The following is a 288,358-nucleotide window of genomic DNA, read 5'->3' as shown; positions in this document are numbered from 1 at the left end:
GGGGTCTGGCGGATGCTACCAGGTTTGGATTTACTTTTCCAGGCTTAGAGTTCCGTGTGGGAATCTGCGGTTTGGTAGCCTGAGATTTAGCGGTTATGGAAACTTGATCCACAGCCACAGTCCTCGGCTTAGGAACAGGCCTTACAGCAACAGGTACTGGTGGGGGGTGCTGCTCAGCTTGCAAAACAGGGGCTGGCGAAAGTGGGTCAGATAAGGACACGCCCTGGTTTTCGAGACTTCTCAGGCCAAGAGTGGCCAGAGCAATAATGCTCTTCTCTATCTCGAGTAGATTGTTTTCTATCCTAGACAATCTTAAATCGAGTGGTGAGAGAAGTTTTTTTAATGTTTCCCAGACTTGATCTATAAATTCCTTATCATTCCTTCCCTGGTCTTGTACCTGCGCCCCCTCGTCTACTGTGGTGGTGTTGGCTGGACCCTCTCCCATACTTTGGCATACTGACTTTGTGCTCGAGGAACCCTCAGGTAAAGCATTACATGCCTGAGTGTTGGTCATTGTGAGCTGGTGGGAGACTGCGACCTTTGCCTTTTTACGAGAGTAGGCTGAGCGTGATTGGCGTTTTCTTTTGGGTTGTGCACCACTAACACGGGAAGTAGTTGGGAATACTTGGGAAAGGGGATTAAGGGTGGGGGTCTGGGCGTGAGAAGGTGCAGCGAAACTTAGCTCCTCTGTAATGCGTGATTGTTCTAAGGGCGGAGTGAGGGTGGAAGTAATCGGGGGCTGGTGTAAATCAACCTGGGTGGTAATACTATTTGGGCGGGCAGGGCGTGCTGGAGTGACAGCAGAGGCTATATGTCCTAGGGATGATTTTTTCGAGAGGGCAATTACCTCGGACAGCCTACGTGCAGCTACCAATTCTAGGGATACCCGGGTTTGAAGTTTAGATATTTCTTCATCGATGGCTATATTTGTGCGGGTGATGAAGTCGTCCATAGGGCCACAGATTTGTGAACCACCTTTGGAGGCTTTGCTACGTGTCATCCTAGTACTCATGGTGCTTACGATGAGATCAGGGTCGTCACTCGACTTACTAACTAGGGAGCTTCAGTTTAAGCTAACCTGTCCCAGCACGATGATACAATAACAAGCAGGTTAGGAGCAATAAGGGGGGTGGGCCAGGGCCGTCCTCTGCCGTCCTCGAACGGCCTCAAACGGCCCGCTCTTAGCCCGGTCTTCGCCCCGGCCGTTGCCCCGCGCGCGTCCCGCGTGCGCGTTGTCCACACAAGCTATGAAGGAAAAACAAGAGGAAGGGGCGGGAAGAGGACCAGCTGCGGCCGATCGACGCCGCTAGGAATGCTGGTCCTCGCAGTCCCGCCTCTACCCCTGTTGACCAGATGACAGCTTGCAAGGGGCGCGTTGGTGCTCAAAGCACGTGAAGGGAGGCAGAAAGGATGTTCCCCAGAGAGAGTCTAAGCCTACGAGCGGCACCCGCGAAGCGGGGGCCGCGAGGCGTGGCGAAGTGGCCAGACAGCAACAACAACACAGGAACAGCGCTTCTTTGCAGGAAGGGTCCCAAGGCTCACTCACTCCACACAGATTTTAAAGAGGAGGAGGAGGGGGCGGGAAGAGGACCAGCTGCGGCCGATCCACGCCGCTAGGAATGCTGGTCCTCGCAGTCCCGCCTCTACCCCTGTTGACCAGATGACAGCTTGCAAGGGGCGCGTTGGTGCTCAAAGCACGTGAAGGGAGGCAGAAAGGATGTTCCCCAGAGAGAGTCTAAGCCTACGAGAGGCACCCGCGAAGCGTGGCGAAGTGGCCAGACAGCAACAACAACACAGGAACAGCGCTTCTTTGCAGGAGACAGAGGCATTAAGGTTATACTTGTTTGTTAACGCTGCATGACCCCTAAGACCACTATCGACCACCTGACTTTGTGCTGAATTACTCCACTATTTATGCCACCGTTCTCTTGTTACTGATGCCGGGCTAGAGAACCTATATTTGTTCCTGAACACGATATTAGGACCCTAACCCTCACTCCTTTTCCCCCCCTTCTTGACCCCTGTAAACCACTCAATTCTCTTGGGCTCCCAGGAACCTTAGTCCTGCTTTCTTTTCTCCCTCTCACAAATTAAGCCCAATAGTGAGCACAACGGTGTGGTGCAAGAAGACAAGAAACTAAGTCAGAAAACAGACTACTTACGGTTCCCTTGTTTGGCTCATTCCCCTCCTATGAGCCTCCGGGACGATCACCGTGGAGACCAGGAGAAGGAAAACAAGACAACCAGCTCATCTGCAGAATCATCTGACGAGGAGGAACCCAAGGAACTAACTAGCTATCCAACCTCAACCTCATCTGTTTTCAATGAATCACTTGCTTCAAAACCACTTCTAAAGCCTCCTCGCCTGTATATCAAACCTGCCCTCCCACAAGTGGTGTCAGAAGTGGGATTGAAAGGCGAAATTGAGGCTGCTCTAGCGAAGATGGCCGAAAATCAAGAACACCTAGGGAAAGTTATGGAACACTTTCTATCGGTTGTAGAAGAAGACCGTGACAAAATCCAGAAAGTATTGGCAGGTCAAGGACAAACCCAAGGAGCAGCATTAGATAAGCTTACTGATGTCCTCGGACAACAAAGAAGACCTACCACCTTGCCATCCGTAGTCTTGCAGCGTTATGTGGCTGGAGAAGACTCCGATTTCTTTTTTAGCAATTTCGAGAGAATGGCCACCACGGCATCTTGGCCGGCAGACAAATGGGGCCAATATCTGGGTCCCCTATTATCTGGAGACCTGCAAGCAGCTTATCAAGCAGCCACTCTCCAAGAAACAGTACCTTATGCCGATATCAAGAAGTGTATTCTAGAAAGGCTAGGAATAGACGATGAAACATATCGGATAAAGTTACGACAAATGAAGGAAGGACCACAAGAGACCCCTTGTGCTCTATATTTTAGGGTGAAGGACATGGCAGACAGATGGCTAAAACCCGCAACTACCGATAAGGATGGGATCATGGCCAAGATATATTTAGAACAGTACTTAACCTCACTTCATCCTCCGATTCAACGGTGGGTCCAACAACAGGCTAACCTTACTTTAGAAACAGCCGTAGAGATAGCCAGTGCATACAGCCGAGACCAGGACTTCCAAAAAGAACGAGAAGACACGACTGGGAAGACAGGGGGAAGCGTTAAGTGTATTCTAAAAAGGCTAGGAATAGGCGATGAAACATATCGGATAAAGTTACGACAAATGAAGGAAGGAGCACGAGAGACCCCTCGTGCTCTATATTTTAGGGTGAAGGACATGGCAGATAGATGGCTAAAACCCGCAACTACCGATAAGGAAGGGATCATAGCCAAGATATATTTAGAACAGTACTTAACCTCATTTCATCCTCCGATTCAACGGTGGGTCCAAAAACAGGCTAACCTTACTTTAGAAACAGCCGTAGAGATAGCCAGTGCATACAGCCGAGACCAGGACTTCCAAAAAGGATGAGAAGACACGACTGGGAAGACAGGGGAAAGCGTTAACCACCGACCACCTCGACCCATAGTAGCTGAGAAACCTGAACGTTTTTCACTTGTTCCCAGTGGCCCTCTACCCGCTGTCCCATTTATCAGACCACCCTCAGTAGGGCCCCAATGTTATCAGTGTGGGGGAATGGGACATATTGCCAAGTTCTGTCCACAAAAAGAGGAACCTATGGAGATAGGGATGGCTCGTAACTATTACTGCTCCCCTACAGAAAGGAAGTCTCCACCATATAGGTGTACTGTGTCTGTAAACGGACAGCCCGTTACTGCTTTAGCTGACACTGGTTGTCTGCATAGCGTCGTCAGGCCCCAAGAGCTTGGAAACACCCTCGGTCCCATAGACGGGATAGTAGCCATCAAGTGTGTACATGGGGATATAAAACCATATCCCACTACCCGGGTACAAATCCAACATCCCAAGGATAGAGGGACCTCCCTAACTGTAGGATTAATACCACAGCTACCTGAACAGGCCATTCTAGGAAATGATTATCCTAAACTGCCACAGTTGTTAGAGGGATCCTCGTTACCTCAAGAGGAGTGGCTAGCAACCGCCCCTTTTCCCCGAGATATTGATAGAGAATGGCCTCCTTCCAAACCACGGAAGAGTCACAGACAGAGAAGGGCAGAGAAAGGTAGAGACACCATGGTGCTGCCAGTTATACCAATCGAAAACCCATGGGAAACAGACAGAAACTTCCACGCTGCACAACGAGAGGACCCTGTTCTTCAGGACGCATGGAATAAGGCCTTCAGCGAGGAAGATCCACAACATGTATGTCCTTATTTCTTTACTAAAAATGGTCTGTTATATAGGAAAGGAGATCCTAATCAGAAAGGGCAATTATTAGTCCCCGAACCATTCAGAGAGAAAGTATTATATCTTGCACATAGCCATCTCCTAGGAGGTCACTTCAGGGTTGAGAAAACGGAGAAAGATATTTTGGAAAAGTTTTATTGGCCAGGGATATATCAGCAGGTCAAAAGGTATTGTAGGGAATGTCCTATTTGTCAAAGGAATAGCCGTTACCAACCACCCAGAGTACCCCTACGTCCCCTCCCTATCATTGATGAACCTTTTTACCGTGTAGGCATGGATATCATTGGACCTCTACTACCCTCCAGAAGTGGATGTAGATATGTCCTAGTCTTAGTGGATTACGCCACACGATTCCCTGAGGCTATACCCCTTCGCCGACCAGACACTGCCAATATCTCTAAAGAAATGATTGGGGTGTTTTCAAGAGTAGGATTTCCTAAAGAGATCTTAACCGATCAAGGGACGCCCTTTGTGTCTAAAATGATGAGAGATATTTGCACACAGTTAGGAATTAAACAACTCAGGACCGCTGCCTACCATCCTCAAACGGACGGATTGGTGGAAAGATACAATGCCACCATTAAAGCTACCTTAAAAAAACTGCTGGCCCTCTGTGGCGGGGGTGTGAGAGCAGGCTCGATGGGTGCAGTGGGTGATTCAAGAACAGGCTGCACACTAGTTCTGCGTAAAGAGGGTTTTATTCTAATAAAGGATTTTCTGGTTCGGTATGTCAATCGTTCTCTTGCAAACTCCACCCGGTCCGTGATGGCGGTCTTCCTGCCTTGGAATGACGCTGCAGTTCTCTCCACGTCTAGGGATGTTTTGCCTGGTCAGCTCCACAACGAGAAAACCAACAGAGAGGGATACCGTCAGATAAAGTACTGATACCGGTTTCACCAAAGGGGCCCAAGTGATTGTGAGGGTACACCTGTGCTGTACAACAAGTATCGGTGCTCGGTGTTCTAAGGGGGGGGGGGGGGGTAGAAGTGAGGATAAGCAGGGAGGATAGAAGGATAGGGGGGGGTTTGCGGAACACGGGAAGGGAAAACGAGAGGGACACTATACACTATCATACACGGGCTCCTTTACTCCCGACCCAAGCTGCCCAACGCAGCCATACCTGAGAAAGCCACACTCCTCCCTCGGGAGTGTGGCACGGCGGTTCACCGGGTCGTTGGCCTCCTGGCTCTCCACCTCCGTCTTCCACGCTGTTTCCTCCGTCCTCTCTTCGCACGCCGTTCTCTCCTCGCCGATCCTCCTCGTCCTGACTTCCTCTCTCCCGGGTGTCGACACACCCCCAGTAGAGTGCTTCCGGGCCTTTGTCCAGTCCTGGGGCTCCTACGTCATGCGGGGGCGCGGTCACGTCGCTGCCGAGATCCCAGTTAAAGGCGCCCTCCCTCATTTCGTCATCGTGGTCCGAGAGCAGGGGACGAGTGTCCCAATCAGTCTGAAGGGAAGGAGGGGAAGTACAATCAGGTTTCCACCAGTCAGTGGGGTTTGCCGCTCCCGCCCCGTTACATCCCTCCCCCCTTGGTTTCTCCCGATCGGGGAGAACAGGAGTCCTGGACAGATAGTCCGCATTGCCATTCTCCGACCCTTTTCTATGCATGACTGTAAATGCATAGGGTTGTAGAAATAAGAACCAACGTAACACCCGTGAATTCTGAGACTTGTTTCTCTGCATCCATTGTAGTGGAGCATGGTCTGTATACAACGTGAAAGGTCTGCCCTCCAGATATTATCTCAGCTTGTCTACTGACCATTGGATCACTAGGCACTCTTTTTCCACTGTCGGGTATTTGTACTCTCTAGGATGTAGCTTTCTACTGATGAACAGTATTGGGTGTTCTAGCCCGTCCTCCCCTTCTTGTGATAACACCGCCCCAATTCCGGTGTCAGAGGCGTCAGTGGCTAGTGAGAAGGGTTTCCCAAAGTCGGGTGGTAATAATACAGGACTAGAGGGGATGGCTTTTTTTAGGGTCTCAAAGGATTTGGTCGCTCCATCTGGGGGTGGTTTGCTAAGAGTGTTTTTGATATTCTTCTTTAGGAGGTCTGTCAAAGGCGTCGCTATCTCTGCCAAGTTCTCAATGAACCTCCGGTAATAGCCGATGAGGCCCAAAAACGCCCTTAGTTCTCTTTTTGGGGAGGGGAAGGGGATATTGGTTATTGCCCGGATCTTCTCCTCCTGAGGAGCTATTACACCCTCGCCTAACATAAAGCCCAGATATTTAACTTTTGGGAAGGCGGCTCTTGATTTCTTTGCGTTTACATGTAGTCCTGCTTGTTGTAGTGCTTTAAGGATCTGGGTTATGTGGTGTAAGTGTTCCGTCCATGTCGTACTAAAAATGACAATGTCGTCTAAGTAGACTGAACTGTATTGAATATGAGGGGCTAATACCTCCGTCATCAACCTCTGGAAGGTTGCTGGTGCCCCATGAAGGCCGAATGGGAGCACATTAAATTCGAATAGACCATTGTCAGTGGCAAAAGCAGTTTTGTGTTTATCCTTTTCCCTTAACGGCACCTGCCAATAACCTTTGGTCGGGTCCAATGTAGTGATGTATCGGGCCCCTCCTATCCTTTCAATGAGTTCGTCTACTCTCGGAATGGGAAATGCGTCAAAGGATGATATTGCGTTGAGAGCCCTGAAGTCCATACAGAACCTGGTGGACCCATCAGGTTTGGGTACCATCACGATAGGTGAGGACCAGTTACTCCTGGATGGTCTGATGACACCAAGTTCGAGCATGTCCCTTACCTCCTTATTTACGTCTGCCCTTCTTGCTTGCGGGTATTCTGTACGCCCTCTGTTTTACCACCTTACCCTCCTCGGTGTCAATGCAGTGTTCGGCCATATGTGTATGACCGGGTTTATCGGAAAACAGACTGGAAAAAGGATGTACCGCCTGAAGCAACTCTCTGTTTTCCCCCTCTGACAACTCTGGGTTGATGGGAAGGTGCTCTAGAGTGGAACGCTCACCTTTAGTCGGTAGGACCAGGTGAGTGGTTTTTGGGAGAGGACCTATCCATTTCTTCAGCACATTAATGTGAAATGTTTGTTGACGTGAGGGTGATATCTGTATTTTATAGGTCGTTCTGCCTATTGTTTCTATGATTTTGTATGGCCCCATCCATTCACTCCCGAATTTTTGGGTGGATGAAGGAAGGAGTACTAAGGCCCAATCGCCTTTCTCTATCGTCCTCCACTTATTTCCTTTGTCATAATACAGTTTCTGTTTCTGTTGGGCCTTCTCCAGGTTGGAGTAGGCCAGATCTCTAAGTTTACACAACCTGGATTGTAACTGGTGGGTGTATTCCAATATTGATCTTTGATCATTGGCTTCTTCCCGTTCCCAAGCTTCCTTGGTGATTTCGAGTAGGGTCCTTGGTTGCCGGCCATAGAGGAGTTCAAAAGGGGAGTACCCTAAACTACTCTGTACCTGTGAGCGGAGGACGTAGAGGGCCAGAGGTAGCAGTTTGTCCCACTCCTTGTTTTCAGCTGTCAACATTTTTTTTAGCGTTGTTTTTAAGGTCCTATTGTATCGCTCCACTAAACCATCGGTTTGTGGATGGTAGGCCGAAGTTCGTATGTGTCGAAGGTCTAGGGTCTTACACACCTCCTTCATTAACTTCGAGACAAAGGGTGTTCCCTGATCCGTTAGGATCTCTCTGGGAAATCCTACCCTTGAGAAAAGCTCAATCAATTTTTCGGCCACATTTTTTGTGGTAGGGGCACTGAGGGCAAAGGCCTCGGGAAACCGGGTGTTGTAATCTACTACCACGAGAGCGTAAGTATGCCCTCTTGCGGTACGCGGAAGGGGTCTGATTAGGTCCATTCCCACCCTCTCAAAAGGGTTCCCTATTATGGGCATAGGCTGAAGAGGAACCGCTGGGGGTCTATACATGTTTCTTTTTTGGCATACTTCACATTGTTTGCAGTAGGTTTCCGCCTCCTTGTAAATACCAGGCCAAAAGAACAGTCGTATTATAGTTTGGGTTGTTTTTTCTGGTCCGGAATGGCCTGCAGTCAGATGGGTATGTGCATAGAATAGGATTTGATCCCTGAAGTCCTTTGGCACTACCAACTGGGGGGGGGTCCCCGATTTCCCTTCCCTATACAATAAGTCATCGTTTATCCTAAACCGGGGATATGGAGCATTGGGTTGGTCCTGTGTCACGTGTGCTGCCTCCCATGCGTTCAGAAGAGTAGGGTCATTGGCCTGAGCGAACTTAAAGCTTCGATCCAATACCCATGGTTCAGTTGTCAAATAGCTATCCTGGGGTCGCTTTTCACGCTGTTCGGTTATCTCTCTCCTAAATAGCAATAAAAAATCAGGGTTGTCTACCCCTAAGATAAGGTCTTCTGGAAGCGACTCCACCACCCCCACGCTTACCGCACAGGGGAGTCGGCCTTCAGGGTGCAATGTGATAAGGGCCACCGGATACGGTTTCACGTCCCCGTGTACGCATCTGATGTGTACCAAGGCATCAGGACCTATCTGTGATATGTGTACGAACTTCTTCTGGATCACAGACTGCCTACAACCTGAATCCAACAAAGCGTTTACCCTTTTGTTGTTAACCATAACCCTTACATAGAACGATGGTCCCATCTCTGCGGTGTATAGTACTGCCTTGGGGATATAGCCGACCTCCATAGGTTCTTCGCTGCTCCTTTTCCGTGGGCATAGTCGCGCTATGTGTCCCCACTCCCCGCATTCAAAGCACTGGGGGCCCTTCATAGGTGGTAAAATATCCATTTTAGGGGGTCGTGGCTTCATGGGTTCTGCTACTGGTTTGCCCCTTTTCTCTTGTTTGGCCATGGGGGCTGTTTTCACTCCTTTGTCCGTTTCCCGTGATAAGGTCTGTGGTTGGGCTCTCGCATAATTGGATGCCATCTCAATGGCCTGAGCGGCGGTGAGACCAGAGTGCTGTCTCAGCCAGCGTTGGGTGCCATATGGCAGAGCCTCCATGAACTGCTCCAAATATACACTGGTCATGATCTCTTCCTTACTGCGACTCTCTGGTCTTAGCCATTTATCAGCAGCCATTTTCAAACGTAAGAACAGCGTCTTCGGATTTTGATATTTGATATTTGAGGGGGTATTTCTAAAGCGCGGCGTTCGCTCCGGAAGGAGCATCTTGGCGCTGAAATTCCTGGTAGACCAGTCAAGGTAGCAGTACGAGTTTAGATGGCTGCTTTGGTGTAGTTATCGGGAAGGTTAAAGATCCAGGTCTTTAGGAGTTTTCTGAAAGGTTTTTCATGAGTTTGTTGTCTCAGATTTTTGGGCAAGTTGTTCCAGGCTTTGGTGGCCAGGAAGCTTAGGGTTTTACCACCCTTGGTCTTCAAGTTGTACCTAGAGGGGAGGATGAGGTTGTCCTGGGATGAACGGAGGGATCGACTAGGGTTGTAGTGGGGGAAGCGTCTGGTGAGATATTTTGGACCAGATTTGTTAAAAGCTCGAAAGGCAACAGTCAATATTTTAAAAAATATTCTTTTATGGAGGGGGAGCCAATGCAGGGATCTTAGAGCTGCGGAGATAGATGATTTTCGGGGCAGCTTTAGGACCAGTCGGGCGGCCGTGTGCAGAACACTTTGAAGCTTGGTCAGAGTAGTCTTTTTTGCTCCCACAAGGAGACCGTTACAGTAATCTAAGCGCGAGATTATGAGGGCTACTGTTACTGTTTGTCTGGCATCAAGTGGAAGAAAGTCGAAGAATTTTTTTAGCGATTTTATTATTCCAAAGCATCGACCAGCTACAGCCCTGGCATGTTGGTCGAATGATAGGTCTGAGTCGAATAGGACGCCGAGATTCCTAGCTGTTGTTACCGTCTGGGGAGGTGCAACTGAATCATCCGGCCACCAGAGGGCTGGGCAGAAGGAGGTGTTCTTTCCGATAGGGAGGATCTCCGTTTTGCTGGAGTTACATTTGAGATGGTTAGTGTCCATCCATTGGAAGACTGCTGTCAAACAGTTTTTGAGGTTGAGCTCAGCATTGGTTGAATTATCCTCTAGGGGTACAATGAGTTGCGTATCATCGGCATACGATGTTACCGGTATGCCGAATGATTCAATCAGGGATAGGAGTGGGATGAGGTAGATATTAAAAAGAAGGGGACTTAAAATGGACCCCTGAGGAACCCCGGAGGAAACCTTCTTTTCTTTGGAGTGGAAGGGGCCAAGAGCGACAGTTTGGGACCTGTCGGTAAGAAATGATTTTATCCAGGAGAGGGCGATTTCTGAAATTCCTATGTCCGTCAGTCTGCTGATAAGGATGGAGTGGGAGATGGTGTTGAACGCCGCAGTGAGGTCGAGAAGAATGAGGATTGCGTTCTTTCTCTGATCTTGTATCGTCTTGATTGTGTCTGACAGTTCAATCAGAGCTGTTTCAGTTGAGTGATTGGGACAAAAACCAGATTGTTGCGGATGGAGTATATTATGAGTTTCCAGATAACGTTTGAGTTCTCTGTATACCATCTGTTCGGTTATTTTTCCCAGAGCCGGGAGGAGTGAGATCGGGCGAAGGTTGGTCAGGTCCGACGGGGATTTGTTGACCTTTTTCATGAGAGGTTTGACTATACCCTTTTTCCACAGGCGGGGGACAGATCCGGTGCGAAGCGACGAGTTGACTATATCGTTGATGATAGGGTTCACCGTATCGATGAGTTGGTGGAGGATTTTGGGAGGACAGGGGTCAGACGGAGAACCAGACTTGCACTCCAGGATGACTTCTCTGGTTTGAGCCAGGGTGACAGGGGAGAAATTCTTGAGGCTACCAGCTAGGGATTCCAGTTGAGTGGGGCTAAGAGCACCTGGAGTTGTTTGTGAAGGGGGGAAATTTCTTTGGATGGAGACGATTTTGTCCTCAAAGTAGTCTGATATTTTGTCGCAAAGGTCTTGGGATGGGGGGATTTCGGGTTGAAGTGCTTTGGGCTGGGTGAACGATTTTACTATTGAGAACAATGTTTTTTGTTTTTGACTGGACTCCTTCATGGCGTTGACGTAGAAGATTTTTTTAGCAGATTTAATGTTGGAGAGGTAATTTTTCCTTTGTTGGATGTAAGAGAGACGGTTGTCATTGTCATATGTTCTGCGCCATTTTCGCTCTGCTTTTCTACACAGTAGATGAGAAGTAGCTAGATCAGAGGGGAACCAAGAGGAGTTGGTTTTAGTTTGTTTATGAGTTGTGCAGGGACGTTTGGAGGGGTTCCGAGTTTTAATTTCTTGTGAGATCCAGTTATGAAAAAGGTTAGCGTCCAGTTTGACGTTACCAGATAGAGTGGGGGACTGCGATTGGGGGATGGGGTTAAGAGTGAGATTTTCTTGAACCTTTTTCCAGTTGACGGGGTTGTCACGGTGGGGGTTCGTTTTACTGAAGGTTAGTGGACGTACGTTTTTGATATGGAACGGGATCAAGCAATGATCTGTCCATATTTGGGGCACAGGAGGTAGGGTGATTAGGGGGGGGGGGAATTAGTGCAGACACCGTCATGGGTATGTCCTAGCGAATGAGTAGGCAGTAGGATACTTTTCTGGAGGTTAAATATTTCGAGGGTCTGAAGAAAGTTGTTGGTTTGAGAGTCAGAATTGGATTCAAGGTGAAGGTTGAAGTCCCCAAGAAGGGTGAAATGTGGGTATCTGAGTAAAAAGTGTCCCCGAGAGTCGCACAATGAGTCTAGGAACTCGGAAGCATTACCAGGTGGGCGGTAGATCAGACTCCCTGAGAAGGAGGAGGATTCACTGATTTTAATAGAGAAGCCTAGGCCTTCTATGTCTTTTAAGGGGTCTAAATTGAACGTGTGACAAGTGAAGGTATTTTTCAGTATAATGGCAACTCCTCCGCCTCTCCCTTTCAGTCTGTCTTGTCTGAAGAAGGAGAAACCTTGGGGGGGGGGGGGGGCAATGGCTATGTCAGGGTTGCTGTCTTCCGTTAGCCAGGTTTCAGTTATCATGAGACAGTCAAGGTCAGAGTCAAGGATGAGATCGTGTATGTCTTGGCTATGCTTACACATAGAATGGGCATTGATCAGGCCACCTTTAAAGGGCGGCGGGGAATCATTGGGGAGGGATAGGGGAGTGAGTACAAGGGCTGGGTTTTTGATGGAGGATGCTTGCAGCTGAACGAGCCGGAGAGGTTTGATAAGTCGAGTTTGCAGGAGCAATAGTTAGTACCTCGTAATAGGTGAAGGTCGCTAGGAAGGTACCTAATGCACGGGGAAGTTTGGGCAGAGTTTCCTGCGCCTGTCGCGGTCTTGGCGCGGACGGGCTTGCCTTAGGCGCTCCCGCTGCGCTTCCTGTGCATGCACATTTCTAGCGTGGGGGGGCGTGGCCTATAGTGGGCGTGGTCGGCGAGCACGCCTGGTCTGATGGCGGCCGCTCAACTAAAGAGAATAGCGCGACAGCGTTTAGATCGGCTGTGTGCTAGATGAGGATTTGCTGTTTGGCAGATAATAGTTTTTAAAATAACACAGTGATTACAGGTACAGTGACACCACACAAGAGTTAAAATTCACGAGATAGCAAGGTAATTCGTACCTCCAGCTCCCGGCTTCCGCCTCAGGACTGGGTCAGGGATTTCTGCAGAACGCTAGTGATCAGCGTTTAAGTAGGCGGGTGGGGGGCGTGGCCTATAGTGGGCGTGGTCAGCGAGCACGCCTGGTCTGATGGCGGCCGCTCAACTAAAGAGAATAGCGCGACAGCGTTTAGATCGGCTGTGTGCTAGATGAGGATTTGCTGTTTGGCAGATAATAGTTTTTAAAATAACACAGTGATTACAGGTACAGTGACACCACACAAGAGTTAAAATTCACGAGATAGCAAGGTAATTCGTACCTCCAGCTCCTGGCTTCCGCCTCAGGACTGGGTCAGGGATTTCTGCAGAACACTAGTGATCAGCGTTTAAGTAGGCGGTGGGGGGGCGTGGCCTATAGTGGGCGTGGTCGGCGAGCACGCCTGGTCTGATGGCGGCCGCTCAACTAAAGAGAATAGCGCGACAGCGTTTAGATCGGCTGTGTGCTAGATGAGGATTTGCTGTTCGGCAGATAATAGTTTTTAAAATAACACATTTTCCCCGGCCGTTCCTCTTTCTCTTCTGAACCGCAGCCGGTAGGCCTCTGCATCTAGTCCCAAATGATCTAATATCACTGCCTTTATGTCAGGATAAGAAGTGGTTTCTGCATGGTTTGCGACTTGATAAGCCGCTTGGGCTTCTCCTGATAGCAGGGGGGCCAGGAAGAAAGGCCACTTCTCCTCTGGCCACCCACAAGCACGGGCAGCCCTCTCAAAGTTAGTGAGGAAAGCGTCAGGGTCTTCTCCTGACACATATTTTTGTAGGGAGACCCCAGCGGGATGGTGCGAGTAATTCCTCCTTTCCAGAGGCACCGGCATGCTGGGGCTTTGTACCACTTTTTGTAGTCCATCTATTTGAGCCGAGATAGTGTTCTTGAACAAAGTTCTGTCGGCGTCGGCGGTCGATATTTGTTGGCTGACAGCCCACTCCAGCTTCTGTTGCCCCTCTATCAGGTGTTGGATTACCTGATCCATCTTAGGTTCCAGGATGGTGGGGGCGGATCCCACTTCTGACACCAGTTGTGGCGGGGGGGTGGGAGCGGGCTCGATGGGTGCAGTGGGTGATTCAAGAACAGGCTGCACACTAGTTCTGCGTAAAGAGGGTTTTATTCTAATAAAGGATTTTCTGGTTCGGTATGTCAATCGTTCTCTTGCAAACTCCACCCGGTCCGTGATGGCGGTCTTCCTGCCTTGGAATGACTCTGCAGTTCTCTCCACGTCTAGGGATGTTTTGCCTGGTCAGCTCCGCAACGAGAAAACCAACAGAGAGGGATACCGTCAGATAAAGTACTGATACCGGTTTCACCAAAGGGGCCCAAGTGATTGTGAGGGTACACCTGTGCTGTACAACAAGTATCGGTGCTCGGTGTTCTAAGGGGGGGGGTAGAAGTGAGGATAAGCAGGGAGGATAGAAGGATAGGGGGGGTTTGCGGAACACGGGAAGGGAAAACGAGAGGGACACCATACACTATCATACTCGGGCTCCTTTATTCCCGACCCAAGCTGCCCAACGCCACCGTACCTGAGAAAGCCACACTCCTCCCTCGGGAGTGTGGCACGGCGGTTCACCGGGTCGTTGGCCTCCTGGCTCTCCACCTCCGTCTTCCACGCTGTTTCCTCCGTCCTCTCTTCGCACGCCGTTCTCTCCTCGCCGATCCTCCTCGTCCTGACTTCCTCTCTCCCGGGTGTCGACACAGCCCCAGTAGAGTGCTTCCGGGCCTTTGTCCAGTCTGGGGCTCCTACGTCATGCGGGGGCGCGGTCACGTCGCTGCCGAGATCACAGTTAAAGGCGCCCTCCCTCATTTCGTCATCGTGGTCCGAGAGCAAGGGGCGAGTGTCCCAATCAGTCTGAAGGGAAGGAGGGGAAGTACAATCAGGTTTCCACCAGTCAGTGGGGTTTGCCGCTCCCACCCCGTTACACCCTCGAAGCTAGAAAATGGGAAGACATACTTCCCTTAGCCTTGTTTGCCATTGGGTGTAAGGAGCAGAAAAGTACAGGATATTCTCCTTTTGAATTATTGTATGGACATAAACCCCGCACTTTATTAGATATGGCCCAAGAACAATGGGAGAAAGAACCAGACAATACACGTACCCTTCCAGAATATGTCTCGAACCTAAAAACTCATTTGAGACAAATCAGAGATATAGTTAGAAACAACCTAGAGAACGCTCAAACTGCACAAAAGACTCAATATGACAAAGAAACCAAGCAGAGGACTTTGCAGGTGGGGGACCATGTATTACTTATGATGGTCTCCTCAGATCAGAAACTTTTGGGACAATGGCAGGGTCTGTATAAAGTGATACAACAAGTGACCCCTGTTGCTTATCGAATTGAGAGGGATCCCCACAAGCGCTTATCTCAGATTTATCACGTTAATTTATTTAAAAAATGGGAAGGACCGGTACCTATGTCGGTAAATAGCGTAGAACCCCAAACTCCTCTGTTCCATCAGTGTATTGCTCATGAGCTTCCTTCAGATTTGAAAAAACAGCTTGATCAAGACCTTAGAGCCCCTTACCCCTGTGTTTTCCACAGACCCCGGAAAAACGACTCTGATAGAATACACCATCAAAACACCTCCAGGGAAAAGAGTCCGGCTGAGGCCTTATCGTATACCAGAGTCTCGATGCCAAATCATAATAGAAGAAGTAAAAAAAATGATGGAGATGGGTATTATAGAACCATCTCAGAGCGAATGGAATTCTCCCATTGTACTCGTACCGAAACCGGATGGTTCGGTCAGGTTCTGTATAGATTTTAGGGAGGTAAACAAAATATCGGAGTTTGACACCTATCCCCTTCCACGGGTAGATGAAATGGTAGAGAGAATAGGAAGAGCGAAGTATATCAGTACCCTGGATTTATGTAAAGGGTACTGGCAAACACCCTTAAAAAAAGAAGATGGAGAGAAAACTGCCTTCTCAACGCCCGATGGATTATAAAATTTCAAAATGCTTCAGTTCGGTTTACATGGTGCACCCGCCACGTTTCAAAGACCTATGAATACATTATTGAGACCCCATGAAAGGTATGCTGTTACCTATATTGATGATATCGTGATTTACAGCGATACCTGTGACCAACATCTGTCCCACTTATTCCAAGTCATTCAAACCCTAGTTTCTCATGGATTGAGAATAAATCCAGCTAAAAGTCACCTAGCTTCTCAGACGGTCCGATACTTAGGTTATCTATTGGGTGAGGGAGTCATAAGACCACAACAGTCTAAATTATCAGCCATTTCTCAAATTCCTTTCCCCGAACAAAAACAGATTTAAGGGCTTTCCTTGGACTGTTGGGATACTATAGACGATTCATACCTGGGTTTTCCCAAATGGCTACACCTCTGACTGATCTACTTCAAAAAAACAGCAAAACCGAGGAGATCCTGAAGGCTCCTCCTCATTCGGTAGCTCAGGCCTTTGAGTCCCTCAAGAACGCTCTAACATCAAAGTCTGTCCTAATTAGCCCTGACTATTCCCGTCCCTTTATCTTACAAACGGACACATCCGATCAGGGACTAGGAGCGGTTTTATCACAAGACACTGCACAAGGAGACAAACCCATTCTGTACATTAGCCGTAAACTCTTTCCTAGGGAAAAGAATTACGCCACCATCGAAAAGGAAGCCCTTGCGATTAAATGGACCATTGAATCCCTACGATACTATTTGGAAGGGAGGGAGTTCACCCTTTTTCCAGACTACGCACCATTAGAATGGTTAGCTAGAAACAAGGGACATAATGAGAGAGTGCTCAGATGGTTCCTTTCCCTACAACATTTCAGGTTTAATACTAGACACAGAAAAGGAAAAGAACAGGGGAATGTAGATTACCTTTCCAGATATCCTCAAAGTCCAATCCTTAGAAGAAGGACAGCATGGGAAAGGGGATGTGAGGAGGACCCGGGGCTCACCTATAACACACTGGATGGAGCACCTTTAACTCGGAACCAGCACGGAAACAGCATACGGGACTTCCACCATGCTCTACTGTTTTTCCACAGGAACGCGACCGGCGGCGTGACCCTGCAGTAGACTCGACTTCGACAGGAAGCGGCGGCCTCGAACCAATGAAAAGGCTCACAGGTCAAGGGGAAGTGGTCGTCAGTGGCGCGGAAGGAGAAAGGAGACGCCGAGAAGACGCGGGACCCGATACTTCACCGGGAGAGCGGAGAGAAGACGCAGGACCCGATATTTCAACGCCTGAAGACCCGGGAGAGCGGAGAGAAGACGTGGGACCTGATAAGCGGGACGCCGGGATACCAGGGAGCCAGGACGGAGACAAGAGCTGGTGTGAAGACTGGTGGTGCCCGGAGGAGGCTGTGGAGTGGCCGAAACTCGGAGGAGAGTTGCGGCGGGGCCTATGAGTAATCTTGTTCTATGTGTTTGTGATAGTGGGAGGGAAGCGGGAGGTGGTGTCGGGTGGGTTTTGTAGCAGGAGACAGAGGCATTAAGGTTATACTTGTTTGTTAACGCTGCATGACCCCTAAGACCACTATCGACCACCTGACTTTGTGCTGAATTACTCCACGATTTATGCCACCGTTCTCTTGTTACTGATGCCGGGCTAGAGAACCTATATTTGTTCCTGAACACGATATTAGGACCCTAACCCTCACTCCTTTTCCCCCCTTCTTGACCCCTGTAAACCACTCAATTCTCTTGGGCTCCCAGGAACCTTAGTCCTGCTTTCTTTTCTCCCTCTCACAAATTAAGCCCAATAGTGAGCACAACGGTGTGGTGCAGGAAGACAAGAAACTAAGTCAGAAAACAGACTACTTACGGTTCCCTTCTTTGTCTCATTCCCCTCCTATGAGCCTCTGGGACGATCACCGTGGAGACCAGGAGAAGGAAAACAAGACAACCAGCTCATCTGCAGAATCATCTGACGAGGAGGAACCCAAGGAACTAACTAGCTATCCAACCTCAACCTCATCTGTTTTCAATAAATCACTTGCTTCAAAACCACTTCAAAAGCCTCCTCGCCTGTATATCAAACCTGCCCTCCCACACTGTCTCTATGAGACATGTAGTAAGTACTTAAGAAGAGTGGAACTCGCACAGCTTGTTGTTCAAAAGGTTGAAAGGTTGTAAGTTATAAAGTTCTGTAGTGTGCTCGAAAAGGAAATCGCTGTATTGCCAAACAGTGAAAAATCCGCAGGAACTAATACATTGCTCCCCCTCTTGGGAGAGCGCCTCTGAGCACAACTGGAGGGGACCGGCAGGTCTTATTCTATAAATCTGAGGGTTAACCAAAAGTTCATTCCAAATGTACGAAAATGTTCTTCCAACAATCACAGTTTATTAAACTCATTGTAAATTCATGATTTAAGTTGAATCACTGGATAGATGGTGTTCACAAAATGTTTTAGATCACTAATGCGTTGTAACACATAATCACACATCCCGATGCATTTCGGGCCACGCCCTTCCTCAGGGGATTACTCTACAAGCAAAAAACAGAAATAAAACATATCAACTCTGTATCCTAGTTCCAACACACAAAACTAAAATCTAACACATTTCCTCATTGCATGGTATACAATGACAAAAAGTGAAAAAGAAAGACTATCAATGGAAACCAAGAGGTAAGCGGGGTAAAAATACCAGTAAAATTACGAAAGGGTCTATAATTATCATGAGAGCCTACTAAGTCCCAAACCACCAAGTGATCACCCAGTGGGAGTGGCAAACTGTGTTCAAGGAAAATATATAAAACATATATAAACATTTGTGATATACGTGGTAAGATCAGATAACGTGTGATGTACAAACCGAAGGCTCGACAAGCGGTTGAATCATTGAAACAGTGAGGTCCCGAGAAGGGTACTTACTATAACGTGACTACGCTCGAACTCCGCGGAGTTCCGCACCGTGAACGATCAACCAAGCTAACTGCTGATCGACTAGGTTAAAAGTGCAAAAAGAGTAGACAGAGAGGACAGACTAAAGAGAGAAAAGGCCTTTCTGGTGGTCGGCATGATGTAACAGGCAAAAGAGTGGGAAGCGAAGTGCATAGAGGAGAACACATCGACTGAAAGTAAAAATAGAAAGTACATGAATCAACAAAGATGAACCAGGTCAAAGTTAGGGTAAAGATTACAAATAACATAGAAATTCCATGCGGTCATTTAACCCATGGGACACCATTGTGGACATAAATCGGATCCAAAAGTTCTCTCTCTTAAGTAAGGTGTTCTTGTTATTCGCGGTGACCTTGACTTGCTCCAACACTTGGAATTTCAACTGGGCCACGCTATGTCTGTTCTCATGAAAATGTATCGCCACAGAAGATTTAAGGTTCTGGGTATCAGGCTCGGTTCCAACTTCCTCGGGGCTGTGATGAGAGTCCAAATCCCGGCCCTACCGAACGACCTCAGAGTCCATGAGTCAAAACACTGAACAACTAAGGGAGTGCAGCAGGTCGCGGGAAAGGAAGGGGACAGCGGGGAGGGAGATCTGTAACAACAAAGAACAAGATATTAGAGCACCCTATTTTCCCTACACTATAACAATGTACTCTCTAATCTCTTGACCCAACACCTCCCCACTTTTCACCAGTCAATACCTGTAAAGAAAAATACACAATGATCAAATCCAGTGGAGACAGGGGATGGTTGAGGTTTGAAGAACTGAGCCCAACTGTGAAAACAAAACGAACACGATTCAAATCCCTCTGCACTAAGCTCTGGATTGTCGGTTATTGTTCACAACAGAAATCATTACACATACCCCAAATACTTCGGTAATTTCTATAAATGGGCGACTTCACAGTTCCCTTCTTACTTTTCCAATACCCCTCCTGTCTCCTGTTAGAACGAAATAAGCAAACAATAATGAACACTGCGCTCTTCAGAATCACTTCCGTAAGACACAGTAAGGTAACCACTTCCCATTTGGTTCTCAGAGTTAAGGCTCACTCTGTAATGGGACTTCAGTAGCCTGCGCCCTATTGAGTTCTGCAAGATGATGCTCAGAGAGGGCAAGAGAAGGCGAGGCTCAGAAAAGGCTTCAGGTGAGTCCTATCGCCACAGTGCAAGCTTACACGTATTTACACTATATACAAATTCTGGATACCATGGAAGGCTCAGTTTGGTTCTGTGCAATTAGCAAGTCTATTTCCTTGTGCACCAACGTGTAGCTACTAAAGTTTGTAACTGTCCACGAAGACAAGGAGCCTCTGAGTAACACTGCACCGAGTGCCACTCTAACCCACCGACCAGCTTGCGGGTGCATTGTTGGGATCGAAACTACCAACGCCACACACCCCAACGAAACTGATTACTCACTGTTCAGGAGAACAAGGAATCACCAGACACCTCCTACCGCCTCCAAACAAGGACTCTGGAAACGCCACCGCAAAACGGAATTATCGGCGTCTCACCGCCGTTTGGAAATGAACTTTATTTCCTGACATGCGTGCGCAGCTCACGTTTGGTACGCGACGTCAGCGCGGCATGCCGGGAATTGTAGTATTCTGGTCCTTTTGGCGGCCCATGAGCGCCTGGCGGCCCGGAACCTGACACTGGGTTTGAATGTTACTCTTGTGTTCCAAGATCCTGGTACGGATCTTTCTTTCAGTGTGCCCTATGTAACATTTCCCACAGGGGCATTTCAGTAAATATATGACGTTGCTGCTGTTGCAGGTGGCATTGACTCGGAGTTTGATAGGATGTCCCTTCATCTGGTGGTTGGTCATGTTACCAGGGATACAGTTATTACAATTACTACAATTGTAACACTGTTTAAGACCTTTGTAGGTGATCTGTAAGTCTGGTTTGCAGGGCTGGGTGAGTATTTCTTTCACATTTCTGCCTCTGGTAAAGGCAAACATCGGAGGTTGGTTGAACAGACCTTGAAAGTCAGGTTCCATTGTGAGTATAGGCCAATGTTTATGAATGATGCGTTGGAAGTGGTTTGAGATCACTGAATACTTCGAGACCACCACCATGCGGTCTGTGTGTGTTTTAGGTTTTGGGTGCAGGAGTTCTCTCCTCATCATTTTCTCGCTTCTATTGACTGCCAGGTCAAGGATCGGGGGGGATATCCCAGTGCCCTTAATCTCTCCAATGTGATCTTCATCTCTTTATTTCTCTCCTGTTCTTTAGAGACAATGCGTTTAACTCGAAGTAGTTGAGCGTAAGGTAAATTGTTCTTTAAGCCCAAGCGATGAAAGCTATTATAGTGTAAGGTGGAGTTCCTATCGGTGGGTTTGCGGAAGATGGTAGTGGACCAATCTCCCAGTTCTCTGTGTATCTCCACATCCAAATAATGAACACAATTCTCATTGTATTTCCACATGAATTGTATTCTTTCATTGATGTTGTTCCAAGTTCCAAGAAAGGCAACAAGGGTATCAGCAGATCCGCCCCATAGCAAAAAGATATCATCAATGTATCTGAGATACAATTTTCCATGTTCCAGCCAACTGCTTTGACTCAGTATATGTGTCTCCTTGAATTGTTTCATGAAGATATTCGCGTAGCAAGGAGCTGCGCAATTTCCCATGGCCGTGCCATTGAGTTGCAGTATCCACTTGTGCTGTACAGTGAAATAACTATGGTAGAGGGTAAATATGGTCAGTTGCATCAAAAATACTTTAAGATCTGGGTCCAGATCAGATGAAGCTAAAACCTGTTCAATGGCTTCCATGCCTCCATCGTGAGGGATGGAGGTGTAGAGTGAACAGACGTCCACTGTACACATGATGAGTTCAGTGTTTTTTAACTCTTCCATGGTGGGTTCCAGCTTCAACAGGAAATCTGTGGTGTCTCGTACATGAGACCCAGTTTTAAGGACGAAAGGTTGAAAGTATTTGTCTAAGAATTTACCTGTGTTCTCGTGGATACTACCTTTGGTGGACACAATAGGTCGAAACGGTGGCTTGGTGGGATGTTTATGCATCTTGGGTAGCATATAAAGCACAGGTGGTTTCGGGTTAGTAGGTACCAGATATCTTCTGGTTTTGTCATTGATTGTACCATTGTCAAACGCATGGTTGATGATTTGAGTCAAATTCTTGGAGAACTCCAAAGTGGGGTCCCCCGGAAGGGTGTCATAGGTATTGGTATCCATGATGTGAGCTTGGATTTGTTGTTCATAAAAGATGGTATCCATGATCACCAGGGCGCCGCCCTTATCTGCATTTTGGCAGGTGATGGTAGGATTGTCAGCTAACTTTTGTAAGATGTTTCTCTCTTTCTTCGATAAATTCCCATGTTTCATGGGGTGTTGAAATGGTAAATTTAGAATCTCCTGTTTGATCAAGTTCTCAAAAGAGTCTATGATTTTGTGACTTTGTGGTGCCAAGAAAGTGCTGTGTGGGCGAAGTCCTCTAAGCATATCTTCTTCTTGTATTGGCATCGGACAGATGTTCTGAAAGTAATGTCGCAGTCGGATATTCCGTACCAGTTTGAAAGCACTAACTTCTAACTCCAAAGTGTTAGTTCTCGTGGTAGGCACAAATTATTGTCCCTTTTGTAGAGTGTTGATCTCTTCCATGGATAGTGGGGTGGAGGAAATATTAATGACTAAATTATCATCCAAATTCATCGTCTTCTGTTGGTTCTCTTGTTCTTGGTTGCTGGCGGAGTTTTTTCTGTTACCTCTGCAGGTTTTTCCCCCCCCGGGATCTATGGGTTGATCTTGGCCCGGTTCTAAAAAATGAACCGTAGAATCAGTGGATGTGGTCGTTGTCTGAAGTTCGGTATTAGGTATAGTGCGGATAGGTCTCTGTCTGTTGTCTTCTTCTGAAGAAGATGTTTCATTTCCAGAAAAAGCGTTGTATGGTTTATTCGGGCGTCGGCGGGCATACACCTCTGCCCAGGTGTACACCTCGCCGAGCTTATAGTCTATGGTGTCACGTTTGAATTTCCGAAACTTTCTTTCCTGTGTTTCCCGTGTGTGTTTATCCAGTTGGGTGTTGACATCCTCCAACATTTTGGTGAGCTCTTCAGCGGACATGGCATCGTCCAGCTCTTTTCTTATGCTCGTTATCTCATGGGACAGTTCTTCTAGTGTTTTTGATAGCTCTTCTACGATCAGGAGGATCAGGTCGAGGGAGCACTTGTTGAGGATGGAATACCATTGCTCAACAAATTTCACATTGTTTTTGCAGAGTAGAGGTTTTAGAGGGACCCTCAGGCCCCGCGGGATCCGTTGGGCACGATGGTACCGTACAAGGGTGCTGGCGTGCAATTTCTGATTAGATTCTTTTTTGAGCAAGTAGAGTAATTGTCAGATGTTGCTCTCCACACTACGAGTGTTTCCAGTGGAGGTGATGTCATGTTGGATCAGGCCATATATTTTATCTGCATCCTCAGTGGTGAAAGCGAACTTACTCGCCTTTTGATCGGTCATACCAGAGACCGAGTCGAAATTCATTATCACGGCGTGCTAAGATCCTGGGTCCGAAAATAGTAAGAACTAAAGAAGAGTGGAACTCGCACAGCTTGTTGTTCAAAAGGTTGTAAGTTATACGTTCTGTAGTGTGCTCGAAAAGGAAATCGCTGTCTGGCCAAACAGTGAAAAATCCGCAGGAACTAATACATTGCTCCCCCTCTTCGGAGAGAGCGCCTCTGAGCACAACTGGAAGGGACCGGCAGGTCTTATTCTATAAATCTGAGGGTTAACCAAAAGTTAATTCCAAATGTACGAAAATGTTCTTCCAAAAATCACAGTTTATTAAACTCATTGTAAATTCATGATTTAAGTTGAATCACTGGATAGATGGTGTTCATAAAATGTTTTAGATCACTAATGCGTTGTAACACATAATCACACATCCCGATGCATTTCGGGCCACGCCCTTCCTCAGGGGATTACTCTACAAGCAAAAAACAGAAATAAAACATATCAACTCTGTATCCTAGTTCCAACACACAAAACTAAAATCTAACACATTTCCTCATTGCATGGTATAAAATGACAAAAAGTGAAAAAGGAAGACTATCAATGGAAACCAAGAGGTAAGCGGGGTAACAATACCAGTAAAATTACGAAAGGGTCTATAATTATCATGAGAGCCTACTAAGTCCCAAACCACCAAGTGATCACCCAGTGGGAGTGGCAAACTGTGTTCAAGGAAAATATATAAAACATATATAAACATTCGTGATATACGTGGTAAGATCAGATAACGTGTGATGTACGAACCGAAGGCTCGACAAGCGGTTGAATCATTGAAACAGTGAGGTCCCGAGAAGGGTACTTACTATAACGTAACTACGCTCGAACTCTGCGGAGTTCCGCACCGTGAACGATCAACCAAGCAAGAGAGGACGGACTAAAGAGAGAAAAGGCCTTTCTGGTGGTCGCCATGATGTAACAGGCAAAAGAGTGGGAAAAGAGTGGGAAGCGAAGTGCATAGAGGAGAACACATCGACTGAAAGTAAAAATAGAAAGTACATGAATCAACAAAGATGAACCAGGTCAAAGTTAGGGTAAAGATTACAAATAACATAGAAATTCCATGCGGTCATTTAACCCATGGGGCACCATTGTGGACATAAATCGGATCCAAAAGTTCTCTCTCTTAAGTAAGGGGTTCTTGTTATTCGCGGTGACCTTGACTTTCTCCCTCCAAAACCTCTACTCTGCAAAAACAATGTGAAATTTGTTGGTGTTTGATGGTATTTCATCCTCAACAAGTGCTCCCTCGACCTGATCCTCCTGATCGTGGAAGAGCTATCAAAAACACTGAAGAACTATCCCATGAGATAACGAGCATAAGAAAAGAGCTGGACGATGCCATGTCCGCTGAAGAGCTCACCAAAATGTTGGAGGATGTCAACACCCAACTGGATAAACACACACGGGAAACACACAAAAGAAAGTTTTGGAAATTCAAACGAGACACCATAGACTATAAGCTCGGCGAGGTGTACACCTGGGCAGAGGTGTATGCCCGCCGACCCCCGAATAAACCATACAACCCTTTTTCTGGAAATGAAACATCTTCTTCAGAAGAAGACAACAGACAGAGACCTATCCGCACTATACCTAATACCGAACCTCAGACACCGAGCGCATCCACTGATTCTACGGTTCATTTTTTAGAACCGGGCCAAGATCAACCCATAGATCCCGGGGGGAAAAACCCGTGAGGTAACAGAAAAAACTCCGCCAGCAACCAAGAACAAGAGAACCAACAGAAGACGATGATTTTGGATGATAATTTAGTCATTAATATTTCCTCCACCCCACTATCCATGGAAGAGATCAACACTCTACAAAAGGGACAATCATTTGTGCCTTCCACGAGAACTAACACTTTGGAGTTAGAAGTTAGTGCTTTCAAACTGGTACGGAATATCCGACTGCGACATTACTTTCAGAACATCTGTCCGATGCCAATACAAGAAGAAGATATGCTTAGATGACTTCGCCCACACAGCACTTTCTTGGCACCACAAAGTCACAAAATCATAGACTCTTTTGAGAACTTGATCAAACAGGAGATTCTAAATTTACCATTTCAACAACCCATGAAACATGGGAATTTATCGAAGAAAGAGAGAAACATCTTACAAAAGTTAGCTGACAATCCTACCATCACCTGCCAAAATGCAGATAAGGGCGGCGCCCTGGTGATCATGGATACCATCTTTTATGAACAACAAATCCAAGCTCACATCATGGATACCAATACCTATGACACCCTTCCGGGGGACCCCACTTTGGAGTTCTCCAAGAATTTGACTCAAATCATCAACCATGCGTTTGACAATGGTACAATCAACGACAAAACCAGAAGATATCTGGTACCTACTAACCCGAAACCACCTGTGCTTTATATGCTACCCAAGATGCATAAACATCCCACCAAGCCACCGTTTAGACCTATTGTGTCCACCAAAGGTAGTATCCACGAGAACACAGGTAAATTCTTAGACAAATACTTTCAACCTTTCGTCCTTAAAACTGGGTCTCACGTACGAGACACCACAGATTTCCTGTTGAAGCTGGAACCCACCATGGAAGAGTTAAAAAACACTGAACTCATCATGTGTACAGTGGACGTCTGTTCACTCTACACCTCCATCCCTCACGATGGAGGCATGGAAGCCATTGAACAGGTTTTATCTTCATCTGATCTGGACCCATATCTTAAAGTATTTTTGTATGCAACTGACCATATTTACCCTCTACCATAGTTATTTCACGGTACAGGACAAGTGGATACTACAACTCAATGGCACGGCCATGGGAAATTGCGCAGCTCCTTGCTACGTGAATATCTTCATGAAACAATTCGAGGAGACACATATACTGAGTCAAAGCAGTTGGCTGGAACATGGAAAATTGTATCTCAGATACATTGATGATAGCTTTTTGCTATGGGGCAGATCTGCTGATACCCTTGTTGCCTTTCTTGGAACTTGGAACAACATCAATGAAAGAATACAATTCACGTGGGAATACAATGAGAATTGTGTTCATTATTTGGATGTGGAGATACACAAAGAACTGGGAGACTGGTCCACTACCATCTTCCGCAAACCCACCGATAGGAACTCCACCTTACACTATAATAGCTTTTATCGCTTGGGCTTAAAGAACAATTTACCTTACGCTCAACTACTTCGAGTTAAACGCATTGTCTCTAAAGAACAGGAGAGAAATAAAGAGATGAAGATCACATTGGAGAGATTAAGGGCACGGGGATATCCCCCCCGATCCTTGACCTGGCAGTCAATAGAAGCGAGAAAATGATGAGGAGAGAACTCCTGCACCCAAAACCTAAAACACACACAGACAGCATGGTGGTGGTCTCGAAGTATTCAGTGATCTCAAACCACTTCCAACGCATCATTCGTAAACATTGGCCTATACTCACAATGGAACCTGACTTTCAAGGTCTGTTCAACCAACCTCCGATGTTTGCCTTTACCATAGGCAGAAATGTGAAAGAAATACTCACCCAGCCCTGCAAAGCAGACTTGCAGATCACCTACAAAGGTCTTAAACCGTGTTACAATTGTAGTAATTGTAATAACTGTATCCCTGGTAACATGACCAACTACCGATGAAGGGACATCCTATCAAACTCCGAGTCAATGCCACCTGCAACAGCAGCAACGTCATATATTTACTGAAATGCCCCTGTGGGAAATGTTACATAGGGCACACTGAAAGAAAGATCCGTACCAGGATCTTGGAACACAAGAGTAGCATTCAAACCCAGAACCTTAAATCTTCTGTGGCGATACATTTTCATGAGAACAGACATATCGTGGCCCAGTTGAAATTCCAAGTGTTGGAGCAAGTCAAGGTCACCGCGAATAACAAGAACACCTTACTTAAGAGAGAGAACTTTTGGATCCGATTTATGTCCACAATGGTGCCCCATGGGTTAAATGACCGCATGGAATTTCTATGTTATTTGTAATCTTTACCCTAACTTTGACCTGGTTCATCTTTGTTGATTCATGTACTTTCTATTTTTACTTTCAGTCGATGTGTTCTCCTCTATGCACTTTGCTTCCCACTCTTTTCCCACTCTTTTGCCTGTTACATCATGGCGTCCACCAGAAAGGCCTTTTCTCTCTTTAGTCCGTCCTCTCTGTCTACTCTTTTTGCACTTTTAACCTAGTCGATCAGCAGTTAGCTTGGTTGATCGTTCACGGTGCGGAACTACGCGGTGTTCGAGCGTAGTCACGTTATAGTAAGTACCCTTCTCGGGACCTCACTGTTTCAATGATTCAACCGCTTGTCGAGCCTTCGGTTCGTACATCACACGTTATCTGATCTTACCACGTATATCACAAATGTTTATATATGTTTTATATATTTTCCTTGAACACAGTTTGCCACTCCCACTGGGTGATCACTTGGTGGTTTGGGACTTAGTAGGCTCTCATGATAATTATAGACCCTTTCGTAACTTTACTGGTATTGTTACCCCGCTTACCTCTTGGTTTCCATTGGTAGTCTTTCTTTTTCACTTTTTGTCATTTTATACCATGCAATGAGGAAATGTGTTAGATTTTAGTTTTGTGTGTTGGAACTAGGATACAGAGTTGATATGTTTTATTTCTGTTTTTTGCTTGTAGAGTAATCCCCTGAGGAAGGGCGTGGCCCGAAATGCATCGGGATGTGTGATTATGTGTTACAACGCATTAGTGATCTAAAACATTTTGTGAACACCATCTATCCAGTGATTCAACTTAAATCATGAATTTACAATGAGTTTAATAAACTGTGATTGTTGGAAGAACATTTTCGTACATTTGGAATGAACTTTTGGTTAACCCTCAGATTTATAGAATAAGACCTGCCGGTCCCCTACAGTTGTGCTCAGAGGCGCTCTCTCCCAAGAGGGGGAGCAATGTATTAGTTCCTGCGGATTTTTCACTGTTTGGCCAGACAGCGATTTCCTTTTCGAGCACACTACAGAACTTTATAACTTACAACCTTTTGAACAACAAGCTGTGCGAGTTCCACTCTTCTTTAGTTCTTACTATTTTCTGACCCAGGATCTCAGCATGCCGTGATAATGAATTTCGACTCGGTCTCTGGTATGACCGATCAAAAGGCGAGTACGCTCGCTTTCACCACTGAGGATGCAGATAAAATATATGGCCTGATCCAACATGACATCACCTCCACTGGAAACACTCGTAGTGTGGAGAGCAACATCAGACAATTACTCTACTTGCTCAAAAAAGAATCTAATCAGAAATTGCACGCCAGCACCCTTGTACGGTACCATCGTGCCCAACGGATCCCGCGGGGCCTGAGGGTCCCTCTAAAACCTCTACTCTGCAAAAACAATTTGAAATTTGTTGAGCGATGGTATTCCATCCTCAACAAGTTCTCCCTCGACCTGATCCTCCTGATCGTGGAAGAGCTATCAAAAACACTGGAAGAACTGTCCCATGAGATAACGAGCGTAAGAAAAGAGCTGGACGATGCCATGTCCGCTGAAAAGCTCACCAAAATGTTGGAGGATGTCAACACCCAACTGGATAAACACACACGGGAAACACAGGAAAGAAAGTTTCGGAAATTCAAAAGAGACACCATAGACTATAAGCTCGGCGAGGTGTACACCTGGGCAGAGGTGTATGCCCGCCGACGCCCGAATAAACCATACAACCCTTTTTCTGGAAATGAAACATCTTCTTCAGAAGAAGACAACAGACAGATACCTATCCGCACTATACCTAATACCGAACCTCAGACACCGAGCACATCCACTGATTCTACGGTTCATTTTTTAGAACCAGGCCAAGATCAACCCATAGATCCCGGGGGGGAAAAACCCGCCGAGGTAACAGAAAAAACTCCGCCAGCAACCAAGAACAAGAGAACCAACAGAAGACGATGAATTTGGATGATAATTTAGTCATTAATATTTCCTCCACCCCACTATCCATGGAAGAGATCAACACTCTACAAAAGGGACAATCATTTGTGCCTACCACGAGAATTAACAATTTGGAGTTAGAAGTTAGTGCTTTCAAACTGGTACGGAATATCCGACTGCGACATTACTTTCAGAACATCTGTCCGATGCCAATACAAGAAGAAGATATGCTTAGAGAACTTCGCCCACACAGCACTTTCTTGGCACCACAAAGTCACAAAATCATAGACTCTTTTGAGAACTTGATCAAACAGGAGATTCTAAATTTACCATTTCAACAACCCATGAAACATGGGAATTTATCGAAGAAAGAGAGAAACATCTTACAAAAGTTAGCTGACAATCCTACCATCACCTGCCAAAATGCAGATAAGGGCGGCGCCCTGGTGATCATGGATACCATCTTTTATGAACAACAAATCCAATCTCACATCATGGATACCAATACCTATGACACCCTTCCGGGGGACCCCACTTTGGAGTTCTCCAAGAATTTGACTCAAATCATCAACCATGCGTTTGACAATGGTACAATCAACGACAAAACCAGAAGATATCTGGTACCTACTGTAGCGGAGTAGGGTCTGCAATCCTATGATCACCCCAGATTTTTGCTTTTTGCTTCACTGGTTTACGACTTCTCTGGCTGTGGGCCTGCTAATCAGACCCACAGCCTTGCTGTTCTCTCACTAAATTGACACGTGTACCTTAGGTGCATTTACCAATTGGTACTGGGCCACCTTATCATACCCTGTAACTCAGGGCATAGGTGTACCCAGGGCCTACCAGGGGCTGCAGCATGTATTATGCCACCCCTGGCTGGCCATCTAAATCTGACACAACTGGCTGCACGACAGCTGGGGCAGGGTGGTGTAATCACCCTTTGCTTTAGATATAGTATACCTATATCTAACCCTAAAATGGACACCCGTATTCCTATCAGTCACTCCTAAAGCAGGCCTTGACAATCCTGAAGGCAGAGTGCTTGGAATTGTGTGAGATTGTGCTCTGGCATGAGCTGAGCCCGTTTGCAGCTTGCGGAACCAAGTCCTAATAGCTGTTCCATGATAACGCATACCATATACTCTTAAGTACATATAATCCTCGCGGTTAAATGCTAACTCTGGTATCGCTTTATCAAAACATGTCGAGTAAGGTGTCATACGAATTGGAATACTAACCCCTCGCCACTTCTGGCAACGGGGTTAGCATTCCACCCTTCTAGAGGGACACGACATGTATGTAACTGTGAACCTCGGTTAAAGTTAACTCAAGCCTCAGCATCACAAAATGGATGCTGCCACCACAGACACAAGTCTGACCCCCTGCAGCTGGGAGTCCTTCCAGCGAGGGGAGCTTGGACAAAGGGTTTCCTGTCAGGAGCGGTGCTAGCACCATCCCAGACAGGGTTTTGTGTATCCTGGGTAGGCAGGGCTTTAGAGGAAGGTGACTGCAAGTGGCACCCCGGTGCTCACTATGCATCTGCCGGCTAGAACCAGTTCCAGGGGCACACCAGCCCCTGAGCTGGGGAAAGTCTGGCATGGGAGAGGGGTGTAACCACCCCCCTTCCTGGTCCTACCCATGGGCAGGACCTAGTCGCGTGCCAGCCCCTTTTCCTAGTATAAAGATAGGAGCGGCCCCCTTCCAAATTAGATCATCTTTGAATCCTGAAACTACTTTCTACGAAAGGAACTCTCGACTTCTTCTCAAGATTTCTCCCTTGTGGCTAAGGAGTAGTCACCCTGCACCCGCAGGCACCATCTAAGAACACTGCGGTTTGCTGCACGTCCTTCCTCCGGAATCCGACCGACCAGCACGGCGAGACCCGGCTTCCCTGGCACCTTTGACCTCTACCTACCTCTACAGCTAAGCTGAGAACCGTAGGTGCGACGAGACCTCGAGGGACCGGCCATCATCAGAACTGCACGACTTCTATCCAGCACGACCGCCGAGGGATCCTCGAGTGAGTGCTTTGGGGTCCGAGAAGCCCCAACCCTGAGCAGCTCCAGCACCGAAGTTCAGCCCTCCAGCATCCACCAGATCTGCGTGGGGCCCTTCTGCTTTTTGCTGCTCACCCCGTTGTCTGGCTACTAGCCAGCTGGCTTGTGGCCTTCCCGACGACGACCGACGACATCAACACTGCTGGTCTGGTTGCTCCAGACTGGCCCTTGCTCCCTTCCAAAAGAGGAGCACCCCGGACCTTCCTGGTCCACTCCAGACGCCATTTTGAGTCCACCGCGTGGGCTTGAATTTGCCAAGACTTGTTGCCCCAATCCTGGGTCCAGCGACGTCGACAGCAGCAACCATCGTGGGACAGCTCGCACCTCCATCCTGGTTGCCGACAACGCCTCCTGGTCCGTGAGACTGCAGAGCCCAGCGTCGCCCACTCACCTGGTCGAGGTGACTCCATCCGGTGCCATCCTGGTGCCCATCTAATCACTGGCTAGTGATTCAGAACTTGGTCCCCTCTGCTTACAGGTGTCTTCCATCTTCGATCCAGGCTTGGATCCATCCGAATCTTTTCACTGGTCGCCTGCCAGCAACTTCTTCTTTCAGGCTCCATAGACTGCAATGAGGATTCCCGATGTCTTTCCAGACCTATGAAGCCGCAGCCCCTGGGCTAGGTAACTTCGGCATTTCGGTGCCCCAGCATAGCCTCACTATCCAAGGGTCCAGATCCTTTTTCGTTTTCAGCCTACCTAGTCGGATTCGTCCGATAACACTAACTTTGTAATTCTTAGCATTTACTAGTATCCATAGACTTTGTCCCGCATCCCGCGTGAGAGTGCACACTCTGCACCCGAGTCCCCTAGGCCTCCTGCTAGTAATCTGAAGGTTCAGTAGTCCAGTCCTAGCGATTCCAAACCCTGTGAGATTAGTACTTACCTGCTAGTAATTTCGCATTCCACTTTTAGAGTATATGGTTTTTCGTGCCCCTCGGGCATTTGTGTAAATTGTGCAACTTAAAGTATTTTCGTAAGAGTTTTGTTGTGTGCTTAGTACCCTGTCCTCATAAAGAGTACAGGGCTGTTGTGATCTAAATAAATACACTGTTTATTTTCATAACACTTGTGTGGTGTCCTTTCACTTGGTGTTCAAGGGGTATATGTGATGGTATAACAGCTGGCTTAACACGCCCTCTAGAGTTTAGCCCGAAGACTGCTCGTATCCATGCTACTAGGATAGCTGGTCTATAAGGTTGACTTACAACCAATCATCAATGAGGGTTGTTTGGACTGATACAAAGTGCTCACTAGAATAGTGAACATTATATATCAGGCCAACTTCTCACATTGGTGAGCAGCGGTTGGGATTTGAGCTTGCTGTTGTTTTACCACACGTATCCTAAGAATATCATTGTGAAAGATCACATAAGTATTTAAGGTACATATAACTTAGCTTAGAATACTCTGAGTTCTACTGAACCAGCTGTTGTAGTTCAACAAGGCTTAGCACACCTTGACTACAACTCTTAGCAAGGGATCAGTAGGCAAACAAATAGTGTAGGTAGGTGCATCACTTACACCACACTAGAAGCATGTCTAACCACGGAGAGTCTTCAGAGACCCCTCTTGTGGTTGTGGACCCTCCACAGGTCCCTTCCAGATATGCTGCTCTTAGCTTACAGGAGATGAGACAAATCTGTACATCCAGGAAGCTAAAACAGGGTTCTAACCCTACCATTCCTTTTCTGATTGGTCTCTTAGAGACTTATGATGCCAGGAGGTCTGCCAACACAGATCCTTCTCATCCAGATGGGAATCTGCCCCCCTTAGAGGGACCCTTAAGTAACCCTGACCACCACCTCCAGGCAGCAGATGATGCTGAGGAGGAGGAGGAAGAGGAGTTATCAGAGGAGGAGGCAGACAAAGGTCAGGTAGAAGTCAGTAGACTCACTAGGACCAACTTAAGTAGGCATGAGAATGGATTTGGGGGACCCCCAGGGCCACTCTCAGGCAGACTTAACATTGGGAATGGACGAGTTAGGTCTCTATCCAGAGGCTCTAACAGATCCATTCGAACCAATGGCTCTCAGACCTCTTCTCATAGAGGGATGTCATCCCCTAAGAGAAGGGAGCATGAAGGTAAGATGAGGGAAGCCAATCTGAGGATTGAAAGGGAAGAACTTGCCCTGGCCAAAGAGAGGCTTGCCTTTGCTAGAGAGCAAAAGTTAAGTGGGTTAGATCTCACTGGTGGCAGCATTCTCCCAAGAGAAAAAGACAGGAGTTTAGACACTAGACACCTGAGTAAGATAGGGCCCCCCTTTAAACAAGGGGATGATATCCACAAAAGGATAACTGCTTTGGAGAGGGCCTGCACTGTCCAGTGCGTCCCCCAGAGTCAGTGGGCAGCTGTCTTGTGGCTCTCCTTTGAAGGTAAAGGTAGAGATAAGATCCTCACTACTAGAGCTGAGGATGCTAACAATTACCAAGTCCTGAAAAGTACACTGATAGATGGGTTTGGCCTAACCACTGAGCAGTACAGGTTGCTGTTCAGGGATACCCAGAAAACTCAGTCTCGGGATTGGTCTGACTTTGTAGATTGTGCCACTAAGGCTTTGGAGGGCTGGTTGCTGGGCAGTAAGGTTACTGATTATACAGGATTGTACAATCTGATCATGAGGGAACAGATTTTAAACAATTGTCAGAACCAGTTGTTGCATCAGCACCTTGTTGACTCAGATCTGACCTCTCCCCAAGTATTGGGAAAGAAGGCAGACAGGTGGGTCAGAACAAGGGTTAAGCAGAACCAGGGCCAGAACCAGGGTGGTCAGAAGAAAGCAGACCAGAAGGGTAAAGATACCAAAGGTGAACAAAATGACCAGAAGTCTTCAACAGGTCCCCAACAAACCAAAGAGGGTGGGGGTCAGGCTTCCCAGAAGAAGAAGAATCAAGAAGGCCAGTCTAAAAGGTGGTGCCAATACTGTAAAAGTAAAACTCACTGGTTTAGTGAGTGCACCAAGAAAGGAGGGCAAACTCCTGCCACTGCAGCCCCTAAGGCAACTGCACCCCCCTAGTACAGCCAGCAGTGGTAGTGCACCTCCCAAGGGATTAGTTCGGTTAACCTTGGGTTCTGAGGGGTATGACAACTTAGTTGGCACACTCACTCAGGCTGTCCTTGTCTGTACAGGGGATGTGGATATATCCCCTGATGCCAGTCACAATACTTTGGGCAAATACAGACAGACACCTTTTATCAATGGCAAGATGGCTCAGGCCTACAGGGACACTTGTGCCAGTGTCACAATGGTGACACCTAACTTTGTGGACCCTGGACAGATCATGCTAGGTCCAGAGTACCTAGTGACCAATGCCAGCAATGTCACTACCCACCATAGTATGGCAATTGTTGATTTCTCCTGGGGAGGGGTAAGTGGCCAAAAGAAGGTTGTTGTTAGTTCAGACCTCCCAGTTGAATGTTTGTTGGGCAATGATTTGGAGTCATCCCTATGGTCAGAAGTGGAGCAGAGGACTCACATGGAAATGTTAGGCTTGCCAGCACATGTGCTTGCTGTGACTAGGTCACAGGCCAGAAGATGCCCCACTGAACAGGTGCTGGATCCTGGAACAATGGACCAGACACCTTCCAAGAAGAAGAGCAGGAGGGTTAAGGCATTGCCTTCCCCCTTGCCCCAGGTTGAGGATCAAGTCTCAGAGGAGGCTGACCTCAAAGAGCTGAGGGAAACTGAGCCTAAAGAACTTGAACCTGATCAGGTTGAGTTTCTGGGTTCAGGGGGACCCCCCAGAGAAGACATGGGGAAGGAACAGTTAGCCTGCCCTTCTCTTGAACCCCTCAGACAGCAGGCTGCTGCTGAGGCTGCAGGGAACGCCACAGGTGCCCACAAGGTATACTGGGAAGATGGACTCCTATACTCTGAGTCAAGAGACCCCAAGCCTGGTGCAACCAGGAGGCTGGTCATCCCCTTGTCTCTGAGAGGTTTCCTTCTCACCTTGGCCCATGAGATTCCCCTTGCAGGTCACTTAGGCCAGAACAAGACTTGGGACAGAATTGTCTCACGCGTTCACTGGCCTCACATGAATGAGGATACCAAGGAGTTTTGTCGCTCCTGTGTCACTTGCCAAGCCAGTGGTAAGTCAGGTGGCACAACAAAGGCCCCCCTTATACTAATGCCTGTGGTGGGGGTGCCCTTTGAAAGAGTGGGGATTGATATTGTTGGTCCAATGGAACCCCAGACAGCATCAGGGCACAAGTTTATACTGGTGGTAGTGGACCATGCCACCAGGTATCCTGAAGCTATTCCCCTTAGGACCACTACAGCACCTGTTGTGGCAAGAGCCCGAGTTGGGGTGTTCTCCAGAGTGGGCTTCCCTAAGGAGGTTGTCTCTGACAGAGGTGCAAACTTCATGTCAAGCTACTTAACTGCTATTAGAAGGAATGTGGTGTCAACTACAAGTTCACTACACCCTATCATCCACAATGCAATGGGCTTGTTGAAAGGTTCAACAGGACCCTAAAAGGGATGATTCATGGACTACCTGAAAAGCTCAGGCGTAGATGGGATGTCCTGATACCCTGCCTTTTGTTTGCTTACAGAGAGGTCCCACAGAAGGGGGTTGGCTTCAGCCCTTTTGAACTTCTGTATGGGCATCCTGTGAGAGGACCCCTATGTTTGGTGAAGGAAGGATGGGAGAGACCTCTCAAAAAGCCTGCAACCAACATAGTGGATTATGTACTTGGTCTCCGCTCCAGGATGGCTGAGTATATGGAAAAGGCTTCTAAAAACCTTGAGGCAAGCCAAGAACTCCAAAAAGCTTGGCATGACCAAAAGGCTGTCCTGACTGTGTACAAGCCTGGACAGAAGGTGTGGGTGTTGGAGCCAGTGGCCCCAGCAGCACTCAAAGACAAATGGTCTAGGCCCCACATAATCCTTGAGCAAAAGGGAGAGGTCACCTACCTAGTGGACCTTGGAACTCCCAGGAGCCCCCACAGGGTGCTCCATGTGAACAGGCTCAAAGCATATGTTGACAGGAAGGACATGAGCTTGCTCATGGCCACAGATGAGGGACAGGAGGAAGAGAGTGACCCTCTCACAGACCTGCTCACTCAGAATCCTGATGATGGATCAGTAGATGGTGTTGTCTTTTGTGGCAGCCTCTCTGACCATCAACAGAAGGATTGCAAACAGGTTCTTCAATCCTTCAGACATATGTTCTCTCTGACACCCAGTCAAACCAATTGGTGTACCCGTGAGGTTGACACTGGTGACAGCCTGCCAGTCAAGAGTAAAATCTACAGGCAGCCTGATCATGTTAGAGACTGCATCAAAACAGAAGTGCAGAAAATGTTGGAGTTGGGAGTCATTGAACCCTCAGATAGCCCTTGGGCTAGTCCAGTAGTTCTAGTGCCAAAGCCTCACACCCAGGGTGGTAAGAAAGAGATGAGGTTTTGTGTAGACTACAGAGGTCTCAATGCAGTCACTAAGACTGATGCCCACCCAATACCAAGGGCAGATGAGCTTATAGATAGATTGGCTTCTGCCAACTACTTAAGTACATTTGACCTGACAGCTGGGTATTGGCAAATCAGGTTAGCTGAGGATGCCAAGCCCAAGACAGCATTTTCAACCCCTGGTGGACATTATCATTTTGTGGTAATGCCCTTTGGTCTGAAAAATGCACCTGCCACCTTCCAAAGGCTGGTGAATCAAGTTCTCACTGGGCTGGATGACTTCTGTGCAGCATATCTTGATGATATAGCTGTCTTTAGCTCCACCTGGGAGGATCACCTGGTCCACCTGAGGAAAGTGTTAGAGGCACTGCAAGCAGCAGGTCTCACTATCAAGGCCACAAAGTGCCAGATAGGGCAGACACAGGTTGTATACTTGGGCCACCTTGTAGGTGGAGGCCAAGTTCAGCCACTGGAGAGCAAGATACAATCCATCAGGGATTGGGCTCCTCCAACCACCCAGACTCAGGTTCGAGCTTTCTTGGGCCTGACTGGTTATTACAGGAAATTTGTCAGAAATTATGGATCAATTGTGACTCCACTTAATGAACTGACAAGTAAAAAGATGCCAAAGAAAGTTCAGTGGACAGCAAGCTGTCAAAAAGCATTCGATGACCTAAAGCAGGCCATGTGCACAGCACCTATCCTAAAGAGTCCAGACTACTCCAAACCATTCATTGTCCAAACAGATGCTTCTGAGTTGGGTGTGGGAGCTGTTCTATCTCAACTGAATTTTGATGGTCATGACCAGCCTATTGCTTTTATAAGCAGAAGGCTGACCCCCAGAGAGAAAAATTGGTCAGCTATTGAGAGGGAGGCCTTTGCTGTGGTTTGGGCCCTGAAGAAACTGAGGCCATACTTGTTTGGCACTCATTTCAAGATTCAGACCGACCATAAGCCCCTCTTGTGGCTGAATCAGATGAAGGGTGAAAACCCCAAACTGCTTAGGTGGTCCATTTCCCTACAGGGGATGGATTTTACAGTGGAGCATAGACCTGGCACTGATCATGGCAATGCAGATGGGCTCTCCAGGTATTTCCACTTAGAGCAAGAAGACTCACCTGGTCAAGGTTAGTTTATTGTCCCAAAGTTTAGGGGGGGGGGTCATGTAGGAGAGTAGGGTCTGCAATCCTATGATCACCCCAGATTTTTGCTTTTTGCTTCACTGGTTTACGACTTATCTGGCTGTGGGCCTGCTAATCAGACCCACAGCCTTGCTGTTCTCTCACTAAATTGACACGTGTACCTTAGGTGCATTTACCAATTGGTACTGGGCCACCTTATCAGACCCTGTAACTCAGGGCATAGGTGTACCCAGGGCCTACCAGGGGCTGCAGCATGTATTATGCCACCCCTGGCTGGCCATCTAAACCTGACACAACTGGCTGCACGACAGCTGGGGCAGGGTGGTATAATCACCCTTTGCTTTAGATATAGTATAACTATATCTAACCCTAAAATGGACACCCGTATTCCTATCAGTCACTCCTATGGTAGGCCTTGACAATCCTGAAGGCAGAGTGCTTGGAATCGTGTTAGATGGTGCTCTGGCATGAGCTGAGCCCGTTTGCAGCTTGCGGAACCAAGTCCTAATAGCTGTTCCATGATAACGCATACCATATACTCTTAAGTGCATATAATCCTCGCGGTTAAATGCTAACTCTGGTATCGCTTTATCAAAACATGTTGAGTAAGGTGTCATACGAATTGGAATACTAACCCCTCGCCAATTCTGGCGACGGGGTTAGCATTCCACCCTTCTAGAGGGACATGACATGTATGTAACTGTGAACCCCGGTTAAAGTTAACTCAAGCCTCAGCATCACAAAATGGATGCTGCCACCACAGACACAAGTCTGACCCCCTGCAGCTGGGAGTCCTTCCAGCGAGGGGAGCTTGGACAAAGGGTTTCCTGTCAGGGGCGGTGCTAGCACCATCCCAGACAGGGTTTTGTGTATCCTGGGTAGGCAGGGCTTTAGAGGAAGGTGACTGCAAGTGGCACCCCGGTGCTCACTATGCATCTGCCGGCTAGAACCAGTTCCAGGGGCACACCAGCCCCTGTGCTGGGGAAAGCCCGGCATGGAAGAGGGGTGTAACCACCCCCCTTCCTGGTCCCACCCATGGGCAGGACCTCGTCGCGTGCCAGCCCTTTTTTCCTAGTATAAAGATAGGAGCGGGCCCCCTTCCAAATTAGATCATCTTTGAATCCTGAAACTACTTTCTACGAAAGGAACTCTCGACTTCTTCTCAAGATTTCTCCCTTGTGGCTAAGGAGTAGTCACCCTGCACCCGCAGGCACCATCTAAGAACACTGCGGTTTGCTGCACGTCCTTCCTCCAGAATCCGACCGACCAGCACGACGAGATCCGGCTTCCCTGGCACCTCTGACCTCTACCTACCTCTACAGCTAAGCTGAGAACCGTTGGTGCGATGAGACCTCGAGGGACCGGCCATCATCAGAACTGCACGACTTCTATCCAGCACGACCGCCGAGGGATCCTCGAGTGAGTGCTTTGGGGTCCGAGAAGCCCCAACCCTGAGCAGCTCCAGCACCGAAGTTCAGCCCTCCAGCATCCACCAGATCTGCGTGGGGCCCTTCTGCTTTTTGCTGCTCACCACGTTGTCTGGCTACTAGCCCGCTGGCTTGTGGCCTTCCCGACGACGACCGACGACATCAACACTGCTGGTCTGGTTGCTCCAGACTGGCCCTTGCTCCCTTCCAAAAGAGGAGCACCCCGGACCCTCCTGGTCCACTCCAGACGCCATTTTGAGTCCACCGCGTGGGCTTGAATTTGCCAAGACTTGTTGCCCCAATCCTGGGTCCAGCGACGTCGACAGCAGCAACCATCGTGGGACAGCTCGCACCTCCATCCTGTTCGCCGACAACGCCTCCTGGTCCGTGAGACTGCAGAGCCCAGCGTCGCCCACTCACTTGGTCGAGGTGACTCCATCCGGTGCCATCCTGGTGCCCATCTAATCACTGGCTAGTGATTCAGAACTTGGTCCCCTCTGCTTACAGGTGTCTTCCATCTTCAATCCAGGCTTGGATCCATCCAAATCTCTTCACTGGTCGCCTGCCAGCAACTTCTTCTTTCAGGCTCCATAGACTGCAACGAGGATTCCCGATGTCTTTCCAGACCTATGCAGCCGCAGCCCCTGGGCTAGGTAACTTCGGCATTTCGGTGCCCCAGCATAGCCTCACTATCCAAGGGTCCAGATCCTTTTTCTTTTTCAGCCTACCTAGTCGGATTCGTCCGATAACACTAACTTTGTAATTCTTAGCATTTACTAGTATCCATAGACTTTGTCCCGCATCCCGCGTGAGAGTGCACACTCTGCACCTGAGTACCCTAGGCCTCCTGCTAGTAATCTGAAGGTTCAGAAGTCCAGTCCTAGCGATTCCAAACCCTATGAGATTAGTACTTACCTGCTAGTAATTTCGCATTCCACTTTTAGAGTATATGGTTTTTCGTGCCCCTCGGGCATTTGTGTAAATTGTGCAACTTAAAGTATTTTTGTAAGAGTTTTGTTGTGTGCTTAGTACCCTGTCCTCATAAAGAGTACAGGGCTGTTGTGATCTAAATAAATACACTGTTTATTTTCATAACACTTGTGTGGTGTCCTTTCACTTGGTGTTCAAGGGGTATATGTGATGGTATAACAGCTGGCTTAACACGCCCTCTAGAGTTTAGCCCGAAGACTGCTCGTATCCATGCTACTAGGATAGCTGGTCTATAAGGTTGACTTACAACCAATCATCATCAATGAGGGTTGTTTGGACTGATACAAAGTGCTCACTAGAATAGTGAACATTATATATCAGGCCAACTTCTCACACCTACTAACCCGAAACCACCTGTGCTTTATATGCTACCCAAGATGCATAAACATCCCACCAAACCACCGTTTCGACCTATTGTGTCCACCAAAGGTAGTATCCACGAGAACACAGGTAAATTCTTAGACAAATACTTTCAACCTTTCGTCCTTAAAACTGGGTCTCACGTACGAGACACCACAGATTTCCTGTTGAAGCTGGAACCCACCATGGAAGAGTTAAAAAACACTGAACTCATCATGTGTACAGTGGACGTCTGTTCCCTCTACACCTCCATCCCTCACGATGGAGGCATGGAAGCCATTGAACAGGTTTTATCTTCATCTGATCTGGACCCAGATCTTAAAGTATTTTTGATGCAACTGACCATATTTACCCTCTACCATAGTTATTTCACGGTAAAGGACAAGTGGATACTGCAACTCAATGGCACGGCCATGGGAAATTGCGCAGCTCCTTGCTACGCGAATATCTTCATGAAACAATTCGAGGAGACACATATACTGAGTCAAAGCAGTTGGCTGGAACATGGAAAATTGTATCTCAGATACATTGATGATATCTTTTTGCTATGGGGCGGATCTGCTGATACCCTTGTTGCCTTTCTTGGAACTTGGAACAACATCAATGAAAGAATACAATTCACGTGGGAATACAATGAGAATTGTGTTCATTATTTGGATGTGGAGATACACAGAGAACTGGGAGACTGGTCCACTACCATCTTCCGCAAACCCACCGATAGGAACTCCATCTTACACTATAATAGCTTTCATCGCTTGGGCTTAAAGAACAATTTACCTTACGCTCAACTACTTCGAGTTAAACGCATTGTCTCTAAAGAACAGGAGAGAAATAAAGAGATGAAGATCACATTGGAGAGATTAAGGGCACGGGGATATCCCCCCCGATCCTTGACCTGGCAGTCAATAGAAGCGAGAAAATGATAAGGAGAGAACTCCTGCACCCAAAACCTAAAACACACACAGACCGCATGGTGGTGGTCTCGAAGTATTCAGTGATCTCAAACCACTTCCAACGCATCATTCGTAAACATTGGCCTATACTCACAAAGGAACCTGACTTTCAAGGTCTGTTCAACCAACCTCCGATGTTTGCCTTTACCAGAGGCAGAAATGTGAAAGAAATACTCACCCAGCCCTGCAAAGCAGACTTACAGATCACCTACAAAGGTCTTAAACCGTGTTACAATTGTAGTAATTGTAATAACTGTATCCCTGGTAACATGACCAACTACCGATGAAGGGACATCCTATCAAACTCCGAGTCAATGCCACCTGCAACAGCAGCAACGTCATATATTTACTGAAATGCCCCTGTGGGAAATGTTACATAAGGCACACTGAAAGAAAGATCCGTACCAGGATCTTGGAACACAAAAGTAACATTCGAACCCAGAACCTTAAATCTTCTGTGGCGATACATTTTCATGAGAACAGACATAGCGTGGCCCAGTTGAAATTCCAAGTGTTGGAGCAAGTCAAGGTCACCGCGAATAACAAGAACACCTTACTTAAGAGAGAGAACTTTTGGATCCGATTCATGTCCACAATGGTGCCCCATGGGTTAAATGACCGCATGGAATTTCTATGTTATTTGTAATCTTTACCCTAACTTTGACCTGGTTCATCTTTGTTGATTCATGTACTTTCTATTTTTACTTTCAGTCGATGTGTTCTCCTCTATGCACTTCGCTTCCCACTCTTTTCCCACTCTTTTGCCTGTTACATCATGGCGACCACCAGAAAGGCCTTTTCTCTCTGTAGTCCGTCCTCTCTGTCTACTCTTTTTGCACTTTTAACCTAGTCGATCAGCAGTTAGCTTGGTTGATCGTTCACGGTGCGGAACTCCGCGGAGTTCGAGCATAGTCACGTTATAGTAAGTACCCTTCTCGGGACCTCACTGTTTCAATGATTCAACCGCTTGTCAAGCCTTCGGTTCGTACATCACACGTTATCTGATCTTACCACGTATATCACGAATGTTTATATATGTTTTATATATTTTCCTTGAACACAGTTTGCCACTCCCACTGGGTGATCACTTGGTGGTTTGGGACTTAGTTGGCTCTCATGATAATTATAGACCCTTTCTTAATTTTACTGGTATTGTTACCCCGCTTACCTCTTGGTTTCCATTGATAGTCTTTCTTTTTCACTTTTTGTCATTTTATACCATGCAATGAGGCAATGTGTTAGATTTTAGTTTTGTGTGTTGGAACTAGGATACAGAGTTGATATGTTTTATTTCTGTTTTTTGCTTGTAGAGTAATCCCCTGAGGAAGGGCGTGGCCCGAAATGCATCGGGATGTGTGATTATGTGTTACAACTCATTAGTGATCTAAAACATTTTGTGAACACCATCTATCCAGTGATTCAAATTAAATCATGAATTTACAATGAGTTTAATAAACTGTGATTGTTGGAAGAACATTTTCGTACATTTGGAATGAACTTTTGGTTAACCCTCAGATTTATAGAATAAGACCTGCCGGTCCCCTCCAGTTGTGCTCAGAGGCGCTCTCTCCCAAGAGGGGGAGCAATGTATTAGTACATGTAGTAAGTAGCCTTTAAAAGTGCCACCAGAGGCTTTTGCTGGCCTCCAACTTGCGTTCACGAGCACATACACGTGCACAGCTGCCATCTGTGTTTTTATTGCTGTAATCAGGCTTCTCTGCTCGCACTCCCCCCTCTGCTCACACTCCTCCCTGCCTTCTTCCCCTCCTTCTTCGTCAGTTTCATTTGTGTCTTCTATCCTGTGAATGCTCCTCTGCTCACACTCCCCCCTCCTGTCTCCCCCTTCGTCAGTTTCATTTGTGTCTTCTATTGCTGTGAATGCTCCTGCTTCCACCAGGCACACACACCACCAGCCATCAGTGCATGCTTCCACCAAGCACGCACACCTGCAGCCGTCAGTGCACGCTTCCACCAGGCACACACACCATCAGCCGTCAGTGCACGCTTCCACCAGGCACACACACCACCAGCCGTCAGTACACACTTCCACGAGGCACACACACCATCAGTCGTCAGTGCACACTTTCACCAGGCACACACACCACCAGCCATCAGTGCACGCTTCAACCAAGCACACACACCACCAGCCGTCAGTGCACGCTTCCACCAGGCACACTTCCACCAGGCATACACACCACCAGCCATCAGTGCATGCTTCCACAAGGCACACACACCACCAGCCGTCGCTGCACGTTTCCAACAGGCACACACACCACCAGTAGTCAGTGCATGCTTTCACCAGGCACACACACCATCAGCCGTCAGTGCACGCTGACACCAGGCACACACGCCACCAGCTGTAAGTGCATACTTCCACCAGGCATACACACCACCAGCCGTCAGTGCACGCTTCCATCAGGCACACACACAGCCATCAGTGCACGCTTCCACGAGGCATACACACCACTAGCTGTCAGTGCACGCTTCCACCAGGCACGCACACAGCTGTCAGTGCACGCTTCCACCAGGCACACACACAGCTGTCAGGGCACGCTTCCACCAGGCACACAAACGGCCAGCCGTCAGTGCACCGTTTTCCACCAGGCACACACAATACCAGCCGTCAGTGCACGCGTTTCCCCGAGGCACACACAACACCAGCCGTCCGTGCACGCTTTTCTACCAGGCACACACAACACCAGCTGTCAGTGCACGTTTCCCCACCAGGCACACACACCACCAGCTGTCAGTGCACGCTTCCACCATGCACACACACCACCAGCCGTTAGTGCACGCTTCCACCAGGCATACACACCAGACGTCAGTGCACACTTTCACCAGGCACACACACCACCAGCCGTCAGTGCACGCTTCCACCAGGCACACACACCAGACGTCAGTGCACACTTTCACCAGGCACACACACCACCAGCCGTCAGTGCACGCTTCCACCAGGCACACACAGCCCCAGCCGTCATTGCAAGCTTCCACCAGACGTCAGTGCACACTTTCACCAGGCACACACACCACCAGCCGTCAGTGCACGCTTCCACCAGGCACACACAGCCCCAGCCGTCATTGCAAGCTTCCACCAGGCACACACCACCAGACGTCAGTGCACACTTTCACCAGGCACACACACCACCAGCCGTCAGTGCACGCTTCCACCAGGCACACACACCATCAGCCGTCAGTGCACGCTTCCACCGGGCACAAACACCACCAGCCGTCAGTGCACACTTTCACCAGGCACACACACCACCAGCTGTCAGTGCACGCTTCCACCAGGCACACACACCAGCAGCTGTCAGTGCACGCTTTTCCACCAGGCACACACACCACCAGCTGTCAGTGCACGCTTCCACCAGGCACACTTCCACAGGCATACACACCACCAGCCATCAGTGCATGCTTCCACAAGGGACACACACCACCAGCTGTCAGTGCACGCTTCCACCAGGCACACACACCACCAGCCGTCAGTACACACTTCCACCAGGCACACACACCACCAGCCGTCAGTGCACGCTTCCACCGGGCACACACACCACCAGCCGTCAGTGCACACTTTCACCAGGCACACACCACCAGATGTCAGTGCACGCTTCCACCAGGCACACACCACCAGATGTCAGTGCACACTTTTCCACCAGGCACACACCACCAGCCGTCAGTGCACACTTTCACCAGGCACACACACCACCAGCTTCAGTGCACACTTCCACCGGGAACACACACCACCAGCCTTCTTTCTTTGACATGATTTGCTGGGATCCCTAGAGCTTTACACATTCGCACCAAATGTACGGACCTTGTTGTATTCCAACCTGTAAGAGGAGCTTTACTCAGAGGGTGTTGGTCTCACGTTCAACTGATCTTTAGAAGGCAACACTTTGTCAGTCAGATCTCTGATTTATTTATTTATTTTGTTTATAAAGTTTTATAAAGGGCGAACAAGACCCCGAAGGATATCAGAGCGCTTTACAAAGGAAGTAGGGCAGGACATAAATTAAATAACGACATCCAGTAAGAATACACTAGAAGAGTAATAGCATAATTAGATACCAACATATTTACTAAGGCGCATAGATTAACTCAGCACTCTTCTCAGTTACTGTTAAACAATAATTGATCATTAAAAACTCTCAAATATATGGCACAAGTGTTTCAAATAGTTGTTACTAACAAATGCAGGAATATCCAACACTATTTTTGACAGTTTTTTAATTGATCAATCATTTTTTAGGTAAAAACGTGCTTGTAGCCAACGAATTTCATTCAACTAGAACTTCTTCAGGGCTACCGATAAACATATTAAAAAATATAATCATATTTTAAACTCAAACTTAAAATATATATATATATATATAATCATATTACATATCTAATCACCGTTTAAAAACTTCCTGTATAACATTTAAAAACAATGTATGCATTTAGATCTAATGTATCCAATACTTTTACAACTCTACGTTGCCCAAGAAATATCCGAACATCCTCATGTGTCCAAGATGAATGACTTATTTACTGAGCTGGATTATTCTCTGTTCTGTTATTTCACACATTGCATTTCATCCTGAGATTCGTGCCTTTTAAATGACTGACTGTCATATCCAGAGCGGAGCACCAGACTCCTAAGGGGGTGAGCGCCTCTGAATATAGCGCGTTATATTACGTAAGTAGCGCTTTAGATCTGAGAGCAGCAGAGAGCGCTACAGCAGAGGTGAAGCGGGGGCAGCCCCCTTCCCTAGTGATGAAAGGGAAGGAGGATGTGGGAGGGATGGATCACGAGGCAGGGAGATACCAAGGGCCAGGCAGGGGGGTGAGAATCCCTCGTGCACAGTAGGGGGGGGCTCAGGGACCGGTGGCGCCCCCGGGCGGGTCCGTCAGGTCTGGAGGGGGGGTCTGTGAGTGAGGGTCTGTCCTGGCTCACCCCTCCTCGTCTGTTAGTGCGCTGGCCCAGCCCCCCCCCCCCCTTAGGTGGAATGGTCTGCTCCGGAGCCGCAGCAGTTTACCAGGGCCCAGGACGCTGCGCACGGAGACTGCTGAGGCTGGAGGAGCTGGGGAGCTGACAGTGGCTGACACCCCGACAGAGGAACACAGCCGTGGACTGGGAGACCCTCAGCGAGGTGGGCGAGCACCCCTGAGGAGCACTGACCCCCCCCCCCTCCCGAGGAGGACAGACCCCCCGAGGAGCACAGACACCCCCGAGGAGGACAGACCCCCCCGAGGATCACAGACACCCCCGAGGAGGACAGACCCCCCCCTCCCGAGGAGGACAGACCCCCCGAGAAGCACAGACACCCCCGAGGTGGACAGACCCCCCCCTCCAAGAGGATAACCCCCGCTCCCCCCCTCGAGGAGGACAGACCCCCCCCCCTCCCGAGGAGGACAGACCCCCCGAGGAGCACAGACACCCCCGAGGAGGACAGACCCCCCCCTCCCGAGGAGGACAGACCCCCCGAGGAGCACAGACACCCCCGAGGTGGACAGACCCCCCCCCCAAGAGGACAACCCCCGCTCCCCCCCACGAGGAGGACAGACCCCTCCCTCTCCGAGGACAGCCCCCCCCAGGAGGCGTACAGACCCCCCCCCCTCCCCCCGAGGACAGACACCCCCCGAGGAGGACAGACCCCCCCTCCCCCAGGAGGAGCACAGACACCCCCCGAGGAGGACCGACCAACCCCCCGGCCCTGCGGATCAAACGGGTACCCCCTGGAAGAGTGGGACCCCACCCCCCGGAGGAGTACAGACTTCTGAGGACCACCACCGAGGATCGGGGTGCCCCACCCCTGGGCTCACAGACCACCCCCAGGTAAGTGGGGCTCCAGGGGCTACGAATAGAGCGGGGGTGGGGGTCCCCAATGTCGTCCTGGTTCCCCTCCCTACTCCACCCCTAGACATCGAGTCCCCCTTAGCATCACGTGCTCACCTTGAGCACCCACAGAATCAACTAGGTCCCCTGATTTGGTTCCCAAGATGCATGTGGTGGAAAAAGAGAGGTAGCCCCATAATGTACCTGAGTGGACCATTTATCCGATACCCCCACCCCCACCAATCACTGATGCCAAAAGGACTCTTGGCTGTGAAAACATTAACCATGAAACTGCACTCTTCACCCAAAAATTCTGCAAGCGCAGGCGCCGTGGGGAAATGCAACAATTCCCAGAGTGGAAACAACAGTGGGGTGAAAACCAGGACTGGGTGAAGGAGACTGCCATGCCATACGCCTGCCTGGGGTACCTCCAGCCTGCCCCCTCTGGGTTCCATGCATCCCCACACCAGGCATTGCCCCCTGTAAGGCTCTCAAATGAAGGTGGCACACATCACTAGAGACTTCCATGGCATGCAGCTGGCGGGAGTACCTCCTGCCTGACCCCATTCCATGCTTTCCGATTATGCACTAATCATTGCCTCCTGTAAGGCCCTCCTGGCCCCCTCTGTCAGCAGAAGGTACTGGGTGAAGGTGGCACACATCACAGGAGACTGCCATGCGAAGCCTTTAAATTAATTTTTTCGACTGGCCAGGGAATTTTTTTACTTTTTGTACATACACTCACGTATATAGGTCCCTACACTCCCTATCACTTACCACTGTCCTCACCAATCACATAGCCTATCGTCAAGAACTAAGTGCTCCCGCGCACCTCGTTGGTTGTAGCACGCCCGCCCCGTAGAGGGACGGGAAGACCCCAATGATGGGAGAATGACACTATGGGATTCATAGTGTGTGAGGGGTATTTTTAAAAACACACAGTGCCTTTTTTTGCCAACCGCAGAGAGGCATTCCTTCACTTTTAGACATTAGGTCCTCACTTTTTAAAAAAAATATTCACTCTTACACATTGATAGAATCCTTTTGTTTGCATACCATATCTAGGAGGGTGATTCTATCATTACCTCTGCACTTCCTCAAGTGTTTTTGTAGACTTGGTAGATCCCCCACTAAGGAGAGCACACCGAATTTGATACAGCACTGGCCAACCAGTCAAAGTAGACTGTGACGGTGGTCACATAAAAACTTTACTGTATATCGTGTGTGCTTAAAGTGTGCCCTGTATTATTAAAAACCTCATTTCTTAAAGCAGGGGCGATGGCTGGTCGCGAGGCTCCCATTTTATGTTTATTTGCTGTTTCTTTTCTATTGATTTGTCAGATAATAACATTTCTAACAATTGCTGAAAAATGCTTGTGTCTGTAGCCTTGATATGGTCTTCTGAAGCTTATTCCAGGGTTAGATAACAGAAGGTTACTTGAAGTTTACACAGTTGTTCGAATATAATGTGCTAAATGCTTTTCTTATTCAGGGATTTTAGTTTCATGTTTGTTTTTGTCCCACATAAAGTATTTTATTGAATTTTTATGATTATAGGAATTTGTATGGGTATACTTTTTATGTACACGTGCATTTAATGTTTTTGTATGTATTATGAAGGGCTATTTTGTGATGATTTGTATTAGTCAGACAAATGTACGTACTTACCTAAAACATAGACACATTTAATTTCCTTCCTATGTACCAAGTGATCCCATGTCGGAGTGTGACGCATTGAAACAACCCTAGCTTATTGATGTTACAGGGTTTCAGTGTCCAGTGCTGCTGGTGAATAAGCTAGGGTTGACAAAGTGTTACACATCACAAGTAGCCGTTATCAGCAATAAACATTAAATGTAGGAGGCGGACTAGGCTGTCCCCCCCTCACCCCGCCACCAAGAAAGTGGCCTGTGCTATGGCCTGTGGGTGGATAAAAACTCGAGACATCCACTGGACACCCTGTGTCTGAAGGCAGGCCACCTATGCTATCCTATTCAGTAGCCAGGGCCAGGCTCGACCGCCGGCACCAGGCCTGCCCCCTGGCACGGCACCAGGCCTGCCCCCTGGCACGGCACCTTGCCTGACCCCCTGGCACGGCACCTTGCCTGACCCCCTGGCACGGCACCGGGCCGGACCCCCGGCACGGCACCGGGCCGGACCCCCGGCACGGCACCGGGCCGGACCCCCGGCAAGGCACTGGGCCGGACCCCCGGCAAGGCACCGGGCCGCCGGACCCCCGGCAAGGCACCCGGCCGCCGGACCCCCGGCAACACCCCCAGCCAGACCCCAGCACGTCATCAGGCCAGACCGCCCCTGCACAAGGCCAGACTCCAGCACGTCACCAGGCCAGACTCCAGCACGTCACCAGGTGCGACCCCCGGCACGGCACCAGGCCAGCCCCCGGCAGGGCACCAGGCCAGACACCTGCACCGCACCAGACCAGTCTCCTGCACCGCACCAATCCAGAATCCTCCTGTACCAGGCCAGACCCCTGCTTGCATGCAGTCGCACAACTAGACCTTGCGTACTTGGTGCTCAAGAAGCAGCCAGGCACATGAGGGACACGCTTACTGTGTAGTAAAGGCATCTTATAATCACTAAGTAAACACTTCCCCTGTGTGGATTGCTGAGTATAAAGTACTCCTGCCAGCTGTCGGAAGGTGTTGGATTTCTGAAGGAAAAAAATAGCTTTTGTGAGCGTACAAAGGCACGTGTTGGTTCCGCCTCCACGAGCTGTTGCCTCGTGCACGGGATCCCTTCCACGCACCAGCACAAGCCCCGCACTGGGTCAGTCGAGGGAGTGTGTGCCACCCCTCCTTTCCCATCCCTCCTGTCCCATCATGCACCTGGGCATCTGAGTGTGCTGTAATCCCTCCAAAGCAAGGTTGTGTAAAAAGTAATATATGTCAATAGCTTCCACACGAACCACTTATCACCAGTCATAATCATGGTATCGGTGTCATATCGGATGTATGCGTGGGCTGAACAATTGGGCCTTTTTAAAGTTTCTTGATATTCACGAACTATTCATTATTTTAATTATCAGTTATGTTATGCGCTCCAGGGTAGCCCAGCCGATTGAGTTTGTTGTTTTTTTCATAGTTTTGCACAGAATTGGGGCCTTGTGCTTTTAGTTCCTGATTGGTTGAAAGCAATAGCTAAAAATATTTGACTTTTTTTTCATTTACATTGTCACGTAGCGCTGTAGCTGATGGCTTGGATTCAGCTGGGCGCCCGGTGGAGTCGGGATAGCATCGCCTTACTCCTTTATTCCCCGAGGGCTGGGTCTGCCCCACAGAGCCGTCCATACAGGGGGAAGGAGGCGGGGCTTCTATGAGCCCTGAGCTCTGACGTGTGCTGTCCGTCTGTACTGCAGGAGCTGACCAGCAGCTTCTGGCGGGCCCTGCACGGTGCACACTGCAGGCCCACATGCACAGGGAAGATTACATAAGAGGTTTCCATAGCAACGCAAGGTACTGCCCACCGTCTCCAGCCTGTCCATGGGGTCCTGGTGCACAGACTGTACAGCCTGAAGTCGCCTGCGTGATGACGTGGACCTGTGTGATAACTGCCCGCTGGTACACATCTGTATGATGGTGTACTGGGGGGGTGCGGTGCGGTGCGGGGGTGGGGGGAGGGGGAGAGAGTGGGGGAAGCTACAGCCTCCTTAAACCCTGTATTCCCTTAGTGTACCTGGAGACAGCCTGCTCGGGCTCGGCATTCCCTTTGTGTACCTGGGAGACAGCCTGCTTGAGCCCTGTATTCCCTTAGTGTACCTGGGAGACAGCCTGCTCGGGCCCTGTATTCCCTTAGTGTACCCGAGGCCAGCCTTCCTGGGCCCTGTATTCCCTTAGTTTACCTGGAGACAGCCCACTTGGCCCCTGTATTCTCTTAGTGTACCTGGCGACGGCCTCCTTGGGCCCTGTATTCCTTTAGTGTACCTGGTGACAGCCTCCTTGGGCCCTGTATTCCCTTGGTGTATATGGGAGACAGCCTGCTTGAGCCCTGTATTCCCTTAGTGTACCTGGGAACAGCCTCCTTGGGCTCTGTATTCCCTTTGTGTACCTGGGGGACTGTCTGCTTGGGCCCTGTATTCTCTTAGTGTACCTGGCGACAGCCTGCTTGAGCCCCGTATTCCCTTAGTGTACCTGGGAACAGCCTCCTTGGGCCCTGTATTCCCTTAGTGTACCTGGGGTACAGCCTCCTTGAGCCCTGTATTCCCTAAGTGTACCTAGGGTACAGCCTCCTTGACCCCTGTATTCCCTTAGTGTACCTGGGGTACAGCTCCTTGGGCCCTGTATTCCCTTAGTGTACCTGGAGACAGCCTCCTTGGGCCCTGTATTCTGAAAGAGTACCTGGGAGACAGCCTGCTTGTGCCCTGTATTCCCTTATTGTACCTGGGAGACAGCCTGCTTGAGCCCTGTATTCCCTTAGTGTACCTGGGAGACAGCCTGCTTGAGCCCTGTATTCCCTTAGTGTACCTGGGAGACAGCCTGCTTGAGCCCTGTATTCCCTTAGTGTACCTGGGAGACAGCCTGCTTGAGCCCTGTATTCCCTTAGTGTACCTGGGGTACAGCCTCCTTGGGCCCTGTATTCCCTTAGTGTACCTGGAGACAGCCTCCTTGGGCCCTGTATTCTGAAAGAGTACCTGGGAGACAGCCTGCTTGTGCCCTGTATTCCCTTATTGTACCTGGGAGACAGCCTGCTCGAGCCCTGTATTCCCTTAGTGTACCTGGGAGACAGCCTGCTTGAGCCCTGTATTCCCTTAGTGTACCTGGGAGACAGCCTGCTTGAGCCCTGTATTCCCTTAGTGTACCTGGGAGACAGCCTGCTTGAGCCCTGTATTCCCTTAGTGTACCTGGGAGACAGCCTCCTTGGGCCCTCTATTCCCTTAGTGTACCTGGAGACAGCCTCCTTGGGCCCTGTATTCTGAAAGAGTACCTGGGAGACAGCCTGCTTGTGCCCTGTATTCCCTTATTGTACCTGGGAGACAGCCTGCTCGGGCTCTGTATTCCCTTAGTGTACCTGGGAGACAGCCTGCTTGAGCCCTGTATTCCCTTAGTGTACCGGAGAGACAGCGTGCTTGGGCCCTGTATTCCCTTAGTGTACCTGGGGTACAGCCTACCTGGACCCTGTATTCCCTTAGTGTACCTGGGGACAGCGTCCTTAACACCTTCAATGCTATGGGAATTCCCCTGCTGCGCTCGGTTTGGCCCATTTCCATTAGTTCATGCCGAGCTCAGCTCGTCATGAGTGTAGCAGCAGGCTACTGCATGACGAGCTGGGCTCGTCATGAGCGTGGAAGGAGTTAAGCCCTGTATTCCCTTAGTGTACCTGGGAGACAGTCTGATTGAGCCCTGCATTCCCTTAGTGTTCCTGTGGTACAGACTCCTTGGGCCCTTTAGTCCCTTAGTGTACCTGGGATACAGCCTCCTTGGGTCCCTGTATTCCTTTAGTGTACCTGGGGACAGCGTCCTTAAGCCCTGTATTCCCTTAGTGTAGCTGGGGTACAGCCTGCTTCGGCCCTGTATTCTGAAAGAGTACCTGGGAGACAGCTTCCTTGGGCCCAGCATTCCCTTAATGTACCTGGGGACAGCCTCCTTGGGCCCTGTATTCTGAAAGAGTACCTGGAAGACAGTCTGCTTGGGCCTTGTATTACCCTTAGGATACCTGGGGTACAGGCTCCTTGGGCCCTGAATTCCCTTAGTGTACCCGAGGACAGCCTCCTTGGGCCCTGTATTCCCTTATTGTACCTGAGGTATAGCATCCTTGGGCCCTGTATTCCCTTAGTGTACCTGGGGTACAGCATCCTTGGGCCCTCTATTCCCTTAGTGTACCTGGGGTACAGCCTCCTTGGGCCCTGTATTCCCTTTGTGTAACTGGGAGACAGCCTCCTTGGGCCCTGTATTCCCTTAGTGTACTTGGGGACGGCCTCTGTGGGCCCTGTATTCCCTTAGTGTACATGGGAGGCAGCCTGCTTGGGCCCTGTATTCCCTTAGTGTACATAGGAGGCAGCCTGCTTGGGCCCTGTATTCCCTTAGTGTACCTGGGGTACAGCCTCCTTGGGCCCTGTATTCCTTTAGTGTACCTGGGGTACAGCCTCCTTGGGCCCTGTATTCCTTTAGTGTACCTGGGAGACAGCCCGTTTGGGCCCTGCATTCCCTTAGTGTACCTGGGAGACAGCCTGCTTGGGCCCTGTTTTCCCTTAGTGTACACGGGAGACAGCCTGCTTGGGCCCTGTATTCCCTTAGTGTACATGGGAGACAGCCTGCTTGAGCCCTGTATTCTCTTAGTGTACCTGGGCACAGCCTCCTTGGGCCCTGTATTCCCTTAGTGTACCTGGGAGACAGCCCGTTTGGGCCCTGTATTCCCTTAGTGTACCTGGGAGACAGCCCGTTTGGGCCCTGCATTCCCTTAGTGTACCTGGGAGACAGCCCGTTTGGGCCCTGCATTCCCTTAGTGTACCTGGAGACAGCCTCTTTGGGCCCAGTATTACCTAAGTGTACCTGGGGGTACAGCCTCCTTGGGCCCTGTATTCCCTTAGTGTACCTGGAGACAGCCTGCTTGGGCCCTGTATTCCCTTAGTGTACCTGGAGACAGCCTCCTTAGGCCCTGAATTCCCTAGGTGTACCTGGGGTACAGCCTCCTTGGGCCCTGTATTCCCTTAGTGTGCCTGGGAGACAGCCTGCTCGGGCCCTGTATTCCCTTAGTGTACCTGGGAGACAGCCTGCTTGAGCCCTGCATTCCCTTAGTGTACCTGGGAGACAGCCTGCTTGAGCCCTGTATTCCCTTAGTGTAGCTGGGAGACAGCCTGCTTGAACCCTGTATTCCCTTAGTGTACATGGGAGACAGCCTGCTCGGGCCCTGTATTCCCTTAGTGTAGCTGGGAGACAGCCTGCTCGGGCTCTGTATTCCCTTAGTGTACCTGGGAGACAGCCTCCTTAAGCCCTGTATTCCCTTAGTGTACGTGGGAGACAGCCTGCTTGGGCCCTGTATTCCCTTAGTGTACATGGGAGACAGCCTGCTCGGGCCCTGTATTCCCTTAGTGTAGCTGGGAGACAGCCTGCTCGGGCTCTGTATTCCCTTAGTGTACCTGGGAGACAGCCTCCTTAAGCCCTGTATTCCCTTAGTGTACGTGGGAGACAGCCTGCTTGGGCCCTGTATTCCCTTAGTGTAACTGGGAGACAGCCTGCTTGGGCCCTGTATTCCCTTAGTGTACCTGGGGACAGCCTCCTTGGGCCCTGTATTCCCTTAGTGTACCTGGGAGACAGCCTGCTTTGGCCCTGTATTCCCTTAGTGTACCTGGGAGACAGCCTGCTTGGGCCCTGTATTCCCTTAGTGTACCTGGGAGACAGCCTGCTCGGGCCCTGTATTCCCTTGGTGTACCTGGGGTACAGCCTGCTCGGGCCCTGTATTCCCTTAGTGTACCTGGGGTACAGCCTCCTTGGGCCCTGTATTCCCTTAGTGTACCTGAGAGACAGCGTGCTTGGGCCCTGTGTTCCCTTAGTGTACCTGGGGTACAGCCTACCTGGACCCTGTATTCCCTTAGTGTACCTGGAGGCAGCCTCCTTGGGCCCTGTATTATGAAAGAGTACCTGGGAGACAGCCTGCTTATGACCTGTATTCTGTAAGAGTACCTGGGAGACAGCGTGCTTGAGCCCTGTATTCCCTTAGTGTACCTGGGGACAGCCTGCTTGTGCCCTGTATTCCCTTATTGTACCTGGGGACAGCCTGCTCGGGCCCTGTATTCCCTTAGTGTTCCTGTGGTACAGACTCCTTGGGCCCTGTAGTCCCTTAGTGTACCTGGGATACAGCCTCCTTGGGTCCCTGTATTCCTTTAGTGTACCTGGGGTACAGCATCCTTGGGCCCTGTATTCCCTTAGTGTACCTGGGGTACAGCCTGCTTCGACCCTGTATTCTGAAAGAGTACCTGGGAGACAGCTTCCTTGGGCCCAGCATTCCCTTAATGTACCTGGGAAAAGCCTCCTTGGGCCCTGTAATCTGAAAGAGTACCTGGAAGACAGTCTGCTTGGGCCTTGTATTACCCTTAGGATACCTGGGGTACAGCCTCCTTGGGCCCTGAATTACCTTAGTGTACCCGAGGACAGCCTCCTAGGGCCCTGTATTCCATTAGTGTTACTGGGACAGCCCGTTTGGACCCTGTATTCCCTTATTGTACCTGAGATATAGCATCCTTGGGCCCTGTATTCCCTTATTGTACCTGAGATATAGCATCCTTGGGCCCTGTATTCCCTTAGTGTACCTGGGGTACAGCCTCCTTGGGCCCTGAATTCCCTTAGTGTACCTGGGAGGCAGCCTGCGTGTGCCCTGTTTCCTGAAAGAGTACCTGGGAGACAGCCTCCTTGGGCCCTGTATTCCCTTAGTGTACATGGGAGGCAGCCTGCTTGGGCCCTGTATTCCTTTAGTGTACCTGGAGGCAGCCTTCTCCGGCCCTGTATTCCCTTAGTGTACCTGGAGACAGCCTCCTTGGGCCCTGAATTCCCTTAGTGTACTTGGGGACGGCCTCCGTGGGCCCTGTATTCCCTTAGTGTACATGGGAGGCAGCCTGCTTGGGCCCTGTATTCCCTTGGTGTACCTAGAGACAGTCTGCTTGTGCCCTGTATTACCTTAGTGTACCTGGAGACAGCCTCCTTGGGCCCTGAATTCCCTTAGTGTACCTGGGAGACAGCCTGCTCGGGCCCTGTATTCCCTTTGTGTACCCGGGGGACTGTCTGCTTGGGCCCTGTATTCTCTTAGTGTACCTGGCGACAGCCTCATTGGGCCCTGTATTCCTTTAGTGTACCTGGGAGACAGCCTGCTTGGTACCTGTTTTCCCTTAGTGTACATGGGAGACAGCCTGCTTGAGCCCTGTATTCTCTTAGTGTACATGGGAGACAGCCTGCTTGAGCCCTGTATTCTCTTAGTGTACCTGGGCACAGCCTCCTTGGGCCCTGTATTCCCTTAGTGCACCTGGGGACAGCCCGTTTGGGCCTTGTATTCCCTTATTGTACCTGGTGTTCAGCATCCTTGGGCTTAGTATTCTCTTCGTGTATCTGGAAGGCAGCCTCCTTGGGCCCTGTATTCTCTTCGTGTACCTGGGAGGCAGCCTCCTTGGGCCCTCTATTCCCTTAGTGTACCTGGGCTACAGCATCCTTGGGCCCTCTATTCCCTTAGTGTACCTGGGCTACAGCATCCTTGGGCCCTGTATTCCCTTAGTGTACCTGGGCTACAGCATCCTTGGGCCCTGTATTCCCTTAGTGTACCTGGGGTACAGCCTCCTTGGGCCCTGTATTTCCTTTGTGTAACTGGGAGACAGCCTCCTTGGGCCCTGCATTCACTTAGTGTACCTGGGAGACAGCCTGCTTGTGCCCAGTATCCTGAAAGAGTACCTGGGAGACAGCCTTCTCCGGCCCTGTATTCCCTTGGTGTACCTGGAGACAGCCTCCTTGGGCCCTGTATTCCCTTAGTGTACCTGGAGACAGCCTCCATGGGCCCTGTATTCCCTTAGTGTACATGGGAGGCAGCCTGCTTGGGCCCTGTATTCCCTTAGTGTACCTAAAGACAGCCTGCTTGGGCCCTGTATTCCCTTAGTGTACCTGGAGACAGCCTGCTTGAGCCCTGTATTTCCTTAGTGTACCCGGGTACAGCCTGCTTGGGCCCTGTATTCCCTTAGTGTACCCGAGGCCAGCCTTCCTGGGCCCTGTATTCCCTTAGTGTACCTGGGAGACAGTCTGCTTGGGCCCTGTTTTCCCTTAGTGTACCTGGTGGCAGCCTCCTTGGGCCCTGTATTATGAAAGAGTACCTGGGAGACAGCCTGCTTGGGCCCTGTATTCCCTTAGTGTACATGGGAGACAGCCTGCTTGAGCCCTGTATTCTCTTAGTGTACCTGGGCACAGCCTCCTTGGGCCCTGTATTCCCTTAGTGCACCTGGGGACAGCCCGCTTGGGCCCTGTATTCCCTTAGTGTACCTTGGGTACAGCCTCCTTGGGCCCTGTATTCTCTTAGTGTCCCTGGGAGACAGCCTCCTTGGGCCCTGTATTCCCTTAGTGTACATGGGGGGCACCCTGCTTGGGCCCTTTATTCCCTTAGTGTACCTGGAGACAGCCTGCTTGTGCCCTGTATTCCCTTAGTGTACCCGGGAGACAGCCTCCTTGGGCCCTGTATTCCCTTTGTGTACCTGGGGGACTGTCTGCTTGGGCCCTGTATTCTCTTAGTGTACCTGGCGACAGCCTCCTTGGGCCCTGTATTCCTTTAGTGTACCTGGTGACAGCCTCCTTGGGCCCTGTATTCCCTTGGTGTACCTGGGAGACAGCCTGCTTGGGCCCTGTATTCCCATAGTGTACTAGGAGTACAGCCTCCTTGGGTAGTTTTTTAGGTCTTGCCTGAGCCAGTGCATGCGCTGCTCTGAGAGACATTTAGTCACTGGGCCTTTAAAAGTGCTACCACACACTTTTGCTGGCCTAGCGCTTGCGGTTATGCGCGTGTGCACGCGCGCAGCCGCCAGACACGGCATAGCCCCAGCTTCCCCATCGCCATGACATCACCAGTCTCCTCTCCGCAGTGCGAGCAGTAGTCATGCCTGGAGCGTCTGCACGCAGTGTTGACTCGAGGTGTAGCCCGCCCCTTCCTGTCTACATGTTCTGCGCTGTGGAGCGGAGACACTCCCATGTTTGACAGCCTCTCCCCTAGAGCAGACAGGTGGTCCTGTGTCTGCGGCTCCCACAGAGCTGCAGCAGCCCCGAAGGAACCCCTTCACATAAACAGCGCATGCATTAACCAGCCGGATGATCCTTGCTCTGCCCAGTGCGCTGCTTTGCCAGGTTGAGACGACTTTTTCCATTCACTTTTTGTTTTTGCTGATCACTCCGTCCGTTGTGATCATAGCTGTTCTGCCAGGTTCCTTCAGGTGTGTATACGTTTTATAACTCGCTCCGGCAGAGGTGAGCCAATGCTAAACAGCGCTTCCCTATTGTTTGAGCATATTAATGCAAGTGTTCATTGAGAGTCTGCGGAACATCCAAGCCTGCAGACAGCTCAGCTTGAAAGGGACCTTGTGGCTGGCTGTGGGCAGGGTCTGCACCTGCAAAGGCTTTATAAATGTGACGTAATGTGGAAAATAGCGTGCCCTGGACTGGTATTCTCTCAACCTTAGTGACAAGCATTTTTTAAAAATAAGTTTGCGATGCACCCTTCAATTGAGTATTGGGCGGGCTAACCATATTCAAACAAACTAACCAGCAACTGATGTCCCAGATATCTGGGGAGGTCATTAAGAGGAGCCGTAGCGATTTGGCGAAAACAGTGCTTGTTGTGGAAAAATCCTCCAGAATCGACTGATTGAGAAACCTTGCACGCTTACAAAAAAAGAAAACCTTTTGGAATTAGACTGAACTTTGTAATTTGGACTTTTTACGTTCCGAGTAGCGAGGTTATGCAGGCATTAGTGCGTTTTGGCATTAACAAATCATTGTACGCATGTGTTTTTTTTGGAAGGTTTACGAATACTTGCGTTAGTAGATTACTTGACATATGAATAACAATCTCCATTGGTGCAATGAAAGCCAATGAGGGGCTCCATGGAGTTTAGAGACACTTGGGTTATATTTTCCCCTGGAAACAGAGAGCTTGCGCAGACTCCATTTACAAAGGACAGGCTGGACTGAGTAACAAGCATTGGCATAGCCAATAGGTCTCGCTTTTGGACCTTATACGTTTTTAGCCTTGCAACAGTTGATGTTGTTGCACCAAGGATATTGTGCTGCCTAACTTATAAGGTCCCAAAAGCGAGACCTATAGCCTATGCCAATTCTTGTTCCCTTTTTGTACCTGAGGTACAGCCTGTTTGGGCCTTTTATTCCCTTAGTGCTGGGGACCAGCCCTCTTGTGCTTAAGATTGGTGGCCATTTTACATTATGATCCCTTTTTAAACTTCGGTGCATTATTCTTTTGCAGCCTTCATGAAAGGGTTCTGAACAAATTGGAATTCGGTGATTCGCACACCTGATTGTTTCTTCGTGCAGGATGATCCGTGATTCAGACACCACACACACAATCAGTTAATTATCATTACTGAAGAACTATAATAGTGAATATTATTTTGCAAGTTTACTCCTTGTGGGAGAGCGACACGTACACTTAACAAACATTATTGAACTTGGAGTGAAGAACAACTGTTCAGCTATATTTACTTGGATTCTTTAGATTATTCAGTATCTTTGGATTCATAATGGCCAGCATTCAACAACTGGAGTGTTTTTTTGTTAAGTCGAACCTGGGGGTCCTCCATTTTAATGGGAGTTAGGGCTGGATTGGTTTGAAGCCTATGTAGAGGTTTTGAAGGAAGAAGAATGTTCATCGGAAAGGCAGTTATCTGTATTAAAACACTGATTTGGAGCCACAGAATTGGGCTAATTGAAGAATTTAGCACCATTAAAAAATTCTGGCACAAAAACATGTATCAAATGTGCTGTTTAACAATTGTATGAAACGTATGGAAGAAGAGCTAATGTTTAACCTCATGCGCGTGGGCTGTTTCCCCGCTGTGCGCTGAGTTTTTTAAAAAAACGCGTTACATGACGAGCTCAGCTCGTCATGAGCGTACGACAGGCGTAACTCCTGACGAGCTGAGCTCATAATGATCCTCGAAGGTGTTAAGAAAGATTCAGATTTTAATTAGATCTCAAAAAGAAGATGAAACAATTGATTAATTTCTGTCGGATTTGAGGGTTGACAGTTGCGTATAATTTCGAGCACGTCATATGATTAAGTTCTGAGACATCAGGTTTTAATGAAAACTACATTTAAAAAATACAGGAGAAGTTACGGACCAGAGGAGAAATAAGGTTCAATAAGTATAGGAGTCTCTGAGAAATGTATATAAGCTTTAAGGAAAGAGAATGAAAGTTCTGGTACATTTAACCCAGTAATAGTAAATACCAAGGATGGGAAGGACCCCGTGCAAAAATACTGAAGGAAAAAAATAGTAGAAGCTGTAAGGAGTTGTTCTGCTATAGATCCTGATCTAATGAACATTTAGCTAATACAAAACCGTATCCGGCTTTGGGCAAGGGATGTAGCATGTGAAACAAGAGTGGGCGTTTCAGCAGAGTTTGCGAGAGCACAGGTAGGAAAGTTAACTGCATAGCACAGGATGTTGTGGAGGAAGATTTGAGTATGTATGGAGTGGTGCTGAGTGTGCAGAATGAAATCCTAGATAGCGGGAAGGTACCAGTTAGATTAGAGTTCCAATTTAACTTTTGATGGTGTTCAGTTGAAGGCTTCGGATCCTTTATGAGTGTTACACCATAATGAGCAAGGATGCGTTTGACAAGTTGTTACCTGGAAGGGAAATCGGATGGAAGTCCAGGCAGTTATGTGGGACAAAGAATGCCCATGGTGGGTTTTGTGTGGCTAGATTTATAGTTTGATTCTTGAAGATGTCATGGCAAAGTATACCTTGCATATAAAGGTGAGATGGTTTTGGGTTGGCTCATGGCAGTGAAATGGAAATTGAATTAGATCCGTGGTTAAATCCACCAGTTTATGCTGTACACGAAACAAATGAAACTAACTTTGAGTATGAAATATGTAAAAGTGAATTTTCCAGTGTATTCAGTGAAACTTTGGGTCAGCTAAAAGATTTCAGGCACAAAATTGGTCTGCGCAACAATGTTATTCAGAAGAGACAAAAATCACAGAATATTCCTGTGAATTATAGGCATAAATTAAAAGAAATGCTTGTCAATTTATTTGATAAAGACATAATAGAATCAATTGAAAATTTGATTGGATTTCTCCAGTGGTGGTTTTGCTAAAGTCAAATGGTGATTTAAGATTGTGTGTGTGGGCTTGAGATTGTTTCAGGGATTCTGCTCAGGAACAGAACTATGCTTGGAACCATAGAACATTCACATTTAGGGACCATACTACCTCAGTACCTATGAGCCTGCGTCCGACAAGCTATCCTCATTTGCCCTCCTCCTTACCTTACCAGAGAAACAAGTAAGTTGGCACCCCATAACAGAACACTCTGGACCCTACCCAGGATCGCGGTAACAGGACGCACCCTTTCCCACGCTCACTCGTACTCGTCCACAATAAAATAAACAAAAGACACGAAGGAAGTTTAGAATGTTTATTCAAACTATTCTGTCCTAAAATGCAGTATTTGTGCCACAATTAGAAAACATATGCATACTATAAATACTGTTAGCATGGGCAATATGTTATGTTATGTTATGTTAAAATGGGACTTTTATAGCGCAACGGCTACTCCAAAGGAGTATCCCGGCGCTTTGAGCTCCAGACCATGGAAAAGAGCAAGAAACATAACAATAACAGAAAGGGGCCCAAAGGAGGGGAAAAATTATCCAGCAAACAACCAGGTTTTCAAGTCTTTCCTGAAAACAAGCAGATTTGAGGTGTTTCGCAGGGACAACGGTAACGAGTTCCATGGCTGAGGAGCGAGGAAGCTAAAAGACCGGCCGCCTAGCCGGTCTTTTAAGCCATATAATATAAAAAGGCCTGTCATATTAGACTGAATATCTTAACCCCCTCCCTTCTACTGAAGCTAAAGGATTATATCTGAAAGATCTCTGGGATTCGTGGCAGACCCTGCACCTTAGCATACACAGATGGATTTTCTACATCTCAGCTGACCTAACAATCTCGTCTCAGCGCCCTTGCTCATTGTGTGTTTTTTCAAGCTCTTGTGCTTAGCTATATAACAAAATGTGTGTGCTCAGCAACAGCAGCTGCGTTCTCGGTTTATGTCTGACCAGAGTGAATAACCAGGTGCATTGTTGTTTGACCTCGTCTAGTGTGTTTAGCCTAAATTCCAGGAAAAGAACAGAACTCAAAAACATATGCAGGTTCCGTGTGAATGTACAATATGACACCAAGCAAATATGTCTACATAGAAACGCGTGCCAAAAAAAATGCGGCCTACAGTGTGCACACTTAGACTAACATAGGGAAAACTGCTAGGGGCCATGCGGGAAATGCATGACAAGATGTTTGAATGATGCTATTTGGGTGGACACATTCCTCTACCAAATTTACAAGAGTTAATGTCCTCTGTTGGAGATGCTACCATTTTCTACAATAGATCTCACTAGCTCATACCATCAAATTGAACTGAAGGGCAACTTGTGGCATTTTACAGTATTTATAACTCCTGAAGGAGTATTAAAATATACAAGAATGCCTTTTAGCCTTGCTAGTGCTTCTGCAGTATTTCAAAGAGAAATGTAGAGAATTTGGCAAAATTAACAAGGTGCAGGACAAGGGGGGACGTGGCTAGCAGCCGATCATAGCGGCAGCTTAACACAGGAGCTCTGAGAGCGAGGCGACTTCCCCCGGCAATCCGGCATGTTAATCTGTCGCAAGAAACACTCCGAAGGGGCAAACCAGGTCTAGGACCGAGCAGTACCCAGCAGGGAAACTTTAAAGGCCGGTGGACACCGGGAACGGAAGAAACAATACACTGCGTGGTGCGGCCTGTGGAGGACGGCAAACCGCGGCCGATCCCTCAGCAGCGATCCGGGCGGAAGTGAAGAGGTAGCCGGGCCCTGGCGCCGGAAACGGACCCTGAAGTGGAGAACAAGAGGAACGCTGTTCGCGAAAAAAAGCCCAAGTAATATCGGTTGCAGACCTCTGACCATCGAAAAGACTCCACCCTAAACCCAAAAGTAAGTCACGCCTTGCTGAAGCCCACAAGAAAAGCAGGTAATGCAGTGGGGTGTGAAGAGGCCATCAATGGAACTGTAGTAGGCCTTATCGCGAATACGCAGCGACTTGGGGATTCCCCCCTCCCCCCTGACACACGTTAGGGGCTGTGAAAAGAATTTCAGCGGAAGACACTCTTTTGCAAACTGGTATTCGGCCCATAGTGCCTACCTGTCCCCTATCTCGCCCTGGCTGGTAACTAAACTCAAACGACCCAGAGATTGCGATCGAAGAAGAGGCAAGGCAGCTCGCAGGGAACTCCGAGAGACACGGTGGACACAAGGTGTAAGGGCGGGGGAGATCCGGACGAGCACAATATGGCGGGAAGAGGCCCTAAACATGGCTTAACACAGGCTAAACTCGACAAATTCGCCTATGGAATAACCCTCACCAGGCGGAACCTCGGAACTCTACGGGGGGGAAAACACAAGAAGGAGACGGGACCAAGAAAGCGACGCTGGAGGATGTAATGCGGGCCCTAGCACATGTACAGACGATGGTGGGCTCCACGGCCACAGAAGTCACCCTGATTAGAGCCGACCTCCAAAAAATGAGCGAGAGAGTGAAACAGGTGGAAGTGGTGACAAAATCTTTGGTGGAAGACGTTTCGGAGCTACAAGGGGCGATGGAGAAAATGGCGTCCGAAAACAGGGCCCTCGGAGACAAGATGGACGACCAGGAAGGGCGCTCTAGGAGGAACAACGTCCGAATATTGGGGGTTCCGGAATCAGAAGGAAAAGCGGCGATGGATCTCTACGTGGAAGACTTGATTAAGACACACCTGAATCCGAAGGGCCTCTCGCACTTTTTCTCTGTGGAGAGGGTCCACGGGGTGCCCGGTGGGAAGCCAAAACCCGGGGCTCCCCCGAGACCGATCCTGGCAAGACTTTTTTTTTTTATTTTTATTTTTTATTTTTGGAAAACCTTTATTGTACATTAGCAGATAACAAATACGGGCCTACAACCATCCGGCCGGCCTCGACATCATTGTAAAGCGTAATGGCAAACAATGCGGCAACTCGGTAACGTCATAAAGTGGAATGCAAGCATGTTAAGTTACACTGGAAATACATACATTACCGAGAAGAAGGAGAATGAAGGTTTAATTTTACAGTTTTCATTAAGCGTAATAAGTATCAAACGTTAGAAAGGATCAGAGTTCAATCGATCCGTCTGAATACTGACATGGGTGACGTCCTGCAAGGAAGAGCAAGCAATAACATAGAACCATAATGGCAGCACCAGGACCTAGCATAAGGAGCAATAACCACAGAGCATGTGACGTGCTAGAAGCCACCCATCCCAACTAGACACAGTCCATTGACCCAGAGAAAAAGGTGAAGAAAAGGAATCGGAGAAGAAGAGAAAAAATGTAAGGCCCATAGAAACTGAAACTGACCAAAAAAAAGATATCCCCCCACCCAACACGCATGCAGAGGCTACGGCCTACCCCCCCCCCTAGCAGTGTGTCTGTCGCCCACAAAAAGAATACCCGAAATAAAGAAGAAAAGAAAAGGAGGAAAAAAGATGTACCTGTGACGCGGGAGGAGGGCCAAACTATTGTGTCCAAAGACATGCAAACTGTATAACCGCGGCCACTCCACCACCGACCCCAAGTGAAAACAAACCCAACGTCTGGCTCTCCCGTCTACCAATCACAGTCCCGGCAAATCAGTCCACTAGTATAGAACAGAAAGGAAAGAAACGTCCTCAGCCCTGACCCCTTCGATCCATCGCGCCAGTAAGATATAGGGTCCAAGCAGCAGTCAGGCGCAGAGAAGGCAATCCCAGGAACCACCACGGAATAAGGCGCTTACCGACAATGTCCAACCAGACCAGTATCAGGCGCTCCACAAACTTGCAGAGAGAAGCAGTGCAATGCGACGATTCACCCATGGCGACCCATCGAGGCGTCAGCAGCATGTCCAGTCCACAATAGTTAGTGCCACCAGCAGCTCCCAAAGCAAGTCCAGAACATGGCGCCCATCGGCAACTTCCCAGCCGATAAGATATTGCAGAAGCCCCGTGGTGTTCCTCAGTCAGTACAGCCGGGGCCATAGAGGTCTCCAATTCCAATATCAACGGCGCCCTCATGGAGCTCCGACCAGGCAGTTCACCGCCGGCGGGTTCAGGGGTGGCGAAGCGCCACGCAGAAGGAAGCTGGCTCGGTCAGTCGGGAGCAGCTCAGGCACAATGGCATCTAGTCGGTTCCCCAGGTTAACGGCCTGAGCGCACATATCATCCCGCAAATCAGCCAGGGCTCCGAGAATGTCTCCAATGCACAGGGGCGGCTCAGGAGAAGAGAGCGTCGCTTCCCATTGCAGATGGGTCACACCGCTGCATGGCGATACTCGAGCCCCTCTGCCCAGATCCCTGTCCAGTGGCCCATCAATGCTCCGGCGCCCCGACATGCGCGACCAGATCGCAGAAACAGGGGAAGCACTGTCCATGTTGGCCGTACACTCTGTTGCAGGAAAGGGATGGCAGTCTCTAGGACACTCGGCAGAAGGACGGGTCCGCAATAACAAGCACGGAACGCTCGGCTCAAAATGGCCCCCAAGTGATCGGAGATTGAGATCCGATGAATGTATCCAGGGAAGAGATACAAAAGTATCGCCGGTGTCCGCGGTCTCAAAGTAGCGCGGAGTTGAAAGGAGAGCCAATGCCACAATGTCATTGGGAGCTCGGCTCCACAGCCGTCCGCCGCCAGCCAGCTCCGACCTGCCGCCCTCTGCCGCTGTTAACCCCGCCGGGGCCGGCCTCCCAGAAGAACAAAGACCTGGCTGCAGTTCCGATCGCCGGGAAGAAGACTGGGACGCCTCTCCACCATTACCGCGTGGAACACGACGGGGAGCACACCATCGGATGCAGCATCGCCTGCCGAGCCCGAAACCACTATAGAGGATCAGGAAAAGTTGCAGGATAGTTAGTGGTTCGGAGGAAACGCAGACGGACCAGCGGAGCCGAGGGTTTAGGCGGCCATCACGGTCGCAGGCTAGGCTCCTCCCCCTCCTGGCAAGACTTTTTAATTTTCGAGACCGAGATACCATTTTGCAGGCAGCGAGAATATCCCCAGCTATTCAGATACAGAACTCAACGGTAGCCTTCTTCCTGGACTACACAGCCGAGGTGGCCCGCCGGAGGAGGACCTTCCTGGACGTTAAAAGGGCGCTTCGAGCTAAGGAGGTGCCCTATTACATGTTGTTCCCGGCGCGTCTCAGAGTAGTGGCCGAGGACAAAGTATGGTTTTTTGAGACGCCGGAGGCGGCACAGGACTGGTTGGAGGGCTGGAGACCGGCGGGGCATCAACACCGGACAAGTAACAATGCTCAACGACACAGAGACAGTGGGCAAGAGGGATAACAAACATCCGGAAGAAGGGGATCGAATGGGTCACCAACGCCTGAACTCCAGGGAGCGGAAGGAGGCATAACTCCGTGATTTCTCGGTGTCGGCCACAACAAAGAAACATTAAGAAACTTTGAAAAAGGGACGTGCTTGGACACTGGCCTGGGGAGCTCGGAGGAGGGCAGGGTTGTCGCCTGCTCCAGAGGACACTCCACCCCAGCGCGCAAGTAATCTGTTGAAGGGATGTGTGAAGCACTCTGCTATGTTGGGAAGGCGGGTGGTTGATAGCCTGTTAAGCAGGGAGGGGGACGCAGGGGGGGGGTTGTTTGAGAGTTACTGAAGTTCCACGATTGAGGTCAATTTTGCAAAAGGACACAAAAATGGTTTACTCCACATCAGTGACGGGTACACCCCGAGATCCGAACTGCACTGTTAGAGGTGTAGGGGAAAATGCACGACGCTCAAGGACAGGCACCTGAGGAGGGGCTGAGAAGATCACAAGTGGCACCTCTCCGACTTATGTCCTGGAATGTGCGAGGGTTGGGAGATAAGATAAAGTTGGTGTTGAATGCAGTGAGAAGGCAGGGACCGGCCTTGGTACTCCTCCAAGAAACGTATCTCACGGGGCGGGGGGGGGGGCAACTAAAGCCCTCAATAGGAAAGGCTATAAAATGGCGGTACACTCAGTTTACCACAGGTTCTAGGGGCATGGGCATACTGGTGAAAAAGTCAGCGCCATTCATCACATTGAGCACCAAGATAGACACACAGGGATGTTTTGCAGCACTCCAAGGACAGTGGGAGGGGAGTCTGATGAACATGGTATCAGTATATGTCCCCCCAGCACTACAACGGTCATGCTACCAGCACTGGGTGAATTCCTGCTAAACTTGCCCGTGGGAGACATACTGATTGGAGGGGATTTTAACGCAGCAGTAGATTCACAAGTGGATAGATTCCCGGCGATGCCCCAAGTGGGGGGCACTTCACGTATTCAGAGATTTTTAACCGCAATGGGACTCATAGATATTTGGCGCTATACCCACCCCGCAGCGCGACAATATACTTACCACTCCACAGTTCATAAAAGTTTGTCGCGTATCGATTATTTTTTTGCGTTGGGTGATGGTGTACAACATGTCGACACTGTCGAGATACATCCGAGGGGCATATCAGATCACTCCCCGGTCACACTTACATTATCTACACAAGAGAAGTCACGTAGGAGGGTCTACCCAATACACGCTTCATATCTCCGAATCCCCAAAGTGCGTAAGGCACTCAAGACAACAACATCACAATACTTCACGGAAAACACTGCGTCAGTACGGTCACCCGCTATTCTGTGGGAAGCGTACAAGACAGTACTAAGGGGGCAGGCTATAGCATCTATAGCAGGACATAAGAGAAAGCGACAGCAGGAATTGTCTGAGTTGGAGATCGCACTGCACGCTGCAACCACAGTGCATGAGGCAGACTCCACGACAGACACGTCCCATGCACTACTCCTCAAACAACAGCAGTTTAGGGAACATGTAAAGCAACAGACAGTGTCCCAAATAACAGAGACAATAAACAGGAATTACGACATTGGGGACAAGGCAGGTAAAATGCTGGTGTGGCTTAACCAAAGGGGAGGAAGTACCAGAGGTATACAGCGCATTAGAGATAAACACGACAGGGGACACACGGGTCCCGAAGAAATTGTAGGGGCATTAGCGGAATATTTTGAGGAAGTATACACACCAGAAATTGAAGTATCAGCAGACAGGGCACGCATTATGTTAGAAAACACCCCCCATAAGACACTGGTGCCGGAAGCAGTGACGGAACTGGAGGCAGACATTACAGAGGAAGAGATTTAAAGAGCAATACATGCTATAAAGCCAGGAAAGGCATCGGGTCCCTACGGTATCCCTATAGAATGGTACCAGGCAACATCTGAAAGGCTCAGTGGGCATTTGTTGAATATGCATACAGACATTTTGGAAAGGACTGAACTTCCAAGTGACCAACAGACGGCGACGATCGTCGCGATTCCCAAACCCGGTAGGGACCCAGAAGTGTGCACATCATATCGCCCAATTTCCCTACTCAAAGCCGAAGTAAAAATCCTGGCAAAAATCCTAGCCACCAGACTGATGACCCATCTCCTGCAAATCATACACCCAGATCAGTCCGGCTTTATGCCGCATAGGAATACAGCCCTCAATTTGCGTAGGGTGCATAGTGTGCTTGCTAGAGCAGATACCCTATCGGACAAGGCGGTCATACTGGCACTCGATGCAAAGATGGCGTTCGATATGGTGGAGTGGCAATATCTATTTGAAGTCCTGGTTCATATGGGGATTGGCCCCAAATTTGTGGCCTGGGTCAGACTACTATATGCTAAACCAGTGGCGCAAGTATTAGCAAATGGTCATATTTCGGAACCATTCCAGTTGGGAAGGGGAACCAGTCAGGGTTGTCCCCTGTTACCTTTGCTTTTTGCGCTTGCACTAGAGCCACTAGCAAACCGAATACGCTCCACTTCGCTACTAAAAGTGATTGTTTGGTTGGAAGGGTGGGAAGACCATCTGTTGCTTTATGCGGATGACCTGTTGGTGTACCTGACGGAACCGGAACGAAGTATACCGGCACTGCTGACAGTATGCGACGAGTGGGGGAAGATATCTGGATACACCCTGAACTGGAATAAGTCGGAAATGTATGTACTGCATGGGCCGACCCCCGTACTTTGCGAAAACTGCCCTCTGAGGGTGGCAGGAACATCCTTTAAATACCTAGGTGTTCATGTAACAAAGGATCCAGCCGAATTCTTTAAAAAAGAAGTTGGCACCCCCGTTGGATCGATTTAAACATGATGTCAAATTCTGGGCGACGTTGCCACTAACATTGCTGGGTAGAGCAGCGTTGTATAAGATGATGTCTCTGCCCCGGTTTCTGTATATACTGGAAAATACACCATACCCGGTAGACAAAAGATATTTTGGGAAAATATCGGCCCTGATGGCAGGCCTCATGTGGAACAATCGACCGGCACGGATAGCCCAGGCCGAATTGCATAGGGGGTGGTACGACGGCGGTATTGCATTGCCGAACCTACACCTCTACTACATGGCTGCGCAACTAAAACCCATAAACCAGTGGCTGCATGCACCTCAAGACGACCCAGCATACAAGGCTGACGGGGAGCAATTAGGTACTCATAATATACTGGTACCCCTATATGACCAAAGAAAAGTATGCATGCTCGTGGGGCCCACCAGGCTTACCACAGCGCTATGGCATACAGCACAGACAAAATTGGGCTGGAAGGGGATAATTACCAAATTTACCCCATTGTGGGACACGCTGGCCCTGGGAAATCTGAGAAGCAGCAAGGGGTTTACATCATGAGATAATATTGGACTATCCACAGTAGGAGATCTGTGGGACAAAGACACAATGATCCCCTTTGACCAGTTGATTCAAAAAAGGGGGTGGTGATGAACAGAGTGTCTGAATTAAGCAGACCACTCTTACCCAGTCCAAAGATCAGGGCTTGATCCATCACCGTTTTTTAGCTCACTGCACCATCCAAGCTCAGAACTTGGCTATATGCAAATTAGCCTGACCCTGGCCCAGTGCATCATGGGAACAGGGCAGACCAAACTACCAAGCCAATTCTTATACTGGGAAGGAAACAAGCTACCGGGGACCGGTTTCTGGCATTTCAGCCGTCTTCGGCCCGGCTTGCTTGAATCCTGATGGTGCAATGAGCAAGGGACTCACATCTGAGTATACCCTTCCACGCTTATGGTGGACAAAAATGATTCAGAAAAGGGGGTGGTGATGAACAGAGTGTCTGAATTAAGCAGACCACCCTTACCCAGTCCAAAGATCAGGGCTTGATCCATCACCGTTTTTTAGCTCACTGCACCATCCAAGCTCAGAACTTGGCTATATGCAAATTAGCCTGACCATGGCCCAGTGCATCATGGGAACAGGGCAGACCAAACTACCAAGCCAATTCTTATACTGGGAAGGAAACAAGCTACCGGGGACCGGTTTCTGGCATTTCAGCCGTCTTCGGCCCGGCTTGCTTGAATCCTGATGCATGGTGCAATGAGCCAGGGTCCCCGGTAGCTTGTCTCTTTTCTGGTAAAGAATTGGCTTGGTAGTTTAGTCTGCCCTGTTCCCATGATGCACTGGGCCAGGGACAGACTGATTTGCATATAGCCAGGTTCTGAGCTGGGATGGGGCAGTGAGATAAATAACGGTGATGGATCAAGCCCTGATCTTTGGACTGGGTAAGAGTGGTCTGCTTAATTCAGACACTCTGTTCATCACCACCTCCTTTTCTGAATCTTTGACCAGTTGAGGCAGCAATACGAGCTGGGACCCACTGAATTATATCACTACATACAGGTGCGACATGCTTTCTTAGCAGCCATCCCACACGGTTCGAAAGTTCCAGAATCGTCACCGCTCGAAGATGGTCTCCTTACAGACTACATGCAAGAAAAAGCAACATCCCTCACTTATCGTAAATTATTAAATAACTTAGAGGACCCGACAATGAAACTGAGAGCTAAATGGGTTGAGGAACTAAGTGAGATGGACGAATTTGAATGGAATGCAGCATTTGCTTCTCCTAAGGAGGTGGGCATATCAGCAGAGTTCCGCCTCATACAGCTCAAAATCTTACATAGAGTATATTATACAAGGAGGATGCTCCACACAATACAGAGGGCACAACATCCATACTGTCTTCGAGGGTGTGGGGATGAGGGAACTTTTTTGCACACTATTTGGGATTGTCCTTGTATTCAGGAATTCTGGAGACAAATCATGCGCACCATCTCGCAGGTTTTGGAAGTCTCCCTAGTTCCGGAACGACGGAAATGTCTGCTCAATATATGGGGGCCCAATGACCTTTCCAGACACGGACAACTATGGTCTACGATAGGTATGGTTTTAGCCAAACGAGACATTGCACAAAGGTGGGGAGCGGTGGATACTCCAACGCTAACACAATGGTGCGAAAATATGGACAGGATTATGATCGTAGAGAGGACGATATACATAAATAGAACATGCCCGCGCAAATGGAAAAAGATATGGACTCCATGGAACGCATTCAGGGGGGATATATGTGAACCTCTAGAGGAAGATGACACCTTGACATCCGATGAAGAGGGGGAGGAAGACTAAGACACAGGATACCGGGAGCTTGAGGTAGGGACCCACAGGAACAACGGGACAACTGTACAATATAGGGATGGGAGGAGAGGTACATATGGTAACAACTGTACATCATGCACAAGGACCCCAACATGGCGAAATATAGTGATACCAAACTAATATGATCTTTGGGCCACTTACACAAAACAAACGCTTGGTGATCTAATCAGATTAGGGGTAATAAGTTCACTCCTGTGGAACTGATGACCGAATGTGGTAACTCTATGTTTATATAGTTTACTGTTATAAAATATAAAAACGAGACCTACATGAATCCATACTATACGCACGGAATGAAACGCATTTATAAATGTTTTACGCCACCGCACCCCTGGGTTGGCGGCTAACAGGCTCTGTATTTTCGAACCCAATACTTATGCGAATTAGTTGACGGCCGGCCCCCAGAGGTTGTAGGCCAGAAGCTGTGTACTGTTTAATAATGATAAATAAAGGTCTTCAAAAAAAAAAAATTAACAAGGTGCAAGAATTTGCCATGATATTTTGATATTTGGAAAAAATAAACGCGAGTATAACAAGAATTTGAAATCCGTTTTATCGGTGCTTATGGACAAAAGGCGACCGGTGAAAAGTGCAAGTTGGAGGAAACCCAAGATGAGTACTTAGGCCATGTAATAGCGAGTGAAGGCATTTGTCCAAAAGTCAGTAATGTTGAAGCAATAACAAATGTTCCTGAGCCAATGTGTAAAGAATAATTGATGTCCTTCTTGGGGTTGACAGAATTCTACTCGCGATTTGTTGAGAAGTATGTTACCAAGATCGAGCAATTAAGGAAATTGCTCAAAAAGAATGTAAACTTTTGTTGGACTTGAGAACAAACTAAATGTTTTGTGTCCATTAAAGATGAAATTTTGCATGCTCCTTGCTTGAGATCATTAATGATGGGGTTGATTGTATAATTTTAGTGGATTCCAGTGGATATGGAGCTCGCGCTGTTTTGTCGCAAAGGAAGAAAGGTAGTAAACGGTTGTTGCATATGCTTCACATACATTAAGACCAGCAGAAAGCAGCTACCCAGTCATGGAAATGTAACTATTGGCGGCTGCATGGGCCGTGGAATGATCTAGGTTACACACATGGGGTAGGAAGTTCAAGATTTGCACTGACTACAAGCCACTAGGCAACATTTTAAGACCTGGTGGTGGAAGAAGCTTAAAATCAAAGTTGGCCCGATTCAATTTTAAATTGGAAATGTATTATTATGAAATTGAGTATGTTCCAGGAAGGAAAAATACTGTAGCTGAGGGAATATCGTGCCTGCCGTTGGATGTCATAAGTTCTGAATTATAATGTGGTGGTTATGAACGTGAAGAAGCTTTCACATATGATGATTTCCTCCTATGCAAGATTCTGTAGTAGGGGATCTCTGTGTATAGTCATAATCTAGTGAATAGTCCCGCCCATGTGCGTGGACCCCGGCAATCAAAAATAATCTCTTAAGTTGTCAAAATAATGCAGAAACTGCAAAGACACTTAAGAGAGAATTTAAAGACAAATAATGCAGCCTATATCCACAGGCTACACTGTCCAGTACTTCAACTAGAAATTCCACCAAAAATCACCACACACAGCCCAGCCTGCTAGTTTCTACCATAGAGAAACCTGCCTCCCCCAGTCAAAGACTCAGGAATGATAGAGAGGAAGGTAGGGACAGACAAGCCCCATAGGCTGCCATTATGTGGCTTAAATAGGATACTGTGCCTTTAAGAGAACTTTCCAGACTTCTCCCAGTATCCCAGAATGCATAGCAGGTCCAACTTACTTTCAGTTCTTTTTTCCGGCTCCTGCTTACAGGACCCTGGCATTGAGCTCTCCCTTTTTCAAGGGTTTATTGAATTCGTTTTTGCACTTTTTGACTTTTAAAAGTGTTGCAGTTACTACTTGGTGTTCTCTTCTCACTTTGTGCTGTTTTTTAGGCGTTTTGGGGCTCCGAAATGCCTGGCCTTTTTGTTAAGTGCCCAGCATGTGAGAGGAAGAAGGCCAAAAGCGACCCCCATGATGTCTGCATCGTGTGCCTTCCAGAAGATCATGGCCCTGAGGAGTGTGTTATCTGCCAGCAACTTTCTGCTAGGACCCTCAGGGACAGATTGAAGATCAGGCTGGCTGGCCTGGAGGATAGGCGTCAACGTGCTGCAGGTGGGTCTGGGCAGCCTGGGAGGGATCCCTCTGCCTCTGCTGAGGCCCCTGGGGGGCTCCCCGGGGGCAGGAAGTCCATCCAACGATCCCATTCTCCGTCGACGTCGAGGGCTTCGACGGCGTCGAGAGGGATGACGACGGCGTGCTCCCCGTCTCCCCGGGGCTCCGGGTCGAGACGGCGTGACGGCTCGACGGCGAAGGAGAAGCCGACGTCGAAGCCGCCGTCGACGTCATCGTCTTCGTCGACGTCGAGGTCTTCATACCGACGCCGAAGGCGCAGGGACGTGTATCGGCGCTCGCCGTCGAAGCGGCACCGACGCTCGCCGTCGAGGCGACACCGTCGGTCGTTGTCGAGGCGACACCGTCGATCGTCGTCGAGGCGACACCGCCGATCGACGTCGAGGGGCTCCTCGACGTCGGGGACATCAAGACGACGACGGCGGTCGACGTCAAGGGCGGACCGCCCGACGTCGAGAGGGCGACGTGAGAGGTCGCGCAAGAGGAGATCGACGTCGAGGAGTCGACGTTCGACGCCGAGGATGAGAGGGTCGACGTCGAGGGGACGACGTTCGACGCCGGAGTCCAGAAAGAGCCATTCGACGCCGGAGAAGCGTCGTTCTGCGTCCAGCAGACAGCGGTCAGCGTCGAGGAGTAGGTCACCCTCTCCAAAACGACACAGAGGGGGCTCTAGCCCCAGGAGTCACGCCGCTTCCAGTGGACGCAAGAGGAAGCGGTCGCCTGCGGATGGGGATGGATCTCCGCACCCGTCCCCTAAAGGGTCACCGGGCTCGGTGTACTCGGAAGTGTACACTCCATCTCGACCCAGGACTCCTACTCCTCCACCCGTACCTAAGGAGGACCCTCCGCCCATACCACCACTTCCTTCGGGGGATCCTGCTCCACCTCCGGTCCCACCGCATGGGCCCACCCCGCAGCCGGTGGTTCCTCCACCGAGGTCCACTTCACTGCCGTCCCTGCCTGCTCCTCCCAAGGGGACCCCGAAACCGAAGCCCCGGGAGGATCCGAAGAGACCCCGTGAGGAGCCACGGAAGACCCCTCCTCGCAAACCGAAGGAGCGCCCTAGAGCTGGCAGGTCTCGTTCTCGCTCTAGGCGCAGATCTTCCACGAGGTCGAGACACCGCCATAGGAGGCGCGAATCTCGCTCTCGCACGAGATCGTCTGGGACCAGGGACTATTCACCTACGCTGTCGGGGTCGCCGGACACCAGAGTGTCCCCGATAGATGACCTGGTTGCCTTTCAGGACGTCCTGTTGAGGGGCGCGGCGAAGCTAGGCATTACACTGACAGTGCCTACTCCGAAGACGTCCGTCATTTTCGAGACTCTACATCAGAGGCACATGTCTCGTCCCCTCCTGCCCTTGGTGCCGGGCCTGGAAGAACCGGCTATGGCGCTGTTTCTCACCCCGGCGGTGACGAGAGCGGCCCCGTCCAGACTACTAAAGAAATACCGGGCTCCCGACTCGGATCCGGCCTTTTTGAGAGCGGAGCCTCCGCCTGACTCCGTCATTGTCACGGCGGCCGGCAAGCAGCATGCCACCACTCCGACCTCCACGGTTCCCCCGGACAAGGAGTCTAGGTGGATGGACTCGGCGGGGCGAAAAATCTGTGGGACTTCCGCGACATCCATGAAAGCGGCGAGTGCCACGGCTCTGTTGGGGCGTTACGACCGCGCCCTCTGGGACTCCCTCGAGCGCTTTGCGGAGCATTTACCTCGGGAGCAGCGTGAAGACTTCATGGAAGTCCTGAGTGAGGGGATGCTGGTGGCCAACCAGATAATCAGCGCGGCTGCGGACTCTTCCCTGTTGGCTGCTCACGGGTTCTGCCACGGGATCAACCAACGGCGCCACGCATGGCTCCGGCTGACGTCCCTGAAACCGGACGCGCAGCAGAGGGTGGCCAATCTGCCGTTTTCCGGGGAGACCCTCTTCGGGAAGCACGCAGATGATGAAATGGCCCGCATGAAGGCGGAGGCCGAAACGCTGACGGCTGTGGGCCTGGAAAAGCCCAAGGAGACCAAGAAGCAGTACCGCCCTTTCCAACGGCGGTTCGGAGGACAAGGACGGGGACAGGCTTCGGGGCACTCGCAACAGCAGCAGCCGTTCCGTAAGCCGTTCCAGAAGCGGCAGAAGGGCAGAGGAGGCCAGCAGTCGGCTCCGGCGCCCAAGGGCCAGGCGGGGTCTAGGCCCTAGGTACTTACTTCCCCCGGATCCGTTACCCACTCCGGTAGGGGGAAGCATCCAACTTTTTCTGGCAGAGTGGAGAAAAATTACTCAGGACAAGTGGGTGCTGAATATTGTTTGCAATGGATACAGTCTTCGGTTCACCAGCCCTCCTCCAGCGATTTCCCCCGGTCAGCTCGCAGTTTCAGCTGCGCGAGCTTCAGGCGGAAGCGGATATCCTGTTAAGGAAAAGGGCGATAGAAGACGTACCTCTGTCTCAGAGAGGAAGAGGTATGTACTCCCGGTTCTTTCTGGTTCGCAAGAAGGACAAGAACGAGTTCAGGCCCATTCTGGATTTGCGACAGGCAAACAAGTGGATTCGCAGAGAAAAGTTCCGCATGCTGTCGTTGCACCAGATCTACCCTCAGTTGCAACAGGGAGACTGGCTTTGCGCTATAGACCTACAGGATGCTTACTTCCATGTGCCCATTGCACACAAACACAGGAAGTTCCTGCGGTTCCAAGTCGGCACCAATCACTATCAATACACAGTACTCCCATTCGGACTGAAGTCTGCGCCAAGGACATTCTCGAAGTGCATGGCGGTGGTAGCGGCACACCTGAGGAAGAACAAGGTGTTCGTCTACCCTTACTTGGACGATTGGCTGATCAAGGCATCCTCCTTCTCGGAAGCGCGAGCACACTTCCAGAAGACGTGCGTTCTCTTGAACAAGCTGGGGTTGCACATCAACATGGCCAAGTCTGTCCCGACTCCGGTCCAATGCATACAGTACTTGGGAGCCTCCATCAATACGCTGTCAGCAAGCGTGTCTCCTTCGGAAGAGCGACGATTATCACTCCTTCGGAAGGCTCAGGCTCTTATGACGACTCCATCTACAACAGTGAGAACGGTGTCTTCCCTGCTGGGATCGATGGCCTCTTATATCTTCCTGATGCCACACGCACGGCTGCACATGAGACCGTTGCAGGAGTGCTTGGAGGACCAGTGGGATCAGAGGAAAGGATCTTGGGACGACAAGATTCGCCTGTCGCTGCATGCTCTTCAGTCCCTGAAGTGGTGGTGTTCGGCGGAGAATCTCCTCAGAGGGGTTCCCTTTCACAAGGACATTCCCACGCAGACTGTCGTGACGGATGCGTCTCTTCTGGGATGGGGAGCGCACTCCGGGACTCTGCAGATTCAAGGCACGTGGTCACCGATGGAGGCCACGTATCACATCAATTTCCTGGAACTCAGAGCTGTTCACTTGGCGCTGAAGGCCTTTCTTCCGTCCTTCCGGACCAACTCTCTGCTTGTACAGACGGACAATACCACCACGATGTATTACCTCAACAAGCAGGGGGGGTCGAGATCGCGCACTCTGTCACAGGAGGCGCAGACGATCTGGCACTGGCTCCTGGCCAGAGGACTGACGATAACGGCCACCCATCTACCAGGTGTGCAGAATGTTCAGGCAGACGCACTGAGCAGACTGCTTCAGGAAAACCACGAATGGGTCATAAACGACGAAGTACTAGGAGAAGTCTTCGCAAGGTGGGGAACTCCAGACGTAGATTTGTTCGCCACCGCCGAAAACAGCAAGTGCAGAGACTTCGCCTCCAGGTACTTCCAGCAAGGGACGCTGGGGAATGCGTTATGGATCGACTGGACGAACAACTTTCTGTACGCCTTTCCTCCCATTCCCCTGATTCCGGCGGTGCTCATCAAGCTGGCCCGGTCCAGGGCTCGGATGATACTCCTCGCCCCGGAGTGGCCCAGGCAGTGGTGGTTCACGGACCTACTTCACCGGTCTCTCCTTCCTCACATTCGGTTGCCGTGCAGGCCGGACCTTCTCACGAAGTTCGGGGGACGGATGTTACACCCCAACCTCTCGTCTTTGAGTTTGGCGGCATGGCTCCTGAGAGAGTGCAGTATGGCCATCTTAATCTGCCCGATGATTGCATGGACATTCTGAAGGAGTCCAAGAGACCTTCCACTAGGACTTCATATGCTTACAAGTGGAAGAGGTTTTGTATCTGGTGCCAGTCTAAGAACCATGATCCTACGACCTGTAAGGAGGATGTCATCCTTCCTTACCTTTTACATTTGGCACAGTCTGGCCTTAATGTGCATTCCATTAAGGTTCATCTGGCTGCATTGACTGCCTACAGGACATGCCCTTCACAGACTTCCTTTTTCCAGATCCCCGTGATCAAAGATTTTCTGGAAGGATTGAAGAAAGTATTCCCTCCTGTCAGGCTTCCCTCGCCTTCATGGGAATTGAATGTGGTGCTGTCCAGATTGATGGAGGAACCTTTTGAACCTATTCATAAGGCTTCGTTGCAGCACCTGTCCTGGAAGGCGGTGTTCCTCGTGGCCATTACATCGGCCCGCAGGGTGAGTGAAATTCAGGCGTTGTGTTGTAATGAACCTTATACTGTATTTCATGCTGCTAAGGTTGTTATGCGTACTCACCCTAAATTTCTTCCCAAGGTTATTTCTGACTTTCATGTCAACCAGACTATAACTTTACCTACGTTCTTTCAGAACCCTTCATCCCCAGCGGAGAGGTCTCTCCATTCTCTGGATGTTAGGAGGGTGTTGAAATTTTATCTGGATAAAACCAAAGATATTCGTAGGTCTGACCAGTTGTTTATCAATTATGGATCGGTCAGGACAGGTCTTGTGACCTCTAAGCAGTCCATCTCTAGGTGGATTGTGTCCTGCATACAATTGTGTTATCAGAAGGCTAATAAGACCTTAGGAGGTAAGCCTAAGGCTCATTCCACCAGGGGCAAAGCTGCCACGACGGCTCTGCTCCGTAACGTGCCGATTGCTGAAATCTGCAAGGCAGCCACTTGGAAGTCGGTTCATACCTTTGCTAAGCATTACTGCCTGGACACTGACGCCAGGGCAGACGCTCAGGTTGGACAGGCTTCGCTGCGGAATTTGTTCGCACAATAGTGGCATTATGTATTTACTCTCCACCGCCGCTTAGTTGTGGGGATGGGCTTGCCATTCTATTCACTAGATTATGACTATACACCGAGATCCCCTACTACAGAAGGAGTAGTTTGTCCTGTAACTCCAGTTCTGTAGTAGGGGTATCTCTGTTATAGTCATAAGCGCCCTCCCTCCTCCCCGGTGGAGAATTCTTCATGTGAACAATGCTGCAGGTCTGGCGTTTTTATACGCCTTCAAAAAGAACTGAAAGTAAGTTGGACCTGCTATGCATTCTGGGATACTGGGAGAAGTCTGGAAAGTTCTCTTAAAGGCACAGTATCCTATTTAAGCCACATAATGGCAGCCTATGGGGCTTGTCTGTCCCTACCTTCCTCTCTATCATTCCTGAGTCTTTGACTGGGGGAGGCAGGTTTCTCTATGGTAGAAACTAGCAGGCTGGGCTGTGTGTGGTGATGTTTGGTGGAATTTCTAGTTGAAGTACTGGACAGTGTAGCCTGTGGATATAGGCTGCATTATTTGTCTTTAAATTCTCTCTTAAGTGTCTTTGCAGTTTCTGCATTATTTGGACAACTTAAGAGATTATTTTTGATTGCCGGGGTCCACGCACATGGGCGGGACTATTCACTAGATTATGACTATAACAGAGATACCCCTACTACAGAACTGGAGTTACAGGACAGAAACTACTCCATATAGAGGTTGATCAAGAGAATGAGCTGTCTGGAAAAAAGAATGTTATGGTCAAAGGAAATGGAGTATGATGTTGAAATAAAAACAATTAATTTGTATATTACCAAAGGCTGACCTGGCGCACAACAGTTGAGAGGAAATTGTACTGCATATTGGAAAGCAAAGAAGGAATTATCTACACTTATTCTGAGGGGATAAAGAATCGTACCTTCCAGAGTTTGTGAAATAATTATCTAAAAGAGGCATGAAGGTCATGGAAGTATACCTTTTGCAATAAGGGGAAAAAAGAGGGCGGATTTTTGATGGCTGTGGATTAATAGTATAGTGGACCGTTGGGATAGAAATTGTGTAGTTTGAAATGCTAGCAACAAGGTTGCCAAACTGTGTGTGGTACCATTACAAACAGTTGAATTACTCGACAGACCTTGGTGCAAATTAGCAGTTCATTTTATGGGAGCCCTTTTGACACAACCTACTTAAGAATCTTTTTCTTTTTTTGATTGATTATTTTTGTAAATGATCTGACGTACAGATGGTTAGTAATTCCATTACTATACAGTCATAGGATTCCTAGAGGATGTCTTCTCTAGAGTTTCTCAGAATGGTGTGCAATTGCCGTCCTGGACCATGCAAAGGTTTTTGGGGCTTTGTTAAATTAAGCATTCAAAAGTGACTTTATACCATCCAGAAGTAAGGGTCATAAAAGAAGCTATATACATGACGGTTAATGAGATGATTCGAAACAAGTTACATGAATTTGCAGTCTTAAGTAGGTGCTCAAAGATTTGATGTACTAAGTGTGAATAAGGATGTAGAGCCCCATAAAGTGCAAGAATTACAGAATTTCCAATTACATACTACTGAACAAGAGAAGAAAGTACTAGTCATTTTGATGACTATATTCTAGGATAAGTTTAACATATTTTATTACAGGGGATGGATGGGGTACATGTGTACATATTTCTTTTCCATTTAATTGATGTGACTTTATTTGAAAAGTTGTTCATAGTATACTGTGAGGATGTTGATTGTTTCAATGTTAATTGTTATCCTTGTATGTATTATTGCTTACTATGTCATTTACGTTTACATTTCTTTGTTACAATGTTGTGGGACGGGAGATGTGTGGCATGTGCTTCGAATGTAATGTTGGAATTAGAATGTGGTTCAGGGATTCAGTGGGCAGCAGTTCGTGAGGGATGGATTGGCTGAGAGGTGGCAGTAGGTGACCTTGTGCTTTCCACTCCACACCCTTAGGAAGGAAAGAGTGGGTCTGGGCACTCTATCTCCCACCCTAAGAAAGGAAGAAAAATGGGAGGTAGGAGGATAAAAGATCAGACTTTCCTCTCCAGGGCCTTAGGAGTGAGAAAGGAACAGTCCTTAGGGTGGAAGGAGGTGGGCACCGTGTATTACATCACACATTGGATTGATGCCATCATAAGGGACGTCAATAATGATAGCACTTATGACTTCAGCATTGACTTCACTGGTAACATTAGTGCCTGTTGCCTCAACGTGTTTTGTTTCAATGTTGTGAAAATATAATATATTTTGCATCTTATGTGTGCGCACCTTCTTGAGGGCGTTGAAATACACCTTAAAGATCTTGCCTGGATACGATGATCACTCTAGTTTTTGTGATTTATAAACTGCATATAAAGGTTGGGGCTCTATGTTGTTTTTGGGACATTTTTTGAAGGGATAATTAAGGTTTAATGTAAAAATAGTAAACCTTTAGCAACAAAATTAAGTGTCACGTTGGAGATGAGTATACTATTCTGACACCGTGTGTGCTTCTCTCTTCCTAAATGTCATTAGTTACACACTATGCTTTTTTTCTTGTTAATTTGAAGATGTTGCATTCTCCTGCTTAATAATGTAGTAATTTGATGTTATCTTATCTTTTTGAATGTTTTCATCTACTGTGTCACAGAAATGTGTGAATATTCTATGTATGTGTTTAATCACACGTTTTAGTTCTTCGCATTTCTTTTCCGTTGTTTGTGGCACATGGACACACGTGTTATATTACTTATGGGTACCGTTTTAAAGTTATACAGATTTATAGACTTGTAAATCCTAATGCCAGTTGAGTGATATAAGACATTTTAAGTTACAGAGATATAGGTAGAGACGCAGTCACCCATAGCGGTTTGTATTATGTCTCCCACATAGTGCTTAATTTTCTTTACTAGAATTTGTTTTGTCTTGAGGCTTAGGTATTGTACCATTTTTAAATGCTCTTTGTTGGAAATTTCCCCTTTTTTCATGGTCTCCCGATTTTGTGGGATGGTTCTAAGGGTCAGTAAGTTAAATGCCACCTGTGGGTTGCAGCAGTCATTGTTCTAACCATTACAGTGATAAAATCATGTCTCCAGGCTTACCACTGTAGCCTGGCTGTGCAGTTTTAAAATGCCAATTCGATCTGTCAGTAATATTCAAAAGGAAGGTTTGGGCCAGTCAAAAACATTCTAAATCTCTTTTAAGGTATATCCTGTTGGCTATAGGATAGGGTGCATGTTATATAAACATAGGACATGTAGAAGTTTAATATTCCACATGTCCTTAAGGTGAAAAAGCTCCTTCCTCACGGGCTGAGGGGTCGCTCCCAGTGTCCCTCCAGACATCTGGTATCCCAGCGTTTCTTGCCCTCTAACTGTTTGCATTGCTCTGTGCTTGTGCTCACTTTATAGATTGCATTGGCGCTCTGTGGCTGTGCTCGCTCGCTGCCTGTTATCTGATTGCATTGGCGCTCGGTATTTGTGCTTATTTTACCGATTGCATTGGCGCACTGTGCTCATTTTACTGATTGCTTTGGCGCTCTGTGTCTGTGCTTCATTCGCTGCCTTTTAATTTCAGTCCGCCTGCTTGTGGTGTCATTGTGTCCGCTTCCCTAGCCTTACCAGCGCGTTTACCTGCAGCGCTCCGCTGTGCCTCCCCCCTCCGCCTCCATTTTGTTTGTTGTTCTCGTCGTCCTCGTGTGCCCGCCCCGCCTCCCAGCTGAGACGCCCTCGCCCCTCCCCTTCCACCATCCATATATGACAGCTGTTCCCGCGCCCAGCGATCACGCGCAGCGACCGCGCCCCATTCGATCCGAAGGTGCGCCAAAGGTAAGCCCGTCTACGCCCGTCCGCGCCTGGACCGCGCCCAGTGCCAGACCCCCTGCCCCTCGCGCTGCCCAGCCCCCCCGTGTTACCTATGATGCCGCCACCCTCCTAGCCCTTAACCCCGGTCGCACCCCCAACTGCGTCCAAGCCGCTCCTGGACGCACCCATGGACCGTTCTCCTGCCTCTCCTGCAAATTTAGCGGCACCAACAACATCTCCGCTACGACCATACCACATATTCCCGACCCCAACCACCTACAATGCATCCTGCTCAACACCCGCTCGGTCCACAGACACGCCATCGACCTATGGAACCTACTAGACACCATCTCTCCAGACATCGCCTTCCTAACGGAAACATGGATGAACGCCTCCTCCGCCCCCGACATCGCCATCGCTATCCCTGATGACTACAAGATCACACGCAAGGACCGCACCGACCATACAGGAGGAGGAATCGCTATCGTCCATAAGAAATCCATCCGCATCTCTACCAGCTCCGACGCCAACCTCGCTAACTCCGAACACCTCCACTTCCAGATCCACATCGACCCCAAGACAACTCTTAGAGGCACCCTCCTCTACAGACCACCAGGACCCCGCGCAAAATTCAGTGAAGACATCACGGACTTCATCACCCATCACGCGCTCCCCTCCAAAGACTACATCCTTCTAGGAGACCTCAACTTCCACCTTGAAAAGATCAACGACCGCAACACCGCCACCCTCTTAGACAACCTCGCCAACCTCGGACTTAAACAACTGGTCACTTCCCCCACCCACATCGCAGGTCACACACTCGACCCCATTTTCACCTCCAGCAACCACGTCTCCTTCAGCCACACTACGGACCTCATCTGGACTGACCACAGCTGCGTTCACTTCACCTACAACAAGCCGAAACCCATCATCCACCTCCAACCAACTCTACAAAGAAACTGGAACAAAATCACCACGGATCAGATCTCCACATCGCTCCTTCAAACCTCCCCAGCCCTCTCTTCTAACGCCAACGAAGCCGCCTCCAACCTCACCCTTTGGCTATCCAACACCGCTGACACCTTAGCACCACTGAAAAAACGTCAACACAAACTTGGCAACAAGAAGGCCTCATGGTTCAACGATGATCTCAAGAAGTCCAAGAAACTCTGCCGCTCCCTTGAAAAGGCCTGGAAAAAAGACCCATCCACCAGCAACAAGGACGCCTTCAAAAGCGCCACCCGTACATACCACCAACTGATCCGAAAAGCCAAGAAAACAGCATTCAAGGATCGACTTGACAACAACGCCCACAACAGCAAGGAACTTTTCAACATCGTCAAGGAATTTTCCAACCCCTCGGCCAACTCCAACGACATCACCCCCTCTCAAACCCTCTGCGACTCCCTAGCCTCTTTTTTCCACAACAAGATTGCTGACATCCACAACAGCTTTGACAACCAACCCGGAAGCCAACCCACCCTACCATCTGCTGACCATCTTCCCCCCGTAAACACCCTTAACGCCTGGAACCCAATCTCCACGGAGGACACCATCCGCCTGATGAATTCCATCCACTCTGGATCCCCCACAGACCCATGCCCTCACCACATCTTCAACAAAGCAGACTCTGTCATAGCTCCGCACCTCCGAGATGTCATCAACTGCTCCCTCAACTCCGCCACCTTCCCGGAAGACTGGAAACACGCTGAACTCACCGCCCTTCTGAAAAAACCAACAGCAGACCCCACCGAACTCAAAAACTACCGCCCCATCTCGCTTCTTCCATTCCCGGCCAAAGTCATCGAAAAAGCCGTCAACAACCAGCTCGCCACCTTCCTCGAAGACAACAAATCACTCGACCCCTCACAATCTGGCTTCCGAGCCAAACACAGCACTGAGACCGCCCTCATCGCAGCAACAGACGACATTCGAACTCTACTGGACAATGGAGACACAGTCGCCCTCATCCTCCTCGACCTCTCTGCAGCCTTCGACACAGTCTGCCACAGCACCCTTTTACAACGCCTCAGAAACATCGGAATTCAAGGAAAGGCACTGGAATGGATCACCTCGTTCCTCACAGGAAGAACCCAGAGAGTCCGCCTCCCACCATTCAAGTCCGAAGCCTCTGAAATCATCTGCGGCGTACCTCAAGGATCCTCACTCAGTCCCACCCTCTTCAACGTATACATGAGCCCCCTCGCGACCATCGCCCGCCAACACAACCTCAACATCATCTCTTACGCGGATGACACTCAACTAATCCTTTCTCTCACCAAGGACCCCAGCACCGCCAAAACTAACTTACACGAAGGAATGAAAGAAGTCGCCGAATGGATGAAACAAAGCCGTCTGAAACTGAACTCAGACAAAACAGAAGTGCTCATCTTAGGTTCATCCCCCTCTGCATGGGACGACTCCTGGTGGCCGGAAGCCCTCGGAAAAGCACCCATCCCGACAGACCACGCACGGAACCTTGGCGTCATCCTGGATTCTTCACTCTCAATGAACAGACAAGTCAACGCCGTATCCTCTTCCTGCTTTAACATTCTTCGCATGCTCAGAAAAACATTTCGCTGGATACCCTCCGAAACAAGGAAAACAGTCACCCACGCTCTAGTCACGAGCCGACTGGACTACGGAAACACCCTCTACGCAGGTACCACCGCTAAACTCCAGAAGAAACTACAACGAATCCAAAACGCCTCAGCCAGGCTCATATTAGACATCCCACGAAACGAACACATCTCTGGTCACCTTAAAGACCTCCACTGGCTACCCGTCAATAAGAGGATCACTTTCCGACTGCTTACCCACGCACACAAATCACTCTACGACATCGGTCCAGATTGCCTCAACTCTCGACTATCCTTCTACACCCCCTCCCGCCAACTTCGCTCTTCCAGCCAAGCCTTCGCCACTGTACCTCGCATCAACAAGACCACCATGGGAGGCAGATCCTTTTCATACTTGGCTGCCAAAACATGGAACTCACTCCCCGCCTACCTTCGCCTCACCCAGAATCACCTAGCGTTCAGAAAGCAGCTTAAAACGTGGATATTTGACAAATAATCCTCCTCCCCTTCCTAAGCGCCTTGAAACCCTCTGGGTATGTAGTGCGCTATACAAATTTTATGACTTGACTTGACTTGACTAAACGCTATTGTTCGATTTGGGGGCCTCTATTTGGCACACGTAGGTATTTGTGACAAATAGGGACCCTCTCCTCCACTCAGGACAAGGGGATTAGACTCCTAAAATAAAGTTCAATAATATGTATAGCGCACTACTCACCTAGAGGGTCTCAAGGCGCTTGAGGGAGGGTGGGTGCGTTACTTATCGAATAGCCAGGTTTGTAGCTGCTTTCTGAAAGAGAGGTGGTTCTGTGTGAGGCGGAGGTGAGTGGGGAGAGAATTCCAGGTTTTGGCCGCTAAGTAGGAGAAAGATCTTCCTCCCATGGTGGATCTATTAATGCGTGGAATTGCGGCGAGGGCTTGATTGGATGAGCGTAGTTGGCGGGTGGGTGTTTGTACAAGGACAGTTGTTTGTTGAGGCATTCGGGTCCTAGTTCGTAGAGGGCCTTGTGTGCGTGGGTGAGGAGACGGAACGTTATTCTCTTGTTGACGGGAAGCCAGTGGAGATCTTTCAGGTGACCGGAAATGTGAGCTTGACGGAGGATGTCCAGTATGAGTCTGGCTGAGGCGTTTTGGATGCGTTAGAGTTTTTTCTGTAGTTTGGCTGTGGTTCCGGCGTAAAGGGTGTTTCCGTAATCTAGTTGGCTAGTGACTAGTGCGTGGGTGACTGTCTTTCTTGTTTCGGTGGGGATCCAGCGGAAGATTTTTTTGAGCATGCGCAGGATGTTGAAGCATGATGATGAGACGGCGTTGACTTGTCTGGTCATCGATAGGGAGGAGTCAAGGATGAAGCCCAGGTTACGTGCGTGGTCTGTAGGTATGGGTGCGGTTCCCAGGGCTGGTGGCCACCATGAGTCGTCCCAGGCAGAGGGGGAAGAGCCTAAGATGAGGACTTCTGTTTTGTCCGAGTTTAGTTTTAAACTTCTGTTTTTCATCCATTCGGCTACTTCTTTCATTCCTTCGTGCTCACCCTCTAGGCTGCGTGGCGCGAGCAGTCCAGGCTTATTTCAGAGGCGTTGTAAGTTGAGCAGTTTTGACCACATACAGAAACCCAGTGACAACACTACAAATGGACACCACACAGGTTTTATACCGAACATAAGTAGATTTTTTTTTTTTATATTTAAATTTTTGGGATACAAATTACAGCCAGTACCTCAAAACTTTAATTCCCCCCCCTCCTCCCACCTCCCCCCCCTGAAGGCCAGTAGAACAGCACAATATAGAACACCCCTTCACAGTTTTCGCACATATTTCACACAGCCATTTAGCCAACAACCCTGTAAATCGAGCAGGCGGTGTCTGAAGAGCACTGCAGCGTTGAGACACAAAGGGCCTAGGTGACAGGTCTGCCTCTGCCGAATCCCACACCTCCCAAACTGCAATATCTAGGATGTGATGCGGTTATCTCTGCGCCAATTACACTAAGCCGTAACCCCTTGGGATTCCCGCGCCCCCTCCTCCAGGTCTGACTCTGCGCCCGTCGTTATATATGTTTGGTACAGACCCCAGAAGTTCTTTGGTCTGCTTTTGGGGGGCAGCAGCTCGCTATATATCTAAGATTGCGTACAGGAATAAAGCATGTTGTTTGCCCATCGTTTGATAGTCGGCCTCGGGCCTCTCATCCAGCAGCATGCAACAACCCTGCGTGCGAGTAGGAGCCCCATGTCAACTAACCTGCAAATAGCTTATGGTAGGCTCTTGGTGTATCCTATTAGGGCCATTGCAGGGTCCGGGGGGATATCTACCTTCGTAATGGTGCTGAGTTCTACAAAGGTTTTGTGCTAGAAATTATTAACACTCGGGCAGCCCCACGCCAAGTGGAGAAAGTCGGCGTCTGGGAAATGGCACCGGTGGCATTCCGCAGTAGGTTCAAGACCATACCTGTGAAGCCTGGACGTGGTGTAGTAAATTCTGTTAATGAATGTGAAGTGGACCAACCCGTGTCGGCCGTTCAGGGATATGCTCCTCGTGTTTGTGCAACAGTATTTCCAAACGTCATCACCCAGCGTAATTTGTAAGTCAGCCTGCCAGGCCAGCCTCGCTTTAGTCTACGTGTTCTCTCTGTGTGACATTGCCAGTGAGTAGAGGTGAGTAATTAGCTTTTGGGGAGTCGCAACCTTTATAATGTGTGTGAGCTCCTTCATTTCCGGTGGCTCTGCCATGTCCCCACCCAAGAGTTCCAGGCATGCATGTCGCACTCTGAAGAAATGGAATCTCGTCAGCAGGGACGGGTCCGGCTGGTCCATCCGTGCCTGTTTCCAAGTTTTCACTACTCTATCACTGAATAGGTCGCCTGCTGTCTCAATCCCGAGCTTTCGCATCGCTGCAAGCACCCCCTTTTCGCGCAGCGGGGGCAGCCAACGTGTCCAGTCGATTGGCATGCTGGGGGTGAATAGTAGCGCACCATTTTGCTTTTGCAGGAAATTGTTCAACGCATGCGTCGTGTCCGCAATGGAATCAAGGATTCCAGTGCGGCGATCAGCAGGTTCAAATATCATGTGTGGGAAGGACAACGGGAGAGCGAAGAGGGTCTCCATCTTCAAGTGAGGGATGTCTTTTTGTCCATGTACCCATGTGTGAAGGTGTGCCGCCTGTGCCACTCTGTAGTATAATTCTAGGTCTGGAGCTCCCAGACCCCCCCATACTGTATGGTAATGTGAGAGTCGACCACTTCGCCCGTGGCTGTCTGCCCGCCCAGGCAAGCCTAGTTAGTTCCTGCTGCAGTCTTTGAAAGAATGTTTTGGAGATCACCATCGGGATGGTTGCGAATAGGAAGAGGAATCTGGGGAGCACTATCATCTTCATAATGGCTATTCGACCGATGAGGGAGAGCGGAAGCTTACACCATGCTGTCACATCGTACTCTAGTTTACTAAAGGCCGTGCCGTAATTCGCTCTGAAGAGGATCTCGGGGTCCTTATGTAAGTGAATCCCGAGGTATCTAATTGCGTCAGTGGTCCAGGTGAGCGGGTATTCCATTGTTGTGGGTTGTGTCACTGGGGTCAGAGGGAAGGCCAGTGACTTCGACCAATTCACTCGGAGACCTGACAGTGCACCAAACCGCACCACCTCCCTCAGCACAGATGTAAAATTATTGTCCGGGTCTCTAACGTAAAGCAGAGTGTCATCCGTGTACGTTGAGACCACTATCTTGTAGCTGGGGAAGCAGATGCTCTTGTTGCCATGGTACTCCCGGAGGGCACAAGCCAACGGCTCTGCCACGAAGGCGTATAGGAGGGGAGAGTGGGCACCCCTGTCGAGTGCCTCTGGTGATGGGAAACTAGTCTGTCACGGAGTCATTAATCCGTAATCTAGCACGCGGTCCGTGGTCTAGTGCCCCCAACATTTGTAAAGATGGTTGACCGAGTCCCAGGCGCTGCACCACCCGTCTCATGAAAGGCCACTCCACAGAGTCAAAGGCCTTCTCCATATCGAGGAATACTGCCAGCGCAGGCCTATCCTGTCGTGCGTGTTGAATAGTGCCTAATACCGTGCGGATATTGTACATGGGATGAAGCCTGCCTGCTCCGCGGCAACCGACTGAGGGGCTAGCAAGGCCAGTCTGTTCGCCAGTACCTTAGCGTAGAGCTTTGCGTCCACATTGAGGAGGGACAGGGGGCGGTACGAGCTACACACTTCGCTCGGTTTCCCAGGTTTCAGGATAGTAACTATTCCTGCCTCTCTCATCGAGTCCGGCATTATTCCCTCTGTGCAGATCTCGTCGAACAGGGTGGATAGGTGCGGGGTCAATTGCTCAGCAAAGGCTTTGTAAAATCCCACAGTGAGACCATCAGAGCAAGGCACACTGCCAGACCTCATGCTCATTAGGGCTTCAGTGATTTAGTCCTTTTCTATCGGTTGCATCAGGAATTCCCTGTCTGAATCGGGCAGATAAGGGAGGTCAATGTGCCCTAGGTAGTCCTCGATGTCTTCGTCCATGTCCCCTCCCTGAGCTGTGTAAAGTGTCGCATAATAGTATTTAAATGTTCGAGCTATATCTTCTGGATCAGTCAAGAGGTATCCTATAGTTGATTGAACCTCAGTTATTATCTGGCGTCTCCTCCCTCCTCCGACAACCCTAGCTAAGAGTGCGCCGGGTCTGTCTCGCTCACCATACATCCTAGCCGTGGCGTACTTCCCCATGGGTTTGACTTCCCTGTCCGCTTTGTCATGGTACTCCTCGAGCAAGCTTTTAATTTCATTGCTCAACTCAGTCTGCATCTTCCCTCTGTCTTTTTTCCAAGCTGCCCAGCTGTTTCTCAAGGGCCGCTAGTCGAGCCCAGATCGTCTTCAGAACTCCAGAGTGTTTGGAGATCACTACCCCCCGAATGTAAACCTTAAATGCATCCCAGACCGTCTGGAAACTGTCAACTGAACCTATATTGGTCTCGAAGAATAGATCAATGGCTTCAGCCAACTCGCCCTTGAATAACGGGTCCAGCAGTGAGTACGGTGGGAACCTCCACGTGAAAGGTGGGATAGTCGGGCGTTGGTTTGCTAGCTCCAGGAGCACTGGAGAGTGGTCTGACAGGGTTCTGGGAAGGACCTCACAGCTCATAATCATGTTAGATCTAGCCTCTGGGGCAAGCCAGTAGTCAATTCTGGTGTGGATGTTATGATAGGCGGAGTAATGAGTGAGGCCCCCCTGTGTAGGGTTTAGAGTGCGCCAGACGTCGCAGAGTCCGAAACGCATCATATCCCCCTGCAATTCCACTGCTGCCGCAGCCGGCTTGCGAGGTGGTCCCGCAGATCTGTCCAGTGCAGGGTCCAGAGTAAGGTTCATGTCTCCCCCCACCAGATGTCAGCAGGTTCACAGTGTCTGAGTTTGCTTGCTAAGCTCTTGTAAAAATCAGGGGAGTCGAAGTTCGGGCCATATGTATTAACAACTACAAATGATGTTCCCCGACCAGTGCACCTAGATATTACTTATCGCCCCTACGGGTCTGTGTCCATTAATTGTTGCGTGATGTTGGACCTAGGGTTTGCCCATGTTATCACCCCTCTGGCGTGTGTAGTAAATCCGGAAGTCGCCACGTTTCCCCTTAGCCCCCTGTGATGCAATATTCCACTATCTATGGGTAGGTGTGTCTCCTGTATCAAGGCCAGATCTATGCTGTGTCTCTGCAGATAGCTAAGCACCTTCCGCACTTTCCTGTGATCATTAAGGCCGCGCACATTCCATGTGAGCGCCCTAATCTTGTCCGGGCGTATGTTGGTTATGTCAGTCCCTATTGCTTCACTTGAGTCGTATGTTTGCTCTCTCGGTGTATGTCAACTGTGCCTTCTTTTTGTGCCTCGCCCGTGTGCTCCGGGTGTGCTACCTTGTGTTCCACGCTGTGTGCTCTAAACATCGCCTGCGCCAGAGTGTCCGCTCTAGTGCCGTCAAACACTGGCCCAATGTCCCTTCAGTGAAACTCAGCCCCCCCTCCCACAGCAGACCATCCCCAACGTGGCCCAAACTGTATGGACCCCCCCCCCACCCAAACTCCCCGAACGACCCCCATAGGACCCAACTGGAACCCGTTGTGCTAATAGCGCTAGGGCAGAGGTCACCAAAATTAGAACAGGTAACATTTGTATTTAAACAGTTTCTGCTAATCGGCTCCCCGCCTCATCACCCCTTTCTTGTCATTCAACGGCTTAACATGTCCAGATGCCTGTATATGGAAAATATCAGTCTCTGCCGGGGCTTGAAACATCAACCGCCCAACATCCAGCAACCCCAATTCAATAGATTCGCAAAAGGAGCAGTCGCATAACGCCCACTAGACAGAGGACATAATCGGACATAGAGTCTAACAGAAAAAGTGTGTAACATCGACTGGGAACATTCTCACCATGTCTCGGAGTCTGTGTTCGCTCAAGAAGTGCCCGCATGTCTCACCATCGGCACTGTTCGCAACATCAGGGAGGGAAACGATCAGTGCAACCAGCCGATCGCTTCTCAGCTATGTGCCGCCAGCCGGAATTACCCAGGATGATTCAGGGGACACTATGCGGTCATTCTTGTTCTTCCAGCCCGCTGGTAGGGTCATGTTCATCCGATTGTCCCCTAGAGCTGTTCCATTGTTCTTTCGTCCAGGTCTTCAGCGCCTTTTGAAGATCTTTCGGGTCTGTGAAAATGTGGGAATGACCACGTCGATTTATCCTCCGCTTCGCTGGGTACAACATCGCATAGTCCAATCCAAGATCTTGCAGCTGTTGTTTATACGGGGCAACGTGTCGCCGCTCTTCCTGCACCCAAGCGGTGAAGTCCGGATACAGGGAGATAGTTGATCCCTCGAACTGTAGTTGGCCTTTCTCCCTGGCCACTCGTAGTGTCCCTGTCTCTATAGTTCAGGAGCTTGGCTATTATGGGCCTAGGGGAGGCTCCTGGGTGCGATCTGGGGCGCAATGTGCGGTGTGCCGTTCCACTATGAACATGTTTGAGAATGTGCCTTCCCATAGCAAGGTGGTCAGAAGCTTCTCAACAAATAGCTCCATCTTACCCGTTTGGGTCTTCTCTGGAACCCCCGTAATTCGTATGTTGGATCTCCTGGAGCGGGCTTTCAAATCCTCTGATTTGTCCTGAATCACCTGTAGAAGCTTTGCCATGTGTTTGCGGTCTTTGTCAAATTCCATTTGCCCCTCCTCAACTTCAGTGATCCGCCTTTCAGACATGTCCAGGCGCTCTGCATGTTTATCGACCCTCTCAGACATCCTGTCCATGCGATAAGTGAGTGTGTCGATCTTCGTCCCGATCGACGCCATGCTGTCTTGTAGGCCTTTTTCTATGCTGACCAGCAACTCCTTTATACTGGAGTAGATCGAGCTGTCTTGTGCTGCAGCAGGCTGGCTATTGTCCGGTTCACCAGAGTCCGGGGCCTTGTTGCGCCGCTGTTCGAAGGGCAATTTGGACTGCGTTTTATCACCTTCCCCCATCTTACAGCGTTGCAGTTCTGCCAGGCCGCTCCGCGCAGAACCGCTCCGGGGGAGAGATAGCCTCCGTGGCCTTCGTGGCACAGCTCCTGTTAAGTCACCTGGGATCCCCAGCACGTCCCTCGGTGCAGCAGCCACTCTTGTCAAGTGGGAGAGGCAGACGCGACCAGACCGCCGCGGTGGGGGCACCCCAGGGTAGCTCCGGGCAGCTATTCAGCAAGTCTATCGCAACAGGCCTCGTATCGTCCGGCTGGTCGCCCCCTCTATTCCACCGTGCGGGACTCGCCGTCAGGGAGAGGGTTGGAATAGGTCAAACTGGCGTACTGCCCGTAGACTCTACAAGGTTCTGGGTCGCCTCGGTCCCACTATGGCTGCCACAGTATATTTCACCAAGGGCCAAGCACTCTCACCGGCCGTGCAGACTGTTGTGTGAAGCGAGTTGCTGCGTCGTGGTGGGAGAGATGGACTACTGCAGGCGGGAGCAGATTCACAGGCAGAGAATGCGTAGGCCCCAGCAAGTGTCTTTCACTGGCTACGCAGTTTAATTGTCCAGCGCGGTCAGGAGTCTCATTCCAGCCACAGGAGGCGCGCTCAGCTCTCCACAGTTGAGAGGGGGTCCCCACAATCCCCTGTCCGTTTGGGTTTGGCCCCCGACTCGATGCCGCCACACAGCAGCATGCTCGCCCAAGCGCCTGAATCGGGTGGACCGCCCGCCCGTCGTGTCAATTTGAGGCCCCAATGTAGGCGATTCCCCGTACCAGGCACCGCAAACTGTAGCGCCCGGCACTCACCGCTGTAGCCACTCGCGATCCTGTTCTCAGCCGCTGGATCCGGGCTACCGACCTCCGGCGTCACCGGGCATGGGGTGTAGCGCGCGCCGCACGTCGTGCCACGCGCTCCAGGGACAGATCTACGCGAGGTCGCGGCTTAGAGGCCCTCAGTCCCAACTTTCAAGATCGCCGTTCCGCACTTATAAAGTGCCGTGTGTCTCTCGTTTCAGGTGTTGGGGGTGCCGATGGAGTCCAGGGGTGATGTGCTGTACTCGCCATGCAGCAGTCTCCGTGAAATAAGGATTATTGTAGGATTATATGGGTGATTTGGCGGAGCTAAGCTCTCAAGCGTCTGCCATCGACGCCGGCAAGCTCCCCCCCTCCAAAACATAAGTAGACTTTATATAGAGTTACCACAAGACCATAAACAACAAAAATACACACTATGATTACTTTAAGATGGTAGATATAAGCTTAGTTCAGTTCTTAGTCAATGTACCTTAAGTTGCGTTGCGCTTCCACGACCAGCAATGTCGCAGTGTCGCAGCGATGGGGAAATGCGACAAAGTTCACATATAAAGAAATCAAGACGTGAAGATCTTCCAGATGCGGCACGCTTCTCGGGGATGCGAGAAGTCCTCGGTATGATGCGTGGACAGCAGCGGCAACACCCTTACGATGCGACAACAACAGCTCTGGCAGCGACGCACTTCTCCCACGATGCGTGAAGCTTCCGCTCGATGCGACAACTACAGCGGCGACATCCAAGATGTGACGGCAGCAGCTCCGACGGCGGCGCGCTTCTCGGGGATGCGAGGTGCTCTTGGTCGATGCGGTGCAATGCGACAGTTCCAGCGGCGACACCCTATTGCTTTCGGAGTTGCGACGGCACGCACAGCGACGGCAACACGCTCCGACCTCGTTGTGATATTCTTCTCCTGATGCGGTGCAGTGCGACAGCTCCAGCGGCGACACCATCCTTCGGAGTTGCGACAGCAGGCACAGCGACGGCAACACGCTTCTTCTCGTTAAGACACGCAGTTCCTCAGAAGGCCCAAAACAGCAGCAGGCACTTTGAAAAGAACTCTGCGGAGCTGGGGGCTGAAGTCTGTTGTCCCTGAGACTTCAGGAGGCAAGCTCTTTTCCAAGCCCTTGGAGATCCTTCACAAGTTGAAAGCAAAGTACACAAAGTTCCTTTCTCCTTCCTTTGGCAGTAAGGCAACAACTGCAGGCCAATCCCCCAAGCAGCACTTCAGCTTGGGAATAGTCTCTCCTCAGTTTCTTCAGGTTCCTCTCCTCAGTAAAGGTTTCTTCTTGTAGTCCAAAGTGATCTAATTTCATGGGATCAGGGTCCCAATATTTATAGAAAAATTAAGCCTAAGGGTAAATCCCTGGAAACCAACTGTGTCTATTTTCACACCACCCTCTCATTCATACATTCAAGACTCTTATTGAGCCCCCTCAATCCCAAGTATATTCTCAGACTTAAATATAGCGCTTACAATATTTTATTAGTATAAAATCTTATTTTTTCTCAACACTTAAAATTTCGGAGATACTCCCGAAAACATACACATAAAGAATATAAATTAAAAAAATGTAAATACAGTTTATACATTCCATTTCACGTGGTCATAAAATAATACATAAACAACTCAAAGCTTTCCAAATATTTATACCCAGAAATCCTTTGTTCTCTGAGGGGAGAGGGGCCTTTGCCCAGTCCAAACCAGTTCTGAAGCACTCTGTTTACCAGACTTCTCCTTTCCTTTCTCAGTGCAAGGCATGTACATCAGATGTCCCACAGGGGGTGGAGCCAGCATTGTGGAAGGCAGGTACAGCCCTATTCAAGGTTCAGGTGCGACTCCTCCCTCCCATCTAGATGCAGATCTCTATTCACCACTGGGTGACTCAGCCTGTCTCCTGGAATTCCCCAGCCCTGTCACTCTCAAAAACCAGACATAGGAATACAGAACCTAGCAGAGGCAGGTTTGAATGGTTAGACAAGCAAATACCTACTTTCCAAAAGTGATATTTGCAAACACAGAATATTAAAATAAACTTTACTAAAATATGTATTTTATTATTCTGAGTTCAGGCATACTAAACTCTATTTTCTACCATGTTCTCTGAGACAGTTAGGATTATAAAATTTAATAATTCCAAAAGCCCATTCTGGCCTATGGAGAACAGGTAGCCTTGCAATAGTGAAAAACGAAAAATGGCTGTAATTCACTATTAAGACATGCCACACACATCAGGGCTTGTCCTACCTCATACTTACAATGCACCCTGCCCTTGGGCCTACCATAGGGGTGACTGATATGAAGAAAATGGAAGGCTTAGGGACTGGGAAGTGGGTGCACTTGCCCAGTCAGCATGACAGTACCAGACTGCACGCAGGCTCTGCAATGGCAGATCTTAGACACATTTTACAAGGCTGCTTCTGTGGGTGGCATAACCAGCGCTGCAGGCCCACCAGCAGCATTTGGATTGCATGCCCTGGCTCACTCAGTGCAGTAGACTAGGCTCTGACAAGTAAACCAAATAGCCAAACATGGAACCACGGATTAATACATCAATTTGCAATAGGGAGCACTTGCACTGTGGCACTGGATAGCAGTGGGACAGTGCCCAAAGCATCTAACCAGCATAAATACATGAGGCAACAGTAAAAATGGAAGGGAGACCCGCCCCAATGGTGCCAGGTCTAACAGCTATTTTCCCTATAGCAAGGCTGAGTGCTTCTATAGGGAAACACTAGATTACATTATAACACCTTTAATAACAGGCAGAGAAATATTTTAGGACTCTTTTTTTTGATAGCTAAACAACATCAATTTATGTTTCAAATCTATTTTTATTCCGTTTTTAATTATAACAACTTTCATTTACAGTCAAAGGCTGGTGAGGAGAGCAGGGAATCAAAACCCGGGGATGGGAAGGGGTGGGTATTGGAGGGGGGAAGTTTCTACCCAGGGAAGATTGAGTCTGTCTTCAGGCTTGAGTCTACTTTGTGGTTCCTTATGGACTGAGTTGTGCGCCTTGAAATGGTGGTCCACTGTGTTCAGTCAACATCTGGTTTGTTCTGTTTCTCTCTACAGAGAATTTCGATGCCAAGAAACGGATGCAGAGGCCGCACCTTTTGTCACAGATCTGCAGAGAGCTGGTGCCCCATTTGGCCATGAGGGCCTGTTTAGCCGCACACAATTATGGGAACGTAGAGGGGAGGTTAGCATGTTCAGGAGCCCCAGGAGCACATAACTGGGGAAAGGTGGAACTTCGGTATCAAAGATGCCATTGGTGTGTTTTAAGACTTCTTCGCAACCTTGTTTCAGTTTGGGACAGCGCCAAACAGTAGTGGGCGGTGACACTCAAAAGTGGAGGGGTCTTGAGACTGGTGAATATTAACCCAGTGAAAGGCACTGTAATAAATCAATAATACCATTAGGCTCCATGCCAAAGCTCCTAATCATGTCTTGCTTATAATGGGTCTTGACTGAGAGCTCTTGGGTTGAGGCTGAAGGCTATGATCATTTCTCGGTGTCTGTCATTGGGCCAAAAAGGAAACTACAAAAGAACATATGCAGTTAACCCGACTTCTTCGTCCTCGGTATTGTCTTCGAAACTGCAGTCTGAGTGCAAGTCCTCCTGGAGCCTCATCCAACTTCTTTCTACCAATCTGGACGCTGCGCTCCTAATGCTGATGGTAGCAGCATGCGAGAAGTGCCAGGAATGGTTGGAGTGGCCTGCTGGACCTGACGCTCTATCAGCACTGGGGGCCTGTGCCTCCTTCCACCAGCTGTAGCTGTCGCAAGACAACCAGCCAGAGGGACATGCACTGTTTAAACTGGAGTGAGCACCACTCTTCCCTCTGCCAAACGGCAGCAATACAATACAATGGCTTCGCCCTCAAACACTGCTCGGGCTGTGTAATGCACTTCATTTTATTGCCATTTTATTTTTGACTTTTGCTGCACTGGCCGCTGAGGGGCCGTCGCTGGCCCCAAGGACATGATCTCTGCATTTGCACCTGTCCGAGCTGCTGATCTTTCCATCTCGCCAGTTTAGTTGAGTTATAGTATCAATAGTGGGTTACCTTGAGCATTGCCTCTTTTCCTGGGGCACAGAAGCAGGCCGTGCGTGTCCTGTGGAGGACGTCTGATCATTATTTATCTGTGAATTGGTAATTGGTGATCGCGTTCTGTTTCCCACCTCTCTTGCACTGGGGATTTCTCAGTGTTTGCAGCTTTCTTCAGGAAGCAATAGATTTCTGAGAGAAGGCCCCTGTCATGTTTCCTAGAAACCAGGCACATTTCAAAGGCGGTGAGCTGTCTGCTAGCATGTGGCCTGGTTATGAGTTGTGTGACCCAATGCTTCATCTTCGGACTCTGCCTGGAGCAACTCCTGGTGGCCTCCCGTCCTCGGGCCCCCACCCACCCAAACAGACCTCTCTCGGAACCTCGTCATAATCCTCGACTCCTCTCTCTCCATTATCCGCCAAATCAACCCTATCTCCTCCACCTGTTTCAACTGCCTCCGGGTCCTATGAAAAACCTTCAAGTGGATCCCCCCAGACTGCAGAAAGACAGTCACCCACGCACTCATCACAAGCAGGCTTGACTACGGCAACAGCCGGAATCAACGAATCCCCACTACGTAAACTCCAAACCATCCAAAACGCGGACGCCAGGCTCATCCTAGGGATACCGCGCCACGAACATATGACTCTACACTTGCGAGAACTCCACTGGCTCCCCATCGAGAAGAGGGTCACCTACAAACTACTCACACACGCCTACAAATCCCTCAACAACATCGGACCCAAATACCTCAACAACCTAATGAGTTTCCACGCACCCAAGAGGAACCTACGTTCAGTCGAACTCTCATTTGCAGAGGTCTCCCACATTCACAGAAGCAGAGCTGGAGTGAGAGCTCTCTCCTACACCGCAGCCACAGCATGGAACACTCTCCCAGTAGAAATGAGACACTCGCCAACCCTGCACACCTTCAGACGGGCTCTCGACCTGGCTTTTCGACTGACCGGAGCAGCCCTACCTTCCCTCCCCCAGCGCCTTGATACCCTCACAGGTGAGTAGCGCGCTTTACCAACTCTGATTGATTGATTGATCTTTATATACCACCAGTGTTCCACTGCCGTAACTCCGTATTGAGATTTTAGACATGGGAAATCCAGGAGTCCTGCATAGTAAAAGAGATTGCCAAGTCATTTGCAATTTGCTTTTGACAATTACGAAATGCAGTTGCAGAGAACTCGGTTGGAAGGACAATATTAAATAAACATCAACATCACTTGATAAATCAATAATTAAATATTTTCAATATGCTTAAATATTGTTTATAAATAATAAATATAATTGATTTTCCAGGTGATATTGATGTGTTATTTAATATTATAGTTCCACTGGGACCACCCCCCTTACGTACTGCATTTCACCCAGGTCCTAGGGACGCATCTGGGCTTACCCCATTATTGTAGAACTCGGTTGGAAGGCTGGATTGGCAACGATGGACATAAGAGGTAAGGATAAGACAACAGGCGTTTAGTGATGGCCACCCCACCCCACTCCACCCCAGGCATCTACCATCGCCCTCACAGCTTGTGGCATGTGAACACCTGGGGACCTGTCTTTATTTAGGAAGCCAAGGGATTTTCCAGATGTGTACTGAGGCTATGCTTTGGTTGATGAAGCACCAGTGTTTCTCTGTCTGACTCCTGTTCAATTCCACCAAATGATGTAACTGGGCTGCTAAGTAGTATTGGGATAGGTGGACTAGTCTAGACCGCCCTCTGCTACCGGTAGATGGGCCCTCTTCCTTGTCATTTGTGTTTTTGTCGTCCCAGGATAAGGCCTCAGTTAGGTGTTGCAACTTATATCAAAGGTGGGCGGACTGAAAGCGTCTAGATTACATAGAATATTTTAGGAGGCAGAGTCCTTTTTAGTGAAGCTATTTTACCCACCCACACAATGCCTCCAGATTTCCATGAGTGTAGGTCGTGCCTGCTTTTTATAGGACATCTGATTAATTGCTGAGTGCCGTTTGCCCAATGGTTGAGTAGATTTTTGATCCTGGGTAAGGTAGCCAATGAACTGCTCAGGAGATCAGGTAGATTTATTCCAACTGTGCCATGTCTACACTCGTGGAAGCCTGCAGGGAGTGGGGGTGGGGTTGCAGGTGCAATTTTCAGGCATGATTCAATGATTCAGTCCAGTTTCTTTTTTTGCATTTTTGCCACTTGTAGCTGTGAATTCATATTGATATAAACAAGACTACAAGTACCAGAATGCAAAGTAAGGACCTGGAATGGATGAGCTGCCCAAGCAAGGGACTTGGAAAATCGGGAGCTCTGAGAGCCTGCTGGAAATGTGAACAAGTCAATGTTTAGCCAGTGCTTTCAAGTGGCCCTTTACTTGTGGTTTATAAAATCTGTGAATAAATAAGAGCCTATAGTGACGCGCCTCCCGGACCAACCAACTGCTCTAAAATGCTATTTCATGTAACTTTTATGTGTGCTTGCTGCTTCAGGTACATCTATTGGTAAATTTAAGCCATGGCAGGGGGTGTCCTTGTCCTGCTCCCATGAATTTAGAACTATCAAATCACTCGCACCCTATACAGCGCATGCTTATGGCATGACTAAAAAACTAAAATTAAAATACATGTGCATGCATGTGCTGCAAAACATGCAGTTAGTTCACTGCAGGGCTGCCTGCCTGTGATGTGATGCCTGTGACTTTGTTCCTTTAACAGAATATGGTTAGCTGCATGTCATCATCCAGGCGCCGTCACTCAAAGGGCTTGCAGATGCCGGCACACCTCTCCACACAGAGGACTGATGCTGGTGTAAGTGAAGTGGAACCTGACGATGCCGGGGAGGACATGCCTTTGTATGTCGAGCAGCCCCATGGTGCACCAACATACTTAATATACCTTGTATATATGCACTGCACTTCTATCACTGAGCACTTAACCCCTTCGCTGCTGATGACGAGCCACGGTGGTCGTGTGCGGATGACGAGCTGAGCTAGTCATGTAACGCGGCTTTTAGAAAAAAGCCGCACAGCGCAAAAACAACCGCCGCACGCATGTGGTTAATGTCACCATACCACATGTCCCCTTTGTCAGTATTTCTTGTATTGACAGCCTTTTGATTACTTGTAAATATTGACTTACGCTTAAATTGGTAAATAGAAGTCTTTTGCAAGCATATAATTGTATGTGTTTTGCTTTAATCTGTGTTCCAACCTCATTTGATATGCGTTCCAATGCTATTTGATATGCATTTCATGATTTAACCGATGTAAATGCTATACTTGTCATACTTATTTAATGGGTATCGAGCAACTCTTCCAGGTTCTCTTTAATGTAATTTTTATTTTTTCAAAGCAAATGGGTCTCTCCTGACAGAACCATTGTAGCCTATTATATACAAACCCAGGTTCTCCCCATGAGTGCTGTATTATACCATGGTGCACCAACAGCGACTCGCAGCAAAAGGGCCCATCCCCGGGAGACTCCCATTGGCAAACAGATGTCCCCCGGATGCAAATCTAAAACGCAGTCTCGCTCAAACAAAAGAGCTCATTCTCGACTAGGAACCTATCCTGAAAACATCCCCTGCACCAACAAGTAGAGCTCAACCTCAACTGCAATTGTATTGTTGTGACTTGACTATAGATAACACTGTTACACTGGAACTGCTTGAAGTTCAAGTAGCAAATGTGATGAGAGAAGAACAAGAATGACAGCCCTGCTTATTGAAAAGCTTGCATGCATGAAAAGGAGGGACAAATAGGAAAGATTAACCACTTTGAAGAAAGGCTTTGTAAAGGACAATTCAAAACAAATGAAAAGCAATGGGCGAGTTGTAAGCCCAAAATGTATTTGCAGCATGTCTCGCTGTCTAGGATTGATTTTATGGCCAATCTCTTTGTAGCACAAAAAAAAGATGGACAGAATGCTGAACATTGCCAAACATTCACCCCAGTCACAGATCTGGGGTAAATCCATTGTTTTCTAGATTGCCATGTCACCCCAGTTTATTTATTTATTTGATTTGTAAAGCGCTACAGCTACCCAAAAAGGGTTTCCCGGCGCTGGTAGAGAGATTGAGTGCGGAAAAAGGAGGGGACGGAGATAATAGCCAGGACAGGATTACTGGTTGAACAGCCAGGTTTTCAGAGATCTACGGAAAGTACCAAGATTAGTTTCAGTGCGCATTTTTAAGGGGAGGGAATTCCATAACTTAGGACCTAGGTAGGAAAAGGACCTGCCTCCCATTCTGGAAAGCCGGACCTTAGGCACATTAAAAAGGTCCTGAGAAAAAGATCTCAGATGCCGAGTGGGAAGATAGACATGAACTAGGGATTTTAAGTATCTAGGGGCAGAACCAAATTTTATCTTATGCATGAAGCAGAGAGTCTTAAATTGTACTCTGCCCTCAATTTTAAGCCAATGCAAGTTTTTTAGACCCAGCCATATGTAAATCAGTCTTGATCGTGCTCCCATGGAAATAGTCCAGCCCGAACTGCCAGGCAAGGTCCTCCCTGGAACGGAAAACAAGCATCCTGGGACTGGTTTCGGGGTATCACTAGCTTGAATCCAGTGGCATGGCGAGCACAAGACCCATGTTTGGGCATACCCGTCCCACTTCTACTGATTTATAGCAACGCAAAAAGATGATGGAGGCAACCGGTCCCAAGATACTTGGCTTCCGAGTACTAGAGTTAGTTCTAGGTGTGGGTTATTCCTGTAGTGAGTTCTAGGTCTCCAGTAATGCCCAGGGCTCTGCTGCTTCGGGTAACTAGAGTAAGTTCTAGATCTGGGTGATTCCTGCACTGAATTCTAGGTTATATCCATGGCACTGCTGCTTCTGATTCCTAGAATAAGTTCTAGATGTGTGTGAATATCGTAGTGAGTTCTAGATTTCCAGTGGTGTCCAGGTCTCTGTGATCTCTAATGAGTAATGCAGCAAGTTCTAGGTGGGGGTGATTCCTGCAGTAAGCTCTAGGTGTCCAGTGAAGACAACGGTGCTGCTGCTCCTGAGTAGTAGAGTATGTTCTAGATGTGGGGATTCTGGCAGTGGGTTCTAGGTTTCCAGGGATGGCCAGGGCCTTGTGGTCTTTCTTTGAATACTTGAGTAAATTCTAGGTGGGGATCATGGTTCCTGCAGTGAGCTCTACGTGTCCAGTCATGCCCAGGGCGCTGCAGCTGCTGATTACAAGAGTAAGTTGTAGTTGTGTGTGATTCTCGCAGTGAGTTCTAGGTCTCCAGTAACGCCCAAGGCACTGCTGATTCTTATTACTAGAGTAAGTTCTAGGTGTGTGTGTGATTCTTGCAGTGCGTTTTTGGTGTTCAGTAATGCCCTGCTTCTGATTACTAGAGTACATTTTAGATGTGGGTGAATCCTGCAGTGAGCTCTAGGTGTCCAGGCATGCCTGGGGTGCTGCTGCTTCTGATTACTAGTGTAAGGTCCACTTAGCCACAGTCTTTTCCGAATCCCCTCCGGGACGCAACCAAGAGTGCTAGGCTTTCTCGCCTCACTCTCTCACTAAATGCTATTTTGTAGTATGCTTCAAAATGGGGGGAAGGAATGGATTTTATATTAGAGTTCACTTTTTAGGTGAAGGCTAGCGTTGCAGCCCATGCGCTGCTTGCTTTGCGAGGCATGCAGTATTCAGTATAGTGTGGAAGCTTTGGTGAAGCTCCGCCCACTCTCGGACTATCTTTTTCATTGGGTTGTGTCTTCAATGCTGCCCTCTGATTGGTTGTAGCTTGTTAGTCCTTCCTTATGACAGCCATGTCGTCATTTGTGTCCTTCCATGGCTACTGGCCCCTTTACTGCCCAGACTTTCTTCCCGTGCCCCACCTCCCTCCCGCAGTCCGATGCCTTCTCTACGCGCTCCCGTTTGCAATGCAATAGGTCTCGAGTAAATGTGAGTCCTATTTTATTGCAAATGCTTCTTTTTGTTTCTAGTGATGCTGCTTACCAGAGAAAGCTCTGAGATCGGGTGATCCATGAAGTGAGTTCTAGGTTTGAAGGTTACCACAGTGTGTTCTAGGTATTGGTGATTTCTGCAGTGAAATCAACTGTGACCAATGATTCACAGGGCTGTGCTATCTCTGCTTTGATTGGGATGAGTTGTGTGTGACTCTGATTACTAGAGAAAGTTCTAGGTGTGAGTGATTACCACAGGGGGTTTTAGGAGTCTGGATTCACAGAATGAGTTCTAGGTGTCCAGTAATTCTCTGGGTTTCTGCTGTGAGTTGTAAGAGTTCTCCATGTGCCAGAGTTCAGCATGTACAGTGTTCGTGAATCATTTATCACACTGATTCCCAGAGTGAGTTCTAAGTGATGGTGATTGGCAGATGAGTTCTAGTTGCCTGATGATTCTTTGGGTTTCTGCACAGGATGTGCAATGTCTGACTCTTGTGCAACTCTGATTTCCAGAGGGAGTTCTTGTTGTGAGAGATGTTTAGCCCAGTATATTCTAGGTGACGAGGATTCACAGAATAAGTTCTAGGTGCCTATTGATATTTTTGGTTCCTGCTGTGCCAGTGCTTAGCCACATGCAGTGCGTGTGTGACTCAGATTCTCGAAGTGAGTTCTAGATATGGGCGATCCACAGAATGAGTTCTAGGTGCCCAGTGATTATTTGAGTTCCTGCTGTGTCAGTGCACAGCCTGTGCAGTGTGTGTGGTTCTGATTCCCACAGTGAGTTCTAGGTGCGAGTGAGGATTCACAGAATGAGTTCTAGGTGCCTTTGCACAGCCTGTGCAGTGTGTGTGGCTCGGATTCCCACAGTGAGTTCTAGGTGCGAGTCATGATTCACAGAATGAGTTCTAGGTGCCTTTGCACAGCCTGTGCAGTGTGTGTGGCTCGGATTCCCACAGTGAGTACTAGGTGCGAGTGATGATTCACAGAATGAGTTCTAGGTGCCTTTGCACAGCATGTGCCGTGTGTGTGGTTCTGATTCCCACAGTGAGTTCTAGGTGCGAGTCATGATTCACAGAATGAGTTCTAGGTGCCTTTGCACAGCCTGTGCAGTGTGTGTGGCTCGGATTTCCACAGTGAGTTCTAGGTGCGAGTCATGATTCACAGAATGAGTTCTAGGTGCCTTTGCACAGCCTGTGCAGTGTGTGTGGCTCGGATTCCCACAGTGAGTTCTAGGTGCGAGTGATGATTCACAGAATGAGTTCTAGGTGCCTTTGCACAGCATGTGCCGTGTGTGTGGTTCTGATTCCCACAGTGAGTTCTAGGTGCGAGTCTTGATTCACAGAATGAGTTCTAGGTGCCCTTGCACAGCCTGTGCAGTGTGTGTGGCTCGGATTTCCACAGTGAGTTCTAGGTGCGAGTCATGATTCACAGAATGAGTTCTAGGTGCCTTTGCACAGCCTATGCAGTGTGTGTGGCTCGGATTCCCACAGTGAGTTCTAGGTGCGAGTGATGATTCACAGAATGAGTTCTAGGTGCCTTTGCACAGCATGTGCCGTGTGTGTGGTTCTGATTCCCACAGTGAGTTCTAGGTGCGAGTCTTGATTCACAGAATGAGTTCTAGGTGCCCTTGCACAGCCTGTGCAGTGTGTGTGGCTCGGATTTCCACAGTGAGTTCTAGGTGCGAGTCATGATTCACAGAATGAGTTCTAGGTGCCTTTGCACAGCCTGTGCAGTGTGTGTGGTTCTGATTCCCACAGTGAGTTCTAGGTGCGAGTCTTGATTCACAGAATGAGTTCTAGGTGCCTTTGCACAGCCTGTGCAGTGTGTGTGGTTCTGATTCCCACAGTGAGTTCTAGGTGCGAGTCTTGATTCACAGAATGAGTTCTAGGTGCCCTTGCACAGCCTGTGCAGTGTGTGTGGCTCGGATTTCCACAGTGAGTTCTAGGTGCGAGTCATGATTCACAGAATGAGTTCTAGGTGCCTTTGCACAGCCTGTGCAGTGTGTGTGGTTCTGATTCCCACAGTGAGTTCTAGGTGCGAGTGATGATTCACAGAATGAGTTCTAGGTGCCTTTGCACAGCGTGTGCAGTGTGAGTGGCTCGGATTCCCCCAGTGACCTGCCTGACTCCTTCCGACAAGCAGGACTGGGATTACAATAATCAGATTGCCGGTAATGCCCCTGGCCCGAGGCCCTGTGTTTTGAACAGCTGCCTCTTCTGCTGGCTCTAGGGCTCTCTCCTGCGGGGGGCCCGGCCCCTGGGACGGTGTGAGCATGCAGGAGGCAGGTGGACTGCGGGCCTCGGCAGGGATGGCCGGCGCGGGAGAGGCTGCTCCCAGTCATGGTGGTCAGAGGCCTGCTGGTCCCTTGGCTGTAATCCGTCCTGCTTTCCTCCGAGCTTGGCCCCCCTCCGGCCCTATGTCATCCAGTAAGACTCTGCGCTTGTGTCTGATGGGAGCTCAATCATTGATTCCTTAACGCCCTGCTCCCTTCTCTGAGCCCCCACTACTGACCCGAGACCAGGGCTGTCCGGCCCCCCAGCCTGCCAATCTCTACCTCCCTGCCAGGTAGATGCAGCACTCAGCCTACGGGGTGTTACACCGGCACATCACTTTTCCTCCTTTCAGTTCTTGTATTTTTGATCATTGTTGATGATTAACACATTTATCAGCGGGATTCAGGCATTCCATCCTCTTTATCACTTTTTATGTCTCGCCTAGGTAATGCTTGCGCTGTGACCGTCCTGATACCTTCAGAAGCGGTCGCTCCTCTCTGCTCCCTGGTGTGATCGGCGCTCGTGGTATCGTAGCGCTATACTTCCAAATTGCTGTGTGCTTGCTCGAATTGCTCCCAATATTCCAAGTGCCTTGCCATTGATATTTCATCTGCCTGTATCTATCATTTGTGCCTGACTGTGCCGGTGCCACTGGCGTTTTCGTCGCGTTTATTTACTGTGTGCCCCAATCCTGTTTCGCGTTTGGCTTGCAGCCATTTTGTTGTTTGTTTGTTGTTATGCCTCCCTGCCCGGCCCTCCAACCCGCTCCTGCCTCCCAGCTGCTCCTTCCTCGCCCCTCCCCTCCTCCACTATCTACATATGACAGATGCCTTTGTGCGCAGCGTTCACGCGCAGCGGACGCTCCCCATGCGCGCCGAAGGTGCGCCAAAGTTAAGCCCGTCTACGCCCCCCTGCCCCCGCAAAATCCACTCCACCCGCATAACGTACGACGCCGCAACCCTCTCAGCACTTAACCCCGGCCGCACACCACAATGCTACCAAGCTGCCCCAGGACACACCCAGGGACCCTTCACCTGCCACTCCTGCAAATTCGACTGCATCAGGACCCACACCAAATCCACTAACTCCAGACATAATTCTGACTCTAACCACCTGAAGTGCATCCTGTTGAACACCCGCTCGGTCCACAGACACTCCATTGAATTCTGGAACCTACTTAACACTACTTTACCGGACGTCGCCTTCCTCACAGAAACATGGATGAACGCCTCATCAGCACCCGACATCGCCATAGCCATCCCGGACGGCTACAAGATCATCCGAAAGGACCGCACCAACCAAACAAGAGGAGGCATCGCCATCGTCCATAAGAACACCATCCGCATCACAACCAGCTCCGACGATAACCTCGCTACCGCCGAACACCTTCACTTCCAGATCCACACCAACCCCAAGACCACACTCAGAGGCACCCTCATCTACAGACCACCAGGACCCCGCACACAATTCAGTGAAGACATCACTGACTTCATCAGCCCACATGCCCTCACCTCCGAGAACTACATTCTACTGGGAGACCTCAACTTCCATTTGGAAAAGAAAAACGACAGCAACACCACCAACCTTCTGGACAACCTGGACAATCTCGGACTCAAACAACTTGTTGACACCCCCACCCACCTTGCCGGAGACACGCTCGACCCTATCTTCACCTCCAGCAAACACATCTCCTTCGATCACACCACAACACTCCATTGGACAAACCACAGCTGCGTCCACTTCAGCTACAAAAAGACCACGACCCACAACCCCCCACTTCCTATTCCTCTAAGAAATTGGAACAAAATCACCACCGACCAGCTCTTCACTTCGCTCCACCAAAACCCCCCTGCCATATCATCTGACCCAAACCAAGCAGCTACCAACCTCACACAATGGATCACCCACAGCGCCGACGAACTTGCACCCTTGAAGAACCATCTATTCAAGCTTGTAGCAAAAAAGCCTCCTGGTTCAACGATGACCTTAAGAAATCCAAGAAGCTCTGCCATACTCTCGAGAAAGCCTGGAGAAAAAACCCAACCACTGACAACCTGGCCACCTTCAAGAACGCCACCCGCAAACACCACCAACTGATCCAATCCACCAAGAAATCAGCATTCAAGGATCGACTCGACAACCATGCCCAAAACAGCAAGGAACTATTCAACATCGTCAAAGAATTTACTAACCCCACCGCCGGCACCAACGACATCACTCCCTCCCAAGACCTCTGCGACTCTCTATCCTCATTCTTCCACAACAAAATCGCCGACATACATAACAGCTTTGAAAACCAGTACGAAGAGTAGCCCACTCCACCCACCTCCGAACCAAAACTGCACTCTAACAACCTTTGCGCCTGGAACCCAATCACCACTGAAGACACCATCCGCCTGATGAACTCCATCCACTCAGGATCGCCAACCGACCCATGTCCTCACCACATTTTCAACAGAGCAGACTCCATCGCACCCCATCTCCGCGATGTCATCAACTGTTCCTTCAACTCTGCTACCTTCCCGGAAAGCTGGAAACATGCCGAACTCAGCGCCCTTCTGAAGAAACCCACAGCAGACCCCACTGAACTTAAGAACTACCGCCCCATCTCGCTCCTCCCATTCCCTGCCAAAGTCATTGAGAAAGCCGTCAATAATCAGCTTGCCGCCTTCCTTGAATCCAACAAATCCCTCGACCCCTCACAGTCCGGCTTCCGAGCCAAAAACCGCACCGAAACCGCCCTCATCGCAGCAACAGACGACATTCGAACTCTACTGGACAACGGAGAAACAGCCGCCCTCATCCTACTCGACCTCTCCGCAGCCTTCGACACAGTCTGTCATAGCACCCTCATTCAACGCCTCCGCAACATCGGAATACAAGGGAAAGCATTGGACTGGATCATCTCGTTCCTCGCCGGAAGAACCCCAAAGAGTCCGCCTCCCCCCTTTTACATCAGAGGCCACTGAAGTCATCTGTGGCATACCACAAGGAACATCACTCAGTCCCACCCTCTTCAACGTATACATGAGTCCCCTCGCATCCATCGCTCGCCAACACAACCTCAACATCATCTCCTACGCAGATGACCCCCAGCTGATCCTCTCCCTCACCAAAGACCCAAACACCGCCAAAACCAACTTACACGAAGGAATGAAAGAAGTAGCCGAGTGGATGAAGAACAGCCGTCTAAAACTAAACTCCGACAAAACTTAAGTCCTCATCTTAGGATCATCCCCCTGTGCCTGGGACGACTCTTGGTGGCCACCGGCCCTGGGAACCGTACCCAAACCTACGGACCACGCATGTAACCTGGGCTTCATCCTGGACTCCTCCCTCTCGATGACCAGACAAGCCAACGCCGTCTCATCATCTTGCTTCAACATCCTCCGCATGCTCAAAAAAATCTTCCGTTGGATCCCCACCGAAACAAGAAAGACAGTCACCCACGCACTAGTCACCAGCCGACTGGATTACGGAAACGCCCTCTACGCCGGAACCACAGCCAAACTACAGAAAAAACTCCAACGAATCCAAAACGCCTCAGCCAGACTCATATTGGACATCCCTCGGCAAGCTCACATTTCTAGCCACCTGAAAGACCTCGATTGGCTCCCCGTCAACAAGAGAATAACGTTCCGCCTCCTCACCCACGCACACAAAGCCCTCTACGACCAAGGACCCGAATGCCTCAACACGCGACTGTCCTTCTACACCCCCTCCCGCCAACTACGATCGTCCAATCAAGCCCTCGCCGCTATTCCGCGCATCCATAAATCCACCATGGGGGGAAGATCCTTCTCCTACTTAGCGGCCAAAACCTGGAATTCTCTCCCCACCCACCTCCGCCTTACGCAGAACCCCCTCGCCTTCAGAAAGCAACTAAAAACTTGGATATTCGATAAGTAAAGCACCCACCCCCCGCCCCCCCTCAAGCGCCTTGAGACCCTCTGGGTGAGTAGTGCGCTATACAAATCTCTGAACTTGAACTTGAGAAATTCTGTATTCAGATATGGACTTCAAGCTCCGCCCATTTTCCGCCCATCTTTTCAATTGGCTTCTGTTACTGCCCTTTCTAAATGGTTGCCTTTGATTCGTGAATAGGCTTACTAGTCCCTCCTTAGTAGTGCCTTTTCTCCTTTTGTAACCTCCTATGAGGACTTGACCTCTTATGTGTGTTGTTACTTGGTATGTTTTATTTACAGTCTGTGTGCACTATTTTATTCATGTCTTTCTCCTAGCTGCTGTTGCAGGTATGATAAGCAGCGAGGCACGCCTATGTCTTTTTAACAATGGTGGCCAAGCCTTTCTTCTCTTGGGTGCGGCTCGCCAAACTCTATTTTTTCAATATTATATGCTTTTAAAAAGCATATACTTACGAAAAACGTACAATATTGAAAAAATAGAGTTTAGCAAACCACGCCTTTCTTTTGTTGTGCACGGCTCGCCAAACTCTATTTGTTCAATATTATAAGCCTTTAGGTGGCGTACTGATTACAAAAAACTTAAAATACTGAAAAAATAGATTTGCAAGCCGCACAATTCTTTTTTTGCTGTACTTCTTCCTGCTTTGCATTTCCTCTGCGCCTTCTGACTCTCTCTTTTCTGTTTACGCAGCACAGCAATATACAGCTGAGATCTGTTTGGGGATAAAACCTTAATCTGATCCTTTACAACCATTTTCACGCCAGGAGCTATTTTTAAACCTCCTTTGAATCCTCTGAGCTGACTCGATAAACTCTGGTGATCACTCTTTCCCCAAGGCCCTGCACAGTCAGGGCATTAATACCCCTCTGGGTGCAGAGAGCCTGGGCTGGAGTCTGCAGGGTGCAAATGCTACCAATCCACTGAGAGGGAGGCGGTACTGCATCCTCCCTGCTGGGGCATTCATAGATGCAGAGAGTATGGGGTGGAGTCTGAAAGGTGCGTATGCTGCCGATCTGTTGAGAGAGAGAGAGAGGGGATACTGCATGTATTTATTTATGCATTTTAGATAGTGAGGACATTACCCATAGGTGTTGGAACGCTTTACAATAAAAAAAATATTTGCTAGTTTTGGTCTTTACAGAAGCATGAAGTCTATACAGATTATAAGAGGATGTAGGTGGTAAAAGTAGTAGCCGCAGGGTTCGGGTACGTGAGACAGGAGGAGTGCAGTTAGACTCCGTCTTGGGTACATTATATTGGGGGAGGTTGGCTAAGGTGACAACTGGCCAAAATATCTGTGTTGGAGAAGGACTTTCAGCTCCTTTTTGAAGATCGACAATCAGATGGTACACAGGGTTGGGGGTAAGGAGTACACAATATATATACAAAACCTCTTGCCAAATCATACCTGGCCGCTTAATGGGAGGTTAGGAAAACTACCAAACTGGACTGGTTGCTCACAGCATACAGAATTAACCACAAACCTCATATGATAGGAAGAAGAATGATCTAGGATCTGCAAATATATTACCTGTATTTCACAAATAGGACAATTTGGGATTATTTGATCACTATTATATTGGGATTCATCGGATTGAAGGATGTATTGTACATCCCCTATGGAAAATCTGTAACACTAAGGAAGAGACCCACTACCTCCTGCGTCAGTTCTGGATGCGCAGATTTAACACGGCTATATTCCGAGCAAGAGATATAGGAGAGACCCCTCCCCATTTCCTTTAAACATATATCAAGAACCCCCAGTTTTTAATTGGAATTGTATGTATGAAGGTGATAACATCTAGCTTTCACCAAAACTTGCGTAGGCCAACTACACACATCTGAGAATTCCATCTAAGGTTGATGTCGAGACAAATGATTAACCACAAAGTAAAATAATGCACTGACCCCTTTTGATCCTACCGACATAGAACACACTGTAATAGGTCTTTGTCTCAGATGTTGTTCTTTATTACTACATTTGCAGAGTATGAGAGTTTGTATGTTTGAGAAGAAGGAATGGTGAGAAAGGCTGAATGAGAGTATGATCTTGATTTCACTTGAGTCTTTTACAATTGTTCTGTGGGGGTCATTGAAACAAGAACTCATGGAACTGTATTAATATCTGATGTGTTTTTCACCTTTTTTTCACGTTATTCAGCAGTGGTTCCCAAACCTTTTTAACCCGTGGCTCCCTTAACCTAATAGGCAGTTGGCCGTGGCTCCCCACCATTTTTTCACCGGCGGGTGGGGGGGGGTGTAAGCAAGACCTCGGGAATACTTCCTGTTGGCTTCTTTAAATTAATTGGGATGCAATTAAGGTATTAGGGATAAAAATGATAGCAGCTGCTAGCTAGCTTTAAACTACCAGCAGACCATTATTCATTCTCCATGCCAAAGACTGACAAATATTGGCAGAGCCCACTGGTATCCTCATTTTCAAACTTTCACACATGAAAGGCGAGTCTGGCTGCTAGTTGTAACAAATAAATGCAATAGCCGAGGGGCATCGGTGGATGCTACAGATGTGGGGCTAGGACCTCGTTGTGCTTGCTCTCCTGCCCACTTGCTGTGCCTGCTCTCCTACCCCCTCGCTGTACCTGCCCCCTCGCTGTGCCTGCTCTCCTGCCCCCTCGCTGTGCCTGCTCTCCTGCCCCCTCGCTGTGCTTGGTTCTTTTACTCATTAAGGATTGTAGTTTTTCTTTTTTAGCCGAGGTCCATGCCTCTGCTCCTTCTTTATGGTAGACCCGTCAAACCTCAAGTGATAACTTGACAGATATTGTCCGATTGCCTTGTGGCTTGAAATAATCTTTGCTGATCTCTTTCGGTGTGGTGGTAGCCTTAGGTCAAAATCCGCGTTCACCAGGTTCAAAGTAAATGGTGCCAGTGTACTTTATATTCTTCTACTGAAATTCTGGATGGTTTGCCTCGTATTTCACCGACGTTTGTGGGCTAAGCATGAAGTAGTTGTGTTGACTTCAATAATAGCACTGAGGCGATTCATACATTTTTTGAGACACCCGATTGATTCCGGTGTCCCCATGTAGGGAAAGAAAGAAAATGGGGCTTGGCTTGTTAGAAATGAAGCCTGTGCGCAGCATTTGTGTGTTTATTCATGCTTGAGTGTGCGTGTGATCATGTCTTTGTTTGTTTTAATCGCACATAATTACTCTGGTGTTTTGGCACTCTGCACTTCTGACATCGCTGCACAGGGGGCCTAACACGGCCAGATGCTATCTCTCCCACATAGTGCGGCGGCGCCCCTGGCTACTGATAACGGCGCACAGTTTGGGAACCACAGCGTTATTGTAATGATTTGTAAATTGATTTTATTAAAAAAGATAAAATATATAATATATATATATATATATATATATATATATCTATATCTTGTGACTGCCGTTCCTGGGACCCAGAGTGCTGAGTTTTGGGATACTCCCTAGTACCTGTCAGTAGCCAATCGTAGCAAGACATTTTGTTTTAAAAGGTGGACATTGACGAGCATTCAAGGACTGAAGGCATTTGAAAAAGTTTTATTACGAAACGGGTCCTGCCAGAAAGCCGCGCAATAAAGTGTGCTGGACCAGGTTACCTGTGTGTGGCTTTTTCTTCTTCCTGGTGAAGGGGATTTGGACTGTGTGTGTGTGTATATGTGTATATATATATATATATATATATATACACATATACATACACACACACACACATATATACACACATACACACATATATATGTATATATATATATATATATATGCAGAAGTGAGGCTCTCTCACCAAACTAACGCAGCCGCCGCCACAGCAATGTTGGAAAGAAAAGCCACGCCACTCCAACGTTCGTTATGGGCTAAAAACGATTTATTTAGCGTTCAAGGCCACCAGATCTTACGCGTTTCGGGCATCCGCCCTTGTTCACAGATCATTCGTCAGTAAGTTCACAATGACTTAAATGCAAAAAGTTTTTCCCGGGCATTTTTTTCACAACCACGTGTCAAATTAACATAGAAGACACACTACATAACGTAGGCTAAAGCAGTCTTTCCTCTAAGCCAGTGCCATAAAAAATGATTAAATGGTTAAGATAACAGCATAAATGCGTTGTATGTGTGTATATATATATATATATATATATATATATATATATATATATATATATATATATATGAAAAACATGTATTTTGAATAATAAAATATAATCTAAACGAAAGTCACGTTTTCTTGAAACTTTATATCTTTGCTGTATATTTGTAATTGTTAGCAGAGCTATAACCTACTGGCAAATTAGATAGGTCTGACGAGAGGTTTTGTATATATTGTGTACTCCTTCTTTCTCCCCCCCCCCCTCTTCTTGGACCTTAAAGTAACAGGGGGTACCTCAGCTTAATAGCATTGGGGGTAAGGAGTTCCATATTCTAGTTGCGCTGGCCGAGAAGGATTGCGCCATGAGGCATTCCTTTGTATAGGTCCGAGGCTCCAACAACAAAGCTTCTGCATTTCGCGATTGTTTGGTGCCCCCTGAAAGCTTTGGTTTGTTTGCAGGTAGTGAGGCGTGGATGTATGCAAGGCCTTGTGGGTGAGGCAGGCAGTCTTATAAATCGCCCTGGCTTCAAAGGGAAGTCAGCGAAGAGTGACAAGGGTTGAGGTGTGTCTTGGGAAGACCTGTCAAGAGAGAGCCAGTGTTTGAGAGATTTCAGGTCTTACTCACGAATGTAGCAGCGGATTTCCCAAAGAAGGCATAGTTGACATTGTGCGTTCCTGGCCATGGTGCTGATTTGAGTTAGAATAGTGAGCCTTGTCCAGAGTGACAAAGATTTGGTATTGTGAACCATGATGTGTTCCCTCTTGAGGATGTTGAGCGCATCCATCCAGGATTGTACAGGCGGTGGTGAATTCGAGAGGAGATTAGGAGGAATTCAGTTTCGAAAGGGTTCAGTTTTTGGGATGTGAGAAATCATCCAGTCTTGAACGAGTTTAGGTTGTTAGCAAGATGGGAAATGTCACTTGTGGATGAGACCTTTAAGTAGAGCTGGGTGTTGTCTGCATACTGATGGTTGAGGACCTCATCCTTTCTTAGTAGGGCTCCCAGAGGTTCGATATCAATGGTGAACAGGGAAGGAGCACCAAAAGTACTCTGTGGTACTCCTTGAACGACAGCCTTTGGTAAAGATAGACAATCGTTCATTTTGGTCCTCTGTGATCTCCCCATGAGGAAAGGTTCCAAACCTTTTAGAACCACGCTGTCAATGCCCATCTGATATATATATATTTTTATTGTTGTGCGTCTAAGAGGCTATGGTGATTAAGTGTATCAAAGGGTGCCAACAGGTCGAGCAGGGTAAGGAAACTGGGGCTGCCTGAGTCTAGGGCTCGAAGAGCATCATTGGTAACCTGATACAGTGCTTTTTCGGTACTGCACCCTTGATTGAAGCCGGATTGGAGTTTGTCCAAAAGGTTACTATCTTTGTGTTGTATGAGTTGTTCAGCTACGCATCTTTTGATTTTTGCAAGACAAGGTTGGTTGGTGGTAGGACAAAAGTTATTGAGGTCATTCGCATCAGCAGTGGGTTATTTGAGAAGTAGGGTGACTTGGCTAGTTTTGAGGGGATCAGGAAAAGATCCTTGGCTGAGAGAGAGATTTACTAATCTTGTCCAGCAGGGAAGCATATGTTTGTAAAGGTATTTGGAAATGTTGCCTGGAATAGGGCCCACAAAGTGATTTTGGGGTTTGGTTTTCATGATGTTTTTAAATTAGATGTTCTCCTCAATATTGTCAAAGGTTTGTCAGATGTTCTTCGCATTACAAACTGTGGAGGATGCTCATTTTTCAATAGGAGGGATTTCACGTTGGAATAAAAAAACTGCATTGTGGAAGATCTGTCCTCCCAGTCAGGGCATTAATGCTCCGCTGGATGCAGAGAGCGCGGGCTGGAGGCTGCATGGTGCTGCCGATCCACTGAGCGGGAGGGGGATAGTCCGTCGTGGAAGATCTGTCCAAACCATCAGGGAGTTAATGCTGCTCTGGACTCAGGGCGCATGGGGGGGGGGGGGGGGGGGGAGTCTGCAGGGTGCTGATGCTGCCAGTCTTTTGAGGGGGGCGGGATACTGCATTGTGGAAGGTCTGCCCTCCTTGTCGGAGCATTAATGGATGCAGAGAGTGTGGCCTGGAGTCTGCAGGCTGCTGACGCTTCTAATCAATTGAAGGAAGAGATACAGCATTGTGGAAAATCTGTCCTCCTGCTCGGATCTGGAACATCTTGTCTTTTTGCTTAAATCTCGCTATCAAATAATGGGACAAATGGTTCAGTATATTATTGTCAAAAAAGAACATAAGAAAAACTGATGAGTAAAACTTGGCAACATATCTGAAGACTCGCTAGCCACTCATGAACGACTGACTGAGTCAACCATGTCAGTGTTTCCTCAATGGCAGTGCATATGGATGATCTTCTTCTCCCTCTTACAGCCTCACTCCGGCTAATTGGTTTTCCAGTTTACACCCCCTCTTGGACACCTGCAGAGTAACCCCCTACTGTCCTGCTGGCCCACTACCTTCACCCTAGAGATGGCTTATATCTAACCCTCACCACTCTGTGGGGTGATTCTGCACCCTGCATCTCCTTCTGCTGCCAATGACCACCTTGTTGTATCCTCCGTCGGCCTGGAACCACAAGGGAGGATCTGCCCCAGGAGCATCTGGTCTTTTTTCATTGCCTGCATTGCTGGGTCAGATCAGGGAACCTAAACAGTCTGGACCCGTTGAGTGTCTGTGCTCTTTTTTGTGGTTGTGCATTTGTCACTGGCTTGTATCTCCCAGGTCTACCTGTACAGTTGTCCTGTGCGCCCCTGAGGCACACTTGGTAAGAATGTGAGGTGCTCTGAGAATGATCACCTTGGCGTTGATGGTTGCCTCGAAGATCGCCTCCTAGAGTAAGTGCTGTACCTCAGATTTCCGGTCTCCCTCTGAAGGTGGAGGGCACATTGCTAAGATCATCGCCTTTTCAGCGCTCGCTTCGTTCACTAACATCTTAGTTTTACTTTCATGAATGAGTGATTCGCAGATCTCTCATGTCTATGTCCACCCTTTATTCCCACAGATTGAGACCTCTGATATGCAGCGGTCCAGCTGTCCTCTCGTTAGGAGAGGACATCTTGCCCTGCTGTGCACCTCGTGGTGGTGTCTTGCTTTTCTCCCAGTCCAGCCATGATTCCTAAGGTAAGTGCGAAAATCCCTTCTTCTTCAAACTTATTCCCACCTCTTTGATTTCCTTGGGGTTGTCGGACGTCCAAGCAGTGCTTAATCTGAACCGGTGGTTGCATGTGGAGCCCACTGGCACTCAATTTCGGGGACCAGCACTTATTTTTTCTCAACTGACTTGACCCAAAGCAAGAGAGTGAGAGAAACACAAGGGGCAAATAAAAAGAAACTCTGATCCAAAAGAACCTCAAGAGTGAGATGGAGACAGGAAGAGTCCAGTGGTGAAAACGGGAGCTCCTGACGTGGTTTCCCGAGCTTCCACTCGTGGGTTTCTGCTTGCTGTCCTTGGGCTTCAGAACTGCATCAATATCAACGTTTACTGTTAGCCCAGGGGGCACCCACCGGCTTCCCTGCACTAAAAATGTCAATCTGCTTCAAAACCCCAATTTTTCCATCATATTGTGATAAAGGACTGAAGATTGTGAGTGAATGAAAATCAATTGATAGAGTGCAGCCACAGCATCACTCCAATTATGCATCATCCGTACTTGACCGAATGAGAGTCGTGTAGGGCAAAAGGTAATAACTAGTTAGACTATCTGCCATAAGAGCCTCTCATTCTTCAAACTTCAAAAATCTACGGCCGCATAACTAACTCGTTATTACTCTTTGCCCTACATGATTCTGTTTTGCTAAGTACAGATTATGCATGATTGAGTGTGGGTAACCCCAGGTAGCGGGTTACTTGCCTAGTATGCACATGGATACGGTGATTGGGCTCTATTTCTCACCACAGTAGTTGTGCCTGGATACCTACAATTATCGTTCGGGTAGAAGTGATTAGTTACAATTGGTGAATAGTTGTACCCTATGTTTCTGTCTCACTGGTGGTGTCCTTCACAGCGGAGATGGTTTGGCTACTGTTGGTGGGAATGGAATACTACAGCCGGTTTTAGACAAAAGTGTATTTGTGTATCACGGCACACCCATTGTGGGAATTTTAGCGCTGCAGTTAGACAATATATATCGAATTGGGTAGCGTTCTGATACCGCCATAGTATTGATTACCATGGTCATACGGATAGATAGCATCTATCGCAGTTGGCGAGTAGTTGCACCTCGTGTTTCCTCTCTGGTGGTGACCAATGGCACACCTCACTTGGGTAACTGAGGTACCCTGTTAGAATGACATAGTTTCGTATTCCCATACCATTATAGTCAAAGTATTGATTATTAAGGTCGTGAGGCAGACTATGTAGAACGCGGATCTGTACACGCATGTGGGTGAGTGGTTGAACTCTTGACGATTTTCACTCTCAGGAGTGGTTCAGACGATCATTCGTAGGAATAATTGGGACTCAGGATTATATCTGCTCTCTGTCTCCATTGTATGCAGTTGATTAGTCAGGTGGCTTGGTCCTGAGGACGTCCCATCATTGATACAGGGTCGAAACGTCGGCAGACCCTCCCTTGGTTTCCAGATAAAATGATATCAGTAGGCACTGCGGATTGTCTTACAGCTCCCTCATACATATGCTTGTCTATAATGTACAGAACCAGGGTATTGTACAGTCTTATGACCTATATGGCAGGCCTGGGCTTAGTTTGCGGAGTTTTGCTATGCGGAACACAGCGAAGTTATAAAAAAACTCTGCAAAGTTCCACGAGTGGCGGAGTGCATTGCGAACTGCAGTTATTGCTGGTATTCCTGCCATTTCTACCCGAGCCCCTGCTCGTGCGTTTACCGTTTGATAAAACTCTGCAAATGGAGCGAAGTTAACTGCTTAGGCCTATTATATGGTGTCTATATTTGTTCACTTGTTTCTGAGCACTGCGTCGCCTGCACTTTGTCCACTTATTCACATACCACTGCATTTTAGTTGTAAATAGATGTAATTGACAGTAACCTCTCAGTCCATTGTTTTTCTTTCAAAACCTAGGTACTAAAATGATATTGCATTAGATGGTGGATTCCGAGTACCTCCAGTCGTAGTCCGGCGTATACAGTGTACAATGGAAATCTCCTGCACTAATGGGACGAGAGGTTTGGGTTCTGTTAAAAAGATAGAGGCTCAATTATGCAGGCCTTGGAAAATCTATTAGCCATAGCGAGTCAGATTTTATTAGGGCAAGCTTTATTAGTGCCTATTGGCCTAGTCTGGCGAGAGAGCTCGAGCTGGCAAAGAACAGGTGTTGTGTTCATTCATGAAGTGAATGGGCAATAAAGACACCTATAGACACCTTTAAAACTTGTTTTTATCTTGTCCCGTTTGCTGTCCATCTAGGACAGATGTCAAATGTCACCTTATGTCTTCTAACAAATTGCTGCTTATTTTATTTTGGAGATTTTGTTTACTTTTCTTTCTTTGACTGTAAAGCGAGAGGATTCTGTAGAGCGAACTGTAGGATAATTGTGCTGGGCATACAACATGTAAATAGCTCGCAAATGATCTGTAGACATATTTAAAAAAACATTTCAGTACTTAGGAAAGCTTTTTTTGATAGTCCTGTTTGCTGTTTCTTTTGGGGCTGATTTTACCGGTGTGTGTTGAGAACTTTCCCCGAGGCTGTCCTTGGCTCCACCCATCCCGCACAACAAACGACCGGCCGGTCTTGGCTCTGCCGGTCCAACTACCAACTACAGACTATAACCCCCAGGATCCTTAGGGGCGCGACGACGTGATCAGGAACCGCGCCAGGAGGCGCATAAAGACTCGACAGGGGCAGAGTCCCCTGGTGTCCTGTTTGCTGTTTCTTTTGAGGCTGATTTTACCGGTGTGTGTTGAGAACTTTCCCCGAGGCCAGGATGGCTCCGCCCATCCCGCACAACAAACGACCGGCCAGGCATGGCTCCGGCGGTCCAACTACAGACTACAACCCCCAGGATCCTTAAGGGCGCGACGACGTGATCAGGAACCGCGCTAGGAGGCGCATAAAGACTCAACAGGTCCCCCGTCCCGCGCGGGACGCGCCGGGCTAAGCCCGGGCAAAGGGCGGGCCGTCTGGGGCAGGAGGGGGCAGGGCTTGGCCACCCCCCCTAACGATTGGACATTGGACACTGGACACTGTCAGGTACTTGGGTCTTAACCATTGTTCACAGCACAACCTGTTAGTCCTACTGTGGGGTGTTTGTACTATCGAGTGTTGTTTTCCCTATGCCAATGACTACTCGCTCAGGGAAAAGCATGTGGGGGGGTTTGGGTATATAAGTGGCACAATGGATCAATTTATTACCCAAGCTTTTTCGGTGATTAAGAAAGAGATTGCAATTACCGAACGCCGACTTTCTCTTGAGCCCCTTAGCCACAAGCGTTCCTCCCTTGGGCCTTTGGCGCTAGCAGCCTCCCCGGTTCACACAGTTGTGTCTTCTGGTTCAGCGTCTCCTAGTGCTGACCAGATTAGATCTGACACCATAAGGGCCAGTTTGGATAGATTAAATGCCCTAGAACTACGTAGGCTCTCGGCCACCCAGCCACACCGAGTGTTGAATGAGACATCTGCACTCCATGCTCCCTTGGAAACCCCCATCTATCCTGAGATTGCACGTGCTCAACCTGCTGTAGTGCCCATTAAATTAACAAGAGTAGCCCCCTCTAAGAGGAAAAGAACTACAAGTTTCCGTAGGGGTAATCATCCAAAACCGCCTAAGAAGCCCAGAGGTAATTAGTCTAGGGTCGGGGCAAAATCTGTGGGGTTGGGGGCTGGGACGAGACCTATTCAGACAGAGACCCAAGGGACTTCTTCCGCTGATGGCCAGTTGCCTTACACTATTCCAGAGCGGGAGAATGCTATTATAAAACCGAATCCCTCATCCAGTACCTCACCTGAATTTCCCTCTATTGTAAACCTCGAGAAATTAATTAAAGTTTTGACTGAGAGGCTGGATAGATTTGAGCAAGCCACTCTTGACAACTTTTTCTCACTAAAATCTCTTATAAAACTACAATCTAAAAACCGGGAGGACTGGTTGTAAGGCATGCAACCAACCGGGTGGACTCCCCTGCCCAGGGGGATTCTCCTCTTGTGGAGGGGAGTGCACCTATTCCATCTGAGGTTGTACCTGGGGCAACTGTGAGGGAGGGAGTAGTCATGGAGGGTGGCCCTACTTGTCCCACTCCCCCAATTAGCTTGAACCATAGCTTGAACTTAATTAAAGGGTCTCGAGGCCCTTCAAAAAATTATCTTGCTCAAATAAATCGTACCAGTAGCGGGGGGGGTAGTGGGGGCAAGAACAGCACCACAGCAGTTCCACCAAATGTTTTGGCCCCGACACAGAGGGGAGTCAGCAATCCCGTCCCAAAAAATCTCCCCTGCGTTAATCTACCCCCTGATTGTTTGCCCTATGTAGCAGTGCTCACCGGGGTTCCCCAGTTGAGGGAGGGCAAACGGGAAACGTATGATGAACTGAAACAAAACTATGTTCTGGCTAAGGGAAAACAGACCGCTCCCTAGATCATTGGATGGGAGGGTCCTCCACGTGAGACGGGTCAGCTGGATAGGATCCAGGCCTAAGGACACGAGGGGTAATTGTATCCTGGTCAACTTTGGGGATGTTGGAGTAGTTGGGTATATTTGTAACCCTCTGGTCAGCCAGGGTACGTTGGGAATTAGCACATACGATCTTAGCTATATCCACCCCCGCCCAGCTAATCATCACCATGTTAGCCCGCCAACTGGGGGGGGGGGGGGGGGGGGATGGGAGAGTGGGTACCAACTACATGATCTGTATCCCACAAGGTTGCCCCTGTTGAATTTAGGCATTGGTCCCATCAGGCCTGGGTGGGGTTACTGACCTGATGCTGTTCTTCCTACTGAGTGTCTACCTGCTGTAAGCTCTGCATTTGGAAGGTGCAGGGGGCCTAAGCAGAGATTGAGACAAAACTCTGTTTTTCCTCTCGAGCCCGCCAACCCTCTTACCCTCAGCCCCAAGTCTGTACCCGTTTGTTCCCCGCTTGGAAACTACTGTACATCAGTAGAGTTGGAGGGTAAAATACAGGAGTACGGCTCGAGGTATAATATGTCTGCAATGCAGCCACCAGTAGAACAAGTCCTAGCAGACAGTAATGTGAAGATCGTGAGCTGGAATATAGCAGGCATTACCAAAAACCTTGATCTCCAAGACTGGAACACCTTCATTGAATCCTTCGGGATATGTATTTTTCAAGAGACCTGGTGCTTGGAGCCTTGTTATAAGGTTGGTTATTCCACGTACTTTGTTCCTGCAATCTCCCCCTCTGCTGGTAGGGGTCGCCCCTCAGGAGGCCTTCTTATCTGGGTTAGCATTTCCCTGGGGTGTCACATCAAGTTTAAAGACACAAAGTCTCCTGACCTACTGATATTATCAGTTAGGGGGCCTAATAGAGGACTTACCCTGGAGATATTCAATATCTATGCCAGAGGCCCTAATGGGGGCTTACCATCTCAAACTCTACATGAGCTTGAAGACTAACTCAGCCAGTGTTCCCCGGACATGTATGTTCTGGTCGCTGGTGACCTTAACTGCACATTTGAGCCCCTGGCGGCTGACAACATTTTGGGCACTTCAGATGAGGATGCCAGGAAGGGGGTATTCCTTCCCTAGAAATAGCACCTATAAAGAGATGGTCCCAACGGGCAATCCAGCTAAATTCGATCTCTATGCACTTTGGTCTAAGGGCGGTCAATGGTAGATCACCTTCGGACCCCTCAGGTGCACACACGTTTAATAGGGTTGACCACTCGTCAAGAATTGACTACATCCTCTTAGATTTCAAGCTCTGGGCCTATATGCGGGATATGGAAGTGTTACCCACTACGGACAGTGATCATAACCCTCTACCTTTTGTCTCTGTCCCCTTTATGGTCACTATCGAAAAGCCTACAGGTACCACCTGTCCAGCGTATAACTGGGGAAGTATGTCCTGTCAATTGTGGGAGGCGTCTGAAATGGCGCAAGGTCGCCCTGGACGAGGGGAAGTTTGAACTTATAGGGGTGCTCCTGGAAAACGCTGTAATTCGGCTGGCGCCCGCCACCATGGATCCCCGGAGGTATCACAGCTGTTTTGAAATATCACCAAAGTCCTGGGAGAATTATTCTTAGCCGTAGTCGGGGTCCCCCAGCTAGTGGCGGCCGTAGACATGAGGGCACCCTGGGGTGGTACTCCACGAAATGCAGGCAAATGAAAAGAGCACTGGTGGAAGCAGTTAAACTTATGAGACCGGGATTGATCCGGGTTGCTAGGAAGGATTACAAGCAGGCTGTCATTGAAGCCAAGAATGATTGGGAGGACCAGTTCTGGTGTAAACTGAAGGAGGCCAGCGCAGGGCGGGATCCCAAGGGTTTTTGGGATACAGTAAGAACTAAGAATAGGCCACTTGACACCCTTATTACATGCAACATCACTGAGGAGGCATGGTTTAATCATTTTTCTCTCCTCTATACTGGTAACTCGGATTTAAAGGAGGGGCAGACAAATTTCTCTTATTTTGTCCCATCTGGGTTAAGTGACGACCTGGCTTTCACTGCAAAAGAAGTGGAAAGTGTAATTAAGTCCCTAGTCCCAAATAAAGCAGCAGGCCCTGATGGGATCCCAGGGGACTTGCTCCGCCTAAACCTTGAAGAGTGGGGGAGGCTCATCTCATCCCTGCTTAACGCTACTTTTTTAGGGGCGGCAATCCCTGAATCATGGATGGGAGCTGAGGTTGTTCCAGTTTTTAAAAAGGGGAGTCGGGACAATCCAGCTAACTATCGCCCTATAAGCTTGATAGACTCTACGCAGAAGGTCTCAGGCAAAGTGGTCTTGGGTAGGATACTACACTGGGTTGATGATCACAAAATCCTCTCTGATTACCAAGCAGGGTTCAGGTCTGGTACAGGACTTATTGAGCAGTCTTTTAGACTGCTGCTCCTTTATTGGAAGGTAGTTGTACTTGGGAAAGGCAGTCTTTATCTTGTCTTTATTGACTTAAAGACTGCTTTCGATTTGGTGCCCCGGGATCAATTGTGGAAGGTTCTGTCTGTTTTGGGGATGCCGCCCTATTTAGTGTCCCTATTGGTGAAGCTCCATTCTGGAAACTTCGCACAGGTGAGATGGGGGAGGCAGGGCCAGAAGACCGCCAGAATCTCAGTGAACATGGGAGTCCGCCAGGGTTGTGTACTTGCCCCTACTCTGTTCTCATTGTATGTGAAAGGAGTGGTGGAGCATCTTCTAGAGATTCCATCTGATTCACCATCCCTGGCGGGCAGGAGAATACCAACCCTCTTGTTCGCCGATGATACCCTTCTAATCTCAAAATCCCCCATGGGCCTACAGAGACTTCTGGATAGTTTCCAATCATTTTGTGATAGTAGGGGTTTAACGATCAACACTGAAAAGACAAAGTATTTGGTACTGAACCCACCCAAAAAGCTTGGGCGGGCTCCCACGCTAAACTTGGTTCCCCTGGAAAGGGTTAAGGAGTTTGATTAACTAGGCATGCGCCTATCCGACTCTAAGCGGTGGAACTCCCACCTCAATAAGATACGTCTAGGTCACAAAAGGGTGGTGGGGGCCTTACTTAAAGAACAGCGGACGTCCTCCCTTAAACCCATTGCCCCTATGCTAGACATCTATAAGGCGAGATGTGTCAGTGCAGCACTCATGGGGCTGAGCTCTGGGGAACCCATAATATTGACCTGCTATCCTGTTCAGAAAATACATTTCTGAAGGATCTAATGGCCCTCCCCCAGAGTACTCCAACTCTCCCCCTGCATTAAGATATGGGATGCCGCACTATTAAGATTTCAGGCAATGCTGCGCCCCCTATTACTTTGGGCCTGCTTGTGGAGGGTGCCAGAACTCGCCAGCTATGCGGAAGGCCTAAAAGAGGTATTGTCTTTGCCCGGGTGGTCAAAAATCAGGTGGCTCAGGGACGTCAAATCCCTGCTTGGGGAGTTGGGGCTTAGGGAGGCTTGGCTATCTAGATCAGCCCCCCCTAAGTCTGTCCTCAAGAAGATTTACTGGAACTGGGTGGAGGAGAGGAGTAGTTCTGACCCCAAACTCTGTAGAACAACCAGTGAGTTCCTTATGATTAAGGACATGCCCTCCCGTGAACCATATCTTGACCTAATCTCAAAATCTAGAGATGGGGCCCTGTATTTTAAATTCAGAATAGGCATGCTTCCTGTAGGTGAAATAACTGCCCGTTGGAATATTCCGGACCAAACATCACCTTTTTGCCCATTCTGTGAATTTAGGGTTGAGTCTGTACATCTTCTCTTTGAATGCCCTGCCTACAAATTTCCGCGAGAGAGGTGGTTAAAACCTCTGTGCAAGGAACTAGGGACTAGACACCACATAGTCGCTATGCGTATCCTGAAGTCTGATACCCGGCCCTTGTTTGTGTGTGTGGTAGGGCTAAGTTTTTAAGCTGGACATGGCTAAATAGGTTTAAAAGATTTAATGAAATCGTTTAAAGTAGTTGGAATCATAAGGCTATATGAAACTGTTTAATTATGGCCACTATGTTGTACCTCCTTAATTTTTTGTTGCTGTGTATCTTTTTTAAATCATGTGTATGTATTTTTATCTGTGTTATGTGATGCTTTTAAACCCCTCCCCTGCTGGTGACGGAACCACGCGGTCGCGCTGTGCTGATGACGGAGTGGTTCCGTCACGGCCCGCTCGGCACGCCTGCGCGGATTCTGCGCCTGCGCTGAGCGTTCTATTGAGCGGGCGGGGACGTGACGGAACCGCTCCGTCATAAGCACAGCGCAACCGACGCTGGGTGACGGAGCGGTTCCGTCACCAGCATGCGCCCGCCGCTCGGCCGCCCTCCCCCTTAGCACTGCGGCGGAATAGCCGCCGCAGTGAAGGGGTTAAGATATGTTTTTATCGAAATAAAGCCTATTGACTGATAATTCTGAAGTGAGAAGGAAACTGAGATTTGATAGGAGCAAAAAAAATTAGAATACTTTACTTGGTGATGTGCACATGATAAAATATTTGCTGAACCCTAAATTTCTCACATTATCGGTTGTAGGCTATATAGTTTTATCATTAAAGTTGCACGTGAGTGTGAAAGTTTGTGGCCATTTCGATGGACAGTGTTCTCTCATTAAATGACAGGCGTTACCAGATCATGATTTAGGAATATATTTATTAAAAGTGAGTTTTTAAAAAATAAACTGCAAAACGTTCCTGCTGCCGCTCCAATGACAATGCCATTAGTGGCCTAAGAGGCAAGTCAGGCGTCATGAGTTTCCTATATGTAGGCTACATTTTTTGTGTACATGGTACAAATGTTTAATCTATTAAATCAAACAAAATAGGTTTTTTTCATAAAGCAGGCATGCTGAACTGACATATTTGAAGATGCTCTTTTATGTGGTAATGAAGAAAAGGGTGACTCGTTGAAATACAATATTTGCCTAGGAAGTTTGTTGGTCAAGCGCATTACAGTTGGACCTAGTGGATTATTTAAGTCACTAGACCTGCAGGTCTGGTAAAAAAATTCTGTTATTTTGAGGCCTGTCAAGTATGATTAAAGTCTCCTTTACTGTAACTCTAGCAGCAAAAAACAAGCATTGGAAATGCAATAGGTCTCGCATCATTAGAGTTAGTGCTTTTAGAATTGTTTATGATTTTTTTTTTGTAAATCTTAGCATTTTTGTTTCCTGTAGCCAATGCTAAAGAATTACAAATAAAAAAAGCCATAAACATTTCTAAAAGCTCTAACTGAAATGCTCTGAGACCTATTGCACTGTGAGGGGTTGAGGGTGAGTGAGGGTGAGGGTGGGTGTGGGTGAGGGTGAGGGGTTGAGTGAGAGTGAGGGTGAGGGTGAGTGAGGGTGAGGGGTTGAGGGTGAGTGAGGGTGAGGGTGAGTGAGGGGTTGAGGGTGAGTGAGGGTGAGTTAGGGTGAGGGGTTGAGGGTGAGGGGTTGAGGGTGAGTGAGGATGAGTGAGAGTGAGGGTGAGTGAGGGTGAGTGAGGGGTTGAGGGTGAGGGGTTGAGGGTGAGTGAGGGGTTGAGGGTGAGTGAGGGTGAGGGGTTGAGGGTGAGTGAGGATGAGTGAGAGTGACGGTGAGTGAGGGTGAGTGAGGGTGAGTGAGGGTGAGGGTGAGGGGTTGAGGGTGGTGAGGGTGAGGGTGAGGTGTTGAGGGTGAGGGTGAGGGTGAGTGAGGGTGATGGTGAGTGAGGGTGAGGGTGAGGGGTTGAGGGTGGGTGAGTGAGGGTGAGGGGTTGAGGGTGAGTGAGGGTGAGGGGTTGAGGGTGAGTGAGGGTGAGGGGTTGAGGGTGAGTGAGGATGAGTGAGAGTGAGGGTGAGTGAGGGGTTGAGGGTGAGGGGTTGAGGGTGAGGGGTTGAGGGAGAGTGAGGGTGAGGGGTTGAGGGTGAGTGAGGGTGAGGGGTTGAGGGTGAGTGATGGTGAGGGTGAGTGAGGGTGAGGGTGAGTGAGGTTGAGGGTGAGGGTGAGTGAGGGTGAGGGTGAGTGAGGTTGAGGGTGAGGGTGAGTGAGGGTGAGTGAGGGTGAGTGTGAGGGGTTGAGGGTGAGTGAGGGTGAGTAGTGGATGTGGTGGTGGATGTAGTGCTCGTGGGTGTGGTGGTGGTGGTGGTGGATGCGGTGGATGTCATGTTTTTGTAGCTCACACTCTGGATAAGGCACGCACGGATTTTAGTCGTTAAACCGAGGCATGTTATTTCATGGAGAATGAAGTGCGGACAACTGATGAGGGCGCGGTCAAAATCCAGGTAAAGTTTTCTGAAGATTTTGCAATCCCGTCCTTCGCAACACAAAAACCCCCCAACAAAACAATCAAGATTTGGAAACACTTTTGCCATTTTAGCAAGATTCTGATCTAACTACGCCACTAAAAACTCTGCCCAATCGCACAGTTGCTTGAATCCCACTAAAGAGGACTACATAAAAAGACTAAACAAAACACCACAAAACCGTGTATAAAGAAAACAAAATAGTGAATCGTTTCTTTATCTAAATGTATCCCAAGTCGCTTTTCTAGTTATAACAATACAAAAACACGAAACCATGAAACGTCATCTGTTTAATATTTTCCTCGCTTCTTTGAGATGTACAGTTCTAAAACAGCACAAGTGTGTGGCAGGAATACTCAACATTCCTTGGATAAAACACGGTCGCTTTCTTCCGCTATTACTAGTCACAAATGCTGCTGGGGGAACTGAAAGGCGAGTAGCGCAAGTTACCGTTCGCTGGGGCATGATCAACAACCGTTTCCAGAAAATGTATCACTAAGGATGTTTACATTTTCAAAGTGGCAGAAGGACAGGGCTCCTGAAACGAAACATAAAACATGAAAAATACGCTGATAAACAAGCCCACTTTATTTCCACCGTAAAGGTTTGGGAGGTAAGAGTAGGAGGTGGGGGTGGGAAAGGAAACAAACAAGACGGGGGAAAAAAAAACAGTAAAACAGCCAGTGACTGGAATATTCTTCATCACTCAAACAGCACGAGGTGGGTGGAGGAATGAGCGAAGACGTCTTATCGATATGTGAAATTACATCATGGGACGAAGCCGGCAACAGAAAGAGCAAGCATTACACGGATAGCCCCTGCGCACGCCGACTCGGACGCAAAGCAAACAAGACGGAGGGAAGAGAGAGAAGGGGAGGAGAAATGCGACACGGCGGGCAGGGGAGGGGGCGGAGCGGGGAGAGGGAACAGACGGAACAAGACGGAGGGAAGAGAGAGAAGGGGAGGGGGGAGGAGAAATGCGACACGGCAGGCAGGGGAGGGGGCGGAGCGGGGAGAGGGAACAGACGGAGGGAAGGCAGATAAGGGGAGGGGGGAGGAGAAATGCGACACGGCGGGCAGGGGAGGGGGCGGAGCGGGGGCCTGGAGTGCGGCTGAGGGAACTGATGTGCACGCGCTTTAAGCTCAATGCGCATGCGCATTGAGCTTAAATTTCTCGTGCACTGCAAGGAATCGCCACGATTCCTTGCAAGTTGGGTAAAGAGTGGATAAGCCCCCATAGTCTTGCAAGCTCGATGCGCATGCGCATCGACAGGCGAGACCTAAAAAGGCAAGTGAATCAATCAACATGGATGAAAAAGGTAAACATTATGCATATGAACAGATGAGCACTGCAGTCCTGGTGTTCTATCAATGCAGTGGACATTCATAACATTCAAACTGTGAAGCCTAGCTATCTCGGCAGAGCAGCAAGCGTCCTGTTCTTTGCTGCTCTAGCAAACGAGGACAATGCTTTTTCTTATCCAAATGTTTGTTGACAGTGACAGTGGTATGTGTGCCCTTATTTGAATTATTTTTTTAATCATTATTTTTTGTTATTGTATTTATATATTTAACTAAATGTGCAAGATTTCAGGCTAAACACTTTATACAGACATGCCATTTTTATTCGGTCGCTACCCAGGTATATGAAAAAAATCTTGGGGACTTTCAGAAAGTTGACATGGGAATGCATTCCTCCTGTAGCTTGCTATTGGCTTTATAGTTTGTTACTCCCGTTCTCTGGCTTTCGATTTGCTGACTTTATTTGCTCTAGGTTGTGCAGCTTGAGTTCATACCTCCGCATGCTAAAGCTGTGTATACTTTGTAAAACAGAGAGATAGGTCCTGGGACGTAAGGTCAGCTGGACCATATATAATATTTTGAAAAAAGCAAGTGCTGACCAAACAGAAAAATTATCTCCTTCTTTGGAGGGACAAATAGAGAAAATTTCAGAATTTGTCTGGTATTATTTATTTTATACCCTTTTACTTTTTATTTTTAAACTTTTAGAAATTCATTTGTCGGAAAAAGACATACCATATACATTTGACATACACTTATTCAGAAACACATATACAAAAACACATTAGATATAAACAACAGAACATCAATCTGAACATTTCATATATACATTTGCACAAATGTTTGTGCATCACCATAAATATTCATTATTTACACTATCTTCCTTGAAGAAGAAATGTGTTAGCACTCAAATAAAGAAGAAATCAAATGGGGAGAGAGGTAAGTGTTCAAAACAATACAAGAAATGACTGGAGGACTAAATCTGAATCTCAGTCAAACAAGGAACAGCTCATTGCTAGCTGTTGTTAGATGCTTGTCTCCATTGTGCCGACGCGTTTCGAACTCGCTTATTACTTTGCGTGTTCTCGTCAGGGCTTTATGACTTTTTCCTGCAGAGGGTGTGCAAAATATGAATAAAAAGGAAGAATTATGTCAATTCCTTTTATGGTGTTATATGGCCTCATTCAATAGTTCTAATTTTGCGTTTAGTTTGTAGACTTGGCGAACGCATACCTTACAATAATCGTCACCGGTGGGTGGGGTTCAAAGAATTATCTGCGGAGGTCCCCGTCGCAGTATCTAGAGGAGGGGAGGACCAATAAAATGGGTTCAATTCACTGTCCCAATGACAAGCCTGATGCCCGATGCCAAAAAACACACCATCCTCACTCCTACCTTGTTCGAGTGTTATTTTGTTCCTTCGAATTCAGGGATTGTATTCACCCTTTGTTCCTAGACGTCCCGTGGGTCCCGTGTGCCTGTCCAGGGAGAGAATGTGGGGTAACTATATGTTCGAGGCATGAGGGCTGCTGAATTCATATCTGTGCATAGATCGCCGCCTAGTGTTGGGTCCGGATGATTGCACATTGTTGTCTATAGAGTCTTCAAAGTATCATGAGATAGGTGGCTCCTTCCCTGGACTACAGTGCGCATGGGCATCCTCGGCATCCTCTCCATCCTCAGATTGTTTTTTCCCGCCATTGGGTTCGGATGTCTAATCTCGACTCCAGTTCCATAACTTGTACTCTTTCTATTCCTAAGGCCAAAAGGCCTTCACAGCGTCGGTATTGTATCGTTCGGTGCCTGTCACTTTCGAGTTCTTCGAAAGAAGTGATTTTTGACGACATCACAGGCCCAGACTACATCGACGATGGAACGGACCGCGTTTAAGCGGTGCCCAGTTTGTAATTCCAAATACTCTAATTTGGATGTGCAATACATGTTTGTCCCCCGACCACGACGAATCAAAATGTTTCGCCTGCTCGAAGTTCCGTTCAAAGAAAACTATTAAACTTCGACGCGCAGCGAGGCAGTCGGCCCAACAGTCATATTTACAACAAGGGGTGGTGAGGGACAGAGTCTCTGAATTAAGCAGAAAGCTCTCACCCTGTCAAGAGATCAGGGCTAGATCCAACACCGTTTTTTAGCTCACTGCACCATCCCAGTTTCAGAACCTGGCTGTATGCAAATTAGTCTGTTCCTGTCCCAGTGCATGATGGGAACAGGGCAAACCAAACTACAAAAGCCAATTCTTACACTGGGAAGGAAACAAGCTCCCGGGGACCGGTTTCTGGCATTACAGCCGTCTTCGGCCCGGTTTGCTTGAATCCTGATGGTGCAATGAGCAAGGGTCTCACATCTGAGAATACCCTTCCACGCTTAGGGTGGACAAAAATATTTACAACAAGGGGTGGTGAGGGACAGAGTCTCTGAATTAAGCAGAAAGCTCTCACCCTGTCAAGAGATCAGGGCTAGATCCAACACCGTTTTTTAGCTCACTGCACCATCCCAGTTTCAGAACCTGGCTGTATGCAAATTAGTCTGTTCCTGTCCCAGTGCATGATGGGAACAGGGCAAACCAAACTACAAAAGCCAATTCTTACACTGGGAAGGAAACAAGCTCCCGGGGACCGGTTTCTGGCATTACAGCCGTCTTCGGCCCGGTTTGCTTGAATCCTGATGGTGCAATGAGCAAGGGTCTCACATCTGAGAATACCCTTCCACGCTTAGGGTGGACAAAAATATTTACAACAAGGGGTGGTGAGGGACACAGTCGGCACCAGCACCTGCGAACATCTTCGATGCCGGAGACGAGGTACTCTTCCAAAATGAAGAAGAGGACGTTCCCGAAGAACTGTTGGAACCGGCGTCAGAGCAGGACTCCAATTTCGAGGTGGACGAGCAGGACGAAGACTACGTCCACAACCAAGACGTCGTCGATGTAGGGGACGACGATGAGGCCCTAGCGGCCGTTGGCGACAACTCCGGCGGTGAGCCGAGTCCGCCCGCAGTTACGGGGCCTATCATTAATGTTCCGCCCCCTCCGGCTCCGGTCGAGGCATCGCCGAAAGGCCTTAGCCAAGATCCTTCCACACGGTCTATAGCCACGCGCCAAAGCCAGGCTAAGACACTTTCAAAGGAGCCATCGGTCGATTCTCCGAAATCGAAACCGAAACAGTCGGAGCCTAAATCGAAACCGAAACTACTCCAGATGGTGGTCGGTTCGACGTCAACGCCCGCTCCCACTAAGACTGTTGACGATCCTTTGGCGTCGAAGATGCCCGTCGGCTCCAAGACTGGGACGTCGAAGCAGGCCTCAACCAGTAAGCACGTCACCTCGAAGGGCTCTGCGTCGGCGCCGACGTCAACGACCAAACATGGCGAGAAGGACAAAGGCCTTCAGTTGAAGAAAAGTCTTGAGCCACTCCTCTCAGGACTCAAGGCTGGGCTTGGGAAACGGGTTGAACCCACAACCAAGGACTCCCCGAAAGTGTTGTCGACGCCCAAGGATGGAGGCGCACCGCGCCGGGAGCTCGATTCAACGCGGTCTAGCGAGCGGCCTACACAGGCGTCGAAGAAACGCGAAACGGCCGCTTCAAGTTCGAAATCTACGGGCTCAGCGCCAATAAAGTTTGGACTTTTGCCCACGGCCCGCCCAAAACATCTCGAACGCCGTGACACCGCCGAAGTCTCCAAGACGTCGAAGGCGGCCTCCAAGTCCTCACACGAACAGGTCGTCTATCACGAGCCTTCTTATGACAACCAGGCAAAATTGTTTATCGACTCAGAGTCGGGCAGGCTTACCGTCCACAAGCGGTAGATCGCGCCTGAACATCCATTGGAAGGTTACAAGATTCCACTCAAAAAGAAGATTGTCTCTTCTACCTCTCCGGTTCTTTTTGAGCCCCTTCAGGACTATTCGCAACAAATACCTCAATCTCCAGTACAGAGTGAGGAGGATTTGAATGTAGACTATGGCCAAATAGCCTTCTCTTACAACACAGACGCTGATCAGGATGTCTCGCATCAATGGTCAGGGGCAGGGGATCAAGGCGATGACCCTGATGACCCCCATACCACTCCGGACTCTCAGTCCTACAATGTCAAACCCTCTCCAACTGAGGACACCGCAGCATTTAATGCCTTGATAAAGAGGGCAGCCCTTAACCATGACGTCGACATTTATGCCAAGCCAGTGGATGAGGACTTCTTATTCGACACCTTCTCCAAATCTGAACGCTCCACTAAGACTCTACCCATGCTTAAAGGGGTCCTCAAGCATGCAACAGACATTTTCAAGGAGCCAACCAAAGCCAGGGTTATCAACCCCCGGATCGACAAGAAATACAGGTCTGCCCCAGTGGACACCACCTATATCAAAGGCCAGCTTCCCTTGGACTCCCTCGTGGTGGCTAATGCGTGCAAAAGGGCTAACTCTCAATCCAGTGGTGACGCTCCCCCCCCGGACAAAGAGTCAAAGATCTTTGAAGCGTCTGGAAAGCGTGTGGCAGCGCAGGCCGCTAACATTTGGAGAATAGCCAATACACAGGCCCTGTTGGCTAGATACGACAGGGCGCACTACGACACCCTAGAACAGTTAATACAGCACATGCCTGATATGTACAAAGAAGCTGCAGAAATGGTTATACAAGAGGGGAAATTGGTCTCCAATGCGTCAATCAAATGCGCACTGGACGCAGCAGACACAGCAGCAAGGGCAATAAATACTAGCGTAATGCTGCGACGCCATGCATGGCTGCGCATCTCAGGGTTTAAATCCGAAATCCAAACTACTCTTCTCAGTCAGCCGGTTAACCCGGACTTCAGGTTTGAACCGGAAGTTGACACAACACTTGAGAAAATGAAAAAATACACTGAGACGGCGAAATCCATGGGGGTTCTGCAGTCCCAGCAGTTTCGGGGCAGTTCCTTTCGTCGCTCCGGTAACAGGGGAGCAACTAGAGGACAGGCTCTACAGCATTCCCAGTACGCCAAAGGCAACACGCAATCTACCTCCACTAGAAACACCAGGGGTGGATTCCGTGGGAACAGCGCCAAAGGGTGAGGCCGCGGCAATAACAACGCCAGGTCCTCCGCTCCCAACAAACAGTGACTTCTTGTCACTGTCCCCCCGACCATCTAACACCTGTCGGGGGGAGACTCCAGCAGTTCCTGCCACTCTGGGAAGACATTACAACAGACCGGAGGGTGAGACAACTTATCCGGTACGGCTATTGTCTAGAACTGACCTCCACCCCCCCCCAACATACCCCCAAGAAACCGTCCTATGTCCGCAGAGCACACACACTTATTGCAGCAAGAAGTAATCTCCATGCTGCAAAAAGGAGCCATAGAACTCATGCCTGTAGAAGAACGGGGTACAGGGGTTTACTCTCTGTACTACTTAATTCCAAAAAAGGACGGGTCCCTGCGGCCCATTTTAGACCTCAGACCCCTCAACCAATACATCCTTTCAGAACACTTTCACATGCTAACCTTACAACAGGTCCTGCCGCTGCTCCGTCAGGGCGACTTCCTAGCCACCCTGGACCTCAAGGATGCATATTTCCACATTCCCATTCACCCAAGTCACAAAAAGTATCTCAGGTTCACTATCAACAATCAGCATTACCAGTTCACGGTTCTGCCATTCGGGGTCACTACTGCTCCCAGGGTCTTCACCAAGTGCTTAGCGACTGTGGCAGCGCACCTTCGCAGGCAAGGTGTTCACGTGTATCCCTACCTGGACGACTGGCTCGTTCAGGCCAGGTCAGCCAAGCAGTGCGGCCGCGATATGTCGCGGACCATTCACCTCCTTCACAGTCTGGGGTTCTCACTCAACTACGCGAAGTCTCACCTGCAGCCAGCCCATGTGCAACAGTACCTAGGGGCGACACTAAACACCCAGTCGGCCACAGCACAGCCAAACCCTGCCAGGGTCAACAGCATGCAAGTGCTCATTCGGAGGTTCCATCCTCAACGATCCCTCCCAGCGCAGGTGTTCATGCAACTGATCGGTATGATGGCATCCTGCATATTCATAGTCCCGCACGCGAGACTGCACATGCGTCCCTTTCAAGAATGCTTAGCCCGACAGTGGAACCAGGCTCATGGCCATCTAAAAGACCTAGTGTTGGTGACCGGTCGTGCTTACAACTCTCTGCATTGTTGGAATCCACAAAACCTTTGCATGGGACGACCGTTCCAGGAGCCTGTCCCACAACTAGTGCTAACGACGGACGCATCTCTAAAGGGTTGGGGAGCGCATGTCCTCCACTACACGGTGCAGGGACTATGGACAACACAACAGCAGAAAATGCATATCAATGTGTTGGAGCTGATGGCAATCTTCATGGCACTGAAGGCATTCAGGTTGCACCTCGTGACCGCCATGTATTACATCCAGAAGCAGGGAGGCACGCACTCCCCGCACTCCCCGCAGCTGTCTCACCTGGCCCAGAGCATGTGGAAGTGGGCCATTCAGAGGAACATCTTCCTCATGGCGGAGCATCTCCCGGGTGTCGACAACCAGATGGCGGACCTGCTCAGCAGGCAGAGTCATCAGATGCACAAGTGGGAGATCCACCCGTCAGTACTCCATCCATACTTCCAACGGTGGGGTCATCCAGACATCGAGAACGTAAAAGGCCCAAACTTCGCCGCCAGGTTCCCACACCCGCAGTCTCAGGGCAATGCGATATGGATGAACTGGTCAGGCAGATTTGCATACGCTTTTCCGCCAGCCCCCCTCATAACTCTGGTGGCGCTCAAACTGCGACAGCACTCCATGACACTCATCCTAATTGCTCCAACGTGGGCACGGCAAGCTTGGTACACCACGTTCCTGGAACTGTCGGTGGTGCCTCACCAGCGGCTGCGCCTCACTCCCAGCCTCCTCACTCAGAGCCATGGCGACATTCAGCACCCAGATCCCCAACAGTTAAACCTTGCGATTTGGCTCCTGAGGTCATAGAGTTTGGATACCTGAACTTGCCTCCTGAGTGCATGAACATCATCAAGGAGGCAAGACGACCAACTACCAGGGCCTGCTATGGAGCCAAATGGAAGCGGTTTGTTATTTACTGCTCCAACAATGACATTAATCCGTTGGACGCGTCTACGCAAAACATCATATGTTACTTATTGCATCTATACCAGTGCAACCTGGCATACAGTTCAATCAGGATCCATTTGGCGGCCATAGCCGCTTACCTTCAAAACAGGCAGCACCTTTCCGTCTTTAGGGTGCCTGCTATTAAAGCCTTTTTGGAAAGACTTAAGAGAGTAATCCCTTCCAGACATCCCCCTTCACCAGTCTGGAACCTAAACATCGTTCTCACCAGACTCATGGGGCCACCCTTTGAGCCACTCCATTCCTGTGAAATACAGTTTCTTACCTGGAAGGTGGCCTTCCTAATAGCTATTACATCGCTGCGGAGGGTCAGTGAGCTGCAAGCCCTCACTATTCAGGAACCCTACCTGCAAATTCATGCAAATAGGGTGGTGCTTCGCACCAACCCTAAATTCATGCCAAAGGTGATTTCGCAGTTCCACCTTAACCAAAACATAGAACTGCTGGTTTTCTTTCCTAACCCTGACTCAGTGGCAGACAGAGCACTGCACACCTAGGATGTCAAAAGGGCTCTCCTGTATTACATTGACAGGACAAAAAACTTTCGAAAAACTACACAGCTGTTCGTTGCCTTCTCTCCACAACATAAAGGCAACCCCATCTCCAAGTCAGGTATAGCCAGGTGGATTGTTAAGTGTATCCAGTTCGTTATCAAAAGGCTAAGCGCACGTTAACAGTTCCCCCTAGAGCGCATTCCACGCGCAAGTTAGGGGCTTCCATGGCTTTCCTGGGTAACATTCCTCTAGAGGATATATGTAGAGCAGCCACATGGACCACCATACATACATTTACCAAACACTACTGCGTAGATGTACACTCCAAACAGCATTTTGTATTGTATACAGGACTGTCCATTTGAAGTCCATCTCTGAATGACCCTGTTCAATAAAATGTTGGACCATCGGTGCAGACGCAACTTTATTTTTGATACGTGGTCTGTGTTGTCCTGTATACAATAGGGCACATGAAAAGAGTCCAGGATGTGGATGATGTCTTACTCAGAAAAGAGGCTTATTTGATATTGCGCTTTAACAGCTTGCAAACTGGGTTAAACTCCATGTCGGAAATCTCTCGACTGTAGAAGTTCCGAAAATAGAAAAATTAAAAGGTATATTCACCCCTATTCAAGATATCAGACATGGACTACAAATCCCAGAATCCCAAGAAGCAGGTGATACTTTCAAATAGTCACGCCCCCACTAAACATGGCGTACTGATGGGAAGCCACGGCAAGTAATGCCTGCAAATTAACCAGAGGCACCGGGTAGGTCCAGATCCCGCTTTTCGAACTGCTAACATAACCGTAGCGCCACTAACAAGCAGTTTGTAATGCAACGCGTATTCTTCCCCTAGAAACGGACCGCGCCTTGTAAACATCCAGCGGATCTCCGCTCTAAACCGCGAGAACTAACGCCACCTAAGCGGACCGCGTAAATAAACAACAAGCGGTCTCCGCCCAAGCTGACAATTACGCTACCAAGCACGAAGCACAGGTACTTTTTCTAAACTTTGCGGGCTATAGGAATAGACATGACCTACAACTATAAAATATAGTTACCCCACATTCTCTCCCTGGGCAGGCACACGGGACCCACAGGACGTCTAGGAACAAAGGGTGAATACTATACCTGAATTCGAAGGAACAAAATAACACTCAAACAAGGTAGGTGTGAGGATGGTGTGTTTTTTGGCATCGGGCATCAGGCTTGTCATTGGGACAGTGAATTGAACCCATTTTATTGGTCCTCCCCTCCTCTAGATACTGTGACGGGGACCTCCGCAGATAATTCTTTGAACCCCACCCACCGGTGACGATTATTGTAAGGTATGCATTCACCAAGTCTACTAACTAAACGCAACATTAGAACTATTGAATGAGGCCATATAACACCACAAAAGGAATTGACATAATTCTTCCTTTTTATTCATATTTTGCACACCCTCTGCAGGAAAAAGTCATAAAGCCCTGACGAGAACACGCAAAGTAATAAGCAAGTTCGAAACGCGTCGGCACAATGGAGACAAGCATCTAACAACAGCTAGCAATGAGCTGTTCCTTGTTTGACTTAGATTCAGATTTAGTCCTCCAGTCATTTCTTGTATTGTTTTGAACACTTACCTCTCTCTCCATTTGATTTCTTCTTTATTTGAGTGCTAACCCATTTCTTCTTCAAGGAAGATAGTGTAAATAATGAATATTTATGGTGATGCACAAACATTTGTGCAAATGTATATATGAAATGTTCAGATTGATGTTCTGTTGTTTATATCTAATGTGTTTTTGTATATGTGTTTCTGAATAAGTGTATGTCAAATATATATGGTATGTCTTTTTCGGACAAATTAATTTCTAAAAGTTTAAAAATAAAAAGTAGAAGGGTATAAAATAAATAATACCAGACAAATTCTGAAATTTTCTCTATTTGTCCCTCCAAAGAAGGAGATCATTTTTCTGTTTGGTCAGCACTTGCTTTTTTTCACACAGCATTCTCCCACAAACTTGTTTTCTGTAATAAACTGGCCTTTAAATCTTGTTCTTATCTTGTTACATTTGCTGGGCATTCAAAGACTGACATCCAATGTCAAGCTGTGTTCTCGTGGGTGCCTGGTATTTTGCTTTCTGCTGACTTCAAAGTGTGAGCATTTATAGGAAAGAGGAATGCAGCGTACTTGTTCCATAGAGCTTGCTTGTGCACTTTTTAAAAACCTTTATTTTAGAAATAGCCATCTCAAAAGGTATCTCGTTCTTCATCTGCACAAAACAGTTGCATTTTTTTTTAGCAACATTTCCATTTAATTTGTGAAACTGCCTTTTTAGGAACAAAGTACAAAAGCACATTTCAGTCTCGGCGTCAGCCTACCATATGGTATTCTTGGGCAATTTACACTATTTATATACCATTTACTGTCAACCACAGGATAAGACCTTTTCACATTAAAGAGCCAGCCAATTGTAACACAATTTAACAATGCTTGGTTTTCACTTTGATGTGTAAAGCATAAGCTTATGCCATCTGTGGCAACTCTTTTGCAGAGTTGGGTAAGTTTAAATGCTCTTTTTATTAAAGCTTTTGTGTTTGTTTAGCTACACAATAATTATACATTCTGTCTGCAACTGTACCTTTTTCAGAACACATATGTTCCTGGATATAAACAATTTCCTCATTTGTTCCTGCAGGAACTTAGGTCATGATTTCAATGGTGCAGCAGGTGCAGTGCAGAATGGCCAAAAGGTTTATGAAACCCACCGAGCACTGATTAGTCATTCTTTTACTACTAAACAAGCAGTCACCCTGCATGCACTAGGGCCATGACTTGAATGGTGCAGGAGGTGCAGTGGCACCGGGGCCGAAAGCTCTAGGAAACCCACTGAAATCCGTTTATTGCTATATTCTACTACTAAACAAGCAGTCAGGATTGCTTTTTTGATTCTTTTGTAACCATTGCACCCAAAGTAGCACACAGCCTAAAAGATCACTGTAATAAAAGCTGTGACCGATTGGACTTTTCTGCCTACCTGCAACCTATCTTACATTTATACAACACATTTTCACAGTTTTTGTATGGACCTAAAATGCTTCTGAATCTGGACGTACTAACACCTTGGCATGGGTATGCTCCATTCTATAACATTAGCACTTCAGCCGTTGTAAACACTATATAGAAGCTAACAACGTACCATATGGTATTCAATAGCAAGCATTGGCAAAGCCAATAGGTCTCGCCTATGCGAGATGTATTTGGCTTTATCAGGGTTTTTTTAGCTACATTATTTACAGCAGTGCTAGCTGCAGTGCAGCATAACTGGAATTATTTTTTAAGTGCTATAACGCGGACAGCACTGTCTGTGTCATACAGCTTTTTTGCGTTACTTTCAGCCATTTGCAACATAACTAAAAACATTAGCAAAGCCAATAAATCTCATATAGGCTAGACCTGTTGGCTCTGCCAATGCTTGTGTATAATCTTTTGGTTCTGTCGGGCTTTCCCTGCTTGCCTTTCACTGGGTGTTTCGCAGCTGAAGCGTTGGGCGCCTCACCTTCCTCACGAGTTCCGTCAGAGTTGTGGCCTGAGGGGGATTCCTGCTCAGATGCTCGTTGAGTGGAAACATTGCTTCGTTTCTGCTCGCTAAAGCAGCTAGTTTACTCAAACTCTTGCTGCCAGCTCTCACTAGAACAACGCAGATTTATATTTCTAGTGTTTTGCCCATTTTGAGAGAAGACATTTAATAATATTTATATTTTATTGGGCTGCTTGCATGTTCTTGAGTAACTTCATAAATTCATGGGGGTAACTGATAAAAGTGGTTTTAAAAAGTTTGCCATGCACATACCTTCTACATATTCAGACCACGTGGCTTCCCAGTCCTCTGGGGAGGAGGATGGTCGGGGTGGCATGTTGCGGCTGGAGTCAGAGGAGGCAAGGTACTAGTAGATACGTCATACAATCAGTCTGCGGTGTCTGCATCTCTTCAGTCCACGCAGGACGCCATAAGTACATGTATACCTACTTTCTTTAGCATGTTCATTGATTTTATACCCCCATGCCCCAGAGTGGGGGCAGGTACCCAAAAGATGTTAGCCCCCTATCGGATCGTAAAGATTTGTCTCTACTAGAAGAATGCTGAGGCGTCTCGGCTAAGACATGATGTTGAGTTACCACTGCATTAGAAGGATAACAATCCCTATTGCACTCCTATAAAAAAGACTAGGAGTGTAACATTTTTGGGGGTTCAATTCTTAAGGCCGTAATCAAACGCGACCAATTTGTTCCTGATCCCTGTTTATTCTGGCTCCATTATTTCACCACTGGGAAGTTGTTGTGATGCAGGTGGTGATGATGCTCTTGGAGACTGCTGATCTAGAACGATCACCAGGCTTTGGTGAGGTCAGTTCACATTCCTTGGGGTCTCTATATTTTGACCCAGAGGTGATTACCCATCCAGGGTCAGGTGGATGGTCTCCGTCTCCCTGCATCTCTCCATTTACAGCCACTGGATTAGAAGGCTGATGGATAGAACACACCTAGTGCAGAGTGTTCAAGGCCTCTTATTACTCGCACGTTGGCTGTAGCACCTGAGGTGGGCCCACCTGTGGTGAAAAAGGGCAAACATTCTAAATAGGGTATCGATAGGGGACTGTGAATGGCATTTAAGATCCACTACCTCGGATCATGGAAATCGCAGCGGGATTAGCAGCCACTGAGGCCTCCCGTGAAATGACTTATTTTCAGAGTTTGGAGCTAGTGGGCCATATGCATCTTAAGAAAAGCCACCGTGGGAATTGCAATGTAAAGAGGAAAGATTTTGTATCGATTCTCATTGAGAAATTTGGAAGATAAGGAATTGGCGCTCAATGGTCATTTGTTTCCTGGCCGTTTAATCGAAGATGTATCGCCTTTAAATTTGAAACAAGGCAATTCATCCTGAATGAATGGGCAACGAAAGAAGAGCGGCACGTGTGAAAGGTGACGACGGAGAATAATGCTGTGAAGGATTTGGAAGTCGGGAGGAAATGGTCACATCGCTGACAGTAGATACTGAAAAACAACTTTCACAGTCGAGCAGCCGTGCAGATGGATCGTTCAGAAAAGAGACTGGTCTACAACGGGGACACTGGAGAGTGGGTCGGGTAGTGAAAAGAGTTGGTCAGACCACATCTGGGGCAGGTGAACATAATACTCACGATCCCCCTTAACCATAGGAATTTATATTTCTATTATTGCGTTGTATAAAGACCATGGCGACCCCAGAGGGTTTCCCGGCACTATACCCAAGTAGAGTGAGTGCAGCCCCTAGTCTAAAACAGCCAAGTCTTCAATCCCTTGCGAAATACTGTAAAGGAGAACAGTTTCACAGAGATTCTGGTCAGTCATTTCGAAGGTTCGGACAAAGATACGAGAATGGAAAGGGGCGACCACTCGATCCCCCTGAACGTATGGTTGGGTGCCCCGATCCTCCCGGGAAACCATTTTGGGCGAGGGGGCGTGTCTCGGCTGGTATGCCCGAAGCGGCGTAGCCGGGGCGCGCCTTTTCCCGCCCAAGAGGGGTTGTCCTAGACACCTACACCGATGACCACGCCCAGTAGGCGTACCGGAGGAGAGTACACGCCCTCCCGAAGAAGAATAAATAGAGCGGGAATCCGAAGAAGCGTCCTCTTGTTCCTGTGCTCTGAAGGCTGCACCCACTCGTTGCTCGTGAGCCCTCGACGGAACAAGCATTGGGTTCCTGGAGCTGTTCCCTATTTTGGTCGCTCTGATGGCATGGCCATACGATTTCAGAGACTGCTCAGTCGTATTTTGGTCTGATAATATGACTGTTGTCGAATGTATTAACCGACAGGCAGCACGCTGCAAATGGATCTTGAGATTGTTGAAAGAAATTGTGCTGCTTTGCATGAGACTGAATGTACAGTTCAGGGCGAAACATGTGCCGGGTGTACTGAATCATGCGGCTGATGCACTCTCTCGTTCACATATGCAGGCGTTCAGGGGTTATCTACCTACAGCGGACCTAGCGGTGGCACCATTCCCCGAAGCACTCTGGCTAATCGGTGCCCCGGATTACAAGACCTTGTGGCAGCGAGCTTAGCCCCCAGGACGAGGAAGGCATACGAAGGAGCGTTTCGTTCCTATTGTGCGTTTTTGGGTCCGACAGGGAATCAGAACTGGGGTCAGGAAGAATCCTTCCTAGGGTTCCTTGTAGCACTGCACAGAGAAGGCCGATCAGCGGCAACGGCCAATAGGCACAGGGCGGCCATTTCATTCATGGCGCAGGTACATGGCATCAAGGACCCAACAGGTTCCTTTTTGGCGAAAAAAGCCCTTCGCGGCTGGCAGCGCCTCGAGGGTCGCAAGCAAGATGAGGCGCCCGATTGGCTTAGAAAGGTTGGCCCTACTCATAGCGAAACTAGTCGAGACATGCTCCTTCCAATTCGAAGCAGTTCTGTTCCGGGCAGCTTTCGCATTAGCGTTCCATGGAGCTATGCTGGTGAGCGAACTGGTCGCAAGGAATAAGAAAGATGTGGAGGGAGGCTTGTGCAGGGATCACATCCTAATTAGGGGTGATTCGATGGTAGTCACGATAGCGAGGTCCAAGACTGACCAGGGAGCTATGGGAAACAGTGTTGTTGTGCAGCGCGTGCGAGGGTCCCCCACGTGCCCGATAATGTGTATAGAGGAATACTTGGCACTGAGGGCGGATACATGGGGGGGGAGTTTGCTAAGGCACAACGATGGCACCCCACTGACGAGGTTTCAGTTCCAGAGGGTCAGGTGCTAGCACTGACAATCGCTGCCGCGGGCATGGACCCGTGCGATTTTGGGACCCACTCCTTTAGGATAGGGGCTGCTACTGAGGCTACAGCCAGGGGTCAGGGTGCAGAGGAAGTGAAACAATTGGGACGATGGTCCTCGAATTGCTTCAAAAGGTATGTGCGATTGCACATGTTGTGAAGTCAGTTGACATGCACTCACGCTTCATGTCTTTTGTTTGAATTACAGTTTCGCGAGCATGTCATGCGGGGCGGAATTTGCATTCGATCCAGTACCAGGAGACCAGCGGTCATGGATCACCGCTGAGGAGAGAGTGGTGTGGGTCGTGGGCCACTCATACGTGAGGCGGGCCGGGGACGTATTCAAAGCAGGTGACGCGACTCGCGCAGCTGGGGAATACGGGTACAGAGTGGCCTTCCACGGAAGGGGCGGGCTCTGTATTGACCAATTCGAATCTTTTGTTGAGGGTCTCTTAGGGCGGCAGAGGTCACCGCCATCTGTAGTCATAGTACACCTGGGGGGCAATGACTTGGTGACTCTGGGTAGACGAGTATTGTTCGAGCAAGTTTTGTCTGCCATTAGCTGGTTGGCAAAAAGAATCCCGGGGTGCACGATTGCCTGGTCCCACATGATTCCCAGGAAAGTATGGCGGGGGGGCCTTTCGGTGTCAGCACTGAACCATTCGGTGAAGAAGGTTAACAATAAGATTGGTAGATTGTTTCGCTCTACACAGTTGCATAGTATTCCTCATGGGTGTATTCGGGGTGATCACATGTATCTGGATGATGGGGTTCACCTGTCCCGGGAGGGGAATGTTTTACTCATAGGAGACTTCATAGCATGGCTAAGGGGTTTGGGGAAGCATGACCTTTAGGAGGAGTCTGGGGGGGGGGCCGGATAGCCGGTCAACTATCCGGCCTGTGGCGGTAAGGTCATGATCGGTGAGCAGTAATTTCAAGGTCCCTAGAGTGGGGCGCCACCCAAGATGGATGGGAGCGCCCGGGGGGAGGTGGCCATTGGCCCCTCCCACTGGGAGGCGGAACCCACTAAGGATGGGTCGCCTAAGGGGAGACGGCCATAGGCCCCTTCCAGGGGAGGAGGCGGCTATATGCCCCTCCTACGAATTTCCCGGGGCCCGGATATCCGCAACGGCGGATAGAGCGTGTGGGGATGGGGGGGGGGGATGGGGGGGGGGATGGGGGGGAAGAGTCCACGCTGTCCTTCCTACAGATACCTCACACGGGAGCTCGGACGACCTTTAAGATGGCGTCGAGCGGAAAGGGGGGCCCCCCAACAAGACAAGGGAAATTACAGTTGGCAATGAGGGTACAGTCCTCTGCACATGCGCCATTCACACCGTGAGGGCGACAGTTTTGGTAGTAGGGATCTGACACCGGTTAAGACCTTGCCGTTGGCCCTTAATGCTAGGATGTACAATTTTAATTTAGAATGTATGCATTTGCAGGATGTTAGACTCGGCTAGGAAACCTTTGTATTAGAGATTTGTTAAGGTTAGCCAAAGAACATGTCTTCATCGAAATGTAATAAATATAAAATTGTACATGATTATGAAACTTTTATTTAATGTTTTAATTTTGTTTCATATTTTAATAAATACGGCCGGGAGGGTGAATCCCTCCCGCCTTCCAAAAGTTCAGAACTGCGTCCGACTTCCCATCCTTGGGGATTGTGTTGGGAGGGGGTGACGGGCATCCCGGCCATATGACCGTCCACCCTGCCTGCTCGTCTAATTCTTAGCACTTTGTAGAGGGACTGGTTAGATGTACAGAGCATTCAATGCACGTTGGACTAGGAGTACCGACTGGAAGTTGCCATTGCTGCATTTACACATCTTTTGCTGCTACATTATTATAATGGTTAAAAAAAAGAGGTATCTAGAGTCTCTGATCTTGTAATGGAATCAGCAAGTAAGTGAGCTGTCACTGACCTGAACATTCTAGTATATTTTAAAACACATATTCAGAAACATTAGGCTAGAAGGATGCTCTCGAGTTCATCCCTGTGCCAAGGAGCATTGGTACTGGTACAGCTAGGACAGGGAATCCTCACATGGCCGAAGGGATCCAAAGCAGTTGTGAGCCACTGGACGAAGTCCTCCGGGGGATCTGTGGTGACCTCCGAAAGAAGGGCGTTGTCCAGGGGGCAAGCAAAAGCTATAGACTTTGGGCCAGCATCTGACTGGTAATGTGTGCCACAGGCTCAAGCCATCACGAGGCACCAGGAGGGCTACTGGACTAAGTGGTGGGGTCATTGCTTGGACATGATTGGCAGAACAATTTGCTTGATTTGTATCTTGATCAGAAATAGTTGGCCACTTTCTTTGCTATGATTGGCAGGAAGTGTTAACCAGGTGCAGCTGTTAGGGGGTGTCTGTGCTATGAATGGTGGTAGAGATTGCTTGACTGTGATTTTATTGTAGGGGTTGGTAGGGTGGGTCTGGTTTGCTGGTTTCTGTGCTATGAGTGGTGGTAGAAATTGTTTGACTGTGATTTATAGTAGGGGTTGGTAGGGTGGGGCTGGTTTGCTGGTTTCTGTGCTATGAGTGGTGGTAGAGATGGTTTGACAGTGATTTGCAGGAGGGGTTGCTAGGGTGTGACTGGTTTCTTTCCTGTTAGTGGCATGAGGGTTACTTGTATGTGATTGCAGACACTGATGGGCTGTGAATGGCAGGAGGCATTCTTTAAAGGTCATTGGTAGGAAGGATTGCTAGGAAGTGGCTGGTTGGGTTGTTTCCTTGCAGTGTGTGGGAGGAAGGATTGCTTGTCTAGGTGTGGCCGGGCAGTTAATATCAAGGGATTGTTCAGCTGTGGTTTCTTTTGTATAAATGGCAGGAAGGGTTACTTGTATGAGATTGTGTGCATGGGTCGTTGGGGTGCGAATTGCAGATGGTTTTGTCTATGGTTGGTACGAGCGGTTGCTCTGGTTTTGGTGGGTGGTATCAGGAAGGGTTACTTGGATAGGATTGTGTGAGGGGTCGCTGGGCTGCAAATGGCAGTGGGGTATGTCTATGATTGGTGCAAACAGTTGCTCTGGAGTTGGGTGGTGGTTTCTTTGCTTTGAGTGGCAGGAAGGGTTTCTTGTATGACTGTGCAGGGGTCGCTAGGCTGCGAATGGCACAAGGTGTTGTCTATGATATGAGCGGTTGCTCTCTTGTTGGTAGATGGTTCCAGGAAGGGTTACTTGTTATGTGATCATTTGGAGGAGTTGCTGGGGTGTGAATAGCTGGAGGTATTCTTTTGCTGCCATAGGTATGACTGTTTGTTCTGGTGTGGCTGGTTGGGTGGCTTCTTTGTTGAGTGGCAGGACGGTGTGCTTGTAAGTTCTGCTAGGGTTTTTCCTGTCTTAGCAAATACTAGTTCCATACCCCTGTGATGCACATGCTAGACAGAGTGGTCCTAGCCGTATTTTATGAATGGATGCAAAAATACTTTTTTGAATTCACAAACGTTGGCAGGCGTGGAAAGCTGCCCCAGTCTCAGCTTTCCAGGCATACTACTTGCAACCAAACACCCAAAATCTGATGGGACAAAAGTTTGCAAGTAGTCTAACCACTGGCGGTCACTCAGGGTAGCATTGCAACCCATTGACCTAGACCAGAAGTCTTCAATCTTTGGGGCGTAACCCACGGGAGCCGTGGAGGCCTGGGAAGGGGGTCGCGCATTCCCCAGCTTCACTTGTGCCTGAAATCCAAAACGTTTTCTTTCATTTTGGAAAAAGACAGAGGCTAATTTAGATCTTTATCAGCTGAAGTTCCATCAGTTGAGTCTCTTGCTTGCCTGCGTGAAATGCAAATGTACCAATCAGTTAATCTGCCAGTGTAAAGGGTGCTTGGGAGCTGGTTCTGACTTTTATTGATCAAATCACTTCAAGCCTTGTGGGGTCAAAGATTAACAACCGAGCTGTGAAGTGCATGCTTTTAATTTTAACTTTTTACACAGCCTTTAGTACCCCTAAAAGTGTGTTGAAGGTAGAGTTATGTAAAAAAAGAAAATTGCATTACATACACTCTGGTATTACCAAAATCTACATTTTGGAAGCCTTAATAAACTAATGACACTCATTTATAAAAAGGTTCTTCAACTCCCGAAAACTGCTTCAGATGCGCCTGGAGTTTCGGGCTCCTGAAGGAAACACTGGGCAGACTCTACACATACATTAAAGTATGGTGCCAAATAAAACAAAACGTAGAGGAAAAGTCTTAACGAATCTCTGTGGCAGGAACTGGAACAAGATAAACACTCGCCAGCATACACATTTTTTGAATATGCATTAAAGGCTACCTGCACAAGTGAGCTGTGGAATAAACATATGTCGTACCAAACATTCAAATTAACACTAAACAAGGCTGCAAAGTTCCACTTGCTACTGGTTCAAGACCTTTTTTCAACAAGAAGTCATTCATGGACAGTGATCAACACTTATAAAACACTGAAACAAGCGGCCTATTTGGACTCCACTTATTCCATTTATGTAAAGAGGAAATTATTAACATTAAGGTTTGGACAGTTCCCCACTCTTGCGGAAGGCCCACATTGAAAATATAAGGTAAATGAAAATTGCTGGCATTGTGGCTATAAAAAGGAAGATCTGATTCATCTTGTATGTCATTGCAAGATACTACAACCAGCACGAACCATAATATTACGGCAAACATTTCTGGATAGTGTCATAAAGTCGTGCAGAACAGCTATCATAAGAGGACTGGACTCTAAAGACCCCCAAATGAACTGTAAACTAATTCAATTTTTACGTACTCACAAACAAGCACTAAAAGCTAAATATGACCAATGATAAAATATGAAGTATATTTTATAATTACATACATTTTAAGATGTTTTTGGAGATATGTAACTTTTTTGCGATTTGTTCTTTTTAAAAAAATAGTGTTTGTAATATTGTTATGGATTTAATTAACTGAACAATCAATAAATAAATAAAATACATTTTGGGAGCACCATTTTATTGTAAAAATATTTTTGTCCGTTTTGCAGCACTTTATCTTACACTGTGTGTAATGCACGTATAATGTAATGACTTACATTTTTACACTGCTTTCGGTCATAGGCTGTGTTAGACTTGGCACCATTGGCATGGGTCTCCCTTCCATTTTTCGCTTTTGTCTCCTCTTTTTTTTGCTGGTGTTAGATGCTCTGGGCACTGTGCCACTGCCATTCAGTGCCACAGCGCGAATGCTCCCTATTGTAAATTGACTGTATGAATTGGTATAATCCTAATTGCCCCAAGGAACATGATAGGAAAGTCGAATTTAGTATACCTGAGCTCCAAATATTAAAGGGCATCTTTTGGTGACGATTATTTTTAAATTCTGTGATTGAAAATACCACTTTTAGGAAGTAGGTATTTTCTTGCCTAAACCTTCCAGTGTGCTCTGCTGTTATGTGTATTGGCTGTCTGGTTTTGGAGGGTAAGGGCAGGCTGAACCTGACGTGGATTGAATAGAAAGATCTGTAGTGGTGTATGGGATGGGGTGACCCTTTTGATCTGAACAGGGCTATGCCTGGCAAGGTGAATGATGGCTCCACCACCCACTGTGCGTCTGATTGCAGACCCCCTCTTCCTGAAAGGCAGGATGCAGCCTTGTAAACAAGGTGCTCCAGGACGACACCTAACTGGTTCTGGCTGGGTTTAGTGATTTGTGACTTTTTTTAGAACAAAGACTTTTGGGGTATAAAGATCTGTGCTAAAACCCCTACCCGGTGTGTTACTTCTGGATGTCAAGACGAACCTTTGTCCGTATAGCCAGAGGGAAAGTACTCTGAAACTTTCATCCTTCTTGCTGAAGAAACTACCCAAGGATCTGATTTGAGCGTGTCTCCTGCCGAAGTCTCAGGGACATTAGACTTCACCCATCAGCCGTCCGGATTCCTATGTGAGGGGTATTCTACTCGCAGGTGAGGCCTCTGTTGAGAATTCCAGAGCCTCTGGTTCCTCTGCGGGGAATGCGGGCTGAAAGTCATTGCATCGCTATTGTGGGCTGCCGCAGCTGAGGAGCTGTTGCCCCTGAGAACCCGCATTTGCCTGTTACCAAAGGCATCGTTATCGCTATTGTGAGCCACTGCAGCTGAGGAGCTGTGCCGCTGAGTGCCCGCATTTGCCGTCCTACGAGAATCATGCTATCGCGGGCTTCTGCAGCTGAGGAGCTGTGCTGCTGAGTGCCCGCATTTGCCGTCCTGCGAGAATCCTCGCTATTGTGGGCCACTGCAGCTGAGGAGCTGTGCCGCTGAGTGCCCACTTTTGTCATCCTACGAGAATCATTGCAATCGCTATTGTGGGCCGCTGCAGCTGAGGAGATGTGCCGCTGAGTGCCCACACTAGTCTCCACTTCAAGGATCTTGGTACCACCTGCGTGTGCCAGCCCTTAAGCCCTGTCCCGGATTATCGTGAGTGTAAGCCGTGGACCGCTACATCAGGAAGCTGTGGCCGCTGTGAGTCTGCCTGTCACCGCGGCTTCCTTGTGAGGCTGCGTGCCGTGCCCCTTTAAATCTCAGGTACATTGTGCACCACTGGGTCGCGTGGACTCCGGCCACAAACTAAGTTTGTTCCACGTGGTTTTTGAGTGGCTTTATTGCTTTTGAAGGGAATCTTATATAAAGATAACTATTTTTCTGTAACTGCTTGTGGTGTCCGTTTGTAGCCTCTTCCCTGTGTTATTGTGTATGGTTATAAATGCTTCACATACTGCCTCTGAGATAGGCCTGTCTGCTCGTGCTACTTTACCACAGGGTTGAGCAAGGGTTATCAAAGGGGTAGCCCCATTACTCTGACTTAGCAAGAAGGATCCCTATTTGGACCTCGGTGCCCGCCGCCGCCAAGTGGAGATCCCCATTTCTAACCGGCTGTAACCTTGTAGCACTAAAAATACAGTCACTATTCTCCACTGCACCAATCAAGATTTAATTCTGTGGCTCTCTGGTTATACACAGACCTCTGCAGTGCATTAACTAATAGAGGTTTTTATAATGTACTACAGAGCATTTTCCACTTAACAACTTTTTACATTTTTTTTTATTTTACGGTGCCCATTATTTTATATGTAGATACCTAATAATTATTGACCTAAAAACGTACAGAATATTTAGAGGCTTATTTACGAAAGGCTTTCATCGCCAGAACATCACTTTTGTGACGCTCCGGTGGCGCAAGCATCTCAAGCATACCTATGAGGCTGTGCACAGACATCCTGCATGGCTTTGCAGGGCCTCCTAGAAATGGAGTAAGACATAGCAGCACAAGTCACTGTGTTGCCTTACTCTGCATCAAGGAGGTGTTCCATGGGCTTTGTGTGGGGTTCCCACGCAACACCCATGGATTTTGATACTGCCCCATATTTACAAATCACATAAACCTGAGGCAGCTACAGAAACAGCCGCCTCCCCAGCGGAGACGTAACTATGAGAAATGTTTTTTCATTTCTACTCGTTTTTTTCTCTTTCCATCTGTGCTGCATTCTGCAGCTCACATCGAAAGAGGAAAATGCCTCTCTGGATTGTTTTTTGTTTTTTAAGGAAAGTGCACCTTCCTGAACAAAAACAATCCTGTCAATGTTGGAGCTAGGCAGCAATTTATGCGCCAACGCAAAGGAAAAGTTTAGGAATGCACCGTATGCCGCTACAGCTCGAAGAGCCAGGTCTTGAGGAGTCTTTTGAAGGTCAGCAGGTCTTGGGTCTGTCGTAGGTGGAAGGGGAGGGTGTTCCAGGTCTTGGCGGCGAGGTGGGAGAAGGATCTGCCGCCAGAGGTCGCACTTCGGATGCGGGGGACAATGGCGAGGGCGTGGTCGGCGGGTGGGGGTGTAGAAGCTCAGTTAGCTGTTGAGGTACGCTGGTCCGGTGTTGTGGAGTGCTTTGTGTGCGTGGGTGAGGAGCTTGAAGGTTATCATCTTGTTGACGAGGAGCCAGTGCAGGTCTCTCAGGTGGGGTGTGATGTGGCTGCGGCGAAGGATGTTGAGGATCAGGCGTGCGGAGACATTCTGGATGCGTTGGAGGCGTTTCAGGAGTTTGGCCGAGGCTCCTGCGTAGAGGGTGTTTCCGGAGTCCAGTCTGCTACGGACGAGGGCCTGGGTGACCGTCCTTCTCGTTTTGGTGGGGATCCACTTGTAGATCCTGCGGAGCATGCGGAGGGTGTTGTAGCAGGAGGAAGAAACGGCGTTGACCTGCTTCGTCATGGAGAGGGTAGAGTCGAGGATGACCCCTAGGTTGCGTGCGTGGTCTGTGGTTGTTGGAGCTGTTCCTAGTGCTGTTGGCCAACAGGAGTCGTCCCAGGCCGAGGGGGTGGAACCGAGGATGAGGACCTCCGTCTTGTCTGAGTTGAGCTTCAGTCAGCTGTATCTCATCCAGTCGGCGACGGCCTTCATTCCTTCCTGGAGGTTTATTTTGGCAGTGTGGGGATCCTTGGTAAGGGAGAGGATGAGCTGGGTGTCATCGGCGTAAGAGATGATATTGAGGTCGTGCAGTCGGGCGACGTGGGCGAGCGGTGCCATCTAGATGTTGTACAGCGTTGGGCTGAGGGATGATCCCTGGGGTACGCCACAGATGATCTTGGTGGCTTCGGAGCAGAAGGAGAGGAGGTGGACGCTCTTTGTTCTGCCGGAGATGAAGGAGGTGGTCCAGTCCAGGGCCTTCTCTTGGATCCTGGCGTCGTGGAGGCGTGTTGGTAGTGTGCGTTGGCAGACCGTGTTGAAGGCGGTTGACAGGTCCAGGAGGATGTGGGCTGCGGTTTCTCCGTTGTCCATCAGGGCCCTGATGTCATTGATGGCCGCAATGAGGGCCGTTTCGGTGCCTTGGTTGCTGCGGAACCCAGACTGGGACCGGTCCTGGATGCTGTTCTCCTCAAGGAAGCTGGTCAGTTGTTTGTTGACTGCCTTCTCGGTACATCAGTACAGGCAATAGTGTTGTTAGAGTGGTGCTTCTCCAGTATTAGGGGTGTCTTTCATAGATTCACATGCCTGAATCATTCCCCGTTGTCGGAGTGGGAGCCCACGGTACATAAAAAAGTAGTAAAATATACCCTTTGTACATAATACATAACAATATACCTAACCAGGAAGTAAAGTAGCCCCAGCTACAGTAAATAAAACTTCCACATTAGGACCTATCCAGGTCATTATGTATGGACCAAACTGCAGCCAATCAGGCCGCAGCTCCCACCAGAATGCTCTCCCCAGAGACCCAGGCTCTCAGATTTTTTACCGCACGTCGTGTGATAGGGAGTCCCTCTGAGCTCTGCTCATTCTTTCTTCACTTGTCAGTTTTTTCTTTCTTCAACAATGTCTACTTCGAAGTCCCTATTCAGGAACTGTGACTCATGTGGAAAAGCGAGGTTGTTTAAGGAAGATCCTCACACTCGCTGCATCTACTGTCTGTACCCTGACCATCAGGCCAAGGAGTGTAAGATTTGTCGCAAATTTCCTCCTAAAACCCTCAGGGACAGAGAGGGTCGCCTGCTGCTGTGGCTTCAGCGGATAAAGGATAAAGATGCGCCACTTTCTGAGGTAGGGAGTTTTGCCTCAGGGTCTTCTAAAGGGTCAAAGAAGAGGAGAGCTGGGAGCACTGTGCCTACTCCTAAGGCTAAGGTGGCGAAGGCTTCAGAGGCTGGTGAGCCTTCTACTTCTAAAGGTCAAAAATCCTCAGAGAAGTCTGTGAAGCTTCCAGGCTTAAAAAGAACAGAGTCTTTGGTGTCTCCTGTGAGACCTGTGACTAAGGCATCAACAGCGCTGCCGAATTCCAGTCAGGCTGCCTCTGCCATGACTTCTACTTTGACTTTCTCCTCACCAAAATCGACTATGGTGATGTCCTCAGCCTCCTCTCCAACTTTTGTTCATGTTCAGATTCGACCCATCTCGTCGACGAAGATTGTCACACCTCTCGTCGACGATCAGACATCGACGAATATGAAACAGTCGACGAGGAAACCCTCGTCGTCGTCGACGGCTGTTCCGTCAACGAAGAAGACCTTGCCGTCGTCTACGCCATCGTCGACGAAGATACCGTCGACGGACCCATCGACGACGAAAAAGACCCCGTCGACGGACGCGTCGACGAGAGCGTCGTCGACGAAGGTGAAGATTGTCTCGTCGACGGCCCCGTCGACGATGAAGACTGCTCCGTCGACGGTTCCCTCGTCGACTGTTCCCTCGTCGTCGACGAAAATAACGCCGGCTCTGAAATTGAAGGAGCCATTGTCTTCAACGTCCAGGGCGACGACACAGGGCTCGAATTTGCCACAAGACAATCCACCCACGCCAAAATTGTCGTCTTGTACAGACCTGCAAGTATGGTCAGCAAGAAGCACTGCCATACCTCTGCCATCTCCAGCCACAACTGCGGCTTTGTTGCAAAAAAGGTCATCTCAATCCACGCCATTGTCGCCACTCCAAATGCCAGACAGGCTATTAGATTCTGAGGAGGAATCTGGTGATGACATGTTCCAAGCAGCTGAAAGTCCTTCTGACTTACTGATACAGGTTAAGGATCAAGAGGAAGAGGAACAGCAAATTCAGGCACCTACATTGGTGAACACACCAGCGCCAGGGATGCAGATGCCAATGGAACTTTTTGAGAATCTGCAATATATGCTGAGCGATTATTATCGCCGCTTCCCACCTTCGGAGTCGGGCGACTCTCATATTACCTCCCCACAGCCTCAAGTGAGTCAAGGTGCAGGGGCTGGTAGGTCAGAAGAGATACAGAATACCCGGCCTACCACGCCGTTATCCCACCACCAACAGGAGGAGGACAATTCCGATGAGGACACCCATGAGGAAGGGGAATTGAATAAATCGGACTCGTCGGAGTATGAAGACTATCAGGCAGATACGCCATCCCCAGATGAACAACCAAAGGCTGAGTCACCACCGGTGGATATAGCGAATTTCCATAGGATTATGGATAAGGCTACTAAACGATTTCTTATTTCAATGGAAGCAAAGCAAGATGAATGCTTTCTGTACGATTTTAAAACTTTATCTCAGAAGCAGAGTTGGTCTATTCCCATTATAGACTTTATCTGGAAGGAAGGGCTTAAGATCATGGCCACGCCGAACTCTTCTCCTGCGGTATTGCCGCGAGTAGACAAAAAATATAGGGCGCCCGCCTCTTCACCTGCTTGCCTCATCGGACAGGCAAAGACGGACTCAGTCATCGCGCAGGCAGCTCAAAAGAGGGCTAAGAACCCCTCAACTCAGATCTCCATTCCTACGGACAGGGACGGAAGACGCCTCGATACCATTGGAAAAAAGGTATCTACTATTGCGGCCACAAATGTTAGAGCTGCTAATTCGTTAGCAATTCTCGGTAGATATGACAGACAAATGTGGTCTGACATATCGCCATACATCCAGAAACTGCCTGAGCCAGACCGCTCTGAGGCCACCAAAATTTTACAAGAAGGCGAATGTGCTTCGTCTGAAATTATCAACGCAGCAGTGGACGTAGCGGCCACAGGATTCAGACAGTTGGCAGGAGCTGCAGTGCTCAGAAGAGAGGGATGGTTAAAATCTACGTCCTTTAGACAAGAAGTACAAGCCAAGGTTTTAAATATGGCTTATGACGGCGAGTTCCTTTTTGGCTCACATGTGGACGAAGCCTTACAATCCATTAAGAAGGATACGGAAACCGCACGTTCATTAGGTACTCTGCAGTACCGTAAATCTTCCTTTCGTGGTGCAAAAGGAAGGGGTAACTTCTCCAGTAGAGGAGGATATTACCAGCAACGCCCATATTCTAACAACCAAAGCAACCAAAGGTACCAGCCTTACAAGCAACAACCTTATGGCCAAAGACGGAGTACTTACACGCAGTCCCGAGGTAAAACTACCTATCGGGGTAGAGACAACGCCAACAAAAAGTGAGAAAAGCGTCCTGCCGCCACTTTGCCTACGCCAGCCACAAATTGGAGGAAGAATATCCCTGCATTACTCTCAATGGTCCAATATTACAACAGACAGATGGGTCTTGGATGTAATCTCAAGAGGTCACATATTAGAATTTGTAAAAACCCCCCCAAATTCACCCCCAAAAGGACCGCCCCCAGCACATCTCAGGGAACTGTTTGTCCAAATCAATGCAATGATTCGGAAAGGGGCAATCGAGAAAGTACCTCGACATCAGAGAGGAAAAGGATTTTACTCTCGTTTTTTCTTGATACGCAAGAAATCGGGGGAATGGCGCCCCATCCTCGATTTGCGTGCCCTCAACAAATTTATCAAGAAGTTGACCTTCAGAATGTTGTCACTCCAAGAGATCCTCCAGTTTCTGACAGAAGGCGACCACATGGCAACCCTGGACCTTCAGGATGCTTACTTCCACGTACCCATCTTCCCCAGGCACAGGAAGTTCCTAAGATTCAGAGTGGCTGGCAGGGACTTTCAGTTCAAGGTCCTCCCCTTCGGGCTACGTTCAGCCCCGAGGGTATTCACAAAGGTGCTGGCGCCGGTGGCGGCCCACTTACGGTTGCAGGGTGTCCAGATTTACCCATATCTGGACGACTGCCTTATCAAGGCCAATTCCTATGCCACCGCAAACAGTCATATCCAGACATGCCTTTGCCTGTTTCAAAGGTTAGGTTTCTCAATAAACTTTCAAAAATCGGACCTAACACCGTCTCAGAGGAAGTCTTTCCTGGGAGCAACTCTGGATTCCAAAAAAGCTCAAGTCTTCATTTCAAACGAAAGACAAGCAAAGATCCAGGAAATGGCGATGGCACTCCTCAGAAAAAAGTGCGTTTCAGTTCGGAAATTCAAGTCTTTCCTAGGGATGTTGTCATCGTGCATCCTCCTATCCCCGAACTGTCGTCTGAGGATGAGACCACTACAAGAAGAACTCAGCCACCAATGGGTGCAAATATCCTGTTCCTTCGAAGATGTCATTGTTTTAACACCTCGGATGAAAAAAGCAATCCTGTGGTGGACTCAAGAACGCAACCTGCAAGTAGGCTGCGCCTTTCTAGCAGAAGTCCCCAGTTTCATAGTAACCACGGATGCCTCGCTGGAAGGTTGGGGCGCTCACCTTCAAGGGATGACAGTCAGTGGCAAATGGAACACACAGCAAAAGACATGGCACATCAATTTATTGGAGTTGAGGGCCATTTTCCTCGCACTCAAATCTTTTCAAGCGACTCTGTCAAACTCGTCCGTGTTGATCCGAACAGACAACACGACGAGCATGCATTACCTGAACAAACAGGGGGGCACAAGATCAGCACGTTTGTCTCAGCAAGCTCAGGAAATTTGGAATTGGGCCCTGGCACACAATATCAACTTGGCAGCAGTACATGTTCCGGGAGTAGCCAATGTACTAGCAGATTCCCTAAGCAGATCCAAATGCAGCACTCACGAGTGGGAGCTGCATCAGCCAGCACTGGATCAAATCTTTCAAAGATGGGGTCGTCCCGATCTAGATCTATTCGCGACCTACCACAACAAGAAATGCATCCATTTCGCGAGTTGGGTTCCCCACAAGGAATCTTGCGGAGATGCTCTCTCAATGAACTGGGAACAAATCTTTGCCTACGCCTTCCCTCCGATTCCTCTAATTCCCAGGATCATCAAGAAAATGAGGAGACAACCGTGTCGTATGATCCTAATTGCTCCACGGTGGCCCAGACACTACTGGTTCACACAGCTTCTTCTCCTCTCAGAGTGCGAACCTGTTCAGCTGCCTCAAATTCCGGATCTTCTGACAATTCAGGACGGCAAAATATATCATCCAGACCCTCATTCTCTAAAATTATCAGCTTGGCTCCTCAACACCATGAGTTCGCACATTTGAACATCCCACAGGACTGTCAAGAAGTCCTGAACAATGCTAGAGCTCCTTCTACGAACAGAACTTACAGGCTTAAATGGAAGCGTTTTTGTGCTTGGTGCAAAACTATGAATTTACATCCTATACATGCTGAACCAGACAAAATCTTGCCCTTCTTTTTACATCTGGCTAAATCAGGCTTGGCACACTCTACACTTAAAGTGTTTTTAGCGGCCATATCCAGATACCGACAGGACGGTAAGAATTCACTATATTCCTCAAGAATTATCCAGCAATTCTTTAAAGGTTTATTCCGCATGTTTCCACCAGTACGTAGGCCACCTCCATCCTGGCACTTGAATATTGTATTAGCTCAACTCATGCGCCATCCTTTTGAGCCAATTCATAAAGTCGATCTGAAATTCATCACCTGGAAAGTTGCTTTACTACTGGCATTAACATCTGCCAGAAGAGTCAGTGACATACAGGCGTTCACATCTAAACCACCTTTCTTGCAATTCACAAATGATTCGGTGATACTGCGCACCAACCCGAGGTACATGCCCAAGGTGCCAACGGATTTCCACCTGAATGAGCCAATCATACTTAAAACGTTTTTTCCAAATCCGCAGACACCAGCGGAACGAACTCTTCACTCGCTGGATATCAAACGATGTCTTAAATTCTATCTTTCCAGGACAGCTGCCATCAGAAAGACGGATCAGCTATTTGTTGCATATGGCAAACCAAAACAGGGCTGTGCAGTGACAAAACAAACTATCGCTAGGTGGGTCTCTTCAGCAATAGGGCTCTGCCATCAGCAAGCAGGTAAACCCTTACAGACCTTGCCCAGAGCACATTCTACGAGAGCAATCGCTTCTTCGACTGCTTTGTTTGCTGGTGTGCCTCTCCTGCATATCTGCAGAGCTGCAACTTGGTCCAGCAGGCATACATTCACGAGGCATTACTGTCTGGATTCTTCGAGCGATACCGATGCCTCGGTGGGAAGAGCAGTCCTGCGTAATCTTTTCCAATAAGGTGAGCCTCTGCTATTTCTTTCCCACCTCCTCTTGCTCTTTTGACGCCTATTGTGTTATTGTTTGCATTGTGTTTTATTGCATTACTGCTATGTGCCTTGGCGTCCAAGAGCTATGTATATGTTATTGCTATTACTGCTCACTACTCTGATTCAGGCATGTGAATCTATGAAAGACACCCCTAATACTGGAGAAGAACAATAGTTACTTACCTGTAATCTGTGGTTCTCCAGTATTGGTGTCTTTCATAGATTCACATGCACCCACCCACCTCCCCTCAGAGGCTCACTCAGGCTACTTTATCTATACTTTACTCCGATACACTCCGGTGCTACAAAATCTGAGAGCCTGGGTCTCTGGGGAGAGCATTCTGGTGGGAGCTGCGGCCTGATTGGCTGCAGTTTGGTCCATACATAATGACCTGGATAGGTCCTAATGTGGAAGTTTTATTTACTGTAGCTGGGGCTACTTTACTTCCTGGTTAGGTATATTGTTATGTATTATGTACAAAGGGTATATTTTACTACTTTTTTATGTACCGTGGGCTCCCACTCCGACGACGGGGAATGATTCAGGCATGTGAATCTATGAAAGACATCCATACTGGAGAACCACAGATTACAGGTAAGTAACTATTGTTCTTTTCTTGTAGCCCATTTGCCTGGTTTCGAAGGGGCCGCCGTTTTGGCTGCAGGCTCTTCTGGCCTGGCCAGTGATCACAACATGGGACCTGCACCTTTTTTGAACGCCCTGGCCATTGCCCCCTCTCACTCTGATTGGGCGGGTCCCCCTGCAAAGTCCCGCTACAAAATAATTACAGGATCGACAATATAATGCATTACTTTTTTAAATTTTTTTAAATAATTTATTGTCATTGCCGTAATGGTTACCGGCTGGTAGACCTAAGGCGCTGAGATATTCTGGCTCGCGTGCGGAGTCCGTTTTCTCTATTTCCGCTAAAGCGTCAGTATATAACACTTATCCAAGATGGCGCAGGTGCAGCACGCCGTACTAACAATGAGGATCGGTATTACTCTTTGGCACGGGAACCCGAGGTGAGCATATTCTGAGAGTTGACTGGTATTAGTGAGATAGCGTATGCTCGCATAACCGGAGATACGGTCTATCCAATGTCGATTGCGAGTAGTAGGTTTAATGTCTCTTTACTCTGTATTTTATATATATTTAATATTGGGCATATTGAAAAGATCGCCAGACAGCTAACACAATTGTGATGCTTGGGAATTTTTGTAGCCGTGAATTTGCGTTAGTCAGCGACAATTGGCTAATGATTAAGCTATACTAACAATGTGGATATGTTTCGCTTGGGATACCTTTGTTGAATATATTTGTTTGCTCGGTTTCGCCTTTCAGACATACCTGATGGTTCCAGAATCGTAGGCTAATATTGCCTGTTGCTCCTAGACGAGAAGTTTATACCTTGAAGACACTAGTCAGCTATATAATTGCAAATTTCATTTGAAGGGTAAGAGTACTTTTTAATGAACAGCATATGGTAATTGTTTGTAGAAGTTTGTCATTTCAGTGACTTATAAGGATTAATATTAAGTCTATTTCTAAACTCTATTTTCCCTCGATTTTTTCACCTTATATTTTTTAGTGAATTGTCTAACCAAGGTCCTAGATATCATCCTGTTTGTTTTACAACTACAAGCGATAACAGTTCCAGGGTGAGTTTTAGTTATTAGTCTATCACAAGTACTAGGTTTTTGGTATCTTATATTTATATACACCTTAGTGAGGGCACTCACCAGATATCTGGCTGCATTATAAACCAAATTGGATAGTGTGCTTGGCTAAAATAGGTGCTTGCATAATTGCTCCTTATTCTAATTATTTTTATTTTTTGTTCTATTAGCATGTTTTCCTTTCATCTATATCACAGGTTGTCTTTTATATTGTCACAGATCTGGAATCAGTTCTATTCACTTTTGGTATTTCGGCCTTTCCTTTTCCTACCTGCTTATTTTACTAGTTATTGTTTGGTTTGAGGTTTGCTTCATCTCTAATTGGCACACTTGGTCAATGGTCGGTGGTGGTTCTCTTTATTATGACTTGGTTCCCCAACTTATGGGGATTATAATAGGGTACAAATTTATTGTTACAGCCCTGAGGAAGTCATTGGGTGATGTCCCTTGACGAAACACGTGTTGGCGTTTGGCTGATGTATACTACACCAAGACTGTACTGCTGTACCTACAAGTCTTCGTGATCATCTGGATTGAGAAAATAAAATAAGGACTTTTTCAAAACTTGGATACACAGATATGGACAATTATTGTTTGAATAGACATCATCTGTAAATCTTACAGATACGTTTATATATTTTTTGTGCTCAGGGAACCCTACAAATCTTGCTCTATTGTGACAACAATTACTTTGTAAATTGCTGTCTCTTGACAGCGGTGGGTGGTAGCTGTCTTTGGTTCCCTTGATGCCCTTTTGAGATAATCATCTGTAGATTCATTGCTGCATAGGCTATGTGCTGGTAATACCTCACCACCTACTCCCTTTAAGGTTGCGCCATTTGTATGTTTATGTGGAGTTGGGTATAGAAAATGTGTAGAAACTTAGCTTTTGACATTTTGTCCCTTAATATTATTGTAACCTTATTCTGTCTCAATGGTATGTGGGATTCAATGTTCCCAGCGTACAGCAGTGGTGGATAGGTTTACCACCAGCCTTGAAGCCTCCTCACAGCTCGGATGTCCGGTACAGGGCAGTGCTGGCGTCACGAGGACAGGACGCGCCATGCAAGGGACAAGCATGTGACTTACAGTCTGGATCAGCTCACTTCCCTGCCTCTGTCTGCTTTGCAACTGGTTTTGCAACACAGGATGGCTTTGGGGGTGGGAGGTTACTATTTTTAACCTCTTGAAGAGTGAATATGATGCCCTGGCTTTCGGCGCTTTGCATCTGCATGGTGAACAATGAAGGTTGTAAACCTTTGAAGGGGGCGCCGCAGCAGCCCTACTGATGCACCAGCATTAAGGCTCTGAGGCATGCACTCGACGTCCGCGGCTTTTGTAAATACATCGAAAGTAATACTTCTATAAAGTACTATTGACGTCTAGCCGCCTCCAGGTGCTATTCAAGCTGAGCTGCAGAAACCCGAGAGGCCAGATTCGGAAGGTGCACCTCCCTGGGACGTGCACGCGCTTCTTGGATTTGTTTTTCAGATTAAATCTGTTTCAGCCACTCAAGCGTTCCTCCTGTGCGGTGCACTTCCGGGTGTGACTGTGCAGCTTGCAGCCAGGAGACCCTGCAGGCTGGTCTGAGCTGAGGGGTGTATAATGTGGAAGGGAAGCGGTGCCGGGCTGGGACTAGCATAGAATGCGAGCTGTTATCTTTTTCTTGTGTCTCAAGAACCGTTGGGCCCTTGGGCCTGGCGTTGCATTTTAATGTATGCATTTATTTATTTATTGACATACTTTATAAAGAGCCACAGATTGAGTCACTGCGGAACATCCCTTTCAGGGCTGATCCTGGAGTCTGGGCCCTGAGCTCCCGGGTACCTTCACCATGTTTTATACGTGTGAGCCCTCCTTGAGAACCCTTTTAGAAGAGATTGATTATAGGTGTCGCCAGGGTCGGATTGGGATCACAATTTGGCCCGGGCACTGACGGAAAAAGTGGGCCACGCCAAGTGGGCCACATTTGCGGGGCGTGGCCCACATTCGCAACCATGCCCTTTCATGAAACACACAAGGAATGTAAGAGGAAGGATATTGTTCTTGGGAAGGACACAGGGCCATGGTGATAATGTCCTACAAGCTGAGCACCTGAAAAACAGCGAGGCCCCTTTCTGTTACCAAATGATTCCCAGCCCTCCAGCGCAGGAGCACCTGAAAAACAGCGAGGCCCCTTTCTTTTACCAAATGATTCCCAGCCCTACAGCGCAGGAGCACCTGAAAAACAGCGAGGTCCCTTTCTTTTACCAAATGATTCCCAGCCCTCCAGCGCAGGAGCACCTGAAAAATAGCGAGGCCCCTTTCTATTACCAAATGATTCCCTGCCCTCCAGGGCAGGAGCACCTGAAAAACAGCGAGGCCCCTTTCTCATAAAAATTATTCCCCAGCCCTACAGCGCAGGAGCACCTGAAGCAGCGAGGCCCCTTTCTCTTAAAAATTATTCCCCAGCCCTACAGCTCAGGAGCACCTGAAGCAGCGAGGCCCCTTTCTATTACCAAATGATTCCCAGCCCTCCAGCGCAGGAGCATCCGAAGCAGCGAGGCCCCTTTCTATTACCAAATGATTCCCAGCCCTCCCGCGCAGGAGCACCTGAAAAACAGCGAGGCCCCTTTCTGTTACCAAATGATTCCCGCCCTCCCGCGCAGGAGCACCTGAAAAACAGCGAGGCCCCTTTCTGTTACCAAATGATTCCCCAGCCCTCCAGCGCAGGAGCACCTGAAAAACAGCGAGGCCCCTTTCTGTTACCAAATGATTCCCAGCCCTCCAGCGCAGGAGCACCTGAAAAACAGCGAGGCCCCTTTCTCCTAAAAATGATTCCCCAGCCCTACAGCGCAGGAGCACCTGAAAAACAGCGAGGCCCCTTTCTGTTACCAAATGATTCCCAGCCCTCCAGCGCAGGACCACCTGAAAAACAGCGAGGCCCCTTTCTGTTACCAAATGAGTCCCAGCCCTCCAGCGCAGGACCACCTGAAAAACAGCGAGGCCCCTTTCTGTTACCAAATGATTCCCAGCCCTCCAGCGCAGGAGCACCTGAAAAACAGCGAGGCCCCTTTCTCATAAAAATTATTCCCCAGCCCTACAGCGCAGGAGCACCTGAAAAACAGCGAGGCCCCTTTCTGTTACCAAATGATTCCCAGCCCTCCAGCGCAGGAGCACCTGAAAAACAGCGAGGCCCCTTTCTCATAAAAATTATTCCCCAGCCCTACAGCTCAGGAGCACCTGAAGCAGCGAGGCCCCTTTCTATTACCAAATGATTCCCAGCCCTCCAGCGCAGGAGCACCTGAAAAACAGCGAGGCCCCTTTCTATTACCAAATGATTCCCAGCCCTCCAGCGCAGGAGCACCTGAAAAACAGCGAGGCCCCTTTCTGTTACCAAATGATTCCCAGCCCTCCAGCGCAGGAGCACCTGAAAAACAGCGAGGCCCCTTTCTGTTACCAAATGATTCCCAGCCCTCCAGCGCAGGAGCACCTGAAAAACAGCGAGGCCCCTTTCTGTTACCAAATGATTCCCAGCCCTCCAGCGCAGGAGCACCTGAAAAACAGCGAGGCCCCTTTCCATAACCAAATGATTCCCAGCCCTCCAGCGCAGGAGCACCTGAAAAACAGCGAGGCCCCTTTCTGTTACCAAATGATTCCCAGCCCTCCAGCGCAGGAGCACCTGAAAAACAGCGAGGCCCCTTTCTGTTACCAAATGATTCCCAGCCCTCCAGCGCAGGAGCACCTGAAAAACAGCGAGGCCCCTTTCTCTTAAAAATTATTCCCCAGCCCTACAGCGCAGGAGCACCTGAAAACAGCAAGGCCCTTTCTATTACCAAATTATTCCCAGCCCTCCAGCGCAGGATCATCTGAAAACAACAAAGCCCCTTTCTCTTAAAAAATTATTCCCCAGGCCTCCAGCGCAGGAGCATCTGAAAACCGCGAGACCCCTTTCTCTTAAAAAATTATTCCCCAGCCCTACAGCGCAGGAGCATCTGAAAACAGCGAGGCCCCTTTCTCTTAAAAATTATTCCCCAGCCCTACAGTGCAGGAGCACCTGAAAACACCACTGCCCCTTTCCCGTAACAATTATTCCCCAGCCCTCCAGCGCAGGAGCACCTGAAAACAGAGAGGCCCCTTTCTCTTAAAACATATTCCCCAGCCCTACAGTGCAGGAGCACCTGAAAACACCACTGCCCCTTTCCCTTAACAATTATTCCCCAGCCCTTCAGCGCAGTGGCACCTGAAAACAGCGAGGCCACTTTCTCTTAAAAATTATTCCCCAGCCCCCCAGTGCAGGTGCACCTGAAAAACAGTGAGGCCCCAGCTATTTGTAAATTACTCTGCCCTTCAGTGCCTCAGGGCAATGGCGTGACAAGAGGGGATGAAGCAAAAACCCAGCTTCTGGGCCATCCATGGGGGTGGGGGGAGGCTTAGGTGAAGGTGGTGCGAGTTCCCCACATCACCTGGCCCCCACAGCAAGACTCATTCTTCCTCCCCACTATGCCCTGAATGAAGGGCTGTGGGCAAGGTGTTAAAGCAAACACTGTTTCTGGGCTGGTTGGGCCCCAGGGGGCCGAGGTGGAAATGGCTCATAGTCCTGAGCAACACCTGGCCCCCTGGGAGGCTGATTCTGACACACAATCACCCCTCCCCAGACCACCATCAGTGTGATTGCTTGGCAGGGCAGGGGGTCAAGGAGAGGCCACAGCTGATAATCGCTGAACTGCCGGCCGCACAGCGAAGCTGCTTACCTCTCCCTGTCAGTGCTCTCTGTGTACTGGAAAAGGGGGAAAAAAGTCCCACTGAATGCACCAAGACACCGGCCCTTTGGCCCATGCCAGAGTGCCCGCAGTCCCAATCTGCCCCTGGGTGTCACCCAGTGCTGCATCGGGGCCCTAGTGTTGCCCATATATTCAGTCTTTTTCCCCGACTTTGCCTTGCGAATTGTGCACTGTAATATGTACTTAATTATAGATTCCACTAGGCGGCAGCAGAGCGCCTTCAGTACTGAGTTCACATGGGGTGGATACTGAGTCTGTCTGCTGGATTCTGATCTCTTGGTCCAGGGGCCTCGTCACCTGGGCTGGATACGGAGTCTGGTCGCCTGATTCTGATCTCTTGGTCCAGGTTTCACATGGCCTCGTCACCTGGGGGGAGACTGAGTCTGGCCGCCTGATTCTGATCTCTTGGTCCCGAGTTCACATGGCCTCACCACCTGGGGTGGAGACGGAGTCTGGCCGCCTGATTCTGATCTCTTGGTCCAGGTTTGGCATGGCCTCGTCACCTGGGGTGGAGACGGAGTCTGGTCGCCTGATTCTGATCTCTTGGTCCCGAGTTCACATGGCCTCACCACCTGGGGCGGAGACGGAGTCTGGCCGCCTCATTCTGATCTCTTGGTCCAGGTTTGGCATGGCCTCGTCACCTGGGGTGGAGACAGAGTCTGGCCGCCTGATTCTGATCTCTTGGTCCAGGTTTCACATGGCCCGTCACCTATGGTGGAGACCGAGTCTGGCCGCCTGATTCTGATCTCTTGGTCCAGGTTTGGCATGGCCTCGTCACCTGGGGCGGAGACTGGGTCTGGCTGCCTGATTCTGCACTCTTGGTCCAGAGTTCACATGATCTTGTCACCTGGGTGGAGACTGATCCTGCCGCCTGAGTCAACACTCTTATTGTATTCTGTAGTACAGTAGTCCAGGTGTACTCGGGTTAGGCACAGAGAGAGGTTTAGGTGGAAACAGACATCTTTGACCTCTGTATTTCTTTGATGGCCGAAGGAGATGAGAAGTCAGCGTCAAAAATGACCTCTAATTCGGTCTCGCTAACACAATCTATATAATATATCCAAGGCTTTCATGGCTCTTCAATCATTGGTCTGTTGTCAAATTGTCATTCATACAGCATGGACCACTGGGCCAGCCCTCTTCAGCCATTGGCCTGCCATACTGTAAGTGACTTCATCCTGCCATTTTGCTGGGAGCGCATCAGGGCACACAACACAAAGTACTTCCTTCAACGCTAGAAATGAATATGTCAATATGAGGGTTTTGACTCCTAATTCCTTTTTTTTTTGTGTTCTTTTTTAGCAATCTTAGTCGTGATATATATATATATATTCCCTGAAAAAAACATAGGTTTGACACCAGTTATAGTTAGCTGGAAATTTTACTGACATAAAACCATTGAAATTCCCACGTTTTAGTTAGTTGGACTCACTATAACTTGCTGCAATGCACTGCTGATGACGTCACATATTACATCACTCATGACATGGTCAGTGACATCACTCATGACATCACTGATGACACCATCCAGTGAATGTGTCTTTCTGAAAAATAAATATGTTTTATATATGTATATGTAAAGGTCGATGGAAGAATAAAGTTTAAATAAGTGTCTAAATGGATGTTTTAAAAAAAAAATTGATTGGTTAACTGGCTTATTAAGTGTATCATAGTGAATACATATATTAGCGAGTAATGTTTAAATATTTAAATATATGTATCAGTGTTTCACTTTGTGTATAAGTGGCTGCATGGGTTGGTGAGTAGCTACATGTGTGTGTATATGGGCTATTAGATGTTTTTTTAGTATCAGTATGAGTGTCTGTATGGTTTGGTGGGGGTATTACTTAGCACATAGATGCATCAATGACTGACTCACTGTTTGTATGTGTTTTGAAGACAGCATATGTGCAGGACTGTATGGGTGGATGAGTGTGTATATGTGTGTGTTAGTGAGTGAATGACTGTCTCACTAGTGTCTTTATGAGTAACTGCATATGTTTTAATCTAGTATATGCGAGTATTGATGTATATAAGTGAGTATATGTGAGCGTGAGAGATTGTAAGAGTTCCTGTTTAAATAAGTATGTGTTTCTATAAGTGATTGTTTAAGAGAGTAAGTATGTGTAAGTTTCCTTAGATGTAAGGTGGTAGAGTGTGTATAGCTGTATATGCAAATAAATGGATGTTCAATAGTTTATTTGCATGTGTGAGTATGTGTGTGAGTAACTTTTGGATGACTGTCGGTGTGTAACAGGATGTATAGGTGTATCACTACATATGATGAGTGAGTATATGTATGAGTGACTATATAGAACTGTTGGTGAATGAGTGGATGTGTATATAGATGGTGGAATTACTGAATTGGTTGTTGTAACTGGTATGGGTATCTCCATTTTTTTGAAAATGTTAGTTTCTATTTTTGAATGTGTTTCAAGGGTTACATTACACTGAAAGGAGGTCTGTCACTCTGTCACAAGGATGGTGTCATCAGTGATGTCATGAGTGATGTCACTGACCATGTCATGAGTGATGTAATATGTGACGTCATCAGCAGTGCATTGCAGGCGCGCAAGTTATAGTGAGTCCAACTAACTATAACGTGGGAATTTCAATGGTTTTATGTCAGTAAAATTTCCAGCTAACTATAACTGGACTTAAACCTATGTTTTTTTCAGTGAATTTAATAGGTTTTTTAAATGCTAATTCCTAACTATAACTGGTGTGAAACCTATGGTTTTTCAGTGAATTTCCTAGGTTTTGTAAATGCTAATTCCTAACTATATATAGGGCCTCAAACCTATGTTATTTTCAGTGAATTTCAAAGGTTTTTTAATAGCAAATTTCTATAGCTATGAAATATAATATTTTTTATAAAGAATCCTATATTGTATATTTATGTAATACTTTTTTTTATGTATATTGTTCATGTTTATTTTTTTTTTTTTGCCCTGGAGCGCTCCCGGTGCGCGTACCGGTGAGTGTCCCGTTAGCGCTATTGCCGCGAACGAAAACATCGTGACGTATCGCGTAGCTGCGTGATGCGTCTTATGGCGCACGGCGTAAGCGAACCCGGAAGCGCCCGAGCGCATACAATCGTGCTACGTAAGCGTCCCCGGGGGCGCCCCGGGCTGCGCAGCGTAAGCGCGTCGGTTCATGTGACCTGAAAATAACACTTTTCATTGGTTCAGAACAGTTTTTTTTCCAAATGATGAAAGCCCCCACCTTTTTTCCTCATTCTCACTTTGTACTTTGACTGAGGAAGACCTGTTTGCAGACCTGTTTGTAGTAAGTGAGAAATGGCTACAGTAGCAGCAGCAGGAGCATCTCAACCACCACCACCACCACAAGGACCACCACAACACCACAGTGGTGGTGAAGAAGAAGAGGAGGAGGAGGAGGAGGAGGAGGAGGAAGAGGAGAGGCAGTTCCTGCCTGAAGATAATACCCCCTATAAACCCAAGGAGCACTTTGTTGTGGGAGTTTTTTTAAATCCCAAGGGGACAAAAGAAAGTAAATGTTCCAAAAGTCACATGTCCCATCTGTGGCACTGTACGTTCCTGGGGGGAACCCTGCAAAAAAGTATTCATTTGGCAACAATACAATGATTAGCCATATGCAACGCAAGCACCCCAACTATGCTGCGGCAGAGATCGGATAACTGACAGAAATCCTCCCCAATCTTCTCCCAGCACCTCCAAAAGAAAACAAACCACTCCATCGGGTCCTGAGACAAGGGAGATGGTCCCAAATATCCAACCCCAGTTTGGAGATTATAAAATACTTAGTAAATTTTGCGGGACTACAATTTGCTATGGAGAGCAAAGTATCAAACTGATCAACCGTGCTGGAGACAACCACAACTGCAAAAAGAAACCTTATTTTTTCCTGATTTCTTTTGCTTCAGTTGAGCCGTTTACAATTCCCTGTTTTTTGTTTGTCCCCATAAAAATTACCAAAAAAATATAAAATTGTTCATAAAAGCCAAAAAAGTCAAAAAAATTCAAAAAACAATAAAAAAAATATAAAACAAAAAGAATAAAAAAAAGTTCTTTTTAGAACTACCTCCAATTTATAAAAAAAAAATGCTACATTTTTAAGAAACTGTCATTCTTTTTTCTCCAGGGTACGCGTACCGGTACGCGCACCGGGGCGCGCACCCAAAAAAAAAAAAAAATAATAATGCACCATATCACCTCCAATTTTGTGTAGATTCAGAAGAGAGTAAAATGTAATACTTGAAACATCATAAGGGAGCAGGGTAGACTACCCATGATCCCCTAGGCCTTCTCAGGGAGTGCTTAAAGGATCCGTTTCTGCTTTCCTGACAGACTATGGTATAGATTCCATATACCACAATAACTTCTGTAACAACATGCAAGATATCTACAGAGGAGACGGTGTACATTGAATTTAAGACTCTGCATTGGTACCTACATGTTGGTACTTAAAGCACCCACACAACACAACAACTCTATTCAGAGCTACCCTACCTCTAAGCACTTTAAATTATTATTTTACTGTTTCACTGGGTTTTCCCCATGGTACGCTCCCTGGTGCGCGTACCGGGCGCTCCCCTCGCGAAAAGCGGATTTTTTGTTTTTTTTTTTGCCCTGCGGGGCCCTTTTATGGCCCCACATCAAACTTAGGGGGTCAGGGGGGGGTCTACCCTGCCCCCTTTTGGTCATTTCCCCTTTGTTTTTGCCACCTCTTGTGTCTCGATCCTACCGAGACACAAGATGGCGGCCGCTCCGGACTGTTTGGAATGTTGACAGACACAGAGAGCCAATCGGCTTTCCACTCGCGTAGCCCTGGTGCGCATACCGGGGCACGCTTATAGATATATATATTTTTTTTTAACCTAAATTACTCAAAATCCACCGGAGCACATATCTTGAGACATAGCAAAGGCACATCAGGCTACCAGTCCCTACAATTTTGCCAAGTTTGGTGGAAATCCATTCAGCCGTTCGGTCTGATTTTAGGTTTGGATGTGTTGAGGATGATGAAGCTTCCTTTCTGCTGTCGCTGTGTGCGCATGCAGCATTTTGTAATGTTTGGACGCTTGCTCCAGACCCATGAGCATCTGCGTATCACCTGCGTACATCAGGAAAGTGACTTGGTCAATTCTTAGTACTTGTGATGTACACGTTCAGCAGTGGTGCTGTAGGGATTGACCTTTAGATTGACTCAGATTCGACATGCAGAGGATCTCCGTCAATTAGTTTGAGGATGTGATAATATACCAGTGTGTTATGCTGTAGGGATTGACCTTTAGATTAACTCCGATTCGACATGCAGAGGATCTCTGTCAATTAGTTTTAGGATGTGATTATATACCCGTGAGTTATGCTGTAGGGATTGACCTTTAGATTGACTCCGATTCGACATACAGAGGATCTCCTTCAATTAATTTTAGGATGTGATTATATACCTGTGTGTTATGCTGTAGGGATTGATCTTTAGATTGACTCCGATTCGACATGCAGAGGATCTGTGTCAATTAGTTTTAGAATGTGATAATATACCTGTGTGTTATGCTGTAGGGATTGAACTTTAAATTGACTCCGATTCGACATGCAGAGGATCTCCTTCAATTAGTTTCAGGATGTGATTATATACATGTGTGTTATGCTGTAGGGATGGACCTTTTAGATTGACTCAGATTCAACATACAGAAGATCACCTTCAATTAATTTTAGGATGTGATTATATACCTGTGTTATGCTGTAGGGATTGACCTTTAGATTGACTCCGATTCGACATGCAGAGGATCTCAGTCAATTAGTTTTAGGATGTGATTATATACCTGTGTGTTATGCTGTAGGGATTGACCTTTAGATTGACTCCGATTCGACATGCAGAGGATCTCCTTCAATTAATTTTAAGATGTGATTATATACCTGTGTGTTATGCTGTAGGGATTGACCTTTAGATTGACTCAGATTCAACATACAGAGGATCTCCTTCAATTAGTTTTCGGCTGTGATTATATACCTGTGTGTTATGCTGTAGGGATTGACCTTTAGATTGACTCAGATTCAACATACAGACGATCTCCTTCAATTAGTTTTCGGCTGTGATTATATACCTGTGTGTTATGCTGTAGGGATTGAACTTTAAATTGACTCAGATTCGACATGCAGAGGATCTCCTTCAATTAGTTTTAGGATGTGATTATATACCTGTGTGTTATGCTGTAGGGATTGAACTTTAAATTGACTCAGATTCGACATGCAGAGGATCTCCTTCAATTAGTTTTAGGATGTGATTATATACCTGTGTGTTATGCTGTAGGGATTGACCTTTAGATTAACTCAGATTCAACATACATAGGATCTCCTTCAATTAGTTTTCGGCTGTGATTATATACCTGTGTGTTATGCTGTAGGGATTGACCTTTAGATTGACTCAGATTCGACATGCAGAGGATCTCCTTCAATTAGTTTTAGGATGTGATAATATACCCGTGTGTTATGCTGTAGGGATTGACCTTTAGATTGAATCCTATTCAACATACCGAGATTCTCCTTCAATTAGTTTTAGGATGTGATTATATACCTGTGTGTTATGCTGTAGGGTTTTGACCTTTAGATTGACTCCGATTTAACATACAGAGGATCTCCTTCAATTAGTTTTAGGATGTGATTATATACCTGTGTTATGCTGTAGGGATTGACCTTTAGATTGATTCAGATCTGACATACAGATGATCTCCTTTAATGAGTTTTAGGATGTGATTATATACCCGTGTGTTATGCTGTAGGGATTGACCTTTAGATTGACTCAGATCTGACATACAGAGGATCTCCTTCAATGAGTTTTAGGATGTGATTATATACCCCTGTGTCATGCAGTAGAGATTGACCTTTAGATTGACTCCGATTCAACATACAGAGGATCTCCTTCAATTAATTTTAGGATGTGATTATATACCTGTGTGTTATGCTGTAGGGATTGACCTTTAGATTAACTCAGATTCAACATACATAGGATCTCCTTCAATTAGTTTTCGGCTGTGATTATATACCTGTGTGTTATGCTGTAGGGATTGACCTTTAGATTGACTCAGATTCGACATGCAGAGGATCTCCTTCAATTAGTTTTAGGATGTGATAATATACCCGTGTGTTATGCTGTAGGGATTGACCTTTAGATTGAATCCTATTCAACATAACGAGATTCTCCTTCAATTAGTTTTAGGATGTGATTATATACCTGTGTGTTATGCTGTAGGGTTTTGACCTTTAGATTGACTCCGATTTAACATACAGAGGATCTCCTTCAATTAGTTTTAGGATGTGATTATATACCTATGTGTTATGCTGTAGGAATTGACCTTTAGATTTATTCAGATCTGACATACAGATGATCTCCTTTAATGAGTTTTAGGGTGTGATTATATACCCGTGTGTTATGCTGTAGGGATTGACATTTAGATTGACTCCGATCTGACATACAGAGGATCTCCTTCAATGAGTTTTAGGATGTGATTATATACCCGTGTGTTATGCTGTAGGGATTGACCTTTAGATTGACTCCGATTCGGCATACAGAGGATCTCCTTCAATTAATTTTCGGCTGTGCAGTAGGGAAATTCTTATCTGTTGTTCAGGATCAATTAATTTAAAAAAAGGCTTGCCGCACTTGGGAGATGGAATGGGTATACAGAGTTTGTTGTTATGTTTGAGTTATACTCCCAAAAATAAGATAGGGTATCGTGAGGAAAGGTAATTTTTCCTAATAGTAATAGAACATGCACTTTGTTGTCTAATCTTGCACAATGGAAAAACTACCCACAATACACTCACAAGTGATTATTGTTACTATAGAAAGTGCTGGTCTGTTATATTTAAGGGTATATGTTTTAGAGAGGACTGTTGTATTACAGTCTCTCTCCACTACTATGTAATTATCCTTTTAGCATTAGAAACTGTCTGTACTTGCAGAATTTTTAAATCTAATGTTTTGATTACACGCCTAAGAGATAAAAATCTTCGCATCCAGGAAATTATTGCATTAGTTTGCACAGAACTAGATAGTATTTTGCACATAGATGTTAATCTTATATGGAAATAATATGGAAGAAATGTTTACATGAAGGGGGGGTTAAGGTCTGTCATTTTATTAGGATTTAGATTTTAATGTGTTTGAGACATAGAAGGGTCATGGTTAAAATGAGTACTTGCTGATAATAAACGCTTGTAGGTTGATATTGTTGTGGTCCACCATATCTCACGTCACGTGTACTAAGAGTATGAGGGTGGCTTCAGTGTCTACATCAAGGGTGAAGCAGAGTTCTGTAATGGTGGCAAAGGAGATATTGGCTCATTCTGCTGGTCCATATCCAGACCGGGGTCCGTGAAGAATGCTATTCTGAAATGAAATGAAAAACAATTTTATTAAGCGCTAACAGCTGCCCTGAGGCGTCCAGGCGCTAAGACTAAAACAGTACCTTCAGAAAAAAAACAGGGGATGATCCAACTAATTAAAAAGAAAAGTCTTGAGCTGTTTGCGGAAGCTCAGCAGGTTAGAGTTAGTTCTAAGATGAAGGGGAAGAGCGTTCCAAAGTTTAGGGGCATTATAGGCAAAGGATCGACCTCCAGCCCTCGCTCTCTGAATCCTAGGGACTTGAGCCAAAAAGCATGTGAGGAGCGGAGAGCTTTATTGGGTTGGTAGGGTGATACCAAAGAGTGGCTGATTTCTGGGCCGGATTTCCAATAAGCTTAGTGGGCGATGCACATAGATTTAAACTTGACTTTCTCCCTAATTGCGAGCCAGTGCAACGCTCTTAAGCCGGGTTTTATTGAGGTTCTACGGGGAGTTCCCAGCAATGTGCTGGCTGCACAGTTTTGAATGCGCTGCAGTTTTTGTAGAGTGTACTCCGGCGCCCCCAGGGACAGAGCATTGCTGAAGTCAAGGCGAGATTGAATTAGGCCCTGTATGACTATCTGCCTGGCCTCAAAGGGAAGGAGGGGAAGAATTCTTTTAATCATCCTCAGGAGGCCAAAGCAGGTCGCTGACACTTTGGTTGCCTGTATGTCGAAGGTCAATGATTTGTCCAGCCACACCCCCAGGCTTTTGATGTTTATCTCTAGGGGTGGGAGCTGTGCCCATGCTCAAAGGCCATAACAGCTCCAAGGTAGAAGGGCTGAGGGGCCTAGGAGCATAAGCTCAGTTTTATCATCATTGAGCTTCAAACAGGACTTCGTCATCCAGCTCTTGACCAGTTCCAGGCATGTTGTTAGATTGGACTGTGGTTGTGGGCTGTTCTTTTGCACGAGGGAGACCACTAGCTGGGTATCGTCCGCATAGGTAATTATGTTGATACCGTGTGGACGAACAATCCCAGCCAGCGGTCTCATGTATGCATTGAAGAGCGTAGGGCTCAATGAAGAGCCCTGCAGCACCCCACATCCCAATGGCTTGCTAGAAGAGACCGATGAGCCTTGAAAGACCTGGAAAGTTCGATCACTTAAGAAGGACCTGAACCAGGCCAGGGCTTCTCCCGATATTCCCAGGTCAAGGAGACGGTTTAAAAGAATTTTATGATTTACCGTATCAAAGGCAGTGCTCAGGTCAAGGAGGATCACTGCCACTGACCCTCCCTGATCCAGGATCCGCCTTGTCTCTTCTGTCACAGCCAGCAAAGCAGTCTCCGTCCCATGTTTGGGGCGGAAGCCTGTCTGGGAAACATCAAGCAGATGGTTACGCTCGAGGAACTGAGTAAAAACGATGTTAATGTGTTTCTCAAGGATCTTGGTTGCCCAGGGGAGAAGTGATATCGGACAATAGTTATTAAAGTTCGTCGGATCAATAGCGGGTTTCTTCAGCAAAGCTCGAACCATGGCATGCTTCCAGGCCTATGGCACTATCCCACCTACTATGGAAGAGTTCAACAACTCCATGAGTGTGGGGAGAATTATTTTATTGGCTAGGATCAGCGTGCCAGGGGAAGCAGGGTCACATGGGGAACCACATTTTATTTGGTTTACTAGGGTCTCGAGAGTGTCAAGGTGCAGCAGAGGAAAATGAACCAAGCTGTTTTGAGGGGAAACCTCTGTTTCTATAGGTAGGTCCGATCTTTGGGTGATTCTACGTCTGGGTCTGAAAAGGAAAGATAGATTGTATTTACTTTCAGAAAAAAGAGTTAGCCAGTTCATCACATTGGGAGGGTGAATTATCATTGCCTGTCGAGGGAGACGGCAGCCTAGTCAGAGTTTTCACTATCTGATAGATCTCTTTAGACTTGGACTAATCTTTTCAGTATAGTAAGCAGATTGTGTGATTTTTATTTCTGATTTATAGGTCCTAATGGCTTCCATATAGATGGCTTTGTCCGTAGAATCGTAAGTCATACGCCACTTTCACTTCTTTAACTGAGACGTTTTTTTTCCCTGAGCTCTTCTGGTAACAGGTAAAACTTTATTTGCATAGTTACTTAAAACCATTGCAATGCATACAATTAATACAACCATATTAAAATGTTCCATATTGGCTTATCTCGTACCGTGTGATCAGCTCACACTAGAGTTTGTGGAGAGACCTTGGTGGTTTCTCTGTTGAGGGAGAGTACCAGGTGGAGGCTGCTCGCTGATTGTGGCCTTCGCAATCTGCCTTTATGATAGCTCCTTGGCTTATCTTGCGCTGTGTGATCGGCTAACACTAGAGGTTGTGGAGAAAGCTTGGTGTTTTTTCTGTTTGAGAGCACTCTTCACATGGTACACTCCTCAGAGTGTGGCCTTCATAGTAAGATTAAACCTGGTATTGTATGAGTTTATTCAAGTAGTTAGTTGTAGATTTGATATGGTGATTATCCACCCTTTAGTTGTAGTCCCCTGTTGATAAGATTTTATGTGGGAGGCACTGCCAGTAAACAATAAGATTGAGCACATCTTAAGAAGGTGTCTTGGACGGGTGGTTGGTAAACCTCTACTGTAAGGAATGGCTTGTTTAAGTTTATTGAGCTGTGAGCTGCTATCCATTGGAAGGGTAAATACTCTAAACAGTGTTGAGTGAGCAGCTATCCATTAGGATACTTACTGTAAACACATTATCTAGCAAGCGAGTGAGCAGCTGCCCATTAAAAGGATACATACTGTAAACATAATGAGTGAGAAGCAATCCATTAGAAGAATATAGTGTAAACACGTTGAGTGACCAGCTATCCATTAGAAGGACAAATACTGAGTATCAATTAGTTGTGCATTTGAACAATGTGTCCTGTAACCCAGTATTGAATAGCCCATACATTCAAAGAATGTGTGCTGTAAGCCCAGTATCAAGCAGTCCGGTACTTAAAGAATGCAAGCTGTAAAGAGAGTATTGAGCAACCATGCATTTCAATGATGCGTCCTGTAAGCTCAGTATCGTTCAGCCATGCATTTAAAGAATGCTTGCTGTAAACCACATATTGAGCATTCATGGGTTCAAAGAATGCGTGCTGTAAGCCACGTATTGAGCACTCATGCATTCAAAGAATGCATGCTGTAAGCCACGTATTGAGCACTCATGCGTTCAAAGAATGCAAGCTGTAAGCCACATATTGAGCACTCATGCGTTCAAAGAATGCATGCTGTAAACCACATATTGAGCATTCATAGGTTCAAAGAATGAGTGCTGTAAGCCACGTATTGAGCACTCATGCGTTCAAAGAATGCACGCTGTAAGCCACATATTGAGCAGTCATGCGTTCAAAGAATGCATGCTGTAAGCCACGTATTGAGCACTCATGCATTCAAAGAATGCATGCTGTAAGCCACGTATTGAGCACTCATGCGTTCAAAGAATGCATGCTGTAAACCACATATTGAGCATTCATGGGTTCAAAGAATGCGTGCTGTAAGCCACGTATTGAGCACTCATGCGTTCAAAGAATGCACGCTGTAAGCCACGTATTGAGCAGTCATGCGTTCAAAGAATGCATGCTGTAAGCCACGTATTGAGCACTCATGCATTCAAAGAATGCATGCTGTAAGCCACGTATTGAGCACTCATGCGTTCAAAGAATGCATGCTGTAAACCACATATTGAGCATTCATGGGTTCAAAGAATGCGTGCTGTAAGCCACGTATTGAGCACTCATGCATTCAAAGAATGCATGCTGTAAGCCACGTATTGAGCATTCATGGGTTCAAAGAATGAGTGCTGTAAGCCACGTATTGAGCACTCATGCGTTCAAAGAATGCACGCTGTAAGCCACATATTCAGCAGTCATGCGTTCAAAGAATGCATGCTGTAAGCCACGTATTGAGCACTCATGCATTCAAAGAATGCATGCTGTAAGCCACGTATTGAGCACTCATGCGTTCAAAGAATGCATGCTGTAAACCACATATTGAGCATTCATGGGTTCAAAGAATGCGTGCTGTAAGCCACGTATTGAGCACGCATGCGTTCAAAGAATGCACGCTGTAAGCCACGTATTGAGCAGTCATGCGTTCAAAGAATGCATGCTGTAAGCCACGTATTGAGCACTCATGCATTCAAAGAATGCATGCTGTAAGCCACGTATTGAGCACTCATGCGTTCAAAGAATGCATGCTGTAAACCACATATTGAGCATTCATGGGTTCAAAGAATGCGTGCTGTAAGCCACGTATATTGAGCAGTCATGCATTCAAAGAATGCGTCCTGTAAGCCTAGTATTGTGCAGCCAAGCATTCAAAGATTGCATGCTGTAAGCCATGTATTGAGCACTCATGCATTCAAAGAATGCATGCTGTAAGCCCAGTATTGAGCACTCATGCGTTCAAAGAATGCATGCTGTAAGCCACGTATTGAGCACTCATGCGTTCAAAGAATGCATGCTGTAAACCACATATTGAGCATTCATGGGTTCAAAGAATGCGTGCTGTAAGCCACGTATTGAGCACTCATGCGTTCAAAGAATGCACGCTGTAAGCCACGTATTGAGCAGTCATGCGTTCAAAGAATGCATGCTGTAAGCCACGTATTGAGCACTCATGCATTCAAAGAATGCATGCTGTAAGCCACGTATTGAGCACTCATGCGTTCAAAGAATGCATGCTGTAAACCACATATTGAGCATTCATGGGTTCAAAGAATGCGTGCTGTAAGCCACGTATTGAGCACTCATGCGTTCAAAGATTGCATGCTGTAAGCCATGTATTGAGCACTCATGCATTCAAAGAATGCATGCTGTAAGCCCAGTATTGAGCACTCATGCATTCAAAGAATGCATGCTGTAAGCCACGTATTGAGCACTCATGCGTTCAAAGAATGCATGCTGTAAACCACATATTGAGCATTCATGGGTTCAAAGAATGCGTGCTGTAAGCCACGTATTGAGCACTCATGCGTTCAAAGAATGCACGCTGTAAGCCACGTATTGAGCAGTCATGCGTTCAAAGAATGCATGCTGTAAGCCACGTATTGAGCACTCATGCATTCAAAGAATGCATGCTGTAAGCCACGTATTGAGCACTCATGCGTTCAAAGAATGCATGCTGTAAACCACATATTGAGCATTCATGGGTTCAAAGAATGCGTGCTGTAAGCCACGTATTGAGCACTCATGCATTCAAAGAATGCATGCTGTAAGCCACGTATTGAGCATTCATGGGTTCAAAGAATGAGTGCTGTAAGCCACGTATTGAGCACTCATGCGTTCAAAGAATGCACGCTGTAAGCCACATATTCAGCAGTCATGCGTTCAAAGAATGCATGCTGTAAGCCACGTATTGAGCACTCATGCATTCAAAGAATGCATGCTGTAAGCCACGTATTGAGCACTCATGCGTTCAAAGAATGCATGCTGTAAACCACATATTGAGCATTCATGGGTTCAAAGAATGCGTGCTGTAAGCCACGTATTGAGCACGCATGCGTTCAAAGAATGCACGCTGTAAGCCACGTATTGAGCAGTCATGCGTTCAAAGAATGCATGCTGTAAGCCACGTATTGAGCACTCATGCATTCAAAGAATGCATGCTGTAAGCCACGTATTGAGCACTCATGCGTTCAAAGAATGCATGCTGTAAACCACATATTGAGCATTCATGGGTTCAAAGAATGCGTGCTGTAAGCCACGTATATTGAGCAGTCATGCATTCAAAGAATGCGTCCTGTAAGCCTAGTATTGTGCAGCCAAGCATTCAAAGATTGCATGCTGTAAGCCATGTATTGAGCACTCATGCATTCAAAGAATGCATGCTGTAAGCCCAGTATTGAGCACTCATGCGTTCAAAGAATGCACGCTGTAAGCCACATATGGAGCATTCATGGGTTCAAAGAATGCGTGCTGTAAGCCACGTATTGAGCACTCATGCGTTCAAAGAATGCATGCTGTAAGCCACGTATTGAGCACTCATGCGTTCAAAGAATGCACGCTGTAAGCCACATATTGAGCAGTCATGCGTTCAAAGAATGCATGCTGTAAGCCACGTATTGAGCACTCATGCATTCAAAGAATGCATGCTGTAAGCCACGTATTGAGCACTCATGTGTTCAAAGAATGCATGCTGTAAACCACATATTGAGCATTCATGGGTTCAAAGAATGCGTGCTGTAAGCCACGTATATTGAGCAGTCATGCATTCAAAGAATGCGTCCTGTAAGCCTAGTATTGTGCAGCCAAACATTCAATGATTGCATGCTGTAAGCCATGTATTGAGCACTCATGCATTCAAAGAATGCATGCTATAAGCCCAGTATTGAGCACTTGAAGTATTCGTGCTGTAAACCCTGCATAGAACAGTCATACATTCGAAGAATGCATGTATAAGCCCTGTATCGAGCAGTCATGCATTCACAGAATGCATGCTGCAAGCCCTGTATCGAGCAGTCATGCATTCACAGAATGCATGCTGCAAGCCCTGTATCGAGCAGTCATGCACTCACAGAATGCATGCTGTAAGCCCTGTATCGAGCAGTCATGCATTCAAAGAATGCATGTGTAGGCCCTGCATTGAACAGTCATGCATTCGAAGAATGCATGTGTAAGCCCTGTATTGAGCAGTCATGCATTCAAAGAATGCATGTGTAAGCCCTGTATTGATCAGTCATGCATTCAAAGAATGCAAGTGTAAGCCCTGTATCGAGCAGTCATGCATTCAAAGAATGCACGCTGTAAGCCCTGTATTGAGCAGTCATGCGTTCAAAGAATGCATGCTGCAAGCCACGTATTGAGCAGTCATGCATTCTAAGAATGCGTGCTTTAAGCCCTGTATCGAGCAGTCATGTAATTCAAAGAACGCGTGCTGTAAGCCCTGCATCCAGTAGCCCTGCATTTGAAGAATGCGAGCTGTAAACAGAGTATTGAGCAACCATGCATTTGAATGATGCGTCTTGTATGCCCAGTATCGTGCAGCCATGCATTCAAAGATTAGGTGCTGTAAGCCCTGTATCGAGCAGTCATGCATTGAAAGAATGCATGTGTAAGCCCTGTATTGAGCAGTCATGCATTCAAAGAATGCACGCTGTAAGCCACATATTGAGCAGTCATGCGTTTAAAGAATGCGTGCTGTAAGCCCTGTATTGAGCAGAATGCATGCTGTAAGCCACGTATTGAGCAGTCATGCATTAAAAGTATGCATGCTGTAAGCCACGTATTGAGCAGCCATGCATTCTAAGAATGCGTGCTTTAAGCCCTGTATCGAGCAGTCATGTAATTCAAAGAACACGTGCTGTAAGCCCTGCATCCAGTAGCGCTGCATTTGAAGAATGTGAGCTGTAAACAGAGTATTGAGCAACCATGCATTTGAATGATGTGTCTTGTAAGCCTAGTATCGTGCAGCCATGCATTCAAAAAATGCATGTGTAAGCCCTGTATTGAGCATTCATGCAATCTAAGAATGCGTGCTGAAAGCCCTGTATTGAGCCGTCATGCATTCAAAGAATGCGTGCTGTAAGCCACGTATTGAGCACTCATGCGTTCAAAGAATGCATGGTGTAAACCACATATTGAGCATTCATGGGTTCAAAGAATGCATGCTTTAAGCCACGTATTGAGAAGTCATGCATTCAAAGATTAGGAGCTGTCAGCCCTGTATTGAGCAGTCTTGCATTCAAAGAATGCATGTGTAAGCCCTGTATTGAGCAGTCATGCATTCAAAGAATGCAAGTGTAAGCCCTGTATTGAGCAGTCATGCATTCAAAGAATGCATGCTATAAGCCACGTATTGAGCAGTCATGCATTCAAAGAATGCATGCTGTAAGCCCTGTATTGAGCAGTAATGCATTCAAAGAATGCATGCTGTAAGCCCTGTATCAACCAGCCCTGCATTTGAAGAATGCGTGCTGTAAGCCCTGTATCGACTACCTTGCACTATAAGAATGCGTGCTATAATCCCTATATCGACCAGCCCTGCACTTGTAGAATGTGTGCTATAAGCCCTGTATGGACCAGCCCTGCATTTGAAGAATGCGTGCTGTAAGCCCTGTAGCGACCTACCTTGCATTAAATAGAACACACCCTAACTAGTTTCTACTGATTATTGTAGAAATATCGATCAAATGCATTTGGTTGAAAAGTACATCAGACGAGAACAGAAACACAGAACTTGAATCGTGTTCTTCATTGCGGCTCCACAAAATTGACGACCGGGGGAAGAGCTCTTTGCATCTCTTTTAATCCATACAATTTATCCTACTGCAGTTTAATTACATTGAAACTTCATAAAGACCCTTTGCAGAAGTGAGCAAAGAGTAGCTTTCAAGTAAAATTCCATTACATCACATCGTACATAAGGACAGCTTTGTTGCTATCTTTTACCCGAAGGCCATGTTGTAAATCATCCGGAAAACACTGTGGCTGCGATGCTTCCTTCAACCATAAACTCAGCATGTTAATATTTTTATGAGACACGTCTTCATTATTAAGACCCATCAACGCCAGGTAGTGTGGATGTTGTACAAAAACTATATATCGTGTCCGTATGAAGGAAGAACTGTTTATCAGTACTTGTAAAGCACGGCTCATCCGTGAGGGTATCAGGCGTTGGGTTGTTGGGCTTAGTCAAAGCGCCAGGTCTTGAGTCTCTTCCTGAAGTCCGTCAGCGAGGGTGTTCTGAGCTGGAGGGGGAGGGCATTCCAGGACTTGGCGGAGCAACCGCTGTGGCCAAACAAATGCATGGGGTCTGTCGAAGGGAGGCGGAGCAGAGGTTTCTGGATGGTTGGTGGAAGTTGAGGTGGTGGTTCATGTATGCTGGTCCTTGGTCATTTTGTGAATCTTCTGGACTATTACACAATCGGAAGACATAACGCATGATCTGACAGTAGCCTGAAAAGTGATTCCATTAGACCTCGTTCGAGGCTATCCTCTGAACAGAGCTGGGCCTGCCCGATCCAGAGTGGTAATTCCAGGGCTGAGGTGCAATAAGGCACAGTTTGTTAATAGGTGTTATAGACCTGCCCCCTTTGCAGATAATACTGTTGCTGGTGTGTGTGCTACTGAAACCTTGCCAGTGGCTGACACCCTTTGCCCTGAGCACTCCTTCACGCCCCCTTCTCCACCTCCCTGAGGGCATCAGTAGTGTGCATTGACTTGTTCAGTGGTGTTTGTGGGAGCCCCTGGGCCGCATTAAAGGACAGGCGTATTGTAAAACCTGCACATTTAATACTATCCTGTTTGACCTGTGGCTGTGGTTACACAGTGTTAATATGCTTAATGGATCCAGATGCAAACATCAACTGTTATACATCCCTGCTGCGGTTGTCAGCGGCCTGGATGCCTGCTAGAATGAGTTTGCATGATTAAATGATCTTGGCAGCCCACCAAATTAGCTGCATGCCGACCTGGTTTACGCCCTATTAACACAGGCCTGTTTTACTCCCTACGTTTGGACAGATCTGAGCAGCTCTTCCAGAAGGCCTGCACGACGGCCTGTTTTACTCCCCCCATTAGCACAGGCCTCTTTTACTCCCGAGTGTAGGATAGATCTTAGAAACTCTTCCAGAAGGGCTGCATGCCAACATGTTTTACTCCCCAATAACACAGGTCTGTTTTACTCCCTACTTTTGGACAGATCTGAGCAGTTCTTCCAGAAGGCCTGCACAACGGCCTGTTTTACTTCCCCACTAGCACAGGCCTCTTTTACTCCCTAGTGTTGGAGAGATCTTAGAAACTCTCCCAGAAGGGCTGCATGCCAACATGTTTTACTCCCCAATAACACAGGTCTGTTTTACTCCCTACTTTTGGACAGATCTGAGCAGCTCTTCCAGAAGGCCTGCACGACGGCCTGTTTTACTCCCCCCATTAGCACAGGCCTCTTTCACTCCCTAGTGTTGGAGAGATCTTAGAAACTCTTCCAGAAGGGCTGCATGCCAACATGTTTTACTCCCCAATAACACAGGTCTGTTTTACTCCCTACTTTTGGACAGATCTGAGCTGCTCTTCCAGAAGAGCGTCACAACGGCCTGTTTTACTCCCTAGTGTTGGACAGATCTTGGCAGCTCTCCCAGAAGGGCAGCACGCCAGCCTATTTTACTCCTGTTTGACGAATGTTGGCACCAAGATCAGACTAACACTGCCAGTGGGAGCACAAAGAATGCACAGTTTTCTGCCCAGGTTTATCCCTGTGCTGTCCTTGAATGGGTCCAGACCAGTGAAACCTCTAGATGGCGCTCTGTTACTGCCTCTCCCACCCCCATCGAGGAGCTCTGAGGAGAAGAAACATATTGCTTTCATGTACATAAATCAGATGCAAAGAGATTATATACAGCGAAAGTAACAAGGTTTTTCCCTGGGTGGGTCTTGGATGGGCGCGTGTCTCTCCCCCACACTGACTTCAGCCTATCTAGGGTATTGTTGACACTGATTCATGTATCATGTAGATGGCTTTTATTGTAGAGTTTCCTTTAGTACTCTGCATTGTACATCCCTTTTAAAAGTCACATATGGATTTACTATGTCCCTGAGATGTAGATACCCACATGCCTTAGTGGGGGGGCCCGGTTAATCCGGCTTCAGGCCACCTTCACCCTGTTCGTCACTGGACCGGGTATAGCAATCGTGTGCCACTTAGTTAATCCCTGCATGCATCCCAGGTCTAGAAGGAGGCCTTCGATCATCTGAGGGTTGTCTTGGCCAAAACCTCTTTCATGTTAACAATTCTCCTTGCTGCCCATCAGGCCATATCTACTGTGGATTCAGGAAGTGTCGCCCCAGTATACCCCCTTTAGTTAACCTCTAGCCCCCCCCCCCAACTCATGACTATCTATTGAAGGTTCAGATGTTTATAAGGTACTAGATTGAAGACCAACGATTATTGGGTAAAAACGGTGAGACGTTTGTGTGGAAGGATCATTGAACTGGCGCTTTGGTACTCATCCTGATAGGGGACGGAAGCCAGTTTAAGACTCCTCAGTGTCAGGCGGGTTTGGTCTTTCCAACCCATGGACACAGTAGCCTGGTTGGGCTCCTGGATTGGCCTTAGCTGGAGGACAAAGTTAAATTCTCTTTGCGAAATAGTCTTGGGAAGATTTTCGCTCCTAAACCAGTAACTTGTTCCGACAATGACAGAGCTGTGTATTACAAGCAAAATCGATCTGAGTGGTCAAGGTCAGGCCTACACCCTAGATACACCCAGAGTTTTAAAAGTGGCCCTGGTGAGATCTCCACAAGCAGGCTACAAACAGGGTTATTGGAGAGACACAACCCTACCCAAGCGTGCCCCTGCTCTTGTTGCTACCGGTAACATTTTCTTTAATGAGCATTTACTGTTGCCAAGAAAGTGTGTTATAGCAACTAAATAAACTTTGTTTAAAATATGTATTTAATGATCCACTTTAAATACTCTCATCCGGTATGAGAATCACTTCTTTACTCACAAAGAAATAGTTTTATTTACAACTTCCAAAACTATGGAGGGATATCAAGCATTTGATTGACACACGGCACAAGGCACTTCAAGTTTGTGAAACATCAGTGGGCCACAGTTCGAGCCCTGGGGGACCTCTCGAGTTCGGACCTGTGGCTCGGAGCAGTCAGATGACTGAGTTCTCTCAGACAAAAGGACTCAGTTCATCAGAGCACTACATCCTGCACTTCTAGAGCCAGGAATCTGGGGAACCTGATGGCACAAAGGTACCAAAGGGCCAAATAATCAATATCAGCCACTGCCACATTCCATCAACAGTTCACCCACAATTCGACTGGAATGTGGGCATCTGGACCCTGCTAGACTGGGTACGCTCTTGCTACCAGTTTGCTGTCTGGCTATTCTCTTTCTTCATTTTGGATGTCTTGGGGCACTCTTTTCACCCATTGGGTGTCTGGTTGTTCTCTTCCAAACAGTTGGGTGCCTGGGTGGTCTCTTCCCCACAGTTGGGTGTGTGGTTGCTCTCTTGCTACCATTTAGGTGTCTTTGCCCTCTCTTCCCACAGTTGGGTGTCTGTGTTCTCTTCCCATCAGTTGGGTGTCTGGGTGTTCTCTTTATACTTTTTAGATGTCTGGGTGCACTCTGTCCACCAGTGGGTTGTCAGGTTGTCCTCTTCTCACTAGCTGAGTGTCTGCCAACTGCCAAGAGCAAGAACCACTCTGTACCATTGAAATGTGGGCCCCTGGAACGTTCTGGTCCAGGTGCTCCCCCCCCCACCATCCTTAGTGTGTTCTTGATACCAGTTGGGTGTCTGGCTGGTCTCTTTGGTGTCTGGCTGGTCTCCTGGGTGTCTGAACGGTCTCTTGCTACCAGTTGGGGGTGTGGTTTCTCTCTTGCTATTATATGGGTGTCTTTTTGCTCTCCTCTCTTCTCACAGTTTGGGGTTTGGGTGGTCTCATGCTACCAGCTAAGGGTCTGGGTGGTCTCTTGCTGCCAGTTGGGGTGTGGTTCTCTTGCTACCACTGGAGTGTATTTGTGCTCTCTTCCCACAGGTGGGTGTCTGGGTGGTATCTTGCTACCAGTTGGATGTGTGGTTGCTCTCTTGATACCATTTGGGTGTCGTTGTACTCTCTTCCCACAGTTGGGTGTCTTTGTGCTCTTTTCTCACTAGTTGGGTGCCTGGGTGGATTCTTACAACCAGTTGCTTGTCTGAGTCGTCTCATGTTACCAGTTGGGTGGCTGAGTAGTCTCTTGGGTGTCTGGATCGTCTCTTAGTACCAGTTGGGTGTCTGGGTAGGCTCTTGGATGTTTGATGGTCTTGTGCTATCGTTTGGTTGGTTTCTTCCTACCAGCTTGGCCAAGTAGGGGTGTTTGGTATTTGATCCCCTGTTGAGGGGATGAATGGTTTTTTTGTGAACAGGCATTAACTGCCTAGAGGGAGGCAGGAGAAATGCCACAGTCCAGAGGGAACCATTGAGTGTCACACAAAACATGGAGCATAAGTAGTGTCAGTGTGTGCTGCAGCGGAGCAGGTGACTCGACAACTGAAACAAGGTGCTGGCCCAGCTTCTTGTTACAGGTAAGTAACATCCATTTCGACTGTGAGGCTTTCCTTTATGACTACGTATGCTCACTGTTCTTGTTCAAGTCATTGCTCTTTACTCGTTTGTTGCTAATGGTGGGAAAGTCATTGCTTGTCCTAAAATCATTTACTCACTATTATGATTTCCCTTTGTTTGTCCCACAGGAAACAGTCTAACTGCTCCTGAAGATGTCTCAAGAGAAGAGTTTCCTGGTGTCGGAAGAGGCGTACCCTAACCCCAGCGCCCCCTACCCCTCACCTCATGTCCCAGGGCAGCCGCCTATACCTCCCCCTCCGTATGGGCCAGCCCCCTACCCGACTACTGCACCATATGGGCAGCCGCCATACCCGGCAGGGCCATACAACCAAGCACCCTATCCACAGGGACCCTATCCGCAGGGACCCTATCCCCAAGGCCAATATCCGCAAGGCCCCTATCCACAGGGACCCTACCCCCAGCAGGCATACCCGCAGCCCCCCTACGTTCAGCCCCAACCTGTCTTCCAAGGCGGCTCTGATGGTGAGTATTTCTGTGTCTGCGGCACATGTTTGTGTGTACGCGCGTGTGTTTTATGTGGGCGCATGTGAGTGTGTCCCGGCATGCGCAGCAGTTAGTCCACGTGACTTGTTCTGCTGGGACATATTTTGAGGGTGCTCCTCAGTGGGCTTTGGTGCTGAACATGTGCTTGTGCATGAGGAATTTGAAGTCAAAAGTTGTTTTTCTTAATATTGCATCAAATACAAAATATGTTGAAAGCTGCTCAAAGTATTATGTTTTCTTTAGGCTCCTCATTGTTTTGGGGGAAGGTAATTTTGATACTGAACAAACACACGACCCCAGGGCTCACAGCAAAAGCAGATGTATTTCAAAAGAAGAACAGTTGTATATTACAGATACACAATTGTACACCTTGACAGTAGCTTCATGTCATCAGAACCCCTGGGTGGGGGCGGGTCTCAGGTTATTGTACAAAGGATTTACACTGCTAGAGACAATCCACATATGGTTGTGGATTGATCTGCCAAAGGTCCAGTCGGCCAAGACTGTACATTATTTATAATGGCCACACGTAGACCTTGGAGTGGCTCTTTATCTGGTCAAGTGTCCACGAGTCGCCAAGTAATGCCTCAGAAGGCCAACACTGGCTCAGTGAAAACGGATGAGGCTTGTCGTCATGAAAGATAGCTCAGTGGATTGAGCAGCTTTCTCCTGTCTCACTCAGATCTTCATCCTTCCAACTGCATCAATTAAATGATAAGTATCCAGAGAGCTCATGTGAGCTAATATGATACTCTTTTGAGCTTCACTGTGTTAATCCTACATAAAGCATCATTGCAATTATTACTTCAAGACTTGGAAACAAGGAGAGAGCTTGCGGACTAAATGAATAACATTAGGGAGATGTTCAGTGCTGAGCGCCTGGAAGCTAACCTTGATCTCTCTGAATGGTAATTATTACATTAAATATCCCTAAAATAATCCAGAATCTCCCTATGACTACATTTCAGTGTCTGGGACAGTATTGTGACAGTGTTTTAACTGTTCTGTACCCGTGAGTACAGCATTTGTCTGTGTGCTCCACCTATTACTGGTAAGTCGCACGGACATTGGCTCCATTGTTAGATTGTATTTTTTCAGTCGTCTGGGTCAGTGTTCGTCGTTGGTTGCCTTCGAACGTACCCAAACTTGTAGGGGGGGGGGGGGGACAAAATGTTTTCGGCGGCCATGTTGTCACAGCCTCCGTTAGGTTCAGCTACCAAGCACTGATCTACGCCCCTTCCGTTGCTCTGGTGGCTTCCAGACGCTTTGTTTGGTCTTTGAGAATGCGATCTCCATAATGGCATAATGGAACGGACCCCTGTCCAGTACTGCCCGCAGTGTCGAGTGCAGCAACCCTGGTCAGATATCCAGAAGGTTTGTTACCTATTTCTGTCTCTGTGGCACGAAGAGACTTCCTGCACGGCCTGTCTTGCCTTCCGCTCCAAGAAATAAAGAACCGATGCCCTCGAAGTCCCGCCTAACAAGCCATGGCGCAGCTACAAGAGGACGACACGGTCCAACCTCTTCGGCGAACGTGATGTCAAAGAAGATGATCTGTGTGGACATTCCATCGAGCAAGCAACCCACTTCAGTACCGAGGCGAGTGGGAGGTAGAGGAACCACGGGCCGTCCAAGCCCATCCGAAGGAGACCTCGACCTTGAGTGCTTCCATTCCAGCACTGGTCTCAGACTGAGACATGCTTTCTAGGGGTGCGGGCATCTAGTCCAGAAGCCAAGCTTCTGGTCTGCTATTGGAGCCATGGTCGGCGCCAATATCAGGGTTCGGATTCGGCACCGATTTAACCTTTGCCTCTGAAACAGCAGCAGCAGTTGAAACCCAGGGCAAAACCGTCCCTCAGTAAAAAAAAAACTGCCAATACCCTTACAGCCCACTGGGAAACACCCTGTTGCCCACTACGGCCAGTCCTGCCCTGCCAGTGATGCACCTCCATCAGACAAGGAGAGAAGGGAAATAGATGCTGCCGGTAAGCGAGTCGCTGCTCAGTCAGCAACACACTGCAATTTGTCAACTCCTTCAGCCTTCTCTCCAGGTACGACCGGACACCCTGGGACGAAATGGAGGCCCTCCTCCAACATCTAATAAAAGAGTATAAAAAGTGAGGCCAAGAGCTCGATGCGGAAGGTAACGTTCTATCCAACACTACTATTCGGTGTGCCCTGGACCCTGCTGCCACCGCAGTGGGCTGGATTAATTTACGTCCTCATTTGGCACCACCCCTGGCTGCATGCGTCTGGCTTCAAGCCGGACGTAAAGCAGCATCTGCTATACCAACCCTTTCGATGAAGAGCTCCTATTCGGACTGCAGGTTGACCAGATGTGCAAAAAAATTAGAAAAGAACACAGATACCACAAATGCCATGGCGGCTCGTCAGACCATTTCGACTCAGGGTGCTGTTTGCAGGTCTCAATTATTATAAAAATATATTTTATTGTCAGATTGCACAGATTATGCAGGGCCCTGCAATCCAGGGATGACTGCAGATCACAAACATGACCACATCAAAGGCAATCGACTTTTCACTTTGCACGCATGAAGTAGCGAGTGAATAATCAAACCCTCTTAAAACACCCTACTCTCCCCCACCCCAAGCCCCAACCCCCCCAACTTCCCGCACCCACCCCAACCACCACCCCGCGAGTCGCACATCCAACTCCAGGCCCAACCCACTCTTATCGAGCAGTATACAGTACAAAAGGAAAAACATGCACAAGCACACCCGCCTCCCTAGCCCCATGTTACACCGCTCTGGATCACCCGCCCCATCACCCCTCCCAGGGAAGGTCCTCTTGCTCCACTGGGAGTTCAAGCCATATACCCCTATAATCTGCCCAGAGCTTCCAAATTTTATAATGTTTCCGCGGGCACCCCCTGGCCACGAATATTGGTTGTTCCAGTCCCATATAAAAATCTAGCCCCCTCTTCCAGACAGCCACTGACGTGGCTCGTGGGTCTTTCCACCCCTTCGCAATGTCTCTTTTGGCCGTCGTGAGGCCCAGCAACTTCAGGTGTCTTTTGTAAAGATTACCCCCCACCCCGTCCATAACGTGTAGCAAGGCAAACTGTGGCTTACGCGGGAGCTCCCATCCCAACACCTCAGACAGGCAGACCAAGACCCCCTCCAAAATCAAACAAGAGCTCCACAGCTCTAGACCGTGTGCATGAACGTCCCTTCCACCCTGTTACAACGGAGACAGTCCGGTGAGGCAATCAGTCCCGCCCGCCAGAGCCGAACCCAAGTAAAGTAGCCTCTATGCAAGTATTTAAATTTGATAAGGCGGAGACGCATAGCTATTGCAGCCCCTCTTGGAGCGGCCCTCCAGACTTCCTCTTCCAACTCTCCCACGTCCTCCTCCCAATGCTCCTGAAGCTTCTGCAGTGTAGGGGAACTGTGCATGACTAGTGTCTGGTAAATAGGGGATATTTTCTTGGTCTCCAAATCCCCCAGGAACCCTTTCGCCTCCAGCGGGCTAAAGTCAGGGAGGGTCTCCAACCCCTCCAGGCTGGGGGATAAGGCATGGCGAAACTGGAGGTACCTAAAAAAACTGGGACCGAGGCATATCAAATTCCTCCCTAAGATCCTGGAAGGACTTGAGTTTCGTACCCTGCAGTACAACCCTCATAGTCGAAATGCAGACGTTGTCCCATCCTCTAAAGCCCTGTAGCGATGCCAGGCCTGGAAACCGCCCATTGTGCCACAGGGGGGTTTCCGCTGTTAGAGTATTCCACCATCCCATCCGGCGCAGAGCCTGCCGCCAGATGTGAAACACTACCCTAGTGGCCGCCGGCTGCGCACTCCGCAGTGATGCCGTGTAGAGGATGGTGTGTAGCGTATGGGAGCCCATCAAATAGCGTTCCATAGCATACGCCTGTCCACATACCACCACTCATTTAATACCAAAAGGTGGGAGGCCTGATAGTAGGATAGGATATCCGAGATCGCCAGACCCCCACAATAAGTGGAGAGGAAACGTGTGCAATGCCACGCGCACCGCACCGCCCCCACACGGGAACTGCCCCAGGGTGGAGTTCACCTGACGAAACCGAGCCGGCGATAGGGGTGTTTTTACAGTTGATACAGCAGGCGGGGTAGTGCCACCATTTTAAAGATCGCCGACCTGCCATATATAGTAAGCGGCATACGCGACCAGATTTTGAGATCAGCCCACACACGCTCCCAGACCGGCACCAAATTCCGCTCCCAGGACACGGCCGGGACCTCCGACAGGAAAACCCCCAGATACCTGAGACCCCCCACCGCTACCTGGAGTGAAGAGGTCCAAGTACCAACCGCTTGCGTCCGCTCCCCCAGCACCCACAATGTGTACTTGCGAGGGTTCATGTAGAGCCCTGACGTCTCGCCGAAGATCTGCATTATCCGCAGTGGGTCTCAATTTTAAGGAGTCGCCAAAACCACCTCCCCCGAAGCCACTACCTCCTGTTGGATGCCACAGCAGCAACAATCATGAGGGTATTCTCAGGGATACTTCAGGGGGAACAATTCCAGGGGCGGATCAACCAAGGGAATCACCATGCCTGACAATCCTCTAACTGCAGAAGCGAATTGGAAAATAATCAAAACCTGAAAGGCTCTCAGTGACTGGACAGTCCATGAGTACATTGTCGATGTCACCCTTGTTGAATACGCCTGCTGATGTAAAGTTCTCTGCAATGCCCTCATCAACGATTGCCTTTTATCAAATCTACCAGGATCAGTGGAAGGCAAGGTGGACTTAAAACTGTCATAAACCATTTACCGAAAGGCTTTAACTTGGTATTTTTATCTCTAGCCTTTTTGTGTGATTATAATTAAAAGTACAGCAATAATGTAGCCTACAAAAACAGTACAAAACAGAAAAATGATTGTATGCACATGTATTTGTGTAAAAAACACTAAGCAAGTTGAATTAAAAAAACATATTCAAATACCATGAGTAATTTAGAATAAGTATGAAAATATCCTACACGAGAAAACCAAAGTCCGTAAATATGTGCAAAAGCCAAGGAAGGCTGATAATAATTAAAAATAAACCAACAGTGAAACTGTGCCTAGTGAGCCTGCCAACAAGAGGATTCCCAAGCACTAATATTACTTAAAATGTGCTTCTGACATCAAAAGGGCAAATATCGAAATGATCTGAAAAGATCCGAGATGAAGTGCCCTAACAAAAAGGCTATGAAAAGAAAAACCTGACAATTACTCAAGCTCATGTATAGTGTTATGCAAAATACAAGTTATACAGAACAAATCATGACATTTTAAAACACTTTGCATTGTCAGCAACGGATTTAGGAAAGATTTTACACAAAATTAAAATCTTTCTTTTGCTTTCCAGCCAGACACACGTATCTTTAAACCACAAATACTCTACAAGCAGAATGAAAAGAACGCCTTTAAGATGCATCGCATCAATTCATCTTTTTACACATCATTCTTCACGCATGTACCATGCTATAAGAAGCTCCGTTGCGATCCTGTGATGTAAACAGAAACACTGTGAAAGGGGAAAGGGATGGGGAGTTGGCCTAACGGCTAGGGTGGTCGACTTCGCATGTGGGGAACTGGTTTCGAGTCTCGGCAATTGTCGCTGAACATCCTGTGATTCTGGGCAATCACTTAATCTCCCCGTGCCTAACAAAAATTGATGTATCCTCATGTAATGCAACTGGTGCTATGTGAAGCGCTCTGATACCCAATTCGGGTCAAGTTTGCGCTATATAAAACTCTGTAAAGAAAAAAAAAAAAACAATTGGCGAACCGCACGGATAATGTTTCAGGGTCCCATGATAGCCTCCATATTCTCAGCTTGAATGTGCGTGGAGTTTTAAATAAAATCAAGAGGGGAGTGGTGTTACGGCAAGCGAAAAGAGCTGGAGCATACTTTTGCTACAAGAAACCCACCTATTAGGTACTAAGGCCCTGTGCTTGCAACGCTATGGCTTTCAACAAGACTTTCACGCGAGCTTTGCGAGGGGTTCCAGGGGGGTGGCCATTCTAGTGTATCGTAAAATTCCTTACATCCATTGAAAGCAATGGGCCGACACACAGGGGCGATATCTGTTTATTAGGGGCATGGTCGGGGAGGACCCTCTGGTGTTGGGCTGCGTCTACGCTCCACCCCCCCTTGCAGTGGTCGCTAGTCGAGAAACTGTTTGCTGTCTAGGCAGACATCCCTGACGTGCTATCAGCAGTGGGGGGATACTGGAATGATGTTCTGGATATCACTAAGAACAGTTACAGGCCTGGGGGAGGCCCGAGTGTAGGCCATTCTACAAAGCTACGGGACATGGTGGTGGGGTTGGATTGGGTGGACACATGGCGGCGCCTACAAGAGGATAAACGGGAGTACACATTTCTCTCTGCAGTTCACAAATACTTTTCGAGGTTGGATTATATCTTTGTCCCTAGGGAAATGGCGGGAAGAGTGGAGTCGGCGGTGATCCTCCCGAGTGGACACTCTGATCACTCGCCTATTTCCGTTGGTCTCCGGATAGGCTGGGGGAGACAGCCATTTAGTTGGTGCCTCTCAGTGTGGCACCTGCAACAGGAAGACTACGGGAGGCATATGAGTAAGGCAATAGCTGATTACTTGGTCGGGAATGTGGGTTCGGTCTAAAGTGCGGGGACGCTATGAGAAGCACTGAAACCCACGCCACGGGGGTAGATATTGCTTGGTGAGCAGCAGCTCGGAAGAAGCGTCGGGCAGACCTAGTGCGGGCCGAGGCGGAGATTGACGAGCTGGAGCGCCAGGGACGTGTGGTGGGTGAGGGTTAGGGGGTGGGTCAGCGAATCCTGGCGCAACAGTCCTACGCGGCCCTCCTACTAGATGATACCAAAGGGGGTGGTGAGGGACCGAGCATCTGAATCAATCAAACACTCACACCCAGTCAAAAGATCTGGGTTTAATCCATCACCGTTCTTTAGCCCACTCTGCCACCCCAGTACAGACATGGCTATATGCAAATCAGTCCGACCCTGTGCCTCATGGGAACAGTCCAGCCCGAACTGCCAAGCCACGTCTTCCCTGGACCGGAAACAAGCTTCTGAGGACTGGTTTCCGGCATTCCAGCCGTCTTCAGCCCGGCTTGCTTGAATCCAGTGGCAAAGTGAGCAAGGAACTCACGTCTGAGCATACCCTGCCACACTTATGGCGTCTTTTTCATGACATTTAATGATTGCCGACGATATCCATCTGGCAATACTCAGTCTTGACAGAGGCAGTCCTTTTCTCTGACCCTCAAATGCAATAACTAATTGTTTCGATTTCCGAAATGTCTTTGTTCGCTCAATGTAGAATTTCAAACACTTGGATATGTCTAAGGAATGCAGAGCCCTTTCTGCACTGAAGAAGGATTGCTGAAAAAAGTAGGCAAAATAATTGGTTCATTAAGATGGAACGAAGTAGGAACCTTGGGTATAAATTTCAGGTTTGTCCTTAGTATCACTCTGTCCTGTTGAAATTGGAGAAAAGGGTCTTCTACTGAGAAGGACTCAATCTCGCTAACTCTGCTTGCCGAGGTGAGTGCTAGAAGCAGAGCCGTCTTCCATGAGATAAATTGTAAGTCTACCTTGTGTATAGGCTCGAATGGTGGCCTCATAAGTTGTGCCAAAACTGTGTTGAGTTGCCAAGGTATTGGCGGCCGTTGAATAGGTGGAAAAGCTCTAAAGAGCCCCTTGACAAATTCCTTGATTAGTCTGTGAGACCAAAGAGACGGCTCACTCGGCGTCCTCGTGAATCTTGATATTGCCGCCAAATGCACCTTTGAGTAGTGAGTTTACAACGGGGTATACCCTAAGAACTCTCTGACCTGGGTCAGTTAACATAGGTACGTATACAGTGGTCAGGGTCTATTGATTATAACCAAGAATTTATCATGGAAACTTTCACGTTAATAAATTATTTAGAGATTACTTCTGTGCAGTACAAAAACATTTATTTCAACGTTTTAAGGAAAGTCTTCAGGACTTAATTAACCCAGTACTCAAACCTATGCCTTCAATTTCAAACACCTTTAGGTTACCATTTACTACAAAGGAACCGATGATGGTCCAACCTCAATAGGCCACTGGACGGCCCAACACTAAGTAAGAAGCCCACTTTTTAATTGAGCTAGTTGCAGTACTATTGCACTTTAAACTCTAGTTTTGATACAGTCCTTTCTGTAATTGTATCACCTTTAGGCGCTCCTGCACCCTTAAGTCCTGAAGAAGACCCCAGCATGAGGCTTCAATCAACCCTTAATCCAGGGGTCGAAACGTAGACCGGATTGTATTTTACCCTCCTAACATAGGAAGCAACCCATTGATTAATACGGATCCTATGTTAAAGAAGAAAACGGAACTAATGAACAAAATTAGTCTGTAAAGGTTGCATCGAAAACCACTGTGATTGTAATAAGGTCACAACACCCTTTACCCAGTCCCCACCTGTATCCAACCACACCCATCCCACCTAACTGTCTCTTTTTCTTGTCACTTTGAGCGCATTTGAAATGTTTACTATGTAGCGAACACTTGAGAACTGTATCCACAAGAGCGTTGTTTTACATGAATTCAATTGAGACTTATGTCCTCCAGTTTCTACTTGATCCAATGAAGTAATTGGTCTCTTGCCTGTTTTATTGCTTGTGGTACTTATTTGAACAGTGCGAATCACACTTTCCTTAAAATGTTGAAATAAATGTTTTTGTACTGCACAGAAGTAATCTCTAAATAATTTATTAACGTGAAAGTTTCCATGATAAATTCTTGGTTATAATCAATAGACCCTGACCACTGTATACGTACCTATGTTAAATGCACCTTTGAGGCATGAGAGAGACCTGCTTTTGATAATGACAGCAAGTAAGGTAAAATACTTTCAGGTGGTACTGCAAGCGGGTGAAGTTCTTTACCAGCGCACCAGTGACAGAAACGTGTCCATTTCGCTGTGTACGTTTTGTTCGTAGACTTAGCCCTAGATTGCGATAATATGTCCCTGCAATCTTGCGGTATGATCATGGACTGGAATTCTCGCTCATGAGGTTCCATACTGACAATTTTAGCGATATCCGGCCTGGATGTAGAATCTGGCTGCTGTTCATTGATATGAGGTTCTGGTACGTTGGGAACTGCAACTTGTTGCCCTTTGAAAGTTGTAGCAGGTCTGAAAACCATGCTTGTCTCGGCCAAGCTGGTGCCACCAGAATAATCTGACATGGTTCCGATCTTATCTTGCGAAGCACTCTTGGAATCAAAGGAAATGGTGGGAACGCGTAAGCGGACATTCCTGTCCAGTTCAGATGGAACGCATTTCCCTTTGAATTTTGTTGACGGTACCTTGACGCAAACTTTTCGCACTTAGTTGTCCCGTGTCGCGAACAAATTTAACGTTGGTGTGCCCCACATTTTTGAAACACTCTGTGAAGCTGGGTGTTGTTCAGCTCCCACTCGTGCGACACATTCTTCGTGCGACTTAGGACATCTGCTCTTGTATTGAGAATGCCCTGAATATGTTGTACTTGGATAGAGATGTCGTGTCTTATCAGCCATTTCCAAATCCTTTGCGCTAGCATGGAAAGCTGTTTGGACCGTGTTCCCCCTTGTTTGAGGAGATAAAACATTGTCGTGGTGCTGTCAGTCTGCACAAGCACCGACTATCCCTGAATTCTGGGAAGAAAAGCTTGAAGCCCCAGAAACACACGCTTTGAGCTCCAACATATTTATGTGAAGTTGTGCTTCCCATTCCGACCAGAGACCCTGGATTTCCAGCTCCTGAAGGTGCGCACCCTATCCTTGCAACGAAGCATCTGACGTCCTCACATGTTTGTGACTCTGGGGTTCGAAAGACAGACCCTGATTCAAGTTCTCCCGAACCTTCCACCATGACATGGCCACCTTCATTCGATGAGATATGATGATCCGATCTTCAAATGTTCCTTTTGATTGAACCCACTGCTCGTCTAGCTGTTCCTGTAAAGGTCTCTTCCGAAGACGGCAGTTTGGAACCAGTGGGATGCAAGAAGATATCATTCCCAACAAGGATTTGTATATCCTCACAGAAGTGAACATTTTTGCTTGCAGAGAGGTTGCTAGGCCTATAATTTTCCTGATCCTTTCCTTCGAAGGATATGTTGTCGCTTCCTTTGTGCATATCCATGCTCTTAGGAATTGAATGCCTTGTGCTGGGACCAGAGATGACTTCTCTAAGTTGGTCCGCAGGCCTAACCGTTGAAACAGTCTGATGCAGCAATGCAGGGAGGTCTTGGCTTTTTTGAAGGATGGACCTGTCCCAAGCCAATCATCGAGATATGGGTAAATGCAGTGACCCTTCACCTTAAGTGGGCCGCCACCGGGGCCATGCATTTCGTAAATACCCTCTGGCCGATTTGAGACCGAATGGCAACACTTTGAACTGAAAATGGCGACTCTCCACAACAAACCTCAGATACTTTCTGTGCTTTCGATGAATTGGTATATGGAAGTATGCATCCATGAGACCCAACGAAGCCATGAAGTCTTTCCTCTTCAGCATAAGAAGGATCTCTTGCAGCGAGAGCATCCGAAAGGGAATTTTCTTTATGTATTGATTTAGATCCCTCAAATCCAATACCTGTCTCCATTTTGTGGTTTGCTTCTTTTTGATGAGGAAGAATTGTGAATAAAAGCCTTTCCCTCTGTGATGCCTAGGTACTTCCTCTATAGCCCCCTTTAGTAGGAGTGAAAGGACCTCCTTTTGCAGCTCCTGAGTATGTTGATGGCGCTTGAACACCTGGGGGTGATCTGGTGGTATTTGCACAAACTCTAGGGTATGCCCCTGTTTATCACGTCCAAAACCCATTTGTCCGATGTTATGGACAGCCAATTTCTGAAGAATAGAGACAGATAGTGGTCGTTTTCGGAACTTGCTGAGTGGAAAGGAATGAAACCTTCCTTGTTGAAAGGACCCCAGTGCTCTGGCGGTATCTGTATCAGACTTGATGCCCTGCAGGGCCTCATCTACATGCTTGCCGAATAGATTTTCGCCATCAAAGGCCATGTCTATAATCTTCGCCTGCAACTCCGGCCGGAACGAGGTTGCCTTCAACCAACCCGGTCTTCGAAGGGAAACTGCTCCCGCCATCCGTCTAAAAGCCATAGAGGAGACATCCATTGCCACATCAATAAATTCCGAGGCTGATTTCGCTCCATCACGAAGGATAGCAGCTGCTTCTTCCTTCTTGTCCTCCGGGAGTGCAGCTAAAATGGGCGCTAAATCCGACCACATTTGTCTGTTAAAGCGGCTGAGTAGAGCCATAGCATTGGCTGCTTTAATAGTAGAGGCTGCCATCACTGCAAACCTCTTTCCAGCTCCGTCCATTCTCCTTCCTTTCTTGTCTGGCGGCACCATAGAGGTAGAAACTGGGTTTTTGGAGTTCCTTTGCGTCGCTTGTGTCACCACCGACTCTGGCCTAGGGTGTCCTATCAGGCAGGCCGGAGAAGACTCTGGAGCTCTGTATTTCTTTTTGATTCTAGGAACCGAAACCGCAATGGAAGCCGGCGTCTTCAAAATTTTTAGACCCTCATCCCAAATATGTTGGATAATTGGGATTGATCGTGAGGTCTTCCTAGCGTCGTCTTTGAAGTCGTATAAGAAACATTCCGTTTCTTTAACCTCCATCTCTAGATCGAATCTTTTAGCTGCTTTTTCTATAATGTCGTGGAAACCTCCAATATCTTGAGGAGGAGAAGTGGATGGCGCTGGAGTAGGCGAGGGAGCTGATGGCAAAACATACTCATTCCATTCCTGGCCTCCCGAAGTATCCTGTGTGAGTTCACCTTCGTCAGTTGATCATCATCGTCGGTATCGGTCAGGTCATCTCTGATTGTCACTTCTAGTGGCGAACGTAGAGACTTCGTTGGCTGTGTATTTTGGGCCATCGGAGTTTGCGATGCAGGTGCCGGTGTAGATGACAGAGGTGCATTTGCCTCTGGAAAACTACGATAATAGTCATTAATCATAAGCCTCAGGTCAGACACCAGGCATAGATACTGACTCTTCTCTTGCTTCTTCCTGCTGTTCTTCATCCTCACCGTAGTCACCAGTGTCCTGGAAAGATTCATACCTTGAAGACTTTGACTGAGCCCGTTCCTTAAATGAAAAAAACTTCATCATCTGTGTCCTGGCTCTTTATTTTAAGTTGAGATGGACTATAGGCCACTCCCGACGACTCCTCATCATCTGAGTCTTGCTCCAGCAGATTGGACGGAGGCAGAGGAGAAATTTGCGTCCACGACGTGAATTCCGCTGACTTGCTTATCATCGACGATCCCCTCGACGATTGAAATGAGCGGATGGAGATTAAAGACTTCGACTTTGGCGATTTAAAGGCCTTCGCCGTCGAAATCACACTCAAGGTCAACGCAGTCATCGTCGACTAAGTCATCGTCAACGCAGTCCTCGTCGACAGAGCCATCGTCGACGGAGCCGTCTTCGTCTGAGCCATCGTCAACGGGGCCGTCGTCGTCGGAGCCATCGTCGACGGAACAGTCCTATTCGGGTTCTCCGTCGTCGAGGTCGTCATCGTAGTCGTCAACTAGGTCATCGTCGACCGTTTCCTCGTCGACGGGATAGTTGCACTCGTCGACGTAGTCGTCCTCGACACTGACTTAGTTCCTGTCGTCGACGCCGCTGTCGTAGTCGACGGGACTGATGTTTTTACCACAGATTTTGAAGCAGAAACCATGGAACTGGTCGCCGGAGCAGAAGATGCCCCTTTCTGACCTGACGAATTCTTTAGAGGAGTATGAGGTAGAGAGGACTCCTCCTTCCCCTTAGACTTAGACTTTTTAGGCTCAACCATTTCTTCAGAATGTGAGGCCTTCCTCTTTTTAGGTGTTTGAGCAGCAGACTCCTCACCAGAATCTGAACCTGATGCGGCCTTCTTTTTTTGAAGCCACAGCAGCAGACGAGCCTCTCTGTCCCTCAAAGTTTTAGCAGAGAAGGTTCTATAATATTTACAATCCTTGGCAATATGCTTTGGATGAAGACAGTTTAAGCAGTACTTGTGAGGGTCTTCAGAGAAAAGCCTAGCCTTTCCACAGGATCTGCAAGGTCTGAAAGGCCTCTTTTTAGAGCTCTCAGCCATTATAAGGCAAAATAAATGACAGCCAATACTTTATCCAGAAGAAAATTCAGTTGAAAAAGGCCAAAAGTTCAGAGTTGAAATACCAAACTGAGCAGAGCTCATAGACTCCTTCCTCACACGAAGGCGGTTGGAAATCTGAGGCAGGAAGGTTCTGCTGGGGAGTGTGAGGTCAGGGCAGTAATGCTGATTGGCTGACTTTTGGACCAAACATTGAGGAGGTCTGGTTACGAAATAATACAGTCCCTATGGGCTTTTTTATGCAGTTTTTTCTGCTCTATGATACTGCTTTGGTCATTCTGTTACCATGAGACTCCCACCATGGCGACGGGGAAGATACAAGCATGTGAATCTATGAAAGATGTAATACTGGAGAATGCTTTGTTATACACTAGCCTGTTTGTGCTTGCAATGAAAAATGTCGATTGCCTTTCAGATACTGTAATGTTTTTAACCTGCAGATATCCCTGGAGTACCGGGTCCTGCATCGTATGTGCAGTCTGACAATAAAATCTGTTATAAAAAAAAAAAACAGACTTTGCTGTTCAAATTAAAGGCCAGGGTTATTGTGAGAACAGTGCTGTCTATTGAGAACAAAAGGCAAGTGTGTTCAAGTAGGGGTATGCTGGACACCTGTAAAAGCAATGTTTGTCCTAGGGGGAGGTGAAGGACTATCCAAAGGAGATGCATGTGTCAATGCCTTCTGACATGGAGGGGCAATGGAGATTTGCAGCACTAGAACCGATATCCTGCCTGCAGGAAGGAGCTCAAGCTGAACAAGGCTTCAGTGCATTCCTCCCCAATGTGCATATTTCAGCAGTCTCTTTTATGACCACTGTGTGCTACACTTAATCTTGCTTGGTTGAATGAAGGCTGGTGCCCCTCACCCAATAATGGTGCTCTGATCCTGTTCTACCCAAGGTGGTAAAGGACTAGGTGCTTCGATGGTACAAGCCCTTGAGTAATGACACTATTCATCATGCAAATGGAATAATGCATACAAAGAACCTAACTGGGACAATACGCAAGTGAGCACCAACACAGCAGGGACTGCAGGAAGGGGAAAGACAGGTAAAACAATGGAGGTGTACTTAAGAGAAAGCAGTGGTCGAACTATTGATTGAGGAACCTTACAACTAAGGAGTTGTGAGCCACCCGGCAAACTCTACAGCCACTTCTTAAGTTCACCTGAAAGCCCCTCCCTTCCCACTAAGCGGTGCTTGGATTGATCATGTGATTAATCTGACCCGAAAGTCTCACCTAATCTTTCTGTGCCCCGCTGGCACTGCGTAGTCTTCCAGGCTCCATTCCCTACACCACTTTTTCTTGCTGTCTCATGGATTTCAAGAGATCAAGGTGGCTCTTCCTACTTTCCTGAAGGATCTCCCCCATAGATTTCTGACATGAGTGTAAGTTGGCAGAAACTAGAGTTTTTTTTTTTTTTTATAATTCTAATAAAAGATACCATATGTGATTGAGAATATGTAACCACACCTGTAGTGGGCTACAATTGGGTTTTAAGTGAGCATTAATTAAGACTTATAATCCACTGTTCATAGCGAAAACATTTGTTAATGCCTTCTTCAGACTGCATTAAATGCTGTTAATTGCCTTCCTCGCAGTTATGAGCCCAAGCCGTAAGTAGAGCGGCTTAAAGAAGTGAGTGAAGGTCAATTAATAGCTTTTAATAACTTAAGCTTGTGGAGAATAAGTGTTCGAGGCATATGGGCTGCAGATGGTACATTATGAATAGATCGCCATCTGGTGTTGGGCTCGGATGATTGCACTTTGTTTTTCTCTTGGAGAGTCTTTTGTATCTTGGTGACTCCTCCCTTGGTTGGTAGTGCGCATGGGCATCGGCTCCATCCTTAGATTGTTTTTTTCCGCCATCGGGTTCGGATGAGGATCGAGACGCTCCAGATCAACTTCGGAAGAAAGTGATTTATCGGCGCAATAAGTATATTAGATATCAACCATTTCCCTCTAATCTAACCCCACACTGGCAAACAATTATATAATCTGCTCCTTCCTTTTTTATGTCCCTGCTTCACATTTTGTATTCCTTCTATCTAGGAGCACACATATGCACTGTTTTGGCAACTGCAACTGCGTAAAATGATATATAAACAATTTTTTGGAGGAAAGTATACACATTGAATTTTGAGGTGCAAGATAAAGTGTAGAGACTGTCACAATGCATTGAAAGAAGCTTCTCCACTCATTTTAAATTAGGTGTAACTCAAGTCAATATCCTGAAAAAGAAATCTTCAAAACATGGTTAATTACTTATTTTCTACTATACATCAACTTAGTTTTTATCTTTGGCTCCCAATTAAACTACACCAAACTATAAATCCTACTTATACACCAGAGCAATCACACACATTCATTCTAAAAAAGATACATCCAGTCCTTTCACTAAAAACAATGCTTAGAATCCCATATTGACATTGTTAGTTCTATTGCCAAATATATGCTAATCTAGATCAATTGACATTTCACACAATGGATACAGTATACCGCTGCACCAATGTAATTTAATACATAGCCATCTCATGCATCAATGCCATCAATAGTTGGTTTTTAACAATTGTACTCAAGAAAATTATGCCGAAGCACTTTTCGGTGAAGAGAAACTCAGAATTTGTTATGCCACCTTCATCAGGGCACTGGACATTGGATATGGAAGGTGGCAAAAGCAAGCGAGAGAGCCGGTTTTCAATTTGGATAATGTAGTGTTGGTATGCTGATAAGTTATTTAACTCTCCTGCAAAGGAGTACCAAAAGCAGGTTGCGCAAAGTACTCCAGCTGGAGTATATTGGAGATTTGAGTCAAAGTGCCCAAAAGAGATTGGGCCTTTCGGACATTGGCAGTCTTCCAAAAAAGATGGGAGGGTGGGGGACAATCAGATAGAATGAGGAAGGTCAAAATGTCTATGTCCCCAGGAGCAGAGTTAGGTATGAATGTATGTCTTTCTCCTTGGTTATAGTGAGTGGCAGTCCTGATATGACGAAGCGAAGGGTCCCGTCTCGATTTCACAGAATGGCGGTAGTGTAGAGACTGACCAACATAGTAGAAACACCATGTCCGAGGCATATGTGCTGTAGATACACATGCTTTGCCTAAGTCCGCCATCTAGTGTTGATCACAAGTTTTTGTTCCAAGAGGTTTTCTTCGAGTCATAAGGCTGTGTGACTTTTCCTCTTGAATATTGCGCATGGTCATAGACGCCATCTTCGGATTGTTTTTTTCCGCTGACGGGCTTGGATATATTATCTTGCGCTCGGGTTCGAGTCTCCATCAGGCTGGAAAATACTAGTCTCTCTGGGTTAAGGGCAACACCCGGTCAGACAATACTTCTCCATTTCGAATGAGATAGAGAATGACCTGCTAATGGAACACACTCCGTTCTGTCCAAATTGCCACTCCAAATACCCTCACACCAACCAACATACTGTCTGCAACTTATGTCTCTCGCCCGAACACTTGATAGGGCACCTGTGAGGCCTGTAAGTCTTTTCGGTCTAAAAAGACTATTAGAGATTGAAGGGATAAACGACAAGAAGTGCAGCGCAAGCAAATGGACAATTTCCTTGAAATCTACGGTTAACAAGAGGAGGAAGAGTTTTCAGCACCACAAGAAGAATCCCTTTTCATACATGACTCTGATTCCGAGACTCAATCAGAAGAGGACTTGGCCACTCTTCAGCCAGCACAAACACAACATACTGTGAGTACCGCCGTTCCAAAATCAAAAGCCTCAGCCTCCACTGAGAAAACTGCTCACAGGCTTTTACTGCACAGAAGCCATGGTGTGCACCAGAAACATGACTCTGAACCCTCGCCCTCTGGCTCTGAAATTTCGTTCTCCAACAGGTGCCACTCTAACTCTTCCATCTGATACCAAAACATCTCACTCTTCGGTCTTAGCACCGAAAAAAAGGCTTGTTCTTTCGGAATTGAACCTTCCTCCAGCAAAAACAAAGCTTCCTCCACCAAAATGCTTTGTTTTCGGTCTGAAATGTACACCAGAGCCAATTCTCAAGCAATTTCACCAAAAGCTCGATCCAAAACAAAAACACTTCAAATTCAGTCTGGAACAAAGAAAATTATGGTGCAGCCACCAAAACAACACACTCTTAAGAAGCACATGAGTTTTGAGGAGGCATTGGGCGTTCCTGTTCACCCCTAAAGAAGAAAAAAAAGGATGCTGCCACTAGTGCATTGCAAATTCGCATTCCTTCACCTATACCACAATCGACACCTCCGCCACCCACCCCACCATCTCCCTCCCCACAGTTGTCTGAGGCTGGTAATATGTCGCCTCAGTCAACAATAGATGAGGATCAAGATGTAGGAAGGTGGATATCTGACTATAATACCCCCAAACTTTTTGCCTGGTGTTTAGCTTGTTTTTGACATCCTGCTATTCAGGCCCCCAGGATAATTGCTCTCTTCTTAAAATGGACTCCATGTACCTTAGGTACATACACAATTGGAAATGGTTCACCTTATAGGCCCCTGTAACAGAGTACTACAGGTACCCAGGGCATAGGTGTATCCAAGGCCTACCAGGGGCTGCAGCATGTATTGTGCCACCCCTGGCCTAGCCTCCATATTTACACCAAATTACCCCAGCTGAGTGATCAGCCAGTTGTGTCAATCACCTCTTATTAGATTTAGTATACCTATATCTAACCTAACTGGACACATGGTAACCTATAAGCCACTCCTATGGAAGGCCTCTGCAATCCTGGAGGCAGAGTGTGTGGTTTCATGTGAGATGGTGCTCTAGCATGAGCTGAGCCTGTCTGCAGCTGTCTGGAACCACTTCCTTAGCTGTTCCGGGATACTGCCATACCATATACTCTTAAGTGCATTATAATCCTCGCGGTTATATGCTAACTTTGGTTTGGCTTTATCAAAACATGTCGAGTAAGGTGTCATACGATTTGGAATACTATCCCCTCGACAGTTCTGTCGACGGGGATAGCATTCCACCCTTCTAGAGGGACACGATATGTACATAATCTGAACCCCGGTTAAAGTTAAACTCGAGCCTCAGCATCACAAAATGGATGCTGCCACCACAGACACAAGTCTGACCTCCTGCTGCTGAGAGTCCTTCCAGCGAGGGAGGCTTGGACAAAGGGTTTCCTGCCTTGAGAGGTGCGAGCACCACCCCAGACAGGATTTTGTGTATTGGGTAGGACAGGGCTAAATAGAATCAGACATACCTGGGGCACACAAGGTGTCCCCGTGCATAAGCCAGTCCAAACCGGTGCTAGGGCTTTCCAGCCCCAGTCCTGGCGCGGAGCTGGACAAAGGAAAGGGGGTGTAACCGCCCCCCTTCCTGGTCCCACCCAGAGGAGGGACCTAGCAGGTGATCCACCCCTCAGATTGGGAATAAGATTGGGAGCAGTGACATAGCACCTCAGATCATCCTGAAATCAACTTGAAACAAAGAAGAAGACTGGACTTTGACATTCTGCTGCACAGAAGACTGAAGAGTATCTCCCTTGTGGCCTAGGAGTGGCCACCATGTGAACACAGGCACCATCCAGCATCTCGACGTCTGCTTTGCCGCCGCCTCCTGCCGGAGCCCGAGCCCAGAGCCCGACGAGACCCAGACTCCCAGACATCTCAGAGCCCGCTCCACAGTCCCTGAAAAGAAGAGACCCGTGGAGGCACCGAGAGACGTGGGACCGGCCATCTCGAAAGACCCCCGAGAAGCTGACGGCGCAGCACCCGAGGCACCCTCGACGCTGTGCTTTGGGGTTTGAGAAGCCCCACCACCGAGCAGCATTTGCACCGAAGATCAGCCCCCCAGCATCTCCACGATCTGCGTGGGGCCCTTTTGCACTTTGCCACTCGACACGCCATCCCGGCCACTTGCCACGTGGCTAGCGGCCATCTTGGCGACGAAACCTACAATCAACACTGCGGGTCTGGTTGCTCCAGACTTGCCCTCGCTCCCCTGAAAAGGAGCACCCGCTCTGACCTTGCTGGTCCGAGTGATAAGCCTTCTTCACTTCCTGCGTGGCTTGCATTAGCCAAGGCCTGTTTGCTCCAATGAAGTTGCCGCCACCGCCATCAGCTAGATCCTTCGTGGGACAGCTCTTGATCGACTCCTGGACGTCCTCGACCTCTTCGTGTCCACGTGGCTGCGGAGACAAGCTGCACCTCATCGACTGTTTGCACCCGACATCGCCTGGTTCCATCCTGGTTCCACGGTAGTCACTGGCTAGTGACTTTGAACATTGTCCCCTCTGCTTTCAGGTCTTCACCACTTCAGATCCACCGGAACTCTTCTCAACGACCCGCCTGCAGCATCTTCATCTTCAGGCACCATCGACCTGCGTGATGAAATCCGACACTATTTCGCACCTGTGCACCCGCTTCCTGTGGGTGAGGTAACTCAGCAACGCCGGAGTTCCTACACTGGTATTCACCTCTAGTGCCTAGGTCTAAAGTTGTGTCCTTCTAGGTCAGTCGGAAGGTTCCTTAAACACTAACTTTGTAACTTTTACGCACCATTGACATTGCATTGTTGTATGCGTGCACTTTAAGCGCTGCACCCGAGTCCCGCGGGCCTTTCCCGACTTCTACACTGTTAGTCCCGAAACAGCTCCAGCGATTCCCAAGGCTCTAGGCCTACTTCCTTCCAGCTCGGTGGTTATTATACCACTATTTTAGTATATGGTTTAGGTGGCCCATATTGCTTATCCATATTGTGCAACTTTTGTATATTTAAACTGTGTTTTGTTTTAACGCATTTGCTTCTGTGCTCATGAAGAGTATAAGGGGTACTTGTAGTAAATAAATATATATATATTTTCAATATATATCTGTGTGGTGTCCTTTTCATTTGGTATTCAAGGGGATTGTGTATGGTAAAACAGCTTGCTTCACATGCCTTTCAGAGTTTAGTCTAAGACTATTTTGTCCACGCTACCTCTAGGATAGCTGGTCTATCAGGTTGACTTACAACCAATCATCATAAGGGTTGCTTGGCATGGTACAAGGTGATCACTAGAACTAGTGAGCATCATATACCAGGCCAACTTCTCACACAAGACATCCCAGATGACACACAACGAGGGGATCCTTGGGACGTATTATAATATTGACCCTCATGTAGACACTGATCCTAATTTATATCCTAGCCGTCCATCGCCACCTGATGATGCATCTGCTTATCAGCATCTTCTAGCCCGAGCAGCCACTTCATCAAGTACCTTTATATAAGGACTCAATAGAGGAGGATTTTCTATTTTAAAGTTTAATACACAAAGAGAGGCACAGTACGTACCACCTCTAAACGGTATGCCGCTTCATGCAGATGACATTTTCAAACAACCAGTCAAAGCAAGAATAGTTACTCCTCGCATTGATAAAAAGTACAAACCATCACCTCCAGACCCCATTTTTATGAGAAGTCAATTAACCCCAGACTCTTTAGTGGTGTCCAATGCTAGGAATTGGGATAACTCCCAAACAACTGGAGAAGCAACACCACTAGAAAAAGAATCGAAACTTATGGATGCCTCTGGCAAAAGAGTTGCAGCACAAGCAGCTAATCATTGACATATAGCTAATAGCCAAGCATTTCTAGCTAGGTACAGGGCCCACTGGGACGAAATAAAAGGCCTTCTCCAACATCTGCCTGAGGAGCACAGAAAAAGAGGTCAAGAGGTTGTTAATGAAGGCAAGCTTATCACCAACAACTCTATTAAATGTGCATTAGATGCAGCTGCCACTGCTGCTAGGAGTATAAATACTAGTGTCCTAATAAGACATGCATGGTTAAGGGCGTCTGGTTTCAAACCTGAGGTACAACAGACCAAATTGAACCTCCCATTTGACAAAGAACATCTCTTTGGGCCACAGGGGACACAGTCCTTGAAAATATGAAAAAGGATACAGAGATAGCCAAATCGATGGGAGCTCTACAAACAAAGGCCTATAGAGGTTCCTTTCATAGGCCCAATTTCAAACAAAGGGCAAGGACAGCTTCCACAGATACCTCTGGTTCACAATATAAAACTCCAGGACAAACCTCAACAACTAAAACCTAAAGAGGTACTTACAGAGGTAACCATTTTAAAGGAAGAGGCAGAGGAAACAATACACACTCCTCAAATTCTAACAATAAACAATTCTCCTTCACCTTTCCCTCACAACACCAAACACCAGTTAGGGGTCATCTTCAACAATTTCTCCAAACCGGAAGTCAATTACAACATTATCCAACATGGTTATTATATGGAACTCAAAATAACTCCTCCAAAGATTCCACCTTACAAACACAAACCATCCATACAACATCAAATCCTTCTGTAACAAGAAATACCAGCCCTGTTGCAAAAAGGAGCAATAGAACTAGTTTCACCACAATTTCACGGAACAGGAGTGTATTCACTATACTTCCTTAGTCCCAAAAAAGATTGATCTCTCAGGCACATTCTAGATCTCAGACCACTAAGTTATTACATAATATCAGAACACTTCCATATGGTCACTCTTCAAGTGATCATTCCTTTGTTACAAAAGGAGACTTCATGGCAACCTTAGATCTAAAGAACACCTATTTTCACATCCCAATTCATCCTGCACACAGAAAATACCTCAGATTTCTATTTCAGGGAAATCGTCATCAGTTCAAAGTTTTTTCCATTGGAATCACTACAGCACCAAGAGTATTCACAAAGTGCTTAGCTGTTGTGGCAGCACATCTGGGCAGGGAAAACATTCATGTCTTCCCTTGTCTAGACGACAGGCTAATCAAAGCAAACACATTCACGCTTTACAAACAAAACACTCAAAAGACCTTAGATTTAGTAACTCAACTAGGGTTCACGGGAAACCTACAAAAATCTCATCTACAGCCAGCTACTGCTCAAGCGTTTCTACAGGCCACTCTTAATACAAATCTTGCGTTAGCATCCCCAAGCACAGACAGAATACGCAATATAATAATGTTCATACAACAATTTCAAACAGGAACGCACATTCTAGCCAAAATATTTCTCAGACTTTTGGGCATGATGGCATCTTGTATTTACATAGTCCCACATGTCAGACTCAACATGAGACCTCTACAACGTCTCTCCCAGCAATGACCCAGTCACTGGGTCAAATTCACGATCTAGTGTTGGTAAACATCCACACGTATCACTCTCTGCAATGGTGGAATCCACAAAATCTATCCAAAGGGCGGCCGTTTCAAGACCCATTTCCATAAATAACTCTATTAACAGTTGCATCCCTAACAGGTTGGAGAATACATCTCCACAACCTTACTATTCAGGGACTATGTGATTCCAAACACAAGAGTCTCCAAATCAATCACCCAGAGCTTCAAGCTGTTCATCTACCGATCAAAGCCTTCCTAACTCACCTGCAGCACAAAGTTGTCCTCATTCGAACAGAAAATATGACAACCATGTATTATTTAGATAAATAGGGTGGGGGACATTCACTCCAATTATCTCACTTAGCTCAGAAAATAGAGAAGTAAGCAACACACGGCAACATTCATCTATTAGCATAACCTGTCCCAGTACCAAGCAATCAGATTGCAGACTTTTTGAGCAGATCACAACAAGTCCACGAGTGGGAAATTCACCTCAATGTTTTTCAACCATATTTTCGCAAATGGGGATTCCCAGAGATAGACCGATTTGAAACAAAAGAAAACGCGAAATGCTCACACTTCGTAAGCAGATATCATTACCATCAGTTCAAAGGCGGTGCTCTATGGATGAACTGGTCAGGGATATTTGCATACACTTTTCCACCTCTCCCACTACTTCCATTAGTGGTCGGGAAACTCCTGCAAACTTCGCTTACCATGAGACTAATAGCTCTCACATGGGCTCAACATCCGTGGGTCTCAAAACTCATGAAACTATCAATAGTCCCACACAAGAAGCTTCACCTTAACCCAGACCTTTTCACACAGAAACGTGGAACATTAAGACATCCCAATCCCAAAGAAATGAATCTTGCAATTTGGCTCCTGAAGTCTTAGAGTTTGGATACTTAAATTTGTCTCAAGACTGTATGAACATTCTTAAAGAAGTGCATAGGCCAACTACAAGGCAATGCTATGCAGCAAAATGGAAAGGTTTTGTTATTTTCTGTCATAAATTTTACGTTAATCCTCTTCAAGCAAAGTTACTAACACTTATTTTATACCTATTGCATTTACAAACTGCTGGATTAGCACATACTTCTATAAGATTACATCTTGCAGCTATTGCCGCATATCTTGAGGGTAGGCAACACGTCCGTGTTTAAAATACCTGTTATAAAAGCTTGCATGGAGGGACTTACAAGAATTATTCCCGCTGTACTTCCACCTGTCCCAACATGTAAATTTAAACATTGTCCTAACAAGACTAATGTGTTCTCCTTTTGTACCATTACATTCTTGTTAGTTGCAATATCTTTCATGGAAACTTGCTTTTTTAATTGAGATTACTTCTCGTAGAAGAGTCTGTGAAATTTGGGCATTAACCCTGGAAGAGCCTTTCTTTCAACTACACAAGTATAGGGTAGTGCTTAGAACTGAACCCAAATTCCTACCAAAGTAGTTTACAGTTTTTATATTAATCAATCCATTGATTTACCTGTGTTTGTTCCCCACTGAGGAAATATAAAATTTTATGGTCAGAAATGTTCCCTAACGTGTACCCCACCGTCTCCATGTACGAGCTTAAAGTGCATGTAACTTCCCTCCTGTGCCAGCTATGAAGACGCAAATACATTTGCGTCCAACGTTAACATGTCCTCTTTCAGATCCACCATGAATGGATCGATAATTCAGTTCCTAAGTATGCCTTGCCAACGTCTTTTTATGGTGCACTCTCACGTTTTCCCTAGCCCTGCAAAACTAGGCCCTGATTTCTGCCATCGAGCCCTTTCTGTTCTCTGCCTCCTGAAAGCTGCAGCGTGGGATGCCTCCCTGACCTCTGTCCTACTCCCTGCGCGGCGAGCGGTGCCCGGCTCGGCCTGCTTGCCTGCCAAAGACAGTATTTTGCCTTCAAGTTATCAGTATAGCCGAGTTCAGCTCCTCGAAAGCACATTCCACTCTAGCAGAATAGATAAACATTTCCTCGGCTGCAGAGCAAAGGGCCCGGCCTCTCTGTCTCCATGCAAGTAATTCATTGCTTCTGTTACCATGGTAGGCCCATGGCCCCTCGCATTACACGCAGACACGTAGTCACATATGCACGCATTAATAGTCAGTATAGAGTAGCCTCTGCCCGAGAGACCTTTCCTTCTAGATAATATAGTTCCCCAAACACAAGATATCAGATATGATTTAGGAACGAGTTGATCTGACATGCCAGACTTCTGTCTCTCCCCTCTAGGGCTAAATGTCAAGCCCCCTGCACCCTCCAGCCTCACGTCAGTCACACGTCATGCTGCTGCGCGCGCATCCTTGCCACAGATTTCTGCTGACACTGCAAGATTCCACTAGGTATCCACCCACTTGTGACACCTTCATGTGACGTTTCTAGCACACGCCTCTGTGTACGCCCTAGTGCACGCCTTCTGATTACGTATTGTTACGCACATGTGTTCTTATCTCGTTTCTCTCAGCTGTTACGCCTTCTGTATTGATCACCATTCTGTGCATTAACTATAAAAGTTGTGTTCTGTCAATAAAGTATGCTCTATCCCTTCCTGATCCTTTATGGTGAAAGGAACATGATATCCTGGTTCGAACCATTCCATTTTATGGAATAAAACCCACTTTGAAACTCAGCTGCCACGGACTTTGTCTCTCTTTATTTTCGACTGAGTTATTTTTATTGAACTTTACCGCATAGAAATTCTGACGGTAAATTACTATTTACCACACCACAACCGGACACAGCTGCAGAAAGGGCATTACACACTTTAGATATAAAAAGGGCATTAATGTATCACATTCACTAGACTAAATCATTAACCCCTCCCCTGCTGATGACTGAACCGCTCCGTCATCAGCTATGGTTGGGCTGTGCTGATGACGGAGCGGTTCCGTCATGGCCCGGCCGCCGCGCCTGCGTGGCGCGTTCTATTGAGCGGGGCGGGCCATGACGGAACCGCTCCGTCATGAGCACAGCTCAACCACGGCTGGTGACCGAGCGGTTCGGTCACCAGCATGCGGCCGCCCCGCCCTGTTAGCGCTGCGGCGGAATAGCCGCCGCAGCGAAAGGGTTAAGGAAAACAAAACAACTGTTTGTTGCCTTTGCACCTTCTCATTTAGGGAAAGCAATTTCTAAATCGGGCATTTCAAGATGGATAATTAAATGCATACAGATGTTAGGCAAAGGCTAAACGACTTTTACCTGTTACATCTAAAGGCCACTCCACTAGGAAAATTGGAGCTTAGATGGCTTTTTTTAGGAAACATTCCTATTGCTGATATTTGCAAAGCAGCAACATGGTCCACGCCACACACCTTCACAAAAACATAGTTTAGATGTCTTTGCACGCCAATAAGCCAATGTTGGTCCGGGAGTACTTAAGACTCTTTTTCAAACTGCAGCTCCCACAGGTTAACCATTACCTGGAATGAGGGACTGCTTTACAGTCTATGCAAAGCATGTGTATCTACAGCACACATGCCTTGAACGGATTATGTTTCTTACCCTGTAAGCATCTGTTCTTGGCATGTACTGCTGTAGATTCACATGTGCCATCCCTCCTCCCCAAATTTTTGTGTAGGTTGCATTTCATATACTTTATCTCATACTAACACATGGCCATCTCAATGTTTACATACACAGCATTCTTTACATTCTCACCTACCAACTGCAAAACAATCTGAAGATAGCGTTGATGACCATGCGCAGCAATATGCCCAAGAGGAGGAGTCACAAAGCCTTTGTGACTTGAAGAAAACTTCTTGGAGCAAAACTAACTTGTAAGCATCCAAGCCCAACATTAGATGATGGACTCATGCAAAGCATGTGAATCTACAGTACTACAGCCCAAGAACAGATGCTTACAGGATAAGTAACCTAATCCTCTAAGCGATTATTACCCCTTGATAACGAAATGTGTGGCATGTAAATCTGACACGGAATGATGCAGCAAAACTACTATTACAAGTATGTAACATGTTCATGTATGTTTATTGTTTGTTATGCGGTTATGTTTTTCTCTGTAAGAAAAGAAACTAATTGCAGTAGCCAGGAGTGCAGATATTTAATCTGTTTTGAACTTAGGTGATATGACTTTATATCTGTACCATTCTACATGATGGGTACATGTGGTAAATCTTTCTTTAGGTGTGACATCATTGCACTCTACCCACACCCCTGAGGGAGTGCTGCTGCGACGTGCACTGAATTGAGGTGTCTTTTTCTTTCCTATAGCGGATTTCGACTCTCCAGTCCATGGTGGTGGTTACCATGAGGATGGGCCGCCCTCGTACTGCGACAACCAAGAGTTCCCCACAAATCACTGGGATGACAAACAAATTCGCCGGGCTTTTATCCGCAAGGTGAGAACAGTAGGACTTGTGATGTACAGCGGCGCAGGGTCATGTAAAGTGTGGATGATGAGACATTGGTGCTTCGCCTGTGGAACCGAGTGGTTTGTGGCACATTTGTAGCACAGAATCTGTCATGGTGAGTTCCATGATTGTGAGGTAGAGGTGTTGAGCCCCTGGGACAGAGTATGAGGTGTAGGGTGGTGGTGCATTTGTAGGGCAGAGGGAAGATTTATTAAACAGTGGGATAGTGCGTGGTGTTGGTACAGAATGTGATGGTAGACACTGATATTTGTGCCGAGGCCTGAAGCATGTTACAATACCAGTCAATCTGCCACAAATGTGTGATCATGGACTCATCATACAAAACCCTTTTGGAAAAAGTTAATGTAAATGTAAATGTAGACGTACTTGTAAAGCGCACTGATACTCCAGAGTGTCCTGGCGCTGTACTCGTACCGCTAGGGAACCCCCTCTTGGTTTTTCCCAGTGAAATGTCCACTCCTGTGCATCCCCAGGGTGCAACCAGGCATCCCTAGCGCTGTAGGGGGCCGTTGTGGAGACTAAGCAAGCTATTGCCCTGAGTTGCAGCGTGGGACCCATGCTTAGACTAGGCACAGAGGCGAGAAATCGGGTCCGAGGATATTTTGAGCCCAAGATCAGCCGAGGCAAGAATTGAACCCTGGTCCCGGGCCAGACCTCTGCATCAGGGACTGCCGCTCTAATCAGTGAGCCACACTTCTCCACTTCCTTACAATTGCCTACGGACTGCCACCCAACACCAACAGAACTGGACCGTCCGCACTGTGGTGGACCAGTGCCAGCAGGCACTTCTGACCGCCATCACACACTCTTGCATGGCACCAGCTGTGCACGTCCCTGTCCTTAGCTGTTGTAGAGTCAAACAGGTGTGCAGCGAAGGACTGCTTCCAAGGCCTGGTCGCTTGTTGTATGGTTCTCCTTGCGCCAGCCTCTGGTACCATTCAGAACTTTTTGTTGAGGATGGACTGGCCTCAACATGTTAGGCTTGCACAATAGTCATGGTATTCCTTGATATTTCTTCCTCAGAGTGTAAAGCCCCTAATATTCTTTTACATACTCTGGGTCATAAACAGTCATGGCCTGTTCTCCAAACTTCTTCTATGGATGTATCGCATTCTTCACCAAGAGAGAACGTATAAGCGTGGGCATTGCTGATATTTGTGACTGCACACTGTCCATCTCACAGATGCTACTTTCTGATACTCTAAGAGTCAGGAAATGCCTCTGGCTCCCAAATATTCCATCTTGTCCGCCTGGTAGATACATGTCCAGCCTACTGGATCTCCCTTAGGTGATTGGAGACTTTGATGTGAGATACGCATCTGTCTCAGTTGTTGAAGATATTAATCTTGGGACCGATGGCAAATGCGCCATCTTCCTTTTTATCATTATTAGAGGTGGGCTTCCACCAACTAGTGCACACTTCTACTCACTGCAAGGGCCATCCTTTGGATACTCTCTTCTCAGAAAACTCAAATATGGCTTCATCAACCTTTTTCGTTCATTTGGCCACTCTTGGATTGATTGTTACCTGGAAGTACCACCCATGCCCACTCATCTGCGATGAACACGCCCACTGCCAAGCAGTCTCACAGCAGCAGGATGGGTCAGTGCAGACCCTCTTACCCTCTTAAAAACTGTTTTACCTAATTGCGAAGATCCCTGTAGCATATACTTTGTGCCAGCATAATCTTCATTTTTACTGGCAATCAAAGTAGAGTATTAATAGGTGGAGCGAATTCAATCTTACATACTTGAAGCAGGCCAACCACAGGGGGGAGTCACAGTGGGAAAAAAATCATAAGCAGCCATTAGGGCTTGATAAGAGCTTCTACATTGGCCCTCAGTGAAGTGAAGTGTCTACTGGTCAGACTCTGCAGCTGCAGCCAAAGGTAGACCAAAAGGACCCTGTGAACTTGTCATCTCTTCAGTTTCTGCTCATTGAAATTCCAGGATTCCCAGTTCCCCAACTATATGAGAACCAAAACAATTTCTTCCCTGATGAAATTAGAAAAATAAGGCAAGGGATGTGTAGGACTGTCACCAGCGTCTCTCCTTGAGCACTAACTATTTCCCTTTTTCTGACTTCAGAGAGCCACCCCCAAGGATGTGGATTCGAGTCTTAGAGCACTGACGCTCCCACTCGCCCAGCGTCCCAGCTCCGGCATGGCTGCTTGGTCAGTTCTTGCCCATCACTGTCTCTGCCAGCTGTCACTTATTCAGACTCTTGATTCAACCGGAGTTCAAAGAGCTAGATAGATGGTGGTATTCTAGTGACACCAGCTGCCTTTCTCCCCCATGGCCAGGCCTTAGCCCTATGAAGGGGTAGTGGTGGATTGTAGCGCTCTCTCTGTAATCACGGAGTATGTTTTATTGATGGTGCAGATCAGCCCTGACTCAATATAGACTGCAAGGTGCCGCCTACTGGAGAAGGATTCAGAAAAGGGGGTGGTGATGAACAGAGTGTCTGAATTAAGCAGACCACTCTTACCCAGTCCAAAGATTAGGGCTTGATCCATCACCGTTATTTATCTCACTGCACCATCCCAGCTCAGAACCTGGCTATATGCAAATCAGTCTGTCCCTGGCCCAGTGCATCATGGAAACAGGGCAGACTAAACTACCAAGCCAATTCTTCACCAGAAAGGAGACAAGCTACCGGGGACCGGTTTCTGGCATTTCAGCCGTCGTCGGCCCGGCTTGCTTGAATCCTGATGGTGCAGTGAGCAAGGGACTCATGTCTGAGTATACCCTGCCACACCTATAGTGGCCAAAAACGATTCAGAAAAGGGGGTGGTGATGAACAGAGTGTCTGAATTAAGCAGGCCACTCTTACCCAGTCCAAAGATCAGGGCTTGATCCATCACCGTTATTTATCTCACTGCACCATCCCAGCTCAGAACCTGGCTATATGCAAATCAGTCTGTCCCTGGCCCAGTGCATAATGGAAACGGGGCAGACTAAACTACCAAGCCAATTCTTCACCAGAAAGGAGACAAGCTACCGGGGACCGGTTTCTGGCATTTCAGCCTTCTTCGGCCCGGCTTGCTTGAATCCTGATGGTGCAGTGAGAAAGGGACTCATGTCTGAGTATACCCTGCTACACCTATAGTGGCCAAAAACGATTCAGAAAAGGGGGTGGTGATGAACAGAGTGTCTGAATTAAGCAGACCACTCTTACCCAGTCCAAAGATCAGGGCTTGATCCATCACCGTTATTTATCTCACTGCACCATCCCAGCTCAAAACCTGGCTATATGCAAATCAGTCTGTCCCTGGCCCAGTGCATCATGGAAACAGGGCAGACTAAACTACCAAGCCAATTCTTCACCAGAAAGGAGACAAGCTACCGGGGACTCCATCTCATGTCAAGAGGACACTTTACAGTTTATTACATCGAGACCTCAAGCAAAACCTTTGCCTTCACAAAGCCCCTTTGGATTTATTTCAACGGGCGAACCATGTGCGGGATGAAGAGAACTCTTCTTTTTGATGATCACACGAATTAAATGCTTGAACTGCACCACAATAAAAATGTACTGCCTTTGTTGGTTAATAAGAGTTCTATGAACCACTATTACTCCTCAATGAATAACTGCATGTTGAGGTCACCCCAAGAGCATCACGCACGCGAGCATGGAACTCGTAATATCTAGCATCTCTGAACATGTGCACCGAAGACCTCCGATCTAGATCTTACTTGGGCTTTGGACCTGGTCATGAGGCTGAAGTGCCCGGCTTGGCTTCTGTGATGATGCCTGGTGGTTCGCTGATCACAGTGTAGGCTGCTAACTGGTCAAGCTGGACCTGCAGGCTGGGTGGTGGTGCATCGGACAGAACATTTATAAAATATAGTTCTGATATTCTTGTAGGATTGTGAATGTGATTGGGGGTGTTACACTTGTAGGACAAACAGACTCAATAGTGGGTAGCACTTTGAAGGCTTGAAGAGGGAGATGTGAATGGTGTGGAGGTATGGTTGAAGGACAGAGATGGTGCTCTGTGTGGGAGGTGATTTGGTTTTAAGTGTATTTGTTGTACGAAGGATGAGCTTGTGAGGTTTAGCTTTTTAATGGCGGCACAAGAGGGTGTCCAAGAGATTTAGACTGGTGCACGTGTATCTGGGAGCTACACATGCCTGCTTACCTTTGTGTTGGATTTCCTCCACCCTCTGTAGGTCTTCCTGGTTCTCACTGTCCAGCTGCTGGTCACCTTCTCTTTTGTCTGCATTTTCACCTTTGTGGAGGGCGTGAAGGTTTATGTTCGTCGCAACCGCTGGACTTACTACGTTTCCTACGCAATTTTCTTCGTCTCGCTGATCACCCTAAGCTGCTGCGGGGAATTCCGGCGCAAGCACCCATGGAATCTTGTGGCTCTGGTAAGAAGCAGAATCCTGCACCCTCACAATGACAAATCTTCAGCCCCCTCATACTGGCTGCAACCTAAGCAGAGACTCTAGAGATGCATGAAGGCTGTTCTTCCCTATGACCGCACGTCATGAGGAAGAAACATGCTGGAGCACTGCATGCTAGCTTCTGCTTTGGTAGTCCACATGTCTGTCCATGCCTGTAAAGGACAGGCTGATTGGATCTTCTGTGCTATACATGCTTGGACAGGCATACACTGTGAGGTCTAGAGGAAAGATGTATAGTTTAAAGAGGGGGAAGTCCGTGTGTCAGTCAGTCCCGGCCCCCTCTATTCTCACTGCTGCTCGTCTGCCCCTACTGTGGCCTGATTCTACATGTACAATATTGGAGAACTAGGGACCAGATGTACGAAAATTAGCGACTCTTGAATAGAGATTCCGTACCAATTACTATTAGCGAATCGCAAATTGGTGTGCACAACAATTACAATTTTCTAATAGTGATTTTGTACAGAATAGGAATTGCTATTAGGAAATCACTATTTAGGCAATGCTAAACCATTCGTTCCTATGTACTTAATGGCCCATAGGTGCTAATAGTTTTGCATTTCCTAAAATGGCAAATTAGGAAATGCAACATCAAGGGTGCCTTAGACTTAAGGCCCCCCCCTTGATGCACCCCAAATACATGTTGGACTTGTAAAGTTCACACAAGCCCTACAAGCATGTGTGAGCTTCATGGCTCTTTAAAAAAAATCATGTTGGGGTGCGTTTTTAAATTGCTCATAGTTACCATCGACTTTGAGTCGATGGTAATTGCATTTCCTAAATGCCCATTTCGCATTTAGGAAATGATTTGTACATGAGCTTCGGGAATCACAAACCGGAAATCTCTATTTGCGATTTTCCAATTTAGGTATCGCAGAATGCGATTTCTATTGGGTAGAAATTGCATTTTGCCACCACGTGTAGGGCTTTGTACACACCCCATGACAATTTTACTTTTCTTAACTGCCGGAAATAGCGATTTATTTGGTCTGTTAAGAAATGTAAATTTGTTCCGTACATCTGGCCCTAGATGGGAAGTGTGATAGACGGTGTCAATGTGTGAGTCTGTCCGGTAGCTTCTGTTTTGCCTGCTACTTCCTAGTTCACAATGTGGCCTCCTTATCAGCTTGTATTGTTAGATACTAGATGTGTGTGTCTACTCTCCTCCTCTGCTCCTTTGTCCCCAGTGTGGCCTCCTTATCAGCTGTATTGTTAGATACTAGATGTGTGTGTCTACTCTCCTCCTCTGCTCCTTTGTCCCCAGTGTGGCCTGACTATCTGCCTGTATCAGGGATTCACGTCCAGGTGGGCGGCGCGGCGGAGGGGTCAGTGCGTGAGTCGTTCCTGGCCTCACCCACTTGCTCCTGCTTCTACTCTGTCCCCAGTGAAGCCTGGTTCTGTACTTGTATTATGAGGGTCAGGCTGTAGAGCACGAGGGATGGCATTGCTGTGTGAGTCCTGGTAACCCCTGTTCTCATCCGCTGTCCTCTCTCCCCAGTCCGTCTTGACGCTCAGCTTGTCCTACATGGTCGGCATGATTGCCAGCTTCTACGACACGGACATCGTCATCATGTCTGTAGGGATCACGGCCGTTGTCTGCTTCACCGTCGTCATCTTCTCTTTACAGGTACGTGCGTGGAATGGGATTGGCGTGTTTGGACAGTGTGGGTACCAAAATACTTGTGGTGTTGCCATAGCGTGAACATAGCCAAAAGGTAGCGAAAGACTCTACACAATCCAAATAAGATAGTCCTCAAGTGATGAGAAGGGTAGCTGCGCACGGAGCGAGGCTATGGGTTAGATTTAGACTTTGGCGGATGGGTTACTCCGTCACAACGGATACACCTCTGCTGAAACCTAAATCATATAGGATATAATGGGATTTATATTTATATGAGCCACCATTGTGACCGAGTAACCAGTGTGCCGAAATCTCAATAAGGCCCAAATTCTGCACCATATACAAAGTTTCTCTTTGGCTCTTTCCTAACTTGAAGCAGGGTTGGGCAGTTCAGACGGATATGGGATGTTATTCCAGACCTTGAATAGATGGAGAAAGTCAGCTGTTTTATTCCATTATGCTACATGTCCTGTCTGACGCTGTCCTGGCTACAGGTGTGAGACGAGCCATCGTGGATGGAGAGTCTGCGGCAAGGGTGCTGTTCAAGATGACGTTTAGATAATGCAGCTAGATGTGAAGATTGTGTCAAGAAAGAAGGGTTTGGGTTATTGCACGCCATTATAAAGTTTGAAACAGTTTAAAACCTTAATTGAATGGGGGTCCCCAATTCCCCCCTTGGCTTGTTGATTTCAAGGACCGTAGGGATTACTCAAGAAAAGGAGGATGGCGGGAGATGAGAGGTGGAGGCCTTAAGGACTTACCAGCAATTTCTGTAAGTCCAGAGTCGCACTCTGGTTGGGCAATCCTGTGGTGAGGTGCCACTGCTGGTTAGAAAGTCACTGCGATCCTGGAATCAGTAAGAGGTCCAGACTTTGGATGTGCCTGCTCCAATGGAAAAGACCGTTCCTTATGTAATTGGTGAAGTGTGTACCACGCCATGTGAGGAAATGGAGCCATGGAGGCAGCCATCTTGGAGTGGACATTATTGCATTGCAGCCTATTCAGAGCTGAGGTTAAGGGGGCTGAAAGAGTTAGAACTGCAAAAGATCATTAAGTTCCACGTGGTTCGGTGAGTACTTCCATTACTACATTTTTGAAGGAAGACGCTATTGTGAAGTTTCTGTTGCTCATGTAGTAACAGCGCAGCCATATTGGACTAGGAAAGCTGCCATGATGGAAGATACAGGGATTGCTTAGAGTGGGGACTGATGGGGAAAATGTTATTGTGGCCATGTGCCATCAATTAATTTGTTGGGGTTGGGGAGAGGCATGAAGCGGTCCAATTGGTAGTTTTTTAAACGCAGGAAAATTGTGATTGGACACCTTTGATCAAACTTGTGGATCTGGGGTGGTAAAGACATGTACTATAATATATAAAAACCGATTTAGCATAACCTTTAAAGAGCTCAAATGTACTACTGTAAGTTTAATGTCAGTCATTGAGTAACATACAGCCATATTGGAATGCGGGAGACATGCCGAGAGATATTGTTTTGTCAAAGCAGTAAACCAAGACAAAACGAAAAGACGTGGTGATAATCTGTTTTTGTAGCTGAACCACATCTATCAGATCAGAGAGGGCGGGAGAGAGAAAGTGGGACCGGGAGGGCAAATTAAGTAGAAGTGTGATAAATATAATTAATACAAAATGGTTTGAGTATTAAGTTGGTATGGAGAGGATGTGGGGAAATAATATTGAGTTGCTCTGAACGTTTAATTAGATGTGTTCTATAAAATATAGAATGTGAGATCAACTAATATCATGAATGTAGGTCTAATGTATAATCTAGGTCAGTCGAGGATCATTAATAATAAAAATATTAATTGAGCAGTAAATACATGGAACTTATAAACATTAATGAGTCATTGTGCAAATTTGACATTTACAAGTTGAATAGGGATCATTCATATTTTAAGGTTCGCAATGGTTGACCAAGGCACTGTAATAGTTGATTCTGTTACCCTAGTAAGGGGTGGGATTTTCCTTCTTATTTGACGCTGTTGTTAATAAAATACCCTTGCATAAACCCAAGGCTATAATAACATTTACTCTATTTTTTATGAACATCAAAAATCAATCGAGATACAATAATTGTCGCGCTCTCGATTAGAGCCAGTGGTGGGATTCTTCTTATTTGTTAATGTCATTTCCATAGAGTTTAGTCGCATGATTCACAGACTCTTGCATTGGCGTCATATGACTTACTGGTTGCTACCACCTTGACATTTGGGTACGTGGTCAGTCCCATAGAATTGGAAACCTGCGGGTATGTTGGTGGTGATGAAGTGTTCAGCCAATGGCTGTCTAGTGTCTCAGTTTTTGCTATTCCTGAAGATTGTGCAGGCCCAGCAAGGGGAGTCAGTGATGCTCCAGCAGGGTGGTGGTGTTGAGATCATTTTTTCTTGAGGCCCCGAATGAAACTAGTATGATTCTGCTAAGGGGGTAGGGGGTGGGGGGGGGGGGGGTCAGTGTGGACTCTGGAAGGCCATTGAACAGTACATTGCCACCCTCCCCATGCAAGAGTATGAGGCTAGAACATCCCTTCAGTCATGTTCTTGGAATGGGGTTTCACTTTCTTCAGCAGCGAGAGCTGGCACCAGGCTTCTTTGTTTTCCTGGTCATTTGTTTCTTGAGCGTGAGGATCTGTGTTAAGAGTGAATCCAAGTGAATTGGTGCTGGGTGAAAGTTCTTGTTCCACGCAATTATTCTTGTTTCGTTTTGTGTGGTTGAGGCAGGGTAGGGGCTGGACATCCAGATCTGGATGAGCTGCAAGCAATGTTTGAGGCTTTTGATGTCTGGAGAGTAGGAGACTTTGAAGTACACTTGTGTGTCGTTTAAATGTTGGTAAATCTTGACACAGTTAACGGCAAGTATCATCCCAAGGTGCTCAGTGTAGAGAAGATGATGGTGACAGAACAAAATGGAGCCCTGGAGGACTCTGCAGGTGATATGGGGTTTCTGGGTCCTGGACCAACATGTGAGCAAACTGATAAAATTGAATCGGTAGGAGAAGAAACAGTGGAGTGAATCCCATTTATGATTTGAGTGTGTGGATGAGGGTGTTACGGTCGATGGTGTTGATGGCAGCTGACTGGTCCAGCAAATATAAGGAGGCAGGGGTCCTCTTTATTTGTGTCAGGAGGGCATTCACTCCAGTTTGTTAAGCAGCTTTCCGTGCTTTGAAACCAAATGAATCATTATTTAGGAGATCATTGGCAATGATACGATAATAGAGTTGTGCATAGATCATTGTTTCAGTGATCCTATAAATGAATAGTGGGTGAGCAATGAGCCAGTAGTTGGCGAGGGCATCATGGTCTAGTGGGAGGATCTGGTCTGTCTTGAGCTTCTGGGGGGATTCCTTGAATAAGCGAGGCCTTGGCGATGATGAGTAGGAAGGAGCTGGGTTCTCCAGAGAGGAATCTGATGAATGACAAAGGTACAGCATCTTCTTGATTGTAGGCAGCTTTGAGAGAGTGGAGGATGCTAATGCCGTCTGTGATAGGCAGGGGTTTGAATGAGGACCTTTGGAAGGTGCTACATGGAAGCGGGAGTGTGTGGGTTGCAGGCTTCCTATTGTCTGTGCCTTTGGTTTTTCTGTACTTTGTTTATGAAAGAAAGGTTTATGACTTATCTATGGAGTGTGGGATTGGAGTGGGTCAGGCAGGGAGTTGATGCACTGATTACCATGAAGAGCATTCTGCTTCTGTTGCCAGCTTCATCGATGGTGTTGGTTTAGTTCTGGCTTTGGCTGAGGTAATGAGTTGTGTGCATTTTGCAGGGTGAGGGCTTCAATAGAATGCATTGCGGTAGTCGAAACAAGAACTGATTATTGCACTGATAAGTGTGAAACCAATGTTAAACAGCAAAAAAGGCACGGCACACTGAGGAGGAGTTTGAATATTTGAGGCTTGTGTTTAATAAACAACTACTATGGATGTAACTTCCTATTCATGGCATATGTGGCTGTAGATACACATTCTGTGCACACTCCTGCTGTCTATTAGTGGGCTCGTACTTTTACAACTTGTTTTATCTTCAAAGAAGTGTTTTGATTCACAAGATCCAGTGGCGACTCCTCTTCGAGATAATGCACATGGTCAATTGCTCCATTTCCAGAATGCTTTTCTCCAGCATCGGGTTTGGATGTGCACATTGAAGCTCACTCTTAACGCCAGTTCTTGGGGCCTTCTTTACTCTGAGAAGATAATGTCATTGTTGATACTTAATCTCGGAATGCGACCAAGGCGTCGGTGACAAGGCTTCGAAGAACCGACTCAACGACCACTTGGCGCCTTATGTCAGGAGCAGAGAATATTCTGGAAGGGTTGATGGAACGGACCCCAATTTGGAGGTGCTCTCAGTTCAACCTCAAATACCTGACATCACATCCGACAAGTGGGTACTATCAATAGTACAGCACAATTACTGTCTAGAACTACCAACCCCAACATACACACAAATACATCCTCAATGCACAACACTTTCTTCCTCTGAAGGAAGAACTAAAGGCCTGTGTTGCCAAAAGGTCCATCAAAGCAGTTCCAAAAACAGTTCTAGAAAAATGTCAGAGCAGAGAAGTTTATTCCCTGTACTTCCTAATCCCAAAGAAATACAGGACATTGTGACCCATTCTGGACCTAGGTTTTTTATATGGTGACCCTTCAGGATGTAAACCATGTTTGCAGGAAGGTGAGTTCTTGACAGCCCTCGACCTCCAAGATGCATATTTTCACATTCCCCTCCACCCAGCTCACTGCAAGTACCTAAGGTTCGCGGTAAGTGGTCGCCATTATAAATTCAAGGTATTGCCCTTCAGAGTGTCAACAGCGCCAAGGGATTTAACAAAATGTCTAGCAATAGTAGGGGCTCACCTGCGAAGAGAAGATTGGCTGATAAAGAGTCTAGACAGAGTCAAATTTGTACAGGAGACACAAGCCACCAACTCCCTGCTCCACAGATTGAGCTTGTCAATAAATGTGATGAAGTCACATCTGGATCCACTCCAGGTCCAACCCTACTTGGGGTCTCTTCTCAACACTATCACAACCAAAGCCTAGCCCAATCCACAGAGAGTTCTCCATTTCCAGAACTAACTGTCCTGGCCTTTTTCCGCCACATCGCCATCTGCCTATCAGGAAGGTAATGCGTCTCCTAGGTATGATGGCTCTTGCATAGCCTTTGTATTCCCAAGACTGCACGTGTGCCCCCTACTGGAGTACTTTGTGTCACAAGCGGAGGGCAGTCTGGAGGATCTAGTGATGGTTCAGTCCACACTTCATCGTGCACTGCAATGGTGGAACAGCAACAATCTGCTGCAGCGAAGGGCTTTTATGGCCACTCCTGTGAGGGACCATTACAAAAGATGTTTCACTCAAGGTTTGAGGGTCACACATGTTAAAAATGACAGTTCAAGAAGTATGGACACTCAACAAAGAACTCATAACACCGATTTTCAAGAGCTCATTGCAATTCAGCTGGCGCTCAAGGCCTTCCTATCAGATATTCACCACAAGGTAATCCTTATAAAAACGGACAATATGATAGAGATTAATAACATACAAAAACAGGCAGGTACTTATTCCCTACTGCTGTCTCAGTTAGTAGAGAACATATGGATATGAGCATTACGACACCACATTCAACTCCTGGCAATATCTCTTGGAGTAGTCAACAACCTTGTGGACCACCTAAGCAGATCGCAGCAACAAGTTCATGAGTGGTAACTCCACCCACAAGTCCTTCAGCAGTACATCCAAATTTGGGGAACACCAAATGAAGATCTGAAAACGCAAAATGCCAGCGCCTCGCCTCCAGATATCATCACCCACAGTCGCTAGTCAATGCACAATGGATGGATTGGTCAGGGATATTGGCCTATGCTTTTTCACCTCTCCCACTACTACCATATGTGATGAGGAAGCCCAGGCAAACCTCTGGCACTCTAATTCTAGTGGCTTCCACATGGGCATGACAACTATGGTACACCACCTTTCTTGAGTTGTTGGTGGTCCTTCACAAGAGGCTCCCCAACCAGCAGCACCTTCACACAGCAAACCACAGGACAATCAGACACCCAGATTCAAAACATCTCAATCTAGCTATCTGGCGCCTGACGTCTTAGAGTATGGGTACCTAAATCTGCTGTCAGAATATATGGACATTCTTAAAGAAGCAGGATTCCCCTGAACTTGTAATGCAGCATAAGATGTGTATGTTACTGTACAGCTCAAGACATTGACCCTATTAATCCTACTAAACAAAATCTTTTTTGCTACCTCCTGCATCTGCAGAGGTCAGGTCTAGCTTACACATCGTAAATCTTTACCTTGCAGTCATTGATGTGTATCTACAAAACCGAGTACACTGTTCACTCTTTAAAATACCTGTTGTCAAAGCTTTCATGAAAGGTCTGAAAAGGGGAATACCTCCAGGATCACCACCTGCTCCTGTGTGGAATCTCCACGTCATACTAACTAGACTCCTGTTGCTCCCTTTGAGTCCTTACATTACTGTTCTGTCCACTTCAATACCTTTTACGAAAAATGGCATTCCTAGTGGCAATTACCTCTTTGCAATGAGTTAGTGAAAACAAGTGCTCACTTTAGAGCAGCCATTCTTCTAAATGCATCAGACAGGGTAGCCCTAAGACCAAATCCAGCATTTTTGCATATCGCCTTTCATGTCTATCAAGCCATTGAGCTGGCAATTTTCTTTCTCAATCCAGGATGGATCGTTAGCTGAAAGGGCACTCTGGACATTAGATGTTAATAGAGCACTACTGTACTACAATGACCGAACTAAATCATTTAGGAAAACCCAACTACTGATTGTAGCAATCTGTAACCACAGACAGGGTTCCACTATATCCAAAGCGGGTATCGCTAGATGGATAATCAAATGCATTCAAACTTACTATACCGAAGCCAGAAGGACCCTGCCGGTCCCTCGCTAAGGCCATATTCTGCTAAGAAGAAGGGTGCGTCAGTGGCTTTCTTAGCGAACTTTCCCATAGATGACATTTGTAAAGCAGCTACTTGGTCAACTCCTCACACATTTACCAAGCACCACTGTGTGGATGTCCTCGCACACCTACAGACATATATAGGATAAGCAGTACTGAGAAGCCTCTGCAACACCCAGTGACTAGACATCGCATGGGGACAACAGTCTATGCACAGCATGTATATCTACAGCCACACATGCTACGACTGCATTATGTTACTTACCTTAACAGCATCTATTCGTCACATGTAGTTCTGTAGATTCACATGCGCCCACCTACCACCGGAAGTCACTGGTTGTTTCAGATAATAAGTCCATATTTGAATTCTTCTCTTTCTTTTCATTCACGATGCATGGCCATCACTATAAACACTACTTAGCGCCACTACAATTGCACCTGATATCCGAAAAACAATCTGAAGGTGGAGCAGAGGAGCATATGCGTTACCTCGAACATGAGTCGTCTCTGGATCTCGTGACTCAAAAAACTTCGAGTTATAAACGTCCCAGCCAGATGGCTGGAGTGTACACAGCATGTGAATCTACAGCACTACATGCAACTAATAGATGCTTACACGGTATGTAACGTAAGCCTTCCGGTGAATACAATATAGCTAAAATCCTCACTGCCCATCCCCATTTCCCCCAACCTGTTGTGTGTTCTGTACTTTTGGAACGTATATGTTTCCAAGTTAAATTTGCTTAGGGCCAGTTATCACATCAATATTGTCCATAATGTTTCTGTCATCTGGGGGCGTGGAAAAAGGAGGATTGGTGAATAATTGTGGCTCTGTGTTTTCATCTCCATAATGGACAGACGCAGTGTTATAATTGAAAGATGAGAAATCTGCAGGTCGATAGCGTGTCCACGAGAAAGAGTAACTTGTTCTTATTGATTGTTAAATAAGAGAATCGCTACACGGACACAGGAGAAGGTGACCTATGAGTATGACTGAAGATGTCCGGTGTAGGCTGGTTTCATTGGAAAGAAAGGTATTGGTGTGGAACAAGGGTGGGCTAGAATGTCTTTATGGGGATGTTTCGGACTGCATAAGCCGGGGGAATCCCAAGAGATGGCACTGGTGAATCATCGCACACCTGAGAGATGCAAAGTTACTATCCACAAGTCTCAATTGTACAGAGAGACCAGCGTCTCATGCCTAGAGAGCGAGGGCGATTTAATATGCCGCTATTTTGTTTTTAGACGAAGTACGACTTCACCTCATGCATGGGCGTGATGATGGTCTGCCTGATCGTGCTGCTAGTCTTCTCCATCCTCTGCATCTTCATCCGAAACAAGATCCTGCAGATCGTGTATGCCTCGCTGGGTGCTCTGCTCTTCACTTGTGTGAGTATCTTTTAAGAATGTTCTGACCCTCAAATGCACATCCACCAACAGGGAATTATTCGAGGGGTGACCATGACCATTCCAAAGGGAAAGGCGTAGAATACTCTACAGGCGAGACCAGGAACCCAAGTGCGCATTTAATGGGTTTATCTTTGCAAGTTCTTCTCTGGGTGTCCAGAGACAGTCTGTTCTTACCGAGGTATACCTGTTAGGGTTACTGGACTTTACTACTGCTGTCCTAGGGGGAGGTGGGGGGGGACCGCATCATTCCACTCAAACTGAATGATCAAGTACTTTCGTCTAGCACGTGACTCTCATGATAGCAGGGTTCAGCAGTCGGTGCTGAATGCCAATGGTGGCGGGGCATGTAATTCAGACAGTGGAACGCTTGAAATAATCAGGAATAACTTCAATATCTAGGCACTAAGGGCCCTTTTGCGAACAAAAAACGGCGGGGTATGTACCAATGCTATTTTGCGTGTCACAGACTCAAAATAGTGTTTGTGACTTGCTATGAGGAAGGGGCGTGCCAAGGGCGTCCCATCCTAATAGCGAGTCCAAATGGTATGTACCATTGTTTTGCGACCGCATTTGCAATCGCAAAAGACTCGCAGTTTGGCACCTACTTCTAGTATGTGGTAAACCATTCGCAAACGGAAAGGGGTCCCAGCGGACTCCTTCCCCTTTGTGAATGGGAGCAAAAATATTTTAAGAGCAGGCAGTGGTCCCAGGGACCACTGCCTGCCCTTAAAAAATTAAACAAGGGTTTCATGTTTCTTTTTTAATTGCATCCCATTTACATTTTAGGAAAATGGGTGGCATTTAAAAAAAAACTGCTTTATGTAAAAAGCAGTCAAAGACATGGTGGTCTACTGACCCCAGCAGGCCACCATCCCTGGGAGTGTTAGCCATTCCCAATGGGGTCGAAAATTGTGATTGCCTCATGAATATTGATGAGGCATGCAATGTGCAACCCCATTGGGAATCACTAACAGTGTCTGTGACACTGTTGTACATTTAATTTAGTGACTCGCAAATTGGGAGTCGCAAAGCAACACAATTTGCAAGTCGCAAAATGCAAGCATCATACATCTGGCCCCAACTCTCTTTTTTTTTTTTTTAAGTAAAGGATTTATTACCGGTAAGTAAAATAGTCTACACTGAAAGTCAGAATACATATTGAAAAGAATGGCTCAAACTTTCTAAACCTAATTTATACCTTACGTTTTTGTAATTCCTTAGTGCTAGGCACTAGATATCAACTTAACGCTGAGTTCTATGGCCAATGGTAACCTAATGGAGTATCTTTGGATGGAGCTGCGTAAAGTTGAAAATGTATGTGTTCAGTTTGCACCACAGGTCAGTGGGACAGAGTACTCAGACAGAAAGAAAAATAGTATTACACCTTTTGAAAATAATGTCTGGTGATCAGAATCACAGCCAGAAATTGCAGGCATAAAGCATACTTCTCCAGAGTGTTAGGAGTACAGGCATCTTTCTGACCTAAAAGCTGTACCCTGGTAGACCAGGTTCTACAAAGTCCTTCTAGGCAGTCATAAGTGTGGTGTATCTATGTTGGGGGAGGATGACCCGTTGTCCAATCATTGCTCGGCTCACTGAAGTACAGTTGCTGGAATCCAGAGTCCAACAGCCACTGTAATTCGTGGACAGTGTCAGGCTAGTGTGCCTATGTGAAGGATGGTGGGAGAGGAAGGCTGTGTGTTCGGATATGTAAGGGGGGGTTTGTAGAGTGCCAATGCCAGTCCCTCTGGCAGTGGTTCTTAACCATTTGACTTCTGCAGACCCCCACTTAATCACTGCTAGGCTCCGGGGACCCCCACGGAATTATTATTGGAAACTGGGGACCTCCACTTAGGCATTGCTGTATGCCTGGTATCACGGCCCAAGTATTTTTTATGATTATAATTTAAAATACAGAAACAAGCATTTACCAACAAATACACAAATGATATATTTTATTTAAATTCAGAATCAAGTACATTAACATTTAAATCGAAAGGTTGGAACTGTTCTAAAGTCAACTGAGGTCACTCATTGTCCAAACTAGAGTCTGTTGGACCTTCCTGCACTGCTCCCATGAATCAATCTGAGGATAGGAACTTAATTTTAAGCCTCAACTTGTAAATTCTTGTACATTTACACAACCTTTCCAACTTTACATTTTGCTTCTTAGTTATATACACTGTATTAATCTTTTAATATTATTTAATGTTGTAAGCAGTCCCGGACCTCCTGAGTAGGCTTTGAGGACCACAGGTTAAGAACCTCTGCCCTAGGGAGTATCCCAGTGCTGAGAGCTCACATAATGGTCCAACTAGGCCATTCACACAAACTACTGCCTTAAAAGCTGGGTTTTTAGCATTTAAAAAAATAGATCTACTTTCTAGCACGCACGAATTGCAGTTGAGTGTTTACTTCACTGCCAAGCGGCTAAATATGTAAAAGAAGGACTGCCCTCCTAACTTGAATAATATGACGAGGAATGGCCAGGGTCAGGGTGGATGGCCTATGAACCTTGGTGGGGGATGTTTAAACGGACTCTGCTACTGAGATAACGAGGGTCACCTGTGTACAGAGCTCTATGAACATGCCAAAGAATGGCAGGCTATGCAGTTATCTGAGATTGGGGCAAGATGTCCTATCTGAAAGACACGTTAGTGATAGATTCCTTACCTCAGAATATCCCCAGGCGTCAGACTGGATCTGTAAAGTTTTGCTTAGCAGTACCCCTGCGTGTCAGGTGGCTTCCTGCGGCGTCGCGTCCGCCACTGGCATCGTAAGCGCCGAGATGACGTCACGGAGACTACTTAGGCACCACCCATGCGCGCTGACGTCAGTTCTTTCTCCGTGCCAGCAACAGCAGATCCGGATTAAGCAAGTACCTTAGTCACTTTTTTGACTACATTTGACACTTTTGCCGCCCTCTTTTTTTTTTTCTCTCCTGGTGCACATAGGGATGCCTGGCTTTAAGTCTTGTGGGGCCTGCCGCTTTAATGTCGGTGGCGGACCCCCACAATGTTTGCCTCTACTGCCTGGAGACTAACAGGGACTGCCGAGCCATGGCCCCAAAGGCCTGAGGGAGTGAAGGCCTTGCTGGAGCAGCGCTGGAAGTTGCTGGAGGTCCGGCTTTCATCCCACTGCCGCTCCGGGTCTAGAGGCCGTTCCCGGGACCGTTTGCGGGACAGGAGCCATGTTCCTTGGGTTCCAAGTCTTCGCCTTCGGACTCTGGTAAGCAATGCCATAAAAAGAAGTCAAAGAAGCGTGTTCTCTCTCTGACGTCCCCCCCCCCCCGGTCGCTCCTCGGAGGTGGACGAGGAGGACAGGGGCTCCGCCCCTACGGCTCCTCTGGAGCCTGGGAGTCCCACGGTCTACCCGCCCTACTGGGTCCGTCGGCGACTCCCAAACAGGTGCAAGAGTTTCTTGCTGCCATGGACCGCCTTTTTAGGCCTCGGGCTCCCGCCGGCGCGCCCTCGGCTCCATCCTCTGCACCGCATTGTGTGCCATTCCTTCCGCCCTTGCCCCGGTTCCAGGACCATTTTGTTCCGACCTGGGATCCGCATTGGGAGGCAGCGCCTTTCTCTGCGCAATTCCTGACGCCGTTCGTCCCTTCTCTGGCTCTGGCCCTGCCGCCACGACCGGCCCTTCAGGTGCCAGAGGTGGAGGAGGACTGGGAAGGATCCGAGGACCCCCTGGCCCGGCAGTCTGACTCTGAGCAGGATTGGGTGGACGACCTGGGGGACGCCGGCGATCTCTATGTCTCTGCTGACCTGGGGTTCGCCTCTCCCCCACCTACGAAGGAATAGGGCGCTTCCTACACAATGGTGCGCCGTCGGGCTGCTGATGCCCTTAACCTCAACCTCCCCATAGTGGCCCTCAAAACCACCCTCCTCACCGAGGTGCTCCAAATGGTGTCTACTTCATCGGAGCCGTTGCTTCCCTTCAATGCAGCCCTTACCGACGTCCTCTTGGGCACTTGGTCGCGGTCAGCCACAAGGGCACCAGTGGATAGAAATGTTACCAGACGCCGGCGCCTGGCGACCCTGCCTTTCTGACCACCCATCCCACGCCTGAGAGTCTGATCATCCAAGCCTCGACGTTGCATAGTGCCTTTCCCACAGCTCCACCGGATAAGGACTCCTACTGTAAGTGGTTGTTCTCTGGCCAGCGTGGGGCTGCAGTCAGTGAACACCGCCTGCGTGTTGGGCCGCTACACTCACACAGTGTGGGATACCGTTGCTCAGGTGTTGCCTCAGTGTTCTGAGGAGGTCCAGGCTGTCCATTCTCAGGCGATTGCTGAAGGGAAGGATGCGGCTAAGTTCGCCATTCGGTGTGGTTTGGACACTGCAGACTCGTTGGCCAGGGCGATGTCTACAACGGTGGCGTTGCGTCGTCACGCTTGGTTGCGTTAGACTAGGTTCGTTTTAAGGACACGTGGGCCACGGCCAAGTCTTGGGTTTTTCTGCTAAGAACCCGGCCACTCTAGGTTTTCGGTCCTTTCGTGGCCAGGGCAGAGGCACCCAGGCACGTTCCTCAAGCAAGCCTGTGCAGAACAAGCCTCAGCGTGGCCGTGGCCACGGCTTCCACAGGGGCGGGGCTGGGAATAGGCGCGTGGGTCAGTCCACCTCCAGCCCCGCTGCTCCTTCCTCCAAACCTTCCTAGTCCGTGCTTTGTGGAGCACACCATGCCGGTGGGTGGCAGGATCCGCCACCACCTCCCCCACTGGCGCGATATCACATCGGACAAATGGATGCTGCAAATAATCCACAAGGGTTATTCCCTCCCCTATCAATCCTCCCCTCCAGCCATGCCACCTCTGGGCCACCGCATCGGGATCATTTGCTTCTTCTCCAACGAGAGGTCACGGCCCTCTTGGCCAAGGGGGCCATCAAGTGCGTTCGTGCGTTCGTGGGCAGGAAGAAGGGTGCGGTTGTTATTCCCACTACTTTCTGGTCCCCAAGAAGGACAAGGGGGGTCTGCGCCCCAGACCTCCTGGACGTCAATCGCTTCCTCCGGAAGGAGAAATTAAAAATGCTGACTCTGGCTCAGGCCCTGGCTGCCCTCGACCCTGGAGACTGGATGGTAGCCTTGGACTTGCAGGGCACTTATTTTCACATCCCCGTCCTGCGGGTCCACCGGCGTTACCTGCGGTTCACGGTAGGCCAGGAGCATTTTCAGTTTGCTGTGCTCCCCTTCGGCCTTACCAGCGCCCCTCGGGTGAGCACGAAAGTGATGGCGGTGGTCGCAGCCCATCTGCACAGGTCAGGGGTTTCAGTCTTCCCCCTACCTAGACAACTGGTTGTTGAAGGCGGGCTTGCCCCAGGAAGTCGTCAGCCACCTTCAGACTCTGGCTGACCTCCTGCATCTGTTCGGGTTCTCCATCAACGTGCCGAAGTCGCATCTGAGTCCCTCTCAGAAGCTCCCCTTCATCGGAGCGATTCTGGATTCGACGCTGTTTCGGGTTTATCCTCCCGAGCAGCGAGTCCAGGATATTCAGGCTATGATTCAAATCTTTCGGCCTCTTTCCCTGGTTTCAGTCAGGTTGACCCTCCGGCGCCTGGGCCTGATGGCTTCCTGCTGGTGACGCATGCCAGATGGCATATGCGGACTCTGCAGTGGGACCTGAAGTTCCAGTGGGCGCAACATCAGGGCAACATGTCCAGATCTCGGAGGTCACTGCTCAACAATTGCAGTGGTGGCTCAAGAATCGAGATTGGGTCAGGGGCATATCCCTTTCCCTTCCCCAACTGGAACACACAGTGGTGACGGATGCATCCCTCCTAGGTTGGGGAGGCCACTTGGGAGAGGCGGAGATCAGAGGCCTCTGGTCTCCGACGGAGTCCCGGCTCCATATCAACCTTTTGGAGCTTCGGTTGATCTGCCTTGCACTGAAAGCATTCCTTCCCTCTGTCCGGGGAAGTGTGGTGCAGGTGTTCACAGACCACCATGTGGTATTGCAACAAGCGGGGCGGTGTGGGGTCCTGGACCCTATGTCAGGAGGCTATGCGCCTCTGGACTGGGCTGCAACATCAAGGCATTACCTTGGTGGTTCAACACCTGGCAGGTTCTCTGAACGCCAGGGCGGACGAACTCAGCCGCCGGTGCTTGATGGATCACGAATGGCGGTTGAACTCGGATGTGGCGCAAGGTCTCTTTCAGCAGTGGGGAGAGCCTTGGTTAGATCTATTCACCGCCGAAGAGAACGCGCAATGTCATTAGTTCTGCGCCTTGGAATTTCCAAGGCGTCACTCAATCGGTTATGCCTTTCGTTGCGAGTGGAGTTGTGGTCTGTTATACGCCTTTCCGCCAATACCACTTCTGCCCAGAGTACAGAAGAAGATCAGGCGCAACCGGGCCCAAGTTATCCTTGTGTCTCCGGACTAGGCACGAAGATACTGGTATCCCGAGCTACTCAGCATGACGGTCAGACCCCCGCTCCGTCTGCCTCTTCAGGAGTATCTTCTGTCGCAGGAGCAAGGGGCGGTCGTTCACCCGAACCTGTCCAGCCTCCACTTCCATGTGTGGAGATTGAGCGGCGACAGTTGACAGCTTTCGACCTTCCTCCCAAAGTCTGTGATGTTATTTTGGCAACCAGGCTTCCCTCCACTAAGACGGTATACGCCTGCAGGTGGAACAAACTTGTGGCATGGTGCACAGCAAAGGCCGTGGATCCCCTTTCAGCCCCTCTTTCCGAAGTTCTTCTGTTTCCCCTTTCCTTGGCCCAGCAGGGCTCTGCTCTGGGCACTGTCAAAGGTTATCTTTCGGCCATCTCCGCCTTTCTACGGCTTCCAGATCAGCCTTCTCTTTTTAAGTACCCGGTTGTTAACCGTTTCCTCAAAGGCATTACGCATACGTTTCCACCTGTACCTTTCATAATGCCACAGTGGGACATGAATCTTGTCTTGACCTTTCTGATGTGTGCTCCTTTTGAGCCCCTTCATAACTGTCCCTTACATCTTCTCACTCTCATGACGGCTTTCCTGGTAGCTATCACCTCTGCCAGAAGGGTGAGTAAGCACCAGGCTCTCTCTTCTAAACCTCCTTTCCTCTCTGTTCATCCAGACAAGGTAGTTCTGAGGACCTGTCCTTCTTTCTTGCCAAAGGTTTTCACGCTCTTCCACATCGGGCAGACCATCACTTTGCCCACCTTCTTTCCGCCTGCGCATCCCTCTAGGGAGGAGGAGAGGCTCCACCGTCTGGACCCAAAGCGGGCGCTCGCTTTCTATCTACAGCGTACACAACGGTTCGGGTGGATGACCAGCTCTTTGTTGGATACGTGGGTGCCAAAAAAGCTCAGGCTGTGCACAAGCGAACCATCTCCCGGTGGGTCATTCTGTGCATCAAAGCATTTTACTCCTTGGCTAAGAAAGAGCCTCCTCTGGGACTGCATGCCCATTCCACCAGGGCAACGGCAGGCACTATTGCCTTGGGACGCAGAACTCCCTTGCAGAACACTTGTCAGGCTGCTACATGGGCCTCGCTGCACACGTTTACCCAGCACTACTGCCTTGACAGTCAGGTCTGGAGAGACTGCTTTTTTAGCCGTTCTGTGCTCCGTGACTTTTTGGTGTAATCTTGTTTGCAGACCCACCACCGGGGTTGGTACTGCTGGGGTATCTATTCTAAGGTAAGGAATCTATCACTAACGTGTCTCTTTCAGATGCACAAGTTACTACTTGTGTAGCAATATATCTGTAAGAGACATTAGTTAGTGATAGATTCCTTACCGCCCGCCCATCCTCCCCGTTCTGCGAACTGATTACTAGAGTTAAGGTCATCCCCTTCAGGGCCCTAGTTTTGTGCACCTGTGGTCAGTATCTTGCATGGCTCTGCGTTTCTGGCGCGGAAATTCGTGTACAGAACGGACTAAGCGCTCATGGGTGACGCCTAAATAGTCTCTTTGATTCATCTTGGCGCTTACGATGCCAGTGACAGATGTGGAGCCGCAGAACGCCATCTACTGACAAGCAGGGGTACTGCTAAGCAAAACTTTCCGGATCCAGTCTGACACCTGGGGATATTCTGAGGTAAGAAATCTATCACTAACTAATGTCTCCTACAGCTATATCGTTACACAAGTAGTAACTTGTGCTTTAGGAGGTAGACAACAAACCAGTCTGGCTGCCACATTGTGCATGATTTGAAGACTTGGCAGCAGGAAATCATCAATGCCTTACAGAGCATTAACATAATCCAGGCGACTGGTGATTAGGCCCTGCGTGAATATCTTCTTGCAGTGTAAGGGGATCCACAAAAAATGTTCCAAAGCACACACAGGACCCACAGACCTCTGAGATCTGTGCTTTCTTGCTCACTGCGTTGTCTATCGGAATGCCCAGTTTTCTTGCCTCCTTTTTCGGAGTTGGAACAATAACGAGCTCAGATGGTCACCACACGTCCATCCATATCCTGTTGCCCTTGCCATCAACCGGACAATCTCACTCTTGTCCCTATTAACTTGGAGCCAATTCGGTTTCATCCAGAGATCAATTGGCCTCAGACACTTGCAGAATCGAGTTCTAGTGGACTCTGCATTGTGATGAATAGCCCTGCGGTAAAGGCGGGAGATATAGTGCCTGAGTTCTCTGTGACCCAAACGAGTTAAACCAGGCTAAAACTTTGGAAAAGATCCCAATCTCACGCAGTCTTCTGATTACAGTTGCTTGGGAGACCATATCGAAGGCTGCTGAGAGAGCAAGTTGGATGAGGGCAGCTGGTTTTTCCTTATCCAAACTCATCCTACTCCTCTGTGGCTGCCTGGAGATCAGTTTCAGTGCTGTCCCCTGCCCTGACACCAGACTGAGAGGGGTTCAATATCATTTGCCTTCAAATAAAGAGATACCGGTTTATTATTGATTATCCAGTATATTGGCTAGGGAGGGAAAGGCGTAATATGAGTGATGGCTTGGTTGGTTCGCTGGATTGGTGGAGGGCTCCTTTAGTAGGGTTCTTCGCTTTAGTAAGAAATAAATGAAAGCGCTCCACCGAGTGAGAGCGGAACAAAGATGGAGAGGAAAAAAAATGATGGAACGGACACGGGACCTCCAGACTGCATCTGGCAATGGCAGTGACTGAGGAAGGCCAGTATCTTATCCTCCTCTAGGTACCAGACCTGGTCAATAGGAGGAGGCTGCACTCTTATTTACCTAGTATGGGAAAAACCAGAAGGGAGATGTGTAGGCACGGGCTGTACCTTACGGAAATTACCATCTTGCGTAGCACACATGCAGAGTTCAGTGGACTCCAGCAATCACCAGTCCACTAACTACAGCAACCACCTACCTCCTCAGACAACCCAGCGGCCACCCAATTCATCTTGAGGAATCATAATTTGCTTGTGAGGACATCACATTGGCATTAAGAAAGCTGGCAAGAGATGTGCAGAGGTGCCTGCCCCATACCACTGACTATTATAATGTTCCTGGGTTTCCTGAACAACCAAGATTTGTCAAAAGATCACAGAGTGTACGTTTCTTGAAATTAGTGGAAAAAAATGAGTACATTTTATTTCTCACAGGTCTGAGCACTCGACACAGTAGCCATATCTAAGCTGACTCCACAAAGGAGGTCTGTGCTGGCTTCCGGATGATATTTTCCAGGAGCTGTAAAACCACAGCAGCACATTCATCACGAGGACTCCAAAAAATAGTGGGAATAGTTTACCCCAGCCGTGGTTTACGATATTGGGTATCGCGCATAAAGCGGAGGCTGGCCTTACCTTTATGAGGAAGAAAGCCGGTGCTTGAGTCAAATTAAAAACAGTGTGGTAGAAAGTGTTGTTTAGGTCTGTGTTTTTCCAAACTGACCTATTGCTAATAATATACATAGAGTACATGTTCAGCCACCTCTCTGCCACTGGTTTGAGACTTCATCACCTAATTGTCTACAAAACTATGGATAAACAAGACTGCTTGGTGCTACACCTCCCACCTACACTCACTACCCCCAGTGCACTTCTATATGGTATAACAGACAAACCGTAACACCTTGGAGGGTATTCAAGTTACAAAGTCGTTTCTCCAGTATTAGGGGTGTCTTTCATAGATTCACGTTCTTGAATATTCCCCGTCGTCGAAGTGGGAGTCCCATGGTACGTAAAATAGCAATAAATGGTAAAATATACATATATGTGAGAACATAACATAAGATAAAACTAGAAGTAATACATAACTGAACCTCTAAAACAATTCCTCCATAGGAATGCATGGTAGAGAAAGAAAACACTTGTAACATATCATTGCCATTATGTCAGTCGAAACTACAGCTAATCAGGCGCCAGCACCCTCTAGAACCTTCTCCTCAGAAGCTCAGGCCCTCCGATTTCCTACCGCACGTCGTGTGAAGAGAGTCTCCCTGAGCTCTGCTCAGTTTTTTCCTCTACTGCTTCTGGTTTCCTGAACTTTCATCATGTCAAGTAAGAAGTCTTTATTCCGACCTTGCTCTTCTTGTGGGAAATTGCGTCTTTTTAAAAGAAGACCCCCACAAGAAATTTATTTATTGTCTCTATCCTGAGCATGAAGTTGGCAGCTGCAAGTTTTTAGAACCTTTTCTAACAAGACTCTAAAGGACAGAGAGGGTCGTCTCCTCCTTTGGCTCCAACGTCTTAAAGACAAGGATTCCGTTCTGTCTGATGCTGAGAGTTTTCAATCTAGACCCTCATCTTCAGCCTCTAAACGTGGTAGTGTGCAGGATATGCCTTCTCCTTTTCTTAAAAAGAAGAAACTGGCCCTACCTTTGACCTCTGAGGTGTCCACACCAGCTACTACTACGGCTGCGCCCACGAGACCTGGCTCTCAGGCGTCTTCGGCTCACTTGCTTCGTCGTCGACGGGAGCGTCTACAAGCGTTCCGACGACGAGATCTGCAGTCTATACATCGTCGACGACACTGACAACAACGTCAGCTTTCAGCTCGTCGACGGCCTCTACATCGACGAGTTTCTTTGGCTTTTCAGACTGTCTCGTCGACGATTCCTATCACCTCGTTGACGAAGAAACCAACATAGTCGACGAAATCCATCAAAAAGTCTTCGTCGTCGACGAAGACACCGTCGACCGCCTCCGTCGACGAGAACTCCGTCTACAGCAGTGACTACTGCGTCGACGACTTCGTCGACGGTTATGACCACTAAGAAAGTTCCGTCGACGACAGCACCGTCGACGACGGCTTCGCCTACGAGCCTACCGTTGATGCTGGATTCATCAAAGTCATTTTCGACGACAGCCATTTCAGCACAGTCACCGATAACGTCGACGACACTGTCGACGGTGGCACCATCTTCTTTTGCCTCGTTGCCCCTTGTGCCTCTATCTGCTTCAGTTTCTGCACCCGTTGGCACTGATTCGTCACACCATCGCCGTCCACTGTCGTGCCACCAGTTGTCTGCTCCAGATCTGCAGCCTCCATCACCTATGTTTGCCACTACCTCTGAGTTTGACTCTGACTCTGGTAATGATGTGGATGACACTTTTGGGGTGGCTCACAGTCCGTCTGATCTCATCATCAAATGTCAGGATTCAGGCAGTGATGATGAAGGCGGCGACCAGGAGTCTCACGCTGAAGACCAGTTTGTTCAAGTTCCAATGGCTACTTTGCCTTTGTCTTTGATTTCGAATCTCCAGCATATGCTGGACGACTACAACCGGCGTTTTCCACCAACACCTCAAGGTACTCCTAGACCGTTACCTGCTGCGCCTGCGACAGCTCCACCAACTGCTCCGCCGCCTTTGCCGCCGACGCCTTCTCCTCCGGTTCAAACGTCGGTCAAGATTCACACTACTGTGTATACTCAGGATGCGGATGATGAGGCAATTCCAGAACGGGAAGACGGAGAGGTCCACGATGACACAGATAATAATGATGCCTCAACCGGCATGGCAGAGTGGGACAACTACCAAATGCAGATGCCCTCTCCTCAACCAGGAGAACCTGGAGATTCCCCTCCAGTCGATATTGCCAGTTTTCATCTTTTGATGGATCGAGCGGCTCAGCGCTTTAAATTGCCGAGGACACAGAAAGAGGACCGTTTCCTCTACGACTTCAAAAATCAGCCTTTCAAACAAATACACACGATTCCAATAATCTATTTCATATGGAAGGAGGGAGTTAAGCTCACGCAGGCTCCGAACTAGTTACCTATTCAAGTACCGCACCTTGAAAAGAAATATAAGGCCCCAACTGGTTCACCAGCATGCCTGGTCTCTCACCCTAAGCCGGATTCGGTTGTGACTCAAGCGGCACAGCGTCGGGCCCGTAATCCAGCGTCCCCAATCACTGCGCCTCCAGATAGAGAGGGTCGGCGCCTATTCGCAACCATGGCTTCCACTACAGTACGGGCGGCGAATGCCGTGGCCATCTTGGGCCGTTACGACCGGCAGATGTGGTCGGACATATTTGTCCTGGTCAATCTCATTCCGGACGCTTCCAAGGCTGATGCTCTGCAACTCATCCAGGATGGACAAAGAGCATCTGAAGAGATGATTGACTGCGCAGTCGATATTGCGGGCACTGGTTTCCGCCAGTTTGCTAGTGCGGCTGCCTTACGACGCCAGGGTTGGTTGAAGTCCACCTCTTTCCGGCAGGAAGTCCAGTCCAAGATCCTGGATATGCCTTATGATGGTGAATCGCTATTTGGTTCCCACATTGACGACGCTTTGAAGTCCATTAAAAAGGACACTGATACGGCTAAATCACTGAGCACTTTACAATTTCGGAAACAGTCCTTTTGAGGTGCACGGGGACGCAGCACTTTAACTTTTCGAGGAGGACAATCTCCATATCGCTCCTACAATCAGAGCAACCAACGTTAATCTTCCAATCAACAACAATCCAATTGAAGCAGTCCTCAAAGCATTATACGGGAAAGTCATCCTATCGAGGATCAACCCCCAAACGCCAATGAGTTTTGCCATCCCCAAAGTGTTGGAGGTCGAATCTCTGTTTTATTCTCAGTGGTCCTCCATCACCACAGACCCCTGGGTTCTGGACATTGTGATGAAAGGTCATACCTTAGAGTTCGTCAAGATCCCTCCTCATACCCCACCGCCTGGCCCGCCTCCCCCCCCATCTCGAGGAGCTTTACCATCAAGTCCGTCTTCTTGTTCAGAAGGGTGCAGTCGAAGTGGTTCCAGTGTCTCAGAGAGGGGAGGGTTTTTACTCTTGATTCTTCCTCCTACTCAAGAAGACGGGAGAGTGGCGTCCAAATCTGGATTTGAGAGCTCTAAACAAATACCTAAAGAGTCAATCTTTCCGCATGCTGACACTACTGGAGATTCTGCGTCTTCTGGCCAGCGGGGATTTTATGAACACCATAGATCTTCAAGACGCATATTTTCATGTCCCAATTCTCCAACAGCATCGCAGGTACCTGCGCTTCAAGGTGGGGCAGACACATTATCAGTTCAAGGTGTTGTCTTTCGGACTCTACTCTGCCCCTCGTGTGTTCACGAAAGTGTTGGCTCCTGTGGTGGCTCACCTACGCCTCCGAGGCATCCAAATTTTTCCATACTTGGACGACTGCCTCCTCAAATCTCAATCGCGCCATCAACTAAGTCTAGACACTCGTCTTTGTCAGGAAGTGTTTCAATCCCTCGGCTTGACCATCAATGTCGACAAGTCACAGTTTGCACCAGCGCAAACCAGGATTTTCTTGGGAGCGATCTTGGACACTATGCTTTCAAAGGCGTTCGTTTCCCACGAACGACAAAAAAAAATCTCCGCCTAGTGACTCTCATTCAATCAAAGCAGTCCGTTTCTGTCCAGACGTTAAAGTAATTTCTGGGGATGGCATCATCTTGTATTGCACTGATCCCACATTGCAGACTGCGGACCCGTCCCATTCAAGAGGAACTGGACGTACAGTGGAGTCAGGTCTCTGGATCTTTTAACGACCAAGTGGCTGTTATAACTCGCATGAGAAAGGGCATGTACTGGTGGGCACAGTCGACCAACCTGGCGACTGGAACATCCTTTTTCGTCAACGTGCCAGATCTCATGCTCACAACAGACGCCTCTCTTGACGGCTGGGGTGCTCATCTTCACCGTCTTTCCATCAAGGGCAAATGGTCTCCACCCCAACGCTCGTGGCATATCAACAGGCTAGAGCTGATGGCGATCTTTCTTGGACTCAAGTCGTTCCTTCCTGTAATTCAAGGGGAGTCAGTGCTTTTTCAAACGGACAATGCAACCAACTACGTGAACAAGCAGGGAGGGACCATGTCTCAACGCTTGTCTCGGCTGGCTCAGTCGATTTGGGATTGGGCTCTGTCATTAGATCACCTTGACGGCAGTACACCCGCCGGGTGTTTCAAACATCCTGGCAGACTCCCTCAGCAGGTCCACATCGTCGACACACGAATGGGAGCTGCATCAGCCGACTCTGGATCTTGTGTTTCATCGATGGGGTTGCCCACCGCTAGACCTCTTTGCGACACCAGAGAATCGGAAATGCCCGTCTTACGCAAGTTGGCATCCGCACCCCGGATCGTGCGGGAATGCCCTTTTGATCGACTGGTGCAATCTATTTGCTTACGCCTTTCCGCCGATCCCGTTGGTACCACTGGTGCTCTGGGAGATGCGGAGGCAGCCCTGCCACATTCTATTGATTGCCCCTCGATGGCCCAGACAGGCGTGGTTCTCGGAGTTGCTCCTTCTGGCCCAGTGCGAGCCCATCCCTCTTCGTCCTTGTCCAGACCTCCTGGCGATGGACAAGGGCCAGGTTTGCCATCCGGCTCCTTCCACTCTACAATTGTCGGCATGGAACCTGAGCACCTTGAGTTCGCCAACTTAAATATCTCGCAAGACTGCAGAGAGATCCTTGCTCATGCTAGGGCTCTGTCTACCATCAAAACTTACAAACTCAAGTGGATAAGGTTTTGTCATTGGTGCCTGACAGCAAATATCCATCCAATCCACTCTACTACGGAGCAGCTTCTTCTGTTCGTTTTGAGTCTTGCTCAATTGGGACTCTCGCATGCTACCGTGAGGGTTTTCCTAGCTGCAATCTCTCGCTTCTGGCAGGATGGCTCCTCCTCCCTCTGCTCGTCCAAAATTATCCGCCAGTTTTTCAAAGGGCTTTTCCGGAAGTTCCCGCCTATTCGACGCCCTCCTCCATCGTGGCATCTCATTGTTGTTCTGTCGCAACTTATGAACTCACGTTTGAGCCCATCCATAGGGCGGACATTAAGTTCCTTACCTGGAAGGTTGCTCTTCTTCTTGCTCTGACTTCATCTCGGCGCGTGAGTGACGTCCATTCCTTTACTATCAAACCGCCTTATCTTTAATTCAAACCTGACGGCGTGGTGCTTCCCACCAATCCATCCTTCCTACCTAAGGTGCCTAGGGACTTTCATTTAAACGAACCTGTATTCTTGAAAACTTTCTTCGCTGAGCCGAAGTCTCTGGCTGAGCAGCGATTGCATTCCTTGGACATCAAACGATGCCTTAAATTTTACATTAGCAGAACTGCCTGCTTCCGCAGGTCCGACCAACTATTCATTGCTTATGGACGACTGCGTCAGGGGCACCCAGTCACCAAACTAACGATTGCCCATTGGATCTCTTCGGCCATTGCTTTCTGCCATCAACAGGCTGGCAAGCCTTTGCAGTCTTCAGTGAGGGCTCATTCTACGAGGGCTATGTCTTCATCCACCGCCCTCTTTGCTGGTGTGCCACTCCATCAGACATGGTCCAGCAGGCACACCTTCACCAAGCATTACTGCTTTGACGCCAACAAGGAGGCGGATACCGCAGTGGGACAGGCAGTACTTAGTCATCTTTTCAAATAAGGTGAGCCTCTGTTCCGTGTGTGTGTGTGTGTGTGTGTGTGTGTGTGTGTGTGTGTGTGTGTGTATATGTATATGTGTATATATATATATATATATATATATATATATATATGTGTGTGTGTATATATATATATGTGTGTGTGTATATATATATATATGTGTGTGTGTATATATATATATATGTGTGTGTGTGTGTATATATATATATGTGTGTGTGTGTGTGTATATATATATGTGTGTGTGTGTGTATATATATATATGTGTGTGTGTGTGTATATATATATATGTGTGTGTGTGTGTGTATATATATATATATATTCACTGAAAAAACCATAGGTTTCACACCAGTTATAGTTAGGAATTAGCATTTAAAAAACCTATTAAATTCACTGACAAAACCAGTTATAGTTAGCTGGAAATTTTACTGACATAAAACCATTGAAATTCCCACGTTATAGTTAGTTGGACTCACTATAACTTGCGCGCCTGCAATGCACTGCTGATGACGTCACATATTACATCACTCATGACATGGTCAGTGACATCACTCATGACATCACTGATGACACCATCCTTGTGACAGAGTGACAGACCTAATTTCAGTGTAATGTAACGCTTGAAACAAATATTCAAAAATAGAAACAAACATTTTCAAAAAAATGGAGATACCCAAACCAGTAACAACAACCAATTCAGTAATTCCACCATCTATATACTCATCCACTCATTCACCAACAGTTCTATATAGTCACTCATATATATACTCACTCATCATATGTAGTGATACACCTATACATCCTGTTACACATCAGCAGTCATCCAAAAGTTACTCACACACATACTCACACATGCACATAAACTATTGAACATCCATTTATTTGCATATACATTTATACACACACTACCACCTTACTTCTAAGGAAACTTACACATACTTACTCTCTTAAACAATCACTTATAGAAACACATACTTATTTAAACAGGAACTCCTACAATCTCTCACTATATATACTATACTCACTTATATACATCAATACTCACATATACTAGATTAAAACATATGTCGTTAGTAATGAAGACACTAGTGAGACAGTCATTCACTCACTAACACACACATATACACACTCGTCCACCCATACAGTCCTGCACATATTCTGTCTTCAAAACACATACAAACAGTGAGTCAGTCACCAACCCCTGCAGCCACTTATACACAAAGAGAAACACTGATACAAACATTTAAATATTTAAACAATACTCGCTAATATATGTATTCACTAAGATACACTTAATAAGCCAGTTAACCAACCATTTTTTTTTAAAAAAAACATCCATTTACACACTTATTTAAAAATTTATTCTTCCATCGACCTTTACAAATACATATATAAAACAAATGTATTTTTCAGAAAGACACACATTCACTGGATGGTGTCATCAGTGATGTCATGAGTGATGTCACTGACCATGTCATGAGTGATGTAATATGTGACGTCATCAGCAGTGCATTGCAGGCGCGCAAGTTATAGTGAGTCCAACTAACTATAACGTGGGAATTTCAATGGTTTTATGTCAGTAAAATTTCCAGCTAACTATAACTGGTTTTGTCAGTGAATTTAATAGGTTTTTTAAATGCTAATTCCTAACTATAACTGGTGTGAAACCTATGGTTTTTTCAGTGAATTTCAAAGGTTTTTTAAATGCTAATTCCTAACTATAACTGGTGTGAAACCTTTGGTTTTTTCAGTGAATTTCAAAGGTTTTTTTAATGCTAATTCCTAACTATATAAGACCTGAAAGCCCACCAGGAATCTCCAGTATGCGCCAGGGGACTGCATTGCAGAGAGGTGTAATGAAGCCACAACCCTTTTTACACCTCTCTGCAACGCAGCCCCCGTGCATGTTTGTAGAGGGGGGACTAATTCCCCTTGCATACTGGGGGTCCCTGGATCATATCTGCCCAAACACCGATATTCCGAACGATTGTAAATGACTTTTCTTGAGAAACATTTGGATTTGGATTATCATGTCCTATACTTTGGAATTTTTGAAAGACTGACTTTGAGGATGCTATAAATTACTCAAGTCTGCCCGAATTGTGTGGGTAAAATTGATACCTAGTCACTTTTAATAAGAATATACTTATGTCTCGTCTAACATTTGGAAGAAATATCTAGTTATATGACAACGGGATACCGACATAACTTGAAGGAAATAAGAACGCCCTGAAGAAGTTCTGTTGTACAGAACGAAACGTTTCGGCTGGCTGTGGTACATAAACTTAAGGAAAATAAAAGCATTTGAATATACACCAAGATTCAGCGCTTCAATAAGTACTCTAAGTGATATGATTTGATTGGACTCATTGTGAAAGTGGTGCTGTGCCAAACTTTGGAATATTCTCCACTACTCTCTACTACTTACTCTCTCCTACTCTCTACTACTCACTCTCTACTGCTCTCTACTACTCACTCTACTACTTACTCTCTACTACTCTCTACTACTCACTCTCTACTACTCTCTACTACTCACTCTACTATTCACTCTACTACTCTCTACTACTCACTCTGCTACTCTCTCTACTGCTCTCTACTACTCTCTACTACTCACTCTCTACTCTCTATTACTCACTCTCTACTCTCTACCTCTCTACCTCTCTCTTCTTCTCTCTCTACTAATCTCTACCTCTCTACCGCTACCTCTCTACCTCTCTACCTCTACACCTCTACCTCTCTACCTCTCTCTACACGCACACATATAGACATATATGCATATATATATGTGCATATGCATTTATATATATGTATGTGTATGTATAAAAAAAACAACTAAACATTTTTTTTTCTAAACAGCTACTTTTAAAACTGTCATTCTTTTTTCCCATGGTACGCTCCCCGGTACGCGCACCCGTGCGCGTACCGGGCGCTCCCCCCGCGAAAATCAAAAAAAAAAAAATTTTTTTTTTTGCCTTGCGGGGCCCTTTTATGGCCCCCACATCAAACCTAGGGGGTCAGGGGGGGTCTACTCTGCCCCCTTATGTTCATTTCCCTCTTTGTTTTGGCCACCTCTTGTGTCTCGATTTTACCGAGACACAAGATGGCGGCCGCTCCGGACTGTTTAGAATGTTTACAGACACCCGAGAGCCAATCAGCTTTCCTCGCGCAAGTCGCGTGGCGCGCACGGTACGCGCACCCGTGCGCGTACCGGTGCGCTGCTATAGATATATATATTTTTTTGAACCTTAATTACTCAAAATCCACTGGAGCACATATCTTGAGACATAGCAAAGGCACATCGGGCTACCAGTCCCTACAATTTTGCCAAGTTTGGTGGAAATCCATTCAGCCGTTCGGGCTAAAAGTGAAATCGACCGCCCTATGGAAATTAACATGGGGAAAACGCGTTTTGGGACCCCCCTTTTATCTCGGCCCCCGCTTGACGAATCCCCCCCAAACTTTCAGGGAAGGACCGGACCGCCATGAGACCATTTTCCTGAAAATTTCAGGCAGATTCGTCAACCGGCGCCAAAGTTATTCAAAATAGAATGTTGAGATTTAACATTGAAAATTATCCTAACTATAACTACCTACTGGCGACCGCCAGTAGGTAATATGTGTGTGTGTATATATATATATATATATATATGTGTGTGTATATATATATATATGTATGTATATATATATGTATGTATGTATGTGTGTATATATATATATATATATATATATATATATATATATATATATATATATATATGCTTTTCTAGTATTGGTGTCTTTTATAGATTCACATGCGACCCATCCTCAGAGGCTCTCTTCCCCTCATGCACTCTGGGTCACTTTGGTGCTAAGAAAATCTGAGGGCCTGAGCTTCTGAGGAGAAGGTTCTAGAGTGTGCTGGCGCCTGATTGGCTGTAGTTTAGTCTAACATAATGACAATGATATGTTACAAGTGTTTTCTTTCTCTACCATGCATTCCTATGGAGGAATTGTTTGAGGTTCAGCTATGTATTACTTCTAGTTTTTTCTTATGTATATGTTAGCATTTATTGCTATTTTATGTACCGTGGAACTCCCACTTCAACGACGGGGAATATTCACGCATGTGAATCTATGAAAGACAGCAATACTGGAGAACCACCTGTTTACAAGTAAGTAACAATTGTTCTTATCTTGCCAATGTATTGTTTAAAATCCACTTTATCATGAACGCTATAAATCGGGTAATTTTCCATACTTTCCATTTGCATTTTTGCTTGCTACGTCCAACACGTGTTTTCTGGACAAGTTGCTTTCTCAAGACTGTTAATAGATCATATAAAAGCATGGTCACTACATACACACCAATCATACAGTTAAAACATGTACAGTAGTGTTAAAAGTGTTATCAATCTTTCACATTTTAAAGAAAGTGTATACTAGAAAAATATATAGTACATATCAAAGGTATACCAAGTGCTTCCGAAAAAGTATCTTAAGAGAATAAATGACATTTGTTATTAGCCCAATTATGGGTGCACGTAGAGGCATTATTTTTCACTTGTAGACACTTACAGAAACATTTCTCGTGCATCAAAGATCAATATAGACCCTTAATAAATAACCTCACATAATTGATGTTACATACGGTTATGCTTGGTAGCAAATTGGTGATTAAGTTGTTCAAATGTTTTAAATTGCCTTACAGAAACATCACAACTTTATTCTTGTCTTCTCGCCTATCTAATAACTATGAGATCAAAGGAATTTCCCACCTATCACCTACAAAATCTCACCAAAATATGAGGACTTTGTAGTTTGTATTAAGTTTCACACTCGCTTAACCCCTTCGACGCTAATGACAAAGCCAGCTCGTCATGGGCGTTACCTGCGCTGCGCGGATGACGAGCTGGCTTTGTCACGTTACGCGGGATTTTTGAAAATGCCGCGCACAGCGGGAAAAGCCGCCGCGACGATGCGGTTAATGTGGTAGTTCATCCTCGTACAGCGGCACTTGATTTCTTCCATTCCCCCACATTGCTGTTAGCCGATTGTTCAGATACTGTCACAACGGCAAATTGATGTGCTTGTTAACTCTCTTTTTTTTAAAAGTGCCCCTAACCTTTCCATTTGATTTAGTCATATCTTGTCCATCTAAAAAAATGTTGGGATCTGCGCCTACAACATATGTCCATGAAACATTTGTTTTTTGTGAAGACCTAAGGGTCTCATACAATTTCTTCTGTCCTGAAGATGGCCTAATAGTTTTGATACACGAGGAGACTGAAACGTCAACTTTTTCCTCCACACCAACCTTTACAACTTCGAGAAAAATACCACATGTACTCTAGGTATAGAGTCTTTGAAATTTAAGTGGTTGTTATAAAAAATGCATCTTCTATTCTCGAAACACTTGTGGAAATACTTTACAACCTTGCTGTGTAACAAAGTGTAACAAATGTCTGTGACCTTACAAGGAAACTGTATTCAACTGTTTAATATTATTTATGATTTTTCTGATAAAAAACCTCTTTGAGAAAACTGCTAGTGATTTTGATTTATATATGTTATTGGTTTTTAAAGACTGTACACTTACATTAATATATAAACATATTTTTATTAGAATCTCAACATTGAGTGCGCCTCTTACTACTTCCTATTTTGTTTTTGATATTGATTGGTCAAATTGATTCAGTCAGGGGAAACAATCATCTAATGTATGTTTGAAAGATTTTCTGAAATAATTCTTTTAGGAGTCTGTGTTACATGCATTGACACATTCAAACCAGACCTCTTGGCTTCGTCAATCTTTGTTCTTTGTTTGGGTGACTTAAGCCGGTATTGCGTAGCGACATGCTGTTTTAGTGTAGGAAGCTTGCTCTTTGCATAGTACACCAGCATGAAGTTATTCTGCGCAGAGTCCAGGCATCCCTTATGAGTGGACAGATCCTTGCTCTAGCAATCCCAAGGTGCTCTTCTAGGGATTAGTGTGGTCGAGCAGCTTTAGGCTTATCAGAGAGGAGTGTTCGACATCTGCAAAATACACACACATTCAAAAAATTATGCACACGACTCAATAAGGAGACCCTCACCAATTGATTAAAAATGACACATATCTTTATATATATTTAGGCACTAGAATCATTACGATCAGGTAAGTACATTTCAAGATAGAAATACTTTTTTGTTTCAAAATTCGACGGTGTAATTTCCTGAGGCGGCAATGTTAACAGGTATAGTGCAGAGACTTTTAAGGCCAATCTCCTGGACTTAAGGTTAGTGTGGGGCAAGGTCCAAGGCTGCACCAACAGGTCAACTCGGGCTTCACTGGGACAGCCGGGTGCAGAGGTGCCATACAGCATTGGTGCCTAAGGTTAGTCAATGTAGATCCGTCCAGTCTGATAGAGATTCAGGTTTGTACAGGAAGGCCAGTCTGGCTGAACCAATGGGAAGCTCAGGCCTCACGAGTCTCAGGACGTTGGGACACCTTTGGTCCTCTTTTCAACAGGCCAGGGGCGATGGGTGATCAGGTGTCAGTTTTTGTCACCAGGAGCAGTCGCAGTAGAGGAGGCCTGCTAACAGAGGCTGCAGGTGATGTCAAGAAGTCCACAGTGGGCAAGTCCAAGGTTGGCTTTGTCTCTGGCGGGCCAGGGGACCACGCTGGCACCATTGGACCACTTCAACTCTTATTTGGAGCAACGGGTGCATTGTGCTTTCTAGTGTCGAGTTTCTGCTGTCCAGAGTCCTCTCAGGTCTCTGTGGGTGCCTGCAGGATGCAGGGGAGCAGCTCTGCTATTCCACAGGACTTCCTGGTTCTTGGCCGAAGTGCTGGCAGTTCTCCCAGGACTTTAGAGACACAGCAGCTGCGGGACATGTCATCTTTGGTGTAATTGTCGAGGACAGCAGACACACTGGCAGGATTGACCCCAAGTCAGTTGCTGATCTTCTGTACTTGCTGTTTGCAATTTTTTATGTCCATGTTCTTCTTTCAGGTCGGAAGAATCTGATTTCCTGGTCCCAGGGATTCCCCTGAATACTAGATTTAAGGATGTTAGTGGAGTGTAGGGCATAGCCAGTGGGCTACTGACCCCTGGGGTCAGTAGCCCACTGGCTACTGGCCACTTTATGATCTTTTCCTGTGGAAAGTGGACATAACCCTGTCCCAGAGTTCCTAAGTTTGCCATCACTAGGACTGCAGGCTCTGTAAAGATGTATCCACTTCAGGTAGCCCACCTTTAGGGTGGTACTAACCTGAGGGGGGTGCGTGCCTATCTGACTACTAATTTTTCCATCGGTCCATGCGCCAAATGGGCCCTGGACAAAGGAGGTTGGCATCCTCTCCTCTCCTCTGAGTGAATCCAGATTCACATGCCAAAGGATGTGGCCTCGTTGAAGCTCCCTGCCTTGGAATGCTAATTCCAAGTAGATCCTGTGGGAGGGGGTATATACAAACTGCGCCTGATCAGCCTTTGTTCTTCGCCTCCTGAGAGCAAAGACCATCAACCTTGGGGGTCAGAAACTCATTTATGGTGGCAGGCTGGCTAGGAGCTAGGAGCAGTCAGCCAACACACCAGGGGCTTATAGGTTTTCAGGGGGCACCTCTAAAGCACCCTCTGGGTGCATGTATTAATTTATCCATCACTGGACTCAGTGTGGGTTTAATAATAAGATATGTTTGATACCGAGCATCCCTAGTTTTAGTTGAAGCCATCATGTAGCTGGGCAACTCATTTTTGACCAGAGTCCAGCACATGTTTTATAATGGCTTACCAGTTCACTTGTACTGGCAGTAATGGAACTGACCAGCACAGGACAGATCCGCTCATGAAGTTATGCCCACACATGTAGAAGCAGTTGGGCTGTAAGGCCTGCTGTAGGGGTGGCTTGCCTATCCTTCGTGCAGCGTCTGTAGGCATGGCACATAGGCTGCGTGCCATGTCTTGTTTTCACTTTGGTCTGCACCAAGACACACAACCTGCAATGGCAGTCTGTATTACTTTGGAGAGGTGTCCCTTAGGGAGGCACAATATGTGCTGCAGCCCTTAAGGACCCTCTTTAGTAACTCAGGGGTACCTTTTACTAGGAACATAAGTGCTAAAGGTATTGACGATTCGGGTAAAATTGCACAGTTCTGGTAAAGAGATTTGGCACTATGGACCTAGTTAGTAGGAACCCTGTGCACTTCCAGTCGAAATCACATCAAATAGCAGGCAAAACGTGGGGCTGACCATGTCAAAAAGGGGCACTTCCCTACATTTAAGAATAGACAATATTTACAAATTAATTCCAAACGTTAACACTTTTTAGATGGTTTCTTTAGCTGCAAAAGTAGTGTGTTCTTAATATCGTTTTGCTTTTAGGTTTTTTTTGGGAGGTAGAAGATTTACTTTACAAAGGATTGTAACATAAGAATGGGTTGCTGATGGGGGTATTTTTTTGTTTGCCAACCTTTCTTCACAGTATGGTTTGTTGACAGAGGAGTTGGGAATGATATGCTGACACTGTTGATTGTTGTGGCTCGCTGGCAGTGGTGTCTGAGAATGGTTTGTTGACTGGAATGGTTTTGCTGCTTGCTGTTGGACTTGAAAGTGATTTAGTGACCATACTGATGTTCGTTCCATCAGTTTCGCCTTTAGACACTGACTCGCCTCTGTATGTATTGTGTGTGTGTTTCTTTTTATTTGGGTCTCTCCTACCCAACCGCCCAAGCTGTCAGGCTGCGAATGACCTTCTCTGGGCTTATCAAAACACACAGTGATCTTACGGTCCCCCATTGCTTACCGTTTGTTGGCCCTATGGTCACTGTCATTTGCTTCCTTATTCGAGAGTTTGCATTCCTCTTCGTCTGTGTGCCCCTCTCATGGAGGCCTCTTTGCCATCATTCTGATTGGCTTACTTGTATCCTTCTACTACTCGCTTTTGTTGAACACCTCTTTCCTTTTTGTTACGAGCTCCATGAGCGTGCATGTGTGTTCGAGGCATGTGGGCTGCTGAATTTATATCTGTGCATAGATCGCCGCCTAGTGTTGGGTCCGGATGATTGCACATTGTTGTCCAGGAAGAGTCTTCGAAGTATCATGAGATAGGTGGCTCCTCCCTCGGACTACAGTGCGCATGGGCATCCTCTCCATCCCCAGATTGTTTTTCTCCGCCATTGGGTTCAGATGTACTTTCCTACTCTCCAAGTTCGGAATCAAGAAAACTTCTTAAAAGGCCAAAAGGCCTTCGGATACCGTCGGTGTTGTTAAGCGCTCGGTGCCGATACACTTTTTACATCTCGGTTGCACTCCAGTCGTCGAATCGGGCCGTAAGGCCTTCTCGACTCCACGTGGACCGATCGTCGATGGAACGTTACCCGTTCAAGTACTGTCCTCAGTGCAACTCCAAGTTCCTGCACACAGACAAGCATCCAGTGTGCAACAAATGCCTTTCTCCAGATCACAACGAAGATAGTTGCCTGGCCTGTGCCCAGTTCCGATCAAAAAAGACTATTCGGAATCGACGGGCGGCAAAGCTAGAAATGCAACGTTCGGCGCCGGAGCCCGATAACATCTTCGAAGACTATGAAGATCTAGACAGCGCTGAAGACTCAGACCGAGACGACTGACAATACTCTGAGCCCGACTCCGAATATTACCCCGAACAGGAGGACCTTATCGTTGACCTCGAAGACTATGATCAGGACATCGTAGCAGTTGAAGACGACTCCAATGACGGCGAGGGCGAACCGTGAGTACACCGCCCCATATAGACACTACACCTCTATCAGAGACTCAGGTCAAGGCATTGCCAGCAGGCCTTAGCCAAGACCAACAACCTCGTTCTACAGCCCCGCAATATCGCCCGGCTAAGAACATATCAAAAGAGCCCTCTGAGACACGTCATACAACATCGGGTCCATCGAAACCGAAACTAGTCGACAATACAGTCTTCGGACCGAATTACGTCGAACCGAAGGTTTCGAAGCCAAAGGGCGTCGACCCAAAAGCCACAGTACCCTCAAAACAAAAAATCGTCGAGCTGACATCGAAGACGAAAGCAGTCGAGTCGAGCTCCAAGTCAAAGGCTGTCAAGTCAACCTCGAGGCCAAAACACGTCGAATCGACACAAAAACAGAAGCACGTCGAATCGACCCCCAAGAAGAATGTCGAACCGAGCAAATCGTCCTCGAATATCGACAAGGGGAACAAACCAATCGACGACAGGACAAGGCCAACGCCCAAACCTAGCGTCGAACCGAAACCAAAACTGAAAGTTGACCAAAAGAAATCAGTCGAGCCGAAGCCCAGCGACCCGAAAAAGGGCATCGAGCCGAAACAGCAGGCTCCAAAACAACATCAAGAGACTATCGAACCGACAACACCGCTCGGTCCGAAAAAGGTTGTGCAGCCAGCAAAGGACGTTCAACCAACAAAACCTGCTGAAAAACAGTCCAAACCGATACAAACACCTAAAACGGTTTAGGTACCAAAGACCATCGACCCGAAGAAACAAAAGGCAAAGGTTGTAACACCAAAACCTAGAACTGTGGAAGAGGAGCTTCTTCATCCAGATCCCTCCACAGACGGACAGTCAAAAATCTACATTGATCCAAAAACTGGTAAAGTGACTGTATATACTAAAAAGAAAAGGTCTCAACCAACGGAAGACTTTTCAAAGATCCCCCTAAAGAAGAAGAGACTGTGCTACCTCTCCTATCCTCTTTCAACCTATCACTCCTGCTATGCCTACTACTCCTTATACACCAAACTCGCCAGCACGCTCTGACTACAACCCTGATGAAGATCAGGACGCAGATGTAGGTTTTGGTTACCCACAAAACCCTGATACAGAGCCATACACACAGCCATGGGGTACAGGAGGGGAACCAGACACTGAAGGGATTCTGCCCATTTCAGACCCTGCAGTATACCCTACTAAGCCATCACCAACAGAGGACACAGCTGCTTTTAATTCTCTATTAGATAGAGCAGCAACCTACCACAATGTGGCGCCGTGGCCAGGGCGACTGACGCTGGAATCTGGGGATCACAGTTTGATCCCCAGCTCCGGCGGCAGGTTAGTCCAGCACCATGTGACTCTGGGCAATAGCTTGCTTAATCTTCCCAACGGCCCCCAGCACCTAGAGACCCTTACGGGTGATTGTTTGAGCTTTATAAATGTGGATTATTATTATATGTAGAGATGCACTCTGATGCTATTGAGGAAGACTTCCTATTTGATACACTTACAACATCCGAAAGACACGTTAAAACACTCCCAATGCTAAAAGGGGTGTTAAAACACTCAGGTGACATTTTTAAGGACACTGCTAGAGCCCGGGTCATAAACCCTAGAATCGAGAAAAAATACAGAGCTGCACCTATAGATCCTACATACATCAAAGGACAGCTACCCCTAGATTCCTTAGTGGTGTTAAACGCACGTAAGCGTGCAAACTCACAGACTACTGGTGAGGCTGCACCTCCACACAAGGAATCTAAAATATTTGAGGCATTAGGCAAAAGAGTGGCGGCCCAGGCAGCAAACTCCTGGAGAAAAGGCAATACACAGGCCTTGCTGGCCAGATATGATAGGGCGCACTACGACAGTTTGGAAGAAATTATCCAACACTTGCCTGAACCCTACAAACAGCAGGCAGATGAACTCGTACAAGAGGGAAAGCTCATCACCAATGCATCCATTAAGTGCGCACTAGACGCAGCAGACACAGCTGCCAGATCCATTAATACCAGCGTGCTAATAAGGCGACACACATGGCTTCGTATATCAGGCTTTATGAATGAAGTCCAGTCTACAATTCTTAATCAGCCAATTAACCCAGACTTTTTATTTGGCCCAGCTGTTGATTCAATTCTGAACAAAATGAAAAAGGATGCAGAAACTGCAAAGTCTATGGGAAAACTTCAGTCCCAACAACACCGGGGCTCCTTTCGTCGCTCCAGTTATAGAGGGGGAGCAGCAATCCTCCAACTACAAAACTAACACACAATCCACATATAACAAGAACACTAGCAGGGGTGGTTATAGAGGAAACAATACCAAAGACAGAGCTCGTGGAGGCAATGCAAATAGATCCTCCACTAACACAAAGCAGTGACTTCTTGACACTCCCCCCCAGACCACATACCACCAGTCGGGGGAAGAATACAACAATTTCAACAAGTCTGGTTAAATATCACCACAGACAAGTGGGTCAGGCAAATTATCCAACATGCTATTGCCTAGAGCTCACCTCAACTCCACCCAACATACCACCCGTGCTCCGCCCTATGTCACAAGAACATATAACATTACTTCAGCAAGAGGTCATCAGTATGCTGCAAAAGGGGGCCAAAGAACCAGTCCCACAGCAACATCAGGGAACAGGAGTATATTCCCTATACTTCCTAATTCCAAAGAAGTATGGGTCTCTCAGACCAATATTGAACCTCAGGCCCCTCAACCTCTACATTCTGTCAGAGCATTTTCACATGCTCACTCTTCAGCAAGTCTTACCATAGCTTCGGCATGGAGACTTCCTAGCAACTTTAGACCTCAAAGATGCATACTTCCATATACCGATACACCCTGCTCACAGAAAGTACTTGAGGTTTACCATTCAAGGCCAACATTACCAATTCAAGGTCCTGCCATTTGGGGTGACAACAGCTCCAAGAGTGTTCACTACATGTCTGGCTACAGTAGCAGCACATCTCAGAAGGCAACACATACACGTGTACCCTTATCTGGACGACTGGCTAATACACGCGCCAACAGCCCAGCAATGTGCCGACAACATGTCAAAGACCATACACCTATTGCACAGTTTAGGAATCTCACTAAACTACCCCAAGTCTCACCTTCAACCCTCCCACGTCCAACAATACCAGGAGCCTGTCCCACAAATAGTGTTAACAGCGGACGCAACCCTACAAAGCTGTGTTGATCCGGACAGACAACATGACAGCTATGTATTACATTCAGAAACAGGGAGGAAAACACTTGCCACAGCTGTCGCACCTAGCTCAAGCAATGTGGAAATGGGCCATTCAAAGGAACATCTTCCTCATGGCAGAACACCTCCCAGGCAAGGACAACCAAGTGGCCGATCTCTTAAGCAGGCACAGCCAGCAGATGCACGAATGGGAAATTCACCCCAAAGTGCTCCAACCATTCTTCCGGAAATGGAGACATCCGGAAATAGATCTATTTGCCACAAGCGGAAACGCAAAATGCCAGTACTTTGCCGCCAGGTTCCCACATCCACAGTCGCAAGGCAATGCGATATGGATGAACTGGTCAGGCAAATTTGCGTATGCTTTTCCCCCAGCTCCACTAATACCGCTGGTGGCACGCAAAATGCGCCAACATTCGCTGACGCTAATCCTAGTTGCTCCCACATGGGCAAGGCAACCATGGTACACGACGTTCCTAGAACTGTCAGTGGTGCCTCATCAAAGACTGCGACTAACACCCAGTCTTCTGACGCAGAACCATGGCGAAATCCAACACCCAGATCCCCAACAGCTGAACCTAGCGATTTGGCTCCTGAAATCCTAGAATTTGGGTACCTCAACTTGCCTCCAGACTGCATGAATATCATCAAAGAGGCAAGAAAACCCACTACTAGAGCATGCTATGCAGCAAAGTGGAAACGCTTCATCATTTACTGTAAAAACAACGACATTAATCCGCTTGATGCTTCCACTCAAAACATCATTTGCTACCTATTGCACCTCCAAAGATGCAATTTAGCTTTTTCTTCCATCAGAATACGCCTAGATGCGTTATCAGCATATTTGCAAAACAGGCAACACCTTTCACTATTCAGGGTGCCAGCAATTAAAGCGTTTATGGAAGGTCTTAAACGCGTAATTCCTCCAAGACACCCACCATCACCAGTCTGGAATCTAAACGTTGTTTTGACCAGACTAATGGGACCACCCTTTGAGCCACTGCACTCATGAGAACTACAATTTCTTACTTGGAAAGTGGCTTTCCTTATTGCCATTACTTCACTTCGAAGAGTTAGTGAGCTGCAAGCACTAACTATTCAAGAGCCATTCATTCAAGTACATGCAAATAGAGTAGTTCTTAGAACAAACCCTAAGTTCATGCCAAAGGTGGTATCCCATTTCCATATAAATCAACCTATAGAATTGCCAGTGTTCTTTCAGAACCCACAAACAGTAGCTGAAAGGGCCTTGCATACCCTTGACGTCAAAAGAGCTCTGCTATATTGCATAGACAGAACAAAGACATTTCGAAAGACAAAACAATTGTTTGTTGCCTTCTCACCTCAGCACAAAGGTAACCCTATCTCAAAATCAGGTATAGCCAGATGGATAGTTAAGTGCATACAGATATGTTATATGTAAATGTAAATGTGGTGTATTTGTATAGCGCGAACAGTGACCCGGAGGCATCCCGGCGCTTGTACTCCTACCACAAGGGAACCCCTCCTGGCTTTTCCTTGTGGGGTGTCCACTCCTGGGCATCCCATGGTGAAACCAGGCATCCCTTGTGTATCAGGGAGCCTTTGTGGAGACTAAGCAAGCTATTGCCCAGAGTTGCAGCGTGGGACCCATGCTTAGAATCGGCACTGAGGCGAGAATATCCGGTCAGAGGAATTTAAGCCCGAAACCTGCCAAGGCGGGAATCGAACCCTGGTCCCTGGCCAGCGTTCTGCATCAAGGTCTGCCGCTCTAAGCATTGAGCCACACTTCTATATAAAGGCAAAACGCACCTTAACAGTCCCCCCTAGAGCGCATTCCACATGCAAGTTAGGGGCATCCATGAAAATATTCCTTTACACGAAATTTGCAGAGCAGCCACATGGTCAACCACACATACATTTACAAAACACTATTGTGTAAATTTCTTTTTTTAAATAATTTTTATTGCAGATTTAGAAAACATACAGTTATACACACCGATGTGTCCGCCCCTCCCAAATGCCATATACAAATCTTCAATCAGTTCTCTACACAGCCAGAATGCCCACATCCCGGAGGCTGGGCGGTGTCATTTAGCTAGTGCTCTGTCACGATAGTGGCTTAGGGAGGCCAGGAGTTTCACTCTGTCAGAAAATTCAATATCTGCTTTTAACTCTAGTATCCCCTTCCCCAATCCCCTATTGTTGAACAGTCCATTCCTGAGGCCAGATAGGTGGTCCTAGCGTATGCCATTACTATTGTCCCAATTTCCCTTCACTAGCCAACCTGTCCTTTGGTGCATTCACTCTTGGGGGAATGCCCCGTGGGCGCTCAGTGTATCTCATACATATCGACACACTACTCAGAGCATCAGCTCACGCCATCCTACTACCGTACCATCCCCCTACAGCAACATGGGATTCCCTACCCTTCCATCCCACCCCCCCCCCCCCCCCACCCCCCCTCAACAACCTCAACTGGTGTGGACCTGGCTCGTACTGAATATCTAACAAAGGGAAGAGACCATTGTGACCTTATGCGCTATATTGTGTATCTTTAGGAACTCCCTTTCACAACTCTTCGCGTTTAGCCCTCTTCAGTCTCTAAACTGTTTTTGAACGTCTGCGTTAGGTCTTCCCATGCCCTCGTCATTTCTAAGCTGTTCTCATTAGCCGTGCGGGTTGCCTGCCTACGTCTAATAGTACCTTCACTACAGGCCCATTTGCACATCTCACTCGCCCATCTCTTACTCGAGGGGCCCTCCTTCGACTTCCAGTGCCAGGTTATCTCCCTCTGGGCTAGCATAAGGCCTAAGTCAATAAATTTGCTGGTGATCTTAGTTCTTTTTGTGTGAGGAAACCAAAGCAGCAGACAAGTCGCCATGTTGTATTCTACCTGCCTGTCCGTAGCCTCGTTCAATAGCTCCCCTACCTCAGCCCAATAGAGTCCCAGCTTAGGGCAGTCCCACAACATGTGCTCTAGCTCTACATCAAGCATCAGGCATAGAGGGCAGGCTGCATCTTGGACCTGGAAATACTTCTTTATTTTCCCCGGGGTAAGGTAGGCCCTATGGAGTACATAAAAGTGCACTTGTTGGAAGCGAGCATTCCTGCTCCCCTTCCATGTGCTCTTCAGGATCTGTCCCCACGTCACACCCGGATAGGTTTCCCCACCTTCTCCTCCCACTTATGCTTGAGTGCAGTAAGTGGTTCTAATCCTTCCTGCAACATTCGAGACTGTAAACAAGTGATCGCCTTAAAAGTGCCCGCCGCCATCACCACGTACTGGCAGGCCATCGTAGTCTTAGGTTCCATTTGCCCTGACTTCCAATGCTTCTTAATCGCCGAAGTAACAGCCATGTGTAATAGGAAATTCCCATCAGGAAGACCATACTGTTCTTGCACTGCTCGGAAGGGCAACAATTCACCCTCAGCGTAAAGGTCCCCTATTACTTGAAGCCCCAGGTCCTCCCATTCCAATAACCAAGACCAGTCTCCCCCGTGTGGCAAGGCCGTCAGCATGTCCAGAGGTGTTTCGGGCGCATATGGGTGAATCACACCTGCTTTACGCTGACTTTTATTCCAGCATAATCTCAGGGTTCTTTCTTCTGACATCAACTCCTTTAATTCTAGCTTTTGTTGCATGACAATATAGGAGAGCACATGCCTCTGGATTCCCAACTCTCGGGTCTGTTCTGGGCCCCTGAACTCATTTGCAACATTCTGCGTGAGAACCTGCAGTTGCGCTGCTAAATAGTAGAGTTCAAAGTTAGGATCAGCCAACCCTCCGTCCAATTTCGGTCTCAGCAGCGTATCCAGCGCTACTCGTCTCCTCCCATGTCCCTATATGAAATCTATTGTGAGCGTACGCAGTTCGCGAAAGAATCTCTGGGGTATCCACAGTGGTAGCGTACGGAAATAGTAGAGTAGTCGAGGCAGGGCCACCATTTTCAATAGAGCCACTCTCCCCACCACTCGTAGGGGAAGTGTAGCCCAACATGTCATACAGCCTCTCAGAGCCCTTATACAGCGCCCCACATTCCCCTCCAGCATGGCGTCCGTGTCATGATATATTCAGACTCCCAGGTAGGTGAAGCATGATGGCTCCCATACCAGTCCAGATGGCAACGCTGGTTGCTGCATGGCTTCCTTCAGAGGGAAAACACATGTCTTATTCCAGTTAACTCTGAGGCCAGAAAGTGCCCCGAATTCCGTGAGCAGGGTCACCGCTCCTTGTAGTGCCACAGTCGCGTCTTCCAGGAGCAGGTCATCCGCATATAATGAAATATGGTGTGGATTTCCTCTGCATATAAGGCCATTATATGCCCTTCCCGTTCTGGCTTGGGTCGCTAGAGGTTCAATCGCCAATGCGAACAGCAAGGGCGAGAGTGAACAGCCTTGCCTCGTGCCTCTCTGGACCGGGTATTGCGAGGATATAACATTGCCCAGTCTCACCCTGGCCGTCGATAAAGAATATAAGATCCTCGTCCATCTCCTAAATCGTTCTCCAAGACCAAACCTCTCTAGCACTCTATCCAGGTAGGTCCATTGCAGGCTATCAAACGCCTTCTCTGTCCACCGACAATACAGCCGGTAGCATATCAACATCCAGGTCACTTTCCAACACTCGTAGTAGCCGGCGAACTTTACCCGACGTATTCCTAGTCGGAATAAACCCCGCTTGGTCTGTATGAATCAAGGCAGTCATGTGGGGTAGCAGCCTCGTGGCCAATATTTTGCTCAGGATTTTATAGTCCACCGTCAACATTGACAATGGCCTATAAGAAGTTACATCACTACCTTCCCTTCCAGGTTTTAACAGGGGAATCACCAGCGCCTCCCTCATGGACTTCGGTAGGTGGCCCTGTTCCGCCGCCTCATTATACACCTCCACTAATCGGGGCGCTAGGACATCTACGTATTTAATATAAAATTCTATAGGGAGCCAATCCACTCCTGGTGTCTTATTCTTGGCAATCTGCTTGATCGCTCCTCTCACCTCTCCTAACTGAATTTTCTGCCCCAATCTCTCAGCATCTTCTTCCTCCAACTGCGGTAGCTGGGTCCCCATTAAATATTCCTCTATGTCTGGCTCCTCAGCCTCTAGATGAGTGCGATACAGTATCGTATAGTATCTCAAGAAGCATGAGAGGATTTCGGATTGGGAGTACACTACGTCTCCCGATTCCGTTCTCCTGTTTATGATTGAGCACACCCCTGACACTGGTGTTGCTAGTTTTGCCAGAAGTGTCCCTACTTTGTCTCCCTCCGCATGCACTATTACCATATACTGTCTGTTGTCAAAGCACCGCAATCTTTCCGTCTCAGCCGCCACACGCTCTTTAGCCTCCACTAGCTGTTCTTGTAGCCCCTTCTGTTCTGGTCTTTGCATCTCCACTGCCCCCAGCGCCGCTTCTGCCTTCTCCACATCAGCCAACACTACCTTCCTCTCCCCAGCGTGACTGCTAATGCATAGCCCTCGCACCACTACTTTAAAAACGTCCCATTCCACTCCCCTGGTAGATGCCGTTCCTTTGTTCACTGCAAAGTAGTTATCAATTCCTGTCTGTATTTTAGTGCTAAAGATCAGATCCTCCAGGGTGTCTGGTCGCAACAGCCAAGTGGGTATCGCAGTTCTCGCTTGTTGCCATTGGAAGGCCACCACTTGAGGATTATGATCCGACAATGTCCTGGTCAAGTATTCAGAGCGAGTCGCCAAGGGTGCTAATGTACGACTACAAAGAATCGTGTCAATTCTAACATGCAACTCGTGGAGTGCAGAGAAAAAGGAATAATCCCTATCTTCCGGATGGTGCTCCCTCCATATATCTGTGAGCCCCCACTTGTCCTGCCAATTCGCTCTCAGCTTCGCCGTTCTGCGGACCAGAGAATCACTCAGTGGAGGGTGCGACCTGTCTAGAAGTACATCAGTTATAGAATTAAAATCTCCCCCCATTATCACAGTACCAGCTAGAGAATGTGCTAAAGATCCAGATAATGTATCCAGGAACCGGGGTTGGTCTGTGTTTGGGGCATAGACACTGCAGAGCACCACTTCTCTTCCATACAATCTCCCCTCCACCGCCACATATCTACCCTCCGGGTCCACCACTGTAGTTGTCATCTGAAAAGGAGTTCCCGCTCTCACCCATATCATGACCCCCCTGGCAAACGCCGAGTATGTTGTACCAAACACCTGACCCCGCTATCGCCTCTGTAATGCTGTACATTCATGTCTAGTCAAGTGGGTTTCTTGGAGTAACGCTATGTGTATCCCCCGCCTCACCAAATATGCATGCACCTTATGGCGCCTGGACATAGTATGCAATCCACGTACGTTCCATGTGATACATTTCAGTTCAGGTAATGTCCCCATCGTCAAGGCACTCTGTACTCTCCTTCCCCCAGCATTGCCAGCCCACACCAGGACCCTTGAACCTTAAACCCGTAACTTGTTGAACAATTTCCGGTACCCTCCCCCCCAGAACAGGACCCAATAACACAGTATCAGTCCCCATCCAAACTTCCATAACAATTCACACACCCCTACCCTGTAGTGACCACCACAGGCCGACTTAAGGGCTATAGGGAAGTGGTGTAGGCCCGATAGGTGATGGCTCGCACCCCAGCCCCCGGCCCATCAATCCCCACAACAAGAAGATGCAGCCCAAATGTTCACATTAACCATCAGCCGTCCCAGTTAACCCTCATCCAAGCCTGAGATATTTACCCTCCTTGGACTTGGCGCGATTCACAGATCATCAGCTGTTCTGGGTGTTATGTCCGGGCCTTTGATACTGTCTGTGTCTGAGAATTCAGGGGCCGAGTGTCGCTTATCTTCTTCAGAGTCTGTGCCCCTGGTTGAGTTTTCAGTTTGTGACCCAGTGATTGCCGCCATGGCTATCAGAGCACCCTGTCTGTCCGCTGCCAATTGTGTGAGCTGCGAGGCTTTCTTGCCATTATCTCTCTTGCGGATCCGTTGCGACTGGCGCTTTTGCGGCTGTTTGTACTGTTCGCTAGGTCCTTTGTTTCTGCGATCCGTGCCTGCTCTATAGGATTCAAGCCATGTCCAAGCCTCATCTGGCGTCAGGAAAAACTGTTTGACACCATCCACGATTACCCTTAGCTTTGCAGGGAATAATAGCGAATACTGAATCCCTTCATCTCCAAGCTCCTTTTTAATCGCCAAATAGGAAGCTCTCCGCCTCTGTATGTCTTGGGTATAGTCCGGGAAGATTGTGACAGTACAGTTCTCTACCTTGAAGGGCCCATTGGAGCGTGCATTCTGTATCAGCAGGTCTCTGTCTTTATAATGAAGGACCCTGGCTACCACAGGATGTGGAGGGCGGCCCGGTAGGGGCGGCCTGGCAGGAACCCTGTGTGCCCTCTCCAGGGTGAAGAAAGAGGATAAACCCTCTGGAGCCAACCGCGTCCTGAACCAATCCTCCAGGTATGTTACCATGTCCTTCCCTTCTATTTTCTCGGGCAGGCCCACTACCCGTACATTGTTGCACCGATTGCGACTTTCGGAATCCTCGGCCCTTTTCTCCAGAGTTGCCAGGCGCTGCAGCGCATCCTCCAATTTATGTTCCACCGTTACTACCGCCGGCTTCAACTCCTGTATAGTCGATTCGGCCTCCTTGACCCTATCTGCCAACTTTGCGTGGTCCGCCCGTAATAGCCCCAATCCTGTAGCCACTTGTGATATATCCTGATGCAGGGACTCCTTCGTCGTCGCAATTGCTTCTAGGATTTTATCAAGGATCCAGCCCCGCGGCCCGCCGAGCCCTCACTCCCGGCCTCACGGCCCCCCAGGTCCACCTCCAGCTCCTCAGTGGATGACTTCTGGCCCGCGCCGGTGTGCTCTTCTCTGTGCGTCGGCCTCCCAACGTTCGCGGGGCATTCACCTGCGTTCCCGGCCGCGATGCAGGCGGCAGTCTCACGGGCACACAGCCAGCTCCACAGCACTCAACAGCCGCTCGCCTCTTACCCCCCGGATTTCTGATGCCGCACTGTTCTGGAGCCTTTACCTAGCTCCCCTCGTGCAAATCCTTCAGTCGCTCTGTGGCTGGGCACCTCCTGGTCTCCCGGCAGCTTACGCCGCCCCCCACCGCCACTCCAGTGCGCTCCGGGCCCACCGCTCTCTCAGCTCCGTAGCGGGTATTCCCGGCGAGGCAGCCTGTCTTAGTCGCCGCATTCAATTAGCACCCCAGCCATCAATCGCGGGTTCTTCACTGCTTCAACGGCGGCCGCCGGCTTCAGGCTCTCCGCAGGGTTACGAGTACTCGGCACACCCAGGTCTCTCCTTCTCGGCCTCAGCTGCTGATCGCCGCCGCCATTTTGTCGTGTCTCTTCCAGGAGCACCGACCACTGCCTTCGCCACCGAAGCACTTCGCAGTCCTCAGATGGCACCACACTCGACCAGTATGGTCTTTAGGTGTTCTGACATCCGTATCTTCGAAACGGCTGCACCACAGGTCCGTTTTCAGGATTATTAGCGGGATCAGGCCAGGAGCTAGTCGCTCACGCCGCCTCTGCCATCGGCGCCCTAGCCACGCCCCAAAAACACTATTGTGTAGATGTACATTCAAAACAGCAAGCTGCTGTAGGACAGGCTGTTCTCAAAACTCTTTTCCAGACTGCTGCATCTGACACGGGTAGCCACCGCTAAGGGAGATACTGCTATACATTCTATGCACAGATATGAATTCAGCAGCCCACATGCCTCGAACGGAATATGCTACTTACCAGTATGCATCTGTTCTTGACATGTAGGGCTGCTGACATTCATATCGCCCACCCGCCTCCCCGGTGCCAGTCGCAGCTGCAGCATTCATTCTTTGCATGGACATCTCTTACTGTACTATACTCCATCTCTGCCACAATGGCGAAAAACAATCTGAGGATGGAGAGGATGCCCATGCGCACTGTAGTCCGAGGGAGGAGCCACCTATCTCGTGATACTTCGAAGACTCTTCCAGGACAACAATATGCAATCATCCGGACCCAACACTAGGCGGCTATCTATGCACAGATATGAATGTCAGCAGCCCTTCATGCCAAGAACAGATGCATACTGGTAAGTAGCATATTCCTTTTTAGCTGCTTTCTTGGTGTGCTCACCCCCGGCCAAATGCCCATCCCCACACACTGTTGCTCAGTTTTGTGTGCAGCTGTCTCCTTGTCTTGAGTGCTTCTTCCCTGTCTCTACATGCTCTGTGTTGCTCTTTCCCTCAGGTATTCCTTGTTCTCTCCCTTGTACGCTTCTTTCCCTACCCCAGTTTTGCTTTCTCTCTTGTGTGCTGCTTTTTCCCTCCTCCCACCCACTCCCCGACCTCCTCCACCATGAACCCCCCCCCCCCCCCCCCCCCCCCCCCCCCCCCCCCCCATTCCCTGGGGTCCTTGTTTATTTTCTAGAGTCCCCTGCAGCACATTTCTGTTCCTGGTCTTCTTTACACAAAGCACTTTCGTGCTACTGAAATTTCCTTTTTATTTTATTTACCAATCCATCTTAGATCAATAATTAAAAATAATGGAGCTTTTGTAATTTCGGAGGCACACACATGCATGGTCTTACATGTCGGGTGCATACTTCATCATACATGCATTTAGCTATGCAACTAGCGGTCTTGTCATCACCTGTTATTTTTTTATTTTTTTGTTTTCCCCGATCCTGCACAACATGAGCAAGCAGCATGGGCAAAACCAATCGGTTCGAAAGGCAAGACCTGTCTGCTTTGTCAATGCTCGTTCTCTTTTGCTTCAACGCTCTGTCTCCTTTTGCTTTGTGTTCTTCTCCCTTTGTACCATCCAGAACCATTCTCCCAAAGCAAAACCAAAGGGGAGGCTGGACAGAGTTTTAAACATTGCAAGCACTCACCCCCAGTTAACTGATCTGGGTTTAACCCATCATCATTCTTTACCTCACTCCGCCACCCCAGTTCATGGCCATATGCAAATCAGTCTGACCTCATGGGAACAGTCCAGCCAGAATGCCAAGCCATGTCTTCCCCGGACCGGAAACAAGGATCCTGGGACCGGTTTCTGGCTAATCAGCCGTCATCAGCCAGGCTAGCTTGAATCCAGTGGCAAAGTGAGCAAGGGACCCACGTCTGGGCGTACCCTGCCAACTTAGGGCAAACAAAACCAAAGGGGATGATGGACGGAGTGTTGAACAATGCAAGCACTCACCCCAGTCAACTGATCTGGGTTTAATCCATCATCATTCTTTAGCTCACTCCGCCACCCCCGTACAGATATGGCCATATGCAAATCAGTCTGACCCTGTGCTTCATGGGAACAGTCCAGCCCGAACCGCCAAGCCATGTCTTCCCTGGACCGGAAAACACCCATACCACCAAGATTCCTACTTCACAGCACTCCTCAACTGCCTGCGGGTACAGTTCCCCTTTCCTCTGCCTCCAGCTCTACTATTCAACTCCATGTGGAGTGTCCATATTATTTGCCCTTGCACGCCATGATCTGGCCCCTCTTTTGCAAGTAAAGTAATCCCTCACGAAGCAGCAGAATGGTCTTCAGAGAGGTTCTACAAGAGTCTTATTGACAAACATTCTTACATGGTTGCCACGTGATGAGTACGTTGAGAGAGATTTTTGGGTTGTCTTGTTCCCTCAGAGTTCCGTCCTGCCCTTGGGTTTGAGTACACATGTACATATCTCTGGATGAAGTAAAATCTGTACACACCAATAAATAATGGTTTAGAAGGATTCTAAGTGACATCCAAAAGAAGATCTGATTAGCATAGTCTCCCTTCCACATCAGAAAGGAACTAAGGACCCACCTATTCAAGAAGCACCTCATTCACTATAAATAACACACACATTCCCAACGCTAGGCATGGTTTGACTGACATTTCCCCCTACACCCATAATAAGAACTATACCCTGAAAGTTGTTGCATTTTGGCTAGGGTTGCAATGTACAAGCATTTGACATCCATGTACACACAGGTTCTGTACATACCAGCATGAACGCATACATTCAAACATTTCCTCTATGGGACAGTGTACCAGCAATAGGGTGATTCCAGAATCCTCTTGGCTATTTAAGGGTTACAAATCCTATCCTACACGATTGATTGGGTTGTAGGTTGGTGTATGGAGGAATCCCTGCCGGCTGCTTTCCCCCTGCCTGGGCTCTCGTAGTATCCGGAGTGATTCCTGGTAAAATATGTATTGATTCTATGGAGCCCTTCTTCTTTTTTAAGCTCTCTTTGTCTGAAGGCTCTTCAGAGACTACTTGCCAAACATCAGCATCCTGCAAGCCAGTAGCGAAGCCGTCTCCTTGTGATAACTGATCTATCCTTTCGTCCCATTCCTGATACTCTATCTGTGAACAGTGATTGCTGTCTGGACTACTCTTGCACTAAGAGATGACATGACAAAAATTGTTATTGGGAAATCCTCACACAGACCATAGAGCCCAAGAAGTGCCAGTGACCCAAAAGCACAGACCAAACAAGGATTGCCAGGTGGCCTCTTTCTGCCAAGCCATGAAAAAGCACAGGTGTGACTGGAACTGTGAACCAATTGAGACCTAGCCACGTCATTCATTTCAGTGAAATTTAATTTGCCCTAGCAATGTGCTCAGGAGGAGAACAAACCTGTCCCAAGGCACCAACATTTGACACAAAAGTACGGTCACCTTTCTAGGCAACCTAAGATAGCAGGGGTACCTCCAATGCTCCGCACAGACATGTCTGTGATGGATAGTCAACTCTCAGTACAATACACACAGACCTATTGAGAGACTCTGTTATCCATTCAGAACGACCAGCCTTAACCATCTGCAAATTAAAAATGTAAACGCCCTGTTAGACTTTCAAAGAATGGGGTTGGCAAAAGTATTTTACAGTTAACCCAACAGAGGTGCTCATGAACGGTTGGCTGACGGTGGTTCACTGTGCCAGGTTAGCTGTCTTTTGAGCACTCTTCCTGATTCACTGAATCTATTGGGTTGGCTGACATATCCAAAATCTTGTTGACTGATGGAGGTACTCAGAATGGTTGGGGCTGTTGGTCTTGTTAGCCTTTGGTAAAATGCTGTGTCTTGATAAGTCAAGGTGGCGTTCTCTAGTTGGTTATCCCTCTGTAGTGCGATGGTAGCCTAAGAGCAGTGGTGTTGTTGCTCCAAGGGTGTTTCACTTTTGGTGTCCTGCTCTCATCTGATGGTGGTTTTCTGAGGATGGTTGTGGGTAGTTTTGTATTCTGTCTGGTTATCTGACATGCTCTCTGAGGATGGGCGGTTGTTAGTAGTATACTCTGCATGGTCATGTTTGGATGGTTTGCTGACTCTGATGATCTCTACCTGGTTCACTGAAGGGGGTGTTTAATGGCTGGAGCTGATGTGGTTTGAGGATGGTTGGTGATGATGGTGCACACTGCTGGATTTGCTGATGGTTGTTCTCTGAGGATGGTTGGCTAATAGGTAATGGTGGTGCACTTTGGGGGGTAGGTTGACAGTGGATCTCTCACGATGGTTATCTTAAGGTACTGATCTTTGGCTTGCTCACTGAATGCCGAATTCTCAGCCTTTCTTACCGATTGTGGTACTCAGAAGATGTTTGCCTGATGGTGGTATACTTTGCTGGATTTTTTGAGGGTGGCTTGTTGACAGTGGTGCTTTGAGAAGGTTTGCCTTAAGGTGATGGTCCTTGCTAGGTTAACTGAGGGCAGTGGTCTCTACTGATGGTGTTGCTGGAGTGAAGTTGATTGCCAATGTGTGCACTGATGTTGCATTTCCTGATTGCCCCATAACACTTCTTTTTCTCTTATCTTGCAGTTCTTGGCCATCGATACACAGATGATCCTGGGTAATAAGCAGCTGTCACTGAGCCCTGAGGAGTACGTCTTCGCTGCTCTGAACCTGTACACAGACATTATTAACATCTTCCTGTACATTCTTGCAATCATCGGCAGGGCTAAAGAGTAGCTGCAGAGCTATGCATGGTGACATGAAGTCTACTTTCCCCCACGTTCTCACTCCAGAATACATGTCCATTTCCCCCTTCCCATCCCTCTTTCCTTCCCAATGCCCCGTTGGACATTTAGCTATTCACCTGGCGGGAATGTGAGCATCTCAACTTACTCTGAACTCCCCACACACTTTTGTCAGATCATAAACTCCTCAAGGCATCCCCTAGATCCTTCATGTTTGACTTAGTTTTGATTTTTTTCAGTGTAGTGTTTTGAAACTGTTTCTTGATGCTGGAGGCGTTTTACCTGGGCTGTGCTCTTATAATGCATTGTCTGGTGTGATGCACCGCCTTCTCATATCACTGTAGGTCACTTGATGAAGCGAAGGTCTGAAATCCTTAATACTTGCTGGCCCTGGGGTCTGCCCTCATTAGATATCCGCATGGTACGGTCATCTACGTTTCATCAGGGCAACTCAAGGCCTCTGGGTATAGTTTGCTTGTAGCATTTGACTCGTGGGTAGCACTGGAAGAAGTGCCAGGAGGTAATATTCAGGAGCAATGAGAAATACATATGTATGAAGATGTGTTTGTAAATAATTAGCATTTGTATATAGCCGTAGCTTTCTTTATATACAGGTATTTCTTTGTACACAAGCAAGCCCTCCTTACCCTTCAATGCAGTCTACTACTCCAGGGTTGAGGTGGGATTAGGTGGGGGAGTCAGCCATTTTGGTAAATGGAAAGTCATGCCTGAAGCAACAAATGCACGTACAATAAGCTTTTCTGGCCCTGAGCAGATATCCTCATAGACTTTGCTTACATGGGCTTTGGATCCACACCAGCATTTATACTGTTCCAAGACCAGTCAAAGCCAGTTGGCACCCTTACACTTCTGTCTGAGGAGGAGAACCCTCTTTTCTGCTTCCTTTACCACCCGAATGACACCGGTTGGTTGGGACTACTCATCGGAGAAACACTGAACATGCTTTTGAGTCCCAGTGATTGCCCCAACACACAGGACTCTGAGGTACCTGTATCCTGCGCGTGTATCTTGAAGCGACGAGCAATGGTGGAAGTATCTCATTGTTCGCTAGTGACACAAGGGTGAGGAGAGGCACTCTCAGATGCCTAATATCAAAGTTGGGGTCTTGGTCACCCACTGAGAAGGCACTGACAGAGGTTTTAGGTTAAATGGAAGAACTTAACAAATACTAATTGTAAAATAAATAAATTGAGATGAGAGGAAAACTAGAACAACATTAGGTATCTGAGTGTTTCCCAAACAACTCAATGGAATATAAATGTGACTGAACTTAAACTTGGCTATCACTGGAAGTCAATAACGAGCCCTTGGAGCCAGATACACCTGACCTGGTCTCATCAGGCCGAGCCATGGCAATCAGTTATCGTGCAGCTCGGCTTTTGGCTACCAGGTTTAAAAAACAGCCAAGTTTATAAACCTACCCTCTGAAGGACTTTACCTCTAAGAGACCATCATGCTTACTTTTACTAGGGGGTCTAAGGATTGTTCATCCACAGCTTCCCCATGATAAGGCGAAGATGGATGAGAAATGGGAGCTTTGTTTTGGGGTGTAGAGAATGTACCTCCCCCTTTAATACGTGCGTCCTGGACTCAACGTGCTTCTTTTCACACTGTTTTCCTTGATGTTGTCTTTAATATTGGGTCCCTGCTACTTCATATGTAGATGTTGTGAGCCTAACTTATCTGATACCTGCTATCTGCCAGATATTTTCTCCAAGAGTAAACGTTCAACTGGGTGTGAGGCAGTGTCTGTTTACTATTTGCTGCTTGTGCCCGAGATCACTGGGTGAGAGGTTGTTTGCTACTTCTATCCGAGATCCCTCAAGGAGAGCAGCACAGGCTTGCTGCTTGTATCCGGGGTCACTCAGGGTTGATTCAGCCTCCTGATGCATGCATTTTCAGCTAATGTCCATGTTTTCTGGTTGTAGCAAGGCTCCCTAGGTGAGAAGCAAACCCTACATACTACTCTTGCCTGAGATCCCCTAGTGAGGGGCAGAACTTGCTTGCTACTCTTAGCTCATATTCCTAAGTGAGAGCTAGAACCTGCTTGCTGCTCTTAAGATTCCCAAGTGAAAGGTGGAACCGGCTTGCTGCTCTTAAGATTCCCAAGTGAAAGGTGGAACCGGCTTGCTGATCTTATCTCCGATTATTCCCAAGTGGAAAGGGGAAACCTGCTTGATGCTCTCATCTGAGATCCCAAAGTGAGAGGCAGAACCTGTTTAATTTATTTATTAGTGCTGTTATTTGAAATCCCAAAGTGAGAGGCAGAACCTACTAGCTCTCACTTGCTATCTGTGCTCACTAGTTGGACGCCCACCTGTTTCCTGCTTGTATGTGAGATTACTGGACAACAGGCAGCCTCTGGTGCTACTTAATCGTGTCTCACGGAGTGAGAGGTTCCTCCTGCTCTATTTGCTGCTTGGATCTGCACTGGCAGTATGCACTGAGAGGGTTCATGTGTGGTGACCAAAGCATACCAAAACTGCATAAACCACTGTATCATACCTTTTTATTTTATAATGCTCAATACAGAGTGAACTCGAGGACTTGACAGCTCTGTTCACAGAGGTCACCAGACCAGAAAATAATTGATAGTAGAATAGAATTGTAGACCTTCCTTGTTTACTAAAGCCAGATGGTGATTGGACACTGGACTAAACGGATACGGCTGCGAGTTAGCCACCCACGGATGCAGCAGTAGACTACCTCGGGGGGCCTCTTTCTTAATTTCAGGATGATCATAATTCTCAGAAGCGTGTTTTAAATATCAGGATGCAGAAGAGGGCCTGGCATGGCATTGTTAGCAGCTTGGGCCCGAGGTAGGAAGTTGGTGGACTTTGAGGTGCCTGAAAGACTAGTGCTGGATTGAGCGCTGCAAAGTTAGTTCATATTCTGGTTAACCAGTGGCTGAATGGCTGGGAGGATGGGGAAAGTATCTGGCAATGCAATCTGGTTACAGAAAGCTGGAGGATGAGGCCCTTGGGCTGCATCCCCTCGTTACCACCTATACCTCATTACCACACTTTATTCTGTGCTTCTCCGTAAGTGGGTGTCCTTGATGCCACCACCGCGGCTGCTGCTGCTCTGTAACTGTGAATGTGCTCAGGTGCTTGTTTTCCCTGCATGCTGAGATGAGCCTGCCTGACATTCTGTATCCCAAACGTCAGACCCCCACTTGTACACCCCTAACCCCACCTGATATTTCTTTATTCTGTCCTCTCTGTGAGAAACTGGAACCAATAAAGAAAGACGAATGTATGCTATGAACCGCCTGTGTCTCTTCTTATGTTTGATCCCATAAGGAAAATGATTTGGGTAATGCCTGGCACAGCAACAATAACCGCTGTCAGCTGAGTAAAAACAAAGCCTGAGAATACAGGCTGTGGAGAGGCAGCCTGTAGCAAGCTATTGATGCAGAGGTACTTTCAGTTTTCATGTTTAAATTTCTTCTTATAACAGCCCAGGTGGTTTAGGACAAATACCCCTCACCTGTATCCTTAATCAATGTTTCATAGATGCACAAATCTAATAAAACCTGTAGCCATGGGTGTTATTTTGCTCAGCGCAATAAAAGGAGCGTTACTCCACCACTTCACCCAGTAGGATAGGTAGACATGCCATTACTTAATGGTTTGAGGCATGTGTGCTGTAAAATTCACATGCTTTGCATACTCCTGCCATCAAATGTTGGGTTCGGATGTTTGCAAGTTGTTTTTCTTCGAAGAAGTCTTTCCAGTCACGAGGTAAGGAAACTCCTCCTTTCGGCGATAGTGTGCATGGAAATAGACTCCATTGTTAGATTGTTTTTTTCCGCCATCGGGTTCAGACGTGTATTGCTGAGCTCCAGTTCTAACCCGTTCTTCGGGTTCTCCTCAGTGCGCAATCCACTCTACCCTCAAGGATATGGTTTCATACGGGTTTCCCACTTCTCTGTGTATCGTTTCAGTCAACAAATCCTTCATTTTTTTTCAAACATTTCCAGGGTGGCCTTCGGGCCTGACCCCATCTGTCCTGTCTTATGTCGAAGGATCGGATTCTGTTTAAATTCTGTCCTCTGTGCCACGCTAAGTATCCTTGCACTGACTCACATATAGTGTGTAACTTGTCTCCGGAGCACTAGGACGACGACTGCGATGCTTGTAAATCGCTTTGGTCCAAAAGGACTCTGCGAACGATGAGCCCGACGTAGTGAAATGCAATATCAGAATATTCAACACCCTCCGGATATCTTCAGTGAAGAATCTGAGCATGAAGACGTCAAAGCGTCAGCGGCAAAAGAAGAAGAAGCCGTCTGAGTTCCAGAGTCGGATTCGGAAGTAGAGATAGACATGGAGTCTGAAGACCTGCCTCCGGACCAGATTGCAGTGAGTACCGATGACCCCTTGCCCTGTAAGCCCATACCCCAAATCCATAAGGCTTCCTCACTACCTCTGCCTTCTGTCCAAAGTAGGCACCGAGACGATGTTTCCGACGCCCCGCCTTCCGACTCCGCACTGAAACAGATAGTCAAGTCTGCTGGCTCTGGACCGAGTCAACCAAAATCCTCTAAGGATCCGAAACCTTCCAGTTCGAAAGCCAAATATGGTTTAGAGCCGAAATCCTCCACGCCGAAAGAAAAGCATGCTTCAGAGCCGAACCCTTCCGCTCCTAATAGCAAGTCCATCTTGGCATCGAAACCTTTGGTGCCGAAATCAAAAGACAGCAGCTTTGAACCTTCTGACTCTAATTTAGACATTGTTCATCCCAAACTGGATCCCAAACAAAAGAATATTTATATAAATCCTGATAGAGGATATAGTCATGCTAAATCTCCAGTTAAATGCAAGCTTCCTTCTGGGGACTCTCACTATAAGATTCCTCTAAAGAGTAAGGAGGATGTGGCTACCAGCCCTGTTTATCTGTTCCAACATGCTCTCCACCCTCCTCTCCACATTTAGATCCTTTACACATGAAACCCCAGGGATCTCCACTTTCACAGCCTGACTAGTGAAATATTGATGAGGAAGGTATTTATTTACCTATAGAACCATGGAAGGATTGCACCATTGACCCTCCATTCGACAATGAGCCAAACCTTTACCCTGCAAAGCCTTCCCCACCTGACGACAATGCGGCTTATCAGGAACTCGTTGCTATCAATCAATCAATCAATCAATGCATTTATATAGCACACTACTCACCCGGAGGGTCTCAAGGCGCTTGGGGAGGGGGGGTCCGCTACTGCTCGAGCAGCCAGGTCTTGAGCTGCTTCCTGAAGGCGAGGTGGTCTTGGGTCTGGCGGAGGTGGGTCGGGAGGGAGTTCCAAGTCTTGGCGGCCAGGTAGAAGAAGGACCTTCCTCCTGTGGTGGCTCTTCGGATGCGGGGGACGGCGGCGAGGGCGTGGCTGGTCGATCAAAGCTGGCGTGTGGGAGTGTAGAAGTTGAGGCGGCTGTTGAGGTATCGTGGGCCTTGGTTGTGTAGGGCTTTGTGTGCGTGGGTGAGGAGACGGAAGGTGATTCTCTTGTTGACCGGGAGCCAGTGCAGGTCTCTCAGGTGTCCGGAAATGTGGCTGTGTCGGGGGATGTCGAGGATGAGTCTTGCTGCGGCGTTCTGGATCCGCTGGAGTCTCTTCTGGAGTTTGGCAGTGGTTCCGGCGTAGAGGGAGTTGCCGTAGTCCAGTCGGCTGGTGACGAGGGCCTGGGTGACCGTCTTCCTGGTCTCGGTGGGGATCCACCGGAAGATCTTACGTAGCATGGGCAGGATGTTGAAGCACGACGAGGAGACGGCGTTGACTTGTCTGGTCATGGAGAGGGAGGAGTCCAGGATGAAGCCCAGGTTGCGTGCGTGGTCTGTTGGTTTGGGTTCGCTGCCCAGGGCGGGGGGCCACCAGGAGTCGTTCCAGGCGGAGGGTGAAGAGCCCAGGATGAGGACTTCCGTCTTGTCTGAGTTCAGTTTCAGGCGGCTGTTCATCATCCACTCGGCTACGTCTGTCATCCCTTCGTGTAGGTTGGCTCTGGCGGTGGCAGGGTCGTTGGTGAGGGAGATGATCAGCTGGGTGTCGTCGGCGTAAGAGATGATGTTGAGGTTGTGTTGGCGTGCGATGGCCACAAGGGGGCTCATGTAGACGTTGAAGAGGGTGGGGCTGAGTGATGATCCTTGTGGAACGCCGCAGATGACTTCGGTGGCCTCTGATCTGAACGGAGGGAGGCGGACTCTCTGTGTCCTTCCGGCGAGAGAGGAGATGATCCATTCTAGTGCCTTCTCTTGGATTCCGACGTTGCTGAGGCGCTGCACTAGGGTGCGGTGGCAGACAGTGTCGAACGCCGCAGAGAGGTCCAGGGGGATGAGGGCCGCAGTTTCCCCGTTGTCGAGCAGGGCTCAGATGTCATCGGTGGCTGCGATGAGGGCGGTCTCGGTGCTGTGGTTGGCCCGGAAGCCAGACTGCGAGAGGTCGAGGGATCCGTTCGTCTCGAGGAAGGCGGCCAGCTGCTTGTTGACGGTCTTCTCGATGACTTTGGCCGGAAACGGAAGGAGCGAGATGGGGCGGTAGTTTTTGAGTTCGGTGGGGTCCGCTGATGGTTTCTTCAGTAGAGCGCAGAACACCATGACGTAGCATTACATAAAGGGTAATTAGAAGAAGACTTTTTATTTGAGACACTTGGGTCCACACGCAGGTCAAGTCAGACGCTCCCTATGCTGAAGGGCATGATGAGGCATGCGGAATACATTTTCAAAGACCCAGTGTGAGCACGCATTTTGACTCCTAGAGTCTATGAAAAATATAAACCTTTGCCTTCTGATCCTATCTTTATTAAAGGTCAGCTGCGTCTTGACTCACTTGTAGTGTCCACAGCTTGCAAAAGAGCTAATTTGCAAACTTCTGGTGATACTCTTCCCCCAGATAAAGAATCTAAGCTCATAGATGCTTCAGGGAAACGTGTAGCTGCTCAAGCTGCAAATCACTGTTGCATCACAAATACACAAGGCTTGCTAGCTAGGTATGACAGGGCACACTGGGATGAGATGGAAAAACTGCTCCAGTATCTCCCAGAAGAACATAAAAACAAAGCAAAAGAGTTAGTTCATTAGGGAAAATTCATTTGTAACTCTTCTATTAGATGTGCTTTAGATGCTGCTGACACCGCTGCTGGGGTAATAAATACCAGCATTCTCCTCAGAAGGCATGCATGGCTTAGAATTTGAGGCTTTAAACCGGAGGTGCAATAATCCATTTAAAATACCCCCTTGATAAGCAACATCTGTTTGGTCCTGAAGTTGAACAGGCTTTAGAAGAAATGAAAAAGGATGCGGAAGTGGCAAAGTCCATGGGAGTACTTCAGTCCCCATCAAATAGAGGCTCCTTTCGTCGCTCCTTTTACAAAGGAGGATCCAAAACCACATACTCATTCAAATGCTTCCTTTCATAAAGGCCTCACTCAACCCTCTCCCTCTAGAGGTTTTTATAGAGGGAACAATTCCAAAGGTAGGGGTAGGAGTGCCGCATCACACAACACCCCTCCCCCTAACAAACAATGACTTTCCCATACTCCCCCCCCCCCCCCACCCACCCCCTCCAGCCCCCCCCCCCCCTGATTACTTAACACCTTTCGGAGGAAGACTTCAACAGTTTCTCCCCATTTGCCAACAAATGGGTGCTCGACATTATCCAACATAGTTATTGCCTGGAGCTTACCGCCAATCCTCTTAACATTCCACCATGCACGTACAAACTTTCGTCAGATCACTTAAAGTTACTCATTCAAGAGGTGCAATCCCTCTTACAAAAAGGTGCCATAGAACCAGTTTCTGTATGCTACCAAGGTTCAGGGGTTTATTCTCAAAATGTTCTAATTCCCAAAAAGGAGGGCTCCCTGAGACCCATTTTGGATCTCCGTGTTAAACCTGTACATACTCTCAGAACATTTCCATATGATAACATTTCAACAGGTGCTTCCAGTTCTACAGCAAGGTGAATTTATGTCCACACTGGACTTAAAAGACGCATACTTTCACATTCCAATGCATCCAGCTCATCGCTAATTCCTCAGATTTGTAATGACCACAAAATTTATCAAAATGGGCACGTACCTGCGACCCTTTCGCAGATGGGATGATATTAGAATTTCAACTTTGGGCGGTGTAATGCTCGGGCCCACACTTAAATCTTTCCAACAGCTACAGGAGCAGTTCGACCGACACAAGTCTCAATTCCACAAATACCTTCAGCTTCACCACGCCCTGTCTCCCCTGATCAAGGACCTGATGTCCTTGCCAGAATTCCATCCATTGGAGGGTAGGCTGTTGATGGGGGACCTTGGGGAACATAAAATTCGCCAACTCTATCAGACATTGACCACCCATTCCAAGACAAACCTGCATCGGACAAGAGTGGTGTGGGGAGCAGACGTGCCGACCCTTTCACATGACGATTGGTCAGAGGCCCTCGCTAGCCCCAGGGGTGCTGCAGTGTCATCCAGGTACCGCCTAATCCAGTTCAAGTACTTACATCAGGTGTATTGCACCCGCCTCCGACTCTGGAAGATGGGGGCTATTGCAGCCCCTACTTGCCTTAGATGCCACTCTGCTGACGGCACATTTCTGCACACTGTCTGGGAATGCATGGCCCTGCAACATCAGCGGGGTGTTCTAGGCTTAAAATAATATTGCTCCTTAAATGTTGCATACATCAGCTGTTTGTCGTTTGTAACCTATGTCTCGCATGAGCTATGTATGCCCGGGGTCCTCCCCGTCTGTTGCAAAATTTCAATAAAATCTTTTGTCACATTTTTTTTTAATCAAAATGCCTGCCCTTCATCGACCCTATTCCACAGATTGTGCTAACAGCAGACACATCTCCATCAGGTTGGGGTGCCCATCTTCAAGATTACACAATACATACAGGGTCTCTAGGACATCAAGCACATACATCTACACATCAACTATCTAGAGCAGGGGTCTCCAAACCGGTCCTGGAGGGACAGATCCATGCAAGATTTTTGGGATATCCCCATTGAGATACATGTAGTAATTTAAAAAATCTGGCATGGATCAGGCCCTCCAGGACCGGTTTGGAGACCCCTGATCTAGAGCTTCTAGCAGTATTTCTAGCGCTCAAAGCTTTTCTCTCGCCTCATAGGCAAAGTTGTCTTAATCCGCACAGACAATATGACAGCTGTGTTCTGTTAACCCCTTCGCTGCTCATGACGAGCTCAGCACGTCATGAACCATGGGATTTAACAATTTCCAGCACATGACATGAATCAGCTCAGCAGTCATGTGGTTAATAAACAAAAAGAGGGAGGGTGGGGGGGAGGGGTTGACACTCTCTCCAACGGTCTTGCCTCTCTCAGACTATTTGGAGCTGGGCAATAGATCACATAATTCAACTCCTGGCAGAAAACCTCCCAGGAGTGAACAATCAGATTGCCGAAATCCTCAGCAGAAGACAGCAACTACGTGAGTGGTAACTTCATCCCCACGTTTTCCTTCCATACTTTCCACAATGGGGATTACCACAAATAAATCTGTTTGCCACAGTGAACAAAGCAAAATGCCCAAACTTCGCCTCCAGGTTCCCACACCCTCTATCCAAAGACAATGTCCTATGGATAAATTGTTCATGGATATTTGCCTATGCTTTTCCTCTTCTCCCATTGCTGTTTCTGGTTCGGAAGCTCAGGCAAACATCACTCACACTGATTCTAATAGCCTCCACATGGGCTCGTCAAAGTTGGTTCACCACACTGTTAAAACTATCAGTGGTTCCACAGCAAAAAGCTGCATCTCAACTCCCGCCTCCTCACACAGAGCCATGGAGAAATCAGGCACCCAAATCCAAAAGGAACTCAATTTAGCGATTTGGTTCCTGAATTCATAGAGTCTGGCTATTTGAATCTGTCACCAGACTGCATGCATATGTTTGAAAGAAGCAAGAAAGCCTACCAGTAGAGCGTGTTATGCAGCAAAATAGCAACAACTTGTCATCTATTGTATTAACAAAACTAATCCTTTAGATGCTTCTGTTCCAACCATTATTTGTTACCTTCTGCATATACAACAAACTGTTCTAGCTTATACATCTATTTGGTTACACCTTTCAGCAGTCGCTCATATTTGCAAAACAGACATTTATCCTTGTTCAAAGTTCCTGTGATTAAAGCCTTTATGGACTTAGTTATTCCACCCGGAATACCTTTAGCACCGGTGTGGAATCTTAACATTGTACTTACAAGGCTCATAGGTCCAACCTTTGAGCCTTTACACAAGTGTCCATTGCAGTTCCTTTCATGGCAGGTTGCCTTCCTCATTGCAACCACTTCATTAAGGAGAGTTGGTTAGCTACAGGCATTAACTTTAGAAGAACCCTCCTTTCAGCTTCATAAAGATAGGGTAGTTCTTCGCACCAATCCTAAATTTCTCCCTAAAGTTGTTCCTGCTTTTCACATTAACCAGTAATCAGTTGAGTTACCTGTGTTCTTCCCTCAACCGGATTCTATAGCAGAAAGAACTCTTCACACACTTGATGTCAGTAGAGCGTTATTGTATTATATTGAAAGGACAGAACATTTTCGTAAAACAAAGCTACTTTTTGTTGCATTTGCTTCACCTCACAAAGGCAATCCTATTTCTAATTCCGGCATTTCCACATGGATTGTTAAATACATTCAAACTTGCTATGGTAAAGCTAAAAGAACTTTATCCATACCCTCTTGAGCGCATTCCACTTGCAAAAGAGAGGCATTTATGGCCTTTTTAGGTAACATTCCTATTGCTGATATCTGTAAAGCAGCAACATGGTGCACACCACACACATTTACTAAACACTATTGTGTGGATGTGTTGGCATGCCAACAAGCCAATGTAGGACAAGCGTGCTAAAGACACTTTTCCAGACAACTGCAACATCTACTGGTTAGCCATCGCTTTGGGAGAACACTGCTATATAGTCTATGCAATGCGTGTGTATCTACAGCACACATGCCTCGAACGGATTATGTTACCTACCCAGTAAGCATATGTTCTTGGCAGTTAGACCCACAGATTCACATGCGCCCTCCCACCTCGACGGACACCTGTAGTTGTTGCAGTTCTCTTTATTTACATTATATATGCATAGACCTCTCTTTACTATTCACTTACTCCATTAACACTCTCTTGTGGGAAAACAAGCTAACAATGGACTGGATGCCCATGCGCACTATCACCGAAAGGAGGAGTCACCTTACCTCGTGACTGGAAAGACTTCTTCAAAGGAAAACAACTTGCAAACATCCATACCCAACACTAGATGGCAGGAGTATGCAAATCATGTGAATCTCCAGCTCTACATGCCAAGAACATATGCTTATAGGATAAGTAACATAATCCTTATCTCTGCAGTCTTACTTGGGTGTAGAGTGACAAACATCTTGACAAAAGATCCAATCATGCGGATTACTTTCAATATGCCTTCATTACATGATTATAATTTACAATTTAAAGATACAGTAGGTACTCTAGAGCATTCACAAGATATACAGCTGTTAATTACATAATTTACTGTTGGTCATTCAGGACTCCATTAATGATCATCTGTTTACTTCCTACTGGGGTGAATGTATGACATTGTTCTGCATTCTGCCCATCAATTGTTGTTTTTGCATTTGTCACCCCGAGTGGGACGGGTATGCTCAGACATGAGTCCCGTGCTCTTCATGCCACTGGAATCAAGCTATCCAGGCTGATGAGGGCTGAAAGCCCGAAACCAGTCCTTGGATCCTTGTTTCCAGTCCAGGGAGGACCTGGCTTGGCAGTTTGGGCTGGACTATTTCCATGGGGCACAGGGTCAAGACTGATTTGCATATAGCTGGGTTCAAACTAGAATGGCATGGTGAGCAAAAAAACGATGGATTAAGGCCCAGATATCTGTACTGGGGTGAATGTATGACATTGTTCTGCATTCTGTCCATCAATTGTTGTTTTTGCATTTGCTTCCTTTGAATGGCACGACTTCTTAACCCTCACCTCTGGAGAGCGAAGCAACAGTCCTCTGCTGCTCCCACACTGCCCTTACAGAGCACTCTCAGGCAGCAGAGAGGCTTCGATGAGTGTAACCTCAATGTGCCTTTTGTAGCTTGGCCTCCGCTGCAGGGCAATTTTCAGAAAATTGGATTAGGTGCAATGTATAACCACAAACTACACTGTAATTGCAGATTACAAAAGAACGTAAGTCGACACCAAGTTAAACAGAGAAACAAGGAAAATTGGTCTAGGAGGTAAAACGTTATGATAGAAAAAAAAACTATGTGGATGGTATTTTCTTTGTCTTTGTTCTTTGTAGTCGGTGAGCTCCAGTAGTCTGGACCTTTGGAGTCTCCAAAATCACTTTGCTTTCTTCCGGCGACTAGTTCAAATACTAGAAAGGCTTATTGTGCAGTAGACATAGCGCTAAATGTCTCAGTAATCGTTATTAGGACATTGGCTTGCAGTGAATGGTACATCTGGTTCTGGGCTGCAGTACTTCATTGGGGGGAGTATGTTTCACAGTGATCCTCTTCCTGATGGATACTTCCAACTGTAGATTCCTGCCCTTTAGAATATGTCCAAGAGCCAAACGAGATCTGTAAGATCTTTCAGCATAGCCCTTGCTGCCAGTAGGTGGCTGGAGTTGTATATCACCCAAGCACGCAGACATTAGTTCCTTTCATTTTGCGCTTTCGTATGCGCATCCAGAGATGTCTCCCACTTTTCTCATCTCTTCCTAAAACTGGAGGTTTTAAACCTGGCAGGGACTGGCGTAAACAAATGTCTTTGATGGATCCCCAGGAGGTGTACCTCCGGAATTTGGATGTAGGCCACAACTCGAAGTTGAGCAGGGAGCACACCCTAATAAACTCAAGTGTGATTTGGTACCAAAAAGCCAAGCTGTATGCTGCTGAACAACAACAAAAGTCACATAAAGGCTCTACCACATGAAGTCACAGAGACACAACCCCTATTGGGGCCAGTCCCACACATGATCTTCGCACAGACAGTCTTCAGGTAAGTTAAAGTAAAAAAAAGGAGCAGAATTGCAACCCAGCCTTGTCCCATCCTCACCACTCAAACTGAGAATTTGCGAGGACGTCCATTTCGCTCCAGGATGTCAAGGCTCTTGTGGAGAAAAGACCTATGGGAACGGTTAAATCGGAATTGGGTGTTAACTCTTGCTATGTCCTAGTGACGAAGAAGGGTGGAGCCCTTCACTTTATTTTAGATCTTCAAATTCTTAACTTCTCCCTTCGAATTCAAGATGCTCACGCTTGCCCAGGTTATAGGAGACTGGTTGGTGGTGGTGGACCTGCAGAATGCCTATTTCCATGTTACCGTCCTGCAGGCCCACAGATGTTACCTGCAGTTGAGGTGGGTCACAAGCATTTTCAAAGTTTTCTGTGGTTTCTTTTTTGGTCTAATTAGTGCCCACTGGGTGTTCACAAAGGTAATACTAGTGCTCCCTGGGTGTTCGCAAAGGTAATGGTGGTGGCCACACGTAATTTTGGAGGGCGGGGGTACCACTCTTCCCCCTAATAAGACGACTGTTGAAGGTGGGCTCACCACGGTCCTTTGTAGACTACCTCCAGACGACGGCAAACCTCTTTACGTCAATGGAGTTCACGAGCAGTGTGCCAAAGTCACAACTAACTCTTTCACAGAGGCTTTATTTTATCTGAGCCATCCTATATACAGTGAATTTTCGAATCTTCCTTCTAGAACAAGTTGAGGACATTCAGGCTGTGATCTGATGCTACAGCCTTAGTCCAGAGGCTCAGTGAGGATGGCTGTGAGACTTCTGGGCTTTTGCCCTCCTGCATCCTACTAGTCGATCATTCCGGATGGCATATGTGTACTCTGCCGTGGGATCATCCTGAATGCCTCAGCCAGACTCATCCTGAACATCCAACACTGCAACCACATCACCAGCCACCTGAGAGACCTTCAGTGGCTACCTGACAGCAAGAGAATCACCTTCAAGATTCTTATGCACGCCAACAGTGCCCTCCACAACTCTGGACCTACATACCTCAAACACCGCATCTCATACACTCCCACCAGACTTCTCTACTCTTCCCAACTGGCCCTGTCCACCATTCCACGGATCCGCAAGACTGCGACTGGAGGGAGATCCTTTTCCTACCTCACTGCGAAGACCTAGAACTACCTGCCTCTCCACCTCAGGCAATCACCATCACTACTGCAATTCAAGAAGGCCCTCAAGACCCGGCTCTTTGACTGAACCGCAAATCTAACTAATCCACTACTGCTTCTTAAAAAGTCAGTGTCCCAGTGTTGTAGCCCTTTTAGTCAAGGCAAATGCCACCAAAGGCTCAGTGGCTGGGCTAGCAGTCTTACCTGCTCTTGCTGGAGCTGCCTTTTGGCAGACCCCAGCATGTGTCAGTGGCCCAGCGGTGAACAGAACTTTGGATGTTGCAGACAAAGTAGCAGGCATGCATGATGCTCGTCCGGTCCAGACTTCCTGAGTCTGGCAGCGGGTCTTTGGTGGTCCTGAATTCAGGTGATTTAATAGATGCTCTTGTACGGATCACCACCTGCTATACTGCTTCAGGGCAATGGCCCTTATCGTCACCACAGCCCCTTCCTGGCGTATGGAGGTCACTGCTCTGGGTTTCGGCCCCTTCAGGTTACCAACACTGCACATGGGTGATGGCCCTCTTTCTTGTCACTGTGCTGCATCAGGGCAACAGCCCTTATCTTCACTGCAGCCGCAACCTGGGCTATATGGGTATCATGAACAGTACACTATGGGTGGCGGCCCGCTTCTTGTTACAGTCCTGAACCAGGGCATTACCTTCACCGCGGACCTGGTGTCCGGGGATTATGACTAAATTACTAAGACAGACAGCCTGATCTGTGCCATGGTCCTCGACGTAGACCAAGTATCTCACATTCCTCTTCAGAGATTTCCTCGACTGGATCCCCATTGCACATCGCTCTCTTCAGGCACTTTTCTCCTCCTCACAGGGTTCTCTGGTCTCTGCAGGCAGCCAGATGCTGGTGCTCTAGGCTCCAGCGCACGTGGTCTTGCTGCTCCTGGGTGATGTCCCCTCACTCAGTAGAGAGACTAGCAGACCGTGTCCCCAGTCCTGGTCACAACAGGCATATGTCATGCTGAGCTTCTCCACACTGATGTACTGCTCCAGTTTGACAATTTAGAGAGGCCCAGGCTCCTTTTTATGATCCATTTCCAGATGCAGATATAATTTAGTGTCTGAGTCTTTGAGGTTCATGATATTGTAGTGTAGTTCCAATTTTCCCAATAGGCTCTGCGCATTGGAATAACATAAACAGCAGTGTAGACGTAGGACTGAGGTCATCTAGGTCTCTACTGACTATGTTAGACTTAATTTAGGTTTGCGCCAGCTAGCTCAGAGGTCACTGGAAACTTTCTTGAATGAATAGGAAGGGATCAGCTTCCCTGGCCCAGACGAGAAGGGATTCAGCTTCCGACAACCGCATAAACATGACAACTTTGCTCCCCCAGAATAAGAGTAAATCTCTAGAGTTGTGTGAAAACAATAGACAGTTATTTCACTCAGTCAGCAGTGCACACTTAGTTTCACCAGAATGCAGAGAAATAGAGAGACGGCGTTTTCAATAAAAAGGTGTTATTTATTGAGCAGTCTTCCTTCTCATGCAAGAGAAATGAATTGCCACATTTGCAATACTTAATATAAAGTAAAGTACGTACAGTAAAAGGAGTATTATGAAATAATACTGTAAAAGCATTGATATGGTTTCTTAGCCATAAGACACTTTAAAATGGATAAAATATATATACATATATACATTGGCTAACGTGCTCAACTGGTGCTTCTAAAATACGCCTACCCCGGTGTACCTGACCTAAGCCTAATACGTGAGAAGGAGTAAGTGAGTAGCAGTTTGAGTTAAGTAGGTTTTGCCAAGAATCTGACTCAAGAATTCTCTCTAAGGGTTTAGTCAGCACTGTACCTTGGGAATAGAATGTAGGAGGTCTGGTATCTCTCTCTCAGGGCTCGATATCCCTGTCACCCGCAAGGGTAGGCTGGAAACGCCGGAGCTGGATTTTCTCAGCAGGAGAAAAGACAGCGTCTTTCTCAGCGTGTCAAAGAGGGGCAGCGTCCGTGGGCTCTCCGCGTCTGCTGGGCTCTCGGCAAGTAGATTAGCTGCTCTGCTCCAAAACCACCATCGTGTGTTTGCTTAAGGCAACGTTGGTATATTTATAGCTGAAAGGTGCAGAGTTTGACGTAGGGTTTGAACATAAGACGTCATGAAAGATGTAACTAAGAACTGGCCGTTCTTACAGTGCTCGCAGGAGTTCTATTACAAATCAAAACAAAGCAAGTGGGGATTTCCCAGGTTGCTGGAGGTTTGGTGTGTTGAAAGAACTCATTGTGCTTTCTAGGAATCCAAGGAAGTAGCTTTTGCCGTGCCTTGGGCTGCAAGGGCGATTTACTGAAATATGGATCTGATTCTTATGCCATTACAGGGATATTTATTGATTATAGCCGTGTAAGGGCATAAAATGGTAATATTGATTCAGGTTCCTAGATAAAAACACAATACCCACTCCACGATCTAATGTCCATCAGTTACTAAAAACTAAGCAATAAAGGTGCATGTGAATTCCAACCCACCCCAAAATAAATTTTGCATTCAAAATGGTGTATGCGAAATACACGAAAGATTATAGGTACTGTACGTTTATAAGCAGTGTAATCATTCAAAAATATGCATATATATTTAGCTGAACGATTTGCGAAAATAACACATGAAATGTCTCTTAATACAGAACAGAAGGTCGAGACTATTTCATCACATATAAATGAAATTACTTGTAAGTCTGCTAGAGGCTGAGGTAATATTTTGTCTCTAGAATAATAAAAAATAGAAGCTCTGTTCTTTATGAATAGTTCTACTGTAAGCAGAGTACATGTGCCAAAAAAAGTAAATATTTTGGAATTTGGAAAAAATTATTTCGTTTTCAGGGGAAAAAATAGTTCCAATTGTTTTCAGTAGCTTTTGTTTATCAAAGCTGAAGGCGGAATTCAGAGTTCAGGGGAACGCTGTGTGCCGGTTTTGCTTAAAAGTTATTCTTTTGGTTCAGGAGAGAACATTACTTCAGACAGATGTGCGAAAAAACAGTCTACAGCTTCAGGTGAAAGCTCGACCATGGTTAAAAATGCTGTAACCGGGCAGTCGTGAGAATGATTGCTATCATCGGTGTCAGGATCAGTAATGCTCACAGAAGTCGTACCTGGGTGATGTTGCTCTCATTTCTTGCTTCACTCCCACCTAATCGTAGTGGTGAAGTTTCAAAGAATGCCGTCATCAGGATTGGTAACCGCTGGGGACAACACGATGCATGAGCCATTACAGGACTTAGCAAAGTATCGATATCCATTGGTACTGCTGATTGTAGTGTAAGACAGGTGTCCAACACGCATTCTTCTCCGCATAGCATACATCAAAGCACAGGTAAGATGCAGTTCTGCCATATGGGTCTGAATGAAAGAAACCAGGTCATATTCAGATCTCTTAGCCGGGCTAATCCAAGGACTTTAGTTATGCGGTCCCGATAGCGTATAGCTAGGATCGTTTCTTCCATTGTTGCTGGTGCCATGTCTGCGTTTTGGCTTGCCATAGCTGAGCAGAAGAGTCAAAAATAAGATTCCTGCTACGAGTCCCAAAAGTAGTGGTAGGCCGTCAAGGACCGAATGGACAAAATTGGGAAAGATGCCCAGGACTGCTTCGAAGGGTGTTAACAGTCCCAAAAAAATTGTCTTAAATACATGTGCGATACCACTGGCATCTGACATATTTAGGATTTGGCTTAGCATTTCTACGAAATGCACGGGGCAATTAGTTGATAAAAGTGTATGTATCCTTGCAACTTGAAGATCATACGTTTCTTTTGATGACGTAATAGGCACTGTTGTCTGTAAAAGCACAGACTTCATTCTGCTCTCAGTATCAATTCGTATAGAAGAGATATTCAAGGAAGGCCAAATCGTCGCCTCTGTATCAGTAGGGACGTTTGGATACAATGCTTGCATACAGCAAGTGACCATGGAACTAACGCTTACGAGATATGCTTTCCCTGGCACCATGCCACTGTGGTATTGGGTTCTCCAGGTCTACATACTCCGCAGAATACCCTCTACCATAAGAACTGTTAGCACGGAAACTAGAAAATGCAAAAGACAAGTTTATTAAAACCCCATGGGGTGGTGGTACATTCCTACAGCACCCTTCGGTAATGCAAGAAGTATCACACCGAACGTCGGTGTAAGTCCTTCTTTTATACAGTTTTACAGACATTAAAAGATGGGTGGTACATGGTTACAGAGTTTTCGGTACATATATGGTCATTTTTGGAACACAGCCAACTCAAGGGAGGAGTTACAATACCACTGGTCAGTTTGGCGGAACATTCCTAAGTGATGACTGATCAGTCAGAACTGCGCATGTGCGGGCTTGACCGTTACTAAAAATAGCCTGTTGCTGGGCAAACTCAAGTGGTCAGTGGCACGGACAAAGGACTAAAGGGCACGCTGACCACGAGGCGACTCATTCTCTAAAATGGCCGCCGTAACATAACAAAATGGCGTTTAACACTAAGGCCAAGATAAGGAAAATACGTGTAGCAGAAGCTTAACGCTAACTCAGTCATTGTCAAATTACGACAGACGACCCTTTTAGCGTTTAGCTGAAGCTACCTCATAATGGACATAATCAGGATACTCATCTTCTATATCGATAGACATAATTTGGGCCACTTCTTTACGAATTATATGTTCATTTTGGGCAAAAGCTCGTCTGGATGGAATGCAAGCAGATAGACACATAGAACATAATGCAGGGCCACATTGGATACATAGGCATAAGAAGAATAATATCCCAATTATTATACATAAGATTGTCAGCAGCTTCCAGCCCCATGTACTAAGCATTGACCAGAACCACCCCGAAAAGGTCCATGTACCATTGTACGGATGTATCTCAGCAGCAATTTTATGTAATTTGGATATGGCATCATATACAGATGGTGAATTATCGGGGACGTAAACACAGCAACTACTTCCGATAATGCG

General features: G+C 47.6%; 1 protein-coding gene across 1 annotated transcript; it reads left to right on the top strand.

Annotated features, from left to right (window-relative positions):
- The first annotated feature begins 46,549 nt into the window (after nucleotides 1-46,549).
- On the top strand, nucleotides 46,550-272,537 carry GRINA (glutamate ionotropic receptor NMDA type subunit associated protein 1). Its single transcript, XM_086966531.1, has 7 exons — nucleotides 46,550-47,364; nucleotides 186,176-186,530; nucleotides 213,053-213,180; nucleotides 217,387-217,587; nucleotides 219,122-219,250; nucleotides 227,455-227,598; nucleotides 269,092-272,537. The coding sequence occupies exons 2-7, from the start codon at nucleotides 186,200-186,202 to the stop codon at nucleotides 269,239-269,241; spliced, it is 1,083 nt and encodes a 360-aa protein (XP_086822657.1). The 5' UTR covers nucleotides 46,550-47,364; nucleotides 186,176-186,199; the 3' UTR covers nucleotides 269,242-272,537.
- The last annotated feature ends 15,821 nt before the right edge of the window (nucleotides 272,538-288,358 follow it).

This window comes from Lissotriton vulgaris, chromosome 4_1, assembly GCF_964263255.1.
Source record: "Lissotriton vulgaris chromosome 4_1, aLisVul1.2, whole genome shotgun sequence".
Lineage (NCBI taxonomy): Eukaryota > Metazoa > Chordata > Amphibia > Caudata > Salamandridae > Lissotriton > Lissotriton vulgaris.
Note: the sequence above shows the minus strand (reverse complement) of the source record. Positions and strands in the feature narration are given on the sequence as shown.

What these genes read in the sequence shown, in the direction of transcription:
- GRINA (XM_086966531.1), top strand. Translation starts at nt 186,200, where the DNA reads ATGTCTCAAGAGAAGAGTTTCCTGGTGTCGGAAGAGGCGTACCCTAAC. An exon ending in CTTCCAAGGCGGCTCTGATG is followed by an intron (nt 186,531 to 213,052) that starts GTGAGTATTTCT and finishes TCTTTCCTATAG; the next exon opens with CGGATTTCGACTCTCCAGTC. An exon ending in CATGGAATCTTGTGGCTCTG is followed by an intron (nt 217,588 to 219,121) that starts GTAAGAAGCAGA and finishes CTCTCTCCCCAG; the next exon opens with TCCGTCTTGACGCTCAGCTT.